This window comes from Daktulosphaira vitifoliae, unplaced genomic scaffold (assembly GCF_025091365.1).
Source record: "Daktulosphaira vitifoliae isolate Bord-2020 unplaced genomic scaffold, ASM2509136v1 Scaffold_4, whole genome shotgun sequence".
NCBI lineage: Eukaryota > Metazoa > Arthropoda > Insecta > Hemiptera > Phylloxeridae > Daktulosphaira > Daktulosphaira vitifoliae.
The window spans coordinates 41,353,575-41,623,728 of NW_026099575.1; the positions used below are offsets into that span (position 1 = coordinate 41,353,575).

General features: G+C 27.2%; 13 protein-coding genes and 1 long non-coding RNA gene across 34 annotated transcripts; 6 read left to right on the forward strand and 8 right to left on the reverse strand.

Annotated features, from left to right (window-relative positions):
* The first annotated feature begins 4,305 nt into the window (after nt 1–4,305).
* LOC126906176 (uncharacterized) lies at nt 4,306–8,589 on the forward strand. The gene is made up of 3 exons (XM_050686516.1): nt 4,306–4,447; nt 5,774–5,959; nt 7,752–8,589. The coding sequence occupies exons 1-3, from the start codon at nt 4,443–4,445 to the stop codon at nt 8,080–8,082; spliced, it is 522 nt and encodes a 173-aa protein (XP_050542473.1). The 5' UTR covers nt 4,306–4,442; the 3' UTR covers nt 8,083–8,589.
* A 696-nt stretch (nt 8,590–9,285) lies between these two features.
* Nucleotides 9,286–15,227, forward strand: LOC126906175 (SWI/SNF-related matrix-associated actin-dependent regulator of chromatin subfamily A containing DEAD/H box 1 homolog). Its single transcript, XM_050686515.1, has 17 exons — nt 9,286–9,480; nt 9,562–9,688; nt 9,776–9,879; nt 9,936–10,203; nt 10,264–10,333; nt 11,070–11,232; nt 12,049–12,236; nt 12,331–12,530; nt 12,596–12,734; nt 12,798–12,933; nt 13,001–13,138; nt 13,198–13,491; nt 13,563–13,697; nt 13,835–14,052; nt 14,112–14,294; nt 14,874–14,983; nt 15,045–15,227. Exons 2-17 carry the CDS (start codon nt 9,562–9,564, stop codon nt 15,119–15,121), a joined length of 2,550 nt encoding a protein of 849 aa, XP_050542472.1. The 5' UTR covers nt 9,286–9,480; the 3' UTR covers nt 15,122–15,227.
* A 156-nt stretch (nt 15,228–15,383) lies between these two features.
* LOC126906174 (uncharacterized) lies at nt 15,384–35,376 on the reverse strand. Of its 2 annotated transcripts, XM_050686514.1 has the most exons (6): nt 35,070–35,376; nt 34,615–34,883; nt 26,560–26,716; nt 18,636–18,780; nt 18,356–18,557; nt 15,384–18,189 (listed from the first exon to the last, which is right to left on the reverse strand). In XM_050686514.1, exons 4-6 carry the CDS (start codon nt 18,776–18,778, stop codon nt 15,625–15,627), a joined length of 2,910 nt encoding a protein of 969 aa, XP_050542471.1. In that variant the 5' UTR covers nt 18,779–18,780; nt 26,560–26,716; nt 34,615–34,883; nt 35,070–35,376; the 3' UTR covers nt 15,384–15,624. The 2 variants fall into 2 exon arrangements, with proteins under 2 accessions (XP_050542471.1, XP_050542470.1); XM_050686513.1 differs by lacking the exon at nt 26,560–26,716.
* A 112-nt stretch (nt 35,377–35,488) lies between these two features.
* LOC126905639 (longitudinals lacking protein, isoforms H/M/V-like) lies at nt 35,489–39,651 on the forward strand. Of its 5 annotated transcripts, none has more exons than XM_050685556.1 (8): nt 35,489–35,637; nt 35,741–35,911; nt 36,605–36,745; nt 36,807–37,010; nt 37,097–37,220; nt 38,406–38,686; nt 38,754–38,936; nt 39,368–39,651. In XM_050685556.1, the coding sequence occupies exons 2-8, from the start codon at nt 35,741–35,743 to the stop codon at nt 39,464–39,466; spliced, it is 1,203 nt and encodes a 400-aa protein (XP_050541513.1). In that variant the 5' UTR covers nt 35,489–35,637; the 3' UTR covers nt 39,467–39,651. The 5 variants fall into 5 exon arrangements, with proteins under 5 accessions (XP_050541513.1, XP_050541515.1, XP_050541512.1 ...); XM_050685555.1 differs by having other exon boundaries at nt 35,491–35,674; XM_050685554.1 differs by having other exon boundaries at nt 35,491–35,663.
* A 1,200-nt stretch (nt 39,652–40,851) lies between these two features.
* Nucleotides 40,852–43,439, reverse strand: LOC126905653 (40S ribosomal protein S5). Its single transcript, XM_050685585.1, has 4 exons — nt 43,273–43,439; nt 42,505–42,651; nt 41,029–41,466; nt 40,852–40,966 (listed from the first exon to the last, which is right to left on the reverse strand). The coding sequence occupies exons 2-4, from the start codon at nt 42,643–42,645 to the stop codon at nt 40,898–40,900; spliced, it is 648 nt and encodes a 215-aa protein (XP_050541542.1). The 5' UTR covers nt 42,646–42,651; nt 43,273–43,439; the 3' UTR covers nt 40,852–40,897.
* A 140-nt stretch (nt 43,440–43,579) lies between these two features.
* LOC126905636 (uncharacterized) lies at nt 43,580–49,271 on the forward strand. Of its 3 annotated transcripts, none has more exons than XM_050685544.1 (4): nt 43,580–43,782; nt 44,040–44,162; nt 46,048–46,219; nt 48,014–49,271. In XM_050685544.1, the coding sequence occupies exons 1-4, from the start codon at nt 43,704–43,706 to the stop codon at nt 49,209–49,211; spliced, it is 1,572 nt and encodes a 523-aa protein (XP_050541501.1). In that variant the 5' UTR covers nt 43,580–43,703; the 3' UTR covers nt 49,212–49,271. The 3 variants fall into 3 exon arrangements, with proteins under 3 accessions (XP_050541501.1, XP_050541503.1, XP_050541502.1); XM_050685546.1 differs by lacking the exons at nt 43,580–43,782; nt 44,040–44,162 and adding exons at nt 44,439–45,072; nt 45,145–45,476; XM_050685545.1 differs by lacking the exons at nt 43,580–43,782; nt 44,040–44,162 and adding exons at nt 44,439–45,072; nt 45,145–45,398.
* On the reverse strand, nt 49,247–59,526 carry LOC126905630 (nuclear pore complex protein Nup107). Its single transcript, XM_050685522.1, has 16 exons — nt 59,342–59,526; nt 59,031–59,177; nt 58,832–58,971; nt 58,623–58,775; nt 55,818–55,943; nt 55,530–55,628; nt 55,216–55,415; nt 54,805–55,044; nt 54,479–54,752; nt 54,212–54,408; nt 53,471–53,669; nt 50,987–51,121; nt 50,737–50,913; nt 50,392–50,514; nt 49,607–49,708; nt 49,247–49,459 (listed from the first exon to the last, which is right to left on the reverse strand). Exons 1-16 carry the CDS (start codon nt 59,385–59,387, stop codon nt 49,346–49,348), a joined length of 2,472 nt encoding a protein of 823 aa, XP_050541479.1. The 5' UTR covers nt 59,388–59,526; the 3' UTR covers nt 49,247–49,345.
* A 4,825-nt stretch (nt 59,527–64,351) lies between these two features.
* On the reverse strand, nt 64,352–67,088 carry LOC126905638 (uncharacterized). Its single transcript, XM_050685553.1, has 5 exons — nt 66,813–67,088; nt 65,924–66,753; nt 64,973–65,050; nt 64,665–64,754; nt 64,352–64,587 (listed from the first exon to the last, which is right to left on the reverse strand). Exons 1-5 carry the CDS (start codon nt 66,949–66,951, stop codon nt 64,501–64,503), a joined length of 1,224 nt encoding a protein of 407 aa, XP_050541510.1. The 5' UTR covers nt 66,952–67,088; the 3' UTR covers nt 64,352–64,500.
* A 2,636-nt stretch (nt 67,089–69,724) lies between these two features.
* Nucleotides 69,725–144,777, forward strand: LOC126905634 (potassium voltage-gated channel protein Shaker). 14 transcript variants are annotated; one of them, XR_007704067.1, is made up of 10 exons: nt 69,728–70,198; nt 82,899–83,076; nt 126,302–126,461; nt 130,189–130,454; nt 134,534–135,180; nt 137,827–137,956; nt 141,058–141,248; nt 141,311–141,529; nt 142,293–142,655; nt 144,128–144,777. XR_007704067.1 is itself a non-coding variant. In XM_050685531.1 (9 exons), the coding sequence occupies exons 2-8, from the start codon at nt 82,943–82,945 to the stop codon at nt 141,520–141,522; spliced, it is 1,740 nt and encodes a 579-aa protein (XP_050541488.1). In that variant the 5' UTR covers nt 69,727–70,198; nt 82,899–82,942; the 3' UTR covers nt 141,523–141,529; nt 142,293–144,777. The 14 variants fall into 14 exon arrangements, 12 of the variants coding, with proteins under 12 accessions (XP_050541498.1, XP_050541497.1, XP_050541499.1 ...); XM_050685531.1 differs by lacking the exon at nt 137,827–137,956 and adding an exon at nt 138,344–138,473 and having other exon boundaries at nt 69,727–70,198; nt 142,293–144,777; XM_050685532.1 differs by having other exon boundaries at nt 142,293–144,777.
* A 320-nt stretch (nt 144,778–145,097) lies between these two features.
* Nucleotides 145,098–150,821, reverse strand: LOC126905657 (uncharacterized). Its single transcript, XM_050685593.1, has 4 exons — nt 150,601–150,821; nt 150,287–150,441; nt 148,193–148,409; nt 145,098–145,635 (listed from the first exon to the last, which is right to left on the reverse strand). Exons 1-4 carry the CDS (start codon nt 150,634–150,636, stop codon nt 145,426–145,428), a joined length of 618 nt encoding a protein of 205 aa, XP_050541550.1. The 5' UTR covers nt 150,637–150,821; the 3' UTR covers nt 145,098–145,425.
* A 5,206-nt stretch (nt 150,822–156,027) lies between these two features.
* Nucleotides 156,028–163,226, forward strand: LOC126905631 (AFG3-like protein 2). Its single transcript, XM_050685523.1, has 12 exons — nt 156,028–156,240; nt 156,332–156,558; nt 157,902–158,039; nt 158,747–158,840; nt 158,905–159,203; nt 159,269–159,387; nt 159,449–159,724; nt 159,803–160,030; nt 161,029–161,255; nt 162,142–162,342; nt 162,415–162,609; nt 162,734–163,226. Exons 1-12 carry the CDS (start codon nt 156,154–156,156, stop codon nt 162,941–162,943), a joined length of 2,301 nt encoding a protein of 766 aa, XP_050541480.1. The 5' UTR covers nt 156,028–156,153; the 3' UTR covers nt 162,944–163,226.
* A 4,817-nt stretch (nt 163,227–168,043) lies between these two features.
* LOC126905641 (uncharacterized) lies at nt 168,044–203,096 on the reverse strand. Its single transcript, XM_050685561.1, has 8 exons — nt 203,020–203,096; nt 202,279–202,333; nt 200,713–200,878; nt 199,116–199,348; nt 170,661–170,820; nt 169,159–169,394; nt 168,195–168,497; nt 168,044–168,128 (listed from the first exon to the last, which is right to left on the reverse strand). Exons 2-7 carry the CDS (start codon nt 202,312–202,314, stop codon nt 168,207–168,209), a joined length of 1,122 nt encoding a protein of 373 aa, XP_050541518.1. The 5' UTR covers nt 202,315–202,333; nt 203,020–203,096; the 3' UTR covers nt 168,044–168,128; nt 168,195–168,206.
* A 27,382-nt stretch (nt 203,097–230,478) lies between these two features.
* LOC126905640 (uncharacterized) lies at nt 230,479–231,962 on the reverse strand. The gene is made up of 2 exons (XM_050685560.1): nt 231,813–231,962; nt 230,479–231,737 (listed from the first exon to the last, which is right to left on the reverse strand). Exon 2 carries the CDS (start codon nt 231,667–231,669, stop codon nt 230,479–230,481), a length of 1,191 nt encoding a protein of 396 aa, XP_050541517.1. The 5' UTR covers nt 231,670–231,737; nt 231,813–231,962.
* A 13,900-nt stretch (nt 231,963–245,862) lies between these two features.
* On the reverse strand, nt 245,863–247,753 carry LOC126905671 (uncharacterized). Its single transcript, XR_007704073.1, has 2 exons — nt 246,749–247,753; nt 245,863–246,378 (listed from the first exon to the last, which is right to left on the reverse strand). It is a non-coding gene; the product is annotated as an uncharacterized LOC126905671 (long non-coding RNA).
* Between the last annotated feature and the right edge of the window lie 22,401 nt (nt 247,754–270,154).

The following is a 270,154-nucleotide window of genomic DNA, read 5'->3' on the forward strand; positions in this document are numbered from 1 at the left end:
ATATATTTATATTAATAATATATATTTATATTAATAATATATAAATATAAATTTAGTTTAAGATATATATAAAAGTGTTCAAGTTTCCGGTAAACTTTTAAAAGTTAAGATGAAAAAATTTTTTTTTATGTGAAAAGGTTGTCGTTTTGAATCCCTCCTGTGGGTAGGTAAAGGATCAAATTTATAAAAAACATACCAAATGATAGGTAAATACCTCATGTATCTATAAAAAAAAAAATTATATTAATTTTGTCATTTTTGAAATAGCGATTTTTATTTTTTTTGGAGATTTCCCCTATTTACGGGGAACGAGGGAAATTTTTTCAGTTTTTGAGGATAATGTATTCGACTTGTGATACGATTTGTGATCTTTTGACGTGTCGCTGAAAGAAATCAGTTCGGTGTGAGCTGACAAAAAGTGGTATAATATATATATATATATATATATTATACCACTAATATATATATATATATTGTAAATTAGTTTCTATTATCATTTTTTTATTAATTTGTTGCTTTTTTCATTAGAGTCTAAATCTTGATAAAGGCTATGTAACATTTTTTAATTTTTCTTTAATTGCTGTAAATTAATAAGTGGGCTGGTAAAATAATTATTATTCAATTCATCAACTTATTCATATACTTCTAACTCATATTTATATAATAATAACTGATTATTTGTTACTACTTTTTATAGTTTTTTACCCATTTGAGTTTCTCAATTAACTGAAATCAATAAAAGCTGAAATCTATGATTCAGTACATCTTATTGTACAAAGAGAGTAACCTATTTAATGTTTTATGTCTAATTACATATATATGATGAAAAAATTAGAGCTTACAATACTTTTAAAATGTACGTTTCTAAATTTTATAAAAATATTTAAAAAAATAATCAATGTTTTCATACTTAATCTTCAGATACCAAAATAACTTGACATAAAATTTTTAAATTCTATAACATATGTTTATCTATGACAACTGGAATAAAAATAACGGAAATTAAAACATTATGAAAGTTTTTTTATTGTAATGTTATTAATTTGAAAACAACGGAAATAAAAAAAACTAAATATTGAATTTTAATTTTGAACATTTTTGTTTAATTAAATGAAATAAAATGGATAACTAATATTGAACTAAAAAAAAAAGATAATTTTTAACCAATTAAAACAATTTAAACTAATGTACTTATAAAAATAATTATTGATACTCATTTATTTGTAAAAAGTTGTTCTTGTTTAGTTAGTTTTTATTAAAAAATAGCAATTTAGTAAAACTTGGCATTTGTTCATTTTATAATTTTTAACAATCAACTAAAAAGTCAAACGATTCATATGTTTACTTAATTTTAATTAGGTTTGGGTGTATTATTATTCAACTAAAACTAAATTTATGATCAATAAAATAGAATTACCGTACATATTTTCAAATGCAATATTACAATATTGCAAGTATAATTAATTAATTGTAGTTTTTAAAATTAATAAAACATAATTACATTACTTCCTACTTTGTAAAACAATTTTATAACTTACTAATGAAAAATTCACAGTTCCCAAGCTATTTATAGTGCATATAAGCTATTGCTTTCAATAAGTAATAACTAAAAAGTCATTTAGACCCTCTAAGTGGCTTGTACACTTTTGAACCTGACATAATCACATATTCGTAATAAATAAGTGCTCATAAAGTATTTCGGAGAGCTAGAGAGGAGGAACACATCTCTATTCCAAATTGAAAGAGTTTAATTCTTCTTTTTAGCTTCGATGCGAAGCTGAGCTGTTAATTTTACTATGATGATTTTTTTTTTATCTATCGCTACTTTTTCTCAGCTCTCATCATACCGATTTCTTTCAGCGATACGTCAAGAGATCACAAATGAAGTGTTTAAATGAAAGTCACCCTAAAAAATTTAAATGATCCATAGTAAATAACAGTTAGTCATAAATTAAATATTTGAAAATTCATATTGCTCTGACTACAGATCACGTTATCGAATTTTTTTCTAATACTATTAAACCCTTTTAAAAACGCAAAAAACTTGAATGACTAAAAGTTGAAGTGTGTTGTTTTTAAAAGTAAAACACAAATTAACTAAAGTTCAATACAATTTTATACTTAAAAATTATTATTTAACAATTTTATTTGATATTCAAAAAGTGTTCTTTGATATTTAAGAGAATTTTTTAATATTTCAAAATTGAAATTTGATACTAAAAAATATATGTAATATGTCTTTGACAAAAAAATACATTTTTTTTATAAATATTTTATAAATACTAATTTGATCCGACATACTTTTTTTAAAAAATCATACAAAATCCTCAAATATAGAAGACGCTTAAAAGTTGAAACTCATGTAAAAAAGTAGAACTTTTTAAACTTAACTTTTAAAAATGTCTCGGAAGTACTCCTATCTTCAAATATGTTAAATTAAAGTTTATATTACAAACTATAAGTAAAAAAATTGTACCAACAACTCGTCTTTTAAACGGCCTTTCAAGTTTAATATAAAGTGTTATTTTAGTGTAAAAATTCACCATTATTCGTTTATGTTAATTTTTAAATTTTATTTTATTTTTTAGTTATTTATGTTTATATTTTAATTCAATTAGTATAATTATATAAGTTAGTAGGAGGTAAGTACCTCATATATCCTTTCAACATTAAAATAAAGTGGACTACCATTTCAAAAAAATATATTCTAGCTAAAATGGCTTATGTTAAATCCAAATAACGAACCGCTCTGTGATTCATTTTATAGACACTATTATTCACTCAATTTATGCTAAAATAATAATTATATTAAGAAAATTCTTTTGGGTATTTTTTATTTTTTATATTTCTTAATTTATTAATTATTAAGGTTTTTTTTAATCCATACATTAGTGACATTCTTGTTCATTACTAGGATGTCGACATTATTTTTTTTAATGGCAACATACATATATATCTGTTTATAAAAATAATGTGCTTATATATGATAAAACTTGTAATCAAGATGTATTGCTTGTGAAGTAGTTCAATAATTCATTCTAATAATTAAATACTATCTACAGATTTGCATCGAAGAGTTTTTTATGATAGTGATTTTAGTGACTAACAGATATTATCTATCCTTGTCCCAACTATGCCACGTCCCCATTATTTTGGTTTTTTTTTTTAACTTAATTCAGTATTATCTACATACTTAATCCTTGGTGTCCATTTATTTGATAGCATTCAATATTAATATGATTGCAACTAATTTTAATAAGGTGCGCCGAACCAAGAGATATCATCAATCGGCAGGAATACATTTGTATTTCCGATTTATGGTTCCGGTTAAACAAACAACTATTAAAGAACAGACAGGCTTAGCAGGACAACAGAAAATAACTCTAAAGGGATGATTAAAAGGATAATGGAGCTGTGTGAACAATTGTTCCAGTGAATTGAATAATACAATGACACGTCGGCTAATTACCCTCAAATAACTATAGCAGCAGACTGGATAGAATGTGCAAGAGAAATAAAAAGAGAAAATGCTTTTTAATAGTACAAAGAGAAAGTAGGAGAAACAAATACACGCAAAGTACTACCAATTGAAGAGCATTTACTTGACAGACACGCCTAGTGATCGAAGTATAAAATTAATTATTAATTCGGCTTGTCTTGATTAGGGTTTAATTTTATTACGCTTTTACTAGACATATAGATTTTTGGATGCCCTTTGAAAGCCCTGATATAAATGGTTATCGAAGTTATACAAAGGTCATAGATATTTTAATCAATTATTAACACCATTTCTATAAAATTATCGGCATAAATTTTACTTAATAAAGTGGTACTCAATACTATAAATACAAAGTACATAAGAAAATGTTAATAAAATAAAATGAACATTTTCTTAAACAAACTTAGAACTAATGAAAGAAATAGTTAACATAACAAATGATAAAAATAAACAATTATGAATAATCATAACAGAAATGAATTATTGGATTTCGGATTCAAGAATAATACCCAGTAAATCCCAAAATTTCAAATTAATATTTTTCAATCAAATCTACTCTTTATGAGGTTTGAGTAAACAACTGGTTGGGTTGCAGTCATTAAATATTTTAGTATATTATGGACATTTTGAAAAACGTGTGTTGCACATGAGCTTAAGTGTACGGCATTGACTTTTGGACGGGTAAGCACAACACAATTTTAACGACAGCCTAAGTGTAAAATTTAATGGGAAATAATTTCCCTCAGTGCCGAAAATAATTGAATGCAAATACACTTTTGTACATGAGACTGTATCGGCTGCGTTATTGAATTGATCAAACAGCTAACAAGAAAGTCTTTGATTGTGCCTATTTAATTGTTGTAATGTGATTATTTAGTGACAGTACCATGTCTTGTTTCTGCATGTAAAGTGCTTGTGATTTATTTTAAGTCTCGCTGTAAAAATGAGGTAAGTAATTTTATTACCAAAACATTATTATTATTTGACAAATATATCTCGACATTTAATTTCGATAAAATTTCTTTATACTAGTTATTTTCCTTGCTAAACTTTAGAACTTTAACTAAACTTTTAAGTTGTATAAAACTTACAGCTCATAGCTAAAAATTGTTGTATTTCATTTTAAGTATGTTTAAAATATTTTTAATTAACACGTAAATGGGAAAATTTGTATTGAATATATAAGCTAATGTAATAAGCTAAATTAGTTTTACATTTAAATGGGTTATATTTTTGTATAATTTAACGGGCTTAACTTTTTTACAATTCAAGTTTCAATGGCATTGCCAGAATTATTTCTTGGAGAGGGGCTAAGAGCCTTTTTTATTTGGCTAATCACATTCACTAACTAACGCCAGGTCAATTACGAGTATTAATAATAATAATAATTGACCAAGGGAGGACTATAGCCCCTTTAGTACTCCTTGACTGGGCCGCTTTGTGGTGTTGTACTTAATTTGTTATGATAATTTGTTTAACATTGATAAATTTAAAATAAGAAAACAAAAACGAAAAACACTTTAAAAATATTGTGAATGTGAATTATATCTATATTTTTATAGAGTGTATTTTATGTTTAATTTATTTATAACTTGGTCTATAAATCTAATAATTCTTTGTCTTTTACAAGCTAGACAATCAGTTGTCGTATGAACATAAATTCGATAAAATAGTATGATGTAATAATAAAATACTTGGTCTTTTTCTACTTTACTCCTATAATTATAAAAAAATCTTCTATTAACACAGTTATTAAATTTTCGATTTGGATATTAAAAACAAATCAGTATGTATACATTGTAAACGTTAATCAACTCAATATAAATATGAACATCGTTAACACAAAAGTAAATATAAATATTGAAAGTAAGAGACATGCCATAAAACAATAGAGTTATTGTTATTGTAGTTTTAATAAAAGTTATTGCAAATTAATGAACGCCTATTGTATTTATTTCAAAACAAATTTAGAAACAGTCCCTCGTCATACAATTGTACAGCTTTCTAAATCAAACTATTTTTAACTTATAATTGATATATACCTTAGGAATACACTCGATACGTATTCATATCTATAGAAATTATGTAAAATAAAATATACTAAGCAAATGTGATGTAAAAATGATTTCATTTCAATCGATGTTTAAAATCATAGAAAACTTAATAATTAGATTAACAGCCAGAATTTTATAATACAATTATGATACGCCATAATATAATATGTAATTGTATTTACTATTTTACCATTAAAATCGTTTATAAATCATTTTTTAGGCTTCTACTATTTTTAAAAGCAATTGGATCTATTTCGGTGATGGTCTACGGCCGTGGAATACTTCCAACTAAAACTATTCTAATTACCAAACCATTCACTACCACAACAGGGTTAATAAGCTCTTGTGCAATGATAGAAGAAGATGTTCCAGTGTGCAAAGATCCCCCGGGATCACACTATCGATGGTCAGTTAAATTCTAATTTGATTTGAGTACATTGCAATAATTTTAACAAAAAAAAACTTAATTTATCAAGCGACAATTTTATTTGTTTTATACCAGTGTACTAATAGAAATAATAATTATGTTTTAATGATTATTATTAAAACAGATTTTATTTAATGTTTGTAGGGAAATATTTTTAATTAATTTTGTTTTTAATAAATACGCAACTTATGTCATATTAGTTACAATTATAGTGTAATTTAAAACAAAAATGTTAACGCGTTTTTTCAGCTATAAGAAATATAGTTTATATTTTTATTAAACCGTAAAACAGATAAATGAATAATTTAATCCCACAAAATGAAATTTATGTATACTCTCTAAAAAAATATGTTTTTATAATAATAAATATGACTTATATTCAATTTATCGCAAATCAAGTTTCCAGATTCTCTTAGTCACTTAATACGAACAACTTAACCATCTTTTTATATAAATTTGATAAACGTCTAGTTTTCGTTAGTTCGATTACGTTATGTTTTTAAGCAATTTTAAGCACATAATGATAAAACTAGGAGTTTCGTATAGACAACTTAATGACCACGTGTACTCAAAAATGTGATGTGATGATAAATATAAAAAACGGTGAATTGAATTCAATTTAAAAATACACAATAACTTGGACGAGTGAATTAATGGATTCATTAAAACAGTTCTAGGGAATCAAAAGGTGATAAGGACTTTTGAATTTCTCAAGTGACGGCCGTTGTGTAGTTGGCATCAATTATTCACGTAGTCGTTCTAAGTTTACGGCTTAACGTATAGATTACGTGGTGCTAGTGACACCGAACAGCTGTCCACTAGCCAGTTCCGCAAGACATTTTACGCTTATGAATGTACTCAAACAATAGAATTGCGTTGTTTATATTTAAAACAAACTGCGCCACAAATATCACTAAGCAGCCCATTTAATTTCTATAATTACTTACTTGTTAGTCGCACACGTAGAAAATTACTTGATTTGTGTTTGTACAGAAAACTTTATATTCTTAGGAGTAATTGTTTCCATTTTTTTAAACCGCAGTATCAATGTATTCAATGCAATACGACACCAGTCCATTACTTTTTAAAATATTTTCGTTTGTTCAATACAAAAATCACAATAATATTTTGCCGCCAAAACGATTCAACAGACACGCGCAATAAATATGTATAGTTTTAGTATTCAAAGGAAACAAGTTCAGTCTTCGAGAACAATGGAAATCCTTTACCTTACTAAGTAATGGCATTCAATTAGTCTTATCTAACACTCGGCATATTAGTGTAATATTTTTCATGATATTTTACATTTGCACGCACAAAAACAGTATTTTACGCCGTTGCTTTGATGCGATATATGTATATACTTGTTTTTTTATTATGAATGTGTCGCGAAAATATAGTTTTCATTTCTGTAGTCACCGAATCCCCCGAGTTGAAAGATAAAAAACTCTTGCGAATGCAACCATATTAAAATATATATTTATTAACAATTCTGAGTGTGACTGTATTAGAGTTTTAGTGTATAATTTTTATCTCGGGAACGTTACTTATTTGTTTTAGGGGAAAAAATTAAGAGAACTTCAAAAAACTAAAATTTTAAGTCTATTATTGCCAAAGACAAGTACACTTGTTCTATTGTAATGGACTCGAATAAAAAACGACAAGTACATGACCGATTCTCGCCTTAGATGTATTTAAATTTCTTTTGTGTAATTGAACGAATTCTTTATTATCGTGTGATTTAAAGAGCATTTTTCTCTGTCGAGAACAGGTCTCAAATACCAACGCCTTACCCAGAAAACGGTTTTGCGGTTGCAGTAGATGACCGCAGAGCCTTTGAAGACGTCGCCGCGGGGTCGACGAAGCAAGACGAACGTAAATGGAAGTTGCGGGAGACAGTGACGAAGACAGTACACGATAAGGTCACCGTATGGTCTCTACCGGAGACGGTCGTCACGTACTTTCTTAAAGGCTGCAGTCCCACACAGGTGCCGTTCGATTTGTCACCGTGCACCGATGACGATTGGATAGCAGACAGTCCCGACGAGGTTCGGTTGGAGAGTAGCACTCGAGTCATTTATTACGCGCCTCCTGCTCAATAACGTCAAAGGCCCGAGACAGTTACTGAACATGTGTGCCTGTGGGGTGTTCCCATGTCGACAGCACTCGAAACAACCGAACAATTTTCAATCTCAATTTCATTGGTTCACAATCGTTTGAATTTCGAAAAAAGATTTATCGGTAACCAAAATCACCGACAATTTATTAAGAAAAACTTCACTTTTTTTACTTATCATTGTCATTGTAAATGTAAAATATTTTAGTTCAATATCGATGTACAATAAAACCGTTACAACACTACTTTTGTTTATGACTAAAAATGTGAATAACTAACGCTAATGAGTTAACAAAATGTCTAACTAAATTTACATTTTGTTTGAGACACTACACATAAAAAAAACTGCACCATAACTGCCAAAAAGGTTCTTTTACATTACTTTATTGTGTAAATCACAGAAAATATACAAAAATGTTTACTGAATTATGGCGAACGACATTTTCATGTTTTTATATCATATGTCATGTAAAAATGAATAACGTTAATTTTTGTCTTCTCCTGTAATTAAAACATTTACCCAACTTCTTGGGCAATCGAAAAATTAGCTCGTCCACAAAAATGTAGCAAGTTATGTACGTATGTTGCTTTCTAAAATATTTTTAAGCAAGAGGAAATACATTTTACTTTCCCGAAGATTCTATTCTAGTTGCGTGCGCGCCATTAATTTTAATTATGGTAAGAAATTCATATACAGCGAATTTCAATGTAATTGTTGAACATCTAAACTGTTAAAATCATAAGGTAATTTTTTCAACATTCTCACTCGAATATTTTGAAAGCACTATATAATATCTTAAAATTCATGAGCTATTTATTTCACTTATGATAGTCACGAACTTTGACAATAGTTTTCGTTATCTTACCTCCGCTAGGTGGCAACACGTCGAAGATGATAATTAAAAGGACGACCCATATTTCAGGATCCTTAGAAAACGAAGGAAACAAATAAAAAAATTCATTGTAAAGGGAAAAGTTCTCATACAAATTTCAGATTTTACATCGAGAAGTCAGAAAAAATTGTAGAAACTCAATCTTGTCATCTTATTACGCTTCGTCACATATTAAAAATCTCAAATTTCATTTCAGTTGTGCTTTTTCTTCCATGAATTAGATTGATAACACAAATCGAGAATCTCGTGTTAATAACTATTATCCACAACTTTCTTTTTTAAGTAATCCTTATGACTCGTAATGTTACTTCGATATCGTTTCCTGTGATTCGGTTAACTCTTAACAGTAATTTTAAAAATAATTTAGTAACATCCTATTAATTTTAATTATAAGTTAGAAATTTAAGAATATTTAGCTTATTTTAGATTATAGTAATAATTTTTGTTGTCTATTTGATAAATATCTCGTGGAATTTATTTATCTTTTAAAAGTATAGTATTATTTAAAACATTTTATTATGCAGTTTATTTATTTTATTAGAAAATATATTTTTTAATTCTTAATTTTATAGATGAATTCTTCAAATTGTGATAGTGATACTAGTCCAAGCCTACTTGGAAAATTTAGATATGCCCAGAAACCAAGATTTAGTTATGAGGAAGCTGCATCTAGGTCTAATGATATTGAAGAAAGTCCAAGTAACATTTTAAATTATTTATTAAAAAATATTTTATTTAAATTTTATACTTATGTAAGAAATCTTAATATTAATTATATTTTTATAGTTAAAAAAGTTAAAAATAGCAGATTACAAACTATTATAATATCATCAGATGAAGAAACTGATCATAAATCAATTAATGGGGATGTGTCTCATTTAATTGAGGAAGTAAGAACTGCATTTATAATTTTTTATGAATGTCTATTAAAATTATTATTGTTTAGATAGACCATGATGATATATCCAATGCTCATTCAATATCTGATGATAGTAATGATGGTCCTAATAATGGAGTTAGTTTGCACATAGTCAATTTAAAAAATTTTAATTCTTTTGTTAATAAAAAAGAAGAAAAAAAATCTGAAGAAGGTGATGCTTTGTCTAATGTTACGCTTTCTGGTGTTAGAAGTTTAAATCCACAATTGGTTAAACATGTTCCTACTCCTGTTATTATGCCTTCTAGAAAACGTATCAAACCTCAAGGAAATATTAGTTAGTAAATTTATATTATTAAATTAATATAATTGTTTTATTGTGACATTTAAATTTTAGAAAGGAAGCGTATTAAAACTACATGTGGTGATAGTGACACAGATGAAGATTGTGATAATGATTATGATGAGTATGTACTTATTTAAAATTAAAAAATATTTAATTCAAAAATTACTAAAAATTCATGTATACATATTTTGAGAACAATGTTACACTATTATCAGAGTGAAACACATACTGACAGTATTTTGAATAAAATATTTTTTAGTTTTAAATTAAATATTTTAGATATATTTTTAATTTTAAATAATATTAGCCACAAGTGATTAATTCTTATTATGGTTTCTACTCAGATTACTATAGTGAGGGTCTCATTCTACTTTATTTAAAATTTTATCGAAATGGTGTGCTGCTATAACTGATATCCTAAATGTTTGAGAATCTCAATTTTAACTCATTTTGATTAAGATTTGTTTGATATATTTAAAAGCATAAACAGCATGTAGAATCAAATTGACCACTAAAACACATCCCACTCTATATCATTGATGGTTTTGACTGTATTTTGTAATTTTTTTTTTGTTGTTTTTGTTAATCACTTAATTTGTCTCAACTTTTTTAAAATAAGAATTGTTTTTTTTTTTTGAAAGTAAAAACTTCAAAAAAATTGTAAAGATAGTATTTTCTAAAGAACTCTAGTTATCCATTTTTAAAACTAATATACCAGAAAAATTTATAATTTAAAGTGATCTAATTAAAATTTAATTTTTTTTTTTTAACTAACTAATGTTATAAGACTTAGTGCACAAGTATTCTTAATTAAGTTAAAAAATTCCAAATTTTAATTGTCACAATTATGATTTCAGTGAAAAAAATCTAGTAAAAGACAGCAGTGCTGAAATGAGACAGCAAGCATTAGAGTTGTTAAATAATTCTTCAGAAGCTGAAATGAAATTGGTTAAAGGAATGACTTCAAAAAAGTTTGAAGCTCTATTAGAATTAAGACCATTTGTTAATTGGTTTGATGCAGTAAGATAATATAACTTTTCTATATTAATATTTCTTTTAGTATTATTTATTGTAATTCTTGAAATTTAATTTTATATAATCATAGGCACAAATTTAAAAGGCTTAGCCCATCCAAAATTTCAAAAACACTACATATAAAATTAAGTGCGAGTGGTTGAAGTGAACAGAAGAGTCTGATGTCTTATATTATTAAAAAAAATTCCAATGAGACTGAAAGGTAAATTCTACAAGACTGTAATCTTGATAAGAAAGTAGAGTAGAAAATGAGTGTAGCAGAGATGAGAATGCTTAGATAGATGAGTGGAGTGACTAGAGAATATAGGATAAGGAACGAGCATTTAAGAAGGAGTATAGGTGTAGCGTCAATCGTTGATAAGACGAGAGAAAATAGACTTGGATGGTTTGGTCATGTTATGAGAAGAGAAGAATCGGAAGCTGTAAGAACAGTTATAGAAATGAATGTTGAAGGATGAAGAGGAAGAACAAAAAAGAGATGGAGGGATGCTATTGAATGTGATATGAGGACAGCTGATGTGGGAGATTGTGTCAAGTGGAAGTTTAGGATAAGGGTGGCCGATCCTAATTAGTTGGGATTAAGGTGGGGGAAAAGAAGAAGACTACATATAAAATTACATTTAAAAAAATTTAATGAAGTAAAGTAAGATAAAATAAGCACTTCTAAATATTTTATTGAAATTGTGCCTATGTATATGATAAAAATTTATGTATAACTTTATATTCTATTTAAGTGACTAAAATATATTTTTTCTACATTTTATAGATTGTTTTTATTTATAACATTCTTTTATTCAATAGAAAACCAAATTAAACAATTCTAAAGTATTAGGTGATCAAACTTTACAAAATGTAATGCATATGGTAAATTGTCAAGAAATAGTTACACAACTTATGAAAAAATGTGAAAAACTTTCCTTAAAAAATGGTCATACAATAACAACTAGTAATATGTTAATCAAAACACAACCTGCCTCATTAAATAAAGAGTAATAATCAGACATAATTAGTCACTAGTGATAATTTTTTTTTTTTGAAAATGATTACATATCAAATTGTATTTTTATGATTATATTTTCTTAGTTTACAATTGGCTGGTTATCAAATGATTGGTTTGAATTGGCTTCTATTGATGAATTCTCAAAAACTGAATATGATGTTAGCTGATGAAATGGGCTTAGGTAAAACTGTCCAAATAATAGCCTTTATAGCACAACTTAAAGAAACTGAACGTACTCAACCTGGAGTACCTCAATTAGTTGTTGTACCAGCTTCAACATTAGGTAATATTTGATTCACAATAAACATAATTAATTTACAAGGTGTTTATAGTTATTTTTTTTTTCAGACAATTGGTTTAAAGAGTTTGAGAGGTGGTGTCCTTCAATAAAAGTTGAAAAATATCATGGATCAATGGATGAAAGAAGATATTTAAGAAGTGAGTGGAACAAATATGGTTTTGGTGATATAGATGTTATTCTTACAACGTGAGTATTAAGAGTTCTTTAAAAATTATTATTATTATTAATTAGTTTACTATTTTATTGTAGATATAGCTGTGCCGCTAACTCTCTTGAAGAAAAAAAAATGTTCAGGGTAAAGGAATTCCATTATATAATTTATGACGAGGCACACAAGTTAAAGAATATGACATCATTGACATTTGAAACCTTTTCCAACTTTAATGTAAATATTTTTTTCTAATAAATTATGTTAATGAAATTAATAACATAACATTAATTTATATTTATAGGGAAATTACAAAATATTATTAACTGGTACACCACTTCAAAATAATTTACTTGAGCTGATGTCATTACTAATATTTCTTATGCCCAAAATGTTCCGTGGTAAAGTGGATAATATAAAATTTTTATTTTCGAAAGGAACAGTTAGTAATATAATAATTTATCATAAACTAAATTTTATTAATTATACTATATTTCTTAGAAAAACACTGGATCTGAGTATGAAATGAATCGTATTGAACAGGCTAAACAAATTATAGCACCGTTTATGTTAAGACGTTTGAAATGTGATGTTCTTAAGTCATTGCCTGTGAAAACAGTTGTAGTAACTGAAATCAAAATGACTGAACACCAGAAAACTCGCTACAGTACATTAGTTGATGAAATAAAAGAGGCTAGCAAAGAAAAAGAAACGTCTGAAAACAACCATATGATGTGGGTAATGATGTTGAGAAAGTTAGCTAATCATCCACTGTTATTACGTTACCATTTTGAAGTAAATATAATAATTTTACTAATAATTCGATAAATAAATTCAATATTTTAATATATGATGCTTTGCTTTAGGATGATAAATTATACAAAATGGCTAAACTATTGGCTGTTGATCCAACATATAAACAGAAAAATGAACAATATATTGCTGAAGATTTATCATTTTTATCAGATTTTGATCTACATAAATTATGTGCTGATCATAAAGTAAATTTATTTATTAAAATATATTTATTAGTTTATTGAACAATAAAATTTTTACTTTTTAAAATATAAATAAATTATTTTGATAAATAATTTTTATGTATTTTTATATAATATTACTTATTTCATATATTTTTTAGAGTCTACATAAATTAAAGTATGACATTCCTATTGAAGTATTCCTAAACTCAGGAAAATTCAAGAAACTTGATGAATTATTACCCGATCTTAAGGATAGAGGTCATAGGGTATTAATTTTCAGTCAATTTTTATCTATATTGGACTTGCTCGAAATATACATGTCACACTTTGGACATACATATTTAAGACTTGATGGTTCAACACAAGTTCAAGAAAGGTATACTAGTGTTGGCTTTTTTACTAAGTGTTCAGATATTAAGTAAAAAATGTTTACAGACAACTCATGATTGACTTATACAACATGGATGATAGTGTATTTGTGTTCTTGTTATCTACAAAAGCTGGTGGCTTAGGTATAAATTTAACAGCTGCAGATACAGCAATATTTCATGATATTGATTATAACCCTTATAATGATAAGCAAGCTGAAGACCGGTGTCATAGAGTTGGACAAACTAGGTAAATGTTATAACCAATTAAAATTCAAAAGATATAAATGAACTACTTATTTGAAAAAAATAAAAGTCTAAAGTATACTTGAAAAAATAAGAACAATCTGTTTTTAAATAACTAATAATTCATTAAAATAAAACTCAGATATACATTTTTGGTATCTCTTAAAATTTTTGTTTAAAAGTTGCTACTGACCAGTTATTTTTTTTCGAATTTTAAGATGATTAAATGTGAGTATTATAATTAATAAAAATCAGGATGTGTCAGATTAAAGATTAAGTACACACATACATTTTTTTTTTTTTTTAATTTATGTCATATTAAATGTTGTAAATTTTTATATAGAAAAATTACATCTTAGACAATATGTTATGAGATATAATAAATCAATCACTTGGTAGAATTTGAATTTAAAATTGTTGAACTCAATTTAGTTTTTTCACTATAATGACAACTCTTAGTATTATTATCATAAAAATTCTACAAATATGTCAATTTAGTATCTTTTTTTATAGTCTTAATATGTAAATGATAAAGGCTCAACAATATGTTTTTTTTATAAATATATAACACAATTTATTGTAGGCCTGTTAAAGTCATTAAACTTATAAGTCAAGATTCAATTGAGCAATCTATGTATAAAGTAGCCCAAGAGAAGTTAGATCTCGAGCAACAAGTTACTGGAAGTGGAAAAGGTACAAATATTTTAAAATAAAACATTTAAGAATGTATTTTGATTCCTATCTTATTTATTAGATGATGAAGAAGCCGATAAAAAAACTATGGCTCAATTACTTAAGAAATCACTAGGCATTGAGGATGTTATATGTTAAAATGTATGTAATAATTGACATGATGTTTTAAAACATTTTTATTATACATTTTGTTATTTGTAATAATTATTTTGTACATATATACTAAATATTGTATATTGTTAAATTCTGATGCAGCTTTTTTTATTTATATATATTTTTTTAATGTGAAAAGTATTGATTAAATCATTAAAACTATATTGCATTTTAATGAGCCACTATTTTAAAATATTACTTAGTTTTAAAATTTTTACTAAGATTAGAATAGATAATTATACCACCATTGCCAATTAATAATAATTTTAATTTATTGTAGAGAATGTTTTAGTGGAAGAAAGTGTACATATATTTTCTTCCACATTGTTCCTTATTAATTAAATACCCTTTAACAATAGGTTATTTATAAAAATAAATAAAATAAGGATATTTATACACATAATTATTTTTAAATTATATCATACAAAAAAAATATTTAAAAGTGAAGTGCAAGTGATATAAATTTACAAAATATAACTATCATTTATTCATAAGTGAGTCAGTCGTATTGGTCGGTTATGTATAGATTTATTCTGTAACATTTTGACTGCGTTCATTGCTTCTTGTGGACTTCTAAGATTGACTCTGGCTTCACCTGTAGGCTTTCCGAAATCATTGAACCGTCTTATAACATTTTGACTGTTAAGGTCAAATCCATCAAAGAACTCAACTATCTCTTGAACATCAGCACGGTATGGTACATTGTCTAGAGCCACTACACAGCCAGGTTGGCCAAAACTGTCTGGACCCGGGGAAGGACCAGGTCCAGGTGTTCTCATACGTGGGGTATATGGATGCCCCATATTACCTCGATTGTTCATGTACTGCGGCCTATTCATGTAATTTGGTAGGCCGTTATTGGGATTATGATAAGGCGCATGATTTCCTTGAGGTGGCATCATATTTTGTCGGGGCCCTCCACGCATACCCCAAGACATATCTTGCATAGGTTTGGTAATAGCTTGAATCATGTCGGAGCGACTAATCATCTCCACAGACACAATACAGGGACCCATAAAGCATTGATCTTTAGCAGCAGCAGCATATGCTTGTTGAGCATTACCAAATTCGCAGTAAGACTCGCCAGTGGGCCGACCAAATTTATTCAGCATTATGTGAATTTTGTCGGGTAAAACCGACACGTCAGAAAAAAACTGAGTGATATCAGTATTGGTAACGGTCGTAGGTAAACCGGACAAATATAAACAGTTAGAATGCAACGATTTATACGGTGGGTGTCTATTGTTAAAGTTATTCTTTTCTACTGGTTTATGGGACGAAGGTGGTGGAGGCCTACGTTTAATAAGTCGCCGAGCTTCTTTATCTGTACACGGTAACAACGGTATGGGCGAGAATCCTAATAACACACAGTCATGCTGTTTTAACGTGCTTTCGGCTGCCTCTACGCTTGTGAATTCGAGTATAACGCCTAGGAACTGATCGTCTGGGAAGAACTCTACTGTACGCAAAGTATCAACATTTATCACAGTACGTACTTCGTCTTCGGTAACAGTGATGGGCACCTGGTTAAGTTTTAAATACTTTGTAGACGAAGTTTGTTGAATTTTACTATCGTCATTGACATTTTCACAAACTATTAGATCATCACTGTCGTCTCTATCATCACCATCTATGATCAAGACGTCCGGTTGATCATCTCCATTAACCGCCGTCGATTTGATTCCAGTGTTATCTGCCTTAGGATAAGGTCTATCGTCTGTGTTTTCTTTTTCATAGGCTTCATCGTCTAAATGTTTAATAATTATCCGATTTCCTTTATATAAGGTACCATTGTATTTCATTGCCATATTTTTGCTATGATTATCATTAAACTTAACAAATGCTACACCCTGTTTGTGTTTTTGAATTTTAATAGCTGAACCGTCAATTTGTATACCGTCAAACATTTTGCGTACGTCACCGTAAGAGATATGATTGGACATATTATACACTTCAACACAAAGTCCTTCAGTAGGTTGCTGGAGATTGGCTACATGTTGAGCTGAATTGCGCACATCATACCTATATCTGTCGTTGAATCGTGGTTTCTTAGCCTGTTCATTATAGTCAGACGAAAGTGGAGGTGGTCCATCATCGTTAAATTTTTGGGGACTATGGTCTTCAAACATTGATTGACGATCATGATTAAATCTTGAAGCCGGTGGTCCACCAGCATTATCTCCTCCGTACGGACGGTTCATCTGCATACCTGATGGCCCTCCTTTACCGAATCTAGGACCTCGATTATTTTGAATATCACCCGATTGTTGTTGAAAACCATGACGTCTTTGGTGTGGACCCACATCGTTGAACCTTCTTCCAAAATCAGCCCTTGGTCTACCCATTGATTCATCACCATTATGATATCTAGAATCGAAGTTACCATTGATATTATCGTCGTAAGGTCGATTATCATTATCGTATTCATCAGTAAACGCCTGTTGATTTTGACCTGTTTGATACATAGGCGGTATTGTTGGAGGTTGTGGTGTTCTAAATTGTCCGTACATGTTATTATGCCCTTGCGCAATTGACTGATTTCTAGGATCAATACCAGGTACACCACGGCCTCCCATATTGACCATAGCAGGTCTACTATTGCTATCCATGAGGGGCATAGGTACATTTGAAGCATTTCCACCATCAAAGTGGGTAGCCCAAGGTTTAACAGGCTGCTGCTGTTTTTGTTGAAGATCATCTTTTTTTGGAGGCGATTTAGATCTTTGAGATTTTCCCCCATCTCTACTCAATGAGTCTTTACTTCCACGATGTCGTTCTCTTGATCTATCTCTCCCTCGGCTTCGATCTCTTCTCCGTCTATCTCTAGACCTAGACCTATCACGCCTACTTCCAATACGACTCGATTTAGACCTGCGTTCTCTAGATTTTGACCTTGTTCGATCACTTCTATGTTCTCTGTCATGATCTTTAATTGGACTATTTGATTTTTGCAGTTGTATCATTTCATGATTCGGCTGCATTTGCATTTGCATCTGTTGTTGGTGCATAATGATTTGTTGAGGCATAATGGGTTGTTGTGGTTGAGGTAAAACCTATTCAAAACAACAACAAAATTATTTATAGTATAGTATAGTATATTGTGTATAATTATTAAATTTATAAAATATTAACATAAAATGTTTAAATGAAATATTTATACTATTGAAATGGATTTATTAAATTAAGTCTAAAGTCTTTTATTATTATAGCTATTATTACTTTAGCAGTTAGTGGAGGGACCACATTCATCATAGGATGTTGAGCTGGCATTTGCATAATAGTTTGTAAGTTTAAAGCCTGTTGTCGGGCAGTTTCAATAACTTTTTGCATCTCATTCCGAGAACTCAGCAATAATTTTACTTTAACTTCTTTGATACATCCACCGTCGGATAACATGGCCATTCTAGCATCTTCGTCAGTACTAAAAATATCAAGATGCATTTAGATTTAATTTATTTAGATAAAAGAATACCTTAAAAGCAGAGTAGTTTTTTTTTACCTAAATGCAATAAATGCATCTCCTTGTTCTCCGCCTACGATATGAACTCCACCTTCTGGAATTGACAATCCTTGGAAGTACTGTCTTATATCTGCAGCACTGGCGGCCCAAGGTAAATTTTGCAATCGAATTATTACACTCATGTCTGAAAAATGATAAAAAATATGAATTACAATACATATATAAAGTATCATAAATCACTAATTTAATAAAAATATATACATATATTTATTTTCTTTTAGTTACATACTATTATAAATTTATCAACTGTGAAGTAATTATTATCGAAATATTTACTTTTCATAATATAATATAAATAACCCTTAATTTTTTCAAATGTCTCTCTACTCGGAGAAAATCATCTAAAAAACACTGATCATTATCTAATAAATAAGCTAGTTGATTGTGTATAATGCCATTTGAAAAAAAAATATTCACACACTTATATTATGGTATAAGAAATTAAAAAAAAATATTTCATAATTGATAAATTGAGAAAGGTGTATAACTAAATAATCCAAAAATTCAATTATCACTATTATTTTTAAATGCTAGATTATGATAAAAGAATTACTCTGTATATATACATATAAATCTATGTAACTTTTATATAGCTGACTAAAAACTAGATAAATTATATAACTAAAAAATGCTATGAACAATGGAACTTAAGTAAACTATTTGAATTTTCATAACAATATTTCCTCATTTATAATTATAACTAATTAATGAAATTAATATAAATTTAATACAACTCTGGAGAGAAGTAAAATCATGAAGAAATTTGCACTATTGTTTTAACACTCCATTGAATAGATCGAATAACTTTCAAAATGACTGAAATAGTAATACTAAACATAATTCACTAAAAAGGTTATTATACTTAAGCTATATTGTTAATAGAATTTTTTGTTTTAAATAGTGAACAAGTGCTCATATCAATTTTTGAAGATTCAAGAAATGTATCAGACAAAAAAAAATTTTAACCTTTTTTATCCAATGATTTTTGTTAAATTTTGTGTTTTAAATCATGTTAACTTTATAAGTTATAATTTCTAACTCTATAAGTTTTATTGTTGTAACAGTTAAATCTACAAAAAAAAAAAAAAACCCTAAAAAAATTCAGTTTAAAAAAAATAATTTTTTTGGTTAATATGTTTCTTTTGATCCTAAATCTACGAATTTTAATCTGATGTATCCATTATAATTCTTAAAAAAATTAGAAACGAACATTAATTTTATCTTCTGAAAATGTTCCATTTATATCAATTACAAGTGTAGAATATGTGAAGTGAATTTATAATTTGTAAAATAATAAAGCTGATTCCCCAGATATTTAAAATAAAATATATTTTTATGTACCTGCTACTAATCTACGAGAATCTTCCTTTTTTTATTAACTTACACAAAAACAGAATTATAGTCATAACTCGCCACTAAATCGCATGTTACTGTTTTGTAACTATTTACCTGACTTTGTTTTCCATTGCCATAATTTAGCCATGTTAAAGAAAACGATACTTTAAATTTGCTAATTTATATTTCTTTTATTCTGTTTTAAGATCTTAGTAATATGTTTATCTTATTGTACAATTAAATATTGTTTTTATATAATGTATATTAACTGTACTCATTGCCTATATAGGCGTTACTTTAACAATAAATAAATACATTAAGGTTTTCTAGAATTTTATAATAAGGGAAACTATTGACTAGAACATTTAGGGATAGTTGTCGTTAATATGAAATTAATTATTAGATAAGTGTGTTGAAAAATGATGCATAATTAATAAACCATTAATTGAATACTAAAATCAAGACAATATTTTAATGTAAGACCAGATACTAGAGAAATACAAAAGAATATTCAAGGATGGTCAAGTTAGTGATTTTTTTATCTCGTTAAAAATAAATTAACAAGTAGACATTTTTACTGACCATTTAAAAGGTAAAATAATTTTTATTTTATCTTTCTACCTAATTTCAGAAAATTCATATGAAAAACTGTTTATCTAATATTCATATAAATAGGGGTTGTTAAAAAAAATCCCATTGGGTTTTCGGATTTTCCTCACTTAAAAGCCCCCATCAAAATTGATTTTTAATAAAAAAATAATTATGTCAAATGTCTAAGCGAAGGTGGGTGAATATTTTGATATACTTCTCGCTACCATTTCCTTTAATGAAAAACTAGAATTCCATTGTTATAGCTAAACTTTTATGCGTCCGCTAACATATAGTTTTTTCAGAGATGAGCATTAGGAAATTTTTATTTTTCTATATATAGCCTTCAATATAGTTTCTGCAGAGACAGGAAAGAAAAAATTGCAATAGATGTCCATTGCTACAAGGGTTAAGGTTAGCATAACAAAATTTTATTTTAAACTTTAATGTTTCAATGGGTTCAATCAAAGTAGACTGTGGCATTGTGGAAGCACAATGTGTTTGATTAACTATGTAGCACAAATTGAATTTTGAGAAAAAAAAAATTGTATAATTTTTTGTTATTAGAGATAAAATAATTTAAAAAATGCTCTTAATGTAGTCCAAAATATTAAAATTAAAAAAAAAATCTAGTGGTATACACGTATATACTCTAATGAACTTAAAATTTAATAAGAAAAATGAGTCAACGATATCAATGAATTAAAGTTAATCATTAATTGATTTTGAACTTCACTCTTTGAAAATTTTAATTTTAAATTAATAAAAACAATAGTATGCATATTCTTTACATAGTAAATGAAATTCTATAAGTTTTTATAATGGAATCAAATGTTTAATTGGTTAAAAAAAAAGAAAATGATCTAACTAAGAAAATTACTGGTTGGTAACAAATTTTAAACCAGTATCTTAAAAGATAATAGAACTTATATACTATGGTAAAAAGAATAAGAGGTCTGTTTATTTTTATCACTGGGTATTTACGAACCGCATTACCATTCCCACTGTAGTATGAATGTGCCGATATATTTTTTTATTTAGTGTTTGAAAAGTATTACCACTATTGCAAAAATAGGCAAGTTAATGGAAATAATTAACTCAACATTTTCATAAAAATAAAAACATTTTTGATTCTTGTAAGGCTTTTTTTTTATCTTCCCTTGAAGTATCATCATACAAAATTATCAATCATTGAAAATTTCTAAAGATCTCATACAATTATTATGTTTAAATAGTTTTTTTTAAATTCCACTACCTACATAGTTTTAAAAAAAATCCGTTTTTTAACAACCCTATAGATAGGTGAAACTAGACTTTTACATAATACCTGCCCAAACAATTTTGTAATTGAATGACTTTATGTAAGCATCTTCTTCTTCCTCGCCTTATCCCAACTACTTGGAGTCGGCCAAGTAGATGTACCAATGTATGCTTACTTTTTGTAAGCATAGATTTTTAAATTTAGACATATCACAAAACAATAAAAAATTAAACATATTCTAATAATATTGTTCTGGTAATTATTTTTCATCTTTATTGTTAAGAAACTAATAATTCAATTTTAACAATAAAGCCATTTCAATGTTTTTTTGTTCTCTATTAAACCTATTCTTTTGTCAAAAGAATGTCTTCAGTACTAAAAAGGGACGAACATCAATAGTGATGGGTAAAAAAATAGATATAGATAAATATTTAAAGAAATCGATATACAAACGGTGATATTATCGCTGTATAGTTTAATTTTTAAATATCACAAAAAAAATATATGTAGCATGTTCAATTACCCCTTCATTTCNATATATGTAGCATGTTCAATTATCCCTTCATTTCAGTGATAATAGTTGATTACTTCTATAAATAATCTGAGACAAAAACAATTCTCTAAGATTAATCGACGTATTGNTATATGTAGCATGTTCAATTACCCCTTCATTTCAGTGATAATAGTTGATTACTTCTATAAATAATCTGAGACAAAAACAATTCTCTAAGATTAATCGACGTATTGAGTATTTACAATCAATTTAATGTAATTATCATCCAATTGGCAAATATTATGAATATCCGCCAGTGTATAGTTGATTTTATTTTATAGTCTTACGCAAAGTTATTGTCCTTAATAAAATCATTCATAAATTTTCAATATAGCTGTTCTTTTTTATTAATGTTATATAATTACCCTATTATCTAATATTATGTCATTGTTCACCAATGGCTATTGGTGAATTTTGTCATAAAATTTATTCAAAATGCCAATGATCTATAGTTTTTATTTGTTGAATTATTTTTAATGGTTTAAAATTTTTTTTTTTGTAAAATATCGATTTTTTTATATTGAATATCATAGATTGTGTGTTGATATTTGTCCATTAATAGAAATCAGAATTATAATAAATTAACATAATTTTAAATTCAACAGATAAAACTGAAGGATATCTATAATATCAATAATCTTACTTCGATGAACAATATCTACCCGAATGTTATAAATATTATTAAAGTAGTCCACAATCAACACACGAGTCCTAAAACCAATATTTATGTATTGTATACATACATATCTTTATATATGATAAATAAGTACACCATTCTTATAATAAAAACTCATATATTTTAAAACCATGTTTTGCTGGAAAAATTTCCTAAAAGCTACTTTGTTAATTTGTTTTTCATTAAAATTATTTCTATACTATTATTTTCTAGAACTTATATTGTTGTTATCTTAAATCCAAGATTCCGCAGGTTACAGTATTCATTTTTTTTTTTATTTAGATAGTTCAAAATGTACAGAATGTTTTATTTTATTTCATAATAATTTTTTTACGTTGGTACTACAACCATGGAATAATTACGTTAAAAAGAATCAACTTGTTAAATTAGAGTTACTCAATGAAGAATCCACTTTATATTCAAAATTAAATAAATGAAAAAAATTAACTAGTCAAGTTAAAAAGTTTTTAATCCTTTAACTTACTAAATGTGTTAATTTCAGACTTGAGATAAATATCGAATAAAAGTGTCATAATTTTATACGATTTTTTATTTTCTTTATACTTATGTCAGAATTTGTTTATAATTATACATTATTTTTAGCCGATATTTTTTCTCCGTGTATTTACACAAAAGTATACTCAAAGTGATTTTCCCTTTGAGAATGTACTTAAATTAAATAAATAAATAAATAACGTATTTATAGACAGGATTTTTTAACAGACGAAGGGGACATAATCAAGAAATTCTCTTACTGAAAAATATTCTATAAAACCACAAGTAAATAAGCAAGCAAAATGATGAAAACTTTATTTTGGAAATAAATATTACGGCCAACACAATTTACCTAAATATTGAAAATTTTAGTAAAAAAAAAACCTTGCAAATAAAATTAACATCTCTTAGCTCCTTGAAATATGTATTTGGTAGAGTAGGTAGGTAGGTAAATTTTTTGGTAATTTAACAAACGCCTAATTTGTATCGAAGCAATAATCAACTGATATTAAGAATAAAAATGAAATTATACGGTTGATCCAGATCCTTATAAAATACTAGAGTAATCTTTCATAAGAATCTGAGGTGCAAATCTAGCATTTTTTAAGTAAAACGCAAAAATTATTTAATTGTTAAAAAAATAATTTTTCTAACATTTTTTCACTCTAAGCCCCATTTTTTACTAGGCAGTTCAAGAACGGAGTGCAAGCCCCTGTAATCCCTCTTAGGAACCGCCATGAATACAAATTATTTCTATAGTATATTTATTTTTACTGACTTGTTTTTACTAAAAAAAAATAATAGATCCAATATTGTTTTTATAGAATACATAAAATAAATCGTTCTTCACAAAAATATTATTATTCAAAATGAGATCCTTAATTTGCCACATGAACGTAAAAATGACAATAATTCTGAACATTTTTATTTAAGCAAATAACTCGGAGAGATATGTCCTGTTCACCGGTATTATGTCTAATGATAAAAAGTTTTTTGTGTATCTTTTTTATGAGGATAGTGAAAAATAATTACATTAACCCTTCTTTCAATTCACAGATATGTAGCAAATTAAAAAGTACATCTTTATATTTGTATTCTAAGTAAAGTAATTTCATTACATTTAAAAATATTGATGCACTTGTAATTATATTATTTTATGGAAATGAAATGAATAATTGTATTTTTATTACTTCCAAAAACAAATCAATATTAGATCTGTTGCATTTACTCTAAAATTTTTAATTTTTTTATTCAACATGTCTTCAATTGAATTATTCTGTTATTTCCAAAGAAATGAGAAATATCTATTTAATTACGAAATTTATGCATACGATAATCTCACAAGAGGCATATTTTATTCTATTACCCTCTCTTATTAAAAATTTTAACCCTTTCGGTTTTTTTTCTAGCTTTAAAAATTTGGCAATTCTTCTATTTATAAGCAGGAATGGCTGACAAGCTGCGTTAGAGCACAGTGGTCAAATTTGTGTTGAAGACCGAAAATCAAGCAGCCGGAAGTTCTGAGATATCATGACTAATATTTAACAATTTAATAACTTATTTTTGCTTATTAGATTAATTTGAAAGAATACGTTTTTATTCGGATTGAACAACAAAGTCACGCAAATATATTTATAATAAATTTATAAACGGTTATAAGACAGGACCATATTCAGAATATTTTCGGAAAGGTTCCAAAATATATTAAGTTTATATATATTTTTGAAAAAAAAATTAGGGAAAAATTTGAATCCCATAATACCCCTCCCATGATATGTGGTAAAATGTAATGTAGGGCTAAAATAATTTAAATTGATTTACCAGTGGGAAGCTTACATATAACAAGTAAAATAAAATTTAGAGAGTTATAACCCTGGGACTTCCGAATGATAAAACTTTTCTCGAAATATTGAATTTATGGACAAGTCATTTCCTGGGTCGGTAAACATAACGATGAGACCGAATACCTTCCAGTACGCCTGTTTATAATAAACAAATTAAAGAATACTTTAATGAATCAGAGGTGATAAAAAACCTACAATCCACATTCAAAATGAACCATTGTATAAATGTATCTTTCTTATACAAATAAGTATTATATTTTTAATTCAATGTTGCTCGCTCAAGCAAGTACTACTTTCAACTAAGTATATAATAATACAAAAAAACTTTTGATCCATTCATTAGGCTAAAATTATTTTAACAATTTTTGAATTTTTAGACTACGGTTAAAGGTAGTATATTATTAACGTGTCTCTAATAAGAAAAAATTAAAATTTCAAAATAGCCATATCTTACAAAAAAAATTGATAGGGGTCAATAATAACTCTAGAAAAAGTAATTATTGTATTAAAAGCATTTTAATACATGAAGTCGGTTTGTATTGTAGAGCGAAGTGAATATACATCAGTACGATCTGTTCCCACCCCCGCTATTTACCCACTCAATGTATTAAAACGTTTGTAACTCAATAATTACTTTTTTTAAAGTTGTTATTGATCCATAATAATTTTTTGTAAGAAAGACTAAAAAACAACTATTTTGAATTTACAAAGAAATTGAAAAAATAATTTTCTTCTTTTTGAGTTCAATAATAAAAAATGATTTTAACGTAGTGCAACAATAAACACTTTTTTTTTTAGAAAATGATTATAGTATCATATATTATTATTATTGAATTTGTTATACATTCCAGCGTTACGTTATAAACGAGTTTAAAACACCAAAATGTTTAAAATTTACACTGGTCTCATGAGACATTTTTAACTGTTTTTTAACAACCATGATATTTTAGAGACTTATTCTGTTTATAACGAAAATTGGACATTACGGAAGTGTTCAAATTTTTCAGTATTATTATCATTTTATTAATGTTAATTTTGTAACCTGCAAATCAACTTGGGTGTTTTTTTAATTAATCCATGTTGGTCTATTAATTAATATTTTAATTGATACGTAATTTAAATTAAAAATAGTAAAAACCCTATGTATTTACCAGAAATTTTCGTCTATTGCGTGTTATCATTAAGCGATGTCTTTGAATTTCCTTGGAAATTTGCGTTACAAGCGTTGAGTTGTTTTTAAATTGAAATAGTAGTTTATTCGTTTTAATTCTAATCTACTAACTGTAGGTATAAATATACATATAATCCCTAGAAATGCATGAAAAGATGTTTTGATTACTATAAGTCGTATTATAGAAAAAACTTAAAGGTAAATTTAAAGCTTGTAAAAAATATCAAGTTCCTTATATCTCGTTTCTTTCAGTCTCTCCGGCAAATTATTTTCTGTTAGTTAAAAATCCAATTTAAGTTACCCCCGATTGTCTTATTTTGTTTTAAATCATTGATGCACAATTTTTTTTTAATTTATGCATCATAGCAAAAATTAAATTAGAACAATATTTGTCTGTTACTTCGGAAAGAGATTTCAACTTTCTNGGTTACCCCCGATTGTCTTATTTTGTTTTAAATCATTGGTGCACAATTTTTTTTTTAATTTATGCATCATAGCAAAAATTAAATTAGAACAATATTTGTCTGTTACTTCGGAAAGAGATTTCAACTTTCTCAGTCTCCTTAGATGCAATAGTATTAAATAAGATTCCAACAAAAATATGCCTCTATGCCTCCTAATACGATAACTGAATAACATCTATAATGGTCCACGAGGGCAAAGAAGAACAGAGATGTCTAAGTCCCTTTATATTTGACTAAATAAATTTTTAAAAATAATTCCACAAAATTAAAAATGTTTTAATTTTAATATTCAATTTTTGTTAGACTTGATTTGTAATAAACAAAAGGTTTATTACATTGCCACATACTTACAATCAAGCTAGAGGAATTTCATACAATTATATACGGACGATATAATTTGTTTTTTTTTTTTTACAAATCAGTTTTAGCATATCTCTTTTTTAATTATTATGTGTGATAAGTGAAAAAATTGTTCAACTCTTAGACTACCAGTCATGCTACTTTTTAGAAACCCATACATTTTTTATCTATCTATTCTATAAATAAAACTAAAATAATTTTAAAAACATTTCTAGCAAAATAATACTATTACATTTAAATTGTTTACTACAATTGAACAAGTTATTTGAGAAACGCAAGAAAATTATGAAAAATAAGCTTTCATGAGCATCATGTTTTGTTATGTACGAATTATGTATGCCTTTTAAAAGATTCTCGATGACTACATATACATCCAATATTTGGTGAAGAAACTAGGCCTTCAATCGTAGAAAACCTTATATTGTAGATACGACGCAAGTACAGAAAAAATCACACTCAGATTTTCTCCTAATTAATACCAACTTAAAATATTGAAATAACCAGTAATGAAAAGTTTTTATAGTATAACACATTGCCAGGTTCAATAATAACTTAAAGATAAACAACACAGTTATATAATTTTAAAAAAACGGGATTGTAGCCAATATAAAACGCCCTCATAACTATATTTTAGTGATGTGTTTAGAGGTTGTTATAAACATATAATCTAACTTCATGATGTTCATTTGAAAATAATCAAAGTTTTATTCAATTGTAAAAATTGAAAAAAATTTTTACACTATATCTCTACAATATTTACAAAAACTGCTTAGTTTTTTTAACGAAGCTGTATAATAAAGCATATCATAGTGGTTATGACGTCATCACTATTGGCTAGCTCACAATATGACCTTAGACATAGGCGTCAGAGAAGGACATCCCTAGGGTCCCCATAAGTTTACGCCTTATATATTTTTTAAATTGGTATATATTCTTTTGTCGTAAATTCAATTCAAAAATGTTTCCAAAAAAAAAATACATGTTAGCCTAAAATTTATACTGTAGCACCACTATGATTCAATCTCTGTTAACTGTATTACCCTATCTATAATAATAAGGTTATGTTAAAAAACATTAAGTTTAATTTAATTAATTTTACAAAAGTTAACTTATTTGTATAAAATAAATCTTTATATCATCTTGTAAAAAAATAAACAATTATGTGACTAATCAATAGACATTTTTTTTGAAAAATGCTATTTTTTAGGTATTTAAATAGTGTTTCATAATTTTAAATGATCTTTTTATTTTTTGTTATCAATTTCAACTTGAATACATAAAAAAAAAAGTCATCAAAAACTATAAAACGCTAATCACATGATTGGTACAGCCCTTCCTATGAGCATAGTTATTCTTTTATTTATTAAAACAAAATATTATTTTAATTGCAGTAATGCTAATTCTTTTTTTAAGATAAAAAAATGAAGACCATTTAATATAGTCTGCGACATTATATGAGTGTAATTTACACTCATATAATTAAAAATAAATTATTCTTACTTAATTATTCTAAAGATACAAAATTTAAGAAGAAATATTTTTTTAGTAACTTATATTTAATAACAATTACTTTACGTCATCCCTTATAATTTATAGAGATGTCAACTTATTTTTTTTAAATAGCAACATTCATATTTAGTTAACATATAAAATAGAACATGATTTAATTAAGAAAAGACGGATTATAACAACTTTAAGATCAGTACATTAAAAGTTATGGCGATTTTAAAATTTAGATAGTGGGTGTTCGCGTATATGACTATTTATATTATTAGATATTCTTCAACTGCACTTCTCTTACCTTCCACTTATAAAAAAAGTTAATAATTTGTGAAGTACTGATCTAAAAATTATTATTGACCTTACATTTTCTATTATGTAATATGTATGTAACCGTTTAAAAAAATTAAGATGATAGCACTTTAAGTCATGAGAAATTATACTAAATAGTAATAACTGAAAAATAAAAAAAAACATCAGTATTGTAATTATTTTGTGAGTAATTGAGCGAGTTATGATAAACGGATAACCGTAAAACTAAAATATCGAGGAAAATAGAATTAAAAATGAATTAAAGTTAATACTTGATCAAAATATTTTTGTCTCATGGTTTTCTTACGGCAAATTAGAAATTCATCAGGAATACACTAATAAAATATTGTTTAAATTTTATATTTGAAGATTTAAAAATATTTCGAGAATTTTATTTCATTAGCACATTGTAAGTCGTAGAAAATTATTTCTTAACATTATTGAGAAATCGGAATTACTTGTGTTTATTATTCTAATAAAGTTCAACCTAGCAAAATTACAAGTTTGTTTTTTATTAAAATACCATAAAAATCTAAGAGGATTTTCATTTAAGCCAACAACGTATAATAAATAAATAGTAGTATTACTATGAACTAGATATTGATCATCCAATGAATTGATTAATTTTTGCATTTAATTATTACAGTTTATGTATAACTAATAAGTATTTAAATATTAGCCATGAAAAATTACTATTAATAATATATGTTCATACTACTGATTATGAGTATAACAAAAAAACTAACTGCCCAAGTCATATGATTATAGTTTGCTCAAAAATTACCTTTAGTGGAGATTGCGATTCGTAAATGATATTAATTAATAACGTCACAACGAAACAAAATTATTTTTACAATGGTGAAATTCATGTACACTATCAAGTCTAAATATGTGAAGAACACAAGGGATATTTAGGAATGGGAGGCCAACGATTTAAGTGCACAATTGTGACACAGCTAGCCAAAAAATATTTTATCAACCCATAAAAACGTGATGTGAAAAAAAAGGTCGAAAATCAATTTTTTTGTCGACCGTAAGTTACACAATAAATGATTAAGCTTCGATAAATTTAAATAATACTACATATATTAATTCCAGGAAAAATGTTTAGTGTCAAATTTATAGGGAACAATAAAAAAATTTATTTTCTCATGTGCCGTTTTTACGTTAGTTCATTTAGTGATTATAAAAAAAGAAATTTCCGTTTCTGCAATAAAATGAAAATATCTCTTATTCCTTTTTATTCTTTATAATTCGGCATTTCATAAACTATTCAATGCTTTAATAACTATTTTTCTTATAGTTATTTACTTTGAATTTGATAGCTAAGATTAAATCGACGTACTTTTACCTAAATAATTTAGTCAAATAACTCTTAAATATGTTAACTTTCTTGACATACTCAGCTTTCTGTTCAGTTAAGATTTCAATGAGGGTGTGACGCCCCTCCATTCCCTCATTTAAATCATTAATAGTTGGTATTTGTAGAATATATAGTAGGCTTTTTTAATAATTTCTTTTGATTTCTTAGACGACTCTAATATATTAATATAGTAGTTTCAATTCACTTAAAAATAATAAGTAGAACATAGAAGGACAATATATTAGACAAACCACAGCGAAAAGGTTTGATTAACATTTTTGCTCGTAAATCACATGAATCGAGAGCAAAAATAAGTCTTTCTGAAATTTTATACCAGCATAGTTATGACAATGAGGAACATGTCCCCTGTGTTATCATTTCTGAATACGGTACTGCCACTACTTTACTCACAAATCATGTCATTATAAAAATAATAATAATCCTATTGTTTATAAGTATACAATTGACAGTAACTCGGCAAAAATATAATTTATATCAATATATCTATTGGGAATTAATTTGATATCATGACGACAATTGTAATAAAATACATACTTATAGTGTATGCCATAACAATAATACATGGTGAATATATCAAAATATTAGTTTTCTTTAATAAGTAGTGTAAGTTTACCACCAATACTTCAAATTCATATTTAATTATGAATAATTGAAGATTTTGAATTATTAAATTCTAAAATATTACATTATAGGTGATTTATTATGTTTTAGCATGCCACGAGTTGAAGTCCTCATATATTATTATTGGCTGGACGAAAAATCTGGTATTAATATCCCATTTCCTTTAAATATTTGTATATACAAGTAGAAATAGCTTCTGCGTTGACTTCCCGTTTTTTTATACTCGCATAGTTTAAAGAGCTCATTAAAATCAACGCTACTGCCCGAATTGTATTTTCGACAATATATATTAATAATTGATTGGAAATTATGTGTTAAATAAGATTGTAATTTTAATATTTATAACTTTTACAATAAATAACTATCCAACTCTAAATGAAATTGGATTATTTATTAAAACAAATTTTAAGGGTGGAGTAAAACATCTCCCACAAAATGAATCCATATATTTATTACGTTTTTTTATCACATTGTTGATGTTGATAGAGTATTTTTGATAGTATTTCTCGTGTAAAAAATAAATAAATTAATCTTCTTCCTAAATATATGATAAAAAACAACTTTTTTCTTTATTTGTAAGTTGATACATATTTTTATATTAGTTAAATAACAACTCATATTTTGAAGTATTAATAAACTTCATAATATTTTTTATTTAAAATTAAAAATATACGTATAACTTATATATATATATATATATATTATTTTATATAACTCAAATAGCCACAAAATTACTAAAAACTCTAGTACACATATTACGAGAACAATGTTATCATCATTAGCTATTTCCGAAATACTAACACTCGACTTTTTAGTAATTTTTTTTAGCTTTTTGAGTTAAATATTTTTAGTTATAAATATATATATATATATAACTTTACATAATATTAGCCACAAGTTTCACAATTCTTATTATATAAACAAATTTTGAATTATTAATTATCAAAATATTAAATTATAATTCGAAGTTGAAGATAAAGCAACCACATCACACAAATCTGTATGTTAATATTATTCTCTCTCAAGTAAAATAAATAAAATATACATACACTTTCAACGTCCAAACAAAGATATGTTTAGTATTAACAATTTTAAACTATTAAATAACTAAAATGTTTTTCTTAACCCAAAAAATTTTTTTTATCAATGACATCATGATGATAAAAATAAAATACACATTATACTTGTTTAGAGTATGAAATAAATATACTTAAAATGTTTATATAAAGATGCTTACTAATATGAACTATTAATATATAAATTTAAAAAAATTATAAACATAATTATTCAGTCAATAATAAACATCTAGAATAAAATATACACCTAATTCCATCTATATTTGTTGAAATTTGTATACTTTAAACAATTATGGTTGGTTCATGCATATAATATACTTACTCAAAACATTATTCTTTCTATTTGTAGAGAGAACAAATTGATACTTCTATAAAGTTTTTTAATTATTGGTATAAACTTATTGGTTTATATATACAAGCAGCTATTTAACAAATAGTTTACATTCTGCAGATAGTTGATATTATATCCAAATATTTTAAGTAGACAACTCTTATTTAAACTATATATTCTTATAAATATTACTTTGTGTGATAGGGTTGTTAAATATTTAGGCATACTTCAGTCTTTTGACAATTTATTTTTAAAATTGATGATTTCATTATTAGTTAAAATATAATTATTTCATTAGAGAATTTTTTTTTGTAATACATTATCAAGCTAATTATTAGTAGTTGAATAAAAGTCAGAAATCTGTGCTCTAAATTTATAACACTATATGTAATAAAACCTTTTTAGATTTACTGTCAATTTTTATTTGATTAAATAATTATTATCGTAGTCAGAGTTTGAACAAATTTTGAACCACTACATTAAATTACACCTGTCTAAAAATATTTGATGAAAATATACATATAATTTTCCTGAAGTTTTAGAGGCTTAACTATCCCAAACACTACAAATGATTGTTACATAAATAACTCTCTATGTGATACTCAAAAACAATATTATTAAGAAATTAACTGTTCTTGAAGTTGAATTTAAATTGACATCATTCTATATTTATCTCTATTGATACTTTTATATTATTAACACTTTTTTTTTTAACTTTAGGGTAATCATCACAAAATTGTTTATCAATCTAGTTAAAAAAATACTTAATAAGAATATCTTACAATGGCAACTTGAAAAAAAATCTACTAAATTTTAAAATAAAAATCACCATGATAGTCTCTTATTGGTAAACAATTTCTGTTATTTTACATTATATTATCTAAAACTCTTACACCTGACAGAATACTGTTTGATGCAAAAATAAAAAATGTTGATAACAGGTATAAATAAATACCTTTTAAAATTTGATGACTACTATGATTAATAGTTCACCTTAATTATTAATAAATTTTCCATTATGTATCATAAATTCAATATAAATACTGGGATATTTTTATCATTACAGAGAATTATTCAAACTAATTTCATAAAAAAAAAAAAAAAGAAATAATAATTTACCCTAAGTTACATAAATTTGACATTAAAAATATTGCCTAACTTAGTTTCGTATTTAGATTAATAATGCTAATATTATTATTTGAGGAAGTATTAAGTACATTTACTTAATACTTCAAATTTACAACAAATACATGTTTCTATAGTTACAGAATTTTAAAAATATTTTACATGATTCAAATCATAAAATAAAACAAAATCTTGATCTACAACCTTAACATATTTGGCTTCCACTTTAATTACAATACTATACTGTATTCAACCGAGGTGTATGAATTATTGTTATAATTATAATATAAAACATAGTACAAAAATTAAAAATGAATGTGTCAATATTATTTACTATGTGAAAGATTAATTTCAACTAAAACTTGTAAAAGACTTTTTTTTTTATTGAATAAAAGTTACTATCAATTAATGTAACACTAAAATACCTTACTAGCTTTTAGGATTTAATATTAATACAGTATTTTATGGTGAACTCAATTTTTGGTAAAGCTCAACTCATCAAATATAACAATAATTTCTTTAATCTATTAGTGTGTTAAAAATAATTTTCATTGATGGTTATAACTTAGTAATAGTTGAATTTTCTGTAGTAATAATAAATTTTAACTAAAACATCTACAACGTTCAATGTAATCTTATATAATTACTATGTAAATTTAGCAATTAAGTATTTTGATGCAAAAAATAAGCTATAGTTGTTCAACATCAATTTCAAGAAATTTAATACTTCTCAATCTCGACAGAATATTAGATTGATTCTAAGTAAGCTGAATTAGTTGTTCGGAAATTAACCATGAGGGGTATTTTGATGTTGATATATGCAACACTTTATCATAGAAATGAAGATATAGTTGTAAATTACCTTAGTTTTATTTTCTCTTTCTTATCTAACTATTTAAGTTGTTTCTTAATGATTGTTGTTTCTTTAGTAGTAGCAAGTGGCAATGTAAATTGCCAAGGTTGATGTAACCAACTATTAACTCTAAATGTTCACTTTCTCATAAACTGCTGTTGCGTGGCAGAAGAACAGTGCATTTGACCGTGTAGCGGAAAAGAGATACAAACATCACACGTTAATTATCACTCGAAACAGCATGTCATAAGATAATTGTAAAAAAAAAAAATTGAAAACTGAAACATATAATAGTATTATCTAAGAAATATGTCAATTAAAATTTTTGATGCATAAAATAAGCTTATAAAATCTCAACAATAGTTGATAAATGATTGAAATAAGTAACAGAGAAGATTTTTTAAACAATTTTTTTGGTAAAATACTGTTATATAAATATGTTAGTTTATATACATCATACTTACCACTGTGTTTAGACCGTTATTAATTCGTAAATTAAAAAAAAAAATTTTAGTTAAAAATTGGAGATAAAACAAGTGTCAAAATAGAAATTCGCGAAACATAAATGGTAATAGTTCTAGGGACTGTATTTTATGTTATAAAAACAATAGAGAGTTAAATACTTATTATAACATGATACAATTTAAACAAATACAGCCTAGGAACTATTAGACAGATAAATTTACTCAGTAATTCCTACAATTTATATTACCGAAAGGCGACAACGTAATAGAAAAACAACAATAATGGCTATTACAGTTCACTTTGACCGATGGCGTAGCTATTACAATGGGACGCATTTTTTAACAGTGTAGCCATAAACTAAATAATCAACTTTATAAGTAACATTATTATCGATTGACGTCATGAGTAGAAAACCGCAGTCTATGATTATCATGATCAAAATGTTATTATGTAAATTGTTTATTTATAAATAAGTAATTCATTAGCGTATAGAATTCAGGGTAAATTTGAAGTCTGTATCTTCAAGTTACGAAATAATATTTATTTACCCGTTTTGAGACGTTAGCCGTAATTATTTCACAAATTATTATAGAGTATAATTAAAGTATCTTTATTATTTTAGCGAATTCGAAATTTTTATGAGTGTAAATAATTTTGATGTTATTCTTAGATGGCTGACCAAAGGTTTTGTTTACGATGGAACAATCATCAACCAAATTTAGTAAATGTTATGACTGGTCTATTGAACAATGAAATGTTTGTTGATGCAACTATAGCTGCAGAAGGTCGTAAAATTCAAGTTCATAAAGTTGTCCTTTCGGCATGCAGCAGCTATTTTCAAGTATTTATTAAATAACATCATTGGTGTAATTAATGAGTCTTGCCCAACATAACTTCTCAAAACTTTTTTATTAATTAGAAGTAATCACAAACATTTATCTAAACGTTAATAAGTTTAATTTTTACCTATTAATCAAATTTTTTTATCAATGTATAAATAAATTTACTGTACTTTATTATTTTTGTAGTCGGGATTCTATTACTAGTTTAAATTTACCAAAATCTAGTTTTAGAAACTCGCAAATTTAAGAAAAAATATGCCAGCAGATTTTGGAATCGAAACCAGGTCTCTTGCTATCTGGGCAAGTACATTCCCTTTAAGATTACCTAGCAGCTAAACCTAATAACTGACTATCGAGTCTATTAGGTGGTTGTTAATATGATTTAATTTCAACAAAACAAACATACCTTCTCAACATTTTTTTAGATAATTTTTATTCATTGTGAACAATCAATTCACAGTGAATAAAAATATGAAAACATTTTGAGAAAGACTTAAGAATCAAAAAAGCTAATCAATTTAAAAAAAATAAAAATGTTTAATTTTTCAATCGTTTTTGTTTCTTATAGAAAAACAAATGTTTTACTGTGGCATCACTATAATTTGTTTATATTAAAACATATTGAAAATTTTTTTTCTTATTTGATAGGTATAATTTATATTAAACCTTAAATATTAATATTAAAATTTTAGATGTTGTTCAATGATACACCATGCAAACATCCAATAATCATAATCAAAGATATGTCTTACAACCACTTAAAGATTCTTATTGAATTTATGTACTATGGAGAAGTAAATATTTCACAAGATCAGCTACCAATAATTTTAAAAGTATGTACTATCATTATGTCATATCTATTGATTTATTTTATTTGTTCATAATTATCTTTAGGCTGCAGAAAGTTTACAAATTAAAGGATTAGCAGAAAAATCAAATTTACTCGGAACCCCTCAATCTATAGAAACTGAATATAGTTTATTATCACCATCGTCAAAACGTAAAAAAATGCATTTAAACACATCAAGTGATAGATCAGAAAATAACAGCTCTCTTGATGATGCCCCAGCCAAGACTGAACAAAGCAATTTAGCAATTGTATGTATTATTACTAATAATACATTTTATTATTTTAATTAGTTAGATAATATGAAGTATGAGTATTATTTAATTTGAAATTACAGAGATCTCAACCTGTAGCTCATGGACATGAATCGTCAAAATCAATTAGTAGTTGTAGTTCTAGTGGTGGAATTTCTAAACAATCTCCTACAGAAAATGCCACAGTCAATCAAAAGTCATCTGAAGGTATGTTGTAATAAATTTGCTGTTATTGGTATATTTTAAATACTCTATTTAATAGTAATTTATGATATAATATATTTGTTAAGCCCAAATGGCAAATCTACTCTTTAGTGAGCAATTTTTTTTTTTACATTTAGGATATTCATGAAGCATGTTGTTATATTTTTAATTTTGAGGTTACTAATTAATTGTTATAATGCTATTAATTTAGAATGTGACTATTTACATTGTGAAATTTTATTAAAACATAAAGAAGTAAAATTAGCAATGTACAAATAAATAGTAGACCCTTGTAAATTTAGTTTCAAAAACGTTCAACCTGTTATTTCTCTTGCTTAATAAAAAAAAATAAGTTTTCTCAACTTAAATTCTTCATTTTTTCAGTGTTTCTCTTTACATGTCGTTAAATTAAGTTATTAGAAAATTTGATGAAAAATTAAACCATTTGCTAACAGGTTGGTCATTTTTGGAGCAGCTCCCTGATTGTCCACCTCACAGTGTCTATGCCATACCTAAAGCTGCCATACCTAAAGTCAAAACACCTTATAAACAAGAAAACAAAGTACGAAAAAAACGTGAATCTGGTATTCGAGATAGTGATCGTTTTAAAGAAGCTTTAGAAGCAGTACGTTTGGGTCGTATGGGATTTTGTCGAGCTGCTCAAGAGTATGGAATCAATAATCGAACTTTATGGTTAGAGTATAAAAAAAAAGGATATCCAATTCATCGCAAAGGACAATCTTCTGCTTCTATTCAAACAACTCCACCTCCTGCAATACAACTTAATGGTCAATCTTCTAGTTCTGAAAATGTTTACCAAGCACCATTATATGAACCTTCATCTTCTCAAACGTCAACTGTGGACCACCCTGCATACATATCTCAAATGTACTCTCAACCACTAACTGTTATTAACCCTTGTTATTATTCCTCATCAGCACCATCTATATTTCCTTCAGAAAATCATACATAAAATGTTAATTGAATAAGAGTATAGTTGTGTAGTATAATTAACTTATTTTCATTTATAAAATTTTAATTTAATGTATTTTTAAGGTACTTATTATTTTAAAATAAACAACTATTGACATTTATTGTTGTGTATTTATTTGTGGTGCTATAATTTTAATGACAAATAAATTTTAATATAGTTATAATTAATTATTTATTATTAATTACATTTTATAGTTACCAAACGAGTTAAAACTCTTGTACGTCAACCTCATTTAAAGATCAATGATTATGAAATCAAAATAGAGAGTAATCCATTAATTAAAAAAGAATCTAGTGAAGAGCCTGAACCTATTATTAGGGTTCTAGAAAGGCAATGTTCTGAACCAAATCCTTCATCAACAAATATGTTAGCTGTTCCTAAACAAACTATAGTCAAACAAAATTCACAACCATCTGAACCTACTAATTTATCAAGAGGATATTTGAGTGATGAATTATCCTTATCTATAACACAAGTAATTTACATAATATAATTGTAAGCAATGTTGAACAATTTGTGAAGTTGATTATTTAATTTATTAGACAATTGATACATATAATGGATCAACCCGTTCAGATCATTGTCCATTATTACGGACTGGCCCAGCTCTTGGATGTAGTTTTTGTTGGAATACAATTGATACTCGAGGGAGATTCTTAAGAAGAAAAACAAAATACCATTGTCCAGAGTGTAACATTAACTTATGCTTAGTTCCTTGTTTTCAAGTAATTTTAAAGTTTTCATTTTATTATTGTTGTAAAGTAATTATAATTATATTTTAATTTTTTTATCATATGATAAAAATAAAACAGTAATCCAGTTAAATTTTGCAATAATTATTACTTTAATTTTATTGATAAAAATGTGAAACTTCTTTAATAGGGTTTTGTGTAACTATCCTAAATATTTAAATTTGATACTTGAAAAATGACTAGATTTTTCTAAATATGCCCGCCCCTCTCTTTTAGAAATCATAACTATGCCACTGCATTATTAATTCATAATTATTTTAGGAAAAAGGAATTGCCGCAGTTTGTCTACTGGCCTACAATTTACATTAAAAGAATTAACAAAAATACATTTTTATAACCTGTTAACACTAATTTTACAGAGCTATTAAATTATTTCAACTACTAAGGAAAATTTTTAATTTTAGGAATTTCATGAAAAACAAACTCAAACCAAACTAAATGACTCAAACGATGATTATCGATCTCAAAAGACTACTATCGAAGACAGTTCAGGTTCTGTGTAAACTTGTGATATTCATTTGTAATTTATTCAACTTAAATGTTACCAATTGTTACTACTTAAAGTTTATCTTTACTAAGTATTTTTTTAGTGAAAAAAATTTAGATTTATATTTTTGTTAAAACAAATTTGAAATGTGTATATTTTGTTGGTGTTATATTAACTATAAGTTGAGATTAATCATGTGGTTATTTTTATTTTAATGTTACAAGTATTTAAAACGAATTGTTTATTTATATAAATACTGATTATATATTATAATCAGTATATAATTCAATAAATTTGTTACATTGGAATACATTTTACTAAATATTCTTTGTATTTCTGTTTATGGATTAATTTATTTTCAACATTCACATTATGAATGTGCATAACTTATAGATTTGTTAGTATGTAGAATATTTACAGACTAATATTTGGAGGGCTCAGAAGCCAATCAGTGTAAGTCATTTCTCTGTGAAAACTGAGTTGGGAATTCAACTTGCGTTTTCATTTTTATTATACTGTGTTAGATTTAAGTTTTTCAGTATGTTATGTCTCAATAAAAAAAGTTATTAGTACCTTTACGGGACTCTCTATTTTATTACAAGTTTTAAAAAATCCCAATTATCTCATTTTCTATATTTAGTGACACACTGATTGGCTTCTGAGCCCTCCATTTATACTATGGAATAAACTGCATTAACTATAGCATAATTATAAGTAAAGACCCAAACTGTGGCTCTGAAGAAACAACAGTATATAACTGAAGTCATAGATATTTTTGTGAATATTCAATGATAAATGTCGCTCTTTTGGTTATTAACTTCATACAATGATTTTCAAGTGCATCTTTTCAAAATAGGTGAATAGTATTAAGCTTATAATATTAATAGTACAACTCTACAAGAAAATTGTTTTAAGAAATTATGAACAATGCAGCCAATCTAATATATTATTAAATCCCATAAAAAATTTGGTGAAACAGGCATGTTTTTAATATCTCACTATAGCAATACTTATCACAAGACACTAATCTAATTCAATAGGGCGATTTAGAACAAAATAGAAATGTGTATTGTATAATTACATTCATTCTCTGGTTCCCCAGACATATAATTTTACAAAAAACTATAAAAATGAGGCACTAGTTTTTACTCCATAATTTACTTCTCTTGTATCTTTAGGCTACAATATCCTTAAGTTCAATTCACAGAATTTATAATGAATATTCCTTCCAAAACATACAAAAAAGGAAATTACATTAACCCTTTTGAATTTTAAATTCTGTTAACTAATAATAAATTGAAAATAGTTCAAGAGCTCCAGTTTTTTAAGCTCTATCTACTTACGATGATAAATAATTGAAAATAAATACACAATTCAAATAGAAATAAATACAAATTAATGTAGAAATACACAAAAGTATATTTAAAATAAAATAATAAGATGGAAGTTAACGGTTAGACTTAGCAACACGTTCCAGTTCGTCCTTTTTCTTAATAGCATATGAGTTTGATGAACCCTAAAATAAATAACCAATATTAAGATAAAAATTAAATAGAATATTTTATCAAAGAATTATACCTTAGCAGCATTTATCAGCTCATCAGCTAAGCATTCCGCAATAGTTTTAATATTTCTGAAAGCAGCTTCGCGGGATCCCGTGCATAGTAACCAAATAGCTTGATTAACACGTCTAAGTGGGGAAACGTCTACAGCTTGACGTCTAACAGTACCAGCTCTACCAATTCGAGTAGAGTCTTCTCTGGGTCCACTATTAATAATTGCTTTAACAAGTACTTGCAATGGATTTTCCCCAGTTAATAAATAGATAATTTCAAAAGAGTGCTTTACAATACGAACAGCCATTAATTTCTTTCCATTATTACGACCATGCATCATCAATGAATTAGTTAAACGTTCAACAATTGGACATTGAGCTTTACGGAACCGTTTAGCAGCATAACGACCAGCCGAATGAGGTACATATTTAGCATACTTTTCTTTAACCGCAATATAATCCTAAAAAAATTTACTTATTAAAATATATACAAGTTCTATATAGATTGATTTCTTAACAATACTTTAACCATTTTCAAAAATGTAATGTAAAATAAAAACTCTTTTTAAAAAAAGTTTAATAGTTTCTTATGCACCATGATAATCATAAAAAAAATCCTCTAAATTGAATTAATTTTATTCAATATTTAGTGGTTATAAAATGGAATGAAATGCAATTTATGGTTCATGAGTAACTATAAAAAAATAATGTTGGATAGTATGAAATAAGAAAAAAAGAATTGGATAATCTTTGTAAGGAACCTACTATTATTGGGACCCTAAAAATTATAAGGGTAAATTGGCTGGCCACATATGGAGATCAGAAGGCTCAGAATAACTCAAAGGAATCTCAACAATTAGAGATATAGAGGATGGCCTAGACAAAGAAAGAATATACAGAATAGAATACAGGAAGACTAAAAACTTCTGAATGTAATGAACGCAGAAGAATGTTCAAAATATAGAGTGATGAAAAAAATATGTTACCATGATGATGGGCCTTAAAGAACTATAAACACCTAGAAGACTTCATCTTATCGCAACTATAAAACTTTGTTAAAGTTATTAATTTATATTTTATTTTTAAAGGTAATAAATGAGGTGTTGTAAAAGAAAAACTTTGTATATATAATGTGCATATTTCATAATGAGCAAAAAATCAATAAATAGTAAGCTTTTAAAATAAATTATAATAAAGATAATTTAAGAATTTGAAGAAAATTGTTGATAAAACTCAAAAACAGTTATTGTAACACATACTATATAAATATACTTCAATAAACTCATAATATAACACAAAAAATGAGTTGATGGAAATTTTAAGAACAGTCATTGAAATGCATAAAATTTATCATTATTTTATTTGAAACATGACTCTCAACACAAAAAAATGTAAGTCTAAATAATTAAAAAAAGTAAGCTCATTCTGCACATAGTAAATAAAATTATATAATATATGTAGTTTTACATATAAACACATTTTTTTTTTTTTTAACATACTTGAAGAGACATATCAGAAACTTCAACGTCATCACAGCTCCATCTACCAAATAATTTTACTTCGGGCAAATCAGCAGCTACTTGTACAGGAGCGGAATCAACATTGCTCATCTGAACATCTCCCCAATCTTCTTCAGCCATTTAAGCCTAAATAAAATAGTATAAAAAAAATAGGATTAACTTGTAACATTACATCTATTCAATATTTATCATTTACAACAGTATAATTCTCAAAAAAATAGTATATTATACAATGGACAATAATAAAAATAATTGGTCATCTAATTTTAAGTTTACATTAATATAAATTTTAGATTTTATCTCATATTTAACTCAAGTAAAATTATATCAGCAAATATGTAAGATTAATCTAAAATAATTATTAAATTTCTATTTTTTAAATAGTTGATATTTACAAAGAAAAGTGTATTTATAGGATAAAAGACACTACAGTAATATATTTAGTGAGGTTTTACTGAGGCAGACATTAAAGCCCTAAATTACTTTATTACCTTAAATATTATAGAATTATAAAAAAAAATTAATCAAAGGTATAAAGTTATATACTCATTAATTAATCAGAATAATGTAAAAAGTTGAATTTTGAAGAATAAGGTTTTTAATTAACACAATATTGTATATTAGGATATTCAGCAAAATTTGAGGTTAGCCATGTGAAATATCAAAAAAATTTTTATATAAATTTTATAAATCATATATTTATGTAAAATTAATGAAAGATAAAACTATTAGGTTTAATATACTTACAGTATTATTTAATGCCGGGTCTTAAAGTTAATAAAGAATTAATTTTCCGAATACGGAACGTAGGAAATAATTGACATACACAGGTAAACGTAAAAGAAAGTACACGATAACTACAGGGCCGGGAACGAAAATTAGTATTATGTTGTACTAGTCAATACGAACACACTGTAATTTAAAACAGACTCAAAAAATATATATATATTAAAACAGTGCAACCAGGTTATTTTTTTCCAAAGAGAATAAAATATAAATTATTGTTACAAAATAATATTATCAATAAAAATTTGATAAATAGATAATAGTTTTTAGATTATAATTGAAAATAATAAAGTCTCACGTGATTTTTCAAATAAATTTGATTAATTTATGATACCTTTGTAATTGAACAATTATCTTAGTTAATTTCCAACTGTTTTTCAAAAAATTGAAATATGTTAGCTGAATCCAGAAGAAGAAGAAGAAATCCTATGCACAGTATTAATTTATCGGCTCCAAATCATTGGACTAATGGTAAAATTAAGAAGTTCTGTAATTACATATTTTTTCAAGTATATTGAACTAAAAATTTCACATTAATACTTCGTTAATTTAAATATAAGTATGATATTGTCATGAATATGAAATCATAATAAACCATCAATTGTTATTTAAGTTGCAAATTTTTCTTGTCAAGTATTATTTGTAAACATTATCAAAAATATTTTACTATATTATAATTCAGGTATTTTGTCATACCAAATAAGATGTATAGCATACTTTTTTAATAGACGATTCGAAATTTGGCCAAAAAATGTTAGAAAAAATGGGTTGGACAAAAGGATCTGGCCTTGGAATAAATAATCAAGGAATAGCTGAAAATATAAAAATTCAACACAAAGTTACTCCAACAGGTAAATCAACTTTGAATTAATCTATTACTATAAATTAAAATTCATAATACAAATACTTTTAAGTAAATTTATGTGTTACATAAATGAGACTTCTCTTTTAACATTTTATGTTTATGTCTTAAATAAATCATTCAAATGTATACTTGATTTTTTTTAGAGATAAATATGTTAGTATTCAGAATTTTTTGACTTGGATACATTCCAAGTAGTATTTATTTATTTATTACAGACACTTCACAAGATATCTTTATTTTTGATGTAAAAAAATTATATAATTAAAAAAATAGCAGGTGACAAAACTTAATTCAATATTTTATGGGGTATAAATAGTATTCCCAATAACTTCTACAAAATACCTAGACTGTTATTTGTCTTATAATTTATTACATTTTTTTAAACTTTTCATTATTTATACTGACTTAGGATATTGATAAAACTTTATGTATATATTTTGAAATACTAGATCACATGTATAGAGGATGTGTCATGAAGATATGACAAATCCAATAACTTTTAATCCAATTATTATTTTATTAAATTTTTTTTTGATAAATTATTGCCTTTTTAAACTACATTTAAAGTATATTTGTGATTATTTACTTTTAAATAGCGTTTTTCCAATTAGTATTTTTTTTTCTGTAAGTTGGTAGTATTGTTAGTGAAATCTGTGTCAAATTTCACATCAAAATGTATTCGTTAGTGTTTGAGGTATGCTTCATAAAGTGCTTAAAGTAAATTCTGCAATTTTTACTGTCTTTATTGAACAAAGAAATTGCATTAAATTTTGTTTGAGGAATGGAATTTTGGCTGCGGAAACCCTTTGGGGATCAGACTCCGTCTTCAAAGAATGTGGTATCAAATTGGCTAAAAACATACTGATGAACATCCCATCAAGCAAGTCAAAAAAATGGTACTTTGAAATTTTCGATTGACTATTAGAGATATTACTGATAATTTGAGTATATCATTTGGATCCGTACAGGTGGTTTTCAATGAAGAATTAGGCTTGAGAAGAGTCAAATTTAAAATGATTCCAAAATCATTCAATTTTTTTGAAAAAGGCCTTCTTGTTAGGATCTGTGAAACAATGCTTTCTGACTATTAGGATATAATGAAATGCAAAATAACTGAAGACAAGACTTGCATCTACACTTACAGCCCCGAAACAACCGATCAATTGAGCAAATTTTGTACTGAAACCAAAAAAAATCATGTCAAAGTCGCTCTTAAATCAAGGTTATATTAACAGTTTTTTTTCAATTATTGTGGTTTGATACATTCTGAATTCCTTCCGCCAAGCCAAAATGTTAACAAGTAATCTTATTTAAGTGTTGTTAGCAAGCAATTTGCTAAAAATTCAACAAATATTGTTCCGTAACTTGCTTGTTCACCTGATAATGACTTTTTGTGTAACTTCTGACTATTCAAAATACCCATTTTGATGGGTTGATAACAATTTGGAGAAATGTATTCATTGAGTTACAAGCATGTTAATATAATACGGTATGTAGCCTGTATTGATATATATATATATACTCCGCCCTCATTCCATACTCATTAAATTTATTAATATGCTTGTAATTTAATGAATACTTGTTCTAAAATTATTATCAACCCATCAAATTGTTTTGTAAAAATAATGCTAAAAATGGTCATTTAAAATTTTTAAATAAAATAAAGAATAAAAAAAATTATTTTCTCATTATTGATAAATAATTCAAAATACCCTTTAAATGTAGTCTAAGAAGGTAATAAATTAAAAAAAATTTAACAAATTGATAAATGTTAATTGGATTAAAATTTATTGGATTTTTCATAACTTTGTGACTTATCCTATATACTATGTTGAATGAACCTACTAAAATATTTGCTTTTTTTATTTTAGGTCTTGGATTTGTTGCACACGATGCTGATGATTGGTTTAAAGCTGGGGAAGATTATGCACATTTACTTTCACAGCTAGCCAAAAATTATGATAGTCAACCTGTAACAGAATCTGATCTCAATAGTAAAAAATCTCTTGTTGAAAATTCTTTAAATTCTAGATCAAGAGTTCAGTAAGTTATGCTTAATTCACAGAATATATGAAGTCTGATAGTGCACACTCTATTGATTTACTAAATGTAGACAAACAATTTGTATCCTTAACACAGGTAGGTAAATAAAAATAAAATTTCGGACTTTATTTTATCTTCATGATGAAAAAAGACATCAAAGTTAATAAAAAAAAAACCCAGCACAGTAGGGTGGCGGCACAGTGGTGTCGTGGCATAGTTGGGTCCAGTATAGATGATATCTGACAGTGATTAAAATCACTATCATAAAAAACGCTTCGATGCAAATCTGTAGATAGTGTTTAATTTTAAAAAAAAAAATTTGTTAAAATAGCATATTTTTGAATACGGTTACCATTTGCGCATAGAAGATAGGTCGTCGGGACAAATTTTTTATTATTTTATAGTACATAAAATAAGCTTTAATTTGATATATGTTTGAAGGACGCAGTATTTCCGGAACATTTTCAAAAATTAAGTTGAAAAAGTTAGTTTTTGTAAAAAAGTTGCTATTTTAAATCCCCCCTGTGAGCAGAATAAGTGTTAGATTTTCAAAAAAAAATGATATCAAATGAAAGAAAATTACCTAAGGTTTCAATATAAAGAAATATTATTTTGATTAGTTAATATTTGAAAAAGTTATGGCAGTTTTAAGTACAAAAAACATCGTTATAAAAGGTGATTTTTATCGCAAATATTACATTTTTTTTATAATTTCGACTGCCATTTGCACATAGAAGATAAGGTGTCGGGACAAATTTTTTTTTTTCATTTTATAGTACATAAAATAAGCTTTAATTTGATATATATTTGAAGGACGCAGTATTTCTGGAACATTTTCAAAAATTAAGTTGAAAAAGTTAATTTTTGTAAAACAGTTTCTATTTTAAATCCCCCCTATGAGCAGGTTAAGTGATAGATTTTCAAAAAAATGATATCAAATGAAAGGTAAACATCTAAAGTTTTAGTATAAAAAAAAATTATGTTGATTTGTTGATTTTTGAAAAAGTTATGGAAGTTTTAAGAAAAAAAAGTGAAAAAAATGACAAAATTTGTCGATTTTTAAATTTGTAATTTTTTTGGATATTTCCCCCATTTGCGGGGAACGAGGGAAAATNTTTTTTGCATATTTACCCCATTTTCGGGGAACGAGGGAATTTTTTTCAATTTTTAAGGGTAATGTCTCCAACTAGATACGATTTGTGATCTTTTGACGTATCNTAATGTCTCCAACTAGATACGATTTGTGATCTTTTGATGTACTTTTGAAAGAAATCGGCCCAGTGAGAGCTGAGAAAAAGTGGCAACAGTCATAATAAAAAAAAAAAACACATCATAGTAAAATTAATACCTTCTCAGCTTCGCATCCAAGCTAAAATACTTTTAATTGCCTTAAAAAAAAAAATCATTCACCCAACATTGAATATTTTGTATATTTTACTTTTAGAAGTCTAATTATATTTATGTAATTATCAAAATATTTGCAAAATAATTTTAAAATATGACTATACTACTGTGAAGATAAATTAATCGCACATCATTATTCCAAATATTTTATTATTCCATAGACATAGGGTGGTCATTTTTTTTTTTTTTTTGCAGGGCCTATATTTAATTTTTTTCTTTAAACAATATTTGTATAACATATAATTTTGCTAAATTTCTACCCTTAATTCTAAATTTGTCACTTTAAATATATGTATTGTTTTGTAGCAGATTGCATTATCTAATTTCATATTCTATACTAAATTAAAATTTGATAAAAAAAAAAAATTTGTGTTTTCTTTTGTGTTTTAGTTACCATAAGTTTACTAAGGGGAAGGACTTAACAAAATATAAAAATGAAGAGTTAGCTTGTATATTAGGTAAAGGCAAAAAAGAAGAACAGGTGTCCAATTCTTTAAACATGAAAGAATACTTTAAAATTAAAAGACAGTCTAAAGTTTTTAATGGAAATAATGAGAAAAGTGAAAACATAGTTGTTGAAATAACGGATGGAAAAGATAGTGAATGTGATGATAACAATGGACGAAAGAAAAAAAAACAAAAACATAAAATTATATGTGAATCCAGTAATGAATTATGTTTAGATAATCAAGAAACTCCTTCATTCAATAAAAAACGAAAATTTGAACAAAGTATTACATCTGATGACACAACACAAGTATTAGATGAAGCAAACTTAGAAGTCTGTAAAAAATTCAAATCTAATAAAAAAAAAAACGAGAATAAAACTTCAAAAATAGAACTTCCAATAAATAAACTTGATTATAAAAATAATGTAGAATTTCAAGATATTATTAGTTCAGATGAAAATCAAAACAATAGCCATAAAAATAATAATATTAGAGTAGATAATTTAGACAAAGGGTCAGAATTAAGGTTTAAAAAAAAAAAGTCTAAATCTAAATTTAATAATGAAATTCATATAGAAACAAAAGGTAATGTAGAATCTTCTGCCACTAATGATTTAGAAGTTAATGGTGATGATGACACACAATCTGTTCAAAACGACGAATCTGTTATATGTAATAACTCTGAAAATCATTCTAGTAAAGAGAAGACAAAAAAGTTAACTAAACTTAATTTTACTAAAAAATATCAAACATTAGTTGATTCAATTATTGAAAATAGCTCTGCTGGTAAAAAATTTTGTAAGGATACACCTCCAGAATTTTATAAGAAAGTTGAGCATTTTATTGAAAAAGTTAAAGAAGAACCTGGGTCGACAGATACTTTTACTCCTGTTGAGGAAGTTAAATCATCTACTAAAGAAAAATTATACAAAGAAGGTGAACTCAAAAATTTAAATCCTGAGGATAAAAATTTTATTAATGATTTTGAATCTCAGAAAAGTAAACTTCTGAAAAAAAAACTAACACTTCAACAAACCCCAAAATCTATTAATGACAAAGCAATTTTTGTTGCTAAATATAGTGATCTATTATTTTTTGGAAGCAATATCAATGAAATAAAAGGATATGGAGAATTCTGAAATTATTAGAAATAATATAAAGTTTTATAAATTTTTAAATAAAATTATGTACATGACACATTTTATTGTTAGTTTTTCTTCATTTTTAAACACATAAAAAAATAATTTTAACTTATAATAATAAAATAAAAGCTTTAATCAGTTAAAACTATCAAAGGGTCTAAATATTCATTTGATGATTCCATTAAACAAATTGACGATTCTGATATTTTTGCAAAAAGTTTTTTGAGATCAGCTTGAGTGAACAACTAAAAATTAAAAACTATATTTAATAAAATAAATTTATGACATTACAAATTTAGTAAAATAAAATTTAGTGAACTTGTAGTAACATTAACTAGTATAAAAATATAAGGATTGAGGAACATTTGATGTTATTGTTATAAAATAAATACCCTGTAAAAATTATTGGTTTCATCAGTAATGTAGCTGGCTAATTTAATGCAATCCATATACTTTTCAGCACTGTGTAGAATGGTGTGCAAAAGCATAAAAATCTAAAATAATATTTACAACACATTAAACATTAGAAAAGTATATCAAAAATAGTAAGTTTGTTAATTCAACTCTTTCCAATAAGAAAGGTAGGAATAATAAGATTATATATGTTGCCATTAAAAAATAAATAAAATTGATGCTATTAATAAGCTTGATTACATAATCAATTTAATATTTTTGTAAATAATGGAGTGGGTCGAACTGTATATTGTTGGATGTGAAAATAATACATTGAATATTTATCAAAATTAAAACTCAAATTATTTTGTAATAAGTCCACAAATGCATTTTTGAATTTACATTTTTATGTAAAAAATTAATTATTTTACATACATAATCCATACTGTAAAAATTGAATGCACTCATTAATTTATTTATAAAAAAAAATGTGTATTCCAAACCTTGAAATGATTAACATATATTATATTTTTAATTTTTTAGAATATATTAAAATAATGATGTTTTTTTTATGCCCAATAAATTCAGCATTCTAGTCCCTTAAATTTTAATATTGAAACAATTATTTTAATAGCTAAATATAAGTGTAAATATTAAAACAGTAGAATTTGTTAATCGACGTAATTAATGATAAAGGTTTATAAATAGCATTAAATTCTATTAAGAAACTTAAATTATTTCACAAATCTTTAATTTAAAAAAAATTCCATAAACTATTACTAACCTTAGGGATACATATTGTTCTCAGCAGTTCAAAATGTTCATGACGTTTTTCATCATCATTTTCATGATCAACTAACCATCCACCAGGAAAAAATAATAAATTAAATAATTGTTCAATAACGACCTAAAAATATAATTATTAAAATAATTAATATGAATTCCTATTTACTAGTGGTTCAGACTATTTTATAATATAGAATAACTTTAATTGTCTCAGTTAAGATTTTTAATTATGATCAAAATTAAAGTAATGTTGATCAACTTATATCATTGTTATTGTATTCAAATAAACTTAGAAAACCCTATTCTGTTTAATAAGAAAAATTAAGTATATCAAAATATTTACTTGTGATGAACTAGCGATGGATATTTTCCAACTTTCTAATGATGACTTGTAAACTTCCATATTGTGGTCATAGACTAACTTTTTGGTATAATCAGCATTATCAGAAAGTTTTGGTGGTTCGGTAGGTTTAGTTTGATGATACTCATGGAACCAATCAGCAAAACCTTCTTCTGCATCCTACATTTACAATAAAAGCAAATAAGTGAAATTTAGTAAGATAAACTATAAAAATAATAGTTTTCTTATATACCAAGTAACATTTATAAGATAGATATTCCATAAGAAGAGACTTTGTTTTTCCTGATATTGGTATATCCAATTTCATCAGTTTATTAATATCAATATCCAATGTATTAATTAATAACTTAATTGCTTCCTTTTGAATCTATTTGAAAAAGAATATAAATGCCAAGTTACAATTAATTTAAACAATCATTAGTGAGTGTTTTAGAATTACAACATAAAAAGAACAAGTTTACAGACTATATTTTACATACAATTATTAAGTTCTAGTTTTCATTTATTTCTACGGTTATAATTTTGATTTTACCAAAATTTAACTTTTTATTTTAAAATTAATTTTCTCAATTTATACATTTTATTTTAAAAAAATAGAACAATAATTATTTAGGAATACCTTAGATATACTCGTATCAGTAGTATGATTTTTTTAAATCAGATCTCTTATCTAACAACAGTATAAGATTAAAAGTAGTAACTTTTGCATGACTAATTAATTTTAGCTTCGATGCGAAGCTGAGAAGGTATTGGTTTTACTATGATGTGTTTTTTTTTTTTTTTTTTTTTTTTTTTGTGTCTGTTACCACTTTTTCTCAGCTCTCACCGAACGGATTTCTTTCAACGATACGTCAAAAGATCACAAATCGTATCTAGTCGAAGACATTACCCTTAAAAATTGAAAAAAATTCCCTCGTTCCCCGTAAATGGGGGAAACCTCCAAAAAAATTACAAATTTAAAAATCGCTAATTTTCGAAATTTTTTCAATTTTTTTTACTAAAAACTGCCGTAACTTTTTCAAAAATGAACATATCAATATAATTTTTTTTTATATAGATGCTTGATGTCTTTACTTATCATTTGGTATACATTTTTTTTTAAATCTGACACTTAACCTGCCCACAGGGGGGATTTAAAATGACAACTTTTTCACAACAAATTTACTTTTTCAACATAACTTTTGAAAATGTTCCGGAAGGTCTGACACTTTTATATATATCTTAAATTAAAGCTAATGTAATATACTTTAATTTGAAAAAAAAAAATTTGACCTCTGGACTTGTCTTCATGCCAAAAATGGCTACCGAATGCTCTTTTCGTGTGAAAATTCTCGATTTTATTATTTATATTATATTTAACTTATAATGCTATAACTTATTGAAAAGTTTATGGATCCACACAATTTTTTTATGACAAATAATATTTTTTAATAAACCCTTTTTCATTCGACATACTTTATCTTAATCGAGATATTAATAAGGAACCAGCAGATCAAGTAGCTTTTGGAATAAAACACCAATTTTTTTAAAATTAAACACTATCTAAAGATTTGCATCGAAGCGTTTATTTTTGATAGTGATTTTAATCACTGTCAGATATCATTATACTTGATCCAACTATGCCACGTCACCACTGTGCCGCGACCCCCCTGTGCTGGGTTTTTTTGACTTATCTTTTACAAATATTCTGGAAAACCTGCATCCTTTAAAGATATTCTAAATTAAATCTTATATAAAATACCTTACATTGAAAAAAATGTTTAAACCTAGAGTTGCCTTCTATGTGTAAATGGATGTCAGTGTTAAAGAAAAAAGTATGACTTTTGTGTAAAAATTTCAAAATTTAAAAGTTATATGAATTATTTACAAATTAGTATCTATATTATAGGTTAATTAAGTAGGGCCTAACAACCCCTACACAATAAAATTATATTTTACTTTTTTTGTGCATAATTACATCAAAACTTTTTATGATGATTATTTTAATCAAAAACATTTCAATCTATTTTGGTGTCCACTTTGTTGCTAGATTCTGAATGTACTGGGTTGTTTTTAATTATTTGTCTGTTTATGACATTTTTTCTGTTAAAACATTTTTAAAACAATGCATAACGAGAAAAGTATTTAAATTCTTCAAATAGGAAATCAGCTTTTATAAAAGGGATTTTTAACAAATACATTTCAAAGTAGGAACCCCATATCATTCTAAGTATTCAAATTTCTGTAGTTTATATATAACTAAATCTAAAAATAAAATTTAATAAAAATTTGATAATTTGTGTTAACAGCAGTTTTTATTTTTTAAATTAAATTTTTTTTTCTATTATTTTTTAAATCTATTAAATGTTCAAAGGGGAAGTTTTTTAATTACTAATACTACAAGATGGGTTAGTCTTTTGCTGTAGAAAGAGATTCTAATTACCCAACTGATTGTTTTGAACCCGAGATAGTCCGTTTCAAGCACTATCACGTTACCAACTTGGCCACACTGTCCGACTTTTTTAAATTAAATAAATGCTTAAATTGTTTGAAAAAAAAAAAAATTTATCCAAGTCATTAAATTTCAAAATAATGTGCATATCTAGACAATTGTTTCATTTTTCTTGTAACTATATAACTTATTCTAAAATATCATTCCATAAGTTTAATTGTCTTATAGTTTAGGTTTTCAAAGTTTTATAGATTATAGATAGTATATTTTAGAAAATAAACTCACTTTATTAAATGCCAAACGAGCAGCTTGAATTTTTCCTTGAGCAACAAAGTTACGAACTACTATGTTAATTTGTACAAATGCTTCCTCGACTTGCCGAGGATAATATATTATCCAATCTAGTGCAGAGATTAGTTGGTGGTCATCACTAGTTATTTCAGTAAAGACATCAACACCAGACGTCTTTTTTGTCAGACGATGTCTATAATAATATCGAAATGTGGTAAATGAATTATTATTGAACTTAATTAATTATTTACTTAATAATTTTCATAAATATTCATACATTATTATACACAACTATTAATATATAAATAGAAATTTTATAAAAATTAAAGCCAAAGTATTAGAAAATAAAAAATGTAATTACTATAGTTTTGGCCTTAAACCATTACCAGATTACTTAAATTTAATAGCAAATAAACATAAGTATAAAAATAACGAAAAACAAATTAACGATTATAATAAACAAACAATAGATCATGCTACTCAAAAATTATAAAAAACTGTTATGTTATAAAAAAAACGAAAGTGTAAATTTTTTTATTTATTATTTATAATAATACTCTACATTTCTATTTATATATAACTATTATGTTACTTAAAACTAATGCGCACAATGGACCAACAGGTCTGAGTGAATGGGCATTATGTCAACCTCCATAATAACTAACTTAAAATTAAAATTGTATAATATACTATCTACATTGGTATAAACAATTTTTGTAATGCTAATAAAAGTACCTGACAGTTTCTACGATTTGTTTTGTTATTTCTTCAACAGGAAGTAAAAATTTTTCCCCTGCTAATAAACCTTGTTTACGTTGTTCAGGACTGTTCATTTTCTCTAAAAACTTTGAATATGTGTCTATTTGACAATGACGTTCAAGTTGAGATGTATAATATGCAACCAAAATAGAATCATTCATTGGAATTAAAATCTGCATTTTTGAAATTGATTATTAAACTCAAAATGAAATATTAATATTAGTTACATTATTAATTTATTACTTCTATGTATTTTTGTAATATTGAATTGGCTGACTTTTCATTATGGTGTATTCCAGCCCATCGTATGATTAAAACTAAATGTGCAAGTAACCGTAAAAATTGAGAATCAGATTCAAAACTATTTTCTACCCAATTTTCCATGGTGGTAATTAGTTCACTAAATTGATTTGTTATAAAATATTGTTGAATTTGGCGCTTAGGTTTATGAGCTTCTTGGCGAACTGATAATTTGGCATTGGACTTCAATTCAGCAACAATATCATCTAAATTCATCCTATGCAAAAAGGATTTTAAACTAAATACTTAATTCTCTACATGAATCATACTTATACTCCCAATACTGCTCAGGAAGATTAATAATACTGTTAGTTCTGTTAGTTTGTATACGATCCTCTACAGCTACATTAACTATAGTATGAAGATGTGCCCAAAGTATATCTTCCCATTTATCACATACAGGTAGTACTGCATCAATATTACCACACAGTATACCAATTGTAGCTCTCCAATAAGCTGAATTTTTTGGATCCGATGAAATTTTCCAAGCACATGATTTCCAAATATCTCTAAGAAATAATTGTGATTAGAACTATAAAATCACAAAAAGTATAGTGATTTTTCACAACCAAAACTTAACTTCATTAACTCAAAATAATTTTCAATAAATATAAAATGTTCCAATTTAAAATCTTAATTTAAAGTTAAATTGTGCTGTATTTAGTTTATAAATTAAATACCTATTAGGATTTCCAAGAACTTCATCAGATAAAATATGATCTTCTTTATTTTTATAAAATGGATCATGATATAAACGCCAACCTTCCATGATTGCTGACCTCCAAAATTGACCATATTGACAGCAAAGTAATTCAGCTTTTTCTAAACGCCCACAACGAATTTCACTAAATACTTGTGCTAACAATCGGTCCTCATCTACCTTAATAATGAAAATAAATTTTTCATATTAAAAAAAACAATTATTAAACCAAATAATAATTTTGATTAATATAAATTTTAAAGGTAAAAATACAATTTTTAAAATTAAAATTACTTGATCTAAATCATGAATTGATCTATTTTGTCTCTGGGGTGCATCAGGATCAAGTTGAGTAACCATTGCACCAGAACTTTGATATATTAGCTGTTTTTTCTAAAAAAAAATGTTAGTAATAAATTATTTATAGTAACTTTCAAGTGATAGATAATATGTATATTTTATATAATATATCCTTTGTTTCATTAAAAATCTAACTTAAAAAAATTAATATTATATAATTTAAAATATATAATATTTTACATAACTGAGAACACAACTTAATTTGTACATATTTAAACATACCAAAAGTTGACCTAATGTGTTTGGCCAGGCAACTCCTTCGTCAGAGAAATGTTTTGCGTCTTTCATAAACTCATTTTCCATACTTTCAGCAGCACAGTGTTCTAACCAATCAACAATTCTTTGTATCTACAAAATTTATGTATAATTTAATCAGTGTATTAGTAAAAAAAATTAAAATAGTTAAGAATCCTCTATTTATTACCAAATATCAATAATGGATAAGGAGATGAAGAATAAAGTAGTAGAAGTAGTTACAAAAAGTGACAGAATTATAGTTATAAAATTAATTTGATTGAAAAATGATTGAATATAGTAAGTACCTCTTCACCACAAGTAGGATGTGATGATATAGAAAAAAGTGTTTTCGAGAGATAGATGAGGTGATGCAAGGAATATCAGGTAATGAGGCTGCGGTAATAGGTGGAGATATGAATAGGTATGTCAGTAATAAGAGAAGAAGATATGATAGAGAACATGGAGGGTATGGTTTTAGTGGGAAGAATGAAGATGGAGAAAGAAGCCTGGATTTTGCAGTATTGTATGATCTTTCTGTGGTTTATACTTATTTTAGAAAGAGGAAAGAACATTATATAACTTATAAGAGTGGGAGTAATAGATCACATATTGATTATTTTATATGGAAGAGAGAGAGCGTAAAGCGAGTGAAAGATTGTAAAGTTATACCAGGCAAGAGAGTATACAAAAACATAAAGAACACAGGAGAATCAAAAATCCTGTGGTATCATGAAAAACTATAAAGCAGTAGGACTATATGAAGTGCCAGTAGAAGTATGGAAAATACTAAGGGGTGTTGGCATGAGGTGGTTGAAGGATCTTTTTAATAAAATCCTATTAGATGGTAAAATGCCAAAAAAAAATTGAGGAATAGTATTGTGGTGCCAATATTTTAAGACAAAAGAGATATACAAGAATGTGGAAATTATAGAGGCACAAAGCTTATGAGTCATAGTATGAAGATTTGGGAAAAGGTAATAGATAAGAAGATAAGAAATGAGACATCGATAGCTTTAAACCCTTACTTATTATCTATAGTGATGGATGAAATTACTAGAGAAATACAAGGAAAGGTGCCGTGGTGCATGTTGTTTGTTGACGATATAGTGTTAGTAGGAGAAAATAAGGAGGAAATTAATCAAAGACTAGAGGTGTGGAGATCAGCTATTGAAGAAAAGGGTTTAAGAATAAATAGAAGTAGGACAGAGTATATAGAGTACAAGTTTGACAAAGAAGAACATGAGGTAGGTGAAATGAGGAGATCAGTAACAATAGGGGAGAACGTGATTGGAGAGGTCGAAAGTTTTTAGAGTCAGTTGTGCAAAAGTGCGGTGGTATTGACAAGGATGTAAGACACTGGTTTAAGTGCGGGTGGTTGAAGTGGACAGAAGCATCTGGCGTATTATGCGATAAAAGAATTTCAATAAGGATGAAAGGTAAATTCTACAAGACTGTAGTGAGATTAGCTATGATGTATGGTTCAGAGTGTTATGGAGTTGACAAGAGAATAGAGCAAAGAATAAGTGTAACAGAGATGAGAATACTTAGATAGATAAGTGGAATGAAAAGAGATAGAGGGACGTTATTGAATGCGATATAAGGACGGCTGTTGTGTACATAGATGATATAGAATATCGTGTCAAGTGGAAGTTTAGGATAAGGGTGACCAATCCCAAGAAAGCTGAGATAAAGGTGAGGAAAAAGAAGAAGAGAGTATTCTACATACATACCAAATTATAATATATCTTAGTATACTATACTAAAAGTCTACACTATATAATGTAAAACTTATATAAAAATTAAAATTTAATACTTCAATTATATTAAAACTCAAAATTATTATTTCTTCTTTTACTTATAATATATATTAAAGATATTTAAATATAATTAAAAAATCATAGTAGACCAGGTGGTTTAAGAATTTTAACAATGACAAATATGGGGTGAGTACAGGATATGCACTCACATTTTTGAATTATTATTGATTACTTCAAAAAATATCTTATTATAGATAAAGTTGACAAATAATTAATCTTGATGTCTAAAAAATGTATTATTTTATAATTAAAATTTAATATACCTCTTAAAAAAAATTCTATTTAAATCTTTGCTTGACAATATGAATTTAATAAAAAATATAATTGATAAAGGTCTTAAACAGAGCAAAATTTTTTTTACCAATCAATATGCTCTGAATATTGCTCTTTATTGACTTCTACAAAAAAAGATGCTTCTATAAAAAATTTGATAAATTTTTATTTGTTGTACCAGAATTTAAAGTTCCATTGCATTTTTTCATAAAGGTACATAATAATTTTTCATCGGAATAGTAATCACAAGATCTGATCATAATTACTATGCAAATTTTATAAAAATTATAATTCACTATATAACAGCTTGGTTCTTGGCGTTTTTAAACCTTAATTTGCCAAACTAGATCTTAGTAGTATTAATTCTTCAACATTTTTTTTTATGAAATAGTTTAATAATTTTGTCCCAAGACTAAGAATCAAATGTACTATTTAAGTATGTTCTATTTAAATTTTTTTTTAAAACAAAAATTAAAAATTTTCTCTGTTTAAAACCCCTACATAAAAGTAATATAAAAATAATAAAACTTCTGATATTACATTTTTAATCTTTAAATTACNATAATAAAACTTCTGATATTACATTTTTAATCTTTAAATTACAATTTATAATTGAAGTATATACATAAATTTTTTAAAATTGATAAGTAATAATGTAATTAGAGAAATGTTAAAAATATTTTTAAATAATTTAATTTACCCCTTTTAACTTTTGATCTTCTTTAAATAAAGCATCTGACAATTCTCGATCACTAATTATCTTATCAACTTTTTCGGATTCTAAATGTTGTACTTGAAAAAGTGTTAATAATAAACGCCATGTATTAAGCTCTTGTTCAAGCCAATTGGAATTCTAAATTTAATTAAAATTATTTAACATTTACAAAAAAATAAAGAAATCAAACATACTTGATTTTGATCTTTTAAGACATCTAAAGTCTCTCTACAAATATCAATAAAATACTGGAGAATTTCCAGAAGCTGAAGTGGTGAAGTTATTCGAAAAGCTTTTAGTACGTCCAAAAATTGATTGTACAAACAATTTTCAGCTAAAATAAAAAATGAACATACAAAAATTGATAAATCTTTGTCAAAAAAAGTTACATACAACTTGATTTTTGTTGAGCAATAGTATTATCAAAAATAGCAGTGAGCTCTCCTGGTGTCAATGAAACAGACAAATTAAACTGTGATTTTCTTATTTTTAATTTGGTTATATCATCTGTTGTATAATCCATAACAGATTCATTATTACCTATAAAATGCCAAAACAATTTATGATTTAAGAGACCTAAGAATATATATTTTTTCAACTCGTGAAGAAAAACTCACAAAATTTAAATTAATTAAAACATTTAAAAAAAACATGGTAAATTTTATGTATTTATAGTAATATTTAAGTAAATATAAATAACTTACTGGTATCGAAATCGGTAAACATTGATGATTGATCATACTCCTCCATAATTAAAGCAAATATCGGAGCAATCTTAAAGTAAAATTGTTGAGCTGTTTACTTTTTATATATATACAATTTTTATATAATGTCTCTCATTAACGGACCATTTGTAAGCACAATAGCGGCAAAAATAATGAATAACGTGCTTTGATAACACTATCAATTCAATGGGAATGTATAAAACTAGGCTCCGCACACTTATTAATGTACACATTAATTGGTAACCATTTGCTGTAGTATATGTATCATTTTTACTGTAGTGGTAGCAAGTAAACATTTACATATATAAAAGAATAGACTAGGAACGAGTGATAATTCATTAATATGATGATATTTTACATAAAAGACGATTAATCAACAACATTTTATGTGTTATTATACTATTTTATTTATTATCATTCTATTTTTTAATTTTTTTATGTATAAATTTCAAAGTATTACATAAAATTAATGTCGAATAAACATGTTTCAATGAAAAATCCCCTTATTTCCAACACATTTTGGCCTAAACGTAATACATGTAAAATGTTTATTGTTCCTAGTCTATTAATTTCTATGTTTATGATATAACATGTTCTTTCAAGCCAAACATTAACACTTTATACTTTGTATACAAATCATTTGTCCAAATCAAAAAAGTTGTTGATAACAAAAAATTTCTGAACTAAGTATAATGATTGACAATGTTAAACTTAAAAGAAAATGACTTAAGCTGCTATCACGAGTTAGCAATCTAGTTTATTACCTATATCAGTATTATGACTAGAAATTATTTATCAGCAGCATTAAAAATATAAAAAAATGACTAGTTAAATCAATTCTCACCGGGTATTACTGATTTTTTCTCCCTAATATACCTTTGCACGTCATGTAAATATTACAAGTTTATTTATAATACACATAGTACAAATATTAAACATGTTTTTGTCAATAAAAAAAACTATACTACTAAATATAACCTTTGAATAAAAATAGTTACTAATAAAGTTGTCGAAAAAACATTAAATTTATTTATCTTCTAAAATTAAAGTCTATTATATAATAATGAATATATCTGAAGGGAAATTGGTCAAATGAGGGGTCAGAGGTGTCGTGGAGCGTATACGCGGGTATACGGCGTATACCCACTTCTTTGTTTTTCTGTTATTGTGTATACTTATAAAATCATGAGTGATACGCGGGTATACGGCGTATATCCACTGTTAGTTTTTTTATTAGTGCATATACGTATTTATAAAATAGTTAAAGAGTATAGACTAAAGAATAAAATAAAAAGTAATACGTGGGTATCGAATATAGGTACGTTTGTCATAAAACACAAATTTTGAATAACTATTATCAGTTTGTTTAATCTCTACAGTCATACCACATATAAACATATACCTGAAGTTATAAACATACAAATATGGCTCGAGACTATTATCATTTTAAAAATAGAATATAAATGTAAAACAAAAATAAATAAATAGGATAATGTTTATCATTTCACGACAATTTTATTGATAAAATTTAAAACATCGATCAGAAATTAACGATATAGCACATACTAAGTTGAAACTGAAATTTATTGGGTTAACCTATAGCTGTTGAAATTGGTAATTTGTATTTTTCCGTAATAAACCGTTTACCAACCAATCTAGTATTTAATATATTACCTATAATGAATTAAGATAGTACTAACATGTACCTATTCACGTTTATTTCATTTATGANAATATATTACCTATAATGAATTAAGATAGTACTAACATGTTACCTAACTAAATGTACCTATTCACGTTTATTTCATTTATGTTTTAACGATTTGAAAACAATGATTGTAAGATTATTTTATTACTGCATAAAGTNTTCTAAAATTAAAGTCTATTATATAATAATGAATATATCTGAAGGGAAATTGGTCAAATGAGGGGTTATATCTCCAGCCACCCACCCAAATGGGCCTTTTGTAATGATCGCTGATTAATTTTTCCGATGTTTTCAGTAAAATATTACAAAAGCAAAGTCAATTTTTTATAAAAGTAATTTGAGTCTTATTTATCTTACAGATTTTTATTTATTTACCACCTGCCTTTTTTTTCATTGATTAACTTACTAATTAATAAACACACTTATTACAAATGTAAATAAGGACTACATATTACAGTATTAAGCTGATTAAAGTGTAAAATAGGATCTCATTTTTCTCTATCTACAAAATTATCTGTTTTTTAAGTAACCCCCAAAGACTTTCACAAATAAAAGTAATTTACACACCGATATTTCCTCAAAATTCTCATAAAAATTAAGGGGTCACTTGGTTTTTCAACCTATTTGTCCTCAAAATTATTCCCTATTAACATTTTCGTTTTACCAGTCATTTAGTGTTACAATTTTACCTGGAATATTATGGTATGGTGTAAATTTTTTTCTGATCGGTTTTTATGCTGAAAAACGTGGAAAACCCACCAAATTACTTTATTTTATTGATTATTTTCAATTGAAAATAGCTCTTTCAGTAATAATGAAACATATGGCCACATTAATGAAAAAGTTCAATAAAATTCATTTTAATATTTATTGAAGAAATTTTTTTGATTTTGTTCTTATAATTTACTAATTATCTTTTGATGTTATGGTAAAGTAAATCATAAGTATTGTCGAAAATAATTTTTAAAAAATATTAATTTAGTTTAATGACCACCTTTGTCTTTTAAATACATACAATTTATCATTAATTAGAAAAAATAAAATATCTTATCAATATTGTCTTCATGCCCGCTTTGGGAGTGGGGTCAAGAGTTGTCTAAGGTAGCAAATGTATGACTCATTTATGGAGCGAAAAATTGCAATCGTTATGTTTTACTCATAATCGAAAAAAAATATGTGCGATTCTACCAATTATGACTTTCAAGCCAGGGGCCCAATATGTTGAAATGCAGACCCGATTTTCCTTAACGTACTCAGATAGACATTATGAATACGTAAAAATAGGCTGCCTGTAAAACTATTGTAAATTATATTTGTCGTATTTGTTATTATAGTCTTAATATTGACAATTATTTTGTCTTTTTTCTACCAAATTATGTTATGTGACATGTTCGAATTATTTTATGGTGTTTATGAAAGTTTTTAATTTTTACTAAGAGTATTTATTTTGAATAAAATGTTTTCAACTAATTATATATGATAAATTATATATTACTTCAAAAGATTTACACTCTTAATAAGTAGTTTTAGGAGCACTTAAAACTATATATTTAGTTAGTCTACATTATATACAGCGTGACTAATTTATTGTTTACCACTAAATTTCTTCTAAAATAATAAAAAATATATGTTGGTTTTTTAACATTATTTATTTTTCAATTCAAATAAATATTTTTCAATTTTTAAGTTACTAAATACTTTTTATGACCATCCTTTGTCTTTTATAAGTTAACCAACTTTATTTGTTTAAATGGCAGCATACATATTTATTTAGTTCATATAAAAGAAAATGATCTAAGATCCAGAATTTCTATACAAACGCATATTGTTCAATAATAATTATAGATTAATTTTGCTTAAAAATTTTAGTGTTTTGTAATGTGTAGATTCTATATAAATTGTATATATACATTTTATTCTTTTATATATTTTTCAAAATTTAGTAAAAATAACTAAAAATCACATATATCTTTTTGTATGATTTATATACAGAGTGGAACAGATCTAACTGACAACTCATATGACTTATGATCCACATAACATTTTATACTTTTTTTTAAAATAAATTTTTACAATATAGGATTATATTTAAAATATGTTTTATGTTAATTTTTGCATTTACAAAAAATATTTTAAAAATTAATATTTTTACTAAAATTTTTTTTAAGATTTGAATATAGCCATTTTATTGATAAATTTTAAAGAAAAATTTTGATACCAAAAACTCTTATTTTAATTCAGTAGTTACATTTATACAGCATTTTGAATTTTGGTAGATTTTGGTTTTTTACAATTTTCTTATGGTATCAAATGTTAGTCCATATTATGTAAAAGAATAAAACATATATTCTGATAATATAGTCCTGTATTGTAAAAATTTATTTTAAATAAAGTATAAAATGTTATGTGGATTCCACTCTGTATATAAGTTGCATTATTAATAATATTAAATACACCTTTATTTAATTATGCGTTAAGCGTTGTAAAATTATGTATATATATATATATATTGTAGAGTACTGTTATATGCATATTTTCTGCATAAAAATCCGGACCCTGGATCCAACATAGAAAATGACGCCTTGATAACAAATTTTGAACCAGTATTTCAAAAGTTATGAATATTTTTATACTTGGTTGGGAGGATTAATACGTCAGTGATGCGTTATAATAAAAATAATATAACCCACACCTTTCCTCCAATCTACTTTCAAAAATGTATACAAAAAAGTATACAAATACTAATAATTTCCGAATTACTGGTCCAAAAGTTATTATCGACCCGTCATTTTCTTAGTTGGATCATTTTCTATTATATGAACTAGATAAATATGTAGGTTGTCATTTAAGTAAAGAAAGTTGGTACCCTTATAAGGGACAAAAAATGGACATAATAGGTAATTAACCACTTAAAAATTGAAAAATAAACATTATTTAAATAAGTTAAAATTTTTTTTTTAATTATTGTTGTTTTAGAAGAAATTTAATAGTCAATTATATACAAAAAATATTATTTTAATATTGTCTATTATTGCATAAGTTACTAAAAAAATATATAACGAATGTTGATTGTATCAAAAGTTATAGAAGTTGTCAATTAAATCTGTTCAATTCGGTATGAAGTGTCTATATTTTAGAAAATAGAATTCTATAAATAATAAACCAAAATTCAATAATCAATGCCGATAGTTATTATAATTTATAATTTACTATAACAAATACAGAAGCTGAAAAATATTCAATATTTTAGTAGAAAATACTCAAGTTTTAAAATTGTCAGTTTTTTGCTTTGTTCTATAGTATAATTACTGTTACAGTTTAAAACTAAACAATTACAAACTGATTTACTAATATACTTATGAACTATTTAATTTTGATCAATAATATTAAATATAACGTTGATAATATATATTTGAAAACTATATTGATTTTAAGATATGTGTAACGGCTTCGAGTTTCCTTTTTCGTTTTTGAATTGAATCAATACTAGAGTGTACGTGACAACAGCTGAGAATAACTAGTGCATACATTTATAGTTTGAATTATTAAACTTTTAATTGATTTTTAACCATTCATTTTTGTAATTATACTTACTGTCCTTATAAAACTCATATTCATTATAATATATCCTCCAACTGACGCTTCAACATTTCGTGCATTTACATGAATTGAAAATATTCTAACCTAAAATAACAAAATACACATACAATAGTACACCAGATATATATTATTTCATTATTACAATTTGAAAGTTGTAAGGACATAACTTATATAAGGTAGGTGTTGGTAGCAAGATCTAGCTTATGTAAGGCTTAGCTTGACTTTAAACAAAGATTAATATAAGATAGGTTTTATTACTCATACCTACCTTACTTTTTTTTTAATAATGTATCAAATCTTACCGTTTTTTTAACATTCATACTAACATTAAAATCATTCTGAAGATTAAACCTTTGTAGGCTTTCTAAAGTTTTTTTCGCCTAAAAATTACATTATTATTAACATATAGCTTTTAAAATTTTTGGAAACTTCACATTTTTTAAATAAATTTTTATAATTTAGGTTTAACTATTTTATTAAATTTATACTTGTCTGATGATAAAGTAATAATAGCACAGGCGAAAAATACATTTTTGAACCGTTAGAAATTATTATGCTCCAAGATAAGTATCTGTATGAGGAAAAGATTAGTTAAAGTGTTTATGTGAACCGTGACTCTATACAAATCATATTTATGGGTGATAAATAAAGTAGAAGAAATAAATTTAGCAAACTTGAAAAGTGGTACTGGTGGGGGTTGTTAAGTATTAGCTGGATGAGGTTGCGTAATAACAATATCATGCTTAATAAAATAAGTGAATCTAGAAGACTAATTAAACATATTTTAATACACAATGAGAAACTACACAACAGAATATTAGAAGGGCAAATAGATGGTAAGAGAAGACGTCCTACAACAAAAATAATAATCAATGAATTCATTAAAGATCCCGGATTGAGAACCTACAAGAAACTGAAGAATGGCCAAATAGCAAAAAAGAGGAAGACAGCATAGAAAAATACTATAAAAAACCAACCTTAGGATTGATTACTAAGGAAGAAGACAAAATAAGTGTACCCTAATAGAATTAGGATTCCGGTGAAAGTGTTTAATTGTTTCTCGTGTAAAAATCAAACATATATTCGACTGCCTAAAAGTAATGAATAGGAAGATTAAAAACTATTAAAATTCTTATATAAATAAAATTAAAATAAGTATTATCAAGTGAAATACTACGAAAAATTACGTCGATAGCTGGTTATTAAATAAGTGGTTTAACATTTTAACTAATTCTCTAGGAATTTATACATACTTGTATTGCTAATCTTGATCCCACTACACAGTAAAAAGTATTTTGAAGAATAAATAATATTATATCTGTAACGTGTTGTAAAAGAAGAAGTAAAGCTACTTTTGATTGAGAACCATACAATACAGATAAATATTCAAACATTCGGAACACAGTCATTACAAGCCTTATTATATTATAAGGCCATTGAAGAAGCATATCTGGCACATATGATTGATTCACATAGTCTACCAATGTACAAAGCTCTTTGTATCTATCTATCAAACGAATTAACAACTGATTTATTAATTTAGGATTATCTCTTGAATTTATTTTTTTTTCAATTATATGATTGATACGAGCATATCCTTTTTCAAAAATAGTGTATTGAAATTGAGCTAAAGAAAATGCAGCAATTAATCCCATAACGTTCCAGCTATATAGAAATATATGAAAAAAAGGATATCTAAATGAATATAACATTATATTACACACGTATAAACATAAAATAATAGGTGAATATATTTTCGTAATTAATGACAATTTTCTTTTTTTCATTTCAACTGAATGGTCAGTTTCGTGTAAAAAAGTCAGTATACGTTCTGTGCCAGCTAACGAGTAGATTTTGTACTTGCTACCATAAAAAACTGCACTTATTAAATAAGTTGTAGGGCCCAAATTTCTATTTATTATTTCAATCACAGAAATGCAATAAGATTCTTTAAAACATTCTTGCAGTGAATTCCCTACATATCTTATTCCAGCTATGTAGTTTGCATATAGTATGTATAAGTTCAAGATGATATATACCACCCACACAGGCAGTAAACGTTTGTCAAACGAATATCTATAACCTAAAAAATAAGAAATAAACAAAACTAAATGCAATTTAATTAAGACTTCATTCATTTACCTGCAACATCAGATTTTTCATTAGGAATATCAATTGGCTTTATTTTTTTCCGTGTATAAGGTGATCCAAAACATACAGTCATAATATGTGATAGTCGCATATAGTCATAGCTATCATTTTTATTTGATGTATTGTCCATAGTGATATTTCTTTTGGCTGATTTACTCGAATAATTTTACTGCAAGTTTTCAGTAGTTTCTCTCTACCCTTCTTTTAATAATCTTAATGTTATTTTGACAGAATTCGATTATCAAATATGTACATACAAAAGGTATCATATACTTGTATAGTAAAAATTAAATTATAAGTACTCAAATTATTACACTGATACGTTGATAATGTCAAAAATAAAAAATAATAATTTTATATTTAATATAATTTCATGGAATATGTAATTTATTGTTATGCGAAACGTATATACAATGATTTATTCAAATGTATATTATACATTTGAATAAATCATTTAAATACAAGTATAATATGTTATGAAAATTACAAATATTATTTTTATACATTTTTTTCTACTTTTTATTATTTTAAACGATATAAAGTAATTTTGTTAAGTGCTTAACATATTATTTATCGAGTATACTCACAGAGTTTCATACGAGGATTCCGAGGATACTTAGTATCCTCTAATTTTTTTACAATTTTCATTCATCTTTTACCAGATTATTATTAGATTTATACATTGTATAACCTTTCTCCCATGAAAAATGCTGAGCTTGCTATTGCTTATAAATAAATATATTTTCTCATACTACCTTTGTTAATTATTCTATTACTATGGTAAAAATTTTGGTTAGAGTTAAATATTAAGTTTATTTAGACTGTAGCTTATTAATAATTATCATAATAGACTAAGATCTATGTCATCTGAAAGTTCGGACAATTGATCATCGTCATTTCCCATAATTGTATCAAATATATTGCCATGTAATCGGCTAAAATCTTCTGACAATAATGGGGAAACGTTTTTAAAAATTTTAGTAGGATTAATTTTGTTGGAGACTGTTATTTTCTTATTTGATTTAGTTTGAGCACGTAAATCCTTCAACATTTTAACCCCAATTTTGGTTTTTGAACTGAATACATACATACATTCGTCTGAAGTTTTATTCAGCGTTAATTTTCTTGGCATTGTTATTAACTTAAATAAATATTTAAATATGTTTGTATTTTTATATAAAACTATTTTTGTAGCGCCATGCAAAATTTGTTGATATATTGTTGCCATAACAATATATCAACAAATTTTTCAAACAATAAAAGGTTATGAAGATTAAAATATGTACACACTATTCACGGTTTTATTTTAGAAAACACTAATTTCATACATCAATACCTTAATACAGTGGCATACATAGCAGGTAGACAAGCTTGAACTTACCCTGTTTTCAAAGCCAGCTATTATAAGTCTAGTCGTACATACAACACAGGATCACTCGAGAAGAGTAAATAATTAAAAACTAGGAATCTATAAGTCTAAATTTTAATAACTATAATCTGGCTTGGTCTTAACCTAAATACTGAACAACCTTTTACATTTTTAGCAATACTTCATAACTAAATTTTAGTTGTGAAAAATAACTGACTATTTATTATTTCATTAATCTTATTAATATTTTATAAATAATTGAAATAAAAAAATTTATATATATTATGTATGTAATATTTACATAGATATTATGTAAATATTAATATTTAATGTACAGAATGGAATAGATCTAACTGACAACTTTCTGTAACTTTTGATACAATAACATTTCGCTGAATTTTTTTTAAATAATTAGTACTCCCTTAAGAATGCATAAATATTTTATATATTGCATATTGAATTTCAATTTTCTATTATTTTAAATGAGCATTTTTTAACACTTTTCTTACAAAAATGGATCGATAATAATAATTGTAGAATAAATTTTATTGAGATATATGCATTTTAATACATAGAATGGATATGGAACGCAAACAGAATATACTTACAACTGTATTCACCTCCACTACATACATACTTTATACTTTAGATCACTTTATATATATGGTATTCAGTAAATAAGAAAACGGATTTCTATTGTTCTCATTTTTTGTAACAATTAACCTGTTTACTTATTAACTGTACATTCTATATAATAATAAAGTGTTCCTAAACTATACCCACTCAATTACATGCAAAATAAATGCAATATTGAAAAAATTTGATGTTTTTCTTTAGTTACATATATTTTGTTTTTTTATCCGCTCTTAATTACTTTTTAGCACACTATAACTTATAGGGTTGTTATCATAATTTTTTTTAATGACATCATACATATTTAACTAGAACTATCATAAAATAGCAAATTACATAATTATGAAAATTATCGGCTAATTACAATTATTGGACTTATACTTAAAACGATTTTAAAATTTAGTCTGAATATTTTAAATAATAATAATATTTTAAAATATGTGGAGATGTGTATGACTATCATTAGACATTTTTTGACCACACTCTTCTTCCCACTCAGGTAAAATGATATTAATGAAGTATTTGTCCTGAAGTCGTTATTGACTCATCATTTTCTTAATTAGAACATTTTCCCTTAGACCAAAGTAATGTTTGACTTAATAATACAATAGGTAAGTAACAATCGCTTTATATCTAAATGAATATATTATCCAAACCATTGTAATTTACCATAAGCTAAGCAACAGCTATCTGGCGAGACTGCCAGACGCCGTATAATATTCTGTTGAGCAACTTTCAAATATTTTTTTTACAGCAACAGTAAACCTATCTAATTCCTCATCCGGTGTTCATTCTACAGGTGTATTTTGGGGAAAACCTTCTGGAAATATTTGAGGTGAAATGAGGTGAATGGCGGTGGTATCTCAACGCGCCGGACTACTGGAAACTAACGCGATCATTCAGTCGTTTTTAGTACGTTAAACGGATTCGACACGGCTCGCTTTTCCTACTGTGTTTCCTTGTCTTAATCATTAGCGATATTTCCTTAAAAAACAACTATTTTTATTTCCAACCCAGAGTTTCCATAAAAAAAGTTTTTTATTAAAAAATATACAATAGATTACTTATACTAGTGTTTAATTATTTATTGTCAAACTTTCCTTTTTCAAATATATCTTACCCTACGCTAAATTATTTGTGTTCTCATTTTGATCTTATATGATATAGTATTTTTGTTAATTGATTATAATAATCTAGGATTACAATTTTTATTTTAAATGTATAACTATAATTTTCACGTATTAATAATGCCTTTTTGTGCAAGTTCGAATTTTTTTTGGAGTGTGATTATGAGCAATAGTTTATCAAAAAATAAAACGTCTTCGTTGTAAGGTTGACAAAATAATGGGTTTGAAGAGCTATTTACTCATTTAAGGTTTGTAAAATATATTTAATTAATAGTAATAATAGTTTATTTAAATATATCTATATTAATAAATAATCATAAAAATTACCTTAAGAAATTTGAATTTTTTAAAATAGAACTAAGTTCGTGTAAAAGTGGACAAGCAGAGTAGCAGTGAAGAATTGTTCCACTCGGGTACTATATTTTGCCGCCTTCAATACCCTTTTTATTTTATTCATTAAAAAAAGTTTTCTTTATTTGTTTTGTTTCGCTGTTTTTTTTTTCTTATTTGAATAAGCCAAAAAAATAGTTAATTCTATAATTTATATTGCTTCATATTTCAGTGCCGCCGGGGTACGCGCGTCGTGTATCACCCCAGACGCGGCCCTGAGACAAGCAATTTTGGACATTTTTAGTTTATGTATAAATTTTGTAGGAAGTTTCGCGACGGAAACATTAATAATGATATCCTGATCGTTGGTTATCAAGTAATTACAAAATAAAGTTAGGTAAAAAGCATGCATTTTCATAAATGATTTATTATGTTTTTCGATCTCCTGAGTTGTAACTGTTTATGACTTGTCTACTTTTACTTGAATTCTCTTCATATATGCAAATTTTATTTTCGTCTTCTTGGTGTTATACTAAGAGCACGAAAATAAAATTAATTTAAAATTTTTTGAATCCGTAAAATATTGAAACATTGAATGATTTTTATCTCAGTAGTATACATTCTAATTCTGGTTCTTATATATGTTGCTATCATTAAATGTCAGCTTGAAAAAAAATAACTATTGCATATAACTAAAAAAGTGCATTTAAAGTTACACCTCTTCACCCTAATTAATATTAATTATTAAATGAATTTTTAATTAATCTATCTATATTTCTATATTTCTATTTATAAATCTTATCTTATTATATGTATAAATGAATCCCTATTTCCCTTGGTCATGGCATTATGCGTGAACGACTGGACCGATTCCCTAATTTTTATTTTGCTATGTTTTTTATTGTTAGGAGAAGGTTCTTATAAAAGAAAAATTTGCAGAGAAAATTAGTAAGTTTAAGAAAACCTAACGATTTTTTAACCTTTGAGCATTTGTTAGTTAGGGCAATAATCTGTGCCAGAAAAATCAAGGACACTACAATATTTAATATGTTTTATACTATAATTAGTATTAAATATTAATTGTAATAAATTCAACTAGTTATAAGAAAATCAGTTTAAATAAATATATAGAATTACATTACAAATAACGAAACAAACCAACTTCCTTAATTCGTTTTTATAAAAAAATTCTGCTAGTATTACTCTAGTTTGAATAAGACTTAATATGCCGAGTGCTTTTTATTCGTGATGTTTTTCTTATATCATTTTTTCAGAAAAATTATAAGTGTATATAAAACAAACATGTGTTAATTTAAATGATTATAAAAAAAAAAAAAAAATTGAGAACGTACATTAAATTAATACATTATAAAATACTTTCAAATACGTTCAAAACATTATTGTGTTTTCTTTTTAATCTAAGAAGATCATCTTGCCCTGAGCATGAATTTATTCCGCTCTCCCCCACTACAGAATCATGCCGTTAACAATTCTTAAACTCGAGAAAATGTAAGAAATATTACTTATAAATAATAAAAATGTTTCATACTTTTAGTAAATCTGAAGAGAGACTTTATTTTTAATTCATACACTTTAGTTTAACATCCATGATCAGGGTAATATTTCATGTTAGACTAAAAGGAAGTTGCCTAGAGCTCGACATATTTAGGAGGGACATTGATATATTAGTTAGTAATTCTTTTTTCTCAATAGATAGATGCAGGTTTTATAATTAATAAAAATCAAAGAATGGTAATAACATATTTATAATAGTGTAATGGAATCCGTACCCTTCGATATTAATTCATTATAGTGGGAGAAAGTGGAGTTGTAAGCTCCTCATTACTTTACATTCTAAAAATTAAACAAAGCTCTTCTATAACGAATTCCTATAGGAATTTGTGGTCCATGATAACAACTTAATCTGGGACTTTGTGTTTTAAACATATCATTTAGTTTTATTGTTATTTTAATAATATTTTTATATATTATTTCAAGTTATTACGACTCTAAAATAAAAGCAAGGGAATCTGCAGTATGACTATTTTTCCACCGCATTCCTCCTGCCTAGGTATACAAATGTTAAATACTTCCAAAGTGTTGGACCAAAAATTGATATAACCAGTCATTTTCTTAATTAGATTATTTTTCATTCATTAAAAGTATCTATAAATATATTTCGTAGAAACAATAAAAAATATTTTTAATGGAAATATTTCAAAGTAAAATCACCGCAATAAGGATTTAAGACAAACATATCACTACTAATAATTATAAAAAAACAAGCACATGCCTAATATCTCTTTTTTTTTCAAGTAATAATTATATTTTTGAAGTTTAATAATTTTTTGATTAAGCATAAATTTTAATTAAAAACTCTGTATGTGTGTAATTGTTTATTAAAATGCATTTAATTTTTCTAATACTTTACCTGACGGTCGTAAGTCACCCAGCATGCAATTAATGGTCGTTAAAAACGATTCATATTCTAGACCATTAAAGCTATGAGGGTCAGTTAGTCGTCCTTTTGACCCGAAACATTAATTCCCACTAAGCACGTGAATAAGTTTCGTTTTACAGGGCAACCCAGCAATGCACCTGATTTGCCTATTTATTGCGCCGGAACACAATTTGATGTATTAAAGTAATTTTCACATGTCTACGCATTTATATTCGAACTATAAGCTATACAAAAAATAGAGATAATTTAATGTTAATAAAATATTAACTTTAATCGACATTTTCATACCATTGAAATCTAATGAAAAAATTTGAAGGTAAATTTAATAATTACATTTACTATTACTACAACTTTTCGGCTTAAGGCAAAATCGTATTATTCTTCCCCTATTAAACCGTCAACTCTTTGAACTGATTCGTTATAATTTCATACAAATTTACGGTGAACAATGTTTATTAGTTTGCATTCACAAAATAAATAGAATAGTAAATAGGGATTTCATAAATTAAATAACTTAATGTAAAAATAATACCAGGGCGGGTTAAATAATAAAGGTACTTCACTCCTTTTCCTATATATTTATACTGTTTAACCTAAAGTATAGGTATTAATAATTGAATAAAAGCATAAATGTATAAAATTATAACATGTAAAACAGTGATTTTTTACACAAAATAACATTTTTTTGTTAAACGTCGAAGCCATTTACATACAGAAGATAAGTCATCGTATCAAAAACTTTATTTTTAACTTGAGTTGAAAAAATTCTACTTTTCATACGCGGATTTTAAGTTTTGAACGCCTACTTGTGGGTAAGTAAAAAGTTAGATTTCCAAAAAAACCTTACCTAATGAAATGGAAATACCTCAGGTAATTATAAAAAAAAGGTGTTTTTATTCATAAAATTTTAAAATATTATGTCAGTATTAAAGTAAAAAGAGTTTTAAAAATATCAAAATTTACCGATTTTAAAAATCTTTATATTTTGGAGAATTTTCCGGATTTACAAGGAACGAAGAAATTTTTTTTCAATTTTTGAGAATAAAGTATTTAATCAAAAACAATTTGTGATCATTTGACGTATCATTAAAACTATCGGTCCAATAAAAGCTAATTAAAAAAAATAACAGATACTAAAAATTATAATAATAAACAAATCACAATAAAATTAATTCATTTTAGATATAAAGCTAATTAAAGTTTATATATTTTATCCTCGAAAGAATGGAAAAAGGATTTGTTTAATTACATATTATTGTAAAATTTTTATAATTAAACAACATTTTCCTAACAAATATTCAATATTTTCCAAGAAATTGTGTCTTATACATAATTGATTACCTGTATGCATTAAAAAAAAAATTCCGGCAAAATCAACAATTGCATTATTAAAATAAGTTCACTAAACTTTATGCTAAATAAATCATAGCTTTCGTTAAAAGGATAAAAAAAATGGGTCAATTAATAAAAAAATAATATTTATTTAACAACAGTAATATTATACGTATATTGATAAAAAGTTTTTGCAATGTATAGTGTGATCCGTTTATTATAATCAGAGCTGTAAATTAAATATTTCTAAGTCGCACTTCTCCTTCGTCTAGGTATAAAAAAAATGTTCATTTTTTTGACATGTAATTTTCTTATTTTATTCCATTAATAAAATATTATTAATTATTTGAATTATATTTTATTATTTGAATTTAATTTCATTTTCTACTTCATAAGCTAATTAAATTTATGTTTCCACTTGAAAGAATGAATTTGTGCCCTTATAAGGATCGTACCTTAAAAGTATTTAACCACTTATAAATAGAATGATAAATAGTATTTAATAAAACCAAAAAAAAATCCAAACATTTTTATTTTATAAATATTGAGTGAGCTATGATAAACGGATCACTGTGTATTTATACGAAATAGGTATTTTAATAAGAATAATCTGTGAGATACAAAACAACATAATCAATAGAACACATACTAAACACATATGTTTAGTTATCAATAATAACACGTTATAATAGATAATAATTACTACAAAAATATTTTATCTAAATTTCAAAATATAATTGAACCCTAATATTATCTGAAAAAATTCAAGTTTAACACAAAAAAAAATTTGTGCTTCATTACATTTAACTATTGCTGAAATAAGGATATAAATATTGTTATATATAGATTAAATTGAAATCGATGAAAAGTATATTTTTGTTTTAACAACAATAAATATACAAAATATTTCAATCATTATTTTTAGATTGCAGTGATCACAAAACTCCTTATAAAATTTTTAATTTTAATTTTTTTTCAAAATAAAGTAATTATAAATACTTATAAATGTATCATTCGTAAAAGTCCGTGTTGAACACTGATAAACCACTACAATCTCTTTCAGTAGAAGTTGACGATGACGACGATTATTTGTAAACTGTCTCGTCTCAGGTCTAAAAACAGGGTAGTTCTATTAACAGAATAGCTCTACTAATTATAAAAAAGATACTTTATTTTGTACTAATGACTAATACTAATAATACCCAACCGTCCCCGTGTTATACAATTATGAACAATTGACTATAATGATACATACAATATTAGTATTATTATATAATATAGTATAATACAATATTATGTAATATATTACGCGACATATTTTAATAATTGTAGTTACTATGAATCCTCGTCTCGTCATCATCAGACCATAGTTTACCACATTTACAAATTCATTTGGTCGTAAATTTTCCAATTTTCCACTGAGCTCAATGCTTATTATAACAGCAGGGCATTCCCAAAATGAAACCAATGCCTACAGTCACTCACATCAAACGCCTTGAGTAGAATGTATATGGGCCGGTATAACAGTACAACGTATTTGGTCCATTAATCGGTAATGACTAAACGTATACACAACACTACGGGCCGGTTGGGTGGGGTTGGATTTACACATTTAAAAGGTGATAAGCCTAACAACACCTCCGGACGATATTGCAACCGTCACAAATCGCATGTACTGTAATTTATGTATTATTTTATTATTTCCATGTGTATGTATCATTAGTGTCCACATGTCATAATTTCTTTTTCATTCTTTTTATTTACTTTGTGATAAATAAGTACACATATTATATTTGCTCAACCATATTTAATATATGATAATCGACACTCATTTTCATGGAATCTGTTGAAAAATATTTATTTTCGTAAAATAAATAATATTATTATTGTAATATTTTTTGAATTAAATAATTTTTTCTTTTACGAATATATAAAATATTTGATCGTTTCTGAGAGAATGACTATCTTATCCTTAATTGATCACCATATATTAAATAGTTGAGTAAATATAAAATTTGTTTTTATTTATCATAAAACGAATAAAAAAATATAAACAAATTATAAAGCATAAAAATGTACATATATTTCATTACATAAATAATAATAATTTAATATGTTAATTGTTTAGTTAAGGCGGGTTATGTGGCGAGGTTAAGTTTCAACGATTTTTTCTGTCTTTTGTAAATGGAGTTAAAATCTGAAATTTGAATAAGAACTACTTCTATATCTGCCTAACACTATAAATTTTTTTGATCGTCTCTCTTTTATCTCCTAAAAAGCAAAATATGAGTTTTACTGAAAATTGTCATTTTTGTTATCATTCACTATCAAAGTTCGCCTCTATAATCAACTTAACACGTGGTACACATTTTTGGGACTCTCGGACGTCAACCGAAAAAAACAATTCCACCTTTTAAACATTTAATGATCCTCGCAAAAATGCAACTACAGAAGCTAAGCCACCCCTCCCCAAATAAAACAAATTAGACTATATGTTAACTGTTGTATAAAAAAATTTGTAAAGAGTTTTAAATTAAAAATATTGGGAGGGGGTTCATGTTTTTACTCTTACTCTCTCACCATATATTATATACGCATATAATAGCACCTTAAATTTACAAACGGCTGCTTAAAATTGTTTATGCACTCCAATCATTTGAAAATAAAAGCTTAGAAAATATTAATCATTTTTTACGTTTTGAACTTAATAAACATATAAAACTGTTAATTAAAACTTGCGTAAAATAAATAAAATTAAAAATTTAATGTTAATTAAAAATGTAGATATGTTATTTAAATAAATTGATAAAGAGAATGATTTATCACTGATTACTTAGTTTCACCTGTAATAAAAATAATCCCGAAAACATTTTTATTTTTACTTTGATTATAAATACAATATTAAATTATAAGAGGTTAGAATTATAAATTAATAATCTTATAAATTAGACATCTTATAAATTGGGACGGTATGGCTGAGATGATACGCGGCAGTGCTTGATGAGCCCTGTCTCGGGTTCGAAACTTGGTCACGGGCATTGAAGTAAATCGAGCCAAGTAGTAAGAGCGACAAATTAAAATAATCAGTTGAACAAAATTAAAGTGCATAAATGATTAGTACAGTAAATTTATTGTAAGAGAGAACGTGACTTGGCGGCCAAATGAAAAGATAGAATTCTATGTTGCTCAATAGTCACTAAGTTGTGTTTCTCGGGGACGCGGTGAAGAAATTATAGAAATATAGTTCATAAGCAAATTGGCAACATTGCTTTCACTTAGTGAATAATTTCTATGGATAGAGCATTAAAATCGTTCTTTACGCTTACCATTACAATGTTGCCAGTTTGCTTATTAACTTACATTTTATTTGAATTTGTCGCCGTGTGTTTGTTCCGTCTGCTGAAAACAACTGTTTGAATTTGTCGCTCGAATATACTAAATTTATTGTTATTAATAGACCTTCCGAGTAGGAAATTTTTCTATTTGTTATTTATCTCCTATTAGTAAATTGTATTCATAAAATGTATGCTGTACATTATATCTGTTTAATCAATTTCGTTACATATTATTCATGTACCACTTTTACTATATTATTGTAGACTTTCTGTTTTGTTGCATTTTTAACAGAAATTGTTATGTATGATGGTAGTTTTAAATTTTTTTTCACTTGATTTTATTTGAGCCTAAATATACTTTGTAATTTAAATTATTTAAATTATAGTTTAAAAGCAATCTACATAAAATAACCAATCCCCACAAAAAATATCAACCAATTTGATACTTTATGGCAAACACTTACACTGTAGTAATTGTTATAATAATTAATACTTTAGTATTATCTTTTTACTTCAATACTAAATTATAATATAAATATATCTTTGGTTTCTTGTAATATAATAATTTTAATTATTGCTATAACTAATTTTTTTATCATCAATAAAAATGGTCAATTTTTATTATTGTATGAACCCTTTTCTTTACTCTGTTTATAAATGGAGGTAGTAAAATTTCAATTTTGTTTCACATTATTCAAGCATCACTTTTACTACATTTTAGTTATTCTTTTTTGTTCTATTTTATAGAAGTTTTATATATATATTTTTTTAATTTTATTATAAATTACATATATAATATAATTTATAATAATTGAATTGGTTATGCAGTATAATAACTTTTAATCTACAATTTAAAAATATAAATAATTGTTTACAAAATTAGGAACATAATATATGTATAAAACTGTTATATAATAATTTTGTTAAATATTCGTAAATATTTGCGGCGAGTTATGAGTGGCCGTGTTTAATTTCCAACCCCAAGAAAAACCTGTTTACACATAGAAGTGGGGAAGCCGTTGGCTTTTCTGTCAGTTGTGATCGGTCTATGGTCTAGTTGATTAGACACGTCGGCGTTGCTAGAAGTTGCCCCGCGACATTTGTCATCGTACGGCCTGTGTAAATATGGTGGATTTACGGTTCGTGTGATCAGTTATATAATTAAATACGTGTTGTTTCCGTCAAACGTGTGAAGATTGTTTGAATACACCAGTTCTCATCCGATCACTTAAGTTATGGCCAGGTCAGATTATCAACCATATTTGATACCTACATTTATTTTACACCACTGTAATTTTTTTATCGTTCATTTATCTCTTTATTAGTTATGTAGGTGGGGACGTCCAAACATAAATTGATTATTAATTGTATTAATATTTGTTGTTATAAACAAATCATTTATTTTGGTTTCTTTAACTAATAAGATTAAAAGCATTCCTTTTATTCACTTTTTAAGTAAGTCAGGCCAACCGATATTTTAGGAGCCTGTAGACGAACAATATTACAAAAAATATTTATTATATGTATGTTTGTAATACGTATTTTAATTAGCTTTACAAGATAATTGATTTATTATTGACCAATAAATTTCTCCTAAAGTAATAATAATTTTGGAAATATTTACTTGACTTTGTAGAGTCCTATTGATCTTTTAACATATAATTAAATATATTTTTAGTCTGTCGTTTATCCCTTATAAAAATACAAACTTTGTTTTTTTAGATTACAACATACATTTTTAACTTACTTATATGATAGATAATAATCTAATTAAATAAAAAAGACTGGTAGATAATAATCATTAGAGCAGTACTTTGAGAATTATTAGTGTTTTTATACTTAGGAAGATGAAAATACGCGACCGTAATACGTTTAATGATAAAAATAGTTATTAATATATTAATAAATTGAAAACAACACAATAAATTGGCGACAAATGCAATGATTATTTTAAATTCAATGAATGGAGAAAATAAATACTGAAGTCAAACGAGCTAAATAGAAAGAGCGACAAATTCAAATAATCAGATGAACAAAATTAAAGTGTCATAAATGTATAGTACAGTGAATATATTGCATGAGAAAACGTGACTTGGTTGAATTCTATCTTACTAAATAGTTACTTAGTTGCGTTCTTTCGTGTCCCGTGGATTAGAATTAAGTTCATAAGCAAACTGGCAACGTTGCTTCCATAAGTCTGTATAATAAAAAGGGACAGAGCATTGGAATGTTCTTAAAGCTTATAAATTCCACACGTTGCCAGTTGTCCTATTAACTCATCTATTATATGAATTTGTCGCCGCTTTAAAAATATTTGGTCGTCTGCTGAAAACGGTTGTTTGAATTTGTGGTTCAAATATACTAAAATTATTTCTATTAATAGACCGTCCGGTTGGTAATATCTCTATTTCTTATTTATTGCCCATTAGTATTGTAAATAAACTGCATTTATAGAATGTTGTTTATTATGTCGATTTAGTCAATTTTCAGTATATATTATTTAAGCACCACTTCTACATTTAAGTTATTCTTCTTTGTTCTTTTTTTAGCAGAAATGTTTATTCTATTTGATAGAAGTTTTATATATTTTTTTTTTACATTTTATTATAAATTATAAATATAATATAATTTATAATAATTGAATTGGTTATGCAGTATAATAACTTTTAATCTAAAATTTAAAAATATAAATAATTGTTTACAAAATTAGGAGCATAATATATGTATAAAACTGTTATATAATAATTGCGTTAAATATTTCTAAAATTATTTATTATATTAATATTATATCTATAAGTATGTATAATATACATACTTCATCATAAAAATTATTGAATTATTTTATTTTGTATTTGTACTTTATTTTTTATGCGATTAGGGTAGATATAATATATTATGTTATTTAATTAGCTTTAAATAATGATTGATTTATGATTGACCAATAAGTTTCTCCTAAAGTAATAATAATCTTGGAAATATTTTTTTGACTTTGTGAAGCACTATTATCTCTCAAATTTTAAGTGGTTAAATATTTTTTAAGTCTGTTCTCTATTCCTTATAAGGGTGTCAACTTTATTTTTTTAGTTGTTACCGTACAATTTTAATTTACTTATAAAATAGAAAATGGTCTAATTTCAAAAATGACTGGTAGATAATTACCTTTGGACCAATACTTAGAAAATTATTAGTACTTTTATATTTAGCAAATGATAATGCGCGCCTGAGAAACGTCTAACGATTAAAAGTCATACCCAGTCACAAATATATTAGAGCGATAAATTAAAAACTACACACCAAATTGACGAAAAATTCATTGATTATTTAGAATTCCATGGATAGATATCGAAGTAAATCGAGCCAAGTAGTAAGAGCGACAAATTAAAATAATCAGTTGAACAAAATTATAGTATCATAAATGTATAGCACAGTGATTGTATTGCATGAGAGAACGTGACTCGGCGGCCAAATGAAAAGAGAATTCTATTTTACTCATTAGACGCTCAGTTGCGTTCATTCGTGTCCCGCATTTTAGGAATATTTTGTAAATAAGCAAACTGGCAACGTTGCTTTCATAAGCCTGTATAATAAAAAGGGACAGAGCATTGATATATTCTTAAAGCTTATGAATTCCGCACGTTGCCAGTTTGCTTATTAACTTATATTTTATTTGAATTTGTCGCCGTGTGTTTGTTCCGTCTGCTGAAAACAACTGTTTGAATTTGTCCCTCGAATATACTAAATTTACTGCTATTAATAGACCTTCCGAGTAGGAAATTTTTCTATTTGTTATTTATCACCTATTAGTAAATTGTATTCATAAAATGTATGCTGTACATTATATCTGTTTAATCAATTTCGTTACATATTATTCATGTACCACTTTTATTATATTATTGTAGACTTTCTGTTTTATTGCATTTTTAACAGAAATTGTTATGTTTGTTATAATATAATTTAAATTATTTAAATTATAGTTTAAAAGCAATCTACATAAAATAACCAATCCCCACAAAAAATATCAACCGATTTGATACTTTATGGCAAACAATTACACTGTTATTATTATCTTTTTACTTCAATACTAAATTATAATATAAATATATCTTTGGTTTCTTGTAATATAATAATTTTAATTGTTACTGTAACTCATTTTTTTATCATTAATCAAATTTGTCAATTTTTATTATTTGACGAACCTTTTTCTTTACTCTATTTATAAATGGAGGATGTAAAATTTCAATTTTGTTTTATAACATTGAGTCTACTTATTTTTTTTTTAAAGTAAGTCCAAGATAATTTTTTTACCATTTAATAAGAAATTACAAAATTTTACATTATTAATTTTATTATATAAAATTATCAAAACTTTATTATCATTTTTTATTGCATAAAAAAATATTATATCATTTTATTCTTTTGAAAACTCTTAGTGATCAAAAACTTGTGATTTATGAACTTGGGACTCAATATTTTGGCTAAATATTTAATAAGAATAGTTTTAATTTCATATAAATATGCCAAATATCATTAATTATAAATATATAGTTAATTATTAATCAAGCTATTAAATAAAAATATGTAATATGAATTATGAATTATAGTATTTATTCAAACTACATGAAACATATTAATAATATTTATGTAATTTGACATGCTTTAAGAAAACATTTAAAACGTAAATACAAACAAAAAATAATTGACCCAAAAACCTAAACACTAAAAAGTACTATGAGAGAATATTTATCCAAGCTTTTATTTTTAACTCTATCTTTACTGAAATTGACCTCACTTTTAACACACTACCTATTTAATCATTCACTATAGCAGTGGTGTAGCCAGGATTTCATTAGGGGGCAATAGTAAAAAAAATCTTAGTTCTATAATTCGAACCATTTTTCTCATCGTTTTAATTTAAACTTAACTCTTCTAGCTATGCCATTAATTCGTATTATATAAGTATACGAGTTTAATACAATAGGAAAATGTTTCCTTATTTGAAAAATACCTTAAAAAAAATTCTACAAATCGCTCTTTAAAAATAATAACAGTAATAAAAGATAGTTGTCCAGTTGTAATAATATTATTGTAGTATTATAATACTATGTATTAAAAGCTATATAAAAAAAATTAACAATAATGAAAAATAAAGCCTGTTCAAAACGAGGGGTAATAATCCCTCGACTCCCCCTTTAAATACTACTCCGAGATACTTTGTAAAGCGAGAGTGGTTGTGAATAAGTGTAAATTATAATCGAAGTAGAATAGTTTAAACATAAGTCGTGGGATTAAATTAATTTATTTTATATCTACAGACTTCCTTAACAAATTTGAAAAAACAATTTCTATTAATAGTTTAATATCAGTTCCCCGAGAACAGTGATCCTACGGACATAGTCCATTCTGTCTTGAATATATCTTTTAATCTAATACGAAGTGATAAATTATGTTATTTATTTTTAAGAAATTCTTTATTATAATTATTGTTTACAGGTTTGTTAGTCGTATGGTGATTTGCCATAGGGCTGGCCGCTATCATGTGGCATTCGGGTGGAATGGGCAGTCACGGTGGCGGCTGGATGAAACTGATGGGAATGGTGCACAGGGATCGGAGAACGGCACAAAGGCATGTACAGGATGCAGCTACTGCGCTTTTGGCTCCAATCGACAGGTAATGTTATTAGTATAACATAGAATGCATAAGGCCATAAATGATAATAAATGTGTTACGGTTTTACTATGAGCCGCATTATAACCTTTTGTTGTATATTAATGTGCTGGTTGGACATGGAAGAGTCCGATACTATAGCGTTAATAGCTTTAATGACACTCTATGATTTATGTAATGAGGTGGCTTTTTATAACATCATATATATATATATATATTATACGCAATATAAGTTTTTACAATATACTATTTTGACTAACAGGATAGTGGTAAAGGTAATAATACAACTAAAGATTATAACATTAACTTATTATGAAATAATGAGCACCATAAACATAATACTAAAGTTCTAAGCTTAAATAATATCATTATTCATACAACAACTATTATAATAGTTATTTTAACTTATATGTATAGATGCAATTTTGCGTAAAAAAAATATTATTTAATATTTAAATGTGTAAAATTTAAAAAACATAACAGGTTTGAATATAATGAATAAAATAATATTTTAAACATATTTAGCTCTAATATCAACAATAATAACTATTTTTGTTTTTTCCTATGATTAAAATTATATAGAAAAAATGAAGTTAGGTATTCGACAGCTGTGTTATCACTTGTGTATACTTAACACATACTGAAAAGCGGTTTTGTATAGCATTGTAACACCTCTCAAATGAAAAATGGTGACTTGCAAATTTTTTCTCAAATCGTTAAATATACTACTATTTTTTAAGGCCTTAAACAAACAAGTTCTTTTATTAACAAATATTTAGCCTTATATAATTTGTGATTGGATGCATTTGATAAAAAAGAGATAACTAAAAAAATAGATTTTGTTGACTTATTAAGTGACGGTAATTTTGCGTTATACAACTTCTATACAACTTTTATACAACTTTCATGGTTTTAATTGTCTTTTCATACAATTAAGTTTTACTACATTATCAATTGCGTGTCTACATAAGGGGCAGCTGCCCCAGAGCCAAACCAAAAATTGTTAAGGAGGGCATCAAATACAAAATGACCTAGATCGCTGAAATTATTAATAAACCACTGTGTGTTATCACAATTTTTGATATAAAAATCAAGTGTTCACCTACTGGAAAATTATAATGTATAACATAAAATAATAAATTGAAATTTGTGTGAAAATTAGTTATAAATATTTTTACATTATAATTACATAGAATTGTCCACAAAATATTTTAATTTTAGTAAATTAATTAATGTGATGAATGTGGCGGCATCAAAATATAAATTAATAAAAAACTTTAAAAGATAAAAACTCTTAATTTATGTTCATTTATTAGTGAAGTCAACCACTCTGTATTTTTGTACAGCACATTTTAAATATAGTCGTTACTCTAATATTCCTCTCAACTTAAAAGTAATATGGAGAAGTCATTTCTATTTATGTCACTGATAATAATCAACAATATTGTTTTTTTAAAAAATCCATGATAATATTTTCTTACTATATTATAATAACATAACTACTTCATCAAACTGATTACATGACATATTGTGCCTTTTATATCGTCAAAATAACGTGCACATGTGTTAGGGTCCTCAAAAATATAGTCAAACAAATAAAAACCAGTATTTCGAAACACTCGAAAATGGTTCAAATAGTTTGGGCCAAAGGGGAAGTTATAATAGGAAGATGATCAATACGCAAGCGGGTTAAAGCGTCACCTGGTACACGCCGGTTGTATCCGCATACACAGAGCGGTGAGCGCACGTGCAAGTACAAAAGGCAAATGCAGGCGAGTGGAAGGTACCCTCCCCTTTAGAGTCGCAATGCGTTAAACCATAACTCTTTTGCGGAGTTTTCAAAAGAAAATTAAATGTGCTAAACAAAGTTTAAACCTGTTTTTAAGTAGTTTTGGAATTGTTTAAAAATTCTGAAAGTTATAGCGCCAAAGGCAATAATTATAGACTTTGGACTCGGATACAAAGAAATACTTATCAGTACTACTAAATTGACAAAAAAATGTTGATTGTTATTTGAGAAAACAGAATAACTTGTTAAGTTTTTTAAAACTTAACATGTATATATTTTAATGTACATATACAAAGTGATCCATGAACCACTAAATTACTTATAAAATAACAATTTTGAGAATTTTTTTTTTTTTAATTTTTCAGTTGCATATAGTTATTGATTCGTATTCGAATAAATTGTTATTTAGGAGTATATCAAAATAATCTATCCTGATTTCATAAATTACACGAAATAATTATTGGACTTTACAGAATAATATTATTCCAAGTGAAATTGTTTATAATCTTTAAACGTTTTTAACTTGTAGCGTCAACGTGCATTAGCATATCTGTTGAGAGGTTATCGCTTTTTGCAACTGAGTATTTTACCACACTATGAATTTCTTAACATATCATAACAATCGTGGCTTCCTGCCATCTGCGTACTATTACACCGACTCTTACATTATACAGCACCCCCACTCAATAATTTGTGTATACACCCGAGTGATTTTTTATCGAGTTCAAACGAATCCTTTTGGCCACCACCATCGTGGTTTAATTTTTATAAATATAATCTATGTACCCTAGAAATAGACAGCAAACGATTCCATGATTAACCTGATGCAGTCTATTTTTAATGCATGTGCTGACATGCACGACAATATGACCGAAAAGATTTAATGCGGAGGGGTCGATTACGTATGAGCTCAAGTGTATATAATAATATAAAACGTACTAACACGTCTAGCCGTCTGGAAAAACGCCACTTTAATGCAACAGTGTTTGAATGGTCATAGTGTGTAGGTCGCAGGTCTAGTAAAGAATAATACAACTATTATATAAAAGTTTTTTGATTCTATTTAATAAAAACCTTTAAAGGTTATGTTAGAACTTTTAAAAGAACTATGCCGCTTGTTTCTTTTGTGTGACGTTTCTTTTATTACTCATATACTGTAAAAACGAGTTATAGAACCTTTATTGGTTATTTAAAAATTTTAAGTCATAAAAAATCAACAATATATAATAGCAAATTTAAACTATTTACAGATTTATTTGGACATTACTCAATCATTTATTTATATTTTCACCAGCTAATAAATACCAATTTTTATAGATAATTTGAAATATTTACATTATAGCATATAACTAAATTGTTGAGCTCATCAATAATATATCCCAATATGTCTTATGTTCTAAGTTTATTAATCGTTTTAGATATTAAGCTGTAGAATAAAAGCAATAAACGAAATACATTTTTACATTAAGAATATTTAAAGATTTCGTACTATTCAAAATTATGGTTTTTTATCAATAGTTTAGTAAATAATATTGGCTCTCAAATAAATGTAAATTTAAATCTCTTTCTAAGGCAACAATTCTATATTAAATCGATTTTTTAGTTTGATAAATTTAATATAAAGTTTTTTTAATTTTTAGTATTATTTTATTGAGGACGAATATAAAATTTTTCGAAGGAGCAGGTTATAAATAAAAATAACGATTTTTAGGCGGTAATTTTTTTTTGACCTGATTGACATTATTTTTTTGTTCATTAACTGTATTTTATACTATTGACACGTCTTAAAAGTGCTTATGCAGCCACCTTGCACCTTTGCTGAATCTGTCTATAGTTAAAATCAATTTGATTAACAAAACACCGACTTGGTTTTAATTTAAATTATATAATTTAATTTAAGTATTTTACTGCTCGATTTATTTTGAAAAACCAATGTTGAATTTAGTTAAATTCTTTTAAATACACTTTCATACGATTAGCTGCTTTACAGTGAGGATTATAACAAGTTATTACTTAGTATATTTGAAGGATATATCAAAGGAAGTCAAAAATGTACTAGATTATGTGGTTTAACACTTTATGACATTGATAAATAGTTATTTGAAATAAGTAGCAATTGGGCCATTTTTAACGTATTTCACTGGAAATTACTGTAGCTTGAAATACACAAAGTTCTAATCATTTAGTCAACTAATGTGTAGTGTATTATTTCATGTTACTTTATATCTATACATTTGTTGCAACTCATTGTTATTTTACTCACTTATATCTTCAATAAAACTTGAATATTATTTTTAATATATTAATTATTCTTTTTGATTGTTTGAGCAACATTAGGTTAAAAAAAATTACATTTTAAGGGGATATCCTATGATAAAAAAAGTTTATATAACCTGTATAACTTGAATACTTTTGTTACGTGATTTAAATTAATATTAAATATAGATCTAGATAGATAGATCTCCCTCAAAACAAAAATATTTACACAGAATAGATACAATTGCTTTTTGTTTGAAGGAGGAAGTAAATATTTTATATAAATGTATAATATATATCTGTATAAAAATAATTAAAAAAAATTAACTTTGCAATATGATTTTAGCTATTAAAATGGAAGATTTAGTACTCATATGATAAAAGTTACTGCGTTAAAACTTAATCCATCATTATGCCCGATTATAAATTGTTTATGAGCGGGGTCTATGTACCTAAGATATAAAATATAAAATTAATGAATAAAAAATAATATACAATGAAACCATAAAATTAGTTATATTTAACTCAAATATAAGTATATATAGGATCAAATATTATTGTTTAAATATTTATACTTAAATGTATGAATACTCATTGTAATTTTTAAAATACAAAAAAGTAAATTAATGTATAAAAAAATACATGTAAAACAGAAAAGATATATTATTTTTTTAATGATGTTTAATCAAAAATAAAAGTAATTCCATTAAAAGTATATACTTTTAAAAATAATAAAGTATATACTTTTAATGAAAATATTTATAAATTTATGTAAAAAATGTAAATGTATATTTTGTAATCGAGATTCACTTAGAATAGTATTTTTAAAGATAATAGAGTAAATTATAAAAAATATATAAAAAGTTGAAATATTATTTTAACTTCGATGCATGATTGAGAAGATGTTAATTGCACTATCGATCTTTTTTTCGTTTATCAAATTTTTGTGAGACATGAATTACTTAAAGTAAGTATAAGAGTACTTATTGTTCTATAATTCATGCCTTTGAATCTTTATATAAGGGTAGTGTTACAAGATAACATGAGTTTTTTTGTGAATCCGGTCAGTCTAGAGACAAGATGACCTCAAATTAAAATTTTCATTCATAGTTTAATGATTTTAAAAACGCTTAGTTATTACCGAAAATAGTCCAAGCAGCAATGTTTGCGTCATTACCGTTGGTTCATTACTCACAATATACCTAAAATATTGTATTAAATGCAAAAACTGTAAAATTGATATTGCATCAACAAGGGAAACAGTAATTATTATTATTTGACTCACAATTTCAATTACTTTTACTTCAATTAAGTACTATTATGGTTTGTTTGGTTTTTGTAATCACCTATAATCTTAAATTTTCCTGGAATTCAACGTAACATTTAATTATCTAAGGTAACGAATAAATTTAAACTGATTTCAAATGACTTCAAATTTTGGTTCATTTGAGTTTATGGGATATAGTTATGTAATCAGTCTATGTTCAACAGTTTCCTCTATTCTACAGATATCGTATACTAGGCCTCCTCTTCTGCCATCAGATGTCTATGGGCAAGTTTTGTATAATCTATTCTTAATCTATTCAAGATTATTATTTTTTTCGTTTGTATTATGTTATGGTCATTTGTCTATGAATTGTTCTCATTGATTTTGTTTTTTTTTTTATCATATTTTAGCTTCGAATGGCATTATTTACTTCTCCATTGCTAGTTTCTTTAGAAAAGTCATTTTCGTCAAAATATTTTGATAATACATCGCGTATGATGTTATTATTTATTGAAAACTAAAATAAACAAGACTTTTTGAACACGTGTTCTTTTTCATTTAGAAAGTTGAATAAGATATTTTGGATTTAATTCCATACCAAAATTGAAATCAACAAACCAATTGTAACGTAGATCTAAATTATAAACGAAGGGTCTTTAGCCTGCAAACAAAATTTAAACGTTCGCGCGTCTAGCTAAAATAAATAGATTTAGATAATTAGATCCTATAAACTACACTAATAATAATTACGCCATTTAAACGTAATAATCTTTATCAATTTTATGAGATATGATTAAAGTATAACTACACAATTAATGTCAAATGTTTCATTTAAGTAACTGGTTACATAAACACAACAGAATATACACAGCCGTGTGGGTCCGCTTTGCTAAGTGTGTGAGTATTTTTCAGCATATTATTATATTTAAAGGATAGGAAATTTGGCTTGGGTCGCGGTGCTAAATTTAACGAGTGCCGTTGTGTTGTCGGCGACGGCCGTTTGTAAAATAATACTATATGGCGACAATGGTATACTGGGACACGACTACAACGCTACGATAGCTCTTGTTTAAGTACTACGATCGTGGATTTAGTTTAATGTATTATTAGGCAAAAAATAAGTAGTTATGTCGAATAGTGAATAGTTTATACGATATATTCAGACAGTATAGCGAATAAGTTTTACAAACAACCATTTGTGTGTTGCATAAGTGTTGTCAGTTTTCAAAGCGTTTTGACCGTCTGTGATAACAGTTATTGATAACTGTTGAGCGAATCCATAAAATATCAGAATTTTTTTTTAGTTTACGTTTTTTTTATTGACATGTGAAATGTGTAAGTGGTGCGTGTGACTTGGGACCTAAGGAAAACCTCCGGTCCCGATATGTATTGACCGTATTGCCATGTCATATTCTTATTTGTCGTCTACGTACACTGCAACTAGAAGGTATTTATGGAAAATATATTCTTAGTTAGCGCATACATAATTTTATTTAATTAGATCAATAACAAGGCTGCTGTCTATTATTATAACACATTTGAATAACAGAACATTTCCAGTAGATGTTTTTGTAATTATTTTTATTCATAGTTAAATGGAATACAGAAATTAAATAGATTTTATCCTTTTGAAAGTGAGTAATAATTTAACTAAAATATATCCTAAGGGTAGAAACGTACGATATATTCAAAGGAATAAAAACTACAAATTTATAAGAACTTTATATAAGTATTTATTGTCCATAGAAATAGCATATATATATTTACAATACTTGTTTTTTACACATTAAACGTATTTACTAACCGAGTATCATGGGGGTAACAAAAAAATAGGGATCACAAACCTATTGGGTAGTAGTGCCATTCTCTCATTGTACTATTTTTATTAGTGTAACATGACTGATAAAAATTAAAAAAAAAAATATGTATAAATATAAATTAATGTATTTTAAATAAAAATAAGTCTTAAACACCACTAAGCTGGAGTAAGTTTAATTAGTAATCCATAAAGCTCATTTTGTTACAAGTACCTCAACAGTAATCAATAGTACTCTAGATAATATCTAAAGTTTAGTGTATGTGGATACAATTAATGAAATTATTACTTATAATTAATTCACATTTGAAGGAAAGACTATATTTTTCTTCAGTTTTGTGCTAGTTAGCTTATCGCATATAAATTTTTCTGGACAACCTCTACACATTATTCAAAATTGCCACTTGTAAAATATGTTATTTTTGTCAGTACAAACTAGGTTATATAATTTATTAAATGTGAAATTGTTGCTCGTTTCTCGGTAAAACTTTTGATCTCGGTGGATAATTGAATGCACTTATTTTCATAGTTATTAACCGTGTTTCGACGACCACATAATTATTTTTAATGTTGCCGGGGCTTTTGATACGACCGAGGTTTGGCCGAATTTCAATCAGTTGTTTGCTATTAACCGAGTTGTGCATTCCTCTCATACAAGATCAGATAGCATTGTTTAGTGAGATAGCCGTCAACACAAAGTTGTTTTTAAAAATGATAAATTATTATACACACTCGGATTTGTTTCTTTGACAATTGGTCGACGTGTTACTATTTAACAAAATATTTGGCAAAAATTATATAATCCTTTATCTTAAAATATAACGCTACCTAAGTAGTTTTACTTGAAATTAATGGAAAAAATGTATTCCGGATTTGTGAAATTACTAATTCTTTTCCATACCGTTCTGATTTTAATTAAAATCAACTATGCCGGCTTGACACATTAGTCTTGCAGTGATACTTTGATTTGATTTATTTATAAAATATTCTATTTAAAATTTTTTTTTCTTATAAACGGCAAGTCAGTTAATTTACTTTCTTTTTTACATAACAATTATTGATTGATGGAATATTTCACTTTTTTAAATAAATTTATCATCTATGGTTTCGAGATCAATAATTACAATAAGCCTATGTAACCTGAAAACGTACATTCATTATCAAAAGAAGTTTAATGCCGAAAGTCTATTTAAAGTTAAGACGGTAAATTAATCTTACAACACAATATCCCCAGCGGGTCAATATAAAAGCGGACAAGATAAGTTTATTAATCAAATTACTCTATTCAAAAACGTTATGCCTTCCTTCGGTTGTTTTTTAAAATAAGTACATCATCCATGAAAACTGATTTTAGGTCAATGATGTGATTGAAAATAATAAAGTAATAAAAACAAAATTATTTTATTACAATTTATTAAGGTTAAAAAACACGCGTTACCTCACTTTACTAAAGAAAAAACTTTTATGATTAAAATTTATTTTACTTTAGTAGCAAGCATTTAGCATATATTTCACTGTTGTTATATACAATAATACAATTATGACCTTATACAATGTCTAAGCTTTGAGATATTGTAATAATAACAATCAATTTTACACTATTTTTCGCTTAATTTATTGACACCTACTTTTCATTAAAATTATATCAATGACACCGGAAAGATGCATTATAATTTTGGCCACCTCGCACTATTGAGATGGGATATGAATGTTTTTGGCATGATCTTTTTGTTTTAACGCTACTTTTAAGTGTCGAAAACTGATATTTTGAAAAGTATATGGAGAGGAACAGATCTAAATCATAACTATAATAACTTTTGATCTGTTTAACATTTAAATTTTTTTTATTTTTAATCATTTTTTTACATACTTTGACTACATTCTAACTTTTTATTAGTTATTTTTCTTTATTGTAACAAATTAATAAAAATAACGTTTTAATTAAATGTTATAGAGGTTTTAAGATAACCTTTTTATAGAATAATATTCTATAAAATTGCCTAATATAATATATTATATTAAAAAAAAGAATTGTTGATTCAAAAACTCTTAGTTTAGCTCAGTTGTTACATTTTCTACAACTTTTTGAAGCTTGTTAAATTTGAAATTTTTCTTATATCCATTTATATACTTATATCAAATGATAAATCTTTCATTAAGGTATATGAAAACAAATGTTTTGTAATTTTAATCCTTACAAATTGCAAAATTAAAAATTAAGCCACAGTAAGAGGCCTCTGTAGTAAAATGCGTGAAACTATAATGTTAAATTTTAGTGTAATTATTTTAAAGATTAAATGAAATATAAATAAAGACAAATGGTATTAATAAATTAAATATTATCTATTCACATCCGGTAAAATTTGGTGACATTTAATAACACTATTATAAATGATTATTGCCTTAATTGAAAAATTAATAATAATTTTGACAGATGATTATTTAGGCAATATATCTTCAATTTTTTTTATTTATTATTATTTTTTTTGTGTCTGTTACCACTTTTTCTCAGCTCTAACCGAACCGATTTCTTTTAACAATACGTCAAAAGATCACAAATCGTATCTATTCGAAGACATTACCCTCAAAAATTGAAAAAATTTCCCTCGTTCCCCGTAAAGGGGGGAAATCTCCAAAAAATTACAAATTTAAAAATCGCTAATTTTCGAAATTTTTTCAATTTTTTTTTACTTAAAATTGCCATAACTTTTTCAAAATTGAACAAATCAATATAATTTTTTTTTAATAGATGCCTATCATTTGGTGTATTTTTTTTTATAAATNTAATAGATGCTTAATGTTTTTACCTATCATTTGGTGTATTTTTTTTTATAAATTTAACCCTTTACCAGCCCACAGGGGGGGATTCAAAATGATAACTTTTTCAACTTAACTTTTGAAAGTGTTCCGGAAGTACTGACACTTTTATATATATCTTAAATTAAAGCTTATGTAATATACTTTAATATAAAAAAAAAAAATTTTGGACTTTATTTTGTCTTCATGGTGAAAATAGCTACCGTATTCAAAATTATGTTTTTTTTTTTGTTAAAATTCTTGGTTTTGTATTTTATTTTATTATAAGGGTATTACATCGATTTTTATAAATATTATATCAATCTAATTGACATAGTATAAAAAATTAAACATATTTAAATTTTTTGTTTCTTTGAAGTCGAGAAAAATAACTTTAAAATTTGAACTAGCTAAATTTCCATTTTTATTAAGTGACGAATGAGACGTACGGTTTCTGAGACGGTAACAATTGGGTCTTTCATGCCTTTGGCACTAAATTTATTCTTAATTCTTTTTGAGTTAGAAAAAAATGTTTAACTCATTTGATTTTTATCTCATTTAGATTCAATAACTTCAAAAAATATCAAGGATTCCATTACTGTAGTCTCCTCTCGTGAAAAAAAATTCATATTAATATTATTTTACTATGTGGTTTTTTTTTTGTAGCTATCATTTATTTTCTCAGCTTTCCCTTAACCTACTTTATTGACAAATTTTTTTTTTAAATTAAACACTATCTACAGATTCGCATCGAAGCGTTTATTATGATAGTGATTTTAATCACAATCAGATATCATCTATACTGGACCCAACTATGCCACGTCACCACTGTGCTGCGAACCCCTCCTTGTGCTGGGTTTTTTTTTAATTTCAACTTTATATTTCTTTAACTTTATGAAAAGATTTTTCTTGAAGTATTTTTTTAAAAATACATTATGTGTCCGTTTGTAGTTGAGGCATCATAATCCCCCTCCCCAAAAAAATATAATACATTTTTCTAATGCACATTTCTTTTCAATTCTAATTTAATGTCGTTATTACTTTTTGATAGATATACAAGTCCATTTTTTTTTCTTTAAAATAATTTCAATGGATGTATACATATTATACATACTTTTTTAATCAACCATATTCATTTGTATAAAAATTAAACCTTTTCAATATAACTTTTGAAAATGTTACGGAAATTTTGCCTTCTTTAAATTTGTTATGTATTAGTGTTTGTATAATATACTTTTTATTGTTATTATTGAAGTTTTGTCAAACTAAAAAAAGTTATTTTTGTAAAAAAATAAATATTTATTTTCGTTTTGGTTTTATTTTATACTCTAACTTTTAGCTTCGATGCGCAGCTGAGAAGGTATTAATTTTATCATGATGAGTTAATTTTTTTTTTTGTGTCCGTCACTACATTTTTTCAGCTTTCACTGGACCGATTTTTCTCAACGATACGTCAAAAGATCATAAAACGTATCTAGTTGAAGTCATTACCTTCAAAAATTAAAAAAATTTCCCTCGTTCTCTGTAAATGATGATAATCCCCCAAAAATTTCGATTTTTAAAATCAGTAAACTAAATTAAACATTCTTTACATATTTGCATCAATAATCATTACAGTGATTTTAATCATTGTCAGATATCATTATACTTGACTCTACTATGCCTTGTCCATACAGTGTTGCGACCCCACTGAGCTACTGTTTTTTTTCCATCAATTAGTGCTTATAATATTAAGTATTATAAGAATTAATTGTAAGGGTAAATTTCTATCTTTTTCTTCATAATATGATTATTGTTTAATATAGTAAAATATACTGAAAAGAATTTTAATTTTTAAAAATCTTGAAATACTCTAGAGGTTTACGATCAAAGCAATTATTTGAGACTTTGGTACCAAATTATTTTTAATATGTAATTTACAAAATGACACTTATTACAAATTATTAATTTATTAAAATGTTTGAGTTTTTAATTTATTAGTTAATGGCATTTGAATTTTTTTATAATTTTATTCGTTTCAAATTTTTGAGTTAATATACATGTATAATACACGAGGAATTACAAATACAGGTAACTATTTGGTTTTTTATAACGTTATATTCGCAGATACGCAGCATTTATAATCAATGGTAGTAAGGCATATTGTTGTTTGTTTATAAATACACCAATTAACAATACAGATATCATATCTATTAATAGTAATAAATGACAATAAACACCTCATGACTGTGATGGCGATGTTATAGAAAACCAATTAGCTACCTGTATTTGTAATTATTCATATATTATTCATGGATATTAACTAAAAAATTTAAAACTTTATATCATATAATATAGTAATATATAAATAAAGTTGTATTATAAATTCAAATGTCTTTTACTATTAAATTAAAATCTCAGACATTTTAATAAAATTAAAAATATGAAAAAACTAAGTTGACACTCATACAAGGCATAAGGGATGAACTTAAAAAGTATTACATTGTTAATAATTTAAGAATAATGTGTAACTAAAGATAACAAAAAAAAAAAAAAAAGTTTTAAATAATTTTTATTCTGTAAGAAATTGAGTGGGTTATGATAAAATAATCACCTTGTATATTGTAAGTATGTATGAAAGTATTATATACGCGTGTTATGTTAGAAGATACAGAAAATAATAATTTTATTTTGATCTGGTTTGTAATGTCATTGGTATTTAATAGAACAATTTATTAACGTTATCTAAATGAAACATTCAGAAGCTTTTATTGCCGCTATTTACTTATGATATATTTTTGTAATTATTTAAAATATTTTGTACTATGCTAGAAAATTCATTAAAATCGTTTTATTTTAAGTTAGGAAACACACTAACTTAATAAAGAAGGAAAATGGGTAACACCCTAATTCTTCATTATAAAAATTAAAACTTATAAGGCTATTAATTACTTATTTTAAACACATCTAAATATTTGAAAAATGTTAAAAGTATAATATTTTATGGTTGCCACCGTAATCTATTCTATAATACTAATTATTTGTAAAATAATTTTTTAACACTGGTGTATATTTTATGTTGTTTTTGGTTGTTTAATTGCTTTTATAATTAAACTATTTAGTAAAGCTCTAGAATAAATATTTTGTTTTAAAATTTTTATGTACTACACATTTTAACTTTTACAAAAAATTTTTTGAGGCTATTCTTCAATGATATTATAATCGTGGTACAATTTTTACAGTTAATTTTATAATAATTATAAAAGTAAGACTACCCTAAATTATTTGTGATAGTCATAATAAAAAATAATATAATTATTAAAATTATTTTATAAATTAATAACGTTAGTTACATAGCCTTTAAATATAAACCTGTTTAGTTTTTATTTTTTGGTCGGAATTTATTTAAATTAAAATATCTGAAACGTTACATGCTAAATAAATAAAAATTACGCTTTTTTAGGAAATTCCGGATTCTTTTCAGAGATTTCTATTATAGGGGATTCAAACCTAATGGCATAAATAAAGCTCGTGTCTTTGAATATATGAATGCTTAACATTAAATCATTTGTATTTATTTGCATAAATATTTGAAGGGTCTTAATTAAGCATTTATAACTAATAAAATACTAAACGATGATACAGAATAGATGTTTGCATATAGTGTTTGATCGTGCTCTATTGGATTCAACTGGGAAATAATACATAAAAAGTTTTTAATTGTTACAGAAAATTGATCACGTTTCATAATTTTAAACGCGCCATACGTACTTTGTATTGTATACAAATGTTGTCAGTCATTATTTCTGCGACAGACGCATACGCTTTTCATTGTCCTCGTTAAAAATAACGGTCCGTTTTATTTTTTTGACAGAATAAAGAATTTTAGTGATTAGTAAAAGCGAATGAAACTATTAACTAAAACTAAAAAAAAAACTTGAATATAATACCTTACCCTCTTACCAAGCTTTGATTGTCAGGAAACGTTAAATATAAAAAATGCCAAGTTTCTGAAAAAAGGAAGAAAAATTGGATTGATTTATTGTGTAATTAATAATTTAAAAATTATAACAAAATCTTCTAAAAATGTTACTCTACATGTACTATAAATATTAAATAATGTAAAAATATCGGTCTCTAGGGATTCAGGGGAACTCAATCCTTCCTGTAAATCTGTAAGTTATTAACAAATTATTTGTTGGGTATAACTTAAGCATTCAACAATTTTTATCCATAATCATTCGTTATTTAAAAACTATGATTATCTCTCCTGTTTGGTTGTTGTGATAATGAATTATAGTTCAGTATTAATTTACTTCTTGTAGATTATGTCTGTTAAAGTCTTCTATTACGTATTAGTTTACTGTTAAAAGTTGTTGTAAAAAATGTCAAAAAAGTTATCACTATTGTCCTTAAAAAATCTACTGGCTATGTGCTAGTTCAGTACACAATCTTCTAAACTTATTACTATTCAATTAAGATAATTAAACTTTGTATTCGACGTTTTTCTTTTTAATTAAACAAAGGAAAATTCCAATAGATAAAACCTAAAAAATAAGTGAAATATCGCATAGAGAAAGGCAGGAATTCGGTCCTTGGGGCTTATATCCTAGGGAAATATTTAACGAGGATTTGTGTGAGCTGGTCTTTAACAATACAAAACAAACACTGAAAAATATTTTAGAAAACCCTTGTTTCTTTAGTTATTTTGGTACTTCCAAGATACTAAAATATTTGGGGAAATATTTTGGGTCCCCTTTTACACGTTTCAAATTTATGCTTATCAGCACATAAAATGCATAGAGGGACAAATCGTGAGTTTGACACAAAGGAGTGCCATTTATATCCTATCTATTGATTTATAACCTCGGTTATTTTGAAAATTGTATTTTCTCTTCTATATTATGTTAATAATATTATTCATTATCTAAGCCTTTAAAGTAACAAATTTATACAAGTTCAGGAGAAAGAAATATAAAATGTGAAATTTAGAAATTATTTCTATCAATTTTAAGGGTATGATGTGTTGGTATTTAAATTTATAGTATCATTCGATCATATTTAAGTTACCTATTAATCGAAGAAATAATACTCGAAAAACTTTATTTATATGATAAATTTTGAAAATATTAATTTTCCTTAAAGTTATTCACTTTTAATGTTTCATTTATCTCAATGAAACCAGTTTTGTTTAATTATTTCTTAAATAAATATTTACTATAAAAAGTTCTTATTGGATAATTTTGATTAATAGTAGATTGATACATTTTATTAAATTTTAAAAGTGCTTAAAAAGAATATCAAGATATTTTCAGAGCCTTTATTTATGTTAGTTTAGGTTCAAATTAGACCGAAGTATTTTTAACTCATAAAATTGTGATATTTTTAAACTAAAATATAATTTATAAATCATTAATATTGGTATCGTTTCAGGGATATCAAACGAAGTTAATAATCAAAACATATATTTAATACTTTTTCAATTTCATTTATCTTAAAGAATTGTTTCCGACCTGGTCATTACTCTTCTGAAGTTAGATATATTGCGCATTTTGCAAATATAATATTGTTTATATTTTGTCCTAAAAGATCCTTTTAAATTTTTTTAAAAAAATTTGTTCTTTACAATAATCAATAAGAATTTTATTGAAACACGGAAATCGTGTGGTGTTACTACTTAAAAAGAGATAATAGCTAAATAAATTTGTTTAAAATCGACTTTTTGCTAAGAGTGTGCGCGAAATTGAATTGAGGTAATATCGCGAATCGAAGTAAAAGCTGAACGGTGCGCTACGTTGTTGCACTGACAATCATTGGGAGCGCGTACCATACACATTTGGATGTCCCGGGGATGTGTTGCTGGCGGCACAAGTGTACCACCCATGTTTGGAGGAATAATAGTCGGTGCGGCACACACTCGTTACATTACTGCGCTCCCGGTAGGTGCGGGTGAAACATCGGTCCAGACAGAATCAGTGGCTGAGAGAGGTAAATGCGGCGCAAGCGTCCCAAATCGATCATGCCAACCCAGCGTGTTCGCTATCTTTGCGTCGCACGACTAGCGAAAGCGAATAACCGTTATGTTCATTCCGCGTATTGCCGCGATAGCGTCTACACGCTGACGATGTACAATTGACTACTGTGGATAGGCAGCGGTGATTAGTGACCGCGGGCGATATCATAGCAGATGAATCGTCCGCGTCGTCGTCGTTGTCCGGTTGATGAACGTCCGCGTCGGGAGTGGCTCCGGCCTGTGCACGGACAGGAAACCTCGCCGGAAACGCGACCCGAGGTAAGCGTCCGGTCTTCGGCACAAAAATACCCCCCGATGTCGCCAGCTCGAGGTCTAGGTCGGCACCGACAGCGATGACATGTTGAGACAATCGACATGACGAGCACGTTGCACTCTCCTCACCAGCACATTAGCACGTCAATACGCCTATGTAATCGCCTTTTTGCTTCGTCTCCATCCAGTGATAGTTTCATCAGTAATTGTTAACGAACTATTGTTGTTTATATTATCTCTGGAACACTATGTATTATATTGTTACTTTTGCTTATATAAAATGTATCGTTATATTTTCAATATATTCATAATGTTTACGTTTCATAACAATTTATTAGTGTGTCCAACTTGAACACTGCGGCTAAAAAATTCATAGCAGTTTATTTTCTTCCGTCTAAATACAATGATGATGACGTATCACTTTTTCCGAGTTTGCTATACATACACTCGCTGCAATCAAATGCTAAATGGCATACCTTTTATTTATCTAAAAGTATGCAGTGCTATCGCCTTAGGCAATTTTTATTTAGCTTCTACTCTGATATCTATTTAGTGAAAAAAAAGCTAAGTTTTTGCTTTGCTTTGCCGTAACTGCTAACAACTATCATCACAAAAAAACCTTAAATAAATGTGACTCGCTGTAAAATACTATTATATCTCTTAACAATATTTTAGTGAAATGTAATTAATACCTAATGAACACATTTTGTTTTACTTGTTATGCTGTAGTAATAACCTAAAATTAAAATTTTACACTCAAAAGGTACTGTAAACAGACCCGGATTAAAAGGGGGAGGGAAAACTGTCATGAGCTTAAGTAGCCCATTTTGAATTTCACTAGCCTAGTCATGATTTTCGTGACAGATGTTCTGTGTTTTTTTTTTTCAACACTTTTTCATGATATTTTTCATTGGAGGGTCCACATAGGTATTATTGATCCGGTCCTGAGGCCTCTAAATTATAGAATCTTAGTAGAGTTATGTTTTGTAGGTTTGTACCTGTATAGATGTGAAATGAACTTTATATATTTTTTTACTTCGTTTCAAAAACACTTTTCTTATTAGTCAGTTATTTTAAGTCATAAAATTAAGTTTTACTTCTTTTCTGTTTTTAGTTAATTTTTTTATTTATAGATCAATTTGTATTTAAATATAGTTAAACTATAACACGGTATAATTAAATTTGTAATCTTACAGCTTAGATTTTATATGAATCACTCCTATCTAACGGATACTTTCGCAAAGCTCTATAAAATGTGTGCTGCGTAGCGGTTAATTGCAAAATTTTAGTTAGTTCTCAGTTTTAACAAATAGATAGCGCGTTATGGCTATGTTTGTTAGGTTGAAATTTTAATTAAACATTAAGTAATTTCAGAGAAATTTTATAAATAAGTAAATATTTTAAAATCAATAGTTATCGTAAAGCTTTAATATTGAGTAATGATAAGAAATCGGTTGGGTTGGTTTCGTCGTTGAGAAAATTTGCTATATGAAGACTTTTAGTCAACAACAATAACTTATTTTACTCTTTATTATTTGTTTTGTCTACAATGTCGTTGTAAAAAAATAATTTATATATTTTTTCTCAGAATATTCTGTTAATACTGTTGTGTAAAACTCTAATGTACAATTGATTTTTTCAAAGAAAGTAAAAAAAGTACCTAGACCATTTCTTAATACCTTTTCATAGAACATTTCAAAAATAGTTTTCACTAATTTAATGGAAAGTTGTACTTGTGATAGTTTACTTAAATATATTTACAAATATATATTTCAAATTTATTTGGGAAATCCATACAGTTAATTATGGTCATTAACTGCCGTATTAAAATACGGCAGTTAAAAGCCATACGTTAAATTCTATACATCATACCAAGGAAAATATGATACAAATAATGTGCAGTATCCCTTTAGGGGAATGTTAAAACCCCTGACTTCTCCTTTAAATATATCACTGATATAAAATTAAAGCTTTCGCAAATTAAGATATTTTTTTTAGAATATTGTATTTCAATTTCCTATTGATTTTATTATGATAAATGTTATTTAATGTGTGCTAATATGTTTAAGTTTATTTAACAATACTTTATTCGCATTGGAGGAGGTTTATTAAGGTTTTGAATATATAATGGATTAATGAACGAAAGAAATTTAAATTATGGTTTCTGACAACCGACAGCTTGTCAGGAGAACTGTTTCATGAACTCATAGTCAGCAGTGTGTTATAGTATATGACGTCACGCAATCTAAAAGTCATTTGTATATAGCAAAATAATTTTATATAAAAACCGTATAATATTTCTTATGTCGTAAGTTTAGATATAAACGCAAATAATGTTGATTGATTAATGGTAACGAACTGTACACCGACAAAAGAAATGTCGGAACAATTTTTGTACATCAACCGACTGCAGAATGATTGAATTTCTAGCTGAGTAATTGAAATGTTATTTTATAATAATCAATAGAAATAATAATATAAATAATATGCCGACCTTGGCCTATTATAAAAGTTTACATTTTGTTGAATTAATTAGAAGGTCTAAACATAAGAAAATATTCACATGTCAAACTGCAGTAAACAAACTTCTTTTGAACCCCAATTGTTCATGATATTATAATTTTCATTATAATAGTATATAACGAATCGATTAAAATACATTTTGTTGAGTTCTAATTTTTGTTCTCTTTATCAAATTTATTCATTTATCAAATGCTTATTTAATTTAATGAATGCTAACTTAGTTTTCAAATATCCATTTATGTATTGAGCATTTTAAATTATAATTATCATTTGCAACACGATTATACCCTTATTTTATAATTACTCTTTTTAATTATTGTTCTTAATATGTAATTTAGGTGAGAATACTAATGATAATATTGTGAAAATATAGTTATAGCACAAAATAGTGATTTTCTTTTATAGGGATGTATAAGTTTGTAGATATACTAGAGAAATTTTTTTTGCCAAAAAATAGAGTGATGATAAAAATATAAAGTCTTTTCAGAGACAAACTTTGTAAATATTGGTTTCATAAAATATTGATAGCGCTAGTGTAATTCAATTATATCCCTAAAATACGTCCCTGAAAAAAAATAGATTTAATAATTTCCAATTTGATGTAACAGTTAAATAAAGGATTATAATAGAATACAATTAAACGATATATAGAAATTATTTGATTGATTCATTAGCGTACAGTGTTGTTGATAATATATAATTATAGTAATTTCAGCATAGTTAGTTTACAATTGGTGGAATGCAATTAATAAGTAATTTATGGTTTACCTCACAAATTGTTGTTAAGCGCAGTTTCTTATGAAATTTATTACGTTAAATTGAATAAATCAATACTTTCTCAGCTATCAATTGCATAAATTCCAAACATTCAATTTATTAAATGAAAAAATTCTTAAGAATCTATAGAAAACGATTATTTTTTTAATGAGCGCAGTCAATACCTGATAAGTTCAACTAATTTTTTCTCTGAACTTCTAAAATTTAAATGAAAAAAATATATTTGCTATTACATAAACTGTTATGGACTTTTAAAAAAGTATTTAAATGACAGATATCTGTACCTAAAAAGACCGTCAGTAATGGCTATTGTATCAGAACATGCTAAGAAAAGAATATTCATATTATACATAATATTTTTATATTATCACTTAAAATTCATCGGTATTGTATTTATTTTGTGTAACCATAAAAAGGTAAACTATGTTTTATATCATTTTTAAATTAATAATAACTTTATTTAAATAGAGACTCATTCCTTCGAAATCTTTTGTTGTACAATTTCAATTCAATTCGATATATATTTTTTTTTATAATAAAAAAAATATTAGTACAAAAATAAGTTGACACAACCATATTTGCTATTGTTTTTATTTGGCTAATACTATTATTAAATCCAATATTATTATTTTTCTTATTGTTTTTCAGTTTAGTTATGAACATCATAAAAAAAATTAAACTTGATCAAACAAGTAGCAAATCTGTTTTGAAAGGGTTGCTTAACTTCTCATTTTTTTACAACTTTTACTACTTAAACATTTGCTGAAATGTTAATAAAAATACCAGAATTTAATGCTGGAATTTTTTTACTGACTTAACTAATTTATTTATATCAATAACAACAACATTAAAAAAAAGGGTTAAAATATCATTACATAAATATTTTTAAAAATATGTATCCTATACATTTTATGCTATTAATTAAAACGTGTTTTGAATCGTTTATTTATAATAAAACATATTTACAATAATTTTAATAATAATTTGGATATGAGTACTCTCATTAGTAAATTAAGAACCTCATCAGTTTACAAAACCTATTTAAAATGAAAATTCAATATTTAAAAACAAAAATTACGAATGTCAATTGGAATAAAATTTCAACTAACTTGAATTCTTGAATTGTCATGAAGACTCAAGTCAATGTACAATGTTTTTAACCATTTAAATATTGTGAATATATTTTACAGCTATTTTTATGAAATTTATCGTATTCGTTGATTGTGTCCACTAGATAAAATAAATAAAAATTGAATATGACAGCTTAATATTTAAATACACGTGACATAGGTAATACATGGTATTTTTATAGTTTCATTGCAACTCACAACAATACTAATTAAAAATAAAAATAAAATTTTAACAGTAAACTTTCATCATATGTTTCTATTCTTCAACAAAAACCGTACGATGAATATTTGGAACGTGAATGACTAAATCAGTATTGTTATTTTTAAAGGTTGAATGATAAAACTTTTTACTTAACATGTTTATAATATTCATGAATTTACAAATCGTATCTACGACCTAATGGAGTTCAGTATTTGATATATTGAATGAATTTCTCTAATTCTAATTTTAAGCGATTTTGCATTGATACATCTGCCGTTGAACGCACTTATTGTGTTAACGACTTGAGTTGGTACTTATTTATATATGTCAAATTTCGTCATAATATTTAAGAGTAAACGTCTTAATAGTAGAAATGTCAGATCAGTCGTTTTATTCATTCAAATGTTAAACATGATTTCACTAGCTATTCAGTGGTTTGAATTTTAAAGAATAATGTGTTTTTTGCGCTGAAGATATTTTTTAGGTCGTTTAGTTACAAAATATTTTTAACATTTCTGTTTACATTAACTGTTTTTATCGTCTCTGCGTCTTAAAAGATTTAAAGAAGAGTCACGTCATTAAAGTATTATTTTTATGTAGTTTGCAACATGTAAAAATTTATATGACTACTCGTGTATACGAATATATCATTTTTGAATAAAGAAGAAATGTCAAATATATATTTTATTGGTGTATTTCAGAGTCTTTATGTTTAAACCTGATATGCAGAGTTTATAGATATCTTAACTTAAAATTACTTTTTTTTGGTATGCATATTGTTCATTGTGAACTACGCAGGAGATTGCACAACTAAAATTGTGTTATGAATTTATTTTCGAGAATTTATTAATGTAATATGAAAATCAATATTTATTAATTGAAATAGTGTATAGACCAGTCTTACATTTTTTAAAAAGGATATCTGAAAATGTAAAATACTACGGCAGTTAGAATGGATAAACTAAATATTTTCCGGATTCTATATTTTACCTAGTTTTTCTATTTAATATAGTTGCCGGAATTGTGGAAGTTTAGAATAAAGGAGGCCGACCCTAAGTAGTTGGGATAAAGACGAGGAAAATAAAGAAGAAGATAGTTGCCCGAATTGTATGTAAAGGTGAACTTAATGTATATAAATCTAATGGCTTGCAAAAAAAATTGAACCCAAATCATTGAATGTAAACATTAAGTAAATTAAAATACATTATCAAGAGTTTAAATCGAACATGTTGTCTTTTATAAATAAACATTGTATCTTACACTGCCACACGCATTTTATTTTTAGCATGTAATTAATGTTGTTGTTGATTTTTTATTTAGAACATTGTATGTTAAGTGAATTATCAGGCAAAAAATTATATTAATTATGTCCATAAAGTTTTAAGGGAGAAATGACTAATGACTATTGAGACACTTGATATTACACGTTGTATAATTTTACAACGAAAAATTTAATTCTATAATTAAACAGATTATTATCTATTACTAATGTGAATTGTAAATTATTATTAAATTACAAGTAAAAATAAATGTTCTAATGTTAAGCATATGTTTTTAAATCTTTAGCACTAAAATGTATTTTTTTATGGTTGTTTTGAATAAAAATAATTTGAAAAAATATTCTACAAATGATCAATCGACCATGATTTAATAATAATTTTAAATTTAGTATTTTTTTGCGTCGTTGTGAATCTTCAACTTCAGTTTTGTTAGGCGACTCGTCCTGCTGCGTTAAGTAAGACTTAATTTCTGAGCTAATTAAGAAGATGGAAGTGAAAAAAAAAACTATAATATCTTATTGGAAATTTACCAACTCTTTTTAACATAAAATACCAAATACGATTATAACTTAAAACTATGTAGTTATAACATTACATTAAATTATATGTTGTTTATAATTCTAATTTTTATTTAAGAAAACTAATTCGAAAACATTTTTTTGAGCCATTTTTCTTTCAGTTTTTAACACTTTCCATTAAACATGTACGGTTGGTGTGAAATAAGAAAATAGCCACCCGAGAATGACGCAGACACACAGTTCATATCAAAATGTAGAGGATATTAAAAATTTCAGCATCTTTTGAATTGTGTGTAATAGCTGAGTTATTAATAGCGCTGTAAAAATATAAATCAGTACACAATGTGGCTTGAATTTTTAGTTTTGGTACGGTCACAAATGATATGAAATTAAATTTCATATAATCCGTGGTACGGTCTTGAAGTTTCCATAAATACCTTATAAAGTTCGACCTTACAACATTTTTATTACTCTTCAGCAACTGTTCGGTAGTGACAAAAATAGCGATTTTATTATAACATTTCAAGTACAGATCAACTGACGTTTTTTTCTTTCGGCTTCTAACGTGTGGTCAACGGTTTCCTCGCGGATGTCACTCCGTCTAGTATTTCGAAAATAACGACACGTCTTACCCATGTCCGTGTATTTTATTACGTGTACGGTCTAGACAAGTGTGCACACCAAGATACTAAATTCATTATTCTGTCGCCTACAGAAGTTGTGTTCTAGGCCGCAATTTTCTAATTGTATTCGGTCTTTCGCGTAGTCTTGCAAGAATTTTAATTACTAACAAAGGATTTCAAGACGCTTTTTTTGCTCTAATACACCTGTTATTCGTACTTAGTCGTTTAATTGAATTGAAGTGTGCGGGTGCGGAACAAATGCGGTTGCTGGTAATACGTTTATTATAGGTATATGTCATTTTAAACATTGAGGGTTGGCGATTTGTTGGCGAAGGGGTGGGCAAGAACACTAGGCGGCGGTGGTCGAATGTCGCCGGTGGCGGGTGGGAGACTGACACGACGACAGCTGCGCGAACACGTCTCGGCGGCATTGTCCGTTTTGGCGGGATTCGACGAGCTTGTTGCTTGCCGGCCCGGAGTCGGCGGCGCGTGCGGTCCGGCACCATCGTTGTGGAGTCAGTCATCGGACATTTAATCGATTGATCGACCAGAGGATACTGTTGATCAGATAAGCAGTGTAGTAGTGAATTTAGTTGACCATTCGGACAAGTGTCGGTCCTCTTGGTGTTGGCAGTAATTGTGGCGAACGCGGCGGCGGCCAATGGCTGCGGTAGCCGGCCTTTACGGGTTCGGCGACGATTCCAGAACTGTTGCCGCCCGGTTTGTGGAAAGGCAAAGACAGGCCAACAGGGATTATTCGCCTACAGATACGTATGTACCATAGAAAAGGCTTATGCGCCTAGTTTAACTTAAATGGCTTAGAGTTGGTATGCTGTTGTTTTGGGAAATACGGTAGAATTTATAGACACGATAGAATTCTGATCGACTAACAACCGATTTGAAAAACGTTTAAGAAATTTGTAATTTTTGGGGTCCATTTTTATTTATTTGTTACATATTTATCTTCTATTAATCATTAATGACTTACAGAAACAATGAGCTTTTTTCACTTGACAACATTTACTGTGCATTCTATAAACGTGCTGTGGCGTTGTCTTCATTTAAAAATTATGTAGGTTCATTATTAAACTTATATAACCTTCGTTACGACTAATAAAAATGTTTTAATAACAGTTAAACCTTATTAAATTATAGATGCAAAATCACTAGTTTTCCGCAAAACGTTATGAAAATAACGTTTACTTATTTATCTAGTCAAAGTAATATAAAGAAAAATTAACCTACTAACTATGGAAAATTTATTAATCTATACAAATAGAAAACGTGAACATCTATAAAACACATCACTTGACTACTCAACGTGGTATTTCATACAGTCTATCAGTTATTCTCGATATTTAAGTATATTTTATAAGCAATTTTTTTTTTTTGTCGAGTTAGTGTTTGACAAAATCTATTAAAAAATACCCATAAACTCCTTTTTGATTTTGTGCGATCAAATGTAAGATATACGTCTTGTAAATAGCTATTTATAAGCTTGATACTAAAAAACACAAGAGAGGATTTGAGGACAATCCATTTTCAGTCATACACACCAATATAATCCTTTGAGATCAGAAAATCCTACGCATATTTCTAAGTAACCCTACATAACCCCATATAACCCTACTCACTTTTACTTAATACAAACAAAATTATTGTCGAATGGCCGAAACCATATGATGTACACATATTTCAGTATTTCACCGTACATATCATTGAATAAATTATTTCAAGTAGGGAATATAATACATTTTGAAAATAATGTACTTTGAAAATCAAACGTTAAATGTAAAATAGGGAATTTTAAATGAGTTTAATACTACTTTATCATTACAATATTTTCTGCGAACCATAGGATTACAAAATGCAACGTCTTAACAAATTCCACTTATTAAAGGTGTAGGGGTTCTGTAGTTAATCTAGTGGATAAATCTGTAACTTTAGACGGGGAACTATATAAATATTCAGAAGGGATACTTTATCAAGCAACGAATGTTCCGGGTCGCCTTTTTTTAAAACAATAGGTCTGGTTTTCCAAGACTGATTTTCATTCGGTTCATTAATTTTCCAATGTTTATTGATTTTTAAATTTGAAACCTATAAAAAAAAAAGTAGGAAGAGCTTTGTCATCAAATCACATTTAAGTGTATATAAGTTAATTTGGTATTCTTGTGGATTAGTGACTTTTTTTACAATAATTAACCTGATTATCCTTTCAATTTTCATTGACATATGATTTATACATGACTGTTAGAATTTCGTGAACGAATGAAATTCGATATGTCTTCTTTTTTATTGATTACTAAAACTTAAAAAATTTGTTAGTTTTATCAATTTTTATTTAGTTTTGGCAAATATCATGAACTTTTATTAAAAGAAATTTCAAAAACTTTTTAGACTTTACATTTATAGATATATGTGTATATAATTCACTGTAAAAAGGGAGAGTTTTTTTCTGCTAATAATGTCAATCTAATAAGTATACTAAAAGGAAAGGGGCAATAAATTATATACTTATTATATAATTTACGATAAATTGTAATTTTAATTTCATAACTGAAATAATAATTAATTAATGAATGTAAGAAAGAAAAGTTTCTTATTTTTCATAACTTTATATCAATTTTGATATACGTTGTCATAGGGTAATGAAATATATAACTATTTAATAATTTTTTATCATTTCTCCGTAAAAATTACACTACTAAATTATTAAATATTTTGATAGTAATTTTAAACACTATTAGATATTTTTTATACTTGTCCCAATTATGCCATGGCGTCCCCACTGTGCTGGATTTTTTGGTAAATGTATTTCTTAATTTATCAATCATGAAGTATTATTCATGTTTTTCCTTTATCGACTTTAGAATGGTGTCAACTTTTTTTTTTCTAACGATAATATACATAATTAATTAGCTTAATTAATAGACAATAATCTAATTAAAAGAATTATTGTGGATATCAAATTTTGAATTAATATTTTGGAAGTTATTGACATTTTTATACCTAAGCGAACGAAAGAGTGCGGTCGAGGAGTAACGGGTGATAAAAATATCAATAACCGAGTCTCACTTACAGCTATTATTATAACATGATAATAACATCCAAAATACTAGTCTAAAAATTGTTAATGATTATTTCCTATTGAATAAATAAATTTGACACCCTAATAAGGTATAAGGGCTGACACATAAAAGATATTTTATTATTGAAGAAATTATTAAAAAAACAAATCTAAATGGTGTCTAAAAGAATCCAAAAAAATTTCAATATTATTTTCATTTTTTGACTCATTAGGTGTTTCATAATAAATTAATAATCCTGTACATATATTACACGGTTAAGTTTTTATACTTAAATTTTGAAATTATATCATCTAAATGCACGTAGCAGTATTCACTAAACACTTCTCATTTAATGCATTATCTTTTTGTCATAGCATCCCACCAGGAATATCAGTTACAGTATGTTTTCATCTATGATGTAATGACTAGTCGAACATGAAATATTGGTACATATGATTGCACTGTATACTTCCCATAATTATTACACTCCACAAGATACATCTGTCTACTGTATATTAGCTTGTTCAGAATTTGATAGTTCAATTAAGTACATGTTATAATTTATTGGATGACAAAAATACATTTTCGTATTTATAGACTTTTCAAAACTAATTTCAATGAGAATTGATGTGCGTTAAACAATCTAGTTATAATAAAGAAAATATTTTTAATAAAAAATAATAGATGTATTATTTGTGTCGGCTATTTTTTTAAAATATTTTGAACATACAAAATTAAAAATATATTTTTGTGAAACAGAATTAAAAATACATCAAACAAACTAATTAACAATTATTTTTTAACAAAAATAAATCATAGTTAAATTATCTTTTATGTATAAAAAATTATCCGTTTATTAAATGAATTCAATTACTCACAAAATAATTACAATATTATAAAATAAAAAAATATACGATTTTTTTTTACTTGCACACACTTCTTGATTTATTAGTTATTAATTATTTTTTAACATTATCCTTTAAACATAAGATACATGGCAACATACATATTTAAATAGATTAAACGTTTGGTCGATAAGAATTTTTGAAACAATATTTCTGAAGTAATAACGATTTTAATATGTTCACTGAGAGAGAAACGCCTGTATGTCTATACAGAATGTCCAAAAAGTACGGAAATAGGTCAATTGTTACAAAAATGAGAACAATAGAAACGCGTTTCGTTACTTACTGAACACCTATAGATGTCATTAGATATTTATCGACCACCCAGATGTAAATAACTTCGAAAATATTAGTCCAAAAGTTGTTATAGACTAGTCATGTTCCTCATTATACTATGATATGTTAATATGTATTTTTCAATCGTTAGGTTAGTTAACACCATTGGGATTGGTATATTCTGGGGAAATTTTTAAGTGCAGTGGTTTCCCGTTGTCTTTTGCACTGGGAACATGTGTTTTTTACGCCACCGTAAAAGCGCTTGTATGGTCACCCATCCGTTCACTTATGGTGATAGACACGACTTAACACTAGAGATTTGTTTTCAACTAGTGTTACCAACTCGCTTCACCACGCCCCTCTAATATATACAGAGTGTTCAGTAAATAAGGAAACGAATTTCTATTGTACTCATTGTTTGTAACAATTTAACTGTTTCCTAACTTACTGAACAGTGTATAATGTTTATATTATGTGTTAACAATACCATATATGTTGCTATTTAAAGAATTAAATTAACACCCTTATAAGATATATCAAAAAATACATTTAACTAAGGAAATTTTTTTTTTTTTATATTGTAGCTAATTATTTTTGAACAATTTTGAGTGAGTTATGATTAACGGTTCACTCTTTATGATTTTCAAAAGATTTGTGATTAACTATTCAACGTAATTTTATCCAAAACTTATTTTGAGATTTTATTCAGTTATAGTTGACAGTAGTAATTATTTCTTTTGTTAAAACAATACAATTGTTGTTATTAAGTCGAATTAATAGTACAACTTAACGAAATTTTAACATTTTGTCGGGAATAATTATTTTTTTAGTGTCTCTCGAGGTGTTGAATGTAAATAAAACGAAAGTTTATAAAAAAAATTTATTTTGACTCGTTTAAAATTATAAGTTTGCAAATTATTTTGTACTGGGAAAAACATTTTTATTTAAAAAAAAAATATTTTTAATGCGAAATTAAAATAATTAATAATAACAAAAATAAATAAAGGGTAGTCAAAATGTTGGCTTTGGTCACGCACTCACATGTTGTATATTGATTAGAACTTTTTCACTGCCTCGAATATAGTTCAAAATAGTATACATGTATATTTTTTAGTGAAAGAATTTAATATATTATTCATTCTGTAAAATCCTCTATAATTATTAATATCACATTATTCAAAATGTATTGATCTAGATACTTTTAGTAGACTAATAATTTTAACGGTTTTTTACACACGGTCAGATAATAACATATTTTCTTTCCAATCTATGCTTATACAATTATATAGAAAAGCATTCCCGGCTGGGTTAGGTTACAAAGTAGATACCACATAAATAATTTATTTGTTCGTGTTTTTTTATTACTGTTTTTCTCATTGTTTGACTTGTAAAAGTTTTCGTTTAGGTCGACATCGTATAACAATAATCGATTGAGTGGCAAAGGAAAATGTTGTTATTGTTTAAACCACCATTCCACAAGTTAAGCTTAGATTTCATTACGAACTGCTGTGTGTTTTCCCTGAATAATTGATTTTATTCCCAGTAGAGTATAGCTTAATAGTACTAATTACCTATTTGTATTTCAAAGTGTCTAGAATACGTCCAAAATTGATAAAAATGACCAAAGAAACAATAGTGTCAAGCTCTATTCTGGTATAAGGTTAGTTCACTAAACGCACTCTACCGAACTCATATACTGACATGAGGTACTCAAATATATTCGCATTGATCTAACACTTAGTCGAATCAATGCTAGTTCAAACTAAAAGAAATAAATTTTTTGTTTTGTTTAAATTCACTGAAAACTGTTTTAAGGGGAGCTTTTAACATTAAGTCATCATTTTGATCAAATTTAAAACGCCTAAAATATGTTTTACAGAAGAGGTTTTATTTTAATTAATATTTGAAGCAATAGAATATTGTGCATTATTCTTAAGTGGAAATATTTAATTTGTATAAAGGTTTTGATGTTTAATGCCTTATCTAAATTACATTTTTGACAGTTTTTCTATAGTTTGTTAGGAAATTAAAAAAAATATACGTGAATAATGAAGCGTGTATTATTTAAAAAAATGATAGTGACTTACAAATTTCGTTTAGTAGTGAAAAATAAATATTAAAATTAAAATTTAAGTTTAAAATGAATGTTAAATTTATTTGTGGGATTTGTCTTACATGATCGAATTATACAGTTTTAAACTTTTTTGAACAACATTGTGTTACTATAATGTATCATGTGTTCAATGTAATTATGGTCAACAAATTTTCATTATTTAGAAATATAAAATCGAATAAAGCTATTTTACTGCAGAATTCAATTGGTAATGCTTCGTTGGTAATAAATCAATCGGCAATCGTTCCATCTACTTACTTCCATCACGTTTTATATTAAATCTTCACAGTATGAATCTGGTGTAAATTCACAAATAATATTTTTTTGTATTCCTCCCATTACATTGTTATACTGAAACAATGTCGTGGCTTATGAATCAAGTTATCCGAAAAGTATTTTATTGTAAATTTAATCAATATTCCATAGTTGTATTGTTGATTTTTAACAGCCGAAATAATTTTATGGAATACTAAATTGATATTATTTTATCATGTGATAACATCCACCTCGAGTCAAGGACTCCGTTTATTGTTAAATTATTTTCAATCTTTCAACAAGCCATGTTATCAGAGTTGTCTACATGATGATGCCATCATATTCACAAAAGGGTACTTAAGTATAACGGGTAATGTCATTTTGAGAACTACAGTGAAATGAAAATATTAGAACAAAAATGAAATGTAGAACGGACTAAACTGTAGTATTACTAGCTCCTGAACTATAACATGCATAATGTAAAAGGGTCTTCGTGACGCGGGTCATATACGTTGTGCGATATATTGATATCATAAGTTCGTGCGTTGAAATTACCCCGACAAAAAAGTTTATAGACACGGTAGAGAGGTACCAATAATTTGTTTTTTTATTCAAAATTACACTTTATATATGTAGCGTTGGCATATCAATAATAATTGGAAAATTGTATTGTCAAATTCGACATGCTGGATTGCTCAGTTAAAAAATTTACACCAACACAAATTTAGAAGAATTCTTCAGAATGTGTCCGCGTGTGATTGAAAAAACGATCCGATTCAATGGTTTCTAAAATGTCCAACAAAAATTGCGTTCTAATTGTTTATTTATTTACAAGCAAAAACAGGTTATTCAACCATTCATTTAATTTTTTATAGTTAACCGGATAAATTTAATTTAAGATACGCTATTAGATTATATGTGCATCCAAATAATTTACTTGAGTAAGTTCGTTATTGAAGACGACATAGAAGTATGAATGTAAACGATCATTTTATCATAGAGTTTCGACAATTTGGCACTCAGCCAATTAGGCTTTAGCATTAATGATTCAGTAAATCTGCGTGTTCACCGCTATTTAATTGCTTACCTGTCTTATATAAGGACATTGTGTGATAAAGATACATGTTGATAAATTTTGTTGTCTTAGGTCATTCAATATTTTTATAATCTAGCTAAACCACAACATTTATAAAATATAATATTTCTTTGGACGAAAAAAATGGTTGGTGAAACCACTTGGTCAGATTAATCAAAAAGGTTGACCATTTCAACGTATTATAATATTAACACTGACCCAGATTTCGAAGGTTAGGGTACAATAAAAAATTTTATTCATGGAAATCGTGTAGCTAAGTATATATATATATTATTTTACCCTTTGGTTTAAATTTTTTAACACCAATTCAAAGGTCACTGTTGTATCTTTTAACGTTTGGTCACAGTTTTATTTCCCTAGTTACAGGACCAAATCGTAAGAAATTCATGTGGAGCTATTTAAATGCAGCTGGAAATTATTTATTTACTCATTGAAATGACTTAAACTAATTTACAGGGTCGAACAATTTCTAAATGAAATTTCATTAACTTTATTATTCTATTCTTTCGTATGTATGTACTTAAAATTATTTATTGTTAGATATATCTGCTTTTGAGATTTTAAATAATTATTATTACTACTTAAGTATATTTTAAGGTAATTTAAATAAAATATATTATATTTATGAAAAAATTCTATATCATTTTTTTTTTAATATAGGAGTAATTAGTGAAATTTGGTACATTTTTTCAATAATATAATTTGATTTGTAAATTAAGTTTCTTTTAAAAATTTTACACCGTCAAATGAACACATTCTATCTAGAGTATTATTTTTTAGGAAGATAAACATTTTAAGGTATTTGAAATAAATACAGTTAAACCGAAATAAAATGTTTAATTAAACGAGGAACGAAATTTTGAATTGTTATTAAAATAGTGAGAATTTTATTTTTATATAATCAGCGCCGCTTGTTGGTAAACTTAAATAACAGTATTGAATTGTTGTCTCTATTTTTATACATGTTTCAACTAGAGAGCGCGTCTATTCGTATTGTAACTAACTGTTATAGATAGCGCAAGTTTAAAGAAATAATTGCAAATGTGTATGAATTTTATAATCGACTTTATCATAATGAAAACTACAAAATTCTAAAAAGATATCCGAACTTTTAATGTGTTCATTCGTTCATTTTGTTTAAAACCACACTAAAAAAAAAATCGAGTTCAGTAATCGATTTAGCCTTAAATTAATAATTATTATTTATCATAATTTATAATTGTTAACGACTAATTAAAAAAAAAAACCCGATAACATTTAACACAAATGTAAATTTATAAAGATAACAACTGTAAATATAATAAAGAATAAAATAAATAGTTAAATTTTAAGAGATAAGCAAAATGAGCAATAAAGTATAAAGAATACATGTAAAAATTTAATACCAATTTATTTTTTAACGTAAATATTTTTTTTATTTTATAAACATCTTAGACATTTAATATACTTGTATTGGAGGCATTCTAATAGTAAGTGTTTGATGTTGAATTCAGTTGCACAAGATGTGCATGGGATCTGAGTTCAGAGTTATTCATCAAGTCTGTAAGGTGAGATGGGTATGACCAATCTAGTAATTCTTATATTTTGTTCTATTGGGTTGGTACATTTTTTAATAGTGGATTTTATTGTTCTTAGTTTGATATCTCATAAGGTGCACTATTTATTTTTTCATTTATTAATGATGATTTTTTTTGTTTCTCCTTTAAGATCTTCGGAGAATAGATGTAACAATTAGGCTGTATTAGGCTTGCTGCTAAGTATACTCGTTGATTTTCATCGATTCCTATGTGACTAGGCATCCGTGTTAGTGTTATTTGAAATATTGAGTTTATTAATGATAAGGTAGGTGACTTTTTCGATTAAACGCGATTATGGTAAATAATGCGCAGTAGTTTATCTAGAGTGCTAAAAGGGCTAAGCCTGTATTGGTGGTTTAAATGAACATTCAATGTACAAAATTACTTAAAAAAATATTATATGAATAATATTGTCATTTCAAACACTTTTTCATTAGAGCTAAAAATACCTCTGCTCTCAAATAGGTGTTTTATAGATATGTTAAAAATCTATTAATTTAGAATTTTACTGTAAAATTGAAATTTCTTTGAAAATGTTTTAAAGCATAATAATTTGTGGCGTTCTAAATTATGTAGACTAAAAAATGTGATGCTTAAGTGTGTTCTCGGCCAAAGAACGCTATTAAAAATAAGGAATAATAAGGTCACACTTACCGTGTACATTGTAGTTCGCTGTGCAGCTCAGACGTCGCTGTGAACGTGTCTTTATAACATAAGCTTTTTAAAATCCATAGTTGTTACATTGCAATAATTATCTCATAATTTTATGAAACTTACAATTATTCGTTCTATTGCAAATTATAATATTGAAAAACTATCGTTTTTTTTTTTGTTGGTTTTAACTTGAAATATTCTCTATATTATTATAATATTGTGAATATTTCAATTTTAATTATTAATATTTCTAATTATTTATATTGTATCTGGACGTTACATTCTGCCAGGATATTTTCGAGCAACATAAACAGAGTCTACGAGAAATGGTAACGCTTGAAATTATATTTTTTTGCTACTATTGAATATTATATTAAAAAATTAATTTAGAAAATTAATAATACTCCATACATTTTTTTACATGTACAAAAATTATGTTGGCCGATTGGTAACAACAAGCAATTTGGCACCCTTTAGTTTTCATAAAAAATTAATATTTTAAGTTTTTATTTAATCCGTTTGTTAATGAAATCAAATGCGAATAACATAAAATTTATTTTTACGTTTTATAATCATTGCAAATTTCTGAAACACGAACTATTTTTTTACAGTTTATGCGCTGAAGCTCATTATTTTGAAATTAAAAATAATTATTTTATTTCGCATTTATAGTTATAATATTAGAATGAACTTATATTTTATTTTAATTTGGCACAAAATGTGTTGCTTATTTATAAATTACAACTGTGACGTCTATTACCAAAAAATAAATTACTCCATTTCAATGCTAAGACCTACTTAACGTCTTTATATTTAGGTTAATAAACTCAATTTAGCTGCCATGATCAATATGACAAAAAATAATAATTATTTTAACTTAAAATTAAACTTAAATGTTATAGCCAATAGATAATTGGCTAAAAAAAATCATAATTATTATTAGTAAAAAACATTTGATACTACTGCTATAGACAAGTTGAATATCACTGCTATTTTTATTTAATATTTGATTCTATGTTTGATATCTGCTTATATGATATGAATTAATTTGAAAATAAAATAAAAAGACAAATTCCGCTTTTTTTCGAGTTTATATATCAAATGGCGCATTGCAGACTATTGTAACACTCGTATTTTTTATCATTCCTGTACTTGCAATTCGTAGGCTGTTGGTAATACTGTCTAGGTATTGTCTTTTTCTGCGTTCGTCGACTTCCATAATTCCTCTTAAAGATAATTAAAACCTAATGTGTCCGCTTATAATATTTTGATGTTAATTGGTATCGAATGGTTTCAAGTACTTGCTTGACAAGTGTACTGAGCTTTCCTATCGATCTAAGTTTAAAATACACTTTTTAACGATATAATGGTTTGTGAAACGTTTTATTTAGACTTTTGAGACTATTTTACTAATTTATGTTTAGAAAATAATTCAAATGTAAACATATATTTTATGCATTTAACAAGTGATTGCTGATCGTAAGTGTATACATAATGCTCGTAACTCGAGTAATTTAATGCGACTCATTTCTATTTTATTACTTTTTAATATCTCTCTACATCGAGTAATAAGGCAAGAAAAACGTAATCGCTTAAGACCACCCACCCAGTAAAAAAAAAAGTCTTCCTCTTATTTAATTTAATAAATGCAGTGTTTAAATTTTTTCTATAAAAACTCTTATTCGTTGACATAAAGAGCTTATAAAAAATACCAATACATATATGCAGGTATCAAATTTAATAAGACTAGAATTATATTAATTTTTATCTACATAAGAGTTATGTAATTCTTATAAGAGTTTTATAGATGTATGCGTTACTATAATAATAGCATTGTCGTCTTACTGTACTTAATGTATTAAATTACGATTTCAATTGTCTGTCGATAATAACTGTAATAAATCGTCACACAAGTTGCATTGAACAACTTAAAAAAGGGCGTTCGACTAACGTTTTTTGCGGGGCTTCTTTTCAACACGTTCGGCTTACTCGAATACGATAGGGGAATAATTTTCCTATAGGGTTTTTATCGGCCCCTTTTTGAAATCCGATGAATGCATCTTTGTGTTTACTTATGCGTTTCGATTCATCTACGACAAAGGCTGACTAGCTATTAGGTTTAATGGCGTTGTATAGGAGAAGTTTGAATAAGAAAAGTGTTCATTAACCGTCAATCGAGCGTGCATGAATGGAAAGCCCACGAGGTGTGCCAGCGGTCGGTGGCGACATACGAGGTGTGGAGCTGCTGTTGGACGGGAAAGACGGAACAGACAAGGAAAATTGTAGAGAGACGACTCTCGCGCGTGCCCTATCGATCGCGCGAATACTTCCTCAATTTTGCACGCAGGGGTTCCCCTCTTTGCCCCCTGTTCTCTCGGAGCATTCTCCTACACTTTGTGCTACCGACAGAAGTTTAACACTTTCCCGTGTGCTCACTATCATAATATACACAAGTTACGCGCCTGGAGTTAGGCTTCAATAACACTTGGTCCGCACTGCGAGTTTCAGATTGTCTGATACACTTGTGTTGTCTTACAATAAACTTTCCAACTGCATAAATACATTTATAGTTTGAAACACACCTAACTGTTTAGGCCATTACAGTTTGGTTGTAGTTTCGGCGTGACACTTGACCTACTGAAATTCCACAACTACGCGGTATTGCAATTACAATACGCGTTTTTCTACTAGAAAGTGCACTCGGTTTTTGATTTTTCAGTAAAATCCGTTTATATTTTTTAACTTTCAAATAATAATACCGCGAAATGGTTTGGAATGATCGATTTGGCGAGTCTGTCGGTAAGACTTCTCTGCTTTCAAACTAATAAGACTGATTAGCACGTATTCATTTTTGAGTCACTTTTGTCGATAAGAAAATTTAGGCAGAAAAATGACGAATTTTCTCTTACGACTACAAAAGTGGGGACGTTAGTGTAATAGAATAATTCATTGATTTGTGCAGCGTAGACTAATTATATCTTAACCGAGAAAATTAATATTTAAAGAATGGGGGGGGGGAAAGTTTTGATGAAATAAAATGGAGTTTTTTTTTTAATTTGGAAACTTTTTAAAATTAAAATTTATAATTACGCGGCGATGGTGAGACTTTGAAAAGTAAATTCGGTTAGTTTTATTGAAATGCGGCGGCGGTCAATTTATAACCGAACGGAAATATTTTTACGATGAAATTTCAATTTCCCTTTGATTGCCCAACGTTAACTATATTTTGGGGGGTGTAATTAAACTTACTCGCAACTATGTTGTCGTCTTTCGCTCTGCTAGATTATTTTTTACTAAAACTTTTGTTTTATTACAATAAACGCCGGGGAAGCCATTCGTTTCGCGTGCTCCGTCATGATAAATTATTACCCTGTGCGCAAACATCGGATTACGTCGCGATTTCAAACCTAATTTACTCGGTGCCGGATTGCACGAACTCTGTGTACGTTGATATATATATCTATATGAGCATGTGTGTGTGGGCATTCTTGTACAAGGAACAAACGAATTTATCCAGAGATGTGTGTGTGTGTGTGGGAGGTTCGATAAGCATTATACAGACAACCATACTCTCCGTGCAGTGTAGTATTCACTTTCTGTTAAAATCGTGTCTCCGACGAGCAATTGCATGTGTGTTGTGTTAGCTTTTGTTCCTTCGACGTGGTGGTGTTGGGTCAAATTCGTTTTTCGACCGATTCTGACGAATTGGGTCAGCTCAGAATAACAAGTATATGTTTTGGCGCTTAAAACTCTGTAATCGGAACTTAAATAGACGAGCTGTTTTCCTTCAACTGCATAAAAACTGTCAAAATTATCATTAAAAAAAAAAAACGAAAACAACGCACGAAAAACATTTGAGATCCTTGACAACTTGGATGTACCTAAAGATATGACATGATTATTTCAAATGACGTTCAAAACAAATAATTCGAGTATAATTGTCGTAAATTTTCTCCCGAGATAAATTGCCCGTTTTCGTTTGAAACAATCGATAAAATATTTATGATAGAAATTCCATACACAATTTCTATGATAGAATACAAGAATTTTACAAATTTGCGGATAAAAATATTCAGCGACGAACATTACTATTTTTTTGTGATGTGATATTTGTTTAATTGAAACTCGACGGTCCGACTTTAAAACGTTCGTGTTGAGTTTATAGTTTGTCGTAACTAATTTGGCTGTAAAATATTTGTGGCAAATTATTTTCCTACGATATTTTGTCTAAAGTTTTAATTGGATTTTCGAAATTTTATTTCAAATATAATCACGTAAGAACTATACATTTTCTTTGAATTATTAGTCTAAATCGTTTTACTGATAAACTTATAGTGTAAGAACGAAAGCGGTTAATCCCATACGAGACTTATTTATTATTTCTAATATTACTTAAAGCTATTTTACTTAAAAGAAACCATTGAAATAATTTAAAAAAAACCTCATACTTATATTTTACAGCTTATTGAAATGAATCGTATACGTACCTTCAAAGAGATAATAAAGTAGTAATATCATATACTTTTATAATAATTATCTTTGGATATTTGCCATGTGCCAAGAATGTTTTATTATTACTGTCATTGGCTTAAATCTATTACTGAAACACCGCAAAAACTATTAATAGAATTGATAGTGTTATTAAAAATACAATAAAATCACTTGGCTAATAACAACTGAAGTGTAGACTTTTTTTTAGTACGGATTTGTTTTCCTTATTTTTTATCTTTGATTGGAGTGAATTTTCGAAAATTAATGTTGAATTGAATAAACATCCGTTTAACGATTTTCACTTGATTGTAAACCGAACATGATTTTTTACTAAAATTTACACGATAATTATCAATTAATCTATAGGTGTAAATCGGGTTTCTAAAAAATGATTTATGTATTTTTCTATAAAACAAATGTAGAGCGAGCGGATAATCAGTTTAGTCGTCCCAATTTTGTTAAAAAATTTACGCCTATGAATAAATATTAGAAAAAAAAAAAACTGATACGCCTACTGATTTGATATTCTATTTATTGAAATAGTTACTATTTTGATTTCAAGTCTAGTTGAACTCGACAAACTATACTTATATAGAAATAGTATTTATATAGACAATAAAAATTTCCTGAATATTAATTATTTGATTATGTAATATTTATTAAATATTTTTCCTAAAAATAATCGTTCATGAAAACAACTCTCAAAACAAGTCTCGTCAATAAAAAAAAGAAGATCAGAAATAATTTCACCTAACCACGTTTAGCCCAATAATACTCTCATTGAAAATATCTTATGCAGAGCATGTAAGAGTATATTATCCATATGTTTTATGGATAAAATACTCTTATGCGCTTACACAAAACAAACTGATATCGAATAACTGCGTAACAATTGCAGAGACCTTTAACAAGATTTAGAGATTTTTTAACCAATTTGTTTTTCTCCCCATTTTATCCCTTTTGAATGACTCCCATAATCGTTACCGGCGTGTAAATTGATCAGTATTATATCGCGTTTGCTAACAGTGTTCCTTGTCGCAGTATTATTTTCATCTTTATTCGAGTAGTTTTCTTTTTAATTCGAAGTACGCGGTGAAACGAAATCGGCTATTTAAAATCAATATTTAATTATAAAATATGCATTTCATTTAATTATCGGCTGTTGTTTTACGATTTAAACATTATTATGATGTAAAATTATGATTGGTAAGTATCAGACTATTGTAATTTGAACCTTGTTATCTGTCACCATAAAAATGATTCACTCGATATCAAAAATATTTCAATTTATCCTATTTTTGCTACACATTTTTAAGTTCATTCAGACGATTCTTTTAACATCGATGACATACACATTGTGCGCTCAAAACGTTTATTGGAACTGATTTCCGTGACGTAAATGGCTATCGAAGGGAACATAACTTGTTGCGAGGCTAATAATAACTCATTTATTGGCGATGGCATGACCTAATGTCATATTTGTGTGATATTTAAAAGTATAAATTAGAAATAGCCATTGTTTTCTCATGTCAGATTTCAATTTTACTCATAGTGTATTGTTATAAATATTAACTTAAGTACATACAGTTTTTTTTAGGATAGTACTAATTTGCTCATTTTTTTTCCAATTGATTTTAATTTTAGCGTTCACTGAACATACCTATATTAGCAATACTAATGTTAGTATTAACTCCTAGTTACTAGGTGGCGAAGACCTCTACTGATCTGTAAGTCATACCCTTTTCCCGCCCCCAGAATTTTGATCTAGTTACGCCTATGACCGATAATATACAAAAAATTTACAAGATTTTTTTGTCATTGAACGACTTGTCGAATTTTTAGCTGTTACCATTACATGTTAGAATGTTTATTGTGAAAACGCTTTACTTAAATTAAATTCGGTGTCTATAAAAGTAGAGGTTAAAAATTAAACGTGATGATATTATTACCAAGAGAAAAATTGAGGTACACTGGACTTGGACCGATCGATAAAATTCAAATGTGAATACATTTTTGGTGCTATAAGAGCATTCATTTCCGGTTGGATGCTGGTAGAAAATACACTGCTGAACACAAGTCATTATAGTTTTTGCCGCTTTCTTAAGTATTATTGTCGTATGCCTAGTACACTGAGTTGTCTTTTTTTTTTTCGTCAGAGGCAATTACCTTCATTGGCTGAAATAGTGACGTTTCCCTGGCATCTTTTTTGCTACAGCTGATTCTATTATTATTATTATCATCATTATTCGATCCGCTGAAACACGAGAATTTATGTATAGTGAGTTTTAACGTGACGGACTTGAACGTTAGTAGCGAAACCTTCTGGAGTTATCAAAATGCGTCGTTAGAGTATAAACATTTAATGCAAATATTACCGAGTAGTATATAGGAAATATATTTGAAAAAATCGGACAAAAAAAAGAAACAACTAGGTAATTATTTCGAGGTCCGTTAGAAATCCCGATAATGGCTGTATAAAAAGAGGGAAGGACGCATGCTCGGGGGTGAACGCCGCTGTAGGAGAGGGAGGGTCGGTCGGTCGGTGAATTCGGCAGCACAGTTCGGTACGCTCATCCAGCCGCGATATCCGTGCGCCCCCCGACAGTTAGGCAGTGCTGTGTGCGTCCAACGGGTATGTGTGCGTGCTTATCTCGGTGTTGTCTAGCGGGGGCGTTGGACGGCGTGCGTTACGCGTTGTAGGTACACTTTAGCCGCCGTCGCGTGCCACCGCGGCAGTTTGTTCGCGCGTCGCCGTCACCGTCGTTGGGTGTGCATCGTGTAAGCCGCCGCCGCCGCCGCCGTTGTACACGCCCGCGCGCGCGTTAGTGTCTGTGTGAGTCTCCTCTACGGGCGTGTGTGCACGTCAGCGGCCGTGGCCATCGTCCGCAACCGGGTCGGCGTCTTTCTTCTTCTCTTCCTTCTTCCAACGCAGTTACAATATTTACTCGTCTTATCGTTGGATTGGGTGTCGTCGTCGCGATGTCCGCACATAAAAAAAGCGGCGGCGACGCCGTTTTTAACTGTCACCGTCGTCGTCGTTGTCGATAGCCCGGCGGACCGCTCTACCGCTACCGCCACCGCCGCCCCATGAGGACTGCTGTGCGGTGTCGCATCTAATGCTGCTGGCGGGCCGAACTTCCCAACGGGACCAACATTTCCCGGATCGAGTTCGTTGAGAAATGGGGGCTGACCCCTGTGCTCAAACCGAGACAGGACCCACGCCCCCGGGGTGCCAGCTTGGTGGACGGTGACGATGCTGGAAAGTACGTGAACATTTTCACCCCGGCCCCTTTTTTAGTAGTGTATTATTTTAAATCGTTAGTCCGTTTTTTATTCCGTTTGTAAAATGATTTCCAAATAACGCCGACACAACTTGTTGTAATTTCATTTCAGTGACCATTGAACGAATAACGCCGTTATAATTTGCAAATTATTTTTTTGATTTGCTCTAAATAAATAACGCTATACAAACGCAGAATTTTTTCCTGAGGTTCGAATAAATTCCAACGATTATTTTAATAAAATTTGCATGTATTATAGTTATTTACGTCGAGCGCGTTTGTAAAAACGCCCCCGTTCTCATTTCCATGTAAAATTATTCTATTTTGAGATTTTTCACTTTTTTCAAGAGTCACTAGACTGTAATTTAAATGTATTCGTCAACTTAAGCGACAATTTTCACATAATTTAATGCAATATTTGCTAAGGTTTTAGCAAAGAAAACTCACTGAATTGTCACAAACCATTGTTATTTACTACTGTTTTCCACTTTTGTCACTTTAAAGATTTTATTTTTCATTATTCAAATTATAAACGTGAAAAATATATTAAACTACCGAAATTGGACGAGTAATTTTTTTTTAATTTTCTAAACTATTCTTAACTAAAAAACAAAAAATATTTGAAAATTTATCGTAGCAATACTATTATTTACCCAAATTATATTGGCTTAAGTTCGCCAAACTTTTTATATAAAAAAAAAAAATTTACTAAGAAAATTTGCGCCGTAGTAATATGCGTGTTATTTTTTCAAGATTATTTACTTAGCATAGAATTCTTTAAAAATATCAAATAAATATGTAGAAATAGTTAAAAAATACTTAAACGGGTATGTTTTTTTGTATAACTGAAAAACCAATGATAGTATTACTAAAAATTTTTAATTTTCATTTATTATTTCTTATTTGTTATTTGACAAAGGGAATAATCAAAAAACATAATACAGTAAATACTGTTGATAAATTTCTAGAGTTTTTAATAAAACATTTAAATTATTTTTTTTAATTAGAAAGCACTCATATGTATACTTTTATTACAGTTTTGTTAAAATATTAAGAATAATAATTATTCTAACGTTATCATATTTTATCTTTTCGAACGAACGTTCAAAATAATTAATTTTGAGTACCATCAAATGGGCCAAATCAAAACACAGAGGCATAGTTACGAGGGGAGGGCGTAGCTGAGTATAATGCTCCCCTTTGACAACTATAAAATTTTCTAAAATAAAGTGGTGAGCAAAAAAAAAATTAGGTTCAAAATATAGAATTTTTTTATTATGGCCGTTGTGAAATTCTTGTTACGCCACTGACAGCGATTAAACTTAAGGTAGTAAAATATCTATTACCGTTTTAGTCTTATCAATCTACAGCACCAATAATACATTTACAAGTATAGTTAAGTAATGAAGTCTGTAAAATATTTAACTGCCTCAAGTTAGTCCATTTGACGGTAGTCGGATTAAATTAAGTAGTGTACATATACATTTATACACTATCCTATTTTATTTATTATTGTTATTGGATAACAATCAAATATATAGTTAAAAATATATATTCGACAAATTTTTAATTATGTCATTTAAACATTTGTCAGAGTTTTATTATTATTGAAATTTAGAAAAATCGCGAGCTTGCATCATACATTCTTATAAATAAGGCCAACCCTTTACTATGATGTTTATTATAAGCAATGGAATTCATAGTAATATTGTTGCTAAAGTTTTACAAAAACAATATCGTCGTACCCTCTGTAACAATCAGTGGGGTCGCTCGCGATTGTTTATAGGATTTGTCGCCGTGCTGTCTGGTATAACGTAGTAACCATGGTTACCTCATTTATATCGTTGATACATTTGTTCAGTGGTATCCAAAATTATATGAATAAAACCAACTAATCAAAATACACGCAATTGGACAATATGCATTTTCTTTAAATGACTCGATTTAATCCAATTTAGTTTTATTGCTTATTTAATAAATTGTTTTACTGCAGTTATAAGGATTGAACATTTTATTATTGCGGTTTTTGTCATGTCACGCATATCGGAATGTGCACGTATAAGACATTGATAAGACTTAGATAGACCAATTTAAATTTGGACTAATATTTGCATTAAAAAAAAAATGATGATTTTCGAAAAAGTTACGATCCCATATCGTTTTATTGTTATTTATTTATTCTTGATTTCTACATAAATCACATTGTATCAATGAAATATTTTTTATTACAATTTTAAAACAAGATAGTTTGACTGTACTTTTTCTAGGTCGCTGCCAAAACTCAGTACCCAAGACGAAGACGGCTGTGGTCCAGGGGCAAGTCTTGGCACAGGCCTCACACACGGTCATCCTCAACATTGCTCAGGGAGTGCTACATTCGAACCAATACCTCACGATCACGATTTTTGCGAGAGAGTAACAATCAACGTAAGTAAAAAAAATGTTGAAAAGATACGGTGTAAAAATCGTAATAGAATAACGTAAAATAACATTTTATATGAACACTCTGGCTAAAAACAGCGACAGGCACAAGGAAAAAATCTTTAAAAATAAAATAATTAAACATTTTTTAATTAATTGTTTATTGATTGTTAATAAAATCGATTTCGTGATTATTATATAATAAAATAAACGGGAGAAATTAAAATATCTTTTAGTATATATATATATATATATATCACAAAGTTTTTTAAGTAAAATTTAAACCTTGTTATCTGAACTATCGCTGCTTTGAAAAGTATAATCTGAATGTAATAGTTCATTATTCGATGTACAAAAGAAAGATTCAAAATTTAAAACATGTTCAATGTTTTCTTTATCTTTTTTGTGAAATTATTTTTTAATTTTTAACTTATATATATATTAAGACTTTGTAATGAACGTAAAATATATAAATATAAGAATCCTAAACATTTTTTTTAATAGTTGCAGGAATTTAAGAAATATTTACTTTTGGGGATTTTTACGGTTTCTGTATAAATGTTATTAAACAAAGTATGAAACAATAGCGAATTGAAACTAGGAAATTTTTGCGTGTAATTTTTCAAACAGAAGTCATTGGTAACAGTGAATTGTAATACAACAAAACCATTTTCAGCTGATAGATAATATTTGGAACGATTTATAGTACCAGAGATTCTATAAAAAATATTTGTGTCATATGATAAACTAAACGTATCACATATTTCAATATTGTGCTGTGCTCTTGACTGCTTTATTTTTTTTGTATTTTTCTATTCGAATAAATGCTGTTAATTAACGAGTACGCCTAAACAATTTTTATTTATACAAGTTTTGCAAGCATAGTTTTAGTAAAGAAAAAACAATAAATTTACCAAGTTCAAGTAGCGGTTATACTTTGTTACTTGAACAATTTTCGTTCTTAATTTTATTATTATTTTTGTTGTATGTAATATATAATAAGAAGGATATTTATTAATAATATTCAGATATTATGCATTAGATATTTTCAATTATCGATTAATGTCAAAGATGAGCTAACCTTTATAATCTACACAAAAAGTTATTCATTAGGTACTCCAAGTGTACTACACGCTCAAATGATCACAGATTACTGTAGAGTTTGACAGATTAATAAATTAATATCAACTCGTATAAATTTCAAGTTAAATTTACGAGACAAGTTTTCAATATAAAGTGAAGTGGTACATCGTAATTCAATCTATTCATATATCTAGTTTCTATCTATTCAACATCCCACCAAGCTTATAGTATTAAAGTAGTAATTGGTTTAGTCCCTTTTGATATAAAATTGTTCAATACGCACTTTCTTAAAGGTTCTTTTTCGGCTTGGACAGGTTTAAATTGTGGTTTTTGAAATACAAAAACTGTACTCTCGGAAGATTTATAAGTAGCAATGGCTATCGGAAAAAGCTCTTATCCAACCGTTTTACATTGATATTGTGTGTCGATGAAAGGTCCATTCAGAATGACAAAAATCTATAAGGATGAACCAAGGTGTTACCCAATGTTAGCAAACAAGGTGTTATCAAACTGCAAAACTATAATAGTATAGACAAAAACAGTTTTATAAAAAAAATCGGAAACGGATCAATTACCTCGCAAATTTAATTCAAAACTTTACGATACTAGTTTCTTATTATTATTTTTTTGAAGGAATGACAGACTTTTATGACATTAAACAAAAAATGTATGCTGTGATTTACAAAGTTTTTTTTTTATCGGAATAAACTTTTTTTTTACTAACTTTAACAATTCAAACATTTGAAAACGTTGTTGAATTTAATTTTCGCTTTAAATGAATAATTTACATTAAAATATACTGTTACAATGTAATTTAGTTTCTATTATGTCACATGATTGTACGTGCCAAACTGTTAATATGAATTAAATTAATTACATTTCTACGTCATCATGATCAGGTTATAATAGTACGTTATCACATTAGTTAATATTTCATTTGATGGAATAATATTAATAACTCCGATTCTGATTCGATAAAATTTTTCCAAGAGTTTTTACTTAATTCCTGATTGATTTGTTTTATTAATGTATAATATTTGAAAATAAAATTAGATATAAACTTGAAAATGAAATTCTCAATTTCGGTAAAAAAAAAAATGATGTCTATTTAGTTTTTATCCGTTTATAATTAGGACTTCTAAATTCACCTGTTTATGCTAAGTATACGTGCTTACACGAGGATATTTCTGGTTCATTGAAATACTCTCGAGTTGTGTTGGTCCCAAGTATTAGGGAGCTAAAAAGGAGGGTATCTTCTGATATCTTCTGTTGTCAGCAAATATGAAAAACTCTTAAAAATTCATTAGTTTGAAATCTGGTAAGTTGAAAGCAAAAAAAAAAATCTTATGCTCATATCTTTATAAAGTGACTTGTAGATTTTGATGAATAGGCGACGAAACTTAATAACACAATAGAGTATGATGTATCATTTCACATAATTTATATAATTGGGTTATATAGTGTTTTTATTTGTAATACTAATTAAAAGACATTTTGAACTATTTAGAGTAGATGACACAACAGAGGACAACATCCATCACACACATGGACTAATATATTTCATTTTTGAAACTTCAGCTGTAATTCGGAATTTTGATAATATTTTATTAAAAGTTTATAATGTATCTATAATGCTTTTATTAAATTACATTTAATTTTTCAACTTAACGGAACAAATAATTAACATGATATTGGTAAAAGTTTCATTTAGTTTAGTAAATGTTATGGTTTTAGTTTTAAAATTAAACAGTTTAGGTTTCATAACTAGTTAATTGAAGTAAAATATCAGTTTTTAACTCGACTAAACTTTATTTTTCTTTCTACTAATTAACTCTTATTTATAATTATATAAATTTTATGTGAATATAATTGTATTTTTAAATATTTATGAGTATTTGATGGTATTGTTTGTAATTAATTGCTTTAGTTGTAGATAAAAATCATAGTTTTAGCCATAATTCGCTTTTTCAGATACCAAATATTTGTAATCCTAAATGGATTTTATAAAAAAATCATTCAACTTTATTAATGAATAAAAACAATAAATAGACATTTCCCTTTACTCTTGCTTACAAACTAAACTTGTTTTGTTAAGTTACGTATCTGTTTGTACCATACTAATTTATTTGATTAATTAAATGTTGCGTGCATTATCATGATTTTTTCTAATATAAATTCGTTTTTAATTGAACTATTAGATATAAGGTCTAATAACATTTTTTAAAACTGTCTAATACTATGACAGTAATTGCATTCAAAATATATTTACTATTTTTACTAAAAAATATTATACTTACAAACTTATTGCAAGTTTTCTATTTACACGCAAAGTAAACAACTTTAATAAGCATCGATTTTTTAGCGCATATTATAGAGTTATATTTATGATCAAACAATTAGATAGTGAGTTGAGATAGTACCGTTAAAATATTAAATCGTTTATGTTTCTGTTTTGAAACTGAAACATTTGTATATATTAAAGAAACGTTGCGACTAATTTGATTGTCTGACGGTACTTGGTGCGCACCGTCACTGGTTAGATAAAAAAGCTCAGTGCTAGCCATAACGGGCCACATGAGCTGAAAAAAAAGTTATTTGACAATTATTCAGATGATCGTTGGTAAAAAACACAAATTTCTTTTTTTTACAGGTGAGCGGACTGAGATTCGAAACCCAATTACGCACGTTAAATCAGTTTCCGGACACGTTACTTGGAGATCCTTGCCGACGAATGCGTTACTTCGATCCATTGCGAAACGAATACTTTTTCGACCGAAACAGGCCCACTTTTGACGCCATCCTGTACTATTACCAAAGTGGCGGCCGGTTAAGGAGGCCGGGTACAGTCCCGCTAGACGTTTTCTCTGAAGAGATCAAGTTCTACGAACTCGGTGAACTAGCCACTAATAAATTTAGGTATAATTTCAAAGAATATTTCTACTTATGATAAATGTTATTTAATTATTTTATACAGGGTGATACTGTATACAGTGACGGCGAGAGAGGGGTAGTAACTACTGCCCTGTTGTGTAAAACTATTAAGTTAATTAAAGTTGTAATTTATTTTGATCAGAACCCCACATACGTACGTTTGCGCCGTTACTGACTATAGTTTATCTTGTATTTTTTATCACAATACACTATACATTGTTGTAACGTACAACGTTATCACTGTAGTATTGTATATTATACAATAAATAGAAAGTCTACTGATTTGTATTATTCAGTGTTGTTAAAGTACGCCTTCCAAAAGGAACGGATTCCTGGAATCAATTCCTATTTTGAGTTCCATTACACCTAATAGGAATAGCAATGTGAAGTAGTTCATTATTTTTAGCAATCATAATGAATTACTATCAAAAATAATTCGTGTCGTAGGATAACGAGAATTTTTTTTTTTAATTTATAAAATATCAGAGTGTGGCGTGGCGCAGTGGCGGCTCGTTCTGTCACCGTTAGAGTACTGATGTTCTGCTACGCTTTTTGCACTTGGTTCCCGGATGGGTGACCATTCGGGAACTTTAAACACATCTGTCCTCCGTACCGGTTCCCTCAGCAATAAAGTGGTATTCTAAATATACCTTACCACAATTTATACTGTATATATATATATATATATATATATATATTGTATTTAAAAAAAATAAACTCTAAAGAAAAATGATTTGGAAATTTTTTTAAACTGTAAAAATAAAAAATTATCATTATTATTATTGAATTTTTTTGTAGCGAAGATGAAGAAGATTATTGAATTTTTGTACGGCTTTAAAGCTATGTAGAGTTCCTGGGCTTTAATGATAGACATAACGTTCAACTTAATGTGACACACTCAATTTTAACTGTTTTTGAATCGAAAACAGAATTGAATGTCAAGATATTTATACATACTATTAAAACGCCATTAAATAGTTAAAATATAAATTTGCGTATTTATAACAAAACATAAAAAAGAAAAACCTCAAATATCCCATTTAACTCCGACTTAGAAATAAAATGGGACAGTAGATGGATTTATTATTTTTGTACATATTTCACTTATTAGATAGGTTTGAGAGCAACTTATTTTATTTTTTAACCTTTGTTGTTTTAAATATAGAATTTAGTATGTCCCAAATATTTTAATTAACAATGAAATCAACGATTAACAATTACTATTATATTTATGGTTGTAGATCAATGTAAAATTAATTAACTAAATGTAATTTTAAATTAATTTTATTAAATAATTTAATTTGAAATAAAATTATTGAAGTATAAATAATTTCTAATTATAAATTATATGAACGGGAAAAACTGGGGCTGTCCTGTAATTAGAGTACACACCATTTTGCCCCAAATGGAAGTTTTTTTTTTTAAACTCTATAAAAAATAAAATATTTGTTAGATAAACAAAATATGTACAAAATAATAATTTATACATGTTTATAAACAGTTAATTATACGTTCTTAAAAATAAAGATTAATATTAATACACGCTATCCCAACGTGTACGCATTTTGCCCGTATAGTTAAAATATTTAAAAATATACCTAAAAAAAAAAATTAAGTTACTTGACTTAGGTTGGGTTATACTAATTATTTTCGAGTATTAGGATGAAACTCGTATTTTTCATTTCAAAGGAATGAGGACTTGGACGGATTATTTCAACAATACTGATATTGTATTCTACATGTTAAGTAACTATAGTTTAGCAAAAATTGTAGATAATAGTTAGGTTATACTGACATAAGAAGAAAAAGAAAATGATCAATAAGTTAGATAAAAAAAGCGACTCAAGTTATTTCGAGAGATTAATGATAACTATGGGACCATTATGGTTTTATTTGTAATTGGTTTGTCTAACCATTTGACTATATAGTACAGTCTTGCCATTTACTCATTTAATATCAATGGCTCTGTAATAAATTATAAAAATAAAATCAAAATGTTTTGTTTATAGATATGTATATTGAGTATAGTATGTGGTCAAGGAAACGGATCTTGTCGACTAATCACTAAGCTTTATTATGTACACAGGTTATTTTAAATATGGGGGATTCTATCGTTCAAGGAATATAACATCATTTCAACTAAGTCTTACATTGTATAAAGTTGTTTTTTTTATTCGCTAGAATGTCAGACTCTTTATAAATAAATCCGTCACTACCAGTAGCTTCTTCCGTACTCGAGTGGAACAGCTTCCGACACTTACCTCGGTTCGTGCCAATCAATAACACATACATATAGAAAAGTGTTACTCAAATGCCTTGCAGCTAGTTATTTTTAACAGCTGACAGCTGCCGGCCGCCTAAAAACAAAAAGCTCGTATACAACTAATAGAACAAGGACGGATAATATTATTGCCTTTGGCCGAAACGAATAAAGTGGCAACAATGTAAATGGCTTACGTGGGTGCGTTAGGATGAGCCTATATCTAGCGGTTGGTCGGGCCGATCAATACAAAATTCGTGCCCTTCTCTAAAAATACACCTTAAACATTAATGTGCGCTCCGAGTTGTTTTATTATTAATGTTATTTGCCGGTTAAATTCTTTTTTTCTCATTTGACAGGATAACCAAAGGTCGCAGTAGTAATAAAAGACAAAAAACGAGCGCGTTGGAGATAATAAGGGTATACTGATATATTTATGCTTTTATCCGTCTCTCATATCCCGAGATCAAAACTTTTGTGTTGTATAATATTATTGCCCATGCTTGAATACATTAAGTTCTTCATTAAACGTGACCAATATTTTGGACGGCGCAGTGTATAGGCAAAACAACTACATCAGTAAAACAACACTAAAATAGTATTACGGATATTAATGCTATCGATGAAATATTATATATTAAAATATAATTAAAAATGTTTTTCATTTAAAACAATATACTTATTTTTCTAGGCACATACTAGTTTAGTTAGTTATTTTTAGCTATTAGAAATGTAGTCACTGCTCGTGCACTCTAACATTTTAGTTTATTATGCGTACCAATACAACATTTTATAAAAAAACTCGGGTTTACACGAAAGTGTAATGGTTTAGTTGTATGGACCATCGCTGTTTTCACCCTTGTTCATTCAGGTCCTCTTTAATTAGATCACTGCTTTCACAAANGTGTAATGGTTTAGTTGTATGGACCATCGCTGTTTTCACCCTTGTTCATTCAGGTCCTCTTTAATTAGATCACTGCTTTCACAAAATAGATACATACTAACTTCAATAATGTTTTCTGTGATATCTTGGTTTACCTTCGACTATTTTGAAGTTGTTAATATATATTATAGTGTGTTATCATTGACTTATTGCCGACTGATCTATTGACTGAAGTCAGTATTTGCTTTCAATGGTGCTGAGTTTATATATTCATCAAATATTGTTCATTTTATCTATTGTCGTTTTTGAATATAGTATGGATTATCTGTATATTATTAATTTTTTAAAATTATTATTGCTTGTGTTGATAGCTTATAAAATTGTCTTTGTAGGGGTTATATTCTATAAGTGTTAATGAAAAAGTATTTACAATGCTTTGTGGTGGTCTCCTTAAGGTTTTAATAAAATTAATGTAGTGACAAACACATCTGAAGTGGTACATACAAAATGTCGTTTTCACACATACTTATTTATAACCCAACGTTTCAGACGTTTGTGGTACTTAAAAAATACAATTTTTTACCATAATTAAAATGTCTGATTGCATATTTTAATTATATATGAAGGATACGCGAAAAAAAAAGGTGAGACAATTTCATAAAAATGGACATATTGGTAACAAAATGCTCGATATGTCCCATATAATTTTTTTAGGCCATCAAACTACTGGAAAAAGTAGATTATTCGAAGTTAATAGCCCTCAAAAGTTATGGTGTACTGTAAAATAATATTATTTATTATTATAAATAAATAATTACTTATTATTACCAATTAAAAAATATTCAATGACATAAACTAAAATATTATTGGATCAAATTGATGATTGTTTAAATTTATAATACATAAAATATTTTTTTTTAGGGAAGAAGAAGGTTTTATAAAAGAAGAAGAGAAACCTCTGCCAAAGCCTGAGTTCCAGCGTAAGGTTTGGTTGCTATTCGAATATCCAGAGAGTTCACAGGCGGCAAGAGTGGTGGCTATAATATCCGTGTTCGTTATACTTTTGTCCATTGTGATATTCTGTTTAGAAACATTACCTGAGTTTAAACATTATAAAGTGTTCAACACGACAACAAATAGGACGAAAATTGAGGAGGATGAGGTGCCAGATATAACTGATCCTTTCTTTTTAATTGAGACAATATGTATCGTGTGGTTCACGTTTGAGTTGTCCGTCCGATTTCTCGCCTGTCCAAACAAACTTCACTTTTTTAAAGACGTGATGAACACGATCGACATAATAGCCATTATCCCGTACTTCATCACACTTGCCACCGTGATCGCCGAGGAAGAGGATCCAACAATGAACTTACCCAAGGCGCCACAGAATCCGCAGGATAAGAGCACCAACCAAGCCATGTCATTGGCTATACTCAGGGTCATTAGACTCGTGAGGGTTTTCAGGATATTCAAACTGTCCCGACATTCCAAGGGGTTACAGATTCTTGGTCGCACCCTGAAAGCCTCCATGAGAGAACTGGGATTGCTCATATTTTTCTTATTTATCGGTAAGAAAAGTCTTTTTACCTTCCACTGCTAATCGTGGATTACATGGGATTCGTAGTATCTTTAATAGAATAATAAGGTTTTTAATAATTCATGTAATTTATTATTATTTTTAATCGATTGTATTTCACGAAATACCAAGTAGAGGGAAAAACTAAGTAGTCTTAGCATATTTCTAAATAGGATTAGAGCTATATGTCAACTGATGACGTTATTAAATACGTCAATGATTAGATGAATGAAATGTGAAGTCGAGATGTAGTTTTAATCGTTCAATATAATTAAATTTACGCTTTAGCATATTTTCCATGTCAATTTTACATTATTCAAAATGTACATCTCAAATACTTCAAATTTCATTAAAATATTTTTATCAATTTCACTTAAAACTCCAAACTAATAAATCAATACAAATGTGCAATATATCGATATTTTTTCATCGTTCTAGATTGAATTATACTATTCATTAAAAAGCAAAATTTCCATAAAAATCATAAATTACATAATTCGATAATTTCTTGAAATTCGAAATTCGTAAATGTTTTTTTTCAAATTTTCACTACATAGACAACATTAAGTTAAGTATATGTGTATTTTTTTTAATCTAGGAGAGACTTAAATTATTAAAAAAAAACTTAGTCCTATAGACTAAGGCCACTAAGAAAGTTAAATTATTTATGAAATTAAAATAATTCATTTTTGTTGTTGTAATATTGTGAACTGTACTTGTATATAACATCACATTAAGGATTCATAATACGGAATTTAAGTAATAGTTTTATTTTTTCTTTAATTGGTACTAATTTCATTATAATACCAAAACAGAGCAATTTTTAGAGATTCTTTTAACGCTGGCCATCCGATTTCTCTTAAAATAATAATTGTATTGAGCAAATTATTTTTGGTATTTTTTAGTTTCATAAATTTATCAGTTATTAATTACTTATTAAATTCGTCGCTTATAAGGGCGACAACTTAATTTATTCAAATGGCAAAACACAACTAGGTCACGAAATAAAATATGATTTAATTTAGTAAATGACTGGTCGATAGCAACTTTTGACCCATATTTCAAGTTATTAACAATTTTATATCTAGGCGGGAAGAGAGGTGTGATTAAGAAACGTCTAATGATAAATACTAACGTGCCCGAGTCTCACGTGCAGCCATCGCTAAAAAATGTTAATATCCTCTGAAATACTAAGTTCCAAGTTTCAGAGAAGTCGGGTGGCGGACGTTAAGAAAATCACGTTGTAGGTATTTATGAATAGAGAATTTTTTCATGTCAACTCATTAATTGGTTTGCTTAAACGTTTATAATGTGACAGTCCCATTAACGGGTTGGTTGTTTTCCATCGTATTAACTGAAAACAATGGCGTCATAAATCCGTCCAAACGGTAAATGATTAACTGATTGGCGACCGGTTTAATACACAATAACGCATAGCTCCATCGGTGCGAGAAATCCATCGGTGGGAGAAATCCATCGCTGGCAACCATTGAATTCGCAATAATTGTGCTATTCTGGTACCAGTCAACGTGCTACTCGTGTTCTCTCGTACCACACAATCAAACATATTCATAATTCATCTAAATAGAATTCCTAATTGTATACGATAATTATATTGTATACCGACAGACATACATAAATGCACAATTGGGTTCTCCCGGATGGCCCACGACGACGGATGGTAGCGGTAGACGCGCGCGCGTACACGTACACCTAATATGTGCTGAACCAGGCCGGGACCCCGTCGTCATGGATACACTAGCGATTGGATGACGTCATCCGTCCGGGGTTTTGTGAATAACGTCATTGAGAAAAACGGCCCACTTTTCCGGCTACCACCGTCATCGTCGCGGTAGAAATCCGTATTTTCCCATTGTTTTCCTTCCTTTTTTTTATTCATCAAAAATTACATATCTAACGCTGAGGTCAAACAAAAATTACACTACAAATTCGGAGCTTTTAATCCTCAATAGGCTGGAATTTTAATGTTTCTCAATAGCGCATTCAAAAGCGGTTGATACTAGAAGCCTTTCACCGTCAAAAGTTTTTTTTATTAATTCTGCATTTTTCATTCGGAATAGGTTACAGTATAAAAATTAGCAATACGCGACAATGGGATTGGATATTTTTATTTTATCTGAAATATTTCCAACGAAAACAATATGTATAAAGCAACTAATTCTAATGCAAGTTGCGTTCAAAGAAAATAATAATAATAAAAAAATGCACCGTCTTCATCCTATTACGATGTAGTAATGGTAAATAGTCATATTAATAATGATATGAAAACCTATGCCGGTTATCATAAATTGAAATCGCTGTGTATTTAATCGGTTTAAAATGGACTTCTTGATGTGTATAGTAGAACCTAATCCTTAGCGATGTTGTATACAAGTAACTACCGGTATAAATTTTAGCAAAATTTTGTGTGTCAACAGTTCAGTGTTGAAACTGCGGTACAAAAAAACATTTAAAATCTTAGCTATCACCGAACGACAGAAAAACAAAAATAAAAGTTCAGCAATTTTACAACTGTTGGTCGATTCAGCGTTATTGTGCCTGTGTGTGTTTTTAATAGCGTAGGGGAGGGTTTAGGGGTAATTACCGGACATAGTTGCTTGAGCTTGTCGTTTTCCAGGAGTGGTGTTGTTCTCGAGCACCGTGTACTTCGCCGAGGCGGGTTCCGATCAGTCGTTTTTCAAGTCCATCCCGGACGCTTTTTGGTGGGCCGTGGTCACCATGACGACAGTCGGATACGGTGACATGAGGTAACTAATTGCCAACACACACTTTACCATACTTGACATAGACTACACATGTACACACATTACACACGACGGACATGACTACTTAACATGTGAGATTGCGTATATACAGTCAGAGCAATAATATTGTCGTCGTACAGGCAGAGGACTTGCCACCACACCTAACTGCTAATCCGCAGATACGTTGAGATTCGATTGTCGCTGCTGATTTATTTATTTCCCATGGCGTTGTTACGTCAAGTAACTAAGTACTTACAAGTGTCGCGTTGGATGAACTAGTCGAGTCGTCTTATCGAGTTCAATGTATTTTTTATGTTATTATTATTTTTGGTTTTATTTTATGATTATTCATTTTATTGTTACATGAGTCACCGTCCAAATGAATTTCAGGTGTGGTGCTTTTCTCGAGCGCGGTATACTTCGCCGAAGCCGGCTCAGAGAGTTCCTTCTTCAAGTCTATCCCGGACGCATTTTGGTGGGCTGTTGTTACCATGACGACTGTGGGCTATGGTGACATGACGTATGATGTACTCAATTTCATTAAGACAAAATTAGACAGTTATTGAAATTTATTTTTTTCCATATTTTATTTATTCACTAATAAATAGTTACTTGCATTTTAACATATTTTAGAAGCCATTATCTCTTTCTTTGAAAAATAGATGTATTCCTTTTTTTTTCTTTTGTTGGCAACAATTACTAATATTTTAACCGAATTAATCAGTCGCATTATTGACTTATATATATATATATATGCATTAGAGTATACTTCGTAATCGTATAATTTTTATTTCATTCGTTGTCTTATCAGTCTAACATTAGTATTGTTTTTATTTAACATAACGTAAATAGGCTTGTGTCATTAATACCGTATACCACAGCTGTCACTAATTTCCAACTGCAGTAGTTTTTCAATATTATTATTAGCTAATTAAATCTTATAAATTATATCTTTAAACAAATAACACACTTGTATTTATTAATGATAAGACTTGGTACATCCATCACGTTTTTAATATATTATATTCCGATAATTTTGTATTATACGATGTAGGCACCCTCAAAGTAATGATGTAGAAAGTGTATATACCTTTTAGTTCCTCGTAATATTTTTAAGTAAAATGTATATGTTTTTTTTTTATAAAAAAAACTTGTGTATTTATTTAATTTAGTTATGATAGTCGTCTTGTCACTGTAAGCTCAAATAGAGTTCGCCAAGGTGTGGATTAGGTCAAACATATTAGTTTATGTGGCTCATAGATCCACATAGTTGAAATTTTGGTACATTCAACATTTTAGTTTAGCTAATTATCAAAAGATTTAACTTGTTACCATTAAATAATAGTTTAATATTGTTTTCAGATAGAGTTTAATTTATTCCTAGAAACTCAATAGATTCTAGAAAAAGTTTAGAGTATTTTTTAACTTCGACATTATGCCTAGGCAGACGTTATAGATGTAACAGTTTACTAACACATAGTCACTTTACACATTGTCTTAACAACATAATTGGTTTGTTTAGCTGTAGTTTTTACTCATAGTGTTGTAATTTTTTCTGTGATAGTTTAGTTTTAGATTTCTAGTTATTAATTAATTATGTAATACTGCATGCTATATTTGTTCTACATTAACTTGAATGGAATTTCAGTTATGCAGAGTTATTTTCATACAAAGTGGATTCATTATGGACGAAATATTTATTTTCTTGAAAATTATTGAAAGTTTTAAATTACCGAAAAGGAAACTATTGTTTGATTAAAAAAAAAAATACAATAATATGTAATTTAAATAATTTCTTTTTATTATTTCAAGGATAAAAACTTAAACTTTAATTTCTTTAATGGGAATCCCTTTTTTTAAATTTATAATATGATTGAAAAATAATTTTTTTTTTTTTTGAAGATTTTGTTGAAATACAATTTCATCATTAAATTGATTTTCATAATACCCAAGGCAACAATAACCTAATCTAATAGCTCATAAATTATTTTTATTGTAGTTATCAAAAAAAATTTCCACTCAGGTCATTCAACAATGTATGATAGTTTACTTACGTTGATTATCAGAGTATGCGTTTATTAACAGGCATAATTCATTTAACTACATATCATTGTAGAATTTTTTTTACAAAAATATATCAAAAGTATATTATACAAATCGAACAACATTTTCCATTGTAAACATTTCAAATGTTCAATAATTACTGAGAAATTGAGTGTTTTATCTTTAATCAATAATTTTGTAAAAGCTATTTTTTGTTTGCATGGTCAGTTAATTTTCTAAGTTAAAATTATTATGATAAAGCTAGTGCTGAGAAAAAAACACGGATTGATCCGTATTTGGATTTCTAATCTGGATCAATATGTGTTGTAAAAACACCGAACAATCCAGATTACCAATAAAATCTGTTTATTCGTAAAATAAAAATTTAGCTACATAAAATAAATATTAAACAATAAACATCTGTAATCAATTCATTAATATTAATATATTGATATCATACAATTTCACGGATTTTATTAGCGATCCGGATTCAATCTATAATCCGTATTTAATCTGTAATTCGGATTGAAACCGTTCAATCCGGATACGGATTAAATTAATTTAATTTAGACTTCGAGTCAACCAAAAAATCGTTCAGTTCTATTAAAAATAATAACTTATATTGATTAGAAATGTACGTTTTACTTCATAATCTATAAAAAAAATCATGTTTTATATTTATAACACATATCCTCACGCTAAAACAATAGCTAATCAATTAATTTTTATTGTTGTATTTTTATAGTTTAATTTTCAAAAAATAAATAATTGATGGAAAATGTATTGTTTGTGTGCGTTTTAAGTGTGTAAACAAATTTAATCGTTTAAACAAATAATCATAACATTACAATAACTTATTTGAAAACGTAAAAAAATATATATATTTTTTTTTTTTTTTTTTATTCAGCATGCGAATAATTTTCATTATTATTATATTAGAATACATACCCTTTTTGTTTTGTTTTGTTTGATTTGATCGAAAATCAAAGTCGCTTGTTATGTATTAAAGAAAAATGTATCCAAAATCCTGCTGACACGTGCTGTTTTAAAACGTGTTTTAGACCAGTGGGTGTGTGGGGAAAAATTGTTGGTTCATTGTGTGCGATTGCCGGTGTACTTACAATCGCACTACCAGTTCCCGTTATCGTGTCCAATTTCAACTATTTTTACCACAGAGAGACTGACCAAGAAGACATGCAATCGCAAAATTTCAACCATGTTACTAGCTGCCCTTATCTTCCCGGTACTCTAGGTATTCCTATCTATATTATATACTAGTAGTAAAGGGAAATATAACATAATGTATTTTTTTAGGTCAACACATGATTAAATACCCTCGAGGCGACTCGACATCAGATCTTATGGATTTAGAGTCAACTGATAATTGTTTACTGGACTCGGAGGTGGACGAACCGCCACTGTCGTTGCCTCCACCCCAGCAGCCAAAGCGGTTCAATAGTTGTGCCACTGTGGTTAGGCTCAATAATAATAGCATCAAGAGGTTTAGTATCGAAACCGACGTCTGACTAACAGGTGGAGCATAATAATTATGTTTATAATTATTATAATCAAATACACTAAACATCCATTTTTCATACTCATTAAATATAAAAATGAATTTCTATATTTTCTCAATACATATTGTTCAATATACAGACAATTCTAAAAAAAAATGTTGTATGTAAACATGATTTAACCTAGGCGGAAAGAGAATTAAAGTCGAGCAACATCTAGTGATAAAAATAATAGCCCCCGAACCTCACTTCTAGTCACTATTATAAAATTATATAAAAATCGTTTATTGTTTGATTTTCTAAAAAAATATAAGCACAATAGACATTGCGGAGAGCTTAGTGTCGCACAAAAAAAAAAAAAAAAATTTAAGAACATCATTGTGTTTTTCTTCAGAAGAAAATGAAACTAGAGAAAGAGCGTCTTTCTACCAAATAATGTTAATGTATGCCTTGATTAATAAGTATTAACACTTATTCTGGCTAAAAAGTTCAACAAAAATCAATTTAAAATTTTTAGTAAATCTAAACATTTACTTGAGCTTGAAACCAAAAGATACGCATCTTACAATTCAATTACTTAATATAAATAATTTTAATACTTAACGTGACTAATGAGTTCATATTTAAAATATAATAAAAATTCAAAATAATTTTCTTGTGAAATTAAATAATAAATTATGTAATCTAAGTTTTATTGTTTATGACATTATTTGTGTTTAATTTTGTTGTTTAATATCATAATAATTATTATTAATGATAAAATGTTTGTTTTTATATTTTAGTATTCCAATTGCAATCCGGTGGCCACTCAGGTCTCCAAACGCCTATAAGGTGCTGTGCTGTGATAGCTAAGATGTTTCCTTCGTTAAGTTACCTCCAACATGTTTTAATTACTGTAATATTTTTTTAATCAAATAACGTTGTTTGGAATCGTACTTGTAACCATTCTTTTGATGAGATTATTTTCTAACAAAGACAAAATGAGTGGTCTTAGGTTGTAACATATAACATATAAATTCATTTCCAATCAAAAGTATGGACCATCTTGAAATTGTTTTGTTTTTGTTAAATTAAATAAAAAAATGTTTAATGGATGATAAAATATTTCAGTCAAGATTTTATCTTAAATTGCATCAAATGAATATGTAAGTATATTTAATTGTTATTTTTTATTAAAAAAAAAAAAAAAATCAAATGAGTTGGAGATAAAGGCTTTTACGTTTTGATCAAATCTGTACCTATTATATATATAACTTTGCAAGCGTCTTGATATTTTTGATGGCCTGTAGTGTCTTATTAGTCGCAAGTCTTCCACATATACTCATTTTAATATGATATTTATAAAGCATTATTTTTTATTTCGTTATTTTAATTTTTATTAATATAAGTAGATCAGATATATTTAATACAGTTTAATTATTTAAGTTCATCTCGATCGCTTCATACTATCACATAATTATTACCAATATCTCTGTTTAATTTTTACAACTGACACTGTTCTATTTCATTTAACTCGGTGAATGAAACATAAATAAATTGCTTACAATGAGCATTACTAGGGACCAAAATAATACGGCGCTTCAATGGACAGATTTGTTTCTTTTATAAATGTTCGATTGTTTAAAATAATAAACAAAACTGAATTAATTTTTAAATAATATGATATCATATGACTCGCTTTTTTATGGTTTAAAAAATTATGCTAAAATTATTATTTTTATATACTATTATAATTGATATACTTATTCAAGATGTTTGTTAACGCTCCTGAATATTCACAAATTTTTATTGAAATAAATATAATATAATTGTCCTAGACCGTCACCTGTTGTTTTTATAACACAGAACTTTAATTTTAAAACAATTATTAAAACAAAAATCTTAAATAATCTTTTTATTATCAATGTTTTAAACAAATTTGTTATTGTTCCTACAATATAATTGTGATTATAACTAAAAATACTTTCATTAAGACGAAAACTAAAAAAATTCACCAAATTTAAATGGATTACAGGGTAATTAAAAAAATAGGTACCATTTATTGATTTATAAATAGAGAAAATCAATGAATATTTTATTATGACTTATTAAACCCTGTTGTTACAAATAAATAAAAACCAACAAGACGGTCTAAAACAATTTCTGGGTTCATACACAACCAGTTGGTCATAATTGGTAGTAATTCATTTTTATTTACTTGTTACAAAATGTTTTGTCTTGTCCCAAAAAAATTAATTTTTATTTTATTTTGAATACAATTTTTTTGGCTAATTAATTTTAACAAAACTTTTTAAAAATAAAATGAAAATTTCTATTAAGACTTATTTAATTACCGTTAAATTAATAAAGTCATACAAATCTTAAACAACGGTTTTACTTTCCATAGAATAATGTATTAATCTATTAAAAAATGTACTACATTGATAATGGTTACCTATGTAAAAAATGTTTAATTAATTCAATGCAAAATTTATATTAATTTAAAGAAGTATTATTGAGAAACCGGTATTATTTTAAATATAAACATTTTTCTAATCATACAAAAAGTTATAATAATTTTGGTGTTGTAACTTACAACACGGAGCATGTTTTATTAAAATTTTTATTGTGCTTTTAGACTGTTCTCCAGATGTGTGTTCTTAACAATAAGTCAGTATGTATAATTATTATTTTGTAATTTTAAACTGCTGAAGTTTACAAGAAATTTTACAAAAAGAAAAAAATATATTAACAGTACTAAATTTTTCATGTACCTCAAAAGAAAAATAATTCTAATAGTTGTCTTTAATAGATTTTTAAAATTTTAGTTACGTTATCTTTCTCGATATTTTCGGGAAAAATTATTTTCCTATTTTTCTGTTCTTCCTTATCTACGCTATTTATATATTTTGTTCTTTGTTATTAAGAAATTATTATACTTATAGACGTTCAGTATACGTCCAATATACTTTTTCTTAAGCTATTATAGTTACAGTACTGCCAGTACTTAAAGTTCGAATAATATTTCATTAATTATTTGTAAGAAAATACCAAAAAACAACTTAAACCAGTATTTAACCAAAGAAATAAAATCAATTGATATTTAGATGAATATAAAGTTACATTGTTATAATATACATTCCTAGATTTGTTCTGTAAATAAATAATTGAATCGTTTATACATTTGTTTTGTTTTAATTTTTTATTGTAATCATTATCATATTGTATAATTATTATAATAATTATTATTAAAATTGTAGGTACCTTGAGTGAATGTAATAATTTAATTTAGTACCTATGGATGTATTATTAATAAATTATTTATATGATCGTTGTATTATATTAACTGAAAAAATATCGACATGTTGTTGTTACATTAAAATAAAAAATACAAATACTATATACATGATATAATATATGACATAATTAATATATATTGTATATTATGTTTATGTATACGTAAAATAAAAATTGTTCTGGTTTTTTTGTAAAATGCAAAATGTTCGTTTGAATAAAAGGGTTTTAATAATACCTACCGTAATTTATATTTGTATTTATGTATATATCAGTTTCGATTGAGTAAAATTACAAAAGCGTATTAAAGATGTTTTTATATTGGTGTTTTTAGTATAATTGGTTATTTAATGACTAATATTTGCGCTAGAGCACTGATGTCTGAAATTTTGATGATTTCTTAATCATTTAATTAATGAATTCAATTTAATTTAACTTAAATAAGGAAAAATTTCGAAAATGCCATATTGGTTTACACCACGCTATCTTATAGTTTTTATTTGAAAATTTTTTAATAAAAGTACTTATTACATTTTTGAAAAAAATATTGAACTAAGCTAAAAATATTTTTACATTTATCATAGGTAATATGTGGTATACAATATGGTTTTTATAGATATTGAATATAGTAAAAATTATTTTTTAGTTATTGTTTGTTTCATTATCAATGTCAGATACATTTGATTCAGTTAATTTACTTAAAGATTTGTAGAATTTATCTACTTTTGTTACTTTTTCAGAATCTAGTTCATTTGAATCAATTTCCATAACTTCTCGGTAGGATTTTTTACTTTTATTTATATTTTTGTACAATTTTGACAATGGCGAATTGCTTAATATTTTTTTCGTTATCTAAAAATAAAAATAAATATAATATTGATAAATTTTTTTATTGCTTTCTTTTAGTTCCATGTTTTTCTCAGTTTATCAATCAGGAATTACTTTTCATAAAAACCTTATACTATATACTGGTGTCAATCATACTTTTATAAATGGCAACACACATAATTAATTTGTTTGTTCGGTTGATAATGATCTAACTAAGATAATGCCTTGCAGTGATCGAAAATGAAATAATGGTGGTCAAAATTCAGAATTTTCAAAAAGAATAGTTATTTGTACATATTTATAACATTTAAAATTAAATGTAATTTTAAGTACCAGTTCGTGTTAGACTCCCAAAAGAGCAACACTACAGAAATCAAGTATTATGCAATTATTTTTTATCACAACACACCTTTAACTAAAATAAACCAGTTTCACAACTTACTACAAAACAAACGGCCGCCGACGGTTCGAGGTCAATTACTCGTACATCTTATCTACTATAATTATCTCAACAAGTCAACCAAATAACTCAACTATGAATACAACAAAAAAAAAAAAACTGTTTCACCGCTAGTCTTATCCAAATCAAGATTTTCCCAGTCTACCGATAAATCGCACTTTGAATTCTCGGACAACGAAAATGACAAACAGTCGATAAAAACAAACGCATCAGATCGCTTTATAACGTCTCACCCCAGTCAAAAAAATCTGATACGAGTATATTCATCTATCAAAAAAGATACACACCAATCTCTCCTGCGACTGAAAACGTTTCCATGTACAGCACTAATGAACAAATTGTAGAAAATATCACCAACAAAAAAAGTCTACCTCCACCTATATTCATACAAACATGAATAAACTACAATTTTTTTTGCCTCAAAATGAAAGAACTCACCGACGCATCTAGTTTTTTCTGCAAAAGCTCTACCAAAGGTATTAAATTACAAACATTTAGCTCTGATTCATACAGATTGACCTCGAGCAAGCTGAACTGAATCAAGAAATATTTAAACTCACTTCCCTCTGCTATTCTAAAATAAAAATAGAAGTCCCCCACACCAAAAAAGAAATCCCCCAATGCCAACGTTTGCCAGTCCTATGGTCACACCCGGAGTTACTGCAACCACAACCCCAGATGTTTTCGATGTGGTGAAGATCACGACTCCTCTGTTTGCACAAAAAACCGAAATGAACCAGCCAAATGCGCTCTATGCGGAGGCTCCCACCCGGCAAACTATAGGGACTGTCAGTCTTGTAAAGAACTACTAAAGCACAGAAAATCACATCTCAATTCAAACATTAAAACCAATTACATACTAAACGTAAACTCAGATTAAATTCACTCAGAAAAAATCTTAACCACTCAAAATTTTCCACACCTTCCTCACTCTAAAACTACTCAACCTACCACAGCAAAGAATCCAATTAAGTGGACAAAATCAACCCAACCGCTAATCAATTCACTTATCTCACTCCTCACGACTCTCTTCGAGAAACTTCTTAAAATTGGCCGTTAATCAACAATTACACCTACTCACAATCCTCTTGTGGAATGCCAATGGAATACTAAATAACATCAACGAATTACAATTAATTTTGTAAAAGAAAAAGTGGATATTGTTATGATATCGGAAACTCATCTTACTAAAACGTCTTCTCTCAAAATCTTTGGGTACGAAGTGCTTAGAGCTGATCTATTTTACTCCTATTAACATATTTACTTATTGTACATATAGCTGTATAGATTGTAAATTTTCTAATAAAGGTTCTTAAAAAAAATAAATAAAATTTTGAGTACACTAAATACTACATATATTTAAAATTATAATTATGCTACAACTTTAATTTATTTTGAATAGTCGTGGTAACCTAGATAGATACAGTAATGAAATTGAATGATCATTATTAGCACAAACAAAATGTGATATCATACATTTAATACTATTATTATTTTTATATACTTATATACTATTATTAAAAGTGAAAATAACCTGCATGCTATATAAAATATAAATTTTTAATGTGTTTATTCATCGTGTTAATTTCCAATTATATGAAAAAAAATTAGTGTTAGTCTAAAGTGCTTCAAATTTTATTTTAGAATATTTACCGAAGAAGTCAAAACTTCAAAAGACATAAACATGAAATACTTGCAAGCATTTTTTTTTCTTCTAAATTTACAGTATCATGCAAATAAAATCTTTTTACACTACTACATATATGTTAAGTACATTATATTTTAATTAATTTCTTTTTAGATATATTATTATACCAAAAAAATACATTTATTCCAAGAAAAAATTTACATTCAAGTAGAAATAATGTAAAAGAAAATTTAGAAAACACTAAAACTTAATTAATATCATCACATAATAAAAAAATGAATTGTGAAATCCTAACGTTTCAATTTTTAATATTTGCATGAATATATTAGTGATTTTAAATCGTTTTATATATTTCTGTGAAAAAGCTTTAAATAGTAATTAAAAAAAAAACAGGAAGGAAGAATTAAGGATAGTATAATTGTATAACAATTTAAAGCAACATATTTCTAATATTGTTTGAAAATTTTACTTACTGAGGGTGTTATATCCTTAAATACATGTTCATGAAATACTGGTAAGCATTTTTCAGCTTTGAATTCACACTCCTCAATTCCTAGTACTTTAAAATCTTTACTTACTCTTTCGCACATAAAATTTAGTATGGCTTTATCTACCTCTTCTTTACTAATATTTCTCAAAAGAAGTAGTCTACATTCAAGTAAAAATAAGTCAAACTCTGCATAATATTTACCTACAAAAAAAAATCATACATTTTAAAAACAAATCATCAATATATCTTATTATCAATGAAATAAGAAACTCGAAAATGAAATTTTGAGATAAGAGACTTCAAAGTTTTGACCTCTTAATAGACTTATATTGTGTTATAATGTCTTTTTTGTGTTTAAAAAAAAATTATATACATTTTTATTGCTAAAGGCTGCATAATCAAATAAAGAATAAAAAACTGAATTCATCAATACCAAAATGTCAAAAATTATTTTTCTTTGAGTACTAATATTATCTTTTTTATACAGAAATATACAATCTGTACAATGAGCACAATATGCATGTATGATAAATGTAGAAATATATTACATGAATACATTTTGATAGAAGAAACCACTCATTAGTGACACTTACCATTATCTTTTGAAAACATTTTTTGTACTTATATTTATATTAATTGGATTATGTATTAATATTATTAGAATGAAGATCAGGGCACCACTTACGTTTTAAACCTAAGTGGTTTTTTATTAGGGGATTAGGGTGAGAGAGTAATTTAATGTGGAATTTTTTATAGTAGGAGATAACTTCTTCATTGACTGTTTTTAAGTTATGGTCATTATGGAGTAAGTACTAATATTATGACATGTAAAAACAATTATGAATATATTATACATTGTAATTCCTTCATATATATAAATCGAGGGAGATGTCAAATACCTCATTTAATAAAATTTAATCGTTTTAATTAGTAATCTTTTAATACAAAGTGATTTATTAAGGATAAGACACTCATTTTTTAGGAAACTATTAAATATTTAAAATTTTTAATAATTTAGGGTTAAAATCCCTAAATTTTAATTTCATTTATGAAAATTCCTTATCTATAGTTAAATAATATGTTAGGAAAAAGTTTTGTTTTCATAATATTTTTTATTTGATTAACCGTTTTTCTGCTATTGCTCGTTAAAGTTTAGCGATTTTTGTCCAATTTTCGATTGATAATTTGCTGTTTAGCATGAAGTAGTCGTCATTTCTTTATAATGTCACATAAACAAGTTTTTATTTACAGTAATTAACTAATGATTATTTATAACTTTTTGAAACAGATTATTATTGCCTGCAGTATAAGGAAAACTTAATTAATGATGAAAAAATTACAAGGTCAAAATTATTTGAAAACTTTTTTTTTTATCACATTATTAAACTACAAACTGCGGTTCTCATTAAATGAACTTAAAATTTAGGTTTTTTATCTCTGAAAGAATGAAGAAATTAATTATTTAACTACACATTATTGAATTGTTTATTTCTTGAATCAAACAATTTTTTCATTTACAAAAATTGAAAATATTTAGTATTTTCTGAGGAAATGAATGTGTTATACTTAAGCGATTATTCTGTACAAGAGTTTACTGCCAAGAACTAATTATTTAAAATAAGGTCGTGTAATTAATAAAGAATTATTTAAATGGCAGAAATACATTTTTCAATCTTCATATCTGACATATTTTTAGTTTCAAATAAGCGCATGAATTATTTAGGTAACCTAAATCAAAATTACGGTTTGAATAATACAAGTGCAATTAAGACAGTTGGATTAACACAATGTTCGGTTAACCTAATTAGTTATTTAGTTATGGAACTTTTTTTTTATTAGAGTTATGACTATATTAACCGTTATTTTTTTCCGGGAGTAGTACGCAGTTGATTTTTCGCATGCTGATAAATAAATCACAACACTTAATTATGATTATGTAAATAATAAACGATGTCACGATATGCAGTCGGCATAACTAAAATAAAAATCTAATAAAATTTACAAAAAATATAAATATACAACAGAAATGAAGGGGTAACGATTTTTACGTTACATGTTTAAAAACAAAATATACTTTCCTAAAATTCTGAAGAATTTGAATGCACTCTTGCTTAGTCTATCTTCTCTATACATGCAGTTATATAATTTACTTTTTGCAACATCATATTTCGCTAAATCTTCTTCTGCTTTTCTGATCCACTCTTCGCTGGCAAAAGATATTGATACAAAAATCTATACAGTAAAAAGAGTGATATAATTCTTGAGTATTTTTATGTTATATTTTTAATTATTACTAATTGTTTAAATGATTAATTGAATTTGTTGTTATATTTAACAAAAAAAAAGAAACAATAAAATATTTATAATTTAGTATTTTTTATTAATACTTACAATTATGTATAGAAACTGTAAAAGAGAGTTCGTCATTATTTCCTGCTGAAAAAAATGAATGAAATTAAAATAAAAATAATTTCAATTTAGTAGAAGTTAAAGCTTTTGGTTAATTGTATCAAAATGATTTAAATAAACATAAATAGGGACACTTCCTAACAATTATCTAAGTTTCTTAGATTAATATATCAGCATTGGCTTTTCTTAAAATATTAAAACTTTAAATGCGACACGATTTATAAGAATTTTTTCTAATTTATATTATTTAAACATTGTAACGTCACAAATTCGAAGGTGGACCGTTTATGATTTTTTTGTTATGTCTACTTATTTATTTTANATTAAAAATGATTTATTAAAATATTTACAGTACTGTATTTTTTAAACTATTAACATCATAGTAGTGTTGTATATATAGAGTAATAGATTTAACATAAACCACTTGAATACTCTAAAAATAAAAACAATAATGAAAAAAAATGTATTGCTTTTTTCTAGTTACATATTTTTCTTGATATAACAGCATATATTATTTTTTAGAATCATGAAAAATGAATAGATAAATAAAGGCAAATGTAAATCGTTTTGAGTTATTTATGGATTTTACATTATTATTAAAAATTTTCTTTAAATTTAAAAAAAAAAAACTAAAAACAGTTTTCTTAGTACATAGCGTCATGATTTTAAGTTATTATATGTAAAATTGATATAACCTGAAATTATTTTAGTTTCAATACGAAGCTGTGAAGGTATTAGTTTTACTATGATATGTTTTTTTTTGTGTCTGTTACCACTCTTTCTCAGCTCTCGTCGAACCGATTTATTTCAACGATACGTCAAAAGATCACAAATCGTAACTAGTCGAAGACATTACCCTCAACAATTTTGAAAAATTTCTCTCGTTCCCCGTACTGAGAGAAATCTCCAAAAAATTACAATATTTTAAAAATCGCTAATTTTTGACATTTTTTCAATTTATTTTACTTAAAACTGCTATAACTTTTTGAAAAATTTATAATTTAACTATCATTTTGTATATTTTTTTTTATAAATCTGACCAATTTTCTTGTCCACAAGGGGGATACAAAATGATAACTTTTTCACAAATAATTAACTTTTCCAATAATGTGTTCCGGAAATACTGACACTTTTATATTTATCTTGAAATAATGCTAATGTAATATACTTTATTATGGAAAAAAAATTTCGGACTTTATTTTGTCTTCACGGTGAAAATAGCTCCCGAATGCTATTTTTGTGTGAAAATTCTGGATTTTATATTTTACATTTTTAACTTCATAATGCTATAACTTATTGAAAAGTGTATGGATCAATTTTTATGAGAAATAATATTTATATCCCTCTTTCATTCGACATAAATTTTTTTAAATAACACCATTTTCCATTATATATTTATTCATGTATTACTCTTATAAATCTTATTTTTAAATTTTGAAGTGAATATTGTTTTGGTGAATCTTTTAATTTAATTTAATTTTTTTTTAATAATAATGTTTTATTTTATCGTGGAAATAAATGTCAATTAATATTTTAAACCTCAAACATTTTTAAAGATTATTATTATTATTATTTTTTTTTAATAAACCCAAATCAACTTTAATTATTAATTTAATGGTAAATATTTATTATGACATAAAGGTTATGATTGCTTCAAATTTAAATTAGTTTAATAATAATTTTATTGGACTAAGTGTATTGTTATAATACATTGACCTATCATTACAATTCTGATCAAATCAATAAACTGTGATAACTATTGTCAAGTAAATATTGTCATACTTTCACATATGGCCAATATAATCTCTTAAGCAATCAACTAAATTAATTTAAAACTTTCATGTAAATAATAAAATACACAAAAATATTAATATAAATTGTCACTGATATGCCAATATTATAATGAAATAATTATTCATTGTCCAGAATAGAATGTTAGTTTATAAAATGAATAGGAAACCTCAGTACCTAAGGTAGATATAGCCTAGCCAGCTATCCCCTGTTGGTCCGTTAGGACACTGGAGATGAGCATTTAGGCTAAACCCCTAAATAGCAACGTAACAACCCGACAAAAAGTAATACTGGTCTACTGTTACAAACAATGAATACAANGATGTGCATTTAGGCTAAACCCCTAAATAGCAACGTAACAACCCGACAAAAAGTAATACTGGTCTACTGTTACAAACAATGAATACAATATAAACCCGTTGATTTATTTACTGAACACTTTATATATTGTAAACACTATTCGGTTATTAGTTTCATTATTAGGAATTTTTATGAAGATTTCCTTTCTTTTAAAGGTATAATACGATAATCAAAAATTTATGATGTTTTTAGCTTCGATGCGAAGCTGAGAAGGTATTAGTTTTACAATGATATGTTTTTTTTTGTGTCTGTTACCATTTTTGCTCAGCTCTCACTGAACCGATTTCTTTCAACGATACGTCAAAAGATCACAAATCGTATCTAGTCGAAGATATTACCCTCACAATTAAAAAAATTTCCCTTAAAGTAAAAAAAATGGCTACCGAATGCTATTTTTGTGTGAAAATTCTGGATTTTTTTTTTTACATTTTTAACTGTATAATACTATAACTTATTGTAAAGTGTATGGATCAAATTTTATGAGAAATAATATTTATATCCCTCTCTCATTCGACATACATTTTTTTAAATAACAACATTTTTCATTATATACTTATTCATGTATTACACTTATAAATCATAAAACTTGTAATCAGGATATAAATAAGGAAATAGGAGATCATGTAACTTTTGGAACAATCCATCAATTCTTTAAAATTAAACACTATCTACAATTTGATTTGCATAGAAGCGTTTTTTATGATAGTGATTTTAATCACTGTCAGATATCATTATACTTGACCCAACTATGTCACGTCACCACTGTGCTGCGACCTCCTGTGCTGGGTTTCTTTTACATTAGCACAGCAAAAATAATTTTTCCAGGGAAATAAATTAATTTTCATGAATAATGAATTTAATTTTCTAAATTTCTATTCAAGTAGGATCAATTTTTTAGCAGGGGAATTAAACCAACACAGCATTTTCTTTGAATATTTTTGTGTGAAAAATATTTTGTACTCTTTGAAGATAAATCTGAAGTAGCTTTGTTGTTATTAAAAATTTTATTTAAACATCATATTGCATCTGAAATTAGTCATTTTTTAAAATTTACTAAAGTTATATACATTAATTTTATCTTTTACTTTTTTTCAACATCTGAACACTAAAATTAGTGATGATACATTATGCAAATAAATCAAATTTTGATTTAAAAACTTAAAATTATATATCTATATCTTATCGATGTTTTCAATTTACGGAAAATATATGAGTAATTGAGTTAAATTTTTTTTCTTATTTTGAACAACAATATTGTGTTGAAAACAATAATTCATTTGAAATAATCATATTACATTTTTTTTTTTGTTTATTTAATTTAATATAAATAAAATCATAACAAAATCTAACATCTTGTGGTAATAAAATGAATGACAAAAACTAAGTTACAATAACTTAAAATAAAACTTATTTATATCTTGGAAAAATAGAATAAAAATGATTTTATTAATTTAATAATTAGACTTGATTATTTCGTCTTATAAAAAAATTTCTTAATATGCAGTAGAGAAATATTTAATTGGGAAAACACCTTTGCCTTGAACTGATAACGCTCCGATATTAACATACTTCGACATTTGACATAGCTGTAATTTTCCGAACATTTGATATTCCCATTAAATGATTTCATAAGTTACCATAGCCACAACGGATTTAACTCAGACATTTAATAAAAAATAAAACGTGGTAAAAACACTATCGATAGTCAAATTTTATTATTATTTATATACATATTTTATTCGATTATTTACTATCTATATTGTAAGATACAATAAAGAAAAAGTCAAAATGTAAATTTTTTTTTTGACTTTCAGCTTTGTCGATATCTAATCGATCTCGGTTAAGGGACAGTGTCGATCTGTAACCTTGGATATCCAAAAGCAATTTCCGTAATGTGACCTCAGAGACGATTTTCTTAGTGGTCAAGTGAGAAAAATAATTTCAAATTTATTGCGATGGCCTCCTGAGACCGCATTAAATCTTCACTGCGAGAAGTCGATTGTTTTGACATTGTTTTCATGTCTTTAGCTTAACGTGTATCTTGCAAATACAAATGTATTATTCTATAAAATCAAAATGAACTATTTAAAAATAGTTAAATAGTGTTGTTTTTCGCATATTCTAAAAAAAATATATCAATTTTCATAATAAAATCACGTATGTTATATTTTTTCTTTTTATTTATCCGTATTAGCAGTGCCAATTACTTATGAATTGAACAGGTATCATACACATTTTCCATGTGTCAACAATACTTTACAATTCATCACGTACTATTGATATAGTAATTTTTATTGTATTATAAAAGACTAATTTGAATGAAACTTTTATAGAATGGGATACTGAATATTTTTATATATAACATTATTGTTTTGTATATAAAGGTATATACAACATTATAAAACATTTGTTTAATATGGAATCGTTTCATCAGTGACACGTATTGCCTATATCTATTTTACCAATTAATAAATGAGAACACGACAACTAATAAAATATCAAAGGTTAAATAATAACCGCTAATAAGTAGAGGCAAAGATGACTTAAAATGTAAAAAAATTGGAATCATTCTTCTCTCACCTAAAAAAAAAAAAAAAAACTTTTAAGGTCTAATACCTATTGGTATAACTGAACTTGTTTTAGTTTTAAGCCCTTTTACATTAAAATATCTATTGTTTCGAAATTCATTATACTTTGCAATGGGCTTTATTGTAATAATTATTTGTTAATGGACAGTAAACAATTATAACACTATTTTATGTTAATTTATATTGCTACGATATTCATCAACTTCCTGATTCCATAATTTTATTAATCGATTACGCGAATTATCGATATTTTAGTAATTTTTAATTGGAGCAATCAATTAATTGTCATAGTCGGAGTAATTATCGTCCTAGTAAAATGCATATTTTTGTAACCAGGTATTCGCAGTTTTTGTTATCAGAGTAAATGTATTCGAAGAGTTTTTTTAATATGTCGGAAAATTATTAGTGACGTTCCCCATAACTCTATTTAATTTACTATGATATAAAAAAAAAGTTTATGAATTTTGTCAAAATGTATATGATTTATAATTTTTTAAATTTTATTATATTTTATTTCAAAAGAATAATCTTCTTGATATTTTTTTTACTCCTTAAGTGGAACGAAAACACTTTCGCCATCTATGTACGTAAATTAGAATGTCAATAATCGTATAGTATTAATAATTTAATCTTATCACCGGTCGTCCCGACACACTTTTGGTGCATGACAATTTCATTGATAAGATGCATAATATTTTTTGAAGTAAATACAATTTTAATGTAAATGAAAGAGTACAATACACCTTTGAAGTCATCATTATTGTGTATCATAGTATTTAAAATTTAGCATTTTATAATGTCTCAAAGATTTTTTGCATTATCTAAAAAAGTTGAAAAACTATTAGTTAATGGAATTCGAACTGGTCGTTTAGACAATTTTGCTGTAAGTAATAAAAATAATATATAAAAATTTTACATTTGACACTTAAGTAGTGCGTTATGTGTAAAACTCTTTAATTTTTTTCACATTTTAGATACAACGTCACTTAACACTTCTTAGTAGACGTCAAGTATTGCCAAGCTTAAGTTCAGTAATCCATCAATGGACAAATCTTTGTCAAAAACCACCAACTGGTTTTGAAAAATATTATGACAAGTCTGATAAAAATAAAGATGGTAAAAAGTCTAGTAGTAGCTCTGGAAGACCAAAACCATCATTAGATAATGAGTTTCGAAAAAGATTAAATAGAATATCACAAGGGTTTGTAAAATTTTTTAAGACATTAAATACAATTTTTTTTTATAAAAAAAATTCAGTGCTAAATTTTACTGTAGAATTATTATAAAATTTATAAATATGTAGTGTATTGGTTGATATTTTTTCATACGCGCAAGTTATTGCATTATATGGTGTAATAGAAAAATATATACATTTGGCTATTATTTATAGAAATTAGTAATGTAAAATTATGTTGTTAGAAAAATCTATAAACATAAAGTATATATAGCTTTTATTATAACATTAACACAAATATACATATGTTCTAAGAAAATCGAACTTAAAGTATTTATTTTTATGTCATCTTAATTTAATAAAAAGAACATATTTTGTTTTTGATTTTTATAAGAAAGTAGCTTAATATTGTTAAAATATTAGTATATTTATTATGTTTTTATTAAAAATAAACAATTTTAAATTATTGCTATTTTTCTGATAACATATGAACATATAATAGTTGAGACATTCACCTGACAAAGGGTTTATAATGAATGACATCATTTCCAGCAATTGTTTTAAAATAACCGCTATGTTATAATATATCTATTATTGAAGTTGAGTTTTATTGTAGCTATACTTAGCAAAGCTGTTTTTGAGCGGGTCCAAAGATTTTCCAATTTTTTTTTAAATATACATATAGTGGAATTAAATAAATATTCAAACATAGTCTAGAAAAATAATGTGCATTTTGAACTACCATCGTCTTACAGACATTAGAGTATGGTTTAATCACTTATACAAATATTTTTCTTTAGATATTGATCATACTTAAAGGACTTAATTGTCATTATCTTAACAATATGACAATGGCATACTAAAATATACTAGTTTAAACATGATAATCAAATATAACTCTAAAAAAAAAAAATGATTTCATTCTTCGACTATTAACTTGAAAGTTAAAGTTAATTAAAATAGATGTTATTTTTAAAAATAAAATATTAGAAAATATCTTTTTTTTTGTTTGATAAATATTTGATGTTAACTATTTTGTATATTGAATAATTCATTATTTTGTTACTGATTCATTTGTAAAAAATGATTGTACTTATATGTATAATGAATTGCATTCTTTAATAAAAGGTTTTAATTTTCTTCTACGTTCTTTGATTAAAAAAAAAAATGATGAATCTAATTCAATAATAAATTATTTTATGAAGTATGTTATTATACTAATTCCATCAATAAAAATACTTAAAATATTATATAATACAATGAAATAATTGAAAACTTTGATTTTTATTTTTCTAACAATCAGAATTTTGTATGTTCTTTTCTCTGAGAATGCCTTAATTATATTTAAACATATTGATATATTTTTATAGATCTGGTGGTTCATCAGGTGATTCTGAAAGAGATAAGTGGATACTTTATGGTGTTGCTGGAACAATTACATTAATTAGTTTATATGCTTTTTATAATATGAGTTATAAAGAAATAACATGGAAAGATTTTGTGAATAAGTAAGTTTCGATTTTATCTAATGAACAAATTACAATACTACTTTATTATTCTATTTAAGAATTAAAAAATAATTTAGTGCATTCGTTTTTATTAATTTAAATTCATTAATTTATACAAGTTTTAATGATGCAATTTCTTATGTAAAATTTTAGTAATTTTTTTAGTTACCCGTTGCTAAGAAACTATTGGTTTTATTTTGTTGTATTTTTAAAATTTTATTGTCTCACTATACACAATCACTTCATTCCTATTTGACTGGTTTTTGTTTAATTATACCTCAAATGGTTGCAAAATTTTAATTAGTTGAAGCTTTTAGCATAAATAATACTATCTGAATCATTTTTTTGAATTTTTTGCACAATAACCTACAACATTATATATTATTTTATGTTAAAGCTTGTTTAATATTATGTATAATTAAAAAAAAAGTTTGCAGTGACTTGTTTACTATGAGTAATTTGCACTTTAAGTCAAAATTCATGTTATTATGGAAAACAAAAAATTTCAATTTAAGAGTGTTTAAGTTAAAAAATTGTCACTTTTACTTTTTGCATTATAATTTATATAATCTAATTTATGATTTTTTTCATGTATAAATTTTAAGTAAGAGATTTTTAATCTTTAAAAACTTCACTGTTTTGTTAAAATTCTAAAATAAATTAAAAATAGTTGTTAATTTTATTTAAAATAATTTTATTTTCCTTAGTTATCTAAATCGTCATGTTGTTGATAAATTAGAAGTTGTAAATAAAAAATGGGTTCGTGTAAATCTTCAACCAGGATCTTCTGTCGATGGAAATGTGAATTCTAATTTTATTTATTACCTAGTTCTAATTACTATTATTAATGTAAAATTCATTTTAGGCAACATTATGGTTTAACATTGGTAGTGTTGACTCATTTGAAAGAAGTTTAGAAAATGCACAACTTGAACTTAATATTGAACCAGCAAATTTTATTCCTGTGGTTTATAAAACTGAGGTCGAAGCTAGCAGTTTTTCAGGATTTTTACCAACTCTATTATTTATTGGTTTCTTACTATTTATGATGAGGCGTTCTGCAGAAATGATGACTGGTCGTGGTAAACGTGGTGGTTTATTTGGTGGTGTAATGGAATCAACTGCTAAACTCGTTGATCCTAAAGATATTGACGTTCGTTTCAAGTATAAATTTTTAGTTTTATCTACTATCATACATTTGATTTTTACTGAAATGAGTTTTTCTGTAGAGATGTTGCTGGTTGTGAGGAAGCAAAGATTGAAATAATGGAGTTTGTTAACTTCTTAAAAAATCCTCAACAGTATTTAGATCTTGGAGCAAAAATTCCAAAAGGAGCCATGCTTACAGGTACATAGTTTTATCTTTTATATTTTCTTCAGAATATTGACTAATAAATTTCTAATTTTAGGCCCTCCTGGTACTGGTAAAACATTACTTGCTAAAGCAACAGCAGGGGAAGCAGATGTTCCGTTCTTATCAGTGTCTGGTTCTGAATTTCTTGAAATGTTTGTTGGAGTTGGTCCATCTAGAGTTAGAGATATGTTTGCTATGGCTCGTAAAAATGCTCCATGTATATTATTTATTGATGAAATAGATGCAGTTGGTAAGAAAAGAGGTGGTCGTAATATGGGAGGCCATTCTGAACAAGAAAATACCCTAAATCAGCTTCTTGTTGAAATGGATGGTAATTTGATATATTTAATATAAATATATATTAAATTAAATTTTAAGAATAATGTACAAGATAAATTTTTGTTTTAAGGGTTCAATACTACTACAAATGTTGTGGTACTAGCTGCAACTAATAGAGTTGATATTTTGGACTCTGCACTTATGCGTCCGGGGCGATTTGATAGACAAATATATGTTCCTGCTCCAGATATCAAAGGAAGGGCTTCTATTTTTGGCGTACATCTAAAACCCCTAAAAACTAATTTGGATAACTTAGATACTGCTAGAAAATTAGCTGCTCGTACTCCGGGCTTTACTGGTATTTATTGATATTTAATATTAATTACTGGGTCTTGAATTGAGTAAAACTTTTATTCTAAAATAGAAACTGTTACGTCGCTATTTAGGGTTTGAGCCCAAATGCCCATCAACAGTATTCTAAGGGACCAACAGGGGATAGCTGGCTAGGCTATATCTACCTTAGGTACTGAGGTTTCCTATTTAATTTATATTCTCTTAGAGGAACTACCAAGGGTCGCACTAAAATTATATATAATATTCTTGTCTAATAACAATATAATAGTTTATTAAGTAAGCTAAGTAAGTAAACAATACAACCTATTGGATACCTAGAGATGATAATAATCCAACAGAGAGCTGGTGTCGTCACACACACACACACTATTTCCATTGTAGCTAATTTAAGTTAAATATAAGACAAAGAGTAATGATTGCAAAGATGGTAAAAAGTCAACTGCTGTTTAGGATATTAGTAATATGGCATAGTGGCCATGAATTCCAAAAGTGTTTATGTATGCAGTCTGCTCCCCTGTAGTAGTACAAAAGTTACTGTGTCAACGATATAACCCTAGTTGGTGTTACCATAATAATGTGGGATATCATCACAGATTTGTGATCGTATCAGAAATATTGCGATTTTTCATTGAATTTGATTAGAAAGAATGCTCTTATAAATAGTTTTGCAATTTTAACCTTTGAGGATTTTTCTATGATTAATAATATTTAGTGCATTTTAACTTTGGTACTCGTTGTGATTTTTTATGAGATTGATTTATAATGTAAACTAAATAGAAATATAGAGATCAATGTTTGGTAATTTTATTCTAGAATTTAATTTGATGAGCTATATCTTAATATATAGGTAAAAATAATTTTATTTTCATATATTTTTTTGTAAAAAATAAAATATTTTTTAAGTATCTCAACTTTTTCTAGAATAAAAACAATTATTATGCTCAGTTTAAGATACCGAATTGATTTTTTGAAGTATTGAGTTTTTTCTATTTTTATCAATAGGTGCTGATATTGCCAATGTTTGTAATGAAGCAGCATTAATAGCTGCAAGAGACTTATCTGATAATATAACTATGAAACATTTTGAGCAAGCTATTGAAAGAGTAGTTGCTGGTATGGAAAAAAAAAGTAGAGTGTTGCAAGCAGATGAGAAAAAAGTTGTAGCTTACCATGAAGCAGGTCATGCTGTTTGTGGCTGGTTTTTAAAATTTGCTGACCCACTGCTTAAAGTAAGAACAAGTTATATATAAACACATAAAAATGATTGAGAATTAAAAAAATAATTTTTATACTATAATATAACAATTAAGACTGTTTACCTCAGTTCACTCTTATAAAAAATTTCTTTTGGTGTTTATTTATTTGAAATACTATCACACATTTTTCACTAATTTTCATTTCAAAATTATGATGCATATTTATTAAGATATTTGTAAATTATAGCTCTATTAATAGAACCATATGAGTTATAAAATATTTGTTTGCTCTTGAAAAGTAACAATAATGGACTATATTGGCTCTTTATAAATTTAGAATTATAGTTTATTTACTAATTAAAAAAATGTACAGATAAAATATTGTAGACTGAAAATGGCTAGTGTTCTTTTATTTATATATTAATAATTCTCTATTAGAGTTATAAATAATCACATGTAATGAAAATAAGGTTTACTATTGGGCTCCTGAAATGAAATATTGAGTAATAGAGTGTATTAATATTTTAGTGATGACTTGAGATGAAATGTAAATATTATTATTTTTATCACTAATCAATTCTCGGCTGTACCCTTTCTCTATCCAATCAATCATTTTCTCAATTAGATCATTATCTATTAAATAAATTAGTTACTATGTATGTATGAATAATGAACTGTTTCATTCACTGTAAGAAAATCTCATACAGCATAATATATTCCATTAAATATTGTTTTATTACATATTTAATATTTTTGACTGTGTAGTATTTGCAGTACCCATTAATTAGTGTAGGATTACAATTAATTTATTTATTTTTATACTTAAATATTTTTTAAAAACAATACATTAATTATTCTTTGTATCTAAATTAAGTTTTTAGGTGTTAACACAAAAAATTAGTGAAATATTAAATTACAGGTTTCTATCATACCTAGAGGAAAAGGGTTAGGCTATGCCCAATACTTACCAAAAGAACAATATTTATATTCAAAAAGACAGTTGTTTGACCGTATGTGTATGACACTAGGTGGAAGAGTTTCAGAACAAGTATTTTTCAATGAAATCACTACTGGTGCTCAAGATGATTTAAAAAAAGTCACTGAAAGTGCCTATGCACAAGTAATTCTAATACTAATACTGATTTTGTAGAAAATTTAACCATAAATCAATTATTCTTTCAAATAAATTTAGGTAGCTCACTTTGGTATGAATGAAAAAGTTGGCAATGTTAGTTTTGATTTACCACAACCAGGTGAAATGGCGTTTGAAAAACCTTATTCAGAGACAACTGCTCATTTAATTGACACAGAAGTAAAAGAATTAATATCATCAGCACATAAACATACATTAGAGTTAGTCAATAAACATAAAAGTGATATAGAAAAAGTAAGGCGTATAATAATTAAATTATAAAAATAATGTATCTTTATACATTATACTCTTATAATATATACATCTTATTTATACATTTATACTCTAAATAATGTATCATTGAATTATGTTATTTCAGGTCGCTGAACGTTTATTAAAACAGGAAGTATTAAGTAGAGAAGACATGATTGAACTTTTAGGACCCAGACCTTTTGAAGAAAAGTCAACTTATGAAGAATTTGTTGAAGGGACAGGATCAATGGATGAAGACACAACATTACCAAAGGGACTTCAAGATTGGAATAAAAAAAACGAATCGGATAGTAAATCACCAAAAGATGAAAAATAAGAATTTGTTTATAAGGATGTTAAATTCTATATGTAGTATTGAAAATAATATTGAACGAAATAAGATCAATTATAAATTATTTTCTTTTTGTTATATGCTTCCGTTCATTTAATTTTTTTTGTGAAGTGTCATGTTAATTACACTGATAGGAAAATGCCTAGCATTTATCATTTTAGTTTGGTTATTAAAGTACATTACTAGCTAAAAATTTTATAATTAGACTACATTATATTATAATATGAATTGTCTTGTATTAAAAACTATATTTGATTGTCTGTTACAAGTAGCTTTTTTTTCCTAAGTACTTTAAGTCTTTATCATGAATGTTTTTGGTTAATGAATCTTAAAAAATCATTAGTCTATAGTAGTGTGGTTAATTATAATAATGATATTTTTTATTTGAAATTACGTAGGTCATTAGATGTGTAACATGGGAATGCCTACTACACTTCATAAAGCTTAAAGTTTTAGTTATTTTTTATAAAGCTCTTAGTTTTATTCAGTATATATATTTTTAATAATTATATTTGTAAAACTAATAATAATAAATATTATTATATTAAAAAAAAAAAAAATGAAAAATTAATGCTGAAGTGGTATTTGTTGCAAATGGTTGAATGATACCGTAATTTTTTTGATTTGATAGCAATTAAAAACATAAATAAAGGCAAGCATATGTATTTCTATAGACGACACTGTAGAAATTAGCGGCTGATAAGAAATGTATAGGTATCACTTCACCACAGAAACCAATAGCGAATCAAAAAAATTCCTAATCACCTTCTAAATCTTTGGTAATTGATTTCGATTCTGCGGAGATCGATACCCACAGAAAACATGTTATTTTTTTCTCATAAGTACTCGGTACCATTTTTAACATTTGTGGTGATAGAAATCGTAAATTTTTTTCGGTAGTTAAGTTGCTTTAGCATAACTCATAGCTCTGTGTGCAATCTGTACTTTTACTAGTTAGAAATTTGATGTGTGGTCAGCTTGTATATTTAAGGCAATTTTGCGATTTTTACATGTTACGCAGTGTCGTTGTGTGAGAAGTAAATAATTAGTAGTGTGAGTGTCCATTATTTGGAGTATTTTCGTCGTGTTATAGCCGATAACAAAACCGGTTATGTACCTGCCTTACTTTTTGATAAAATACGATTATATTGATTTAATAACGACGGACGTTTATTTTATGTAGTATAAAAACCGTAGTTTAGCAGCAGCCTCATCGTAATTATTTATAGACGCGTCATGATTTCACAAATAATAAAATTATTTATTTTCGATGAGTAAGAAAAACTAAATATTTACAGAAAATACGTTTAACTATATGAAATCTACATCGATTATTTTGAAGTTATAAAATTATCAATAAAACTTTAATTAGAATTATAAAAATTCAATTTACAAAATTACATTATTTACACAGTACGATATTTAAGTTTTATAAGCTTGTTCTTATGGGAAGTCCTTTGTCAAAACGAGAGTCAATTGTCTCTGGTAATGGACAATCCATGTAGAACTTTTCTAGAAGTGGCCTCATTATATTACACACTATTGTTTTTTTCAATTTTATCAATTTCGATACCTAAAAGTACACTATATTAATAAATGTTTGAGGTCGTACATTTAAGTAACTGCCTCTTATATATTGTTTTTTTACTTTATTTTACATATGCATTGTCCTGTTATTTGATGATCAAGCAATTTATGTATGTGTACATTTCAAACGTGTTGAAATAAAAAGCTCATCACACAAGTTACTTAGTGTTAGATTTAGGTTGATAACATAGTGTGTGACAGAAAAAAACACGTTATTGTGTCAAATTTAAAGGGAAATTATTAAAATGTAATGCTGAATACATCAACAAGATATATTTTTTTATCTTTTGGCGTATCGTTGAATAATAACAATCCAGTAGGTACAGATATGGATAGACAAAAGCATAGAACACATCATAGTAAAACTAATACCTTCTCAGTTTTCTATCGAAGCTAAGAAAGTGTATGAAAATTATTTTTATATACACGTACCACACCAGGTATATTTTTTGACGTTACTTACGTTATGTTAATACATTACCTATTTTTTTATTATTATTATTATTTTTTTGGTAGCAATATTTTTTTATGACCCCATTTATTTAGCGACACTTATATAGGAATATAACAAAAAAATTTGTTTCGCATTATGCAATGATAGCTTTATCGGTCAATAGATAAAAGCAAATATCATATATACAGATGTAAAATCAAGTATGCATTTGTAACTATTTTTGGGCAGTCGGTAGTGCCCTACGCAACTCTATGGGCAATAAAATAGCTGCCGCTGATAACGCACATACGCGTACGAGCATGTCAGAATAACAGCTACTGTTTGAAAAACATTAGTTTGAACGTACAAAACAACCCGTTTTTGTTCCATCAGTACGACGAAGAAACTACTGATGCGATAAGAATTCTAAAAACATACATGAATTCAGTATCGTGTCACTTAGGTATCGGTCAGGTCACTTTTTTAAAATTGTGATTTAACGCAAAAATTTATTTTGAAAAAATTAAAATTATTCAAAAATGTAAACTGTACTTAAGGGTTAAATACATAAAAAATTTTAAAAAAATGGCCTGACCGATACCCAAGTGACATGATGCTGAATTCAGATATGTTTTCAGAATTCTTATCGCATCAGTAGTTTCTTCGTCGTACTGATGGAACAAAAACGGGTTGTTTTTGACTAAAAAGCGGTCGGTACCCAGACGCCTTAAAGGGAGATTTTTAGGTTTGGATTTCTTTAAATAGAAAAATCGAAATACGATACAAATATATTATCTTATCTTATGTTTTACTTAATTTTATTATTATAATAATTATGTAAACACAATTATTGTATTTACAAAGAAGGTTAAAAACCCTTAAATGTTTTTTATCGTTCATAAAATATTCATTGATTAATTTTATTATATAAACGCTCTCTCTTAAAATCTACCACACCTAGTGTAATGTTATTGAACTTTTTTTTTAATAATATCAAAAATGAACAAATATGGTTTTATGTTTATCGTTAAAAAATCAAAATGTTCAAGCAATTTTATTTTTTAACAATGTATTATACTTTTAACATACAACTATACTTTCGCGATTTTTGTTTGCATATAATAAAATATGTATGAATTATACGAACAAAACTATAAGAGTATATGTCATTTCTGAAAATACTTTTTAGAATTTAATATATTTTTATTTATAGGACCATTCGAAACATATGTGCAAACATATATATAATTAATAATTTACGAAGTATTTTCAAAACTATTTCATTCTTCAGCAAATGTATAGTTTTCTAGTTATGATTTAATTTATTTTTAAATACATAAAAAATGCATAGAACTCTTAACATTTGACATCTGGCACTGGGTTATTTTTTTAATATACTAGTACTAAAATGTAATTAGTAAAATATGACCCATACTATTGTTTAATAGTATAAAAACAAAATAATAAAGAGTTAGGAAAGGTTTGTATAGCTTTTATTTTTAGGAGTAACATATGTATGAAAAATAATATAAGTAGTTATATAGACTAGCGTAAAAACTGCAAGGAGTCATGTAATTTCTTAGATTAATCTCCTGCTTGGAAAATCTATGTGCTATGAAACTTTTTCTATTATGTCTATTAAAAAATATGATAGAAGAACTGCGGTTTTACACAAATAATTCACGGGGAAAAAAACTTTTAATTCGCATTTATTAAGTTCACGTCCGGAAAGTTTCGGTCATACCAAAAGAGACAACTGTGCCAGAGTATTTTCTGTACAGTTACAAGATCATATAATATGCGTTTACACCGATTACAAGACACTTGGACCTTTATCGGTTACTTATTCCTACGCATTTTTCTTTCTTATATTCTCGGGTTTTAGTTGTACAAAAATTTACCACTACTCTACCCACTCGGTTGTTCCATTAGGAGACAAAGATGTAAGACAATAGTTGGTTTGCTAATTTATTTATAGTCACACAAAATGTCTAGTTATCATATTTGAAATTATGAAATCATAAAAAGAAAATTCAATAGTTATGTACTTTTCAAAATATTATTTGTCAATATCAAATTTTTATGTTAACATTATTAAATATTTGCTAACTTCATTTTTAAATTCATGTCTCATTTTTAAATTTGTCAGGAAATAACATAAAATATTTACTAATATTCAACAAATATAGCAAACATATATTGCAAAGTAATAATTTCTCCATTCTGCACAAGACTAAATTTATAGCTCATAGTATTTCAATAATTAAAAAAACAATTATAAAACTAATGACTATTAGCTATATTTATGACAGATATCTTTATTTGTATAATTAAGTGATGAACAAAAAGGTCTAAAATATATAATTTTTTAAAAATTTTATGACTTCTCTATTATAAAATTCTGGCTACGCCAATGTGTCCAATTATATGTTAAATATATGTGTTTTAAACTTTTATGTCCCGAAAAAAATGTCCATAATAAATTAATATTTTCTTAAAAGGGTTATTATTAAAAATGAACTACTTATAGATTACAGTTTTACATGTTAAATAATTGAATACATATCCTGGTGCATATTATATTTAATTTATAACCCAAAATGTTTCTAGCCAATGTTTAAAGTAATAATCATGGATATTTGGATGATTGTATAGGACACTTTTTGCAATAGATAAACTTTAAAAAAAACTGGATGATTTTAACTGAAAATTAATTATAATAATACCTATGATGGATAATTAAGACAAATTATGAATAAAATAATAAGCCTAACTTGTAAAAACTAGCTATGTGTAATATATCATTAAATTTACCAAGAACTCTTAATTTAAAGCAAATACAAAGGTAAATTCTAAATTACTTTGAGGGACATTTGAATTAAAAAATCTATTTAACATTTAATCTACTTGTTGTGATTAATTCAGTTGGTAAACTGACAGTCCAAAAAGTTAGACAAACCAAGTGTTTTGAATAATAAATTTGCTTATATTTTATTTCGAGTTCATTGGATAAGCTAAGTTAAACAAAATTAGTAGAGTGGTACATTAAAAATTTTATACAAATATAAACATGGTTCACTATTATATTTCTAAATTTTACTGGTATTTTATTTTCATGATTAATATTCCTTAATATATTCGAATGTAATCCTAAAATGTGTAATTTTTTTTTTCGTTAAAATAAATTTTATTAACATTATTTTAATGTATTTTTACTTATTATTAATTTTATTCTTTCAAAGGTTTACTTTCCCGTCTCTTTAGGTGATCTCCAACATCCTCACTTCCTTCAGCGCCAGCTTCTGAATTGTCATCTTTTTCAATGGTTGAGTCAATACTTTTTGATCTATCTAATGAACAAGAATCAATGCTGGAATTACTGCTCATTCTGCTTAACAGGCCCGATTCAGCTGAATAAAAACTCCTATCAGAACTTGATCTAGATAGATCAGACGATGTAGAAGAAATTGAGGGAAATCTTTTCAATACATTAAAGCTGCTTTTGATCCTACAAAGGATCTGAAAAAAAATTACAATTGGCTTTTATTCAATCTACTTATTGTAATATGCTTGTAAAACAAAATTTAGTTAATAGGAGAGTTTAAAATCTTGGATACATCACAATGTATTTTAAAAACACCACCACTTTTATGTTTTTTTAAAGTTTTATCAATGGATTTTTCATAACAATTATTTTATAGAGTATAGAGAATTTGTATGTACTATGGAATAGAGTATAATATAAATATTTTTTCAGCTACACATTCTAAGTTAATGACACTTAAAGTTTTTTTTATACCTCCATAAAATAGATCACAATCTTGGAATAGATTTAAAAACTAATTAGTAACCTAACTTATTATATAAAATCTTGAAAAAGTGCTTGTAACATATGATGAGTTTATTATTCCACATATTTTTATATTGGTTTTTTGTCATTGGATGTGATACATCTACTCAATATTTTATAATTTATATATTTAATTTATTATTTATAATTTTATGTATACAGTGTTATATGCATAAGAAGATGATAATTAAGAAAGTCATAAAGGAAGTCATTTTTTTTCTTTTGTTGGAGAGGGCGAACTTTTTAATGAGCCTGTTCACACTCCAAATTTTCTATTGATGATCATTTTTTAAAAATTAATCGATAAATTTCGTATATCAGAATACTCACATTTGGTTTTAATTCTTGGTTATGGAATGTTATAAAATTATTTGTGCATACTTGGGCCCATTCATGACACATTAATAAACCTCCAATTATTTTTAACTCCTTTTCATTATACTTATCACAAAGATATGTTTTTACTTCTTCAATAATAGCATTATTTTCTATTTTTTTATAATATAAAAGGTACATGTATTCTCTGAGCATTTCTCTTAATTCAAATTGAAGTGAACTACCTAAAACTATATGTAATTTTTTTTTGTTATTCATCAAATTGAGGAAAACAGTCTTCTCGTTAAGAATAATTATCAATAAATGAGTTAATTAAAAATTTAATTATTTTTATTTATATGTAATTAATATATATTAGTATACCATAGAATGTGCAAAAATTAAGAATTATGATAATTATTTTATTAAAATAGTATATTATAAAAATATTTTATTAAAAAATTATTTTTATATTAGAACCCAAATTTTAAAATATGATAAAAAAAAAAATAGTTAATGAAATTATTGACACACAATTTCAGATTTAAGTAGTGGCAGACAAGGATATTGCCTCTCACGGTATTATTTTAGGAGCAGTGAAATTTGGAAATGGTCAATAATGTAAATATATATCAGTAGTTTATTTCTACCAATGAATTATATAAGATAATAAGCATAATATTATATTATAGCATAATATTTTCTCTTAGAAAATATTAAAATATCTTTGAAAAAATGAAATTTTCAAAAGTTATATGATTGCTATCTTATTTGTATGTTTATATATTATTTTGATTAATTGTTATAAATTATATTCGTTTTTAGTATGATTTTTTTTTTTTTTACAACCGTTAGGTTGGTTAATACCATTTGTATATCCTGGAGAAATTTAAGTGCAGTGGTTTCCCGTTGCCTTTTGTACTGGGAACATGGTGCTTTTTCGCCACCGTAAAAGCGCACGCATGGTCACCCATCCGTTCATCTACGGTTGTAGCCAAGGTTTAACACTAGAATTTTTACAACAACTAGTGTGATCACCACGCCACACCACGCCCCTATTACTATGATTAATATTTGTAATTAATTAAAATAACATTTTTAATTTAACTTTAGTATTGTACTATGAACAGAAAATAAAAAAAATGATGCGATCTCACGAAGTTACTTCTTTTTTTTTTATTGAATGTGGGGTTAAGGTGACTAGATACAAATTTGAGGGGGGACTAAAAAAAATCCTATGTCTTGGATAGCATAACAAATATTTCCTCACCGCAGTCAAATGCTCTAAGATTAACATAAAAAGGTCATCAAATGTTAAAATACCGGGGGTGGTAAGAAAAATCCACTATTTTTTCATAATATGAAAAAATCGAGGACTAAAAAAGTTAGGGTGTTTAAAACCTAATAATATTATGTATTAGGTTATCCTAACTTTTTATCGATGATCGGGTGGCAAATATTAAGGATATAATATAATTTAATTCAAATAAGTTATGAGGCATAAGTTGATATCATACAAGGTAATTTGATTGATTTCTTCACTTTCTCGAAAACCTTATTTCTTGATAAGCATTCTTCAAATTTTTCTCTACCATGTCTAAATTTCGATAACCTATGATTTCGTTCAAAAGTTTTTTTTAGAATACTTTCATCCAATATACATGCTGAGGCATAAATCTAAATAGAAATATAAATTATCAATTTTTAAATTTTTTTTTTATTTTATTAATTAGTTTTCTAAAAACAAATTAAAAACGAACCAGTTAATTGTGTACTAAGAAAAAGAATACACAATTTTTATAAATATTTACTATTACATATTTTACTTTATTTTGTGTAAATAAACAGTTCTCAATAGAAATTGACCGATTCACATAGTAGAGTTATCATGTGATGTAAATCGTTATTAGATATCAATTTATACTGGAGTCTACTTTGATGGGTCCTGACTGTACTGATTGTTTTTTTTTTGGGAATTTATTTTGCATATCTAATAGCTTAACCAAAATTAAAAAGAAACTGGAAGTAATAAACAAAGATTCACTGTTCTTAAGGTCTTCTTAGACTTGCAACAGCTTTCATAAAAAATAATTTTATGTATAAATCTAATAAATTATGTGAAAAAATACGATTATGATAGTGAAAAATTTGAAGACTTCCAATAAATGTTTTTCCTATATTCCTGGTTTCTCTATAAATTTAGACAAGAGTACCATTGAGTATGGAGCCTCTACTGAAAATGATTAATCTGAATAGTATGAAAATCAATAAAAATCAAAAAATTTACTATATAGTATTGCATTATACTATATATACCTATCACATTTGTCTTAATTGATACTTACAAAACTAAACACTGACAATAAGAAAATACAATTCATTATCAAATTTTGCTCTCTGTAAATTTTTAAAAAAAAAAATTTTAACACGTGTATATTAAATCCTCATCTAAAATATTATTGATTAATAGGCTAGAACTTTATAAACTTTATAGCCCTCGATGGCCATGAACACACTACATATTTAAACGAATGTATTATGGCAGTTTAGAGTAAATTGTCATTGCAACGTAATTTTTGAGAGATGGCATTTTTATGTTTATATACGGGGAAATCGAAATTTGATAATATGATAGAAAAAATTTTGTTCTTTAAATTCTTTTTATCCGATGTACCGTTTATCTTGTTTTCAGTTGCAACATGTTATAGTTAAATGATTTTATACCGAAGTTCTATTGAAATTTTACTGCAGCATTCTTCATTATGCTGTCACATAACCAATTTTTATTTACTAAGTTAATAAATATTTATTTTAATACTAGCGTAGAAAATTTTTCTCAATAACTACCATAGAAAATAATTCACGAGCTATTAAAAGTGTGGCATTATTGTTGCCACTGGTATTATAAAACCATATCAATGATAAATTTTTATTTGAAATCCAAAAAAAAACACAAACGATTAATAGGATAAAAAAATTAAGAATACAATTATTTGAAATTTTTATAAAGAAACAAAAATTATTATGAAAAATATATTTTTGAAGTGTTAAACCAAATCTTACAGTTTTTATTTAAAAATGAAAAATGTTCAATAGTTTCTTTCGAAATGAATGTCTTACCAAATTTTGATAACCTTGTATTGTTCCGAAAAAAATTTCATAATTTAGAAAAAAAATGTGTTTTTTCGATAGTCGACTTCAGTGAACAACAAAATAGTTGAAATAAAACATTTACTATAAATTATAATCTAAAAATATTTTTGTAGGTACCATTATGTAAGTATTTTTATACATTTTTTTGTTCTCTATCCCGTTTTTTTATAGTTTATAGATTTTTCTATTAAAAAAAAAGTGTTATAATTATGTTTGTATTTATATTTAAAAATTATTTAAACAATTTAGAAACAATCAACTCAGTATAGGTTTTTTTACTTACATTTAAGTACTTCAACGAATGTAAACTTATAATTCTGAATAATGATCCGAATAAGATGATTAAATTACTCGTTTTAGCTTTTATTTTCATATCAAGTATAAAATAAGTATTTATTTAACAACAAACACGTGTACAATAAATGATTTATGATATACGTAAAACAGTATGTAAAAATAATTTAGTTTTTTTATTAGTACGTTTTAATAATACTAGTACCTTTAAAAATCTTAAAATACTTTTTATTTATTTTGCCTTAAATTATTGTGGTATTAACCAATTGCAGCTAAAAACTTCCCTTATAAAAATGTTGCATTATCAATTGAATTAACATCGCTTTTTACCTCCATGTGTAGCTAAGCTATTGGTTTTACTCTTGACTCTTTTTTTGTGACCTGTATACAATAACCCGCTCCTAGTGGACTGATTTTGCTTAATGTTGCTTCAAAAGATCACAAAATGTATTTAGTAGAAGCTATAAGAGCTATAATTTTGAAAAAAGTCCCGATACCCGCGATGAAGGAAATATTTTCAAAAAGTTGCAGTTGTTATAAAACAGTTAATGTTTTTAAATATCCCTGTATAAATCAATAGCAATCTAAAAAATGACTCAATTCTACTATGCTGGGTCCCCGACTGGACTTTGAATTATTGAAAACATAAATTTTACTTTATACATTTTTCATTTAATTGTATAGGTATTTGACAAAAATGTGTTCAGTATTGATAAATGAATTCAATACGTTCAAAATAAGAGAGTGCAAATTGATTTGTAACAAGTTTATTATTAAAAATAACTTAATATAAGTAATGTTTATCAAGTTAAATAAATCATGTATAATGTTGTATTATCTATATTCAAGGACTGCGTAAATTGTTGATGTTAAACTAATGAAAATAATTATTATTTTTATTATTTGATTGCTAAAGTAATAAAAAAAATTTAAAAACTTACTTCTTGATTATAATTAAATTATAAAAAAAAAAAAAAAAATACTTATGAATATGTTAAAGCTTTCATGAATTTGTTTATTACTTAGAATATGTAGTAATAGTTCATATGCATATTTTCATGTCATTCGGTTTGAAAAACACGTTCTAAATGAAGTGTATATACTTCTGTTTTTTTCTTTATCGTTATGCGCATCTCCTTTATGTATAAGACGTATAAGCTCGAGGCCTTTTCATTTATATTGAAGCTTTACATTAAGAGTTATTACTAACATTCGTTGTCGATAATCTGCTTAAGTATGACTTAAACGTTTCATTTTTAATTTCTTTGATTTAATCCGAAGTACCTTGCGTACACGGTTCCATACTATATTATAACATACACATTAGAATATTATATATTTTATACTATTTACTTATTTAGTTCTGCTAAATAACGTATTGCGTGTCAATATCTTCTAGTTCTGCGTTTTTATCGAATAAATTCTCCGTTGGATAGGTTAACTCACGATATCTGTCTTCAGGAGTATTTGATGTAGATGATGTTACCGTTCAAATAATAAGTTAGTTTATAAAGTTAGTTATATAAGTTAGTTTTTATGACAGTAACTGTTTTTAATCACACAGAAAGTGTAATGGTTGTTGCCAGGGCCAATCTTAAAGATTCCAGTCTGGCTACTTAATTTTCTTAAAATTGTAATTATTTTAAGAGAAATTGAGTGGCTAATAGTTAAAGAATTATGCTGTAGACATACAGGGAATTGTACTCTTTCACTTTTAAAAGTAGCTCAGTTTTCAAAAATTTATAACAATATAAAATGAAAAGTAAAAATATCAACGTTGACTGTTTTATATGAACTGTAATTTTTTGGAAAATATCCCTTTATTGTGGGAATCGAGGCGAATTTTTCAAAATTATGGCGATGATAGATTCAAATAGATACGTTTTGTGATCTTTTCACGTATAGTAGAGAAAAATGGTACCAGTACTAGCGAAGTATTCGCATACATAGGTACAAAAAAAAAAAATACAGTAAAGTAAAACCAATAGTATTTCAGCTACGCATCGATGCTTATAGGAGTTATCATTTATAAAAATAAAAGCCAGACGTGGTTTTCTTATAGTGCTCTAACTTACGATTTTTATGTGTATATACATTAGATAATACATATCAGGTATGAAATTTTTACTCTTTTGGTTTAATTAAAATAAACACCAATTTACAATAATTAACATCGAATACACAAATGAAGAAATTTACCATAAGGAATACATTATAACAATCTGTAATTAAATTGACCCATAAAACATAAAATTAATTTCAAAAATCTCTAAAGAAAAACTATGTATATTGTTAACAAACACAAAATTGGTCGACAAAATTATAAATAATCACGAAACTATATACAACAATGAAAAACCAATCCAAATTAAATGGTATTTTAACTCGGAAAAAATAATAACATTATCAAGCATAATATGCTCGATAATATTTTCATTTGGTACAGTTGGACACATTATGTCCAACTGTACTAAATGAAAATATTAAAAACAATTAAAAAAATCAAAAATAACATTGAGATTTTCAATAACCAAACACGAGGCAGACATACAAGTTCAAGGCTGAATATACATGATAATAATACAATATAACATGATCACACTAGTTATAGAATCCTTTTAATTGATGATTCAATTACATGTCTTAAATGCAAACAAAAAAAATCACACTCTAGTCGATGGCCGTTAAAAAACGTCTGAGAAAAGAAAAATATCACAGACACCATTAAAAGGTCCAACGAAACTAAGATTAATTTACAATATAATCACTGTAAACTACACGACTACGTCTGATGAACTAAATTTTTTTAGAAATTTATAGCTTTCACTATTTATCTCTTTTATTTTTTTAATTGCAAAAACTATTTGCTGGTTATTTATGAAAAAAAATTACATTTTATTTAGTTAACAATAAGTATAATAAAAATAAATATCTAATTAACTATAAAATTACATACATAATTATTTTGTAGAGAATAATATAATTTATAAATTGACAAACAATTCAATAACACAAAGGAAAATGGAATAATATTTTTCCTCGGTCATAAAGTCATTCTAGCCAGTCGTTAACCATAATAATTATATTTTTTATACCTAAAACAGTTTTAAGTTAAACCCTTTAACTTCTAAAGTTCCACGCTTATATTTTTTTTACTTCTCCACACGTGTATTAACCAAGAAAGATATTATATGTAAAAATAAATGCTCTAATTGTTTTGTACTATGCATACTGACGTCAGTTAATTTCTATAATAATGTACTACTTACTTCAATATGATTTTTAAGTTTAGAATATATTTTAATTTTATATCTTTAAATCGTACTATAATGTTTTAAATGAATACATTAATCTTGACTATTTTTTACTTGATACGTTTATAACTAAATAAATAATGATTTCCCATTTTAGACATTTAGAATTTTTAACGATTTTATTGATTTAATGGGAAAATATTGTAATCATAATAACTATGTAAACGTATACGAGCAGATGATATAAAAATTATTTCAAGTATTCAATTTCCTTTCTAAATATATTAGATAGTGATTAAAGTCGCTATCATAAAAAACGATTCTATGCAAATCTGTAGATAGTGTTTAATTTAAAAAAAATTGGTGGATTATTCCAAAAGCAATATGATCTCCTATTTCCTTAATTATATTATAATATCAAGTTTTATGATTTATAAATGTAATATATGAATAAATATTTATTATAGCAATTAAATATAGTATGAAATTGATATTAAATAATTTAGTTTTGTAATTTTTACGGAGAAATTATAAAAAATTATAAAGTAGTTATTACTTTTATGGCAAACGTACAAAGTTAAATGTCTTAATGAAATAATTAAAAAATATATTGTTAGTTATTTATAAATAAATTTATACGAGGAGTTTTCAACCGAGACCAAAATATACTTTTCTAAACCCATTTTTGATTTGATTTCAAATCTGCAAATAGAGTTTCGCATATATCCTAAATAATAACAAAATCCTTCTAGTTAATATAATAAATATTTATGTTTGATTATTATATTACGTATGAATAATCAATAAATATATTTTTATTAAAAATAAGTTGAAAAAGTTCTACTTTCTATACTCATTTTTAAGTATTGAACCAATAAAGGGAAATGTTCTGATTAAAAAAAAAAGAAGTATGTCGAATGAAAGAAATATATAAATATTATTTCTCATAAAAAAATTTTAATGATCCATACATTATTCAAAAATTTATAGCATTAAAAAGTTAAAAATGTAAAATATAAAATCCAGAATTTTAATACAAAAATAGCATTCGGCAGCCATTTTCACCGTGAAGACAAAATAAAGTCTGAAATTTTTTTTTCCATAATAAAGTGTATTACATTAGCATTATTTTAAGATAAATATAAAATTGTCAGTATTTCCGGGACACTTTGTTGGAAAAGTTAATTTTTTGTGAAAACGTTGTCATTTTGTATCCCCCTTGTGGGCAAGTAAAAGGTCAGATTTATAAAAAAATATATACAAAATCATAGTTAAATTATACATTTTTCAAAAAGTTATGGCAGTTTTAAGTAAAATAAATTGAAAAAATGTCGAAAATTAGCGATTTTTAAAATATTGTCATTTTTTTGGAGATTTTTCTCAATACGGGGAACGAGAGAAATTTTTTAAAATTTTTGAATGTATAATATTTCAGAAGTAATTATCTTTTTATACCTAGGTGGTAGGAGGACTGAGACCAAGAAATGACTATTGATAAAATTCAGAGTTTTTACGTTTTAAACACTGCTTGTTTAAAACACCAAAAATGTCAAAATTTACATTGTTCTTTTTAATGTTTTATTTATGTTTTAAACAGATTTAAAAAATACATGTTTTAAGCATTCCTGATAAAAATAACAGCACCCGCGCCTCACCTCCAGTCATAACTTTAAATTATCAATTGCTCTCGAAATAAAGTTTATGTCAAATAGTCAATTTTTAAAATTGTATTTAAATAGATGTTATTCATCAGCTACCGAATTTTAACATTAAGCAGATACAAAACAACATTAAGTCGGAGTTCCCATATACTAGTACGAGCTGTACCCACCCGCTTTACATATCGTACATATTAATACATATCATGTATTAAAATGTTGTAATAGATGAATAAAAATAATTTATAATAAAAAAGTTCAACATTTTTTTTTGTATAATATCATCTATCTAATATCAACTAAAATTAGGATTTCCCATTAAAGAAAATTAAAGTTTAAATTTTAATTTCTGAAGGGATGAAAACAAATTATTTAACGTCGTATTATTGAAGAGTTTTTTGAATCAACACAATTTTTTTTTCGAATATTTAAAATTTTCAATAGTTTCTAAGAAAATGAGTATTATTCATAATCAATCTCTCTGTATACATATTCCTAAATTTAAGTAATATGATTTGAAACTTTTAAATTTATGGATACATCGTTATGCGCAACAAATAAAGCAGTATCTCAAAAAAATGTATTTGAATTTTGGTTTTACTTTTCTTATACTAACTTTTATTAAAATATCGATAATTTAGATTGAATCGGAATTAAACTACTAAGAAAATTAATAAACATATAGCGTATAATCAGAGAGTAATTTTTATTTTCGATATCCTTAAAAGTAAGGAAAAGTGAGTTACTGTCTTATTCGTTGAGTATTTCAATGTATCTCTTACTATTTTTTCTTTTTCCTCGCCTTAATCCCAACTACTTGGGGTTGGCCATCTTTATTCTAAACTTCCACTTGACACAATTTCCCACATCAGCTATCCTCATATATTCAATAGCATACCTCCATCTCTCTTTTGGTCTTCCTCTACCTCTTCTTCCTTCAACATTAAATTCCATAACTGTTCTTATAGCTTCCGATTCTCTTCTCATAACGATCAAACCATATAAGTTTATTTTCTTTCATCTTATTTACGATTGACGCTACACCTATACTCCCTCTTAAATATTCGTTTATTATCTTATCTCTTCTAGTCATTCCACTCATGCATCTAAGTATTCTCATTTTCTACTACACTCATTCTTTGCTCTACTTTCTTTTCAACCGCTCATCACACTGAACCATACATCACAACTGGTATCACTGCAGTCTTATAGAACTTAACTTTCAGTCTCTTTGGAATTTTTTTATCGTATAACACCCCAGATGTCTTTCTCTTCTTTACCCGACCGTACTTAATCCTGTGTCTTACATCTTCATCAAAATTACTGTTCTTTTCCTCAACTGACCCTAAATATTTAAAACTTTTCCCCTATCCAATCACGTCCTCGCCTATTGTCACTGATCTCCTCATTTCACCTACCTCATGTTCTCCTTTGTCAAACTCGTACTCTATATACTCTGTCTTACTTCTACTTATTCTTAAACCCTTTTCTTCAAGAGCTGGTCTCCAAACCTCTAGCCTATGATTAGTATCCTCCCTATTTTTCCCTATTAACACTATATCGTCAGCAAACAACATGCACCATGGCACCTCTCCTTGTATTTCTCTAGTAATTTTATCCATCACTATGGAGAATATATAAAGGCTTCTTATTCTCTTATCTATTACATTTTCCCAATTTTTTATACTATTACTCACAAGCTATATGTCGCTATAATTTTCACAATCCTCTTTGTTACCTTTACCTTTAAATATCGGCACTAGAATACTATTCCTATGGAATTTTCCCTTTTAATAAGATTTTATTTAAAAGTTCCTTCAACCACCTTATACCAACACCGCCTAATATTTTCCATACTTTTACTGGTGCTTCCATCTGGTTCTACTGCCTTATTCATTTTCATTGATGCCACAGCCTCCCATAATTCTTTCTCACTAATTAAGTCTACCAGTCCCTCATTTCACGAGATATCCTCTAATGTTTCTTTTGGGTACTCCTTATTCAGTTATTTTTCAAAATACTCTTTCCATCTTTTTTCACATCATCATCACTCGAGAATACCTTATTATCAACACTTTTTATAAATCTTATATAATGATAATTTTTAGACCTTTTCTCTCTTACTTTTGCAAGTCTATAGATTTCTTTCTCGCCTTGCTTTATTCCTAGCCTATCATACAACTTATCATACCAATTAAACTTCGCCTTACTTACTGCACACTTGGTTTCTTTGCACAAGCGTTTATACTCAATCCAATCTTCTCTCCTTTTACTCTTATATCATACTTTGAATTGCTTTTTCTTACTTTCTATGATTTTTTAAACGTTCTCATCCCACCACCAGGTTTCCTTGTTTCCTGACATTCTACTCCTACTCTTACCAACAATCTCCTTTGCAGTATTCTTTACACAACTAGCAAATCTATTCATCATATCATTTATGTCTCCCTCGACATTCCACACCATCCTCGCTTTTACCGCTTTACGCTCTCTCTCTTCCACATAAAATAATCAATCTGTGATCTATTCCTCCAACTCTTATACGTTATATAATGTTCTTATCTCTTTTTAAAATAAGTAATAATCACAGCAAGATCATATGATATTGTGAAATCAACGATTCTTTCTCCAGCCTTATTCTTTCCACTAAAACCGTACCTTCCACGTACTTCATATCCTTTCCTTTCAATACCTACATGTCCATTCATATCACCGCATCTTCATTGTCAGGTACCTCTTGCATCACCTTATCTATCTCTCTCCAAAACACTTTCTTGTCTATTTCATCACATCCTACTTGTGGTACATAGGTACTTATTACATTCAGCACTTTTTCCTCGAATATAAATTTTACGATTATAATTCTGTCACTTTTCCTAGCTACTTCTACTACTTTACATTTCATCTCCTCATTCATTATTATCTCTACACCATTCTTTGTACTAGACTTACCTGAGTATATTATTTTATAACCCTCACCCGCAATTTCTCTCCTTTCCATTTAGTTTCCTGCACACAACAAATGTTAACGTTTCTGCTCGTCCATACTTCTACTAATTCTCTACTTCTACCAGTTAATGTTCCAACATTCCAAGTACCTATTCTTACTTTGTATCTATCTTTTTCCCTTATACACGAGTCCAGCCTAAATTTAAGTGGTAATGTCCACACATTGTTGACACTACAAGCGTTGGGTAGACCTGTATACATGACTGGTGAAACAGTTACCGCACAAGTTGTCCAGCTGGTATCAAACATTTTATTTCTTAGGTCTTCTCTATGTTTAACTATTTTATTCCCTCTCACCTGTTGTCTCTGCGTACATTCGAGATGGGACAATTCGCCTAATTTTTGTTCAGGACACCTCATACAATTTGACAAACATTTTACGCAGGCTGTCGACCTGACGCAACCTAATTAATCGCCTCTTACGACTGGAAGTATTCTTAACCCCTATCCACAGGGAATAACATATCTCTTACTAGGTTAAAAAAAAAAAAATAAATAAATAAATAACGAAGTTGCGTATACTTCAATAAATCAAATATTACATAATTTTTAATGGAATGTATTTTAATTTTAGTTTGAATATAAGACGAAAGATTCAATTAAGTTTCTTTTGATATAGTTTACGCAATATTAAATAAATAAATAAAATTTAAATAGTATTGTACTTTTGGATAAATAAAAAACACTTGATAGAACTCTAAATTGATAAAAAATATTTATAGTATTGATTTCATTACACGTTTAATTTTATCAATGTTCCATCCTAATTGAAATTAATGACATATGTTGCAAAGCGATAAAACAACATAAAAAGGTAAAATTAGATTTATATTAAATAAAACAATTTTATATTTATGCGAAATATGATACAAATTCTGATATATTTTAATGACATTTTATTTGACAAATCCTAACTTTTCTTAAAATTTTACCCATTTTTGTAACAATATACTCAAATATGTATATTTTAATATTACTAATGTTTTATTCGATAACTAATTATCATTATATAAACTTTTTATAAAAAAAAAAAATTAAATTAATAGATTCTAACAGTAAAATTATATAAAAGTTATTTTTACTAACATAGATCGCATAATTATTAATAATAAAAAAAATGTTAATTAAGAATTTTAAAAAATCATATTGAGGTCTATCAAAAGTAAATTCTATCATTGACACCTCTATGATAGACTTAAAAATTATTATAAAATATTAATTGATTATCAAAAAAAATTAGACGAAATATGATTTAAAATTAAAATTATATTTAAAATATTAATTTAACTAAAAAATATTCAACGTATTATATAAATACAATTAAATTGATTTTACTAATTTATTTAAATTGCAAATTAAAAATAAATAAGACTTATAAAAATTTTGAATAATGATAATGATACAAAATATCATAATTATAATGATATAGAAGTTAAAATAGATTAGATACTAGCAAATAATAAAATAAATATTATCTTTGCCAAAAGTATTATTGAAATTATGTATAACTAAAATTTATCTTATAACAAAAACGTAGAAAATACTTGCATCAAATACTATTAATCAAATATATTTAACAGATTCATAAAAATTCCATATCATAATAAAAATAAACTAAATATTATCAAAGTATCGTTAACTATATTTACTCGACATGTACAATCAAATGGGTCAAACTCTTAATCCGTTATTTCGGAAGTTTTAATATACATATAGACTTAAGGGAAGTGTTAGTATGACAATAATTATTATTAGACATGTGTCTGCTACACCTCACCATCTATCTAGGTATAATAATTCTAATAGCTTACGAAAAATTGGTCCATAAATTGTTATCGATCATCGTTTTTATAATAAGATAATTTTCTATATTATAATCATTTAGTTAATTTTGTGTGTTGTCATTTAAAAAATAAAGTTGTCACCTTTATGAAGTAATAAGAAATTAATTAAAACAATTATTTTTTTATTTTTTTAAGTGAAATAGTGTGGTTAACTTTAAAAGTATCGCTCTGCATTAAGTATAGTGAAAATTTTCCTCGTTGCACAGTGTTCCAAAATTAAACAAACCTGGTTAATTTTAATAAGCTAAAATTTGTTTTTAGTAGTAAAAAGTCCATATTTATGTTATGTCACTCAATTCAAATTTGAGCTTCGTAATCCTTTTTTAAGGGAACTTAAGAGATTTCAAAATTGGTTTAAGTCAACTACACTTGTAATACATTAATTTGAATTCTTTTATTTTTTTAATTTAAATCTGATCTTATTGTTTTATATTTACATCAGTCAAAATTATACTTTTCTTAACTAATTTTTCTTATTGATTTAAAATTTGCAATTTGATTTTGCCTACCACCACTAATTTTGAATATTCTTACTAATTAGTTAAAAACTAGTATTAACACATAAAAAAATAACCAAAAAATATTGGTTGAAATGAAATTCAACAATACATCAGTGGATAAAATCATATGTGAAATTAGGCATGGAATATTTCTGAATATCAGTATATTATAGAACACTATATGATACAATTATACAGAATATAGTTCTGAATATTTTAATTGTTGCATCTATTTAAACAACAAGAGTTATATAGAAATTATTACAAAGACGTCTATTTAAATGATTTATTACAATAAAACATACAAAAATGAAAAATAGGGATTTTAAAAAAATGTTGATTTTTCCTTATAAATGTACTGTTAAAAATAATTATATTAAAGTTTCTGACTGCATATTAATCTAAAAACTACAAGTTTTATTTATCATAAAATTTTATATTTAATAATATAAATTCTTAAATTGTAAGTTGAGCTAAAATAGTTTTAAAAGTTTAACATATTTAAATTGTAAACTTACAGAGAAATAAACTTTAAAGGATCAAAAAAATAAGTTAAAAATGACAATTTTGCACAAATTATTTTTAACATATTAGAAACCAATTATAACTTGTTATACACTTTTTTTTTTAATTAATTTTTTCTTGTGAAAATACTCGATTTCCATTTATTAATCCTCTAAAAACAAAGGTGATAAAAAAATCTAATTACAGAAATGGGAATCAACGTAAAAATATTTAAAAGTAGAAATAAACCCAGTAATGTCCTAAAATGTGCTTCTGGATAACTATTAAAATATTGCAATAAAATAATTTTATTTATTTATTCACGCTCAAGTAAAAAAAAAAACACCGTAAAGCAACATTATTATATCGTTCTTGTAAAAATAAATAATAATAAATAATAAGATCTAATTAAAAAAAAATGACTGGTTTGATAATAACTTTTTTTCCACTATTTTACTTATAACTAAAGAGTTAATGTTTTTAAGCCTTATTAGTTTAATTAATTAGTATGTACCTTGATATTTCCGGAGGATGTCTAAAGAATGAATTAAGTCGTCGCGTTTATTTTAAATAAATCTGGACTTATCTGTTCACTTCTTACACATGAATTAAACGATTGAGATTAATGAGCTGCGTCATTACTGAGAGCACGCCTTGATCAATGAAAAATGAGCCCTGTTTTAACCTGTTTTGGCCCCTTTTATATCCCTGATTTGTTAATTAATATACCTATATTCATGTGCAAGAAGTGTCAGAAACGCTATTGTTATCTCTTTATTAAATGTTATCTTAAAAAACCCAGCACAGAGGGGTCGCGGCACAGTGGTGACGTGGCATAGTTGGATCAAATATAATGATATATGACAGTGATTAAAATTACTATCATAAAAAACGCTTCCATGCAAATCTTTAGATAGTGTTAAATTTAAAAAAATTAGTGGATTATTCCAAAAGCTACATGATCTTCTAGTTCCTTATTAATATCCTGATTAAGATAAAGTATGTCGAATGAAAGAGGGATTATTAAAAAATATTATTTCTCATAAAATAATTGTGTTGATCCATACACTTTACAATAAGTTATAGTATTATACAATTAAAAATGTAAAAAATAAAATCGAGAATTTTCACACAAAAATAGCATTCGGTACCATTTTCACCGTAAAGACAAAATAAAGTCCGAAATTTTTTTTTTTCGTAGTAAAGTACATTACATGTATATAGTACAATCCCCTCCAGTGGGCAGATAAAGGAACAGATTTATAAAAAAAATATACCAAATGATAGGTAAAGACATCATTCATCTAAAGAAAAAAATGTATATTGATTTGGCCATTTAAAAAAAGTTATAGCAATTTTAAGTAAAAAAAATTGAAAAAATTTCGAAAATTAGCGATTTTTAAGTTTGTAATTTTTTTTGGAGATTTCCCCTATTTACGGAAAATGAGGAAAATTTTTTTAATTTTTGAGGGTTATGTCTCCGATTAGATAAAATTTGTGATCTTTTGACGTATCATTGAAAGATATCGGTTCGGTAAGAGATAAGAAATAGTGGTAACAGACACAAAAAAAAAAAAACACATCATAGTAAAATTAATACCTTATCAGCTTCGCATCGAAGCTAAAAATAAATTTTTGATTATTGTATTATACCTTTAAAAGAAAGGAAATCTCCGAAAAAATTCCTAATAATGAAAATAATAACCGAATAGTGTTTAATATACAGGGTGTTCAGTAAATAAGGAAACGAATTTCTATTGTACTCATTGTTTGTAACAATTTAACTGTTTCCTAACTTGCTGAACAGCCTATATATAAAGTGTTATAAAGTAAATAAGTCAACGGGTTTATATTGTATTCATTGTTTGTAACAATAGACCAGTATTACGTTTTGTGGGGTTGTTACGTTGCTATTTAGGGGTTTAGCCTAAATGCTCATTTACAGTGTCCTAACGGACCAACAGGGGATAGCTGGCTAGGCTATATCTACCTTAGGTACTGAGGTTTCCTATTCATTTTATAAACTAACATTCTATTCTGGACAATGAATAATTATTTCATTATAATATTGGCATATCAGTGACAATTTATATTAATATTTTTGTGTATTTTATTATTTACATGAAAGTTTTAAATTAATTTAGTTTATTGCTTAAGAGATTATATTGGCCATATGTGAAAGTATGACAATTTTTACTTGACAATAGTTATCAAAGTTTATTGCTTTGATCAGAATTGTAATGAGAGGTCAGTGTATTATAACAATACACTTAGTTCAATAAAATTATTATTAAACTAAATTAAATTTGAAGCATTCATAACCTTTATCTCATAATAAATATTTACCATTAAATTAATAATTAAAGTTGATTTGGGTTTGTTATAAAAAAAAAAAAATAATCTTTAAAAATGTTTGAGATTTAAAATATTAATTGACATTTATTTCCACGATAAAATAAAACATTATTATTTAATGAACAAATTAAATTAAATTAAAAGATTCACCAAAACAAAATTCACTTTAAAATTTCTAAGTGTCATTTAGTTTTAAAGAAAAATATTCGAAGTCCAAATTAAATAGAAAAAAATACTAAGTTTCAGAGAGTGAAATCTCGAGTAGAGTGTCGTAGATTTTGTGTATTTTAAAATCGCCAAAAGAACATATTTAAATAGGAAAGAATGGATGCTTATAGTAAATGAGGGTCGTGAGATCCCTAAAGCGGGCCATACACTATCAATCGAAGAATGGCAATCGTAATGAATGATAGTTCGATTGATGACTGATGATTGCTATACACATACAACCAAGAATGACAGTTCTCATAAAAAATTGAAAAATTGCTCGTCGCACACTTACACGTGGACATGCCGGTTTTTGACTGATAAGTCATCAATCAATCCTATACACTATCATTCAGGAGTGCCAATCTACTCGAATGACAACAAAAAATCAAACATGACTGAAATTCGTCAATCAAAAAATTTGATTGTCAATCTACATCATAATATACATAGGTATATTAATTAACAAATCGGGGATATAAAAGGGGCCAAAACAGGTTAAAACAGGGGTCATTTTTCATTAGAGTTGTTAAAATACGGTATTTTATTTTTTTGTTGTATAATATCGTATAATACACGTATAATACTGTATAATACCGTATAAATCCTTGTGGCACCTTAAAATTTGGGAAAAAATAAACTTTAGAGTGATTATTTTTCATAAAACGCAATAAATAAATGAGTACTTACTGAAAAACCCTTTAGCAAAATTGATGAAAACAAAAAGTTCAGGGAGTAATTAGTTAAAGTATTGAATTAAGATATTTCTCTATCCAGAATTCCTGTCTAGAGGATGATTTAGTATCAACTAAGTACCAACTATAGTCAATTTGCAACCAGAAACCACCCATGATGTTAAAGGTCTGAGAAGTCTGCTTTTTTAAACAAGTATAAATACACAATTGGAATTTTACCACATTAAAAACTTAAAATTTTTAATAACATAATAAATAAAATAATAAAACTCACTTTTTCTTAACAAAAAAAAATCCTATCCTTTAAATAAACTATTAAAAAATTAAAATGTGGCATCTTACTATTAATCTTAAAATTGATAATTGTATTAACATTTGTTACCTTAAAAAAAAATAACTTAAGCACCTTATCGATTATAAATTTTAGTATCACAGAGTACTAAGAATTAATTTTTATAAAGTATGAAATATTTTATAATCTTAATTTGTATATGTCATGACATTATCAAATAGTTCATCTGTTTCATTCTCGTTTTTGCTTTGATGGACGACCCATCTTAGTTCGTAATTTGCAAATAATACTTTAAACTTAAACAATTTAAATCAAAAAACAAAATACTTTTACCACAGAATAGATTCACCTGTTCTGTGCTTTTATTTTCTTCCATTTGAACCGACATGCGTTGGCGCTTAAAATGTGACAAGATTATTGTGTGGTAATACTAAAAACATACTGAGACCACGGTTATACCGTACACAAGTCAATTGCTTTTGTTTGTTATGATAACCATGTTTCCCTGGCGGATCTGACAACTAATTATGTTTTAAAAATATATCTATTAATCTACAATAATATTCACGATTATAGATATATTTAAATCTATTGCGTATATCAATTAAAATCAAATCCAAAAGAATATAAATGTTGATAAAGCATTTTTTTTTTTTTTTGATACAGCCGGTATAAAATAATTTTATACGCGTGTATCATACCTTGTATCATACCGTATAATACACATGTATAATACCGACTCACATCTCTATTTTTCATTGATCAAGGCGTGCTCTCAGTAATGACGCGGCTCATTAACCTCAATCATTTAATTCATGTGTAAGAAGTGAACAGATAAGTCCAGATTTATTTAAAATAAACGAGACGACTTAATTCATTCTTTAGACATCCTCCGGAATTATCAAGGTAAATACTAATTAATTAAACTAATAAGGTTTAAAAACATTAACTCTTTTAAGTATATAGTTAACTTCTTCTTCTAGTTAAATTCTTCTTTATTCACATCATTATATTCTTTGCACCCTTACATATATTTCCACATTTAAACATGTGTTAAATCGACATTTATTATCTTATCTAATTATTTATTATTTGGCCATATATACGCTACATTATATCTTTACTCTGACTAAGAATCAGCCCTCAAATTTTCTTTTGGTATAATATAAGGTTTCACACATGCATATTAAAATCCACATCACCACTATTTTTGCCCTTCATTATTCATTTTCCCCAAACCTACATCCTATTATTGGTTATATCATACCATTTTCCCCATAGCTGCCCCCCTTATAGTTTTTTTTTCTTTTTGGTTTATTACAGTGGTTAATCCGTCGCCGGAGGGATAGATGGCGACTCCAATTACCGAACTGATCTCTCGTTTGACAAATGAAGCAGCCGGTGACCGAGTTTCAAACCCAAAGCAGTGCGCGTCAAACACTGTGACGTAACCGACTCGACCACACTGTCCCACTATTTATATTTATTACAACAAATAGAAAAATTAAATAAACCAATCATTCTTTTGTCTATAAATCCATTTAAAAACTCGCAAGAAATATTATATACACATTTTTATTTGAATAATCTTTCTAATACCATGCAACGTTTGTTTGTATTTTAATAATTATTAAAATAACAAATAAATTTTGTTTTTTTTTTTATTATTGATATTACGATATAAATTAAGAGTTGCATTTGACTCTTGGTTTTTAGTTGTACCCGGGCGCCACCATAATTATTTGGACAATGGTCCCTTTTAATTTTAAATTATTTAATTGAAATAAAATAACTACGCAAGTGTTTATATGTATATTAGGATCAATTGTACATTAAATTTATGTTATAAATAATTATTCACATGTAAATGTTATATTACAGCATTGGTGATTTCATGTATATATATTCTAAACTACTTCTCATGATGAAGTTTGATGTAACTTTTGTCGGTTAATTCATCGTCACAAATTGTTTACTCGTCATCGTTCCATTGGCACTTATCCATTTTGGATAACCATCATAATGAACCCATGCTACACTAAATTTATCTAGTCATTTTAGTTTTTCAGCTTCACAAACCTAATATGTTAAAATTCTTTATTATTGAATTAATTTTTCGTTATCCGGATTCTCTTTAATAGACTTAACAATTCAAAGTTTAATTTAATATGTACAACTATGATCAAACAGTAAGCTGAAATTGTCATTTAAAACTCTCAGGCATTATGAAGGTAGGTAAATTTTTTCTTAGTTAGGTAGGAATTCCTTGTTGACATGTGCCAAGCGTCTATTTGTCAAATGTTTTAATTATCTCCAAGTTATACACGTTTTTTAAACATCCAATAGTGAATTTTTCGATTTTTACAATATGTGTTTTTGTTGAGTAAAGAATTTGCATCAAATTTTGATTGCGGAAAGAATATTGTTGTGAAGACATGTTCAAAATGTTGTGAAAGGCCTTTGGTGATCAAACTATGGCACAAAAAAACATTTATAAGTGTTGCAACGAGTTTAAAGCGGGCCGAGAACACGTTGAAGAGGAACCGTTCTCTGGACGACCATAAACGTCTACCAACGAAGGCCACGTCCAAAAAATTAAATATTTGGTGCTTGAAAATTGTCTATTGACAATTAGAGACCTCGCTGATAGTGTTGCTACATCATTTAGCTCAGCCTAAATCATATTCAAGGATATTTTTTGTCTCAAACGCATCAAGTCTCGATTGGTACCAAAATCACTCAATTTTTTGGAAAAAAAGCGTCGTGTTGATGTGTGTGAAACTTTATTGTCTGACTATTAGGGCCACTTGAAATGCATCATTACTGGAGACGATACTTTGATTTACGCATACGACCTTGAAACCACTGACCAATCTAGCGAGTATCGTGCAAAAGGTGATGCAAGACCGAAAAGACCGCGGCAAAGTCAATCGAAAATCAAGGTCATGTTGACAGTTTTCTTTGTTTATCATGGTATGCTGTACTATGAATTCTTACCGTCGGGCCAAACTGTCAATAAAGTGTATTATTTCAGTGTAATGCGTCATTTGCGTGAAGCTATTCGTTTGAAATGGCCGGAATTATAGGTGCACAAATCTTGTTTCCTTCATCATGATAATGTGCCATCTCATACTGCATTGGTTCTCGCGACATTTTTGCCAAAAACTCAACTCATATCGTTCAGCAACCAACGTATTCACCTGATTTAGCTCCATGCGACTTTTGGCTTTTAGCAAATTAAAAAAGTCGCTGCGGATCACCGTTTTTATACGATTGAGGAGATAAAAACTGAATCAAAGAAGGTCTTGAAGGCTATATTGGAAAAAAACTATTTCGATTGTTTCGAGGACTGGAAAAAGCGTTGGTAAAAGTACATTTTATCGAGCGGGGATTACTTTGGAGGAGAAAAAATTGATTTGAAAGAATAAATAAAGAATTTTCATTTTATAAACAATTTCACCTTAATTTTTTATCACAGTAGTATAACAACTGTTAAAATAATCACAATTTTAAATTTTCATTTGTATTCATTTTATTAGGGACAACAAATATATTATATTATACATCTAAGAAAGTTTAAAAAAATCAACTCACCGATATAGCGATAAGCAAATGCAGTAATACCACTGCAACCTTACTATTACAAACACATCAAAACGTAAAATTTCAAACTAGAAAATTAAGTTGTCCAGAAATTTTTATAGACGAATTTATTTAATTGTAATTACACAACTAACACAAAACGTTTTAGATGCATGTTATGAAGTACAAAATATAAATTTCCCTGATATGGTCATTCAGAACAAATTTTTAGACGAAAATTGTTCCAGTAATGTGATAATTAATTATATATTATATAATAATGAAACTATTGAAACTATATTCATAGAAAGTAACATTGAACTAACAATGGATGAAGTTAATGACAGTAAATTCCATTTAAGATATTATTTTTAAATAAAAATCGAAAACAAATTACCGAATAATACTTTCTGTCATCTGAAAGCCATGTTGTTTTTCAGTTTTTTAATGTAAGTCAATGATCTCATTTAATTGAAATAATTGAAATTCCACTTAATGAACAACTAGAAAACGTAAATAATCCAAACATGGCAGTTTTGTTAAACATGATTAAACTCAAATTTGATGTTGTCTATGTAGAATAATTCTAGCGCCAAATTGTATTTTAATTTAAATTGAATTTTTTAAAAACAATATAATATTAACAGGTTTAGGTTTACCAAAAAACGCTTGAAAACTACTATAGGGTTGTTACGAGAAATAATAAAAATAGTTAAATCATAACAAATTGATGAATTTGATTCAGGATTTATTAATGAACTTTATTGGAGATATGCTCGTGCTATGGTATTTAATTTAATTCACTTCGACACTGTAGTGAAAAACCCTGATACGACTAAACGTATGTGAAAATTTTTTATCTCAGTTGAATCGTAAAATTAAAAATATTAAATATCTCTTAGGAAATTATATAAGCAAATATTCCATCTTTCATTATCGTAAGGCATTACAAGTATTCTTATTTCATAAAACTCTTTTGGAGAAATCCAAATGTAGCATTTTTAAGATGAATAAACAAGGTATGCTCTAATAAAAATAATATTTTATAATATATATTTTATTGTTTACTGCATATGCGTACCAAATTTGTCTCTATAGATTTTAATTATTATTGATATTTTAAAACGAAATTTAATGAGCATATCAGTAGGATAAAATAGGGAATTCTATTCCCCCCCGCTACACCCATCCACCACTTTATCTGGTTGTAGGTGAAGAGGTGTGGAGGGGGAGTAAATCCAACGTAATTATAAGAACCAGAGAATTTATCAGTTAAGATTTTTTAAATTCATAAGAAAATTTACATTGTTATTTTATGATTCTCTAATCACACCCCGAATCAAAAGTAGCTCTCACTCTCATTTTTTTTTTAATTCCAACAACAATAATATTCTGATTTTTTTTTTTTTACTCTTTAATTTTTATTTTTTATTAATTTTTGAGTTGCGACAATAAACAAATAAAAAATAGTTACGTTGATTTAATAATACCACTAACACCAAAAACGCATGCTAAATTTTTCCACTTTCCTGACTTTTGCGATTACTAAGAAAACGCTATCTTTTCATGATTACTGTGTATACATATGATGATAGTGTGTATACATTACAAACTTGGCATAAATACCATGATAAGAAATTAGATAAGGCAATTATTACTTATCACTCTCATTCAAAAGTATATTGAAAAGATAGCGTTTTCTTCTGTCCTTTTCTCAATACGTATTTCAATGTTTAATACCGTAAAATAGTACATGAAAATTCAAATTTTCACAAACTTCAAAACGCTACAGAATATTTATTATTGAATATTAATAAGATATTTTTTTACTAAAATTTTTCTTAAATTCTACTCTACAAAATAGCTATCTTAGATTTTTTTTTTACATTTTATTTAAAGTTTAAAAATAATTAATATTTTTAATAAAATGTAAAAAAATTAATTATTGAGATATAGCTATAGACCTAACGTATAACTATTATTAAAAAAAAAAATCAACTAAAAATATTAACTGGATCAAAAGTTATTTAAGTTGTCAGTGAGTGGTGGGCCACTCTGTATACTATACAATACCACATTTGAAAATAACTATAAAATAATAACTTCTTAATGGTTTAGGTGAGCTCAAAAACGCCAATTTTCTCAAAAAAAGCACCATTTTTAGAAAGTCATTTAAGTTTGAAATTTCAAATACATTTTTTTTTTTTTTAATGTTAACTGTAAGTAATAATAAGGTCAATCTTTTTTTTTTGTATCTTGACTTTTATTGAAAAAATCACTTGAAAACCTCTAATATAAGTTTTTTTTATTGTTTTATAGAATATTCTTCGAAAATTCGAGGTCAAAACCTTAAAATGCTGTGCGCCTCGATTTAAATTTTCAGAATATTATTTTTTTATACTAAAGAAAAAAATGGAGGGGTGTCCCGAAAGAAATTTCGAAATTCGAAAAATAAGGGCCACCCTAATGTATACCTATAGAAACACATCTGGTATAAATGAGTAGAGATGAAATATCAAAGAACGGTTACTATTTAGTTCCTGCACAAATGTCTACACAAATTTATACGAGTCTCGAATATTATATTTCTTTATAAAATTATTAGATGCTATCTCAATTTAAGTTCTTTGCACAATAGATTATACTAGTGTCCTACACTCCCATTGCCCGTGATATACCCTTTCGGAAAAATAGCCAATATTAGACTGGTTAGTCTAAACGCGGTAAGACACTGACTAGATAAATATTTGGTGAATTAGTATAATATTTCGACTCTAATATAATTTGTATTTCGTAGTTGGCTATGCTAACATGAAACATCAAATAATATTGTTATTTTTATGCAAAGACCTTTATGTTATGTGACCTACTTCTTTTCAATCATCTCAAGGACAACCTAGGTTAGATACTACAGTACTATAGAATTTAGGTACAATAAGTTATGTTAGTGTCCTATACTCCGATTACTCATGCCATTCTCTTTGGAAAAACGACTGAGATCAAACTGGATGAAGAGACAAAAGTGAAGAGACGCTTTGAAGAATATTTATGGTTTATTTATACTTTGATTACGATATTATTGTGCTAGTACTCTGTTCAGCCAAGTTGTGACGCTTCAGTAAGTAATAAAACACATTGCAATCTAATCATGTTTTTTTAAGTGTATATATATATATATAATATAATAAATCAAATACCAATATTTTACGTGTGTTAGAATATTTGTATCACCAAAAAATGATCGACCGAAAATAAGATGTATAATAATTCTTTTAATTCCCAGCGAATAAAAAATGGAATATAAAACTGTGTAGTTTTGATACAAATTTTACCAAGAGAGAACTATATACTCACGCAGATTCCACATTACAGATACATGTGTGTATATTAATCAATAATTCCCTTTTTTGGGAAAAAATGTCCTTTTTATAGCCCGCAAAACTAGTTGTTTAGCAATCTCTGGTGAGATTCTTGATATTTTTATTATGTTGTATTTGATTGGCCTTTGTGATAGATTCTTTTACGTTGATATTTTGAAATGCGCAAGAAAGTGGTTAAATTTTGTGTAAATGTATTGATTGTATATTTTTATTAAGTATATATATTATTTACTACATGTATTAAAATGTGATACTACACCATGTCGGCGATTTAAAAAAACATGTGCAGTAGTTCTATAATATAATTTTGAAGTATTCTGAGCAAAAGAAAAAATTTTGGTGCCCTCAATTAATAATTCATAACATTCAAATTTGCTATCGAACCATAGTGCAGCGTGATATTGTTAGAATAAAGAAATTAGATGGACACTACCCATCCAGAAAGAAAACTTACAATAGATTTTAATTATTAAATAATCATACAAGTTTTATTAGATTTGTTATTAAAATAAATTGAAATAATTAAAACAAATGTTTGATAATTCATTAACTTTAATTGAAATTTATTTCCTTAATAGGAAAACAAAATATTGTAATATAATGAATAAATAAAAAGTTACACCAAAACAAAAATCACTTTATTGATTTTAAGTCTCAATTAATTAAAAAAATACTTTAAGTACAAATAATTTTTAATATAATAAAATGGAGTGTTTTTAAAATTGAAAAATCTTGAATAGTATGATTCCTAGTATATTCTTGTAAGTTAAGAATATTAAATCAAATTGACTAATTATGCTATAAGTTCTACATACAGGCATTAATTTAAAACCTGTATAATAATTAATATTATTCCCACGATTAGCTGATTATATTGTGTTTTCGAATTGTGTTTTGGTGATCTTATATATTCATGATATTTATGAAATTGATTTACAAGTATATATAAAAAATAATCAAATAAATTTCAGTTGTATAATAATTAAAAAATTCATATTATTATCCTTAAGATATAACTAGCAAAATTTTTAGTAAATTACTTTTCATTATCATAGACTTCTTCTTTAGCGTCATCATTTTTGTCAGTCTTTTACATCATTTTTTTCTTCCTCTTTATTATCATCTTCTTCATTTTGATCAATATCTTCGAAAAAAAAAGTTTCGATATTATCGTCTTCTACTTCATTGCTAGTTTTATCATTGTTTTCATCTTCATTCGATAAGTAACCTTTTTCAGAAAGCATGTCTATATTCAGTTCTCTAGAGAGATCACCTTCGAAACTTGTGTAGAAACTTTCGGCTTCACTAATTATACTGTTATTTCTGGATAAAGTTCCACTAACACTTGTGTAGAAACTTTCGGCTTCGCTAATTGTACTGTCATTTCTGGTTAAACTTTTACTAACAGTTGTGCAGAAACTTTCAGCTTCGCTAGTTATACTGTCATTTTCGGTTAAACTTTCACTAATAGTTGTGCAGTTACTTTCGGCTTCGCTAATTGTACTGTCATATTTGGATAAACTTTCACTAGCAGTTGTGNGGGCCACCCTAATGTATACCTATAGAAACACATCTGGTATAAATGAGTAGAGATGAAATATCAAAGAACGGTTACTATTTAGTTCCTGCACAAATGTCTACACAAATTTATACGAGTCTCGAATATTATATTTCTTTATAAAATTATTAGATGCTATCTCAATTTAAGTTCTTTGCACAATAGATTATACTAGTGTCCTACACTCCCATTGCCCGTGATATACCCTTTCGGAAAAATAGCCAATATTAGACTGGTTAGTCTAAACGCGGTAAGACACTGACTAGATAAATATTTGGTGAATTAGTATAATATTTCGACTCTAATATAATTTGTATTTCGTAGTTGGCTATGCTAACATGAAACATCAAATAATATTGTTATTTTTATGCAAAGACCTTTATGTTATGTGACCTACTTCTTTTCAATCATCTCAAGGACAACCTAGGTTAGATACTACAGTACTATAGAATTTAGGTACAATAAGTTATGTTAGTGTCCTATACTCCGATTACTCATGCCATTCTCTTTGGAAAAACGACTGAGATCAAACTGGATGAAGAGACAAAAGTGAAGAGACGCTTTGAAGAATATTTATGGTTTATTTATACTTTGATTACGATATTATTGTGCTAGTACTCTGTTCAGCCAAGTTGTGACGCTTCAGTAAGTAATAAAACACATTGCAATCTAATCATGTTTTTTTAAGTGTATATATATATATATAATATAATAAATCAAATACCAATATTTTACGTGTGTTAGAATATTTGTATCACCAAAAAATGATCGACCGAAAATAAGATGTATAATAATTCTTTTAATTCCCAGCGAATAAAAAATGGAATATAAAACTGTGTAGTTTTGATACAAATTTTACCAAGAGAGAACTATATACTCACGCAGATTCCACATTACAGATACATGTGTGTATATTAATCAATAATTCCCTTTTTTGGGAAAAAATGTCCTTTTTATAGCCCGCAAAACTAGTTGTTTAGCAATCTCTGGTGAGATTCTTGATATTTTTATTATGTTGTATTTGATTGGCCTTTGTGATAGATTCTTTTACGTTGATATTTTGAAATGCGCAAGAAAGTGGTTAAATTTTGTGTAAATGTATTGATTGTATATTTTTATTAAGTATATATATTATTTACTACATGTATTAAAATGTGATACTACACCATGTCGGCGATTTAAAAAAACATGTGCAGTAGTTCTATAATATAATTTTGAAGTATTCTGAGCAAAAGAAAAAATTTTGGTGCCCTCAATTAATAATTCATAACATTCAAATTTGCTATCGAACCATAGTGCAGCGTGATATTGTTAGAATAAAGAAATTAGATGGACACTACCCATCCAGAAAGAAAACTTACAATAGATTTTAATTATTAAATAATCATACAAGTTTTATTAGATTTGTTATTAAAATAAATTGAAATAATTAAAACAAATGTTTGATAATTCNAGTTACTTTGGGCTTCGCTAATTGTACTTTCATATTTGGACATACTTTCACTAAGAGTTGTGTAGTTACTTTCGGTTTCGCTAATTGTACTGTCATTTCTGGATAATCTTTCACTAGCACTTCTGTAGTTACTTTCGGCTTCGCTAATTGTACTGTCATTTCTGGATAATCTTTCACTAGCACTTCTGTAGTTACTTTCGGCTTCGCTAATTGTACTGTCATTTCTGGATAATCTTTCACTAGCACTTCTGTAGTTACTTTCGGCTTCGCTAATTGTACTGTCATTTCTGGATAATCTTTCACTAGCACTTCTGTAGTTACTTTCGGCTTCGCTAATTGTACTGTCATTTCTGGATAAACTCTCATCGACTGTTGTGGAGAAACTTTCAGTTGAGGTGGTTCTTGATAGGTCATAATCACCATCAGATATAATGGAAGAAGAAGAAGAAGAACAATTTCTTCCTAGTCCAATAGTTTTTTTTAATATGGTCATAACCTTTTAAAAATTATAAATAAATAAATAAATATATATATATATATACATATATATATATATACAGGACGATTATTTAATTTTTAAAAAAATAACTGATGGATAACAAATTTTGGATCACTATTTTGAAGTCATATACATTTTTGCACCTAGGCAAGGGAAAGTGAGGTCAGTAAATATCTAGCTATTGGAATAGCAGTGTCTGCTGTACGCTTGTCCTCTAGTCATTTATAACTTCTGAAATACGGGTCCAAAAGTATTTATAAACAAGTCATATGTTTAATTAGATTATTATATAATAAATGAGCACTAAACATAGTAAACATGAGAGGAACATAAAAAATACTTCATGATTGGTAAATTAAGAAAAATATGTTATTAATATAAACCAATAAAAAAAGTTCTTAATATTATTTTTGTCTTTCAAAAAATTAAGCAATTCATGATAACACCATTCAGTATAATTTATTAAGTATACTGTCCCCAATTTTTTCGTTAAACAATGATTTTTCATAAAAAAATTTTATTTATTATATGTACCATAGTTAATACCACGTTTATTTCGAGGTAAAATCATTTCTACGGGTAGTTTTTAAGAGTAATTATCTAAGTTAAATGGGTACTTATCGTTATTTTTGTACTATTAAATGGTTAATTGAATAAATAAAATTATAAATAAGTCGATTTTTTCAGCATTACTAACTGACCAAACTATCTACAACAATTTTCTCTCATTTTAACTACGATTGACACTACTCCTACACTTATACTTATATATTCATTACTTGTCCTATCTTCTCTGATCCTAGCTTATGAAAACTAAAATATAATCTAATTGAGATTATAACTGGTTGATATCAATTATATATATATATATATACTGAGTATTCAGTAAGTAAGGAAACATGTGATAGGATCACAAATACGTGATCATACCCTACAACATTATTGTACCGCTGACTAGTCCTATAACGCTGACACAAAACACACGTATTACTACAGAAAGGCAGACTGCACACTTTTAGAGTTCACGGTCATTGTGCCATAATACTAATATCACAAAAAGTAGTTAACTTTTTTCCATGTTGCGACCAATACTCTTTTGTCTTATATTAACTTAAATTAGCTACCACCTAAAGAGTGTGTGTGTCGTCGTCAGCTCCTTGGTGGATTATATCATCTCTAGTGTAACACCCCTACCGACCTCGACAAAACGATTGTTATATCTCAATCTGCTAGCACTTTATGTAATTTGCAAAAAGATACTGTGGAATTTAAAACAAATATCACACCCTTACACATTCCAAAAAATATACTAACTGGGATTCTATTAACTAAACTAAGAGTGTTATATATTATTGTAGTGCGACCCTTGGTAGTTCTTTTAAGGGAATATAAATTGAATAGGAAACCTCAGTACCTAAGGTAGATATAGCCAGGCCAGCTTTCCCCTGTTGGTCCGTTAGGACACTATTGATGAGCATTTAGGCTAAACCCCTAAATAGCAACGTAACAACCCGACAAAACGTAATACTGGTCTATTGTTACAAACAATGAATACAATATAAACCCGTTGATTTATTTACTGAACACTTTATATATATTAAAGACTATTCGGTTATTATTTTAATTATTAGGAATTTTTTCGGAGATTTCCTTTCTTTCAAAGGTATAATACAGTAATCAAAAATTTATAATTTTTTTATTTAACTGAATTTTATATTTTTGTAGAAGTACTCACGTTATTTGGAATTTTTTTTATTCTATGGGATTCGATAAATAGCATTACGCACGCACTTATTGTTTGTTTGCACAATTGTTCCGAGCCAAATTTAACCATCTGATTTCTACTGAGCATAGTACAAATATAAAAAACTATTTCCTCAATTATATCCTGTGCATTTTTTTTATTATATTCAAGAAGGTACATGTATTCTCTGAGCATTTCTTTCATTTCGTATTCAAATGATCTTCCTATAATTATATAAAAAAAGTTTTTCATAAGAATTTTAGCACAAATTATATTTATTATTTATTAGCATATGAAGCACAAAAAAGAAAACAATTTTATATCACCTATTATAAAAATATAAAACTTTAAATTGGTGACAGGACGTAATATAAGAGCATAAATTTCATAATTTATTTGTCTGTTTTATAAATCATAATAACTGTTTTAATAATACATACTTCTTAATACTGTACTCACTTTATGCAAAAAGTATTTAATTTTGTATTAAATGAAATTGTAAAAGTTGTGATATGGATACAGTTCACTGTATACAAAAATTAAACAGAAAAAGTTTACTAATAAGTTTAATAAGTAAAGGATTAAAACAATTTAGGTAAAAATTTTAATAATAAAATATTTATTTTTCGGAGTAATTTAATCATTCAATTTGGAAAATGAAGTGGTGCAAATGTACTCAATAAAATTTCATATTTTTAAATTAATTGGATGGCAAAGTTTAGACTATGGCCGCCTTTGGATATTTTGCATCGTCTGTTTGTAGGCTATTTGGGTATACGTCAATACCGTTTGGTAAACAAGATTAATTGTGCAAGTTTTAAATTATACTAATTATTCAATTTTATAAAGCCATTATTTATAAAAATTGTTGTTTGTTAGTTTGAAGTTGAATTTTGTTACTTATGGCATATTTTTAACAGTAAAAAAAAAGAACCATTAGTGGTAAGCTTTTATTTATTCTTTTCAATTACTTTCAATCTAATTTATTATTCATAGCCTAAATAATTTTTATATCTCAACTATTCAATTAAATACTAGTTATCAATTAATCATCAATAGCATTATAATGTAATGAAGCGGAAAATATATCAAAGCGACAAAACATCGCATATTTTGTTTCATATTATTTCTGATATCACTAATATGAACTTAATGCTTTATACAACTAAAATATTTACGGGATAACAATTTTTATCGTTATTAAAAATACTCGAAAATTAGTAAATTATGTAAATTAATTAGTATCAAAGTCCCGATGCGTTTTTATACATAAAATGACAAAAAGTCAATTTCGAGGAAATAGTTACAAAAAGCCTGCCAAAATCAATATGATATAAACATTTTCTAGGCCCTTGTTTCGAATCGAAAATATATTTCCATTGATAACTTTCATTATCTTTATCTTATGTAGATGAATATTTTAAAGTCATCTAAATAGTATCTCACATATAATATTGACTTATTTAAAGATATTTATCCTGATTAATGTGTTTTATTAAAAAATGTTAATCCCAACCGTAAAATTGAACATCAAAAATCTAAATCAGTCGAAAGAGTAATTTTAGTAAAATAAACTATTTAAATCTACCTATGCTCAGAAATTTGGATTTATAATTAACATTATTTCTAATCAAGCAATCTTGAAATTTTCCTCTTCCATATCTAAATTTTTCTAACTTTTCGTTTCTTTCTTTGGTTTTTTTTTTAGTTATTCTTATAATTTCTGGATTAGTTGATATTTGTGAAATAAAAATCTATACAACAAAAAATTATAATATGTCTCATAAAAATTCTATAAATTAAAGAAAATTTAATTAATTATCTTTTTATTATCGTTGAAATTTGATAGTAAAATTTGATTTTATCAAAATATTTTTATTGATACACCTTAACGTTAGTCTTTTGATTTCTCTTAAAATAATAATTATGTTCAAAATATTATTTTTGGTATTTTTTAGTTTTATATTTCTTGATTTGTAAGTAGTCGTTAATTATTTTTTTAATTCATCCATTATAACTTATAAGTAACGGTAATATAAATATTTAACTAGTTTATAAAATAAATTATGATTTAATCAGAAAGATGACTGATAAATTATAATTTCTAGGTCCTTACTGTAAAATTTACTAAACATTTTGTAACTTGAGGGAGGAAAGGAGTCCGAGAAATTCAAATCAGAATTTTTTGGTAAGTATTAACAATGGACGAATTATTGAACCAATACTGGCCATTGCCCATTGACTAGTTCGTACTAGTGTAGTACTGGCTGATATTTTACCTAAGTACTGATCCGTTTTAGTGGGCAGTACTTGATTACCATTTCCGGTAGAGTACTGGCGTACTATTGGTTATACAAAACCTGGAGTACTTAGATTTTAATTTAATTTACATTATTACCAAAAGAAATTATATTACTTAAAAATATAAAAATAATATTCTTAACATAATTTTTATTATATAAGAAATCTAAGAATGTCTAATTTTGTTATCATTAAATCAGTGAGTTAAGATTATTCAAATGGATTAAATAATGTAAAATGCATAATATATTTGTTTTGTAAAAGTATAATGGATGGTTCACAATATATTGACGTGTCTAATAACTTTTGATCTACTAAATATTTTGCGTTACTTTTATTTTGAATAATTTATGCATCATTAGAAATATTATAATATAATATAAATTATATGTTTATTAATCATTTTTAATAATAATAATAATAATAAATAATCTCTAATTTTAAACTGACCATATTTTAGATCCTTTCTTATAAAATTTTAATGATATTTATTAATTAACAATTATAAAACAAATATCCAATTAATTACAAGCATTTTAATGTATACCGTGGGTGAAGTATAATACATATACATATAGCAATATAAATATACATTAGTACGAACTGTATCCAACCGTGTTACACACCCACTCTATGTATTAAAATGCATGTGACTAAATAAGTATTTGTCCTAAAGTTATTATTGAACCATTAACATTTGTGTTAAGAAAGTGCTAAAAACTGGCTATTTTGAAATTTTGAAAAATATGTATACTAACAAAAAATAAAAATATTATAACTCAACGTTGTTTAGAATGTATAAAAGTTACAGAAGTTGTCAAAACCATTGTGTATTATCATAAAAAATACTCACAAAATTTAATATAGTTATGAGAACAAAACACTTCATTTTTAATTTTTCAATGGGTCTGAAAATTTTATTTGTAAAATATCTTTTTAGCACATTTGAAAAAATTAAAAATTAAATTAAAATAATTATTAAATTATTAATTATTGTCAAATTTTTATAACATATTATTAACGTCGTATGGTCCTTTCATTTTGGGAATTGAAAGGAATTTTTTTGAATTAAAGCGTTAATGGCTTCAACTAGATGTAATTTGTGATCTTATTACATATCTTGAGCAAAATCGGTTAAATAGGATTGAATTATTCATAAGGACTATCAGCAAACAAAAAAAACACGACATACTAAAACCAATACATTCTCATCTACATATCGAAGCTAAATTATTTAAGGTGCTGGAATTGGAAAGGTATTAAGTTACAAAAATTTAATTTTACATGTGAAGGAAAGGACAGTTTATCAAACCACTTGGACGAATTATGAGCATCTTTTGTTTTTAACATAATTTTTATTCTAAAAGGATTTTTACCAGATTATTAGAATATATGTTAACTACATTGTAAATGTAAAGAATGAACATTCATTTTTAGGACTTAATTGTTTAATAATTTAATAGTTTATTAAAAAGAATGATGTAGATATTTAAGGTTACATAGTTGTTTTATAATTTAACTTAAAATTTAAGTTTATGATTCAATGTAATCAGATGGATTTATAAAATTAATAAAACAAAAATATTTAACTTACAGTAAAAGAAGTACATCAACGAATATATATTTATTATACAAATATAATTATGTAATTTAACTTTAATAAAAAGATTCAATTAATATTTAGGTTTATATATCCATTTAAAATATAAAATTAGATCTAATATTTATATTAATGACAAAAGATTTGCAATTTGTTTAAAAAGCATGGCAAAAACAGTTAATATTTTTGGAAACAGAATTTTTTGTAGCTAGTTAATATCAACTATAGCTAATAATATAATTTATTAGAAAACTAAAAATGGAATGATATTGCCCCTTCTCAAAATATTGAACATGCTATTCTTTATCAAATTCATTTAAATTATGTTTTATGTACATTTATCATTAATTTGAAAATATGATGCTTATAATTTTTAGAATAAAAAAATGTATAATTATTTTGTTTAAAGAATACACAAAATTATTTTAAAATTTTGTTATTGTAAGTTAATTGCGTTGCATTATTAGAAATTACAGTTTATTTTATTATCTTAATTCCTTTTTCGTAAAATAAATATAAATTCAAAGGAACTATTAAATATTTAATCTTTATAATACCAAAATCTTTAAACTTTTGTCAAACATCAAAATAGTATAATTTAAAGAAATTGTATCTTTTCCCAAGAAAACTATGGTTGCATGAACAAATTTTATTTTGGATATAAATAAATAGCAAAATTTATTTCATAGAATATAATGACGTTAGGATCATATTGTTTAACCTTGAAAGTGTAACAATATAATTTATTAATTTTTATTTTACACATGTATTGTAATTTTAGTTTCTATAATAGAAGAGGGTGGGTAAAGTTGGCACCTTTAAGCTTTAATTTCTTAGAGAAATTTATTAGTAGGGCTAGAAGTTATATGAACTTATAATGTTTGAGTCACTTTGAAGGGCTCCAAGTTGGCTCAACTTTGTTTTAGGATTATATAGTAGTGTATAAATATCGTTCGTTATAAATGGGTTAAATCCCTCTAACCCGCCGAAAAACTATAACCTAAGTAACAATACTTGATTAAGTTTTCATGTAAATTAATAAAACTTTGTGCTAGTTGATAGTGTATTCAGAAAACTTAAATCTTATAGATACATATAATTCCTAGCCCTAGTAATAGAAACTTCAAATTTGATAAAAAATACTACTTAACGTATTAAAACTATTGGTGGCAAGAAGTTCCTAATTAATATTAATTATTTTAAGGGTTATTAAAAAATTAATTAAAATTTTTTAAAAATTATTTATAAAAATATTCAAACTCGTCATTTTCCTCGCGGTCAAAATGTATTAACTAATATTTTTCTGCACCTTAAACAAATTTGTATGTATTATGTAATTTTTTAATTAGTCTATCAAGTAATTAAAAAAAAAATGTGGAGTGTAAAAATATTTAATAAGCATAATCGATATAAAGATTCTAAAAAGTATACTCGTGAATAATTAAAAGATTTTTTCAATAATTGAGCTAGATGAACTAATTACAAGAAATTATTTTACACTTCGAAATTTTCTATAAAAAACACGAAAAAAAACTTTTTCCGTTTTATTCTTATGAAAAAATCATTCATAATACTTCTCTAATTTGGATTACACTTAAAATTTAAAATGATTTTTTTTCATGGCGTTTTTTTAGCTATTGTAATATAAAAATTTATTATTTACTTATTTACGCTTAGGTTAAAACCTTACGTCGTTATACAACAATATTAGTATTGAAAAAACGTATAAGTGTGGTTTAAAACAAATATATCTGTTAATTTGAATTATTTTTGAAAAGTTTGTCATTGTTTGGTTAATATGCCTAAAAATATTAATTATTACTAGAGAAGGATTTTTAAAATAATTTTATTTGGGAATAATCTTATTCTAAAGTATTACAATTAGTTCACCATAGTATAAGCCATTGAACATGTAAATGTATAATTTTTATAAATTCAAGATATAAAATATCTAACTATAAATCAAAACATTATTCATTTGAGGACTATTGAGACAGTGAGTAAAGGTAAAATTAGGATGTTGTCTTAAATTTAGTGTTTAACTATAAACAAAATTTAATGTTTAACTTAGCATAAATTTCAAGCTATATATTTACACAATCAAAGCTATACATAAAAAACTACACAAATATGGCTGATTTTACTAAAAATAAAGTTTTTTGTCTTTTGATAAATAACTGAATTATTGGCTTACAGCACTTGGACAAACATTGTAAAATTTTTAAATTTGAAATTTGTATATTAGAAAAACGTTGTAATATAGCTACATTGATATTATTACACAGTAGAGATTCAATAATTCCCAAAAAATTTAAATCTAGAAAAAAACAATTTTTTCAGAAAAATAGGAAAAATTGAAAATAATTTGTATATATAAAATATAGTTAACAGTTAATTAGCATCATAATATCATTTCAATTATTAATAACTATAAAATATTAATTAACAATTAAAATATATTTATAAATTGTCTAATATATTATGTCAGACAATCATTTAAAAAAAGGTATATTTGGTAATTTTATTGTTTATATGTAACACTTAAAAAAAAAAAAACAATTTAAATTAGGAAACTTTTTTACTATAAAATGAAACAAATCAAATACTATTATATAACTAAATAAAATCTATAAATTATTATTTCATAACTGTTAAAAGTATAAAAAAAAAACTTATATATACATATAATTTATAGATATATATAAATTATTATCACTTTTAGAAGTACAAACCAGTACTTACTGTAAAAAAATAGGAACATACTTTTACATTATTAAATAATGTAATATGTAAATTATGTTTCTATTTAATTATTTCCAGTTTCAATTTCAATATTAGCTTATATTTTCTTAAAACTACTAGTATTAACAAAATAATATAAATTATTAAAACAAAATTTATTTATTGAACTAATATTGCAATTGCAATTGGGAATCATCTCCATAGTCTGTGTAATCAGTAGATACTGAATTAATAATAATATAATTTTGGTTAATATTATTATTAGTAACTTGATTATCTTCAACTTTTCTTTTTTTTACTCGAACAGTTTTCTTAAAGTATGTTGAGGTTAGTCCTAATCTGTTCTGTACCCTATCCAATTTAAGTTTATTTCTAGATTTAGTGTGTACTTTGCCAAAAGCAGACCAATTTCTCTCGCATGATACTGATGAACAAGGTAAACTTAGTAACTTGGTGGCAACTGTACATAGTGGTTCATTGGTTGCCAATCCTTCCACCAAATATCAGGAAAATAGTGTTCAGCTGATTCTACTAAACTTTCTACGCCTAAAAATCCTGTATTTGTTTGGTACTCTACTAAATTTTCTAAAATTTTAGTCTGTTCGATTTTTAACCAGTTGCTAATTCATGAAATTGTCTTAATATCATAAGATATTTCAGAAGAATTTAAATTAATATTTTTATACCTAGGATCTAATATTAAGCAGCACTATGTATTAGGTATAAGCAAAATTTTTTCTATATATTATTAAAGATGGCGCCTTTTTTTTTTCAGATATAGTGAATCAATAATGGAAATTACCCTTCCTTAACATCTTTCTCAATTGTTGAAAATATTTCATGGCCTTCAGAAAGTTTAGAATTGTCTGATTCACATTTTGTAATACTGATTGAGATAGGAGAGCATATTGGCTGTAATCTGTTATCAATGGCCAAAATACATCTTCATCAAGTATATTTTTTTAAAAAATTTATTATAAATTACATTAAATTTATCTTCTTGTGCCAAGCAAATAGAACTAGTAGAATTATCAACACATTCTTCAATGAAGTAGTTGTCTGATGCACAAAGCAAAGATGCTTTTTTTATTATTACTAGATTTTGGTAGGATTTTTAAGATGTCTTTCTGTAAACCTTTAGAACAACGTATACATAATAAACCAATGGGCTCTTTCATTCTTGTCGCATTAGAAAATGCATATATAAACTAACAAAATTTACATTTAAATTTCTTGGTATTTTCTATTTTTATAAAACAATCCCAAATAGGATCATTATAGGTATTATGGTATAGATTATCAAACTCTTGTTTCATATTACCATTGAGTATAGATAGTATGTATATTCAATCTATTTAATAAATAGTTTTAAATAATTGAGTAAAGTATACTCAATGATAATATTAGTAATCGTGTAAAATAAAAGGTTATAGTACACTAACCAACCTAAAAGAACAGTATTTATTTATGTTATCAATATTTGAAACATTTATGTCAATTTATTTCAATTTTTTTCATAATTTTCCAATTTTGCTTAGATGCCAGGAAAAAAACTGTTTTTTCCTAAATTCCCTGAAATTTTCGGTAATTTTGATCTCTATTACATAGAGGGATCAATTTAAAAAAGAAACTTAATTTTTTCACGACTAATTAATGTTAAACTAAATTAAATGAATGTATACATGTTAAGTGTACTTAAAATTTGTATTTTGAATATTACAGAGAAAAATGTATTCAAAATTCATATTCGAATATATTTTTTAAAAAGTATTTAAATACAAATATAAATACTTTAAAGTATTCACAGTCTCATTTCAAGCATAGGACAGTTATTATTTTTTAAGGAACGCTTAGCTTCCTTTTTATAACAAAATTATTTACAATTTATTTATTTCAAAAAAATATCTAAACCAGTATTGTTTCCGTGATGGTATTTTTTTATTCTAAAAATAATAATATTTTGTCAATAAATAAAAGATGACTATTTGTAATAAAAAAACCAAAGGATAAAATTAACTATCAATGGTTTTTTTTAACGCTATAATTTGTTTATCAGCATAACATTATCAACAATGGATTTTATAAAACATTATTTGTAAATATAACCTGCGTTCAAAGTTGGGCTGTAACTTAATTTGAAATACAAATCACAATAATGAAACTACTTACAAAGTAATTTTAGTGTAATTTAATTATTGATTTAATTTTTATGAGCATGGTGTGACGTGGTACATACTAAATGCTGACAAAATTCTAGTGTTAAGACAAGCCTACCGCCGTAGTGTACAGATAGGTGAGCATAAATGTGTTTTACGGTAGCAAAAAGCACCATGTGTCCAGTGCAGAAGGCAACGAAAAACAACTGCACTTATCCTGTTGATATATCAGTTCACCTAAGGTTATCTGGTATCTAATATCCGAAACAGGTAGTTAAAAAAAATATATATTTATTGAAAAAAAAAACCCAGCACAGTGGGGTGGCGACACAGTGGGATCGTGGCATAGTTGGGTCCAGTATAGATGATATCTGACAGTGATTAAAATCACTATCATAAAAAACGTTTCGATGCAAATCTGTAGATAGTGTTTAATTAAAAAAAAAAATTTGTCAAAAAAGTAGGTCAAATGAGAGCTGAGAAAATAAATGATAGCTACAAAAAAAAAAAACCACATAGTAAAATAATATTAATATGAATTTCTTCTCACAAGAGGAGACTACAGTAATGGAATCCTCGATATTCATTGAAGTTATTGAATCTAAATGAGATAAAAATCAAATGAGTTAAACATTTTTTTTTAACTCAAAAAGAATTTAAAAAAAATTCAGTGCCACAATCGTGAAAGACCCAAGTGTTACCGTCTCAAAAATCGTACGTCTCATTCGTCACTTAATAAAAATGGAAATTAGGCTAGTTCAAATTTTAAAGTAAGTTTTCTCGACTTCAAAGAAACAAAAAAAATTAAATATGATTAATTTTTTATACTATGTCATTTAGATTGATATAATATTTATGAAAATCAGTGTAATCCCCTTATAATAAAATAAAATACAAAACCAAGAATTTTAACACAATAATAGCATATTTTTAAATACGGTAGCTATTTTTACCATGTATTCTCCTAATAAGATATTTTAAAATAAAATAAAATACAAAACCTAGAATTTTAATAGAAAAATAGCATATTTTTGAATACGGTAGCCATTTGCGCATAAAAGATAAGGTATCGGGATAAATTTTTTTTTTCATTTTATAGTACATAAAATAAGCTTTAATTTAATATATGTTTAAAGAACGCAGTATTTCCGGAACATTTTCAAAAATTAAGTTGAAAAAGTTAGTTTTTGTAAAAAAGTTGCTATTTTAAATCCCCTTTGTGAGCAGAATAAGTGTTAGATTTTCAAAAAAAATGATATCAAACGAAAGGAAATTACCTAAGGTTTCAATATAAAAAAAAAATATTATTTTGATTTGTTAATAATTGAAAAAGTTATGGCAGTTTTAAGTACAAAAAACATCCTGATAGAAGATAATATTTATCGCAAACATTACATTTTTTTTTTAATTTCGACAGCGATTTGCACATTGAAGATAAGGTGTCGGGACAAATTTTTTTTTTTCATTTTATAGTATATAACATATCCTTTGATTTGATATATGTTTAAAGGACGCAGTATTTCCGAAACACTTTCAAAAGTTAAGTTGAAAAAGTTCTATTTTTTATACAATGTTTCAAGTTTTGAGCGCCCCCTATATATGGGGAAATTGTCCAATTTTAATAAAAAGTATGTCAAATGAAAGATGTACTTATAATGTTTTTAGAAAAAAAATTTGTGCTGATAATTACATTTTTCGAAAAATTATAGCACTTTTAAATTGAAAATTTAAAATCGAAAATCGAAAATTTTAACACAAAATTAGCGTTTTTTTAACTACGGCAGCCGTTTACATGCAGAAGATAAATTGTCGGGACAAATTTTTTTTTTTTATTTTATAGTACATAAATTAAACTTTAATTTGATATATGTTTAAAGGACGCAGTATTTCCGGAACATTTTCAAAAATTAAGTTGGAAAAGTTAGTTTTTGTAAAAAATTGCTATTTTAAATCCCCCCTAATGAGCAGGTTAAGAGTTAAATTTTCAAAAAAATGATATTAAATGAAAGGGAAATATCTAAGGTTTTAGTTTAAAAAAAAGTTTTGTTGATTTGTTTATTTTTGAAAAAGTTATGGAAGTTTTAAGAAAAAAAGTGAAAAAAATGACAAAATTTATCGAATTTAAATTTGTAATTTTTTTGGATATCTCCCCCATTTGCGGGGAACGAGGGAAAATTTTTCAATTTTTAAGGGTAATGTCTTCAACTAGATACGATTTGTGATCTTTTGACGTATTGTTGAAAGAAATCGGCCCAGTGAAAGCTAAGAAAAAGTGGCAACAGACAAAAAAAAAAAAAAAACACATCATAGTAAAATTAATACTTTCTCAGCTTCGAATCGAAGCTAAAAGTAGTGTTATTTTAATTTTAATGCATTACACAGCAAAATAGCTATTTTGTTATTTACAGTTTTTATATGATTTCATATGGAATTTTGAGATTGATTCCGAAATTGACTTCAGATATTTTCTAACACATTTAGTTTTTAAGATTAATATTAATAAAATTATTTATATAATTATAAAGGCGATATCAGAGACGGTGGAATACTACCATGATGGCAAATTATTGATGTATGTTATAAAGTAATCATACACAACATTATTTTTTTTAAGAAAATCAAATAAACGAAGTTTTAATGTTAAAATAAAATGAAAATGCACATAAATACTTTTTCAGAAAATAAATGATTACGTCTTAATCATATATTTTAATAAAATGAAGTACCACTCCATTTTTTATAATTACATAAAAATTTAATTGTACAATTGTCGTTCGTAATATATAAATAAACCATTGTATTTATAGTTCATATATATAAAAGATTGTACTGCATAATTACTTCAATTACTTTAAAATAAAATACAATACTAGGAATGTATCTAAAAAAATAAGTTTTTATTGCTAATTTTTGTGATAATCCCCCATTTTTTGTATTAACAGAAAATTTTTCAGATTCCAGGATCAATATCAAAATTCCATACAGAAATCATATAAAATTTGTAATCAATAGAATTTTTTTTATAATTTTTTGTCTTGTGTTAATTATACATAACTCTTAAAAATTACTTGTTCTATATATTGAACGAATTACTTTAAAAGTTTGCACTGCTCTTTAGTGACTTATTTAAAATTTTATTCTTAAAGTTTAACACAAAATAAAGTTCTGACCTATTCCTCATTGTGTAAGAATAGATATTTTTCAAGTTTAATCTTCTAAGTAGGGATTTTTTCCTAAAAAATTCGCCGTTGATACGCCTAAAGATAATTATCAAAACACAAATGCTATTCAATTAATTTACATTTGTTTATTATAATATACATGAATTTTACAAAAATTTTACTCTTATATTTTTATTGTATAATTTAATTCAATTAATAAAGTGTAATCATTGGCATATTTAAAAAAAGTACAATGAAAAGTACGTGTTTATTGACCATTTTTTTGCTCAAAATAAGTAAACAATGAGTAAAAATTGATCACATCAAATTTTCATGATAGCATGTCAGTTAAAAAACAGACAAGCTAAAAATTGAATAATTTTAAGTAATTTAATTTTCAATTAATTGAGTATATTGTATTTAATAATACTTCGGTAGTAGTTTGAAAATCATTCTATTTATCATAAATAGAATAAATGTAAATTATAAAACAAAACATTTTTTTCTCATATGTATGAACACTATTTTGTATTCTGAAATACAAAATATTAATCAAAAGTATTTAATAAGTATTAAAAATATAATTTTTAAAAAGTATTTGGAATACTAAAAAAATATACGAATAATTGACATATATGAAGAATATGTTTTCTGTTATTAAAAGCTTAATCAGATGGTATCAATGCGGGTTTTTACGATAACTAAAAACATCATATCCTAATGCAGAAGATTATAGGAAAATACTGCATTTAACTCTTTTCTTTAGTTCTATTCAATTGTTTATATTTGATTGAAGTGTTAAAATTTTAAAATAGTGTTTACGTGATTGGAATTTACGTAAACTTAATTTTACATAACAATAAAATACTTTTCATTTTTTTCGTCTGAAATTTTAATAAAATAATTAATATTTTTGAATTTCTGACTTGTGTTTCTTGTCATTGTTTAAGATTACCTAGTAACATGATAAAATGTCAAAATTAACTACTAAGAAATCTTAATATAAATATTGTTTTAAATGATAACCAAAGTGTGTTCGCATGCAGTAGTTGTTATAATCACTTAAAAAAATTTAATGTTCCACCATAATACATCGGAAATGGATTTGAATTGAATCATGTTCCACAATCAGTTAAGGAACTAAATCAAATTGAAAGACAAATGGTTTCATTGCGATTACCATTTATGAAAGTTGTTGATATTATTAAACAACACACTGGGTACAGTAATATTATTTAAGATAACAGTTTAATGTATTTTTACTTATGTTAGTATAGTACAAGGTCAAAGGGACACATTCCTTTTACGATTATGTTGTTTTACTCAATGCAGCCTATTGTATACATGTTTACAGTTTAGTCGTAGTTTCACCGTCTATCGAGTAAAGTGACCCGTTGCCGTTGTATATCTCTTATATTATATGCTTTGACATTTTATATTAAATACTATTATATTACGAATAATTTCTAAATCTTTTAATTACATAACCTATCCCATTCAACAAACGTATTTAAATGTCTTCAGGGGAAGGACAATTGAAAATTCAAGGTAGTGTTGTTAACGTACCGATTGATCTGACTAAAAAAACCAGCATTTTACCACGATGAGCGGAAAATTTGACTACTATTAAAATAATGAATGTCAAATTAAAAAGAAAATCCTGTTTTAAGCAACATTATTTGTATCAGAATGTTCGTCCAATGTTAGTCGTCAGAGCTCTGATGGACCTTAGAAACCAGCCTTTATACAGAGGTGCAGAAATCTATGAAGAATTGTATAGTCATGTGACAAACCATATTCAGTCTATTTCAAAATACATGGACTTATTAATCAATGAAGAGTCTGACGAGGGTGTCAATGAAGAGCTTGAAAATCCGGAAACTACAGACACTATGGTTTAAGATGTAGATTATGTGTTCTTTGTTCCAGTGAAGGTATGAGACCTTTATCTATTTAAATTGAAGACCATGCTGAAGAAAAAGCATTTACTAATTTGTTTTGTGGCCATCCTAGAAAAGTTAAAAATCCGTTAAAAAATTACTCTAAAGTAATAAGATCAGAACTTTTGAATTCAGATCGACATTTTGCAGCAGATATTCCGAATTTATTTTTCATATATAAAGTTTTTATGCACAAACAAATTGCTAGTAATGTACAAATAATTATAAGGAAAAATAAAAAATAAAATGTAACAGCTGGAGATGTTGCAAACTCTGAAAATTTAACAAGAATGATTTATAATGACCAAAATTATTGTTTATTACATAATGTACAAAACTCATCTTCGCATTTAGCTGCTGTAAGAAAAAATACTTTTGCAATGGTTAGATAGTTAGGTCATTCTATTATATTTTTAACATTAAATCCAAGTGAGTCATCGTAATAAACTCTTAATAAACTCTTTATTAAAAATATTATATAAATTGCACAACAAAGTTGAAATATCTGACGAAATCGCTTTGAATTTACCGTATGCAGAAAAATGAAGTCTGATAAGGGAAGATCCTATCGTGTGTGCTACATATTTTGATCAAAGATTTAGAATTCTATTTAAGTTAATAAAAAAGTAAAAACGGAATTTTCAAAGAACATTTAGTTTATCATTATTTCTACCATGTTGAATATCAACATCGTGGGATTCCTCACGTGCACATGATTTTATGGCTTGAGAAGGCACCTCACTTTGATCCTGCAAAACTGGAAACATTTGATGCCTATGTTAGCCTTATAAACAAATATATATAGTACATGGTTTCTGAAGACAGTCCTGTAAATGTTTATATTAAATCAAAAGAAACTCACCGTCATACACATATGTGCTATAGAAGTGCAAAAGATAAAGAGGCAAACAACTGCCGATTTAATATAACTTCTCCTCCGATGAAAGAAACTTGCATATTAACACCCCTAACACTGGACACTTGTTCAAACTATAAGGAACAATTGCATAAATACAAAGTTTTAATTCAATATCTAAGGAACTATAAATCTACTGAAACCCAACTCTAGAAGAAATTTTTCATACTTTACAAATAACATCTTACAGCAAATACAAATCTAATATAAAGACAGACATTAAACGTCCAACGGTATTTTTAAAAAGAGATATAGCACATCTTATGGTATCTGGATTTAATAAATTTTTACTTCCCATATGGTAGTCTAACATGGACATTCATTTTATTTTAGATACTTATTTGTGTGTGAAATATGTAATTGAATATATAGGAAAAAGTTAACGAGGTATATCTAAGCTTATGAAGGATATAGTAGAAAGCTTAAAAACATTATCTGACATGTCTGTTAAAACTCAGTTATGGAAAATTGCGTCATCGTTTTTTGGAAGTCAAGAAATATCTGCTCAAGAAGCAGTTTACAAATACTTGTTTAGGAATCAAACAATCATGTACATCTACTGGCCACGTATTTATAAATACAAGCCATTCTGACAAAAGAACTCGCACGGTTAAATCTAATTCCCTTCAAGGCCAAATGAATCCTGAGTCAACTGACATATTTTGTGATGGCCCGATAGAATACTATTCGTGTAGACCAGCTCATTATGAAAGATTGACTCTGTCTGAATTCGCAGCTGATTGTGAAATTAAAAGTAAGCATAAATTACCCAAAAAGTTATCCGATTCGGAATGTAATGATACAACAGATAACGATGAAATTAATAATGATGTTTTTGAAGAAAATAATTCTCTTATTGGAAAACCTAACAAGTGTATGCACAAGCGTAAGATTCAAAAAATAATTCGATACGTAAGATTTTGTATTGATAAAAGTCTTGTTGACTTTTACAGAGAACGGGTTATGTTGTTTATGCCATGGCGAAATGAACATAGTGTTATAGAAAATATAAACTGTCAAGAACTTTATAAAAAAATACTCAACAAATTGAGCAAGTTTATCGACTATTTAATAAAATCGATGAAGAAGAATTAGAAGAAGATATAAATAATGTTGAAAAGCAGAAAGATAACAACTAGGAAGAATTACCGGAGGACTGGGTCCCTAATGATGATAGATGTAGGGGATTTTAATGGCAATGGCAATGATGACGATCAAGATAAAAATAATGATATTAATGGAATGTTTAATGTACATAAAATTGATAACGAACAGTTTATAAACTTAGTTAAATGTATGAATGAAGGTCCACGCACGTTTCTCTATCATACTACTAATGTACTGAGACAGCAAATATGGGGTTCCGGCGCATCTAGTTTTCGATGATTTGTGACCGGCCCATCTAGGGCTGGTAAACCTGTACTTATACGGGCTTTAGCTTAATCCACAATTCGAATAGCTAATCTTGGGCCAGATATAGATAATTTGTCACTTACTCCTGTACTACTTACTGCACCTACAGGAAAAGCAGCATTCGGTATAAGAGATATAACACTACACGCGGAATTTAAATTGCCAATTAATCAATTTTCTGGGATATTATCAAAAATTGGCACTGACATATCAAATACTCTTCGGTGTCATCTGGCAAATGTCAAACTTTTAATAATTTATGAAATTTCTATGGTTAGCTTAAAGACTTTATTGGTTATATTGATCAAAGACTTAGGCATGTTCTACGTGTTGACAAACCATTTGATGATATAAATGTCATTGTTTTTGGTGATTTTAACAATTACCACCCGTATTATCTACTCTACTGTAAGAATATTTTGATCAAATAATTTCAATATATCCAACAGCAATAGAATTAATAGCTACAAAAGCGATATAGGAAACTTTTCAGTTTTATGTATTACGAGAAATTATGAGACGGAGAGATGATAAAGAATTTGCTAAAGTATTAAATAAATTATCAAGGGGAGAATTAACTAAAAAAGATGTAGACTTTTTTATGACACTCATAAAACAGTTGGAAATTAGTTTTCAACCTGGAGTTATGCATCTATGGGCAACAAATAAAGAGGTGGACGATATGAATACGATAGTATTAAACAGTGTAAATACTACTAGTTTTGTATCTGAAGCAATAGATACAACAGGGAAAAAAGTTGATATTACTGCTGCAAAGAAACTTTCAAGGCAAAAATATGGGATTGCCTAAAACACTTATGCTGAAGGTTTAGTTGGTAGGTAGGTGAGTGGGTGAGTGGGGTCCAGCTCTCTCTATTTTACCCTACTAATACATATTATACAATTTTAATTGATAAATATAAGGTGTGTAATTGTTTATATTACGAAAAATTATAATCGGTTTAGAGAAATAACAAAACACATATGGCACTATTATGTTTTCACTTATTGAACTTTTACGCTATAAATTTTAATAGAATGTTAATTACCGATACACAATTCAGTAATTTTTATGAAAAATGCTTTTCACTATTTTCTAAACTTAAAATAAAAATAATGTTTTGAACAATTTTTTTCACATTTAATGAAAAATAAAAATATCAACTACAACAATAACAACGACGATGATAAAAACAAAAACAACGATAATGATAAAAACAAATAAATAGCAACGAAAGAATTGAAAATAAAAATAAAATCGAAAAAACAACAACAATAATACAAAAACAAATAAGACACAAACTCAGTTAGCAGTATAGCTCCAACCTCAGACTTGTCACTACGCTACGGAGAACTCCATGACGAGTTAAATACATATCTCTACATATATATATCTGTATATGTATAAGATATTACTGATAATTTTTAAATAGCTAATACAAATAAATATATCGTAAAGTCAACATTATTTTATTATTCGATATAACATGTAATATGATGTTTTCATTATTAAATGTTGTCAACCGCTATAACGATCATTAATCTAATTTTATTATTGTAATATATAAATTTTGATAATTACTTTTATAATGTTATATGAATATATATATATATATATATATACAATACATTTTATTTATAATTAACTAGCCAAAGTTAGGTTAATAAAAAACTAACATATCGTTTTTACATTTTCTTCTGTAGGTGTTTTTCCGAGGGGTGATTTCCTAGAATTATTACGGCATTTGAATATTTTGAGTAGTTAGTGATAATATGTTGTACTATGAGAATGTAACATAAATTTATTTTTTGAAATAAGACATCGATGAGTCAGAAAGGTATATCCAATTCTTGATTGATTAACAATAACTTCTTTATATTCTGATATGATGAAATACTCTCCCATATTGATGGGTGATTAGTATTTATGAAATTTTTTTTTTTATATTTTAAGCTTGTTACAGTTTAGTGCATCGTTCCAAAGTTTTTGAAAAGTACTATTTGTATTTTTTTCTGTCTATTATATTGCCTTTTTTTATTAGTGAAGTTATTATTTTAATAAGATTAAATCAAATAATTTTAATAATTTTATACGCCTTCAGGTCACACTATGACACTAATGACACATATAAAAAATGTTTGACATATAAGACTACAAATTTTGTGAACCATTCAACTACTATGATATCAGCAATAGTGTCATAATTAACTAGGCTTAATACTGATATTAAATACTCATATGGACTATTGCTTTATACTATTAATATAGATAAGTGCTATAGACTGTTATTATATGCTACTGCTATAGATAATTTAGTCGGTAAAAATATTTTATTACACTTTCTCCATATTTTTAGGTTTAAGAGAGCCTTGTTCAAACCATTTAATTTATATACGTGTATTGATTAAAAATTTAACTTTTTGATTGAAATTATAGACAAGTGAACCACTTAATCGAAAAATAAAAATAATAATAACAGTTTATTTATTGGTGTCTATTAGTTACATATTATCCTACAATATAAGTCATTAAATATTTTTTCTGTTCATCCCTTATACCTTAAAAGGATTTCAATATTACTTTTTCAAATGGTAACATATATAATTAATCAACTTATTTATTAGATATTTATCTAATTATGAAAATGACTAGTCGATAATAATTTTTGGACCAGTATTTCAGACGTTATTAACATTTTTATACCCAGACTGGAAAAGATTTCAGACCAACAAATTTCTAGTGATAAAAGTAGCAGCATTCAGGCCTGAAACCTACAGTTATTACTTTAAATTGTTAATATCTTCTGGAATACTGGTCTAAAAGTTGTTATATACTAGTCATTTTCTAAATTACATCGTTTTTAATTTTATAAGCTAGTTAAACATGAATGTTTTGTGTAACATCTTCATAACATTTAATGTTTTAATGTTAAATTTTTTATGTTATCTTTTTATAATCAGTGTTTAGTTTTATATACAACATCATTACATAAATAGGGCGGCACTACTACCGATGTTACAGACTACAACAACGTTGCTACTAAATGTATAATGAAAAAGCTGTTTAGTAGTGAATTGGCTATGACATATCTTAACTCAAAATAACTGGAAAATGGTAGTTGTGGTGAATGTTGAGTAAAAAGAATAGTTACTTTATTTCAGGGTGTTGTTCAAGGGTTATAATATGATATAAATTTAGATTTTTATTGGCTTTTAAAATCTTACCTGATAATTCTCCTGTTCCTGACAATATCTTTATTAATAATACTAATCAATAATTAAAAACAAATCAATTCAGTTTGGAACTTAAACACTTGAGAAATAAGACACTGATGATTATAAATTATATGTGATGATGTTGAAAGTGCGATTGGAACAGGCTATTGAATATCTGGAGACAGAATCTTTCAAGCCCTCAGCATTGACTGAGAATTATTACTCTGACTTTTATAGTATTTTGTATCCCCGAACAATCATCATTGTGTCATTGTTGTAATGTTATCGTTTGTTGATAAGTAAGCATAAAATATGAAATATATAAATTAATACTTTAAAAAAATAAAATATATAAATTAATACATGTGGATAATATACAAATAATTTTTATATAACGTTAATATAGTTTGTTTCTACATTTAAGACTCGGGTTGACACATTGTGTTTATTTATTATGATAAGAGTAAAAAGAGCTGACGAGTTAAATTTATACATTTCTTAAAGAGTGATTTTTAAAAGTTACTAATAATTAACTCATGACTAAATCGTGTGTAATATAATATAATTAAACGACAGTATGCGTTTGTTAAATATTTTTCTGTTTATTTATTTAAAAATAATCATGTTATTTTAAGCATATGAATATAATTTATAAATAAGTTTTAATAATCTTAAATAAAAAGAATAAATGAAAAACCATTATTGTGGACACAAGTAGCCCACTGTTATTACATATTATAAAAGTGACGAGTATATTACAACATGCGCCTTAATTTTTTTAAATGTGTTCTCACAGCTAAAGTACAATGGTGGATCATTTTATGAATAAAAAAAGAAAGACAGAAATATTAATGTGGTATGGTGAAAATTAAATTAAAGTAATTTGACATTTTTGAATTAATAGGGTTCTGATTGAAATGTATATTATAGCACATGGTATGCATTCATTTCGTTTAAAAAAATATAATATAAAGTATTCCCAAATATATAAAAAAATAATAATAATATATATTAGCAAAATAAATAATAATGACAAATATGATAAAAAAAATATCATGGTTAAAATGACAATAATAATAATAATAATATTATAGTTACATAAATATATGGTTAACATGTAGGTAATAACATGTAATGTTGATAAATATCAAATTCTTATTTTGCTATTAGTTTATTATTATTATTTTTTTTACAGAGTATTGAATATCTGGAGACAGACTCTCGTGAGCCCTCAGCAACTTATTACAAAAATAAGACCATTGTCTTATTCTTGTAATGTTATTGTTTTATTGACAAGTAATCATAAAATATATAAATTAATACATTCGAATAAAATACAATAAAATCACTTTGATGTTTTATATGACGTTAATATAGTAAGTAAAAAGAGCTGACAAGTATAGTTTATGAATTTCTTAAAGAAAAACAATCATGTTATTCTATGCATATGCGTATAATTTATAAATAAAAGTGTTAGTAATCTTAAATGAAAAACTATTATTGAGGACACAAACAGAGTAGCCCACTTTTATGTCATAATGTGATAGTGACGAATGTATTACGACACTTACAGCAGGAGTAGTGCCAAAGGAAAAAAGTGATGCCTTGCTTGTCTATATTATGCATAGTTATTGATAGGTAACTTTGTTCATACAATTGGGATATGAAGAAAGAAACATTTGATTATTTTTATATAATTACGACATATCGGCGTAGTTATAATACCTTTTAAATACTTAATCTACTTAAAACACTTAAGTTTCCCGAAACCGATAGGACGCGTAAAAACACACGTTTTTCGGGATGATTATTTATGCCTTCGCCGTGTACAAAATAAAAACTTCAGAGAACCCTATTTTACATTTTTTTGTGAAACGCGTCAATCCGTGTCGTTCTAGTCGACTATTTGAATAAATGATTATGTTGTCCAAGTAAACTTCGATGAAGTCATCTAGATATCCTTAAGTACTTTGTTCATGAGTCTTACGAACGTCATAGGAGATTTTTTTGATTCCAAACAGTAGTACGCGAAATCGAAACAAGCACCTTCTTGTTTTGACGCAGTAAACTTACGGGTGTTTTGATTTAATGATTATTGCCATTAACCCGACTTTAAGCCGAGAATTTTGTACAATATTTCTAATTATTTCGCTTAGTTTAGGCATGGGGTACGCGTCCAAAATGGTTACTTCGTTTAATATTCTGTAATCGATGCTTATACGAAAAGTCCAGTCTTCTTGGCTAGCACGATCGGTGGTAATCACGGTGATACACATGGTATTATCCCTTGTGCCTCCGTGTCGTTAACCATATCATCAATAAACTCCTGCTTATACAGGGATTAGGGGTACGGTTTTAGTGTGATAGGAGTCGGGTAATCCACTAGAATGTCGTGTTCAATTAGCTTTATGCGACCCGCCGTAATTTTTTAGATATTTTTTTTAATTTCTAAGAATGAGGATTTTTCAAATTTTTGGCACTAATAGGTTCATTTAGATTAAAATTGTGTTTTTTTGACATATTGACGATTAAAATCTGTCCAGTAAGATCGTATCATTTTCATCGAAAAACAAACACGAAACTAAATTAATACTTTCTCAGCTTCGCATCGAAGCTAAAGTTATTATAAGCGCCTTTTAATACATGTGATTCCAACAAGGCCATTTGATGAAAGGAGCAAGTATATTTTATGTATTGTAGTTCATACAATTATTTTATACTATAGAGTGCAAATACTAATCAAATTTATCTATTCAATCTTCAATATTATAGCGTTGAAACAAACGTTCATAATGAAAAAAACTACAAAATATATCATTAGCAGTGAAATTTAATGATAGTACTATTTCCTACTAATTAACTGTAATATAATATAATTTTTTTTTCTTGATAATAATATAAAACTATAAGTCTTAGTAATTAATATATTAAAAACCATTTTAGCTTCGATGCGAAGCTGAAAAGGTATTGGTTTTACTAAGATGTGTTTATTTATTTTTTTTGTGTCTGTTACCACTTTTTTTCAGCTCTCACCGAACCGATTTCTTTCAATGATAAGTCAAAAGATCACAAATTGTATCTAGTCGAAGACATTTCCCTCAAAAATTGAAAAAATTCCCTAGTTTCTCGTAAATGGGGGACCTCCAAAAAAATTACAAATTTAAAAATCGCTAATTTTCGAAATTTTTTCAATTTTTTTTTATTTAAAATTGCCTTAACTTTTTTTAAAAACGACTAAATCAATATAATTGTTTTTTATATAGATGCATGATATCATTACCTTTTATTTGGTATATTTTTTTTTTATATCTGACCCTTTACTGCCCACAGGGGGGGATTTAAAATTACAACTTTTTCACAAAAAATAAATTTTTTCAACTTGACTTTTGAATGTTCCGGAAAGTCTGACATTTTTATATATATCTTAAATTAAAGCTAATGTAATATACTTTATCATGGAAAAAAAAATTTCGGACTTTATTTTATCTTTACGGTGAAAATTGTTGGATACGCATTACGAGAGGGCGTTTTGCTACATCTTTATTTTATGACTGATAACGTCTCTCGCACTACCACCACCGGTTGTGTGAGCGATTCATTACGTTAGATACTTACGTACGTGATTCTTATGTCTCGACGAGTTATTATCGGTCCGCCTTTTGTGATTTTGCGTCTTTTGCCACCATCCTAACTCGTTTTGTTTATGGTTTTAAGGTGCTTGCGAGCACGTAATTGTTGAAGACGCTTACATATCTTGCGATTGTCGCACCATCGTGCGTTATTGTTTATCGCCCTTCCGATACGCGCACTGAGAATTAAATTCGTACACCTTGAAGTGCTATTAGCGCCAAAGTACGTTCTGCCTGGTACACTTGTCATGCCAACAACTTCATTCGCATTTTATTCACATCAAACCAGTCATCATCATTAGTTTCGATTAAGTAGTTTGTAATCATATTGTTTTATCTAATTTTTATTCTTATTATTTGTTTTATTTGACTCATTGTTGCATTAGCATTAAGGGCCCCCCTACCCACATTGAAATATATAATATTTTAGTTTATATTAAAAATACAGTTTATAGTTTTATATTCTTTCAATACATTTACTTATTTATACAGTTCACTCCCTACTTCTCCTGCATGATATAAATACTCCAGAAACGAAAAGTAACTAACTAGCACATCATTACCGGGCGTTCCGTTCAAACAAAAATAGCTACCGAATGCTATTTTTGTATGAACATTTTCGATTTTGTATTTTACATTTTTGACTTTATTATGCTATGACTTTTTGAAAAATGTATGGATCAATACAATTTTTTTATGAGAAGTAGTATTTATATACATCTTTCATTCGACATACTGTTTTTTTAAATCAGACCATTTCCCTATATACGAGGGGGGTTCAAATCTAAAAAATATATGTAGAAAGTAGAACTTTTGCAACTTAACTTTTGAAAGTGTTCCGGAAAGTCTGACACTTTTATATATATCTTAAATCAAAGCTAATGTAATATACTTTATTATGAAAAAAAAAAAAAAATTCGGACTTTATTTTGTCTTCACGGTGAAAATGGCTAGCAAATGTTTTTTTTGTGTGAAAAATCTCGATTTTTTATTTTACATTTTACTTTATAATGCTATAACTTATTGAAATGTGTATGGATCAACATAATGTTTGTATGATAAATAATATTTTTTAATAATCCCTTTTTCATTCGACATACTTTATCTTAATCAGAATATTAATAGGGAACTAGCAGATCATGTAGCTTTTGGAATAATCCACCAATTTTTTAAAATTAAACACTATCTAAAGATTTGCATGGAAGCGTTTTTTTTTTATAGTGATTTTAATCACTGTCAGATATCATTATACTTGATCCAACTATGCCACGTCACCACTATGCCGCGACCCCCTTGTGATGGGTTTTTTATATTCATAATTCATAAAATAATAATTGCTTATGTAATATTTCTCGACGAAATTATATAAATCGAAAAATAATAATAATAATCAGTTTTGAAAAAATATTGATTTAAATTTTTTTATTCTAAAGTAACTTGAAGTCTAAATACATTTATTTTTTATGTTTGATAGAAAACGTGATATTCCGTTCAGCTTGATTTTTAAATTAATTCACATTAATTAAGAGTGATAAAAATTGAGCGATAGCAAATATATATTTTTAAATTTAAATTGAATTAAAATATTTAAAATATGTGTGTCTACATATACCATTTAATATAATGAATGACATAAAATATTTTTTTTGTAAATTTTAGGCGTTCATAAATTTTTAAGTCATATATGTTGACGTATGTAATATGTTTTTATCATACACGTTTTGTATGTTAAAAATTCAGGGATTTTTCACGCTACTAAAACAATAAGTTCTCTATTTTTCATTAAATTTTTTTATTTAAAAGTTTTCAATACAAGAAATTTTAATTATTAATCAATGAAGTTAATAAAGTAAGTTAACTAAACTATTCGGGTTCTGAATCAGTGTCATGAACTTTTGAAATGTTCTCTGTTTTTTCTTCTGATTTTTCTTTTGGCTCTTCTTCTGGTTTTTCTTCTATTTTTTCTTCTGGATTTTCTTTTGGTTTTTCTATTTTTTCTTCTGGATTTTCTTTTGGTTCTTCTATTTTTTCTTCTAGATTGTCTTTTGGTTCTTCTTCTATTTTTTCTTCTGGTTTTTCATTTAGTTCTTCTGTTTTTTCATCTGGATCTTCTTTTGGTTCTTCTTCTATTTTTTCTTCTGTATCTTCTTTTGGTTCTCCTTCTGGATTTTCTTTTGGTTCTTCTATTTTTTCTTCTAGATTTTCTTTTGGTTCTTCTTCTATTTTTTCTTCTGGTTTTTCTTTTAGTTCTTCTGTTTTTTCTTCTGGATCTTCTTTTGGTTCTTCTTCTATTTTTTCTTCTGTATCTTCTTTTGGTTCTCCTTCTGTTTTTTCTTCTGGATCTTCTTCTGGCTCGTCATTTATTGTTTCTTCTGATGTTTTAGGATATTTTTGGAAAGCATTTACTGCTTTAAATACATTACGTACTTTTTTAGTCCACTGAAAAATGAAATGTTATTTTTTTGAATCATTTAATTTACAAATTATAAGCCGAAAATGCAAATTACAACATCTATATTTTCCAAATTATACTATAGATATTAGATATAGAAACAATTTTTTTTATATTAGAATATTATATATAATGAAACTTCAAATAACTATAGAATATCTTTAACTGAGAAGTATCAAGTTAAAACTTCAATTTTTATTAAAAATAGATATATCGAAGTGTGTTCAAATAAAATTTGATCTCTTTAATATTTTCAGATTTTTTGCAGATCTTAACTGATTTTTCTTTTTTCAGTATTTCAAAAATAATAATTTCGTGATTAAACTGTAGGATAGTAAATTATTGAATGAATTTAAAATTAGTGATTCGTGTATTTTTTCAATTCAGACGAATTAATCAAGTTTCTTTTTAGTTAAGTGTGTTCTTAAAATTTGAGTAAAAGGGTTTGATCTTTTTAGCTTCAGATAATCTGATTAAACGAATTTTAAGATATATACATATATAGCCTACTTAGAATAAATTAACTAATTGTAAAAATTTAAGTTACAAATGTTTTAGAGTTATATTTAAGAGTAACAAAATTTGATAGCCAATTGAATTTATAACAATTATAAAATAAATGTTTCGTTAAATACCACTAATCTTCGACAATTAAAATTAATTAACCACAACTACTAAGCACAAATTTTTATTAACAATTATTGGTATATTTTACACAAAAAAACCACCGTCCAACGACCTCACACAGGGAGCGTCGCCGAACAACAACTAACTCTGATTATAATTTTTACAATAGCTGATAATATGACTTGATTAAATAACAAAATTATCACATAGGTTTAACAGTTTTGACTAAGAATTTTTTTCGATTGCATCTACACTAAAGCATTTTTTTGCTATATGCTTTTTTTTTTAGTCTTTGAACAATAAATAAAACACTAAAAAGTCATAGGAATTCAAAAAAATATTGAGAAACATAAAATCCTTTTTTTAACTCAAATGTTTTTTTAGAGAATATTTATTTCTTATTGTAATCACATGACTATCGTCCAAGGAGTATATTATGATAAATTATGATGTGTTTATATATATATATTAGGGTGGCCATCAAAAATTGAATGTCTTTTTTTTTTTACGCTACCCCTTAATTTTTTTTTAATGGTCAAAAAAATAAGCTGTGTAAAATTTGGGACCGATCCGTTAAGGTTAACCCGTGCCCCCGGGCCTATTAATTTGAGTTCAAGAGTCAAATTTAATAGAAATAACTGATCTATGTCTCATAACTTTTTTTTCTCTTAACTTAGAATAATAAAAGTAAAACTCAAGTAAAGGAAATTTTACAGGAAATTCAAAAATAATAACTTCAATGTTGTTTTCTCAATAAATAGCCCACAAGAACACTACATACAGTAAAAAACATGTAAAAGTCTTAAAATACGTTATAACTGATTTTGTTGATTTTTAATTATTTATTTTCATTTTATTTTTTGGAAAACGCATATTCGTTTAAAAAAAGATTCTAGAAGTTTAATTTATTATGCCAAGTACAATAATTATATTAGATGTATTATTTTATGGACAGTTAATTAATGATTAATTACAAATTTAACAAAGTTGATTGTATAATTACATTTTGTCATATCAATATATCAATTTTAGTTTACTGAATTACTTTAAGATAGTACCAATTATATTATTATTAAAGATAAGAATATTTGAGTTATTTTCGACATCTGACATAATTTGTGTCGTATAAATGCAGCAGACAATTTGTGAACACGTTAAATATATTTTACCTGTTTATTATTATATATTAAATGATACGTTTTAATCACAAATGTACAATACTTTTAGCGTCTTTTAAAGTATTACGAACTAATATTTATCTTATTGGTAATTATTCCCACGAAATAACTGGTAGTAAGTTACCATCAAATTTACAACTATTTAATCTGAACACTGATTTTTTGAAAATTGATCCATCATTTTGGAGTGCGAACAACAGTTACATAAATGCTTTAAATACTATAAGTAAATTACGAGTCATTAATGATACAGCCTAGCGTGGCATTAAATTAATCTAAGACTACATTAANCAACAAAATCAGTTATAACGTATGTTAAGACTTTCACATGTTTTTTACTATATGTAGTGTTCTTGTGGGCTATTTATTGAGAAAACAACATTGAAGTTATTATTTTTGAATTTTCTGTAAAATTTCCTTTACTTGAGTTTTACTTTTATTATTCTAAGTTAAGAGAAAAAAAAGTTATGAGACATAGATCAGTTATTTCTATTAAATTTGACTCTTGGACTCAACTTAATAGGCCCGGGGGCACGGGTTAACCTTAACGGATCGGTCCCAAATTTTACACAGCTCATTTTTGTTACCATTAAAAAAAAATTAAGGGGTAGCGTAAAAAAAAAAAGACATTCGATTTTTGAGGGCCACCCTAATATATATATATATATATGTAATGTGGTTTTAACCGATTTTATTAATCTAAAAAAAGAATATTACAAACATGTTTAAATATAAATAAAAAACAAATACAAATTTAAATAAACAAAACATTTACCTAAAAAAAGAATAATTAATTACACGACGTTTACCACACATTTATATTATTAAGGGAAACACACTAAAAAGAACTACATATAACAGATAGACACTGATAACACAATTATAAAATATCAACACAATTACACAGATGGCGCTAACCTAAAGTTTTTACACCTCCCCCTCAGAGGTCTCTTTTCTGGGGAAAAGGAGACAACTTAACACTATGAAAAAAATTTGACACTTTTTTCTTTTTTCCACACCCTACTTCGTAGAAGGAAGGTGAAATTTTCCTCAGTATCGGAAAAGGTCCCGTTCTAACTTTATCCATTTTTCCTCTGTTTATTTTATTCCCATTCTCAATGTATACTTCATCTCCAACATTAAATTCATGTATTTTCCTATTTCTATCAACTCTTTTTTTGTTGATTTCAAAGTTTTTTTTCGAATTTTCTAATGCTTTTATCCTGTCTGCCACCAAATTATTCTTGTTAACTATGTCTATGGGACTAATGTTTGTCTTTTCCCCAAATAATAAATAAGCTGGTTCGAATTTTGTTGCACTGTGAATTGTTCGGTTGTACTCTTTAACGCATTCTTCAGCTATGGTTGACCAAGCTTGTTTTCTACCTCCATTTATTTTACATCTTATCCTATTGACTAGAGTTTGATTTATTCGCTCATTCAATCCGTTTGACTGTGGACAATCTACACTAGTAAACATTAACTGAATATTTTTTTTATTCAAATATTTTTTTAGTTCATCAGAATTTAATCCAGTGTATTGATCCGCTAATAATACAGTAATTTTATTATTTGTCGCAACTGGATCTATAAGGTTTATAAAGTCCTTGGCACACTGTCCCTGAGTCGTTGAAATCCAGACATATCTACTAAAATGGTCGATTAAAATATGCATATACTTTTTTTTAGATTTATTATTTTTAAACCCACCAACTGTATCGATAGACATTATCTCAAAGGGTTCACAAGCAGGACCAAGTTTTGACATCAAGCCAATCAATCTACTCCTTCTTGTTTTATTTTCTATACAAATAGAACAACTTTTACAGAAATCACTCACCAACATGTCAAGATTTTTAAAATAGTAATATGGTCTTATCATTGCACACATTTGAGAAACCCCTATATGGCCATAACAGTCATGCACTGATTCAATTATTTTTTTTCCCAAATCTACTGATATGAATATCCTAGATTTTTCTTTAATTTTTTTAAAGATGATATTACGACGTTTTTCGGTATTCTTGGCAGATTCTAGTTCTAGTATATTATTTTCCTGATCCACGAGTATCTCTGAAAGCTCAATTAAATTTACCACCCGAATAACATCTTCGCTTTCAAAATATTCCAAAACTGGCTGTCTTGAAAGGAGGTCTGCTAAAATATTATCTTTTCCTTTTTTATATATTATTTTAAAATGAAATTGAGACAGATAATGAACTAAATCACCTAGTATTTCATCTGTTCTAGATTTAGTTCTTAAATTCTCTAATGGTTTGTGGTCACTGCACACATTGAACTCATGACCAATTAGATAATACTGCCAATATTTCATTGCATCTTTAATTGCCTTACATTCTAAGTGAATAATATCCATTTTTTTTTCCTTTTCGGATAATTTCCGGGAAAAGTAAGCAACTGGATGTAGTTTTCCATCTGATTGTGGTTGTTTTAATGATGCTCCTATTCCTTTATAGCTAGCATCTGTTTCAATATATACCTCTTTATTTGTATCATAAATTGCTAAAATTGGTGTTGAGCATAAGTATTCTTTTATTAGTTTAAAACTTTTTTCACACTCATCTGACCAATGAAATTCACTATTTTTCTTCAACAAATTATGTAAGGGTTGAAACTTTTCAGCACTATTTTCAATATATTTCAAATAGAAATTTATTGAACCTAACACACTGCGTACACCTGATTTATCCGTTGGTCTTTTCAAGTTTCTGATTGCAATAAGATTCTCTTGTGCTGGTGAAACTCTATTTTCTTGTAAGACATGACCCAGATACTTAACAGATTTTGCAGCAAATTTACATTTAGCTAGCTTTAGTTTAAACCCTTCTTCTTCCATAGTTGCTAAAAAACTTTTGATATGTTGCATATGTTCTTGCCATGACTTTGAAAAAATTAATATATCATCAATGTAATTAATACAACATTCATCTAAATTATTTCTTCTTATTATATTCGAAAGGATCCGTTGAAATATTGCTGGAGCATTTTTAAGTCCAAATGGAAGAACTTTAAACATAAATTTTCCAAATTTTGTAATAAATGATGTCTTTTCTTGGTCTTCTAATTTTAAAAGAATACACCAAAATGCAGAATTTATATCGATTACAGTAAAGTATTTACAATTTGCTACTTTATCAATTACATCATTTATAGTTGGAAAAGGGTAACTTTCTGGTATTATTAATTTGTTCATTTTCCTAAAATCAATACAGAGTCTTGACCGACGTCCATCTTCTTTTTTGTATGCCAGAGTAACCGGAGATGAAAAAGGAGAGTCCGATTCTTCTATTAAGTCCGCTTCTAATAACTCTTTTACTTGTATTTTTATTTCCTGTTCATCCGGAAAAGAACATTTGTAAGGACGCGAGCTAACGTATTCATCTCTTATCAATTTAATTTCTGCTTGTCTTGATTTTACTCTACCAACATCAAATTTGTTATTAGCAAATATATGAATATAATTTTTTACTAATTCTTTAATCTGTAATCTTTTTATATCATCTTCTATGTGGTCTAAATTCATCTCAAATTCTTTTACATCAAAATTTTCTTTATAATTAATCTCTAATTTTTCCTTTAAATTATCTTCTTTTTCTATTTTGTTTTCAATTTTTTCTAAATTTTCTAATTTGGTAATTGTATTTGAATTAATCTTTTGTAAAATATTTAGATTATGATCTTGAATTAATTTGAATGTTTTAATAGCATCCAAACCTAATAAAAGGTCATAAGAAAATTTATTATTTTTAACAACATATGTATTTAAATAATTTGTAAATTTTCCAATTTTTAAAATAAGGTTTGCCCGTGCTGTACAGAAATTGAATCCATTGATTGTCTTAAAAGCAGATTTGTTTTTCTTTAAACTTGATTTTAAAATATCTACAACTTTTTGGTTTACTAAGCTGACATTGGAACCACTATCATATACTGCTTTTATAATCATTTTATTATCAACAAGTACATTAATTTTAATCAATGAATTTAATTTCTCCGGGCATTTTAGTTTAAAGATTTATTATCTAATTCAATATTAATCATTTCTGATACTTGATCAGTCTCAGAATCATTAATTGCTTCATTAAGATTAACCTTAAATTTAGTAGTGTATAAATTTTTATTTCTACATTCAGTTGTAGGATGGAAACGGTTTCGCCACCCTAAACTTTCACACATATAACAAGGTTTCTTAAAGGTTTCACTTATCTTCTTCTTTTGTTCTTCAGTTCTACCCTTAAAATTTTCAGTTTTTATACTTGAATTTGTACTTGATGCAACCTCTTTTTTTTTTGTTCTTACTGAACCTTCTAATTTTGCTAGTTCAGTTACCAATTTTTCCATCGTTGTTATTGTTTCTCGGTCAAGTTCATCTTGAATCTCTAAAGACAACCCAACTACAATCAAGTTAATTCTTGACATAACTGTCGCATTTTTCTCAGCTTCTAAACATAATCTTTCTTTAGTCAGAGCATAATCTACTAGAGAACCACCCAGGTATTTGTAATTAAAGGCTTTTCTTACATTAATCCATCCTTTATCAACAAAAATTATGAGAAATGAACTTTTCCATTCATCCCAATTTACTGGACCAATCTTTTTCAAATTTGACTCATACCAATCTTTAGATGACCCATCTAAAAAAAATCTAAGTGCCTCAATCTTTTTGTTATTATTTATTTTGTGTCGCTTGCATTCATTTTCAAACTGTTCTATCCATTCTGCAGCATTTTGTTTTTTTTCAAACTTTTCTAATAAAAATTTTTTTTCAACTAAATGTAAAGAAGCTTCCTCACTTAAACTAAGTTTGTTTTCCAATTCTTTAATTCTTTCCATTAAAATCATTCCTTCTTCAAAACTGTTTGACTGAATAGTGATATCAGACATAGAGTTTATTTCTTCTAACGGTAGATTTTTAAAGCATAAATTATCTTCTTCATCAAAATATTCTTTCTTTAGATCTTCATCTATTTTTAAGCCAACTTTGCGAAAACCATTAATCGGTTTAATTGCATTAATAGCACTTCTTATCGTAGATTTTGACAGTAAAATTTTGTGACATTTAATATTTTGATACTCACTTGGCAAAATACACCACAAAATCTTATTTTCTGACAAACCAGCTACCTCAAAAACGTCTTCCCCTCTTCTGATAATATGTATAAATAATTTTCTCTCTTCCTTCTTTATACTCATCTTCTTTTAATATGGTACCTTCAGAAATGTAATTAATTTGTAATGTGGTTTTAACCGATTTTATTAATCTAAAAAAGAATATTACAAACATGTTTAAATATAAATAAAAAACAAATACAAATTTAAATAAACAAAACATTTACCTAAAAAAGAATAATTAATTACACGACGTTTACCACACATTTATATTATTAAGGGAAACACACTAAAAAGAACTACATATAACAGATAGACACTGATAACACAATTATAAAATATCAACACAATTACACAGATGGCGCTAACCTAAAGTTTTTACATAGTCTATATATTTGATTACAAAAAACGACTCAAGACTTTAAATAATATGATTTAATTACACAAAGTCTAAGACTGATCTTACTTGTGAAAGATTTTAAACACTCTGTATTTTATTATAAAAACAATTTTGATTTTTTTACTTATTGATTTTTTTTTACGTTTATTGAATAAGTATTTTTTTTTTAGAGAGTATATTTTTTTATTGAGAGATCGATACCAATATTTTTTAAATTTTCCTCTGGCCTGGCCAAAACAAGATTCAGAAATATCTATATTTATGTAAAAAATTTATCAAGGCAGAATTGTGGTAGCCCAATGTGTCCCGGTGCTAAAATAAAGCACCTTGAAAGGATGCGGCACTATAATCACCAAGACAAAAATTAAACACTAAAAATATATTTGTAAGTTTCTTTACGCTGTCTGCCGGCGCGATGTTTATTAAAACAAAGACATTAGTAACGAGACTAGCTACCCAATAAGAATAGGATTGCAATACACTTAGTCAAATAAAATTACCATTAAATAAATTTAAATCTCAATTTAAATTTAGCTCTGTCTGCCGGCGCGATGTTTGTTAAAACAAAGACATTAGTAACGAGACTAGCTACCCAATAAGAAAAGCTCACAATAAATTTTTATAATTAAATAAAAACCTAAAGTTAGGTTGGGTTTATTATTAAAAAAAAATAATTTTAAAGAGATGTAATGTTTAAAATATTATTTGATATTTATTTCCACAAGAAAATAAAATATTATTAATAATTGAACAAATTAAATTAAATAAAAAGATTCACCAAAACAAAATTCACTTTAAAATTTCTAAGTGTCATTTAGTTTTAAAGAAAAATATTCTAAGTCCAAATTAATTAAAAAATCGACTAAGTCCCGGAGAGTGAAATCTTGAGTAGAGTGTCGTAGATTTTGTGTATTTTAAAATCGTCAAAAGAACTGGTTTAGATGGGGAAAAATGGGTTTTTATAGTGTGAAGGGTGTAGCCCAGCGCTCTCTACCGTGATCCTAGAAGCTGAGGCTTTGTATTCTAATTGGTTAATTAAAATGGGGTCCCAGAGTGTAGGCGTTACTTAATAATTTCTACAAGAGGGAGATTTTATCGTATAGTTAAAGGGTTATTTTGTGTTTTAAATAAGAGAACCCTGTTTTGGTGATCTTGTATAATCATAATATGTGACATACATGAACAAATGATAACATCATATTATATATTAATATTATATGTAATAATATAATATTACAGTAGGAAATGGTCGTCCAGGTGGAAAATAACAAGCAGATATAGAAATGGGTACTGAATCTATTGTAATTCTTGAACTTGCTGCCTGCAAATTTGTACTTCGGTAGGGTGAATGAGGTGTATGCCCAATATTGTTAGATATTAAGAGAGCAACTCCACCATGTGCTGTGCCATCAGAATGATCTGCTCTGAAATTTCATAACCAAAAATTTGAGTGATGATTTTTCAGTAAGATGAGTTTTACATATTAATGCAATTGATATATCTTTTTCATAAAGAGCAGCTGTCAGCTCATTTAAGAGTTTTAGAATACCATTTGCATTCCACAAGAATATTGATAGTGGTTTTTTACTACTAATTGACATTTTTAAGAAGTTTATCAATGACTGTTGTAAGAAGTGATACAAGAGGGTTAATTAGTGCTTTTAGGTCATTTATATATGTTGTTAGTTAAGCTGTTAGATCATGATTAGAGTCAGTATTTTTATTTTGAGTTTGAGAGTCTTTATTTAAAAGAAGAAAGTTTTGAGATGATGGAGAGAATGTTTGGTCCTGATAAGTTAAATTTTTGGTTTGAAGTGGGCGATTATTGTTCCATGGGTTGTTTTGTGATTTGGTTAAATATTTTTTTTTTTCATGTCTAGATGGATTTGACAGCCTTTATAATTTGCCGGATGATCACCATTACACAATGCACATTTGACAAGAGAAGTGCGACTTTTGGTACAAAGAGTTGTATCATGCTGCTCACCGTACCGAACACATCGTGGTGTGTGGTTACAATAGCTACGTGTGTGACCATAAGCCTGACATCGGTGACACTGCTAAATTTCTTTTTTTTTTGATGAGGAGGTTCAATTTTGATTTTAGTGTAGCACAATGAGGTTATTTTATATATATCAGTAATTGAAGGATTGGGCTCAATGTCAACAAAAAAAAAAAAAGGTGCGTGTTACGAGTACGCGCGGATGAAACTTCATTCAAAGTCATTCAACTGATAGAATATTAGGTTTATATTGGGATAAAATTTTAAAAAATACACGTAAAATTTTTATTTTCAATTGAAATTAATTTATTTTATTTTTCTATGTGAAATAAGATATATTAGGCTTACGGTAACTGAAATAAGTAATGTAAGTTTTCGATTGAATGTTATTAATATATCAACTGAAAATTGCATCTGTTGTGGTTCCTGATCGAGTTGTTGGAGTTTTTGGATCATTATTTATTGATAAATTGAGATTGTAACGCAAAATTTTTTTTAATGGTTCTGATTTATCTGATGCGAAATTAACATTAAAGTCTCCACTCAGAATCATAGGCAATTTATCTTCTCCCCTGCCGAGTAATGCTGTACCTTCGGTAGTAAAGGTAAGCAGCGATCTATTTAAAAAATAAACTCTTTCATCTATTTTTTGATTTGGTGAGATATAAACTCCTAAAAATAAATAATAAATAGCTACTCCTGCAAATCTGACGTTTGGTCGCTTATATTTAAAGATACAACTAAAATTAGGGATTATAGTATTCTCGTTTTCATTTTCCCAAATCTCGAAAAAAATTAACATTTTCGAATTTTGAGAACTGTATCAAAGATGTCTTATGAATGAGCTTGGAGACTTTGACAATTTAGACTATAAATTGACATTCCCGATGGGTCCTTAATAAAATCGTTTATTTGTCTATCAATTGTGACTAAAGAGCGAGTGGAAAGTCTTGTAAATTCATCACGAAGGCACCTCGTGACAAAGCTACATATAGCAACGATTGTACGTGTCTTTTATCATATTCATTCACCACTTCAGCATATGTTTTTCCTTGCGATTTATGAATAGTCGTTGCACAAGCACAGATTACAGGCAAGTGAGAACGTTTAACACAGATGGTTTCGCTTTGATTCAAATTGATGATAGATGATCTCCAGGAAATTGGAACTGCTGTTCTGTTAATATTATTTGCGATCATATGACCAGTATCATTTCTTCTAATTTTATTTCCAATATTCGGACAATAAGGAAAATCGAGCCACACAATAGTCATTTCATTCAAGATGGACTAGCTTCCCCACCGCATCATTTGCAAAACCATCAGATACGTCAATATTGGTTGTTATCAAATAATGGATATTTTTGACAAATATTATTTCATATGGTAACCCACCTGTATCGATAAGTGACATATTATGGACTTTTGCCACAAGAGAGCTTCCTGATTTCCAGATGAGCAACCAATATAAATATCTTTTGCTGTTGAAACAACATTTTATCTGGCAACGCTTAAAATCTAGTGGTCGCTCGAACTGGTGGTAGCTGACGCAAGTCACCGATAAAAATAACATCCAATCTTCCAAAATTTTTCTTGAAATTGCCTGTGATTCGCTGCAAACATTCGTTTATTTTGATTAACAATTCAGCGCCTATCATGCTTATTTCATCGATAATGATGACTTTAACATATTTAAACAACGCGCGATATTGATAGGTAATTTCCAAAGACAATGGAGCAATTTAGATATTGATATTTCAAATGCCGTATGCACTGTGGTTCCATTTATCGCTACTGCAGCTTTACCCATTGAAGCACAAGTTATGTATGCATTACAGTTGCCATCATTATGCGTATAACAGTTATAAATTTCTATTAGTAATTTTATAACAAACGTTTTTCCACACCCAGCAGGGCCAGTGAAAAATATTTGGTATGACGCACAGTTTAAAGACAAAAAGTTACTAATTACCTCCATCAAAATTCCTCTTTGCTTTTCGTTTGTTTTACGCATAAGATCATAAAAGTCATAATTATTCATTAAATTTTCTCTTTTCTTTGCAATAGCACCAAGTTTGTTCACTACAGCCAAACGAATGTCAATGTTTACGTCTGCAATAGGATCATTGTACAACAACTCAAATGGATTAGGCTCTGAGAACATGTTGTCTACCTCATGTGCTTCATACAAAATACAAAAAGTAGAACAGTTTTTGAGTTATTGCAAAAATAGCGTTTTTCGTGAGTCGCGAAAAATTATTTTCATTATATTCTAAATATCTTTAATTACATTCAACTGATTTTCATTTTTTTTACTTAAAATTAAAAAATATTAAATTATCTATAACTTTTATCTTGAACAATTTTTTATTTGACATTTTTCTCGTTTGCTACCTTGGAATTCACCACTGAATTTTTATCATTTTTTACAAAATGTAAAAAAAAAATTCAGAGTTTTACGTAAAATACATCAATAAAAAATAAATTTATCAACAATATATTCTAATACAAGAAAATGATATATTATTTTGTAATATTGATAAAAAAATGAAAAAGTTATACGCGATTGAAAAATAAAACAAATTTCCTAATATCAGAGTTTTATAATTCGATGCTTTAATTTTGTAAAATATAGAAAAAAATATTGAAAAATTACTCACAATATTACTTTTCAAAACAAAATTTCGATTTTTTAAATAACTTAAGGTTTTTTCATATAGTTTTATTGGGATATTTTTAAATTGAGTTAATTTTACAGTTTGGTGGGGTTGTAGTAAATTTTAGTATTAAAAGAAAAATGATAATTCTCTAAAAATAAGTAATTTTCTATAGAATTAAGAAAATTGAAATTGTATTAGCATGGATTTAGACAATAATTTTAAATATAGTAAATTTAATATATAATTTAAAAAATTAATAATTCAGTTTTACAAAAAAGAAAATAATTATAATTTTCGCTATAATAATTTTTGTAATTAGTTTTATGATAACTAAAGAATAATTTTTATTTAACTGAAAATAGAACGCATTAGTCTTAATATTTATATTGCTTTCTCCTATTAGAAACCAACAATAATCACCCATCAATGCTTCATTCCAAAACCCTTGGTAACGACGTTCTATATCATTTATTTGTTAATGAAAACGTTCACCATTCTCGTGGTTTTCATTTCCAAGATTTTCAAGAAAAAAATCTAAGTGTGCATGAAGAAAATGTATTTTCAATGACATGGTCACCCCTATTTCCGATAAAATTAAAAAATATACATGTATATTTTATTCAGAAAATAATAAAATTTTAAAGTGTACTGTTTACCTATTTTTGAATAGTTTATCAATAAATCGTATACTATTTATCTATAATTTAAACTTTTGAAGTTTCCTAAAAAATAATTTACAACCAAATGAAACGAATTCCATACTAAAGCCTCGTCTTTTGATAAAGTTAACTCAAAATTTGGGTCATTCATTAGTGTTTTTATTTGTGGTCCTATGAAAATACCTACTTTGATTTTTGCATCAAATAAATGTGGAAACACAGTTTTCAAATAAGTGAATGAATTTCCATTTTCATTTAAAGCTTTAACAAAATTTTTAAAAAGTCCACGTTTAATATGTAAAGGTGGTAGGATTATTATATTTTTTCAATCCAGAGGATTGAAACTTCAATTTTTTTTTTTAAATACGAAAATTACTACAACCCCACCAAACTGTAAAATTAACTCAATTTAAAAATATCCCAATAAAACTATATGAAAAAACCTTAAGTTATTTAAAAAATCGATATTTTGTTTATTTTTATTGATGTATTTTACGTAAAACTCTGAATTTTTTTTTACATTTTGTAAAAAATGATAAAAATTCAGTGGTGAATTCCAAGGTAGCAAACGAGAAAAATGTCAAATAAAAAATTGTTCAAGATAAAAGTTATAGATAATTTAATATTTTTTAATTTTAAGTAAAAAAAATGAAAATCAGTTGAATGTAATTAAAGATATTTAGAATATAATGAAAATAATTTTTCGCGACTCACGAAAAACGCTATTTTTGCAATAACTCAAAAACTGTTCTACTTTTTGTATTTTGGAGTTTCGGACTCAAAGGACGATTCCTCTGAAAATTCTGTAAAAGGTAAATTTTATTCTTTATTATCTCTCCTGAAAATTGTTGAAATTCCTCTACTGGATTTTACTATATATTTCTACATATAATTTGAGATAAAGATAAGTTTATTGACACCGGGCAAAAGTAATGTGTCAATTGTACGTTTTTTAGTTAAAAAATACCGGAAAGTTGGCCGGTGGCGACAATTGTGAAACAGCATTGTCAATCTATTGACTACCGTGATCTATGAATTTTCGTAGCCATACTTTATTTAATAAATTAGATAAATATTATTTCAAATGCTTGTGTATCAATGTTCTTAATAAAAGTTTGTCTTTATGGAATATGAAGGATCAATACGTGAGTAATTATTCACATTTTTTACATGTTTTATGTTATCTTGTGTGTTCATAGTAATTGTTTAAAGGTCAGAAAAGGATATTTTTAAATTCAAATACTCAATTAAGAGAATGTGATTTCTTAAAAATCAAAATAATCATTTTATCATTACATTACATTGTTCAATTTCGTTAATAAACGTCTAATTAATACTATATTATACTGTTGTAGTGGTCTGGTTTTATATATATTTTTTAAATACAATTAGATAATAATTTTTATACTATCAGGCAAATAATTTATTATTGATAGCAACCACAAAGCAAGGAAAAAAGGATTTATTACAATATAATTCTTATTTTTAGTAAATGAATGCATTTATAAAATATAAATTTTCAATAATTCTACTGATATTTCAATGTAATATACTTAACAGCAATTCAAGTATGTAAGTTTTTACAAATTTTTTAGTATATTAGTATCAGTATATTAAATTTCTTTAATATACTTATTAGGGTGACAATTAAAAAAAAATTTCACTATTTTTAAGGGCCCACCCATTTAAATAATGTGTATTTACAATATAAGGTCCATAAAAAAATTCACAAAAAATAAAAATAATTACTGGTCGCGCAACATGATTTTATTTTAAATTTTTAACATCACAAGGATTAAAAAAATAATAAAACTAATTTTTTTTAAAAAGATATATAATTATTTAAAAAACTCTCAAACATCTAAATTTTTTTTGTTTGGGTTAGGATATTGTTTTCGATGTTGTTCAACTATTTGAAAGAGATACTGTTTTTGTTCTTCTTGATTAGTAAATATCCCATTAAATGATTGAATCAAAAATATCCCACGTTCGGCAGCGTCGTTTACTACATAATTATATAAAAGATGATAGCTTGTAAAAATTATTTTAATTGTAATAACTTTAGTCTTATAAATCATATTCTAACACTTTAGAATTCTTTTAAAAACATATTTTAACATAAAAATAATATAATTTTCAATAATACTTTGGTTTTGAAAATAAAAAAAATGTTTTTCATTATATTAAGTTAAATAAAGATTGTATGGGACAACACTATAGTAGAATCTATTATCGAAAGTACGAGGGATGTCCATAAAGTAATATTACAAGGGTTGAATAGAGCGTAAGGAGTTTCTATCTTCAAAGTTAGTATCAGTAAAATGTAGAAAAAGTTATAAAGATTAAAATGAACCATTAATCGTCAAAGTCGGTTAAAAAATGTCGTCACAACAATCAAACGCGTCAAACAATTTTTTTCCCGTTCGCTCCAAGTATCATAATTGTGAAGTTCATTCAGTCATTCTGTTCCTCACTTTGCGTAACGAAAATACAATCAGTATCCATAGCAAACTTATGGAAACCTACTGATCTGATGTAATTTCATGTCAACATGTTACTAAATGGGTTAAGATGTTTAAAGAAAACCGTACATACACTCGTGATAAAGAAGTAAGTGGGAGAATGGCTGTCATTAGGGAACTTTTGCAGTTGGTGGATACAAAAGTTCGCAATGATCGTTGTGTAACTCTTGACATCCGAAAAAATAATTTTCATACATTTTCCGAAAAATCCTAGTAAAATTTGTTTCAGAAAGACTTGGTTATAATAAATTGTGTACAAGATGGGTGCCGAAAATACTGACTTCGGATCATCAACAAAAACGTGTCTGTCAGCACCCGAATTCCTTAAGCATTATGTAAGGGAGGATGAAACCTTGTTCGACTCTTGTATGAGATATTGTTACTCACCAAACATATACTTCAGATTTAGCCCCTCTGAATATTATCTTTTTACTAAACTGAAGTCATTTTTGGGAGAATAGCCCTTTTCAAACGACGAAGAGGTTATGAAAGCAGTAGAAAAATGGCTTAAGGAGGTGGATCAAGAAGTGTACAATGAGGGTATGCTTAATTTGATAACAAAACTTCAAAAATTCATCGAACTCAATGGAAATTATGTGGAAAAATAATGACATATTAATAAATATGGTCTTAGATTTCATAATAATACATACATTTTTCAATAAATTACACGTTTCGTAATATTACTTTCTGGACGTCCATCGTATATCAAATAAAATAAATTTTTAGAAGAAATTGTATACATAATAAAACTTTACGTATCTTTTTGATTTCATGTGTATGTCTACTAGTTTAAGTTTCAAATAACATAATAAATAATAATTATTTTTAGAATTTTATATATTGATTTTTAGTAAAAATTTGAATAAAAAAAAAACAAAGTGCATAGTTTTCCCACTTTTAATTGTTCATCAATCGTACAAATTTATCCAAAATATTTATACATATTATTTATTTAAAATATAATTTTTAATATGCAACAATTTTTAGGTAACTTAGAATTATTTTATCTCTTTTAATATATAGAGTAATAGATTAAGGATAAGACACACATTTTGTTAAATGTTAACCAACTATTAAACATTTTAAACTTTCTTAAAGGAAATAATTGTTTTATTAAAAAAACCTAGAGTACTTTTAAACTTTGTATCCTTTTACGCCCACTAATGTAATTATCGTTTTCTTTCCAAGTACTTGGATGTTGACTTATAAAATCTTGTGGTATATTTAGCGCTGTAAATAATTTTAATGTATTATTAGTTTCAAAGTCGCACAACTGCATTGTTTGAACTGCATTCAACTCAATTTTAATACGTCGTTGTGGGTTGACGGCTCCCTTGTTTTCCAATGATTTCACCATTTTTATTTTCATTTTAGTTGGCACTTTTCTATCAAAAAAAGCCAGTCCCACGAGAGTGTCACTTAAATACCATAAATGCCTAGAGAAACTTTTAATAGCAGCATCAGCTATAATTTCATGAGTATTTTTATATAAATTAAGCTCCTTCAATAGATTTAAATCGTTGAAAGGAGCTGATTCCCCACAAGGACCAGTGTACCAAAAATTTATGTAAACTTGTAGTACAAAAATATTGAAAACTTGTAGTGACGATAGTTCTGTGCAGTTAATTTGATTTGTGATCTCAATAAGTAGATTTTAATACTATAGAAAATCTTAGCCATCCATCTAGCTTTATATAGAGCTCCAGGTGCCTATATATTAACGTTTTTGGAAATATTAACTCCTAAAAATAAAAGAGAAAGTTGTAATAGTTCTTTGTAATCGTCTCTAGGCTGATATTTTGTCAACTGATCATTAATAAATTCAACTAGGAACTTTTTTATTGGTTTGAAATGTTTAGTAACTTTATCATTCATAATTCCACTTGCGTATTTTTTTTTGTTAAAGACATGGAATGAATTCGTTCAGTCAAATTCCATTCTTCTATTAACTCAAAAACTGAAGTAGATTGAGCTTCTCCAGTTCCATTTGAAATTTTTGGCACACCGAGTAATTTCATAACACCGTCACCTGAAACTATTACAACAAGTCGATCAACTTTATCTTTTGATGTTAAAGAAGGTAGTAGTTTTCCATCCCAATGTATTGTCAACGGAGTGGTCGGTAAAAATGAAGATTTTAGTTCATTTGCGATATTTTGACGATTTTTTCGACGAGCTTGTCTTATTGACTCTCAATTAACAGTAAAGTCTTGTACATTGTAACCTAATAATTGCACGGTAACTGACAAAACATACATAGCGTTTCTGTCATTTACTTTGATTCTATCTAAAGCAGATGCTACTTCAGTAGTGACAATACTAGAAGTTTTTAAAGCATTAATAAGTTCAGTAGAAATATTTTGCTTTAACCTTTTGTTGTTAGGTACATATAAATCATCGTCACTTTCACTGCTGCTACTAGATTCTGTTCTTTCAGTATTTAAATCATTAGATTTTGCTTCTCCTTTCAATTGTTCTATCTTTTTTAGTTCCCTGGTTACAATTTGTTACTGTCACTCATTTTTTTTATCTTCTTTTTTTAAAAGTTTCGTGTCAACGGAACTCATGCAACCACGTCTTCCTTTTTTTCTCTGAGCCAGGAAAAACTGTTTATCCTCTTCAATAGTTATAAGAGTTAAACCATCGTTATAAGCAATGTCAAATAAATTATTGAAGTTGTTGACAAATACAGACTCAATCTCCTCTTGATGAGGAATTTTTGTCAAAGAACTTTTTTTAAATTCAGCCATTTACTATGAATTTTTTTATTTTGTCAATTATAAGACATTCCTTTTGAGTAGGAATTTTAGATTTGGCCCAAAATGTACATATTTCTCTTGTTGTGATGGTAGCACTAATTTGAATAGTTTTTTTTCATGTAAATGCAAATGAAAAAAATGACAAAATACTTGCTTGTTAGATGGTAGTTTGCAACCAGTAATTGATTCGAGTGTACCTCCAACTAGCCAAACTCCTCGATCCTTTACGTAACTTATAGTTTTAGACAAAATAATTTTTATTGACAAAATAAAAAAATTCATAGTAAATGGCTGAATTTAAAAAAAAGTTCTTTGACAAAAACTCCTTATCAAAAGGAGATTGAGTCTGTATTTGTCAATGACTTCAATAATTTATTTGACATTGCTCATAACGATGTTTTAACTCTAATAAAAAATTTATATTTTATAAATGCATTCATTTACTAAAAATAAGAATTATATTGTAATAAATCCTTTTTTCCTTGCTTTGTGGTTGCTATCAATAATAAATTATTTGCCTGATAGTATAAAAATTATTATCTAATTGTATTTAAAAAATATATATAAAACCAGACCACTACAACAGTATAATATAGTATTAATTAGACGTTTATTAACGAAATTGAACAATGTAATGTAATGATAAAATGATTATTTTGATTTTTAAGAAATCACATTCTCTTAATTGAGTATTTGAATTTAAAAATATCCTTTTCTGACCTTTAAACAATTACTATGAACACACAAGATAACATAAAACATGTAAAAAATGTGAATAATTACTCACGTATTGATCCTTCATATTCCATAAAGACAAACTTTTATTAAGAACATTGATACACAAGCATTTGAAATAATATTTTTCTAAACATATGTTAAAATAAAGCTACTGTTAGGTACTATAAGTTGAAAAAAAATCAATTTAGTCCTGATGATTTATCTTTTATATTTAAACAGCCTCGAATTAAAAAAAAAAAAAAAAGTAATTTTCTTATAGGAATCAACGTCTATTCTGTGTTTATTTTAGTTCAAAAGGTATAGTTCTATGATAGAGGAGGGGGTAAGCGCCCCATTTAACACCATTTTACAAAGAAATTATTATTATAAGTATTAGGGTGACAACATTTTATATGACAAAAATTTTATTTAAATTTTTCTCTTGTCCCACCCTTCTAAAATATTTATTTGGGTAAAATATACATGTTCTGAAAATTTTATCTAATTTTGTTGATGTTTAGAAGTCGCACAGAGCTTTATTATTTGTTTATAAATAACTTTGATATCACGATTTCATGAGCTCTCATTATCGACGATAATACACTGATGTTAGCCATTGATTTGCAGTATGACAGTACAAATTGTCATTTTAAACCGTCAACATAATTCTTCGTGATAATATCGCCGCACTTTTATAAATATTTTATAAGTGTTTTGTTAAGTTCATATTTTTTGAATAATTGTTTTCAAATTGTGTATATTTGTGATAATTAAAATAATTCCACTCTGATGTGAATATTTTTTTTATTATTTAGTTCATATATGTGTAATTTTATATGTAATTAAAATATTATGGCAAGCACAAGCACTAAAATTGAGAAATAAAACATATTTATATATAAAAATTAGTTATTACTCCTAAAACTAATTATGATGTAAAGATGAATTTTGCCAAGGGAAAGTTTTAAAATTATCGTGATACAATTTATAATGAATGAAAGCCTTAAACCATAAGATTGAGTTAAAAAAATAACATCAATGTAGGTGTACTAGTATGAAAAGGGAGTTTTAAGTAAAGTTAATTAATCATTAAATAACAAAGAATTGTCAACTTTATTTTGCTAGATATCTAAAAATATATTTTAGAATTCTGTTTTTAGAATCATAATATGTTTGATTATGTATTTCTATCGACACTTATACATAGAATTATGATAAGATACCACAATTAATACGATACATATTTTTTCTGAATATTACAAATCAAAAAAAATTTATGTAAATCAATTTAAATTAATTAAGCATTAAATAACATAGAATTGTCACTTATTTTCGCTAGTTTTCTATTCTAGACTTCTATTTTTAAAAAATTACTGTATTAATTATAATTACGTAACAATAAATAAAAAAAAAAAAACCCAGCACAGGGGGGTCGCGGCACAGTTGTGACGTAATATAGTTGGATCAAGTATAATGATATCTGACAGTGATTAAAATCACTATCAAAAATAAACGCTTCGATGCAAATCTTTAGATAGTGTTTAATTTTAAAAAAATTGGTGTTTTATTCCAAAAGCTACTTGATCTGCTGGTTCCTTATTAATATCTCGATTAAGATAAAGTATGTCGAATGAAAAAGGGTTTATTAAAAAATATTATTTCTCATAAAAAAATTGTGTGGATCCATACACTTTTCAATAAGTTATAGCATTATAAAGTTAAAAATGTAAAAAATAAAATCGAGAATTTTCACACAAAATTAGAATTTGGTAGCCATTTTCGCCGTGAAGACAAGTCCAGAGGTCGAATTTTTTTTTTTCAAATTAAAGCACATTACATTAGCTTTAATTTAATATATATATAAAAGTGTCAGACCTTCCGGAACATTTTCAAAAATTATGTTGAAAAAGTAAATTTTTTGTGAAAAAGTTGTCATTTTAAATCCCCCCCCGTGGGCAGGTTAAGTGTCAGATTTACAAAAAAAATATACCAAATGATAAGTAAATACATCAAGCATCTATAAAAAATTTATATTGATATGTTCATTTTTGAAAAAGTTACGGCAGTTTTTAGTAAAAAAAATTGAAAAAATTTCGAAAATTAGCGATTTTTTAATTTTTTTGGTTTTTGGAGGTTTCCCCCATTTACGGGGAACGAGGGAAATTTTTTCAATTTTGAAGGGTAATGTCTTCGACTAGATACGATTTGTGATCTTTTGACGTATCGTTGAAAGAAATCCGTTCGGTGAGAGCTGAGAAAAAGTGGTAACAGACGCAAAAAAAAATAAAAAAAAATCACATCTTAGTAAAACCAATACCTTCTCAGCTTCGCATCAAAGCTAAAATATCTAAATATTTTAATATTCAATTTAAACATTTCAAACAAATATTATCAATGAAATTATACTATATTTTTATAAACAATAAGTAGGAATATATTTGTATTTACGCACCCATTTTTAGCTTCGATGCGAAGCTGAGAAGGTATTGGTTTTACTAAGATGTGTTTTTTAGCTTCGATGCGAAGCTGAGAAGGTATTAATTTTACTATGATGTGTTTTTTTATTTTTTTTTTTTTTTTTTTATTTTTTTTTTTGTGTCTGTGAACGCTCAATCTCAGCTCTCGCTGGACCGATTTTGATGAACAATATGTCAAAAGATCACAAATCGTATCTAGTCGAAGACATTACCCTCAAAAATTGAAAAAAATTCCCTCGTTCCCCGTAAACGGGGGAAATCCCCCAAAAAATTACAAATTTAAAAATCGCTAATTTTCGATATTTTTTCAATTTTTTTTACTTAAAATTGCCATAACTTTTTTAAAAATGACCGAATCAATATAATTTTTTTTTTTATAGATACCTTAGATAATTACCTATCATTTTATATATTTTTGTGAACATTTGACCCTTTAACAGCCCAAAGGATGGGGTTTCAAAATGGTAACTTTTTTACAAAAAATTAACTTTTTCAACTTAACTTTTGAAAATGTTCCGGAAAGACTGACAATTTTATATATACCTTAAATTAAAGCTAATGTAATATACTTTAATTTGAAAAAAAAAAATTTGACCTCTGGACTTGTCTTCATGGTGAAAATGACTACCGTATGCAAAAATATGCTATTTTTGTGAAAAAATTCTTGATATTATATTTTACATTTTTTAACATTATGTTGCTATAACTTTTTAAAAAATGCATGAATCAACTTTATTCTTTAATGATAAATACTTTATATATACTTCTTTCATTCGACATACTTTTTTTTAAAATCGGACCATTTCCCTTTATACAGGGGGGGTGCAAACCTTTTAAAATGCGTATAGAAAGTAGAACTTTTTCAACTTAACTTTTGAAAATGTTCCGGAAAGACTGACACTTTTATATATATCTTAAATTAAAGCTTATGTAATATACTTTAATTTGAAAAAAAAAAATTTGACCTCTGGACTTGTCTTCGTGGTGAAAACGGACATCAAAGTTAAAGAAAAACGTACGATTTCCGTGAAAAAAATCTCGATTTTATATGTTATATTATTTAATTTATATTTTATATAACTTTTGGAAAAATGTATGGATCTATATTATTATTTTTTTATAATAAATATTGATATACCCCTTTCATCTGGCACGCTTTTTTTGTAAATCGGATCATACCCCTTTAACAAGGGGGGTCAAAACTTTAAACATGCGTATTGTTACTACGATATTTTCAATTTAATTTTTGAAAGTATTCCGGAAATACTGACACTTTTAAATATATCTTAAATTAAAGCTTATGTAATATACTTTAATGTGAAAAAAAAAAATTTGACCTCTGGATTTGTCTTCATGGTAAAAATGACTACCGTATGCAAAAATATGCTATTTTTGTGTTAAAATTCTGGGTTTTGTATTTTATTTTATTTTAAAATACCTGACAAGGGGAGTACAGATTTTCATAAATATTATATAAATTAAAATTGATATAGTATAGATAGTTAAACTTATTTAAATATGTTTGTTTCTTTTAAGTCGAGAAAAATAACTTTGAAATTTGAACTAGCTTAAATAGCCAATTTTTCAACCGCCGGAAGCAACGTACGGTTGCCGAGTTGGTAAAATTTATGTTTTACACGCTTGGGGTACGAGGTTCCAACCCGCATATGGCAATGAATTTTTTGCATTTTTTCTTAATTCTTTTTAAGTTAGTATAAATTTTAACTCGTTTGATTTTTATCACATTTAGATTCAATAACTTCAATAAAGATCAAGGATCCCATCACTTTAGTCGCCCCTTGCAAGAAGAAATTTCTTATTCGTATTAAAATTATTTTACTATATTTTAAGTTTTCGCTTCGATGCAAAGCCGAGAAGATATTTTTTTGTGACTATCATTTATTTTCTCTGCTCTAACTTGACCTACTTTTTTCAACAATACGTCAAATTACTACAATTCGTATCTAGTTGAAGATATTACTCTCAAAAATTGAAAAAAAAATTCTAATTTATCAATTAAACAGTTAGTTATTACATCGTCTCCATAAAGACAATTAAAATCATTAATTTCTAATGTTTTCAAAATATTTATTAACGAATGAAGTTTGATATGATAGGTTTCAACTACAAAATTAAATCATTTTACTTTGTAATTTAATAATTTTTTTACTCTATTTGTGTGTGCTACTACTAGACTATAATATTACAATTTTTTTTTGTAACATGTTGCTATATAAATCATTTCTAAAAAAAATGATTGTTTTTTCTCCTGAATTAACAATTGATTTTTACAAATATAATCAAATTTTATAATACACTCAATTGAGTAAATCTTTTTAACAACTTTGTTTTGATTGGTACATTTAGTTAAAGTAAATCATTAAAATTAATTAAGTTCTCAATATTTCAATTATAGAATCTTTTCAACAAACAACAAAAGTTCCTAGGAAATTATTACTATTACTTCTATTTAAGTTATCTATTACCATAAAAATGCAAAAAAATATTGAGCTTTTCTGATAAATTTACAATAAATAGTAATTATAAAACTTTCTGACTGCATATTGATCTTAACGATACAATTTTTTTAATTGTCATAAAATTTTCTATTTAATTATGTCAATGTCAAACTTACCAATTGAGCTAAAAGTTATGGTAAAATAAATTTTTTTTTTTTATTATAAACATTTACAACAATCAACTTTAAACGATTAACAAAATAGGTTAAATATGTCATTTTCCTTATTTTTAACTTATTAATAATCAAATTAATATTAAATATTATATCAAATCAGTATTAATTTAAAACAATTTTTTTTGTTCTTAATTATTTTTTTTTATATGTAAAAACTATTTTTTAATAATATTAAAACTTAGAAGTTATAGAAAAAGTCTAATTGCACATTTTAAAACATCGCGAAAAGTTGATTTAGAATAGTATATTTTTGTTTCTGATGGAAGTTCCTTGTAGTCCAGTGTATAAAACTTATAACTTTGTTAATTGTTATAACTTTATCAAAAATGACCAAATCAGTATATTTTTTTTTATTTAGATGCATGTCTTTATCTATCATTTGGTTTTTTTTATAAATCTAACCCTTTACCTGCCCACAAGAGGGATTCAAAATATTAACTTTTTTTTTTTTAGTTAAAGTAAATCATTAAAATTAATTCAGTTCTGGATATTTCAATAGTAGAATCTTTTTAAATATCAAAAATTACTTAGAAATGATTACTATGATTTCTATTTAAGTGTTCTATTACGATAAAAATGCAAAAAATAATGAGTTTTTCTGATAAATTTACAATAAATAATAATTATAAAACTTTCTGACTGCATATTAATCTTAAAAATAACATTGTTTTAATTCTCATAAAATTTTCTATTTAATGATTCATTCTAGTCAACGAAGGAGTAATTTTGCAGAATAGCAGAAAAAATTCCCAACAAACTTTTTTTTTTTTTGTTTTAATTAGGCAATTGGTGGATTATTCCAAAAGCAACATCAACTCTTATTTCTTTAATTATATCATGATTAGTAGTTCTTTGATTTTAAAATATAATATATGAATATATACTAATTATAATTATTAAATTTAGTATGAAATTGATATTTAATATTGTAATTTAAACGGAGAAATTATAAAAATAATAAAGAAGTTATATTTTGCTTTACTTTTACGTGTATAAAAATTTAAAGGGCTTGATACAATAATTTTCAATAAAAACTGTTTGTTACTATAAAAAAATGCACTGGACTACAAGGAACTTTCATCAGAAGCAAAAATATACTTTTCTAAATCAAATTTTCGCGTTGTTTTCAAATCTGCAAGTAGACTATTTCTATCACTTCTAATTTTTTATATTATTACTAATTATATATATAAAATAATAATTAAAAGAAAAAAAAATTTGTTTTCAAATTATTACTGATTTGATTTTTAATATGTTAAAAATAATCAGTCCAAATTTTCAATTTTAACCTATTTTTTTGGTTCTTTAAAGTTGATGAAAAATTTTTGATAAAGATTTATGAAAGTTTATAGTAAAATAAATTGAATATATTACCATAACTTTTAGCTCAATTACAAGTTTAAAATTGACATCTAGGCCTGTCAACAAAGGAAAAATTGCGGAAAAAATTTTGTTTTTTTAAAAGTTGAATTAAAATATGTATAATGACATACTAATAGTCCTCAAGATTGGAATTGAGCTTTTTTTTTAAATCCTCGCAAAAGTTCAAAAATATGAGCTTTCTTAATTTTCTCAAAAAAAAATATTTAACTTACAAAAAAAAGTTTCGCACAAAAGTTGTTTAAAAGACAATTATAAATAAAAATATAATCTTATATTTTTTCATTTAAACAAATATTTTTCGAGTTACATTACATTTAATATGAGTAATAAAATTTATATTCCATTTTTTTCATTTTACGGTTACTTTTTATCATGTTATACTTACATTAGACACAATGTTATAAATGCATATGTGTGTATGTGTGAGTTTATTTATTTATTGTATCATTAAAGTGTAGTGTATATTGAGATACAACCGATAGAGTAGGTAATTGATTTGACGCTATATTATTTAAACCCAACTAAACGCTAAATTGTACATTCCGAAATAACAATCATATTATGTCAATTGCCACCGGAATATCTGGTAATATTTTTCTTTTTCTTTGCCTTAATCCCAACTACTTGGGGTCGGCCACCCTTATCCTAAGCTTCCACTTGACACGATCTCCCACATCTTCTACGCTCACATCAGCTGTCCTCAAATCGCATTCAATAGCATCCCTCCATCTCTTTTTTGGTCTTCCTCTATCTCTTCTTCCTTCAACATTCATTTCTATAACTGTTCTTACAGCTTTCGATTCTTCTTTCCTCATACCATGACTAAACAATCTAAGTCTATTTTCTGTCATCTTATCCACGATTGACGCAACACCTATACTTCCTCTTATATGCTCGTTCCTTATCCTATCTTCTCTAGTCACTCCACTCATCCAACTAAGCATTCTCATCTCTGCTACACTTATTCTCTGCTCTACTTTCTTATCAACCGCCCAACACTATGAACCATACATCATAGCTGGCCTCACAATTTCATACTAAATTTAAAAACTATAATTAGTATTTATTCATATATTATATTTTAAAATCAAAGAACTACTAATCAGGATATAATTAAAGAAATAAGAGTTCATGTTGCTTTTAAAATATTTCACCAATTTCTCTAAAGGAAACACTATCTACAGATTTGCATCGAAGCGTTTCTTATGATAGTGATTTTAATCACTGTCAGATATCATCTATACTTGTCCCATCTATGCCTCGTCCACACTGTGCCTCGACCCCACTGTGCTACCGTTTTTTTTTTTGTGTCTGTTACACTTTTTCTCAGCTCTCACCCAACCGATTTCTTTCAATGATACGTCAAAAGATCACAAATTGTATCTAGTCGAAGACATTACCCTCAAAAATTGAAAAAATTTCCCTCGTTCCCCGTAAATGGGGGAAACCTCGAAAAAATTACGAATTTAAAAATCGCTAATTTTCGAAATTTTTTTACTAAAAACTGCCGTAACTTTTTCAAAAATGAACATATCATTATAAATTTTTTTTATATAGATGCTTGATGTCTTTACTTATCATTTGGTATATTTTTTCATAAATTTAACCCTTAATCTGCCCACAAGGGGGGATTTAAAATGACAACTTTTTCACAAAAAATTAACTTTTTCAACTTAACTTTTGAAAATGTTCCGGAGGTATGACACTTTTATATATATCTTAAATTAAAGCTAATGTAATATACTTTATTATGGTAAAAAAAAATTTCGGACTTTATCTTATCTTCATGGTGAAAATGACTACCGAATATTATTTTTGTGTGAAAATTCTTGATTTTATATTTTACATTTTTATTTTAAAATGCTATAACTTTTTAAAAAATGTATGATTAATACAATTTTTTCATGAGAAGTACTATTTTCATTCGACATACTTTTTTTTTAAATCGGACCATTTCCCTATATATGAGGGGGGTTCAAATCTAAAAAATGCATGTAAAAAGTAAAACTTTTTCAACTTAAATTTTGAAACTGTTCCGGAAAGTCTGACACTTTTATTTATATATTAAATTAAAGTTAATGTAATCTACTTTATTATGCGAAAAAAAATTTCGGACTTTATTTTATCTTCACGGTGAAAATGGCTACCAAATGCTATTTTTGTGTGAAAATTCTCGATTTTATTTTTTACATTTTTAACTTTATAATGCTATGACATATTTAAAAGTGTATGGATCAACATTATTTTTTTATAAGAAATAATATTTTTTAATAATCCCTTTTTCATTCGACATACTTTATCTTAATTAGGATATTAATAATGAACTAGCAGATCATGTAGCTTTTGGAATAATCCACCAATTTTTTAAAATTAAACACTATCTAAAGATTTGCATNGCTTCGATGCGAAGCTGAGAATTTAAAATTAAACACTATCTAAAGATTTGCATCGAAGCGTTTTTTTTTTATAGTGATTTTAATCACTGTCAGATATCATTATACTTGATCCATCTATGCCACGTCACCACTGTGCCGCGACCCCCCTGTGCTGGGTTTTTTTTTCTCATAATTATAAGAATAAACTTTAGATTTATCCATTTCAATATCATCTAATACGTCTTTTTTCATCTCTGAAATGAAATTTTTAAATTATTATAAATACATGAGTAGCCAAATGATATACATACATATACATGATATGACCAAAAATAAATAAAATAGAATAAATTATATAGTATTTACCCAGTTACGTTTCACTAATATAAAGTTTAAAGTACCTCAATATAAATAATTAAATGGCAACACACTTTTATTTAACTAAATAATTATTTAATTAAGAAAATGATTCTTTTGGTTGGACCAGTCTGTCACGAATTATTGATATTTATATCTTGGTGATAGTGAGAGAACAGCCGGGAAATGCTTGAAACGTTTCTACGTTTTTACTCTTTTAAGTTTGTTTTTTACTAACTTAAATTTATCAATGATACGAAAACACAACGCAAATTATTCAAATAATCAATTTATTTTAAAAAAGATAAATATATACTAAAAAGCTACATATCATATCAGTCTTACTTTAGGAACTACTTAATTTAAGGTGAAGGTAGAAGTATAACCCTGTGGATCACGGTTGGTAAAGCGTTTTTACGAACACCGTTACAAAGGATTAAAAGAAATATTTAGGAAAAGCTAGTAATCTTGATCACGGTTGATAACGCGATGGTTATGATCACCGTTGAAGATTATACTAACTTTTTAAGTAAAGAATTTCAATATATAAAATTTTGATCGCGGTTGGCAACGCGTTGTTACAAACACCATTGAAAATTATATATATTAAATATTAATATATAAAGAACGAAATAAAGAAACTTACTCGGTGAAGCGGTGTATGCACGTAAACTAGTCAGCAATTATTATTGCAATCAGAAGTATAAAATAAATAACTTTTACACTGATATAAAAAAAAAAAGAACATATAGAAGAACAAGAAGAATAATAATTATACAATTAGTGAAGGTGTACTTTAAATTACTCGTCACCACCTGAGTAGTGTAGACCAATCGCCCACTGATCATTTATTTTTTAATATTTTCTAATGAATAAATGTGTATTTTAATATCTTATTTAATTTGCGAGTTCCTGTTTAGACTGATATGTAACATAAAAGAGTTTACTAGCATTATTATCAATATTATTAAATAAAAATACATTATATTATATTCTTTTGAATAAAAGTTATCAAACAGCGCAGTCCAGCGGACTTTCTTGCAACTGACAAAACCGTACTAAAGCTGTAGCGTAACTCTACAATAAACATAGTTTAAAAAAAACTAAAAAAAACGTTTTTTAAGCAAATCGAACTAATAAGTTCAAAATAAGCTTAAAACAATAACGAACGAAAAGTACTAGTATTATTGTAATAAAAGCGTCGAGCCCTCAATATACGAAAAAGTATACTTTTCTAGTACTTTTTGTTCGTTATTGTTTTAAGCTTTTTTTAAAAATTATTTTGAACTTTTTAGTTCGATTTGCTTAAAAAGCATGTTTTTTAGTTTTTTTAAACTATATTTATTTTGCACTTTTTAGATTCATATTTTTTTTTTTTTTTTTAAGAACGTTTATTAGAAAATTTACAATCTATACAGCTATATGTACAATAAGTAAATATGTAAATATGATGAAGACGAGTATTTAGCTGTTTCCGTTTACTTTTAAGATGAGGACCCCATGTGAGCGTTCTGTCGAATAGCAAGCCCAGGTATTTCGCTTCCCTTGCTTGTGGAATAATAGTGTTGTTGAGAATTATGTTAGGACAGACATTTTGACGAAGGGTGAAGGTGATGTGGGTAGATTTTAGTTTGTTGATTTTTATTTTCCAGGTGTCACACCACTTGGATAATATGTTGAGGTGAGATTGTAAAAATTTGCTACAGTTATGCGGATCTTGATCGGCAGCTAGTATTACAGTGTCATCTGCGTATGTTCCGATGAGTGTGTTTGCGGTATGTGGAATATCAGCTGTGTAGATGATGTATAAGAAAGGATCAATGTCGCTACCTTGGGGGACTCCGGCTTGAATATTATGATAATCGGATAGTGTGGAATTAAGTTTGACTCTAAAAGACCTATTTTCAAGGTATGATTTGAGTAGTAGAAAGTATGGTGCAGGAAATATATTTTTTAATTTATATAGTAAGCCGGTGTGCCAGACCGTGTCAAATGCTTGCGCGACGTCGAGGAATACGGCAGAGCAGTATTTTTTGGATTCGAGAGATGTAGCAATAGCATCTACGACTCTGTGGAGTTGATGGAATNCATCTACGACTCTGTAGAGTTGATGGAATGTGGCATGTTTTGGTCGAAAACCAAACTGAAATTCAGGTATGGTATTTTTCTCTTGCGCTAATGGGAGAAGTCTGCTAAGGAGAAGATTTTTGAGGATTTTACCGAGAACTGATAAAAGACTAATTGGTCTATATGACGTCGACTTTTCTGGGGGTTTTTCAGGTTTTAAGATGGAGATAATAATTGCTGTTTTCCATTTAGGGGGGAAATAAGAAAGGCGAAAGATCGCGTTGTAAATATATGTAAGCAGTATGATTGTTTTGGGCGGTAGATTTTTTATTATTTTGTTACTAATAAGATCGTGTCCAGGTGACTTGTTGGTCTTGAGTTTTTTGATGATTGATGACACTTCTTTGGGAGTGGTGGGTTTTGCTGGAAGGGCCATGGGTAGTGGAGACGTGTTAAATCGGTTTACTAGATCTAAGTGTGTGGTGTCCGGGAGGATTGAGTGTGGCTTGAAGACATTGGCGAAATGTTCAGCAAGTAGCTCGACCTTTTCTTGAGTGGAGACGGCTAGGGTGTTGTTTAGACGTTGAAGGGGAGGCATGACTGATTTGTGTTTTAATAGTGATTTAGTTTTCTTCCAAAGGGAGCCGTTATTTGGTGATAGGGATGAGAGGTGAGATTTGTACATTTCATTTTTGTGCTTCTTTAGTAGTTTTTTGAGTTTATTTGTTAGAGAGTTATATGTATGTCAGTCTTCAGGGAAGTGAGTGCGCTGCCATTGATTGCGGGCTCTCCTCTTCTCAGCTATTGAGTAGTCTTAATTCAGGAGTAAGTTGATTGCCAGATTGCTTGTTTATTATTGGAGATAGGGAGTTGATTTTAGCGCTGAGAATGTTCTCTGTGAGTGTATTAATTGCCAGATCGNATCTCTGTGAGAGTATTAATTGCCAGATCGACATCGGTTTTTGTTTTTAGTTTAATATTAAGATGGGAGTTCTTCGTCATTAGATTTCGGAATTTTGGCCAGTATATTTGATTTTGGGTGAAATTGTTTATACTAGAAGAAGTTTGAGCGTTTATTTGTAGCATGACTGGAGTATGGTCTGAGGCCGGGTCATTTAAGTTAGTGATTTTTGTTAAGAAATGATTTGGCAGATTTGTTAGATAGAAATCAAGTATATCTGGATGACGGTTTGCGTGTGTTGGCCAGTATGTAGGTGCATCTGGAGCGAGTGCTTTAGCGTGTTTGGAGGACATGAAACTGTAGAGTGAACGTCCTCTTGTATTGGTTGATGTGGCTCCCCATGTTGGGTGTTTGGGGTTAAAATCAGCTCCGATAATATAAGTGTGATTAAGTGTGAGTAAAAATGTTGATAGTTCATTTTCAGGAAACTGACACCCTGGTGGGAGATAAGCAGAAGCGAAAGTAATTGGAATCGAATTTATAATTATAGAGGAGGCAATGATTTGTAGTTTGTTAGAGGTGAATGGTAGAAAAGGAGAATGAGATATTTTGTTGGAGATGAGTAGAGCGGCTCCTCCATGGGCAGTACCGTCAGGGTGATCAGCTCTGAGCACTTCATACCCAAAGATTTTGAGAGAAGACGTTTTAGTAAGATGAGTTTCCGATATCATTACAATATCTACTTTTTCTTCTGATAGAGTTAATTGTAGTTCGTTGATGTTATTTAGTATTCCATTGGCATTCCACAAGAGGATTGTTAGTAGGTGTGATTGTTGATTAACGGCCATTTTTAAGAAGTTGCTCGATGACAGTCGTGAGGAGTGAGATAATTGGATTAATTAGCGTTTTTAGATCGGTAATAAAAGAAGATAAATGATTTGAAAAAATTTTCTCTAACGGCTGGTCTGATTTTGTCCACTTAGTTAGATTTTTTGCTGTGGTAGATTGAGTAGTTTTAGAGTTAGAAAGGGGTGGAAAATTTTGAGTAGTTAAGATTTTTTCTGAGTGAGTTTCATTTGAGTTTACGTTAAGTAAATAATTGGTTTTAATGTTTGAGTTGAGATGTGATTTTCTTTGCTTTAGTAATTCTTTATGAGACTGACAGCCCCTATAGTTTGCAGGATGGGAGCCTCCGCATAGGGCGCATTTGGCCGGTTCATTTCGGTTTTTTGTGCAAACAGAGGACTCGTGATCTTCACCACAGCGAACACATCTGGGGTTGTGATTACAGTAACTACGGGTGTGGCCATAGGACTGGCAACGTTGGCATTGGGGTATTTCTTTTTTGGTGTGGGGGACTTCAATTTTTATTTTGGAATAGCAGAGGGAAGTGAGTTTGAATATTTCTTGATTCAGTTCAGCTTGCTCAAGGTCAACAAAGAANGTTCAGCTTGCTCAAGATCAACAAAGAAAAGGGGCAGCGGCGTTTTAGAAGATCTGTGGAGGACATTCGTTATGTTTTTGACTTGGTACCCTAGATTAGTTAGTTCGTCAGAGATAAAATCTTTATCAGTAGAAGGGTGAAGGTTGCGGATGACAATTCTGAACGGTTTGTTTTCTTTTGACTGGTAGGAATAGAAAGAGATGTTTTAACTTTTGAAATATTTAATGACTGATCTGTATGAATCAGGGCTAAATGTTTGTAATTTAACACCTTTGGTAGAGCTTTTACAGGAAAAACAAGATGCGTCGGTGAGTTCTTTCATTTTGAGGCAAAAAGAATTGTAATTTATTTGTGTTTGGATGAATATAGGTGGAGGTAGACTTTTTTTGTTAGTGATATTTTCTACATTTTGTTCATTAGAGCTGTCCATGGGAACGTTTTCAGTCGCAGGAGAGATTGGTGTGTATCTGTTTTGAGAGATGAATATATTCGTATCAGATTTTTTTTGGTCGAGGTGAGACGTTATTAGGCGATCTGATGCGTTTATTTTTATCGACTGTTTGCCAGTCATTTTCGCTATCCGAGAATTCAAAGAGCGATTTATCGGTAGACTGGGAAAATCTTAATTTAGATAAGACTAACGGTGAAATAGTTTTTTTTTTTTTTTGTAGTATTCATAGTTGAATTATTTGTTTAAGTTGTTGGGATAATTATAGTAGATAAGATGTTCGAGTAATTGACCTCGAACAGTCGGCGGCCATACCGACGGCGGCGGCCGTTTGTTTTGTAGTAAATGGTGAAACTGGTTTATTTTAGTGAGCGGTGTGTTGTGATAGGAAATAATTGCATAATACCTGATTTCTGTAGTGTAGACTCGTCTGTACGCTATCAATAGCTATAAATGCGGTTCGCTCGGAAGTAACAAACGTGTTGCTCAGTTTGGAGTCGAACACAAACTGAGTTTCATATTATGATAGTAGTTACTATAAATATCATGGTTGTAACGGGTAACGGGAAATCAGGGTTCGATTCCGAGGAGGGGGTCTGAGATACGGCTACCACATCCAAGGAAAGCAGCAGGCTCGTAAAATACCCACCCCCGGAACATGAAGGTAGTGACGAAAAATGACGATACGGGATCATCTCCCCCCACATAGCAATTTCAATATATTAATATTGTCAAAATATTCTTACAAAATACTTTTTAAAATATTTTGAATAAAATATTGTGACAATATCTCATAAACATAATAAAAAAAATATTCTATTGAAATATTTTCATAATATGCTCACAATATAATTTTTTAAATATTTGTTTATGTATATTTTGAGAATATATTAAAGAGAATAAATACAGTATATTACACCGAAAACATTTCTACAATGTGCTTAAAAAATATCTTTTTAAATATTTGCTTATAAATATTATGAAAATATATTAATTAAAATAAATATAGAATATTTAACTTGAAATATTTGTTGAATATATTATCAATATAATTTTTTAAATATTATAAATATATATCTTGTTGGCCAACTGAGGTAACTTAAGAGACACAAGCCATCCTCTTTTCTCCCTTTAGTTACATCTTTGGATGATATTGGTATCTTGTTATATAATACTTATGTATTATATATACATATTCCTAAATCTTTAATAAGTAAACAGCCATTTTCTCTAATTAGTATCAATTTTAATTAACCTAATTCAATTAAGCTAAGTAAGTCAAGGACAGTAAAAAAAACTTTGTTGATATTATTTGCAGGCCTATCGAGTTAAAATTTTTTTAGTTTTATCAGCGCAATTATATCTTATTATTGTTCTGTGAAACTAAAAATCCTAAGTTTTTTTATTATAATTAGAATATATTTCTATATTATCAACAATAATAGTCAGTTTCTAACTTACAAGGAGAAATCATGGTGATGGGATCGCCGATTTTCAAAAAAATTATATGAATCTAATCTAAATTGAATATAAAATTGTATTTACTTTGAATTTTTTTAAACAAAAAAAATTACTTAACAGACAAATAACCATTTGAACTACCTTAAATAGTCTTTTTTATCCTATTTCTATCGAAGCAACCTGTGGGTCAATGGGTCACGTAAGAGTCCAAAGCCCTTGAAGTACAAGGTTTGAATCCCTCGTAGCGATGTAATTTTTTGCATTTTTTTAATATATTTATAAAACATTTTAAAAATATTGTCACAATATATTATTTATAATATTTTAGAAATATACCTTTAAAATATTGTGAGAATGTAATATTCGCTGCCAAAGTATATTCTGAGAATATTGTGAGAACATTTCAATATATTCTGGTTATATTCTAGAAATATTTAAATATCAAAAATAAATATTCTAGGAATATTCTAGAAATATTTCATTGCTATGTGGGCCGTAATCAGAATGAATACTTTATATCTCTTAATTAGAATAAAGCGTGTTAATATATAAATTTTAATAGTAATTAGAATACATATATATACAAGTAAAGCGACTTAAGTACGTAAACGTATCATGTACTAGATATAGCCGTGTTTTGTGGGCGGGCGTGTCGGACTAACGTTATACCTGAGGTATAAACGGCGGTAGGAATATACAGGGTGTTCAGTAAATCAGGAAACGGGTATCTATTGTTCTCATTGTTACAAACAATGAGAACAATAGATACCCGTTTCCTGACTTACTGAACACCCTGTATACATAAGCCGTATGGTACGCGGATGGTATTGGTCAGTCAAAATAAAAATTTGTTTATATATATATAATATTGATGACAAACACTCGTGTAAGGGTCGATAACCAAAAATAAATTTATACAGGAATAGTGTTACCGTCGTGTGGTGAGCGAGGCGTGGAGTGGGGTGAATGCGTTATAACAGTCTAGTCTCTACTATTCATTATTTTGAATTGTTAAGGACTTCCTAAATATTAATCCAAAGTTGTTATCGAACAGTCATTTCCTTAATTAGATCATTGTCTAATAAAGTAGCTAGTTAATTATGAGGGTTGGCATTTTAAACTAAAACTGTATTAAATATAAACTTAAATAATAGGCATAAATAATTGAAAAATTAAATGAAATAGAAAGCCATAACACGAAAAATGTTGTTTTTTTTTACACAAAAATAGCCTGTTTTTAACACGCTTATATTAGTTTCACGTGTATGTTGTTTGTCGTTTGTTTGTAAGTTTGTAACTCCACGCGGCACGTGTTATTATGTCGCGTATCCCGTCGTCTATGACCTTGAGACTGGACCGTCGTAACGCATTCACCCCACCCCACTCACCAGTCGGCGCTACACTATTTTTCAGTATAATTTTATTTTTGGTTTTCGTACCCGTATACACGTGCGTGTCATGAATTATATATATATATATATATAACAAATTTTTATTGTGACTGACACAGCCCCGCGTCGCTTCATTATACACGATGATGCCCCCCAACTCATGCCACCTTTATCAGCCGTCGCCCTATTATGAGTATTTGACTGACCAACATCTCGCGTTATACGCCGCGGTGCAAAGTCCAGCAAGTGCCGCACTGCCGACGACGTCCCGCCGCTAATGATACCGTAGTCTTCTTCTCATTGTCAAAGTGACAACGTCAACAAACCGATCCGCACTCGCGCACTGTTGTCATCTACACTGCTAACCTTTTGACGCCCGAGGATCACGCCGGACATCGCGTCGTCAACGACAGCGAAAGTGCCGAGATATTATGCGAAGATTATATATTCTTACCATCGCCGCTAATATTTATATTGTAAAATATAATAATATTTATATTGTAAAATATAATAATATTTATATTGTATAATATAATATTAATATTTATATATACGTATATGTTAATATTCATTTATATATTCCTACAGCCGACGCCGCTGCCGCCGTATGTACCTCGTGTATAACGTTCCCCCCGCCACGCCCGCCCACAAAACACATTTTTCCTTTCACACCAACTTCACCAACACACCTACAGCCCCACTGTCATTATAGTGGGCACGCTGTAGTACCACACTTCACCACCACCACACCCCTCAGACACAATGAGGACAACAAGGTTATTCAAAATACTTGTCACACGTTCGTAGACTTAATAGGTAACGACTATAGCGCGAGTCGGGCCAACGATATGTTGGTCACCGTGGGGGAGGGGAATACGGCAGGAACGGCAGGGACGGCCTACCCGTTTATGGAAATTAATACAGCCGGCGAACAAACCGTTTCAACGCTCCCCGTTCGAACCGCTAACCACCTGAGTATTGCCGCACAAACACGCCCGCGTAAAATTACTACTCCCGCTGTGGAGCTGGAATTTGACAACGGCTTTGTGACGGCCTTACTTGACTCTCAAGCGCAAAAATCGTATACCACTCGAGCTACAGCTCACAAATTTGGAATTGTGCACAACGGACAAACACCCCCAGTTAGATTAGCTGACGGCCACACAACAGACACGGCCGGCACAGCCACTTTTATAACAAAAATTGCGGATCTACAAGTAAAGTTTACGGCTGTTATCTTAGAGAATCTGTACTGTGACGTACTCCTGGGACACGACTTTCTAACAGAACAGGAAGTCTCCTGGGACTACGCTGCATGTACAATTCACTTGGACGTGACGCGACGCACTACAGCTTGTTGGAAAGCGAGTACTTATCACACGCTACCCGACGTAGATCTCTCAACACTAGATATAGCAGGTGACCCACATACACACGCATTATTAACGCGCACGATAACAAATTATTCTGCAGTTATTAACGACATGGTAGGTCGCACAAAGCTTATCGAACACAACATCGTTCTAAAAGACCCGACGCCTATCGCGCAAAAACCATATCCGTACCCGCTGCACAAACAACAAGCGATAGACGAAATGGTAAGCGACATGGAATCACAAGGGCTCATAGAACCCAGCACTTCTCCTTGGTCAGCACCAGTCGTGCTGGCCAAGAAAAAAGACGGCTCATATCGCTTATGTGTNTCAAGAAAAAAGACGGCTCATATTGCTTATGTGTCGACTATTGGCGACTTAACGATGTGACCGTATCAGACGCGTATCCCATACCTAATCTAAACGAAATGATTAGAAGCATGAGGGGGGCGAAAGTTTTCACGTCACTCGATTTAAAATCAGGTTACTGGCAATGCTCTTTACAGCAAAACGTACGCGAATACACCGTGTTCAGAACATAAAAGGGCTTATTTCAGTTTCGTGTACTTCCGTTCGGACTTAAGAATGCATCCATGACCTTCGTACGCTTAATGAACGAAGTACTTAGGGGGTATATCGATGACTTGGTTCAAGTCTATCTGGACGATATTTTAATTTTTTCGGACAGTGTCGAAACACATCTAGACCACCTTAGCAAGGTTCTAGAACGCCTAATGCGTCATGGCCTAACATGCCACACTAAAAAGTGTAAGATCGGGTATTCTGAAATTTCTTTTTTGGGACACCGGGTGCATGGGTTAGGCATAGACAAAGAGCCGGAAAAATTACAGTCTATACGCGATATTCCAGTCCCACGCAATGTAAGGGATATACGAAAATTTTTAGGGGTATGCAACTGGTATAGTCAGTTTGTCGACAATTATACTGACAGCATCGATCCCCTCATCCACCTTTTAAAGAAAGGGGAGAAGTGGTCGTGGTCTCAACCACAACAACACGCTTTCGAGCACATTAAATCGGCAATATGCGACTCACCACGCCTTTCCACCCCCGACTACACAAAGATCTTTTGCCTACAAACCGACGCTAGTGAACTAGGCGTAGGGGCGGTATTATTTCAACACGGACAAAAACCGGGGGAAAAGGATATCGTCGCTTACGCGAGTAAAAAGCTGTCGGATACGCAAAAACGTTATGCCGCTGTCGAGCGCGAATGTCTAGCGATCATATGGGCAACCGATAAATTTAGGTCATACTTAGAGTACGCCCCTTTCGAGTTATACACAGATAATTCAGCGCTAACTTATCTGCACAAAGCGAAGGGAACAAACAGTAAGTTGACCCGCTGGGCGCTACACCTGGGTAACCTAAATTTCACCACGACACACGTACCGGGTAAACACAACGAAGCACCCGACATGTTGTCACGTCACACAACGGACGGACCCCCTGTTGACGAAGACGCCCTGGACGACAATTTGTTAGGCGTGCCAATGTCTAGTCCGTCCACAATCACCGCCACTCTCGATAATATCTACTCCATTACCGCGGCAAACGACGCGATCTGCGACCGACCGTTCACGGGGGGGGAAGTACGAGAGTGGCAAAACAACGACCAGTTTCTCTCTTCGGTCATAAAAAATTTAAACGCGCAACTTACGATAGCGAACGAAAAACCGGCCGCGGAAAATAAGGACGAATTTTTTTTGTTGGACGGAATCTTACGTATTCGTATAGGCGCTGACACACCGGTAGTCGTCCCCACCGACAAAGTACAACATATAATTTGGCGGTACCACGACGACCCCCTATCATGTCACCCCGGATGGAGAGAAACGCACCGAGCGGTCAAACAACGGTTCTACTGTAAAGGCTTAAGAAACGCCGTGCGCATGTACGTAAAATCGTGTCACATTTGCGCGTGCACTAAGCCCTTAAACATGCGCCCCGAACACCCGATGGTCAAACGCCAACCGAGACAGCCGTGGGAAGTAATCAGTATCGACCTGATGGGACCGTACCCTAGAATACCAAGGGGCAAGACGAACCTATTAGTGGTAACTGACTGCTTCAGCAGGTGGACTGAAGAGTACCCCATAGGCGCACCTACAACGAAAACGATTGTAGACGCGCTAGAAAGGGAGTTCTTTTCACGCTACGGTTACGCGCGAGTAATTTTAAGCGACAACGGCCGTGCGCTCGTGTCTAAAGAAATGATCGACGCGATAAATCGGTGGGGGGCAGAGGCCTGGACTACACCGATATACCACCCACGGGCTAACCCAGTAGAACGAAAGAACCAAGAGTTAAAAAAAGGACTTCGCGCTTTATTAACAGAGTCGAGTCATACATCTTGGGACACAAAATTACCACCTTTGTTGTTCGCTCTACGCAATAGGCGCAACGAGACTACCGGATACGCACCGTCCGTACTCGTATTAGGTAGAGAAGGTAAGAAACAGGGTGATTGGCTACTGCAGCGAGTACAACCGGTAGCACCTGCTACTATCAATAACAACCGGTTAGAGCGCGAACGACAAATCACTAGCACAAAAATTTTTATTAACTTTTTAAAGTAGTTATTGTTCGATCCATTTTTTTTGTTTTCTTTTCTTTTGTATGTTATTATGATATATGATAAGCGCGTTTGTCCAGTGCGTACCGGTTTCTTTAATTGTATTAATAGTAGTCCAACGATGAACTCGTCATCGTGAAGGACGGCACCACGCGCACGCCAACATGTGTATATAGAATAAAGTAATATAAACAAAGTTAAAAGTTTAAGTTTTATATCGTTTTTATTAGTTAAACAGTGAAAAGTAATCGGATTTATACAGTCCACTCTGAGACCAAAACAGTTATATTAACAATGAAACATGAATGTTTTTTAGATTGTTGATCCATCAAAATATTTCAATAAAGACGATATATTACGTGAGGTGAGTCGTTAAACATATTATAAAGAAATATTTTAGCTTCGATGCGAAGCTGAGAAGGTATTAATTTTACTATGATGTGTTTTTTTTTTTTTTTGTGTCTGTATACGCTCAATCTCAGCTCTCACTGAACCGATTTTGATGAAAAATATGTCAAAAGATCACAAATCGTATCTAGTTGAAGACATTACCCTCAAAAATTGAAAAAAAATCCCTCGTTTCCCGTAAACAGGGGAAATCCCCCAAAAAATTACAAATTTAAAAATCGCTAATTTTCGATATTTTTTCATTTTTTTTTTTTACATAAAATTGCCCTAACTTTTTTAGAAATGATCGAATCAATATAATTTTTTTTTTATAGATACCTCAGATATTTACCTATCATTTTACATATTTTTTTTAAAAATTTGACCCTTTCCCTGCCCACAGAAGGGGATTCAAAATGACAACTTTTTCACAAAAAATTAACTTTTTCAACATAACTTTTGAAAATGTTCCGGAAAGACTGACACTTTTATATATATCTTAAATTAAAGTTAATGTAATATATTTTAATTTGAAAAAAAAAATTTGACCTCTGGACTTGTCTTCGTGGTGAAAACGGACATCAAAGTTAAATTCTCGATTTTATATTTTATATTATTTAATTTATATTTTATATTTTAACAACTTTGTTTTGATTGGTACATTTAGTTAAAGTAAATTATTAAATTTAATTAAGTTTTCAATATTTCAATTGTAGAATCTTTTCTACAAACAACAAAAGTTCCTAGGAAATTATTACTATTACTTCTATTTAAGTTATCTATTACCATAAAAATGCAAAAAAATATTGAGCTTTTCTGATAAATTTACAATAAATAGTAATTATAAAACTTTCTGACTGCATATTGATCTTAANTCTATTTAAGTTATCTATTACCATAAAAATGCAAAAAAATATTGAGCTTTTCTGATAAATTTACAATAAATAGTAATTATAAAACTTTCTGACTACATATTGATCTTAACGATACAATTTTTTTAATTGTCATAAAATTTTCTATTTAATTATGTCAATGTCAAACTTACCAATTGAGCTAAAAGTTATGGTAAAATAAATTTTTTTTTTTTTTATTATAAACATTTACAACAATCAACTTAAAACGATTAAAAAAATAGGTTAAATATGTCATTTTTCTTATTTTTAACTTATTAATAATCAAAAACAGTATTAATTTAAAACAATTCTTTTTTTTCTTTTAATTATTTTTTATATGTAATTAGTAATAATATAAAAAATTAGAACTGATAGGTAACTGACTGCTTCAGCAGGTGGACTGAAGAGTGCCCTATAGGCGCACCTACAACGAAAACGATTGTAGACGCGCTAGAAAGGGAGTTCTTTTCACGCTACGGTTACGCGCGAGTAATTTTAAACGACAATGGCCGTGCGCTCGTGTCCAAAGAAATGATCGACGCGATAAATCGGTGGGGGGCAGAGGCCTGGACTACACCGATTTACCACCCACGGGCTAACCCAGTAGAACGAAAGAACCAAGAGTTAAAAAAAGGACTTCGCGCTTTATTAACAGAGTCGAGTCATACATCTTGGGATACAAAATTGCCACCTTTGTTGTTCGCTCTACGCAATAGGCGCAACGAGACTACCGGATACGCACCGTCCGTACTCGTATTAGGTAGAGAAGGTAAGAAACCGGGTGATTGGCTACTGCAGCGAGTACAACCGGTAGCACCTGNGCAGCGAGTACAGCCGGTAGCACCTGCTACTATCAATAACGACCGGTTAGAGCGCGAACGACAAATCACTAGCACAAAAATAACACCGCCGCCCGTTCATATCAAAACAAAATACGCGGTCGGCGACGTTGTGTACTATAAAGCGCATCACTTATCGAACGCGAATAGACAATTTTGTGCGGGTTTTGCACCGAAGTGGTGGGGCCCCGTGAGATTAACCGAACGCCTCGGTAAAGGCGTGTTCTTAACGGACCAGTCCCCACCAAGGAAAATTCATGTCTCATGTATGAAAAAGCAAAGTTAGTAGTTTTTTTTTTTTTGTTATTTTTCAGCATGAGCAACAACAACAACAACAANTTTTTTTTTTGTTATTTTTCAGCATGAGCAACAATAACAACAACCCAACCACACCCTTATCCGTCGAGGAAGTCCAACGGTTGGTTGCCAATTGGTGGGCCGGGTGGGCCTCCAGACGGACCCCCTCCCGCGCGTACTGCGCACGGTGGAGGATGCTTCGGGCGCTACCTTGCCCGAGGTACTTCGGAACCCCGTGGCTCGGGTCCATTATGAACGGGGTGTGCGGGCGGGACGCGAGGAGGTGAGGCGCGAAATGCAGAACGCGCTTAACTCCCTCCCCCGCGCCTATCCGTCCACCACAGGAGTCCAAGCACCCCTTCCACCAAAACCTCGCCGGGTGATAAATGTGGCGGCTCAACATTTTCCCCGCCCAGGGGATCTTTTCATGATTACTGTGTATACATATAATGGTAATGAGTATACATTACAAACTTGGCATTAATACCACGATAAGAAATTAGATAAGGGAATTATTACTTATCACTTTCATTCAAAAGTATATTTTAGCTTCGATGCGAAGCTGAGAAGGTATTAATTTTACCATGATGTGTTTATTTTTTTTTTATTTTTTCTTTGTGTCTGTCACTACTTTTTCTCAGCTCTCACTGGACTGATTTCTTTTAACAATACGTCAAAAGATCACAAATTGTATCTAGTTGAAGACATTACCCTTAAAAATTTAAAAATTTTCCCTCGTTCCCCGCAAATGGGGGAAATATCCAAAAAAATTACAAATTTAAAAATCGACAAATTTTGTCATTTTTTTCACTTTTTTTTCTTAAAACTTCCATAACTTTTTCAAAAATCAACAAATCAACATAATTTTTTTTTAAACTAAAACCTTAGATATTTTCCTTTCATTTGATATAATTTTTTTGAAAATTTAACACTTAACCTGCTCATGGGGGGGGATTTAAAATTGCAACTTTTTTACAAAAACTAACTTTTTCAACTTAATTTTTGAAAATGTTCCGGAAATACTGCGTCCTTTAAACATATATCAAATTAAAGCTTATTTTATGTACTATAAAATGAAAAAAAAAAATTTGTCCCGACACCTTATCTTCTATGTGCAAATGGCTGTCGAAATTATAAAAAAAATGTAATATTTGCGATAAAAATCACCTTTTATAACGATGTTTTTTGTACTTAAAACTGCCATAACTTTTTCAAATATTAACTAATCAAAATAATATTTCTTTATATTGAAACCTTAGGTAATTTTCTTTCATTTGATATCATTTTTTTTTGAAAATCTAACACTTATTCTGCTCACAGGGGGGATTTAAAATAGCAACTTTTTTACAAAAACTAACTTTTTCAACTTAATTTTTGAAAATGTTCCGGAAATACTGCGTCCTTTAAACATATATCAAATTAAAGCTTTTTTTATGTACTATAAAATGAAAAAAAAAAATTTGTCCCGACACCTTATCTTCTATGTGCAAATGGCTGTCGAAATTATAAAAAAAATGTAATATTTGCGATAAAAATCACCTTTTATAACGATGTTTTTTGTACTTAAAACTGCCATAACTTTTTCAAATATTAACTAATCAAAATAATATTTCTATATATTGAAACCTTAGGTAATTTCCTTTCATTTGATATCATTTTTGTTTGAAAATCTAACACTTATTCTGCTCACAGGGGGGATTTAAAATAGCAACTTTTTTACAAAAACTAACTTTTTCAACTTAATTTTTGAAAATGTTCCGGAAATACTGCGTCCTTTAAACATATATCAAATTAAAGCTTTTTTTATGTACTATAAAATGAAAAAAAAAAATTTGTCCCGACACCTTATCTTCTATGTGCAAATGGCAGTCGAAATTATAAAAAAAATGTAATATTTGCGATAAAAATCACCTTTTATAACGATGTTTTTTGTACTTAAAACTGCCATAACTTTTTCAAATATTAACTAATCAAAATAATATTTCTTTATATTGAAACCTTAGGTAATTTTCTTTCATTTGATATCATTTTTTTTTGAAAATCTAACACTTATTCTGCTCACAGGGGGGATTTAAAATAGCAACTTTTTTACAAAAACTAACTTTTTCAACTTAATTTTTGAAAATCTCCCGGATATACTGCGTCCTTTAAACATGAATCAAATTATAGCTTATTTTATGTACTACTAAATGAAAAAAAAAAATTTGTCCCGACTACCTATCTTCTATGCGCAAAAGGCTACCGTATTTAAAAATATGCTATTTTTTATTAAAATTCTAGGTTTTGTATTTTATTTTATTTTAAAATATTTTANAATTAAAATTCTGGGTTTTGTATTTTATTTTATTTAAAAATATCTTATTACGGGAATAAACTGACTTTCATGAATATTATATAATATCATTGACATAGAATAAAGTTCATAAGACATATGAAATTATACTTTTTAAATTTTTTTTACTTTTTTAAAGTCGAAAAAGTAATTTTTAAATTTGAGTTAGCTTAAATAGCCAATTTTATCATGCAACAAAAAGCAATGAACAGTTGCCGAATGGGTAACATCTTGATCTTACACGCCTAGGGTACGAGGTTCAAATCCGTCTGTGACTTCAAAAATTTTGCATTTTTTTGAGTTAAAATAGAATTTTCAAATCATTTGATATTTATCTCATTTAGATTCAATAATTTCAATAAATATAAAGGATCTTATCACTATAGTCTCCCCTCGTGAGAAGAAATTGATATTCATGTTAATATTATTTTACTATGTGGTTCTTTTTCTGGCTACGATTTATTTTGCCAACCCTCACTAGACCTACTTTTATCAACGATACGTCAAATGATTCATTTAAGTTTATGATATTTAAGTTAATGATTAGTTTAAGTTATTACTCTTAAAAATCAAAAAAATATTCCTTATTCAAATAAAAAGTAGCTTAACTAGATTTGTCCATACAAACAATTAAAATCATTAATTTTTAATATTCTTAAATTATTTATTGTCGAATTAAATTTGATATGATAAAAGTATTCAACTACAAAAGTAAATAATTTTACTTTATAATTTATTAATTTTTTAACTCTATTTCTGTGTGCTACTACCAGTCTATAATATGCCAAATTTTTTAGTAATATGTTGCTATATAAATCATAAATTTAAAAAAAAAATGATTTTTAGTTTCACCTGAAGTTAACNAAACGGTAGCACAGTGGGGTCGCGCCATAGTGGAGACATTGCATAGTAGGGTCCAGTATAGTTTTAATCTGACAGTGATTAAAATCACTATCATAAGAAACGCTTCGATGCAAATCTGTAGATAGTGTTTAATTTTAAAAAATTGATGGATAATTGCAAAAGCAACATCAACTTCTATTAAAATAAAATACAAAACCCATAATTATCATACAAAAATAGTATATTTTTCAATATGGTAGCCATTTGCGTATAGAAGATAGATCGTCGG

What these genes read in the sequence shown, in the direction of transcription:
- LOC126905639 (XM_050685556.1), top strand. Translation starts at nt 35,741, where the DNA reads ATGGCTGACCAAAGGTTTTGTTTACGATGGAACAATCATCAACCAAAT. An exon ending in CAATCAAAAGTCATCTGAAG is followed by an intron (nt 37,221 to 38,405) that starts GTATGTTGTAAT and finishes TACATTTTATAG; the next exon opens with TTACCAAACGAGTTAAAACT. An exon ending in GCTTAGTTCCTTGTTTTCAA is followed by an intron (nt 38,937 to 39,367) that starts GTAATTTTAAAG and finishes TTTTAATTTTAG; the next exon opens with GAATTTCATGAAAAACAAAC.
- LOC126905641 (XM_050685561.1), bottom strand. Translation starts at nt 202,314, where the DNA reads ATGAAGTGTTTTGTTCTCATAACTATATTAAATTTT. An exon ending in ATCCAAATTTCTGAGCATAG is followed by an intron (nt 199,349 to 200,712) that starts GTAGATTTAAAT and finishes ATATAATTATAG; the next exon opens with GAAGATCATTTGAATACGAA. An exon ending in GAAATCAATCAAATTACCTT is followed by an intron (nt 169,395 to 170,660) that starts GTATGATATCAA and finishes AATTACATATAG; the next exon opens with TTTTAGGTAGTTCACTTCAA.
- LOC126905631 (XM_050685523.1), top strand. Translation starts at nt 156,154, where the DNA reads ATGTCTCAAAGATTTTTTGCATTATCTAAAAAAGTTGAAAAACTATTA. An exon ending in TTAAATAGAATATCACAAGG is followed by an intron (nt 156,559 to 157,901) that starts GTTTGTAAAATT and finishes ATATTTTTATAG; the next exon opens with ATCTGGTGGTTCATCAGGTG. An exon ending in TGGAAAGATTTTGTGAATAA is followed by an intron (nt 158,040 to 158,746) that starts GTAAGTTTCGAT and finishes TATTTTCCTTAG; the next exon opens with TTATCTAAATCGTCATGTTG.
- LOC126906176 (XM_050686516.1), top strand. An exon ending in CCGGGATCACACTATCGATG is followed by an intron (nt 5,960 to 7,751) that starts GTCAGTTAAATT and finishes TGTCGAGAACAG; the next exon opens with GTCTCAAATACCAACGCCTT.
- LOC126905640 (XM_050685560.1), bottom strand. Translation starts at nt 231,669, where the DNA reads ATGAGTATAAAGAAGGAAGAGAGAAAATTATTTATACATATTATCAGA.
- LOC126905638 (XM_050685553.1), bottom strand. Translation starts at nt 66,951, where the DNA reads ATGGACAATACATCAAATAAAAATGATAGCTATGACTATATGCGACTA. An exon ending in GATCAAGATTAGCAATACAA is followed by an intron (nt 65,051 to 65,923) that starts GTATGTATAAAT and finishes TGTAATTTTTAG; the next exon opens with GCGAAAAAAACTTTAGAAAG. An exon ending in ATATGAGTTTTATAAGGACA is followed by an intron (nt 64,588 to 64,664) that starts GTAAGTATAATT and finishes TGTATGCACTAG; the next exon opens with TTATTCTCAGCTGTTGTCAC.
- LOC126905630 (XM_050685522.1), bottom strand. Translation starts at nt 59,387, where the DNA reads ATGGAGGAGTATGATCAATCATCAATGTTTACCGATTTCGATACCA. An exon ending in GTTTACCGATTTCGATACCA is followed by an intron (nt 59,178 to 59,341) that starts GTAAGTTATTTA and finishes GGCATTTTATAG; the next exon opens with GTAATAATGAATCTGTTATG. An exon ending in GAACAATATGTATCCCTAAG is followed by an intron (nt 49,709 to 50,391) that starts GTTAGTAATAGT and finishes ATATTATTTTAG; the next exon opens with ATTTTTATGCTTTTGCACAC.
- LOC126906175 (XM_050686515.1), top strand. Translation starts at nt 9,562, where the DNA reads ATGAATTCTTCAAATTGTGATAGTGATACTAGTCCAAGCCTACTTGGA. An exon ending in CCTGCCTCATTAAATAAAGA is followed by an intron (nt 12,237 to 12,330) that starts GTAATAATCAGA and finishes ATATTTTCTTAG; the next exon opens with TTTACAATTGGCTGGTTATC. An exon ending in TATTACGTTACCATTTTGAA is followed by an intron (nt 13,492 to 13,562) that starts GTAAATATAATA and finishes GCTTTGCTTTAG; the next exon opens with GATGATAAATTATACAAAAT.
- LOC126906174 (XM_050686513.1), bottom strand. Translation starts at nt 18,778, where the DNA reads ATGAGTGTAATAATTCGATTGCAAAATTTACCTTGGGCCGCCAGTGCT. An exon ending in GATGCATTTATTGCATTTAG is followed by an intron (nt 18,558 to 18,635) that starts GTAAAAAAAAAC and finishes TGATATTTTTAG; the next exon opens with TACTGACGAAGATGCTAGAA. An exon ending in TCCCTCCACTAACTGCTAAA is followed by an intron (nt 18,190 to 18,355) that starts GTAATAATAGCT and finishes TGTTTTGAATAG; the next exon opens with GTTTTACCTCAACCACAACA.
- LOC126905636 (XM_050685544.1), top strand. Translation starts at nt 43,704, where the DNA reads ATGTTAGCTGAATCCAGAAGAAGAAGAAGAAATCCTATGCACAGTATT. An exon ending in ACACAAAGTTACTCCAACAG is followed by an intron (nt 44,163 to 46,047) that starts GTAAATCAACTT and finishes TTTTTATTTTAG; the next exon opens with GTCTTGGATTTGTTGCACAC. An exon ending in AATTCTAGATCAAGAGTTCA is followed by an intron (nt 46,220 to 48,013) that starts GTAAGTTATGCT and finishes TTTGTGTTTTAG; the next exon opens with TTACCATAAGTTTACTAAGG.
- LOC126905657 (XM_050685593.1), bottom strand. Translation starts at nt 150,636, where the DNA reads ATGACGAACTCTCTTTTACAGTTTCTATACATAATT. An exon ending in AAATTCTTCAGAATTTTAGG is followed by an intron (nt 148,410 to 150,286) that starts AAAGTATATTTT and finishes TTTTTTTGTAGG; the next exon opens with TAAATATTATGCAGAGTTTG. An exon ending in TTAAGGATATAACACCCTCA is followed by an intron (nt 145,636 to 148,192) that starts GTAAGTAAAATT and finishes TTTTATTTTTAG; the next exon opens with ATAACGAAAAAAATATTAAG.
- LOC126905634 (XM_050685531.1), top strand. Translation starts at nt 82,943, where the DNA reads ATGTGGCATTCGGGTGGAATGGGCAGTCACGGTGGCGGCTGGATGAAA. An exon ending in GCGAGAGAGTAACAATCAAC is followed by an intron (nt 126,462 to 130,188) that starts GTAAGTAAAAAA and finishes TTTTTTTTACAG; the next exon opens with GTGAGCGGACTGAGATTCGA. An exon ending in CTAGCCACTAATAAATTTAG is followed by an intron (nt 130,455 to 134,533) that starts GTATAATTTCAA and finishes ATTTTTTTTTAG; the next exon opens with GGAAGAAGAAGGTTTTATAA.
- LOC126905653 (XM_050685585.1), bottom strand. Translation starts at nt 42,645, where the DNA reads ATGGCTGAAGAAGATTGGGGAGATGTTCAGATGAGCAATGTTGATTCC. An exon ending in TTTCTGATATGTCTCTTCAA is followed by an intron (nt 41,467 to 42,504) that starts GTATGTTAAAAA and finishes AAATTTTTTTAG; the next exon opens with GATTATATTGCGGTTAAAGA. An exon ending in AGCTGATAAATGCTGCTAAG is followed by an intron (nt 40,967 to 41,028) that starts GTATAATTCTTT and finishes TATTTATTTTAG; the next exon opens with GGTTCATCAAACTCATATGC.